Source organism: Fringilla coelebs (assembly GCF_963513975.1).
Source record: "Fringilla coelebs genome assembly, chromosome: 26".
NCBI classification, from domain to species: Eukaryota; Metazoa; Chordata; class Aves; order Passeriformes; family Fringillidae; genus Fringilla; species Fringilla coelebs.
Genome location: NC_140052.1, coordinates 5339629 through 5626975, shown reverse-complemented (window position 1 = coordinate 5626975; position 287347 = coordinate 5339629).

Genomic DNA, 287347 nt, shown 5'->3' with positions numbered 1-287347 from the left:
GTCAGTTTTCAGGACCCACTTGGCACTCTTAAACCAGACCAAGTTGGCACTGGTGCCACCTTGCGTCTGGGAGGCATCCTGCGAGAGGCGGAATTCCAGGAGGCACCCGGCAATTTAAGGCCGCAGCACCCAAAACCATTGTACAGGCTTTTTCCCTGGGAAACAAAACTCAAAAGCCACTGTTCTGGGTGTCAGTTTTCAGGACCCACTTGACACTCTCAAAGCAGACCAAGTTGGCACTGGTGCCACCTTGCGTCTAGGAGGCATCCTGCGAGAGGCGGATCTCCATGTGTCTCCCGGCAATTTAAGGCCTCAGGCCCCTGAACCATTGTACAGGCTTTTTCCCTGGGAAACAAAACTCACAAGCCACTGTTCTGGGTGCCAGTTTGCAGGACCCACTTGGCACTCTTAAACCAGACCAAGTTGGCACTGGTGTTGCTAAGCGTCTGGGAAACATCTGGCGAGATGCGGAATTCCAGGAGGCACCCGGCAATTTAAGGCCGCAGGACCCTGAACCATTGTACAGGCTTTTTCCCTGGGAAACAAAACTCACAAGCCACTGTTCTGGGTGTCAGTTTGCAGGACCCACTTGGCACTCTTAAACCAGACCAAGTTGGAACTGGTGCCACCTTGCGTCTGGGAGGCATCCTGCGAGTGGCCGAATTCCAGGAGGCACCCGGCAATTTAAGGCCTCAGGCCCCTAAACCATTGTACAGGCTTTTTCCCTGGGAAACAAAACTCACAAGTCACTGTTCTGGGTGTCAATTTGCAGGACACACTTGGCACTCTCAAACCAGACCAAGTTGGCACTGGTGCCACCTTGCGTCTGGGAGGCATCTTGCGAGAGGCGGAATTCCAGGAGGCACCCGGCAATTTAAGGCCGCAGGACCCTGAACCATTGTACAGGCTTTTTCCCTGGGAAACAAAACTCACAAGCCACTGTTCTGGGTGTCAGTTTTCGGGACCCACTTGGCACTCTTAAACCAGACCAAGCTGGCACTGGTGCCACCTTGCGTCTGGGAGGCATCCTGCGAGAGGCTGATCTCCAGGTGGCACCCGGCTATTAAAGGCGGCATTAACCTAAACCATTTTACAGGCTTTTTCCCTGGGAAACAAAACTCACAAGCCACTGTTCTGGGTGTCAGTTTGCAGGAGCCACCTGGCACTCTCAAACCAGACCAAGTTGGCACTGGTGCCACCTTGCGTCTGGGAGGCATCCTGCGAGAGGCGGAATTCAAGGAGGCACCCGGCAATTTAAGGCCGCAGGACCCTGAACCATTGTACAGGCTTTTTCCCTGGGAAACACAACTCACAAGCCACTGTTCTGGGTGTCAGTTTGCAGGAGCCACCTGGCACTCTCAAACCAGACCAAGTTGGCACTGGTGCCACCTTGCGTCTGGGAGGCATCCTGCAAGAGGCGCAATTCCAGGAGGCACCCGGCAATTTAAGGCCTCAGGCCCCTGAACCATTTTACAGGCTTTTTCCCTGGGAAAGAAAACTCACAAGCCACTGTTCTGGGTGTCAGTTTTAAGGACCCACTTGGCACTCTTAAACAAGACCAAGTTGGAACTGGTGCCACCTTGTGTCTGGGAGGCATCCTGCGAGTAGCCGAATTCCAGGAGGCACCCGGCAATTTAAGGCTTCAGGCCACTGAACCATTGTACAGGCTTTTTCCCTGGGAAACAAAACTCACAAGCCACTGTTCTGGGTGTCAGTTTTCAGGACCCACTTGGCACTCTCAAACCAGACCAAGTTGGCACTGGTGTCTTGTTGCGCCTTGGAGGCATCCTGTGAGAGGCGGATCTCCAGGAGGCACCCGGCAATTTAAGGCCGCAGGACGCTGAACCATTTTACAGGCTTTTTCCCTGGGAAAGAAAACTCACAAGCCACTGTTCTGGGTGTCAGTTTGCAGGAGCCACCTGGCACTCTCAAACCAGACCAAGTTGGAAATGGTGCCACCTTGCGTCTGGGAGGCATCCTGCGAGAGGCACAATTCCAGGAGGTACCCGGCAATTTAAGGCCGCAGGACCCTGAACCATTTTACAGGCTTTTTCCCTGGGAAACAAAACTCACAAGCCACTGTTCTGGGTGTCAGTTTTCAGGACCCACTTGGCACTCTTAAACCAGACCAAGTTGGCACTGGTGCCACCTTGTGTCTAGGAGGCATCCTGCGAGAGGCGGAATTCCAGGAGGCACCCGGCAATTTAAGGCCTCAGGCCCCTGAACCATTGTACCGGCTTTTTCCCTGGGAAACAAAACTCACAAGCCACTGTTCTGGGTGTCAGTTTTCAGGACCCACTTGGCACTCTTAAACCAGACCAAGTTGGAATTGGTGTTTCTTAGCGTCTGGGAAACATCTGTCGTGATGCAAAATTCCAGAATGCACCCCGCAATTTAAGGCCTCAGGACCCTGAACCATTGTACAGGCTTTTTCCCTGGGAAACAAAACTCACAAGCCACTGTTCTGGGTGTCAGTTTTCAGGACCCACCTTACACTCTCAAACCAGACCAAGTTGGCACTGGTGCCACCTTGCGTCTGGGAGGCATCCTGCGAGAGGCTGATCTCCAGGTGGCACCCGGCTATTAAAGGCGGCATTAACCTAAACCATTTTACAGGCTTTTTCCCTGGGAAACAAAACTCACAAGCCACTGTTCTGGGTGTAAGTTTGCAGGAGACACCTGGCAGTCTCAAACCAGACCAAGTTGGCACTGGTGCCACCTTGTGTCTGGGAGGCATCCTGCGAGTAGCGGATCTCCAGGAGGCGCCCGGCAATTTAAGGCCGCAGGACCCTGAACCATTGGACAGGCTTTTTCCCTGGGAAACAAAACTCACAAGCCACTGTTCTGGGTGTCAGTTTTCAGGACCAACTTGACACTCTCAAAGCAGACCAAGTTGGCACTGGTGCCACCTTGTGTCTGGGAGGCATCCTGCGAGAGGCCCAATTCCAGGAGGCACCCGGCAATTTAAGGCCTCAGGCGTCTGAACCATTGTACAGGCTTTTTCCCTGGGAAACAAAACTCACAAGCCACTGTTCTGGGTGTCAGTTTTCAGGACCCACTTGGCACTCTTAAACCAGACCAAGTTGGCACTGGTGCCACCTTGCGTCTGGGAGGCATCCTGCGAGAGGCGGAATTCCAGGAGGCACCCGGCAATTTAAGGCCGCAGCACCCAAAACCATTGTACAGGCTTTTTCCCTGGGAAACAAAACTCAAAAGCCACTGTTCTGGGTGTCAGTTTTCAGGACCCACTTGACACTCTCAAAGCAGACCAAGTTGGCACTGGTGCCACCTTGCGTCTAGGAGGCATCCTGCGAGAGGCGGATCTCCATGTGTCTCCCGGCAATTTAAGGCCTCAGGCCCCTGAACCATTGTACAGGCTTTTTCCCTGGGAAACAAAACTCACAAGCCACTGTTCTGGGTGCCAGTTTGCAGGACCCACTTGGCACTCTTAAACCAGACCAAGTTGGCACTGGTGTTGCTAAGCGTCTGGGAAACATCTGGCGAGATGGGGAATTCCAGGAGGCACCCGGCAATTTAAGGCCGCAGGACCCTGAACCATTGTACAGGCTTTTTCCCTGGGAAACAAAACTCACAAGCCACTGTTCTGGGTGTCAGTTTGCAGGACCCACTTGGCACTCTTAAACCAGACCAAGTTGGAACTGGTGCCACCTTGCGTCTGGGAGGCATCCTGCGAGTGGCCGAATTCCAGGAGGCACCCGGCAATTTAAGGCCTCAGGCCCCTAAACCATTGTACAGGCTTTTTCCCTGGGAAACAAAACTTACAAGTCACTGTTCTGGGTGTCAATTTGCAGGACACACTTGGCACTCTCAAACCAGACCAAGTTGGCACTGGTGCCACCTTGCGTCTGGGAGGCATCTTGCGAGAGGCGGAATTCCAGGAGGCACCCGGCAATTTAAGGCCGCAGGACCCTGAACCATTGTACAGGCTTTTTCCCTGGGAAACAAAACTCACAAGCCACTGTTCTGGGTGTCAGTTTTCGGGACCCACTTGGCACTCTTAAACCAGACCAAGCTGGCACTGGTGCCACCTTGCGTCTGGGAGGCATCCTGCGAGAGGCTGATCTCCAGGTGGCACCCGGCTATTAAAGGCGGCATTAACCTAAACCATTTTACAGGCTTTTTCCCTGGGAAACAAAACTCACAAGCCACTGTTCTGGGTGTCAGTTTGCAGGAGCCACCTGGCACTCTCAAACCAGACCAAGTTGGCACTGGTGCCACCTTGCGTCTGGGAGGCATCCTGCGAGAGGCGGAATTCAAGGAGGCACCCGGCAATTTAAGGCCGCAGGACCCTGAACCATTGTACAGGCTTTTTCCCTGGGAAACACAACTCACAAGCCACTGTTCTGGGTGTCAGTTTGCAGGAGCCACCTGGCACTCTCAAACCAGACCAAGTTGGCACTGGTGCCACCTTGCGTCTGGGAGGCATCCTGCGAGAGGCGCAATTCCAGGAGGCACCCGGCAATTTAAGGCCTCAGGCCCCTGAACCATTTTACAGGCTTTTTCCCTGGGAAAGAAAACTCACAAGCCACTGTTCTGGGTGTCAGTTTTAAGGACCCACTTGGCACTCTTAAACCAGACCAAGTTGGAATTGGTGTTTCTTAGCGTCTGGGAAACATCTGTCGTGATGCAAAATTCCAGAATGCACCCCGCAATTTAAGGCCTCAGGACCCTGAACCATTGTACAGGCTTTTTCCCTGGGAAACAAAACTCACAAGCCACTGTTCTGGGTGTCAGTTTTCAGGACCCACTTGGCACTCTTAAACCAGACTAAGTTGGCACTGGTGCCACCTTGCGTCTGGGAGGCATCCTGCGAGAGGCCCAATTCCAGGAGGCACCCGGCAATTTAAGGCCTCAGGCGTCTGAACCATTGTACAGGCTTTTTCCCTGGGAAACAAAACTCACAAGCCACTGTTCTGGGTGTCAGTTTTCAGGACCCACCTTACACTCTCAAACCAGACCAAGTTGGCACTGGTGCCACCTTGCGTCTGGGAGGCATCCTGCGAGAGGCGGATCTCCAGGTGGCACCCGGTTATTAAAGGCGGCATTAACCTAAACCATTTTACAGGCTTTTTCCCTGGGAAACAAAACTCACAAGCCACTGTTCTGGGTGTAAGTTTGCAGGAGACACCTGGCACTCTCAAACCAGACCAAGTTGGCACTGGTGCCACCTTGCGTCTGGGAGGCATCCTGCGAGAGGCGCAATTCAAGGAGGCACCCGGCAATTTATGGCCGCAGGACCCTGAACCATTGTACAGGCTTTTTCCCTGGGAAACAAAACTCACAAGCCACTGTTCTGGGTGTCAGTTTTAAGGACCCACTTGGCACTCTCAAACAAGACCAAGTTGGCACTGGTGCCACCTTGTGTCTGGGAGGCATCCTGCGAGTAGCGGATCTCCAGGAGGCGCCCGGCAATTTAAGGCCGCAGGACCCTGAACCATTGTACAGGCTTTTTCCCTGGGAAACAAAACTCACAAGCCACTGTTCTGGGTGTCAGTTTTCAGGACCAACTTGACACTCTCAAAGCAGACCAAGTTGGCACTGGTGCCACCTTGTGTCTGGGAGGCATCCTGCGAGAGGCCCAATTCCAGGAGGCACCTGGCAATTTAAGGCCTCAGGCCCCTGAACCATTGTACAGGCTTTTTCCCTGGGAAACAAAACTCACAAGCCACTGTTCTGGGTGTCAGTTTTCAGGACCCACTTGGCACTCTTAAACCAGACCAAGTTGGAACTGATGCCACCTTGCGTCTGGGAGGCATCCTGCGAGAGGCCGAATTCTAGGAGGCACCCGGCAATTTAAGGCCGCAGGACCCTGAACCATTGTACAGGCTTTTTCCCTGGGAAACAAAACTCACAAGCCACTGTTCTGGGTGTCAGTTTTCACGACCCACTTGGCACTCTCAAACCAGACCAAGTTAGATATAGTGTCATTTTGCGTCTGGGAGGCTCCCTGCGAGAGTCCGAATTCCAGAAGGCTCCCGGCAATTTAAGGCCTCAGGCCCCTGAACCATTGTACAGGCTTTTTCCCTGGGAAACAAAACTCACAAGCCACTGTTCTGGGTGTCAGTTTGTAGCACCCACTTGGCACTCTCAAAGCAGACCAAGTTGGCACTGGTGCCACCTTGCATCTGGGAGGCATCCTGCGAGAGGCGCAATTCCAGGAGGCACCCGGCAATTTAAGGCCGCGGGACCCTGAACCATTGTACAGGCTTTTTCCCTTTGAAACAAAACTCACAAGCCACTGTTCTGGGTGTCAGTTTTCAGGACCCACTTGACACTCTCAAACCAGACCAAGTTGGCACTGGTTCCACCTTGCGTCTGGGAGGCATCCTGCGAGAGGCCCAATTCCAGGAGGCACCCGGCAATTTAAGGCCTCAGGCGTCTGAACCATTGTACAGGCTTTTTCCCTGGGAAACAAAACTCACAAGCCACTGTTCTGGGTGTCAGTTTTCAGGACCCACTTGGCACTCTTAAACCAGACCAAGTTGGCACTGGTGCCACCTTGTGTCTGAGAGGCATCCTGCGAGAGGCCGAATTCCAGGAGGCACCCGGCAATTTAAGGCCTCAGGCCCCTGAACCATTTTACAGGCTTTTTCCCTGGGAAAGAAAACTCACAAGCCACTGTTCTGGGTGTCAGTTTTAAGGACCCACTTGGCACTCTTAAACCAGACCAAGTTGGAACTGATGCCACCTTGCGTCTGGGAGGCATCCTGCGAGAGGCCGAATTCTAGGAGGCACCCGGCAATTTAAGGCCGCAGGACCCTGAACCATTGTACAGGCTTTTTCCCTGGGAAACAAAACTCACAAGCCACTGTTCTGGGTGTCAGTTTTCAGGACCAACTTGACACTCTCAAACCAGACCAAGTTGGCACTGGTGCCACCTTGCGTCTGGGAGGCATCCTGCGAGAGGCTGATCTCCAGGTGGCACCCGGTTATTAAAGGCGGCATTAACCTAAACCATTGTACAGGCTTTTTCCCTGGGAAACAAAACTCACAAGCCACTGTTCTGGGTGTAAGTTTGCAGGAGACACCTGGCACTCTCAAACCAGACCAAGTTGGCACTGGTGCCACCTTGCGACTAGGAGGCATCATGCGAGAGGCGGAATTCAAGGAGGCACCCGGCAATTTATGGCCGCAGGACCCTGAACCATTGTACAGGCTTTTTCCCTGGGAAAGAAAACTCACAAGCCACTGTTCTGGGTGTCAGTTTTCAAAACCCACTTGGCACTCTCAAACAAGACCAAGTTGGCACTGGTGCCACCTTGCGTCTGGGAGGCATCCTGCGAGAGGCGGAATTCAAGGAGGCACCCGGCAATTTAAGGCCGCAGGACCCTGAACCATTGTACAGGCTTTTTCCCTGGGAAACACAACTCACAAGCCACTGTTCTGGGTGTCAGTTTGCAGGAGCCACCTGGCACTCTCAAACCAGACCAAGTTGGCACTGGTGCCACCTTGCGTCTGGGAGGCATCCTGCGAGAGGCGCAATTCCAGGAGGCACCCGGCAATTTAAGGCCTCAGGCCCCTGAACCATTTTACAGGCTTTTTCCCTGGGAAAGAAAACTCACAAGCCACTGTTCTGGGTGTCAGTTTGCAGGACCCACTTGGCACTCTTAAACAAGACCAAGTTGGAACTGGTGCCACCTTGTGTCTGGGAGGCATCCTGCGAGTAGCCGAATTCCAGGAGGCACCCGGCAATTTAAGGCTTCAGGCCACTGAACCATTGTACAGGCTTTTTCCCTGGGAAACAAAACTCACAAGCCACTGTTCTGGGTGTCAGTTTTCAGGACCCACTTGGCACTCTCAAACCAGACCAAGTTGGCACTGGTGTCTTGTTGCGCCTTGGAGGCATCCTGTGAGAGGCGGATCTCCAGGAGGCACCCGGCAATTTAAGGCCGCAGGACGCTGAACCATTTTACAGGCTTTTTCCGTGGGAAAGAAAACTCACAAGCCACTGTTCTGGGTGTCAGTTTGCAGGAGCCACCTGGCACTCTCAAACCAGACCAAGTTGGAAATGGTGCCACCTTGCGTCTGGGAGGCATCCTGCGAGAGGCACAATTCCAGGAGGTACCCGGCAATTTAAGGCCGCAGGACCCTGAACCATTTTAAAGGCTTTTTCCCTGGGAAACAAAACTCACAAGCCACTGTTCTGGGTGTCAGTTTTCAGGACCCACTTGGCACTCTTAAACCAGACGAAGTTGGCACTGGTGCCACCTTGTGTCTAGGAGGCATCCTGCGAGAGGCGGAATTCCAGGAGGCACCCGGCAATTTAAGGCCTCAGGCCCCTGAACCATTGTACCGGCTTTTTCCCTGGGAAACAAAACTCACAAGCCACTGTTCTGGGTGTCAGTTTTCAGGACCCACTTGGCACTCTTAAACCAGACCAAGTTGGAATTGGTGTTTCTTAGCGTCTGGGAAACATCTGTTGTGATGCAAAATTCCAGAAGGCACCCCGCAATTTAAGGCCTCAGGACCCTGAACCATTGTACAGGCTTTTTCCCTGGGAAACAAAACTCACAAGCCACTGTTCTGGGTGTCAGTTTTCAGGACCCACTTGGCACTCTTAAACCAGACTAAGTTGGCACTGGTGCCACCTTGCGTCTGGGAGGCATCCTGCGAGAGGCGGATCTCCAGGAGGCAGCCGGCAATTTAAGGCCGCAGGACCCTGAACCATTGTACAGGCTTTTTCCCTGGGAAACAAAACTCACAAGCCACTGTTCTGGGTGTCAGTTTTCAGGACCCACTTGACACTCTCAAACCAGACCAAGTTGGCACTGGTGCCACCTTGCGTCTGGGAGGCATCCTGCGAGAGGCGGATCTCCAGGTGGCACCCGGTTATTAAAGGCGGCATTAACCTAAACCATTTTACAGGCTTTTTCCCTGGGAAACAAAACTCACAAGCCACTGTTCTGGGTGTCAGTTTGCAGGACCCACTTGGCACTCTTAAACAAGACCAAGTTGGAACTGGTGCCACCTTGTGTCTGGGAGGCATCCTGCGAGTAGCCGAATTCCAGGAGGCACCCGGCAATTTAAGGCCGCAGGTCGCTGAACCATTTTACAGGCTTTTTCCCTGGGAAAGAAAACTCACAAGCCACTGTTCTGGGTGTCAGTTTGCAGGAGCCACCTAGCACTCTCAAACCAGACCAAGTTGGCACTGGTGCCACCTTGCGTCTGGGAGGCATCCTGCGAGAGGCGGATCTCCAGGTGGCACCCGGTTATTAAAGGCGGCATTAACCTAAACCATTTTACAGGCTTTTTCCCTGGGAAACAAAACTCACAAGCCACGGTTCTGGGTGTAAGTTTGCAGGACCCACCTGGCACTCTCAAACCAGACCAAGTTGGCACTGGTGCCACCTTGCGTCTGGGAGGCATCCTGCGAGAGGCGCAATTCAAGGAGGCACCCGGCAATTTATGGCCGCAGGACCCTGAACCATTGTACAGGCTTTTTCCCTGGGAAACAAAACTCACAAGCCACTGTTCTGGGTGTCAGTTTTCAGGACCCACTTGGCACTCTCAAACAAGACCAAGTTGGCACTGGTGCCACCTTGTGTCTGGGCGGCATCCTGCGAGAGGCGGAATTCCAGGAGGCACCCGGCAATTTAAGGCCTCAGGACCCTGAACCATTGTACAGGCTTTTTCCCTGGGAAACAAAACTCACAAGCCACTGTTCTGGGTGTCAGTTTTCAGGACCCACTTGGCACTCTCAAAGCAGAACAAGTTGGCACTGGTGCCACCTTGTGTCTGGGAGGCATCCTGCGAGAGGCCCAATTCCAGGAGGCACCTGGCAATTTAAGGCCTCAGGCCCCTGAACCATTGTACAGGCTTTTTCCCTGGGAAACAAAACTCACAAGCCACTGTTCTGGGTGTCAGTTTTCAGGACCCACTTGGCACTCTTAAACCAGACCAAGTTGGAACTGATGCCACCTTGCGTCTGGGAGGCATCCTGCGAGAGGCCGAATTCTAGGAGGCACCCGGCAATTTAAGGCCGCAGGACCCTGAACCATTGTACAGGCTTTTTCCCTGGGAAACAAAACTCACAAGCCACTGTTCTGGGTGTCAGTTTTCACGACCCACTTGGCACTCTCAAACCAGACCAAGTTGGATATAGTGTCATTTTGCGTCTGGGAGGCTCCCTGCGAGAGTCCGAATTCCAGAAGGCTCCCGGCAATTTAAGGCCTCAGGCCCCTGAACCATTGTACAGGCTTTTTCCCTGGGAAACAAAACTCACAAGCCACTGTTCTGGGTGTCAGTTTGTAGCACCCACTTGGCACTCTCAAAGCAGACCAAGTTGGCACTGGTGCCACCTTGCATCTGGGAGGCATCCTGCGAGAGGCGCAATTCCAGGAGGCACCCGGCAATTTAAGGCCGCGGGACCCTGAACCATTGTACAGGCTTTTTCCCTTTGAAACAAAACTCACAAGCCACTGTTCTGGGTGTCAGTTTTCAGGACCCACTTGACACTCTCAAACCAGACCAAGTTGGCACTGGTTCCACCTTGCGTCTGGGAGGCATCCTGCGAGAGGCCCAATTCCAGGAGGCACCCGGCAATTTAAGGCCTCAGGCGTCTGAACCATTGTACAGGCTTTTTCCCTGGGAAACAAAACTCACAAGCCACTGTTCTGGGTGTCAGTTTTCAGGACCCACTTGGCACTCTTAAACCAGACCAAGTTGGCACTGGTGCCACCTTGTGTCTGAGAGGCATCCTGCGAGAGGCCGAATTCCAGGAGGCACCCGGCAATTTAAGGCCTCAGGCCCCTGAACCATTGTACAGGCTTTTGCCCTGGGAAACAAAACTCACAAGCCACTGTTCTGGGTGTCAGTTTTAAGGACCCACTTGGCACTCTTAAACCAGACCAAGTTGGAACTGATGCCACCTTGCGTCTGGGAGGCATCCTGCGAGAGGCCGAATTCTAGGAGGCACCCGGCAATTTAAGGCCGCAGGACCCTGAACCATTGTACAGGCTTTTTCCCTGGGAAACAAAACTCACAAGCCACTGTTCTGGGTGTCAGTTTTCAGGACCAACTTGACACTCTCAAACCAGACCAAGTTGGCACTGGTGCCACCTTGCGTCTGGGAGGCATCCTGCGAGAGGCTGATCTCCAGGTGGCACCCGGCTATTAAAGGCGGCATTAACCTAAACCATTGTACAGGCTTTTTCCCTGGGAAACAAAACTCACAAGCCACTGTTCTGGGTGTAAGTTTGCAGGAGACACCTGGCACTCTCAAACCAGACCAAGTTGGCACTGGTGCCACCTTGCGTCTAGGAGGCATCCTGCGAGAGGCGGAATTCAAGGAGGCACCCGGCAATTTATGGCCGCAGGACCCTGAACCATTGTACAGGCTTTTTCCCTGGGAAAGAAAACTCACAAGCCACTGTTCTGGGTGTCAGTTTTCAAAACCCACTTGGCACTCTCAAACAAGACCAAGTTGGCACTGGTGCCACCTTGCGTCTGGGAGGCATCCTGCGAGAGGCGGAATTCAAGGAGGCACCCGGCAATTTAAGGCCGCAGGACCCTGAACCATTGTACAGGCTTTTTCCCTGGGAAACACAACTCACAAGCCACTGTTCTGGGTGTCAGTTTGCAGGAGCCACCTGGCACTCTCAAACCAGACCAAGTTGGCACTGGTGCCACCTTGCGTCTGGGAGGCATCCTGCGAGAGGCGCAATTCCAGGAGGCACCCGGCAATTTAAGGCCTCAGGCCCCTGAACCATTTTACAGGCTTTTTCCCTGGGAAAGAAAACTCACAAGCCACTGTTCTGGGTGTCAGTTTGCAGGACCCACTTGGCACTCTTAAACAAGACCAAGTTGGAACTGGTGCCACCTTGTGTCTGGGAGGCATCCTGCGAGTAGCCGAATTCCAGGAGGCACCCGGCAATTTAAGGCTTCAGGCCACTGAACCATTGTACAGGCTTTTTCCCTGGGAAACAAAACTCACAAGCCACTGTTCTGGGTGTCAGTTTTCAGGACCCACTTGGCACTCTCAAACCAGACCAAGTTGGCACTGGTGTCTTGTTGCGCCTTGGAGGCATCCTGTGAGAGGCGGATCTCCAGGAGGCACCCGGCAATTTAAGGCCGCAGGACGCTGAACCATTTTACAGGCTTTTTCCGTGGGAAAGAAAACTCACAAGCCACTGTTCTGGGTGTCAGTTTGCAGGAGCCACCTGGCACTCTCAAACCAGACCAAGTTGGAAATGGTGCCACCTTGCGTCTGGGAGGCATCCTGCGAGAGGCACAATTCCAGGAGGTACCCGGCAATTTAAGGCCGCAGGACCCTGAACCATTTTAAAGGCTTTTTCCCTGGGAAACAAAACTCACAAGCCACTGTTCTGGGTGTCAGTTTTCAGGACCCACTTGGCACTCTTAAACCAGACGAAGTTGGCACTGGTGCCACCTTGTGTCTAGGAGGCATCCTGCGAGAGGCGGAATTCCAGGAGGCACCCGGCAATTTAAGGCCTCAGGCCCCTGAACCATTGTACCGGCTTTTTCCCTGGGAAACAAAACTCACAAGCCACTGTTCTGGGTGTCAGTTTTCAGGACCCACTTGGCACTCTTAAACCAGACCAAGTTGGAATTGGTGTTTCTTAGCGTCTGGGAAACATCTGTTGTGATGCAAAATTCCAGAAGGCACCCCGCAATTTAAGGCCTCAGGACCCTGAACCATTGTACAGGCTTTTTCCCTGGGAAACAAAACTCACAAGCCACTGTTCTGGGTGTCAGTTTTCAGGACCCACTTGGCACTCTTAAACCAGACTAAGTTGGCACTGGTGCCACCTTGCGTCTGGGAGGCATCCTGCGAGAGGCGGATCTCCAGGAGGCAGCCGGCAATTTAAGGCCGCAGGACCCTGAACCATTGTACAGGCTTTTTCCCTGGGAAACAAAACTCACAAGCCACTGTTCTGGGTGTCAGTTTTCAGGACCCACTTGACACTCTCAAACCAGACCAAGTTGGCACTGGTGCCACCTTGCGTCTGGGAGGCATCCTGCGAGAGGCGGATCTCCAGGTGGCACCCGGTTATTAAAGGCGGCATTAACCTAAACCATTTTACAGGCTTTTTCCCTGGGAAACAAAACTCACAAGCCACTGTTCTGGGTGTCAGTTTGCAGGACCCACTTGGCACTCTTAAACAAGACCAAGTTGGAACTGGTGCCACCTTGTGTCTGGGAGGCATCCTGCGAGTAGCCGAATTCCAGGAGGCACCCGGCAATTTAAGGCCGCAGGTCGCTGAACCATTTTACAGGCTTTTTCCTTGGGAAAGAAAACTCACAAGCCACTGTTCTGGGTGTCAGTTTGCAGGAGCCACCTAGCACTCTCAAACCAGACCAAGTTGGCACTGGTGCCACCTTGCGTCTGGGAGGCATCCTGCGAGAGGCGGATCTCCAGGTGGCACCCGGTTATTAAAGGCGGCATTAACCTAAACCATTTTACAGGCTTTTTCCCTGGGAAACAAAACTCACAAGCCACGGTTCTGGGTGTAAGTTTGCACGACCCACCTGGCACTCTCAAACCAGACCAAGTTGGCACTGGTGCCACCTTGCGTCTGGGAGGCATCCTGCGAGAGGCGCAATTCAAGGAGGCACCCGGCAATTTATGGCCGCAGGACCCTGAACCATTGTACCGGCTTTTTCCCTGGGAAACAAAACTCACAAGCCACTGTTCTGGGTGTCAGTATTCAGGACCCACTTGGCACTCTTAAACCAGACCAAGTTGGAACTGGTGTTTCTTAGCGTCTGGGAAACATCTGGCGTGATGCAAAATTCCAGGAGGCACCCGGCAATTTATGGCCGCAGGACCCTGAACCATTGTACAGGCTTTTTCCCTGGGAAACAAAACTCACAAGCCACTGTTCTGGGTGTCAGTTTTCAGGACCCACTTGGCACTCTCAAACAAGACCAAGTTGGCACTGGTGCCACCTTGGGTCTGGGAGGCATCCTGCGAGTAGCGGATCTCCAGGAGGCGCCCGGCAATTTAAGGCCTCAGGACCCTGAACCATTGTACAGGCTTTTTCCCTGGGAAACAAAACTCACAAGCCACTGTTCTGGGTGTCAGTTTTCAGGACCAACTTGACACTCTCAAACCAGACCAAGTTGGAACTGATGCCACCTTGCGTCTGGGAGGCATCTTGCGAGAGGCCGAATTCTAGGAGGCACCCGGCAATTTAAGGCCGCAGGACCCTGAACCATTGTACAGGCTTTTTCCCTGGGAAACAAAACTCACAAGCCACTGTTCTGGGTGTCAGTTTTCAGGACCCACCTTACACTCTCAAACCAGACCAAGTTGGCACTGGTGCCACCTTGCGTCTGGGAGGCATCCTGCGAGAGGCTGATCTCCAGGTGGCACCCGGCTATTAAAGGCGGCATTAACCTAAACCATTGTACAGGCTTTTTCCCTGGGAAACAAAACTCACAAGCCACTGTTCTGGGTGTAAGTTTGCAGGAGACACCTGGCACTCTCAAACCAGACCAAGTTGGCACTGGTGCCACCTTGCGTCTAGGAGGCATCCTGCGAGAGGCGGAATTCAAGGAGGCACCCGGCAATTTATGGCCGCAGGACCCTGAACCATTGTACAGGCTTTTTCCCTGGGAAAGAAAACTCACAAGCCACTGTTCTGGGTGTCAGTTTTCAGGACCCACTTGGCACTCTCAAACAAGACCAAGTTGGCACTGGTGCCACCTTGCGTCTGGGAGGCATCCTGCGAGTAGCGGATCTCCAGGAGGCGCCCGGCAATTTAAGGCCGCAGGACCCTGAACCATTGTACAGGCTTTTTCCCTGGGAAACAAAACTCACAAGCCACTGTTCTGGGTGTCAGTTTTCAGGACCAACTTGACACTCTCAAAGCAGACCAAGTTGGCACTGGTGCCACCTTTTGTCTGGGAGGCATCCTGCGAGAGGCGCAATTCCAGGAGGCACCCGGCAATTTAAGGCCTCAGGCTTCTGAACCATTGTACAGGCTTTTTCCCTGGGAAAGAAAACTCACAAGCCACTGTTCTGGGTGTCAGTTTTCAGGACCCACTTGGCACTCTTAAACCAGACCAAGTTGGCACTGGTGTCATGTTGCGCCTGGGAGGCATCCTGCGAGAGGCCGAATTCCAGGAGGCACCCGGCAATTTAAGGCCTCAGGCCCCTGAACCATTGTACAGGCTTTTGCCCTGGGAAACAAAACTCACAAGCCACTGTTCTGGGTGTCAGTTTTAAGGACCCACTTGGCACTCTTAAACCAGACCAAGTTGGAACTGATGCCACCTTGCGTCTGGCAGGCATCCTGTGAGAGGCCGAATTCTAGGAGGCACCCGGCAATTTAAGGCTGCAGGACCCTGAACCATTGTACAGGCTTTTTCCCTGGGAAACAAAACTCACAAGCCACGGTTCTGGGTGTCAGTTTGCAGGACCCACTTGGCACTCTTAAACCAGACCAAGTTGGAACTGGTGCCACCTTGCGTCTGGGAGGCATCCTGCGAGAGGCCCAATTCCAGGAGGCACCCGGCAATTTAAGGCCTCAGGCGTCTGAACCATTGTACAGGCTTTTTCCCTGGGAAAGAAAACTCACAAGCCACTGTTCTGGGTGTCAGTTTGCAGCACCCACTTGGCACTCTTAAACCAGACCAAGTTGGCACTGATGCCACCTTGCGTCTGGGAGGCATCCTGCGAGAGGCCGAATTCTAGGAGGCACCCGGCAATTTAAGGCCGCAGGACCCTGAACCATTGTACAGGCTTTTTCCCTGGGAAACAAAACTCACAAGCCACTGTTCTGGGTGTCAGTTTTCAGGACCCACTTGGCACTCTCAAACCAGACCAAGTTGGATATAGTGTCATTTTGCGTCTGGGAGGCTCAATGCGAGAGTCCGAATTCCAGAAGGCACCCAGCAATTTAAGGCCTCAGGCCCCTGAACCATTGTACAGGCTTTTTCCCTGGGAAACAAAACTCACAAGCCACTGTTCTGGGTGTCAGTTTGCAGCACGCACTTGGCACTCTCAAAGCAGACCAAGTTGGCACTGGTGCCACCTTGCATCTGGGAGGCATCCTGCGAGAGGCGCAATTCCAGGAGGCACCCGGCAATTTAAGGCCGCGGGACCCTGAACCATTGTACAGGCTTTTTCCCTGGGAAACAAAACTCACAAGCCACTGTTCTGGGTGTCAGTTTTCAGGACCCACTTGACACTCTCAAACCAGACCAAGTTGGCACTGGTTCCACCTTGCGTCTGGGAGGCATCCTGCGAGAGGCGGATCTCCATGTGGCTCCAGGCAATTTAAGGCCTCAGGCCCCTGAACCATTGTACAGGCTTTTTCCCTGGGAAACAAAACTCACAAGGCTCTTTTCTGGGTGTCAGTTTCCCGGACCCACTTGGCACTCTTAAACCAGACCAAGTTCGCACTGGTGTTGCTTAGCGTCTGGGAAACATCTGGCGAGATGCGGAATTCCAGGAGGCACCCGGCAATTTAAGGCCGCAGGACCCTGAACCATTGTACAGGCTTTTTCCCTGGGAAACAAAACTCACAAGCCACTGTTCTGGGTGTCAGTTTGCAGGACCCACTTGGCACTCTTTAACCAGACCAAGTTGGAACTGGTGCCACCTTGCGTCTGGGAGGCATCCTGCGAGTGGCCGAATTCCAGGAGGCACCCGGCAATTTAAGGCCGCTGGAACCTGAACCATTGTACAGGCTTTTTCCCTGGGAAACAAAACTCACAAGTCACTGTTCTGGGTGTCAGTTTTCAGGACCCACTTGACACTCTCAAACCAGACCAAGCTGGCACTGGTGCCACCTTGCGTCTGGGAGGCATCCTGCGAGAGGCTGATCTCCAGGTGGCACCCGGCTATTAAAGGCGGCATTAACCTAAACCATTTTACAGGCTTTTTCCCTGGGAAACAAAACTCACAAGCCACTGTTCTGGGTGTCAGTTTGCAGGAGCCACCTGGCACTCTCAAACCAGACCAAGTTGGAACTGATGCCACCTTGCGTCCGGGAGGCATCCTGCGAGAGGCGGAATTCCAGAAGGCACCTGGCAATTTAAGGCTGCAGGACCCTGAACCATTGTACAGGCTTTTTCCCTGGGAAAGAAAACTCACAAGCCACTGTTCTGGGTGTCAGTTTTCAGGACCCACTTGACACTCTCAAACCAGACCAAGTTGGCACTGGTGCCACCTTGCGTCTGGGAGGCATCCTGCGAGAGGCGGATCTCCAGGTGGCACCCGGTTATTAAAGGCGGCATTAACCTAAACCATTTTACAGGCTTTTTCCCTGGGAAACAAAACTCACAAGCCACTGTTCTGGGTGTCAGTTTGCAGGACCCACTTGGCACTCTTAAACAAGACCAAGTTGGAACTGGTGCCACCTTGTGTCTGGGAGGCATCCTGCGAGTAGCCGAATTCCAGGAGGCACCCGGCAATTTAAGGCCGCAGGTCGCTGAACCATTTTACAGGCTTTTTCCTTGGGAAAGAAAACTCACAAGCCACTGTTCTGGGTGTCAGTTTGCAGGAGCCACCTAGCACTCTCAAACCAGACCAAGTTGGCACTGGTGCCACCTTGCGTCTGGGAGGCATCCTGCGAGAGGCGGATCTCCAGGTGGCACCCGGTTATTAAAGGCGGCATTAACCTAAACCATTTTACAGGCTTTTTCCCTGGGAAACAAAACTCACAAGCCACGGTTCTGGGTGTAAGTTTGCACGACCCACCTGGCACTCTCAAACCAGACCAAGTTGGCACTGGTGCCACCTTGCGTCTGGGAGGCATCCTGCGAGAGGCGCAATTCAAGGAGGCACCCGGCAATTTATGGCCGCAGGACCCTGAACCATTGTACCGGCTTTTTCCCTGGGAAACAAAACTCACAAGCCACTGTTCTGGGTGTCAGTATTCAGGACCCACTTGGCACTCTTAAACCAGACCAAGTTGGAACTGGTGTTTCTTAGCGTCTGGGAAACATCTGGCGTGATGCAAAATTCCAGGAGGCACCCGGCAATTTATGGCCGCAGGACCCTGAACCATTGTACAGGCTTTTTCCCTGGGAAACAAAACTCACAAGCCACTGTTCTGGGTGTCAGTTTTCAGGACCCACTTGGCACTCTCAAACAAGACCAAGTTGGCACTGGTGCCACCTTGGGTCTGGGAGGCATCCTGCGAGTAGCGGATCTCCAGGAGGCGCCCGGCAATTTAAGGCCTCAGGACCCTGAACCATTGTACAGGCTTTTTCCCTGGGAAACAAAACTCACAAGCCACTGTTCTGGGTGTCAGTTTTCAGGACCAACTTGACACTCTCAAACCAGACCAAGTTGGAACTGATGCCACCTTGCGTCTGGGAGGCATCTTGCGAGAGGCCGAATTCTAGGAGGCACCCGGCAATTTAAGGCCGCAGGACCCTGAACCATTGTACAGGCTTTTTCCCTGGGAAACAAAACTCACAAGCCACTGTTCTGGGTGTCAGTTTTCAGGACCCACCTTACACTCTCAAACCAGACCAAGTTGGCACTGGTGCCACCTTGCGTCTGGGAGGCATCCTGCGAGAGGCTGATCTCCAGGTGGCACCCGGCTATTAAAGGCGGCATTAACCTAAACCATTGTACAGGCTTTTTCCCTGGGAAACAAAACTCACAAGCCACTGTTCTGGGTGTAAGTTTGCAGGAGACACCTGGCACTCTCAAACCAGACCAAGTTGGCACTGGTGCCACCTTGCGTCTAGGAGGCATCCTGCGAGAGGCGGAATTCAAGGAGGCACCCGGCAATTTATGGCCGCAGGACCCTGAACCATTGTACAGGCTTTTTCCCTGGGAAAGAAAACTCACAAGCCACTGTTCTGGGTGTCAGTTTTCAGGACCCACTTGGCACTCTCAAACAAGACCAAGTTGGCACTGGTGCCACCTTGCGTCTGGGAGGCATCCTGCGAGTAGCGGATCTCCAGGAGGCGCCCGGCAATTTAAGGCCGCAGGACCCTGAACCATTGTACAGGCTTTTTCCCTGGGAAACAAAACTCACAAGCCACGGTTCTGGGTGTCAGTTTGCAGGACCCACTTGGCACTCTTAAACCAGACCAAGTTGGAACTGGTGCCACCTTGCGTCTGGGAGGCATCCTGCGAGAGGCCCAATTCCAGGAGGCACCCGGCAATTTAAGGCCTCAGGCGTCTGAACCATTGTACAGGCTTTTTCCCTGGGAAAGAAAACTCACAAGCCACTGTTCTGGGTGTCAGTTTGCAGCACCTACTTGGCACTCTTAAACCAGACCAAGTTGGCACTGATGCCACCTTGCGTCTGGGAGGCATCCTGCGAGAGGCCGAATTCTAGGAGGCACCCGGCAATTTAAGGCCGCAGGACCCTGAACCATTGTACAGGCTTTTTCCCTGGGAAACAAAACTCACAAGCCACTGTTCTGGGTGTCAGTTTTCAGGACCCACTTGGCACTCTCAAACCAGACCAAGTTGGATATAGTGTCATTTTGCGTCTGGGAGGCTCAATGCGAGAGTCCGAATTCCAGAAGGCACCCAGCAATTTAAGGCCTCAGGCCCCTGAACCATTGTACAGGCTTTTTCCCTGGGAAACAAAACTCACAAGCCACTGTTCTGGGTGTCAGTTTGCAGCACGCACTTGGCACTCTCAAAGCAGACCAAGTTGGCACTGGTGCCACCTTGCATCTGGGAGGCATCCTGCGAGAGGCGCAATTCCAGGAGGCACCCGGCAATTTAAGGCCGCGGGACCCTGAACCATTGTACAGGCTTTTTCCCTGGGAAACAAAACTCACAAGCCACTGTTCTGGGTGTCAGTTTTCAGGACCCACTTGACACTCTCAAACCAGACCAAGTTGGCACTGGTTCCACCTTGCGTCTGGGAGGCATCCTGCGAGAGGCGGATCTCCATGTGGCTCCAGGCAATTTAAGGCCTCAGGCCCCTGAACCATTGTACAGGCTTTTTCCCTGGGAAACAAAACTCACAAGGCTCTTTTCTGGGTGTCAGTTTCCCGGACCCACTTGGCACTCTTAAACCAGACCAAGTTCGCACTGGTGTTGCTTAGCGTCTGGGAAACATCTGGCGAGATGCGGAATTCCAGGAGGCACCCGGCAATTTAAGGCCGCAGGACCCTGAACCATTGTACAGGCTTTTTCCCTGGGAAACAAAACTCACAAGCCACTGTTCTGGGTGTCAGTTTGCAGGACCCACTTGGCACTCTTTAACCAGACCAAGTTGGAACTGGTGCCACCTTGCGTCTGGGAGGCATCCTGCGAGTGGCCGAATTCCAGGAGGCACCCGGCAATTTAAGGCCGCTGGAACCTGAACCATTGTACAGGCTTTTTCCCTGGGAAACAAAACTCACAAGTCACTGTTCTGGGTGTCAGTTTTCAGGACCCACTTGACACTCTCAAACCAGACCAAGCTGGCACTGGTGCCACCTTGCGTCTGGGAGGCATCCTGCGAGAGGCTGATCTCCAGGTGGCACCCGGCTATTAAAGGCGGCATTAACCTAAACCATTTTACAGGCTTTTTCCCTGGGAAACAAAACTCACAAGCCACTGTTCTGGGTGTCAGTTTGCAGGAGCCACCTGGCACTCTCAAACCAGACCAAGTTGGAACTGATGCCACCTTGCGTCCGGGAGGCATCCTGCGAGAGGCGGAATTCCAGAAGGCACCTGGCAATTTAAGGCTGCAGGACCCTGAACCATTGTACAGGCTTTTTCCCTGGGAAAGAAAACTCACAAGCCACTGTTCTGGGTGTCAGTTTTCAGGACCCACTTGACACTCTCAAACCAGACCAAGTTGGCACTGGTGCCACCTTGCGTCTGGGAGGCATCCTGCGAGAGGCGGATCTCCAGGTGGCACCCGGTTATTAAAGGCGGCATTAACCTAAACCATTTTACAGGCTTTTTCCCTGGGAAACAAAACTCACAAGCCACTGTTCTGGGTGTCAGTTTGCAGGACCCACTTGGCACTCTTAAACAAGACCAAGTTGGAACTGGTGCCACCTTGTGTCTGGGAGGCATCCTGCGAGTAGCCGAATTCCAGGAGGCACCCGGCAATTTAAGGCCGCAGGTCGCTGAACCATTTTACAGGCTTTTTCCTTGGGAAAGAAAACTCACAAGCCACTGTTCTGGGTGTCAGTTTGCAGGAGCCACCTAGCACTCTCAAACCAGACCAAGTTGGCACTGGTGCCACCTTGCGTCTGGGAGGCATCCTGCGAGAGGCGGATCTCCAGGTGGCACCCGGTTATTAAAGGCGGCATTAACCTAAACCATTTTACAGGCTTTTTCCCTGGGAAACAAAACTCACAAGCCACGGTTCTGGGTGTAAGTTTGCACGACCCACCTGGCACTCTCAAACCAGACCAAGTTGGCACTGGTGCCACCTTGCGTCTGGGAGGCATCCTGCGAGAGGCGCAATTCAAGGAGGCACCCGGCAATTTATGGCCGCAGGACCCTGAACCATTGTACCGGCTTTTTCCCTGGGAAACAAAACTCACAAGCCACTGTTCTGGGTGTCAGTATTCAGGACCCACTTGGCACTCTTAAACCAGACCAAGTTGGAACTGGTGTTTCTTAGCGTCTGGGAAACATCTGGCGTGATGCAAAATTCCAGGAGGCACCCGGCAATTTATGGCCGCAGGACCCTGAACCATTGTACAGGCTTTTTCCCTGGGAAACAAAACTCACAAGCCACTGTTCTGGGTGTCAGTTTTCAGGACCCACTTGGCACTCTCAAACAAGACCAAGTTGGCACTGGTGCCACCTTGGGTCTGGGAGGCATCCTGCGAGTAGCGGATCTCCAGGAGGCGCCCGGCAATTTAAGGCCTCAGGACCCTGAACCATTGTACAGGCTTTTTCCCTGGGAAACAAAACTCACAAGCCACTGTTCTGGGTGTCAGTTTTCAGGACCAACTTGACACTCTCAAACCAGACCAAGTTGGAACTGATGCCACCTTGCGTCTGGGAGGCATCTTGCGAGAGGCCGAATTCTAGGAGGCACCCGGCAATTTAAGGCCGCAGGACCCTGAACCATTGTACAGGCTTTTTCCCTGGGAAACAAAACTCACAAGCCACTGTTCTGGGTGTCAGTTTTCAGGACCCACCTTACACTCTCAAACCAGACCAAGTTGGCACTGGTGCCACCTTGCGTCTGGGAGGCATCCTGCGAGAGGCTGATCTCCAGGTGGCACCCGGCTATTAAAGGCGGCATTAACCTAAACCATTGTACAGGCTTTTTCCCTGGGAAACAAAACTCACAAGCCACTGTTCTGGGTGTAAGTTTGCAGGAGACACCTGGCACTCTCAAACCAGACCAAGTTGGCACTGGTGCCACCTTGCGTCTAGGAGGCATCCTGCGAGAGGCGGAATTCAAGGAGGCACCCGGCAATTTATGGCCGCAGGACCCTGAACCATTGTACAGGCTTTTTCCCTGGGAAAGAAAACTCACAAGCCACTGTTCTGGGTGTCAGTTTTCAGGACCCACTTGGCACTCTCAAACAAGACCAAGTTGGCACTGGTGCCACCTTGCGTCTGGGAGGCATCCTGCGAGTAGCGGATCTCCAGGAGGCGCCCGGCAATTTAAGGCCGCAGGACCCTGAACCATTGTACAGGCTTTTTCCCTGGGAAACAAAACTCACAAGCCACTGTTCTGGGTGTCAGTTTTCAGGACCAACTTGACACTCTCAAAGCAGACCAAGTTGGCACTGGTGCCACCTTTTGTCTGGGAGGCATCCTGCGAGAGGCGCAATTCCAGGAGGCACCCGGCAATTTAAGGCCTCAGGCTTCTGAACCATTGTACAGGCTTTTTCCCTGGGAAAGAAAACTCACAAGCCACTGTTCTGGGTGTCAGTTTTCAGGACCCACTTGGCACTCTTAAACCAGACCAAGTTGGCACTGGTGTCATGTTGCGCCTGGGAGGCATCCTGCGAGAGGCCGAATTCCAGGAGGCACCCGGCAATTTAAGGCCTCAGGCCCCTGAACCATTGTACAGGCTTTTGCCCTGGGAAACAAAACTCACAAGCCACTGTTCTGGGTGTCAGTTTTAAGGACCCACTTGGCACTCTTAAACCAGACCAAGTTGGAACTGATGCCACCTTGCGTCTGGCAGGCATCCTGTGAGAGGCCGAATTCTAGGAGGCACCCGGCAATTTAAGGCTGCAGGACCCTGAACCATTGTACAGGCTTTTTCCCTGGGAAACAAAACTCACAAGCCACTGTTCTGGGTGTCAGTTTTCAGGACCCACTTGGCACTCTCAAACCAGACCAAGTTGGATATAGTGTCATTTTGCGTCTGGGAGGCTCCCTGCGAGAGTCCGAATTCCAGAAGGCTCCCGGCAATTTAAGGCCTCAGGCCCCTGAACCATTGTACAGGCTTTTTCCCTGGGAAACAAAACTCACAAGCCACTGTTCTGGGTGTCAGTTTGCAGCACCCACTTGGCACTCTCAAAGCAGACCAAGTTGGCACTGGTGCCACCTTGCATCTGGGAGGCATCCTGCGAGAGGCGCAATTCCAGGAGGCACCCGGCAATTTAAGGCCGCAGGACCCTGAACAATTGTACAGGCTTTTTCCCTGGGAAACAAAACTCACAAGCCACTGTTCTGGGTGTCAGTTTTCAGGACCCACTTGACACTCTCAAACCAGACCAAGTTGGCACTGGTTCCACCTTGCGTCTGGGAGGCATCCTGCGAGAGGCCCAATTCCAGGAGGCACCCGGCAATTTAAGGCCTCAGGCGTCTGAACCATTGTACAGGCTTTTTCCCTGGGAAACAAAACTCACAAGCCACTGTTCTGGGTGTCAGTTTTAAGGACCCACTTGGCACTCTTAAACCAGACCAAGTTGGAAGTGATGCCACCTTGCGTCTGGGAGGCAATCTGCGAGAGGCCGAATTCTAGGAGGCTCCCGGCAATTTAAGGCCGCAGGACCCTGAACCATTGTACAGGCTTTTTCCCTGGGAAACAAAACTCACAAGCCACTGTTCTGGGTGTCAGTTTTCAGGACCCACCTTACACTCTCAAACCAGACCAAGTTGGCACTGGTGCCACCTTGCGTCTGGGAGGCATCCTGCGAGAGGCTGATCTCCAGGTGGCACCCGGCTATTAAAGGCGGCATTAACCTAAACCATTTTACAGGCTTTTTCCCTGGGAAACAAAACTCACAAGCCACTGTTCTGGGTGTAAGTTTGCAGGAGACACCTGGCACTCTCAAACCAGACCAAGTTGGCACTGGTGCCACCTTGCGTCTAGGAGGCATCCTGCGAGAGGCGCAATTCAAGGAGGCACCCGGCAATTTATGGCCGCAGGACCCTGAACCATTGTACAGGCTTTTTCCCTGGGAAAGAAAACTCACAAGCCACTGTTCTGGGTGTCAGTTTTCAGGACCCACTTGGCACTCTCAAACAAGACCAAGTTGGCACTGGTGCCACCTTGTGTCTGGGAGGCATCCTGCGAGTAGCGGATCTCCAGGAGGCGCCCGGCAATTTAAGGCCGCAGGACCCTGAACCATTGTACAGGCTTTTTCCCTGGGAAACAAAACTCACAAGCCACGGTTCTGGGTGTCAGTTTGCAGGACCCACTTGGCACTCTTAAACCAGACCAAGTTGGAACTGGTGCCACCTTGCGTCTGGGAGGCATCCTGCGAGAGGCCCAATTCCAGGAGGCACCCGGCAATTTAAGGCCTCAGGCGTCTGAACCATTGTACAGGCTTTTTCCCTGGGAAAGAAAACTCACAAGCCACTGTTCTGGGTGTCAGTTTGCAGCACCCACTTGGCACTCTTAAACCAGACCAAGTTGGCACTGATGCCACCTTGCGTCTGGGAGGCATCCTGCGAGAGGCCGAATTCTAGGAGGCACCCGGCAATTTAAGGCCGCAGGACCCTGAACCATTGTACAGGCTTTTTCCCTGGGAAACAAAACTCACAAGCCACTGTTCTGGGTGTCAGTTTTCAGGACCCACTTGGCACTCTCAAACCAGACCAAGTTGGATATAGTGTCATTTTGCGTCTGGGAGGCTCAATGCGAGAGTCCGAATTCCAGAAGGCACCCAGCAATTTAAGGCCTCAGGCCCCTGAACCATTGTACAGGCTTTTTCCCTGGGAAACAAAACTCACAAGCCACTGTTCTGGGTGTCAGTTTGCAGCACGCACTTGGCACTCTCAAAGCAGACCAAGTTGGCACTGGTGCCACCTTGCATCTGGGAGGCATCCTGCGAGAGGCGCAATTCCAGGAGGCACCCGGCAATTTAAGGCCGCGGGACCCTGAACCATTGTACAGGCTTTTTCCCTGGGAAACAAAACTCACAAGCCACTGTTCTGGGTGTCAGTTTTCAGGACCCACTTGACACTCTCAAACCAGACCAAGTTGGCACTGGTTCCACCTTGCGTCTGGGAGGCATCCTGCGAGAGGCGGATCTCCATGTGGCTCCAGGCAATTTAAGGCCTCAGGCCCCTGAACCATTGTACAGGCTTTTTCCCTGGGAAACAAAACTCACAAGGCTCTTTTCTGGGTGTCAGTTTCCCGGACCCACTTGGCACTCTTAAACCAGACCAAGTTCGCACTGGTGTTGCTTAGCGTCTGGGAAACATCTGGCGAGATGCGGAATTCCAGGAGGCACCCGGCAATTTAAGGCCGCAGGACCCTGAACCATTGTACAGGCTTTTTCCCTGGGAAACAAAACTCACAAGCCACTGTTCTGGGTGTCAGTTTGCAGGACCCACTTGGCACTCTTTAACCAGACCAAGTTGGAACTGGTGCCACCTTGCGTCTGGGAGGCATCCTGCGAGTGGCCGAATTCCAGGAGGCACCCGGCAATTTAAGGCCGCTGGAACCTGAACCATTGTACAGGCTTTTTCCCTGGGAAACAAAACTCACAAGTCACTGTTCTGGGTGTCAGTTTTCAGGACCCACTTGACACTCTCAAACCAGACCAAGCTGGCACTGGTGCCACCTTGCGTCTGGGAGGCATCCTGCGAGAGGCTGATCTCCAGGTGGCACCCGGCTATTAAAGGCGGCATTAACCTAAACCATTTTACAGGCTTATTCCCTGGGAAACAAAACTCACAAGCCACTGTTCTGGGTGTCAGTTTGCAGGAGCCACCTGGCACTCTCAAACCAGACCAAGTTGGAACTGATGCCACCTTGCATCCGGGAGGCATCCTGCGAGAGGCGGAATTCCAGAAGGCACCTGGCAATTTAAGGCTGCAGGACCCTGAACCATTGTACAGGCTTTTTCCCTGGGAAAGAAAACTCACAAGCCACTGTTCTGGGTGTCAGTTTGCAGGACCCACTTGGCACTCTTTAACCAGACCAAGTTGGAACTGGTGCCACCTTGCGTCTGGGAGGCATCCTGCGAGTGGCCGAATTCCAGGAGGCACCCGGCAATTTAAGGCCGCTGGAACCTGAACCATTGTACAGGCTTTTTCCCTGGGAAACAAAACTCACAAGTCACTGTTCTGGGTGTCAGTTTTCAGGACCCACTTGACACTCTCAAACCAGACCAAGCTGGCACTGGTGCCACCTTGCGTCTGGGAGGCATCCTGCGAGAGGCTGATCTCCAGGTGGCACCCGGCTATTAAAGGCGGCATTAACCTAAACCATTTTACAGGCTTTTTCCCTGGGAAACAAAACTCACAAGCCACTGTTCTGGGTGTCAGTTTGCAGGAGCCACCTGGCACTCTCAAACCAGACCAAGTTGGAACTGATGCCACCTTGCGTCCGGGAGGCATCCTGCGAGAGGCGGAATTCCAGAAGGCACCCGGCAATTTAAGGCCGCAGGACCCTGAACCATTGTACAGGCTTTTTCCCTGGGAAACAAAACTCACAAGCCACTGTTCTGGGTGTCAGTTTTCAGGAGCCACCTGGCACTCTCAAACCAGACCAAGTTGGCACTGGTGCCACCTTGCGTCTGGGAGGCATCCTGCGAGAGGCGCAATTCCAGGAGGCACCCGGCAATTTAAGTCCGCAGGGCCCTGAACCATTGTACAGGCTTTTTCCCTGGGAAACAAAACTCACAAGCCACTGTTCTGGGTGTCAGTTTTCAGGACACACTTGCCACTCTTAAAGGAGACCAAGTTGGCACTGGTGTCATGTTGCGCCTGGGAGGCATTTTGTAAGAGGCGGATCTCCAGAGGGCACCCGGCAATTTACGGCCTCAAGACCCTGAACCATTGTATAGGCTTTTTCCCTGGGAAACAAAACTCACAAGCCACTGTTCTGGGTGTCAGTTTTCAGGACCCACTTGACACTCTCAAAGCAGACCAAGTTGGCACTGGTGCCACCTTGCGTCTGGGAGGCATCCTGCGAGAGGCCAAATTCCAGGAGGCACTTGGCAATTTAAGGCCGCAGGACCCTGAACCACCGTATAGGCTTTTTCCCTTGGAAACAAAACTCACAAGCCACTGTTCTGGGTGTCAGTTTGCAGGACCAACTTGGCACTCTTAAACAAGACCAAGTTGGAACTGGTGCCACCTTGTGTCTGGGAGGCATCCTGCGAGTAGCCGAATTCCAGGGGGCACCCGGCAATTTAAGGCCGCAGGTCGCTGAACCATTTTACAGGCTTTTTCCCTGGGAAAGAAAACTCACAAGCCACTGTTCTGGGTGTCAGTTTGCAGGAGCCACCTAGCACTCTCAAACCAGACCAAGTTGGCACGGGTGCCACCTTGCGTCTGGGAGGCATCCTGCGAGAGGCGGAATTCCAGGAGGCACCCGGCAATTTAAGGCCGCAGGACCCTGAACCATTGTACAGGCTTTTTCCCTGGGAAACAAAACTCACAAGCCACTGTTCTGGGTGTCAGTTTTAAGGACCCACTTGACACTCTCAAAGCAGACCAAGTTTGCACTGGTGCCACCTTGCGTCTAGGAGGCATCCTGCGAGAGGCGCAATTCCAGGAGGCACCCGGCAATTTAAGTCCGCAGGACCCTGAACCATTTTACAGGCTTTTTCCCTGGGAAAGAAAACTCACAAGCCACTGTTCTGGGTGTCAGTTTGCAGGAGCCACCTAGCACTCTCAAACCAGACCAAGTTGGCACGGGTGCCACCTTGCGTCTGGGAGGCATCCTGCGAGAGGCGGAATTCCAGGAGGCACCCGGCAATTTAAGGCCGCAGGACCCTGAACCATTGTACAGGCTTTTTCCCTGGGAAACAAAACTCACAAGCCACTGTTCTGGGTGTCAGTTTTCAGGACCCACTTGGCACTCTTAAACCAGACCAAGTTGGAACTGGTGTTTCTTAGCGTCTGGGAAACATCTGGCGTGATGCAAAATTCCAGGAGGCACCCCGCAATTTAAGGCCGCAGGACCCTGAATCATTGTACAGGCTATTTCCCTGGCAAACAGAACTCACAAGCCACTGTTCTGGGTGTCAGTTTTCAGGACCCACTTGGCACTCTCAAACCAGACCAAGTTGGCAATGGTGCCACCTTGCTTCTGGGAGGCATCATGCGAGAGGCGGATCTCCAGGAGGCAGCCGGCAATTTAAGTCCGTAGGACCCTGAACCATTCTACAGGCTTTTTCCCTGGGAAACAAAACTCACAAGCCACTGTTCTGGGTGTCAGTTTTCAGGACCCACTTGGCACTCTCAAACAAGACCAAGTTGGCACTGGTGCCACCTTGTGTCTGGGAGGCATCCTGCGAGTAGCGGATCTCCAGGAGGCGCCCGGCAATTTAAGGCCGCAGGACCCTGAACCATTGTACAGGCTTTTTCCCTGGGAAACAAAACTCACAAGCCACTGTTCTGGGTGTCAGTTTTCAGGACCAACTTGACACTCTTAAACCAGACCAAGTTGGCACTGGTGCCACCTTGTGTCTGGGAGGCATCCTGCGAGAGGCCCAATTCCAGGAGGCACCCGGCAATTTAAGGCCTCAGGCGTCTGAACCATTGTACAGGCTTTTTCCCAGGGAAAGAAAACTCACTAGCCACTGTTCTGGGTGTCAGTTTTCAGGACCCACTTGGCACTCTTAAACCAGACCAAGTTGGCACTGCTGTCATGTTGCGCCTGGGAGGCATCCTGCGAGAGGCCGAATTCCAGGAGGCACCCGGCAATTTAAGGCCTCAGGCCCCTGAACCATTGTACAGGCTTTTGCCCTGGGAAACAAAACTCACAAGCCACTGTTCTGGGTGTCAGTTTTAAGGACCCACTTGGCACTCTTAAACCAGACCAAGTTGGAACTGATGCCACCTTGCGTCTGGGAGGCATCCTGCGAGAGGCCGAATTCTAGGAGGCACCCGGCAATTTAAGGCCGCAGGACCCTGAACCATTGTACAGGCTTTTTCCCTGGGAAACAAAACTCACAAGCCACTGTTCTGGGTGTCAGTTTTCAGGACCCACTTGGCACTCTCAAACCAGACCAAGTTGGATATAGTGTCATTTTGCGTCTGGGAGGCTCCCTGCGAGAGTCCGAATTCCAGAAGGCACCCGGCAATTTAAGGCCTCAGGCCCCTGAACCATTGTACAGGCTTTTTCCCTGGGAAACAAAACTCACAAGCCACTGTTCTGGGTGTCAGTTTGCAGCACCCACTTGGCACTCTCAAAGCAGACCAAGTTGGCACTGGTGCCACCTTGCATCTGGGAGGCATCCTGCGAGAGGCGCAATTCCAGGAGGCACCCGGCAATTTAAGGCCGCGGGACCCTGAACCATTGTACAGGCTTTTTCCCTGGGAAACAAAACTCACAAGCCACTGTTCTGGGTGTCAGTTTTCAGGACCCACTTGACACTCTCAAACCAGACCAAGTTGGCACTGGTTCCACCTTGCGTCTGGGAGGCATCCTGCGAGAGGCGGATCTCCATGTGGCTCCAGGCAATTTAAGGCCTCAGGCCCCTGAACCATTGTACAGGCTTTTTCCCTGGGACACAAAACTCAGAAGCCACTGTTCTGGGTGCCAGTTTCCCGGACCCACTTGGCACTCTTAAACCAGACCAAGTTGGCACTGGTGTTGCTTAGCGTCTGGGAAACATCTTGCGAGATGCGGAATTCCAGGAGTCACCCGGCAATTTAAGGCCGCAGGACCCTGAACCATTGTACAGGCTTTTTCCCTGGGAAACAAAACTCACAAGCCACTGTTCTGGGTGTCAGTTTTCAGGACCCACTTGGCACTCTGAAACCAGAGCAAGTTGGCACAGGTGCCACCTTGCATCTGGGAGTCATCCTGCGAGAGGCGCAATTCCAGGAGGCACCCGGCAATTTAAGGCCGCTGGAACCTGAACCATTGTACAGGCTTTTTCCCTGGGAAACAAAACTCACAAGTCACTGTTCTGGGTGTCAGTTTTCAGGACCCACTTGACACTCTCAAACCAGACCAAACTGGCACTGGTGCCACCTTGCGTCTGGGAGGCATCCTGCGAGAGGCTGATCTCCAGGTGGCACCCGGCTATTAAAGCCGGCATTAACCTAAACCATTTTACAGGCTTTTTCCCTGGGAAACAAAACTCACAAGCCACTGTTCTGGGTGTCAGTTTGCAGGAGCCACCTGGCACTCTCAAACCAGACCAAGTTGGAACTGATGCCACCTTGCGTCCGGGAGGCATCCTGCGAGAGGCGGAATTCCAGAAGGCACCCGGCAATTTAAGGCCTCAGGCCCCTGAACCATTGTACAGGCTTTTTCCCTGGGAAACAAAACTCACAAGCCACTGTTCTGGGTGTCAGTTTTCAGGAGCCACCTGGCACTCTCAAACCAGACCAAGTTGGCACTGGTGCCACCTTGCGTCTGGGAGGCATCCTGCTAGAGGCGCAATTCCAGGAGGCACCCGGCAATTTAAGTCCGCAGGGCCCTGAACCATTGTACAGGCTTTTTCCCTGGGAAACAAAACTCACAAGCCACTGTTCTGGGTGTCAGTTTTCAGGACCAACTTGCCACTCTCAAACCAGACCAAGTTGGCACTGGTGTCATGTTGCGCCTGGGAGGCATTTTGTAAGAGGCGGATCTCCAGAGGGCACCCGGCAATTTACGGCCTCAAGACCCTGAACCATTGTATAGGCTTTTTCCCTGGGAAACAAAACTCACAAGCCACTGTTCTGGGTGTCAGTTTTCAGGACCCACTTGACACTCTCAAAGCAGACCAAGTTGGCACTGGTGCCACCTTGCGTCTGGGAGGCATCCTGCGAGAGGCCAAATTCCAGGAGGCACTTGGCAATTTAAGGCCGCAGGACCCTGAACCACCGTATAGGCTTTTTCCCTTGGAAACAGAACTCACAAGCCACTGTTCTGGGTGTCAGTTTGCAGGAGCCACCTGGCACTCTCAAACCAGACCAAGTTGGAACTGATGCCACCTTGCGTCCGGGAGGCATCCTGCGAGAGGCGGAATTCCAGAAGGCACCTGGCAATTTAAGGCTGCAGGACCCTGAACCATTGTACAGGCTTTTTCCCTGGGAAGGAAAACTCACAAGCCACTGTTCTGGGTGTCAGTTTGCAGGACCCACTTGGCACTCTTTAACCAGACCAAGTTGGAACTGGTGCCACCTTGCGTCTGGGAGGCATCCTGCGAGTGGCCGAATTCCAGGAGGCACCCGGCAATTTAAGGCCGCTGGAACCTGAACCATTGTACAGGCTTTTTCCCTGGGAAACAAAACTCACAAGTCACTGTTCTGGGTGTCAGTTTTCAGGACCCACTTGACACTCTCAAACCAGACCAAGCTGGCACTGGTGCCACCTTGCGTCTGGGAGGCATCCTGCGAGAGGCTGATCTCCAGGTGGCACCCGGCTATTAAAGGCGGCATTAACCTAAACCATTTTACAGGCTTTTTCCCTGGGAAACAAAACTCACAAGCCACTGTTCTGGGTGTCAGTTTGCAGGAGCCACCTGGCACTCTCAAACCAGACCAAGTTGGAACTGATGCCACCTTGCGTCCGGGAGGCATCCTGCGAGAGGCGGAATTCCAGAAGGCACCCGGCAATTTAAGGCCGCAGGACCCTGAACCATTGTACAGGCTTTTTCCCTGGGAAACAAAACTCACAAGCCACTGTTCTGGGTGTCAGTTTTCAGGAGCCACCTGGCACTCTCAAACCAGACCAAGTTGGCACTGGTGCCACCTTGCGTCTGGGAGGCATCCTGCGAGAGGCGCAATTCCAGGAGGCACCCGGCAATTTAAGTCCGCAGGGCCCTGAACCATTGTACAGGCTTTTTCCCTGGGAAACAAAACTCACAAGCCACTGTTCTGGGTGTCAGTTTTCAGGACACACTTGCCACTCTTAAAGGAGACCAAGTTGGCACTGGTGTCATGTTGCGCCTGGGAGGCATTTTGTAAGAGGCGGATCTCCAGAGGGCACCCGGCAATTTACGGCCTCAAGACCCTGAACCATTGTATAGGCTTTTTCCCTGGGAAACAAAACTCACAAGCCACTGTTCTGGGTGTCAGTTTTCAGGACCCACTTGACACTCTCAAAGCAGACCAAGTTGGCACTGGTGCCACCTTGCGTCTGGGAGGCATCCTGCGAGAGGCCAAATTCCAGGAGGCACTTGGCAATTTAAGGCCGCAGGACCCTGAACCACCGTATAGGCTTTTTCCCTTGGAAACAAAACTCACAAGCCACTGTTCTGGGTGTCAGTTTGCAGGACCAACTTGGCACTCTTAAACAAGACCAAGTTGGAACTGGTGCCACCTTGTGTCTGGGAGGCATCCTGCGAGTAGCCGAATTCCAGGAGGCACCCGGCAATTTAAGGCCGCAGGTCGCTGAACCATTTTACAGGCTTTTTCCCTGGGAAAGAAAACTCACAAGCCACTGTTCTGGGTGTCAGTTTGCAGGAGCCACCTAGCACTCTCAAACCAGACCAAGTTGGCACGGGTGCCACCTTGCGTCTGGGAGGCATCCTGCGAGAGGCGGAATTCCAGGAGGCACCCGGCAATTTAAGGCCGCAGGACCCTGAACCATTGTACAGGCTTTTTCCCTGGGAAACAAAACTCACAAGCCACTGTTCTGGGTGTCAGTTTTAAGGACCCACTTGACACTCTCAAAGCAGACCAAGTTTGCACTGGTGCCACCTTGCGTCTAGGAGGCATCCTGCGAGAGGCGCAATTCCAGGAGGCACCCGGCAATTTAAGTCCGCAGGACCCTGAACCATTTTACAGGCTTTTTCCCTGGGAAACAAAACTCACAAGCCACTGTTCTGGGTGTCAGTTTTCAGGACCCACTTGGCACTCTCAAACAAGACCAAGTTGGCACTGGTGCCACCTTTTGTCTGGGAGGCATCCTGCGAGATGCGGATCTCCAGGAGGCGCCCGGCAATTTAAGGCCGCAGGACCCTGAACCATTGTACAGGCTTTTTCCCTGGGAAACAAAACTCACAAGCCACTGTTCTGGGTGTCAGTTTTCAGGACCAACTTGACACTCTTAAACCAGACCAAGTTGGCACTGGTGCCACCTTGTGTCTGGGAGGCATCCTGCGAGAGGCCCAATTCCAGGAGGCACCCGGCAATTTAAGACCGCAGGCGTCTGAACCATTGTACAGGCTTTTTCCCAGGGAAAGAAAACTCACAAGCCACTGTTCTGGGTGTCAGTTTGCAGCACCCACTTGGCACTCTTAAACCAGACCAAGTTGGCACTGGTGTCATGTTGCGTCCGGGAGGCATCCTGCGAGAGGCCGAATTCCAGGAGTCACCCGGCAATTTAAGGCCTCAGGCCCCTGAACCATTGTACAGGCTTTTGCCCTGGGAAACAAAACTCACAAGCCACTGTTCTGGGTGTCAGTTTTAAGGACCCACTTGGCACTCTTAAACCAGACCAAGTTGGAACTGATGCCACCTTGCGTCTGGGAGGCATCCTGCGAGAGGCCGAATTCTAGGAGGCACCCGGCAATTTAAGGCCGCAGGACCCTGAACCATTGTACAGGCTTTTTCCCTGGGAAACAAAACTCTCAAGCCACTGTTCTGGGTGTCAGTTTTCAGGACCCACTTGGCACTCTCAAACCAGACCAAGTTGGATATAGTGTCATTTTGCGTCTGGGAGGCTCCCTGCGAGAGTCCGAATTCCAGAAGGCACCCGGCAATTTAAGGCCTCAGGCCCCTGAACCATTGTACAGGCTTTTTCCCTGGGAAACAAAACTCACAAGCCACTGTTCTGGGTGTCAGTTTGCAGCACCCACTTGGCACTCTCAAAGCAGACCAAGTTGGCACTGGTGCCACCTTGCATCTGGGAGGCATCCTGCGAGAGGCGCAATTCCAGGAGTCACCCGGCAATTTAAGGCCGCAGGACCCTGAACCATTGTACAGGCTTTTTCCCTGGGAAACAAAACTCACAAGCCACTGTTCTGGGTGTCAGTTTTCAGGACCCACTTGGCACTCTCAAACCAGACCAAGTTGGCACAGGTGCCACCTTGCATCTGGGAGTCATCCTGCGAGAGGCGCAATTCCAGGAGGCACCCGGCAATTTAAGGCCGCAGGACCCAAAACCATTCTACAGGCTTTTTCCCTGGGAAACAAAACTCACAAGCCACTGTTCTGGGTGTCAGTTTGCAGGACCCACTTGACACTCTCAAACCAGACCAAGTTGGCACTGGTGCCACCTTGCGTCTGGGAGGCATCCTGCGAGTGGCCGAATTCCAGGAGGCACCCGGCAATTTAAGGCCGCAGGCCCCTGAACCATTGTACAGGCTTTTTCCCTGGGAAACAAAACTCACAAGGTTCTGTTCTGGGTGTCAGTTTCCCGGACCCACTTGGCACTCTTAAACCAGACCAAGTTCGCACTGGTGTTGCTTAGCGTCTGGGAAACATCTGGCGAGATGCGGAATTCCAGGAGGCACCCGGCAATTTAAGGCCGCAGGACCCTGAACCATTGTACAGGCTTTTTCCCTGGGAAACAAAACTCACAAGCCACTGTTCTGGGTGTCAGTTTGCAGGACCCACTTGGCACTCTTTAACCAGACCAAGTTGGAACTGGTGCCACCTTGCGTCTGGGAGGCATCCTGCGAGTGGCCGAATTCCAGGAGGCACCCGGCAATTTAAGGCCGCTGGAACCTGAACCATTGTACAGGCTTTTTCCCTGGGAAACAAAACTCACAAGCCACTGTTCTGGGTGTCAGTTTGCAGGAGCCACCTGGCACTCTCAAACCAGACCAAGTTGGAACTGATGCCACCTTGCGTCCGGGAGGCATCCTGCGAGAGGCTGATCTCCAGGTGGCACCCGGCTATTAAAGGCGGCATTAACCTAAACCATTTTACAGGCTTTTTCCCTGGGAAACAAAACTCACAAGCCACTGTTCTGGGTGTCAGTTTGCAGGAGCCACCTGGCACTCTCAAACCAGACCAAGTTGGAACTGATGCCACCTTGCGTCCGGGAGGCATCCTGCGAGAGGCGGAATTCCAGAAGGCACCTGGCAATTTAAGGCCGCAGGACCCTGAACCATTGTACAGGCTTTTTCCCTGGGAAACAAAACTCACAAGCCACTGTTCTGGGTGTCAGTTTTCAGGAGCCACCTGGCACTCTCAAACCAGACCAAGTTGGCACTGGTGCCACCTTGCGTCTGGGAGGCATCCTGCGAGAGGCGCAATTCCAGGAGGCACCCGGCAATTTAAGTCCGCAGGGCCCTGAACCATTGTACAGGCTTTTTCCCTGGGAAACAAAACTCACAAGCCACTGTTCTGGGTGTCAGTTTTCAGGACACACTTGCCACTCTTAAAGCAGACCAAGTTGGCACTGGTGTCATGTTGCGCCTGGGAGGCATTTTGTAAGAGGCGGATCTCCAGAGGGCACCCGGCAATTTACGGCCTCAAGACCCTGAACCATTGTATAGGCTTTTTCCCTGGGAAACAAAACTCACAAGCCACTGTTCTGGGTGTCAGTTTTCAGGACCCACTTGACACTCTCAAAGCAGACCAAGTTGGCACTGGTGCCACCTTGCGTCTGGGAGGCATCCTGCGAGAGGCCAAATTCCAGGAGGCACTTGGCAATTTAAGGCCGCAGGACCCTGAACCACTGTATAGGCTTTTTCCCTTGGAAACAAAACTCACAAGCCACTGTTCTGGGTGTCAGTTTGCAGGACCCACTTGGCACTCTTAAACAAGACCAAGTTGGAACTGGTGCCACCTTGCGTCTGGGAGGCATCCTGCGAGTAGCCGAATTCCAGGAGGCACCCGGCAATTTAAGGCCGCAGGTCGCTGAACCATTTTACAGGCTTTTTCCCTGGGAAAGAAAACTCACAAGCCACTGTTCTGGGTGTCAGTTTGCAGCACCCACTTGGCACTCTCAAAGCAGACCAAGTTGGCACTGGTGCCACCTTGCATCTGGGAGGCATCCTGCGAGAGGCGCAATTCCAGGAGTCACCCGGCAATTTAAGGCCGCAGGACCCTGAACCATTGTACAGGCTTTTTCCCTGGGAAACAAAACTCACAAGCCACTGTTCTGGGTGTCAGTTTTCAGGACCCACTTGGCACTCTCAAACCAGACCAAGTTGGCACAGGTGCCACCTTGCATCTGGGAGTCATCCTGCGAGAGGCGCAATTCCAGGAGGCACCCGGCAATTTAAGGCCGCAGGACCCAAAACCATTCTACAGGCTTTTTCCCTGGGAAACAAAACTCACAAGCCACTGTTCTGGGTGTCAGTTTGCAGGACCCACTTGACACTCTCAAACCAGACCAAGTTGGCACTGGTGCCACCTTGCGTCTGGGAGGCATCCTGCGAGTGGCCGAATTCCAGGAGGCACCCGGCAATTTAAGGCCGCAGGCCCCTGAACCATTGTACAGGCTTTTTCCCTGGGAAACAAAACTCACAAGGTTCTGTTCTGGGTGTCAGTTTCCCGGACCCACTTGGCACTCTTAAACCAGACCAAGTTCGCACTGGTGTTGCTTAGCGTCTGGGAAACATCTGGCGAGATGCGGAATTCCAGGAGGCACCCGGCAATTTAAGGCCGCAGGACCCTGAACCATTGTACAGGCTTTTTCCCTGGGAAACAAAACTCACAAGCCACTGTTCTGGGTGTCAGTTTGCAGGACCCACTTGGCACTCTTTAACCAGACCAAGTTGGAACTGGTGCCACCTTGCGTCTGGGAGGCATCCTGCGAGTGGCCGAATTCCAGGAGGCACCCGGCAATTTAAGGCCGCTGGAACCTGAACCATTGTACAGGCTTTTTCCCTGGGAAACAAAACTCACAAGCCACTGTTCTGGGTGTCAGTTTGCAGGAGCCACCTGGCACTCTCAAACCAGACCAAGTTGGAACTGATGCCACCTTGCGTCCGGGAGGCATCCTGCGAGAGGCTGATCTCCAGGTGGCACCCGGCTATTAAAGGCGGCATTAACCTAAACCATTTTACAGGCTTTTTCCCTGGGAAACAAAACTCACAAGCCACTGTTCTGGGTGTCAGTTTGCAGGAGCCACCTGGCACTCTCAAACCAGACCAAGTTGGAACTGATGCCACCTTGCGTCCGGGAGGCATCCTGCGAGAGGCGGAATTCCAGAAGGCACCTGGCAATTTAAGGCCGCAGGACCCTGAACCATTGTACAGGCTTTTTCCCTGGGAAACAAAACTCACAAGCCACTGTTCTGGGTGTCAGTTTTCAGGAGCCACCTGGCACTCTCAAACCAGACCAAGTTGGCACTGGTGCCACCTTGCGTCTGGGAGGCATCCTGCGAGAGGCGCAATTCCAGGAGGCACCCGGCAATTTAAGTCCGCAGGGCCCTGAACCATTGTACAGGCTTTTTCCCTGGGAAACAAAACTCACAAGCCACTGTTCTGGGTGTCAGTTTTCAGGACACACTTGCCACTCTTAAAGCAGACCAAGTTGGCACTGGTGTCATGTTGCGCCTGGGAGGCATTTTGTAAGAGGCGGATCTCCAGAGGGCACCCGGCAATTTACGGCCTCAAGACCCTGAACCATTGTATAGGCTTTTTCCCTGGGAAACAAAACTCACAAGCCACTGTTCTGGGTGTCAGTTTTCAGGACCCACTTGACACTCTCAAAGCAGACCAAGTTGGCACTGGTGCCACCTTGCGTCTGGGAGGCATCCTGCGAGAGGCCAAATTCCAGGAGGCACTTGGCAATTTAAGGCCGCAGGACCCTGAACCACTGTATAGGCTTTTTCCCTTGGAAACAAAACTCACAAGCCACTGTTCTGGGTGTCAGTTTGCAGGACCCACTTGGCACTCTTAAACAAGACCAAGTTGGAACTGGTGCCACCTTGCGTCTGGGAGGCATCCTGCGAGTAGCCGAATTCCAGGAGGCACCCGGCAATTTAAGGCCGCAGGTCGCTGAACCATTTTACAGGCTTTTTCCCTGGGAAAGAAAACTCACAAGCCACTGTTCTGGGTGTCAGTTTGCAGGAGCCACCTAGCACTCTCAAACCAGACCAAGTTGGCACGGGTGCCACCTTGCGTCTGGGAGGCATCCTGCGAGAGGCGGAATTCCAGGAGGCACCCGGCAATTTAAGGCCGCAGGACCCTGAACCATTGTACAGGCTTTTTCCCTGGGAAACAAAACTCACAAGCCACTGTTCTGGGTGTCAGTTTTCAGGACCCACTTGGCACTCTTAAACCAGACCAAGTTGGAACTGGTGTTTCTTAGCGTCTGGGAAACATCTGGCGTGATGGAAAATTCCAGGAGGCACCCCGCAATTTAAGGCCGCAGTCCCCTGAACCATTGTACAGGCTATTTCCCTGGCAAACAGAACTCACAAGCCACTGTTCTGGGTGTCAGTTTGCAGGACCCACTTGGCACTCTCAAACCAGACCAAGTTGGCAATGGTGCCACCTTGCTTCTGGGAGGCATCATGCGAGAGGCGGATCTCCAGGAGGCAGCCGGCAATTTAAGTCCGTAGGACCCTGAACCATTCTACAGGCTTTTTCCCTGGGAAACAAAACTCACAAGCCACTGTTCTGGGTGTCAGTTTTCAGGACCCACTTGGCACTCTCAAACAAGACCAAGTTGGCACTGGTGCCACCTTGTGTCTGGGAGGCATCCTGCGAGTAGCGGATCTCCAGGAGGCGCCCGGCAATTTAAGGCCGCAGGACCCTGAACCATTGTACAGGCTTTTTCCCTGGGAAACAAAACTCACAAGCCACTGTTCTGGGTGTCAGTTTTCAGGACCAACTTGACACTCTTAAACCAGACCAAGTTGGCACTGGTGCCACCTTGTGTCTGGGAGGCATCCTGCGAGAGGCCCAATTCCAGGAGGCACCCGGCAATTTAAGGCCTCAGGCGTCTGAACCATTGTACAGGCTTTTTCCCTGGGAAAGAAAACTCACAAGCCACTGTTCTGGGTGTCAGTTTGCAGCACCCACTTGGCACTCTTAAACCAGACCAAGTTGGCACTGGTGTCATGTTGCGCCTGGGAGGCATCCTGCGAGAGGCCGAATTCCAGGAGGCACCCGGCAATTTAAGGCCTCAGGCCCCTGAACCATTGTACAGGCTTTTTCCCTGGGAAACAAAACTCACAAGCCACTGTTCTGGGTGTCAGTTTTAAGGACCCACTTGGCACTCTTAAACCAGACCAAGTTGGAACTGATGCCACCTTGCGTCTGGGAGGCATCCTGCGAGAGGCCGAATTCTAGGAGGCACCCGGCAATTTAAGGCCGCAGGACCCTGAACCATTGTACAGGCTTTTTCCCTGGGAAACAAAACTCACAAGCCACTGTTCTGGGTGTCAGTTTTCAGGACCCACTTGGCACTCTCAAACCAGACCAAGTTGGATATAGTGTCATTTTGCGTCTGGGAGGCTCCCTACGAGAGTCCGAATTCCAGAAGGCACCCGGCAATTTAAGGCCTCAGGCCCCTGAACCATTGTACAGGCTTTTTCCCTGGGAAACAAAACTCACAAGCCACTGTTCTGGGTGTCAGTTTGCAGCACCCACTTGGCACTCTCAAAGCAGACCAAGTTGGCACTGGTGCCACCTTGCATCTGGGAGGCATCCTGCGAGAGGCGCAATTCCAGGAGGCACCCGGCAATTTAAGGCCGCGGGACCCTGAACCATTGTACAGGCTTTTTCCCTGGGAAACAAAACTCACAAGCCACTGTTCTGGGTGTCAGTTTTCAGGACCCACTTGACACTCTCAAACCAGACCAAGTTGGCACTGGTTCCACCTTGCGTCTGGGAGGCATCCTGCGAGAGGCGGATCTCCATGTGGCTCCAGGCAATTTAAGGCCTCAGGCCCCTGAACCATTGTACAGGCTTTTTCCCTGGGACACAAAATTCAGAAGCCACTGTTCTGGGTGCCAGTTTCCCGGACCCACTTGGCACTCTTAAACCAGACCAAGTTGGCACTGGTGTTGCTTAGCGTCTGGGAAATATCTTGCGAGATGCGGAATTCCAGGAGTCACCCGGCAATTTAAGGCCGCAGGACCCTGAACCATTGTACAGGCTTTTTTCCTGGGAAACAAAACTCACAAGCCACTGTTCTGGGTGTCAGTTTTCAGGACCCACTTGGCACTCTCAAACCAGACCAAGTTGGCACAGGTGCCACCTTGCATCTGGGAGTCATCCTGCGAGAGGCGCAATTCCAGGAGGCACCCGGCAATTTAAGGCCGCAGGACCCAAAACCATTCTACAGGCTTTTTCCCTGGGAAACAAAACTCACAAGCCACTGTTCTGGGTGTCAGTTTGCAGGACCCACTTGGCACTCTCAAACCAGACCAAGTTGGCACTGGTGCCACCTTGCGTCTGGGAGGCATCCTGCGAGTGGCCGAATTCCAGGAGGCACCCGGCAATTTAAGGCCGCAGGCCCCTGAACCATTGTACAGGCTTTTTCCCTGGGAAACAAAACTCACAAGGCTCTGTTCTGGGTGTCAGTTTCCCGGACCCACTTGGCACTCTTAAACCAGACCAAGTTCGCACTGGTGTTGCTTAGCGTCTGGGAAACATCTGGCGAGATGCGGAATTCCAGGAGGCACCCGGCAATTTAAGGCCGCAGGACCCTGAACCATTGTACAGGCTTTTTCCCTGGGAAACAAAACTCACAAGCCACTGTTCTGGGTTTCAGTTTGCAGGACCCACTTGGCACTCTTTAACCAGACCAAGTTGGAACTGGTGCCACCTTGCGTCTGGGAGGCATCCTGCGAGTGGCCGAATTCCAGGAGGCACCCGGCAATTTAAGGCCGCTGGAACCTGAACCATTGTACAGGCTTTTTCCCTGGGAAACAAAACTCACAAGCCACTGTTCTGGGTGTCAGTTTGCAGGAGCCACCTGGCACTCTCAAACCAGACCAAGTTGGAACTGATGCCACCTTGCGTCCGGGAGGCATCCTGCGAGAGGCTGATCTCCAGGTGGCACCCGGCTATTAAAGGCGGCATTAACCTAAACCATTTTACAGGCTTTTTCCCTGGGAAACAAAACTCACAAGCCACTGTTCTGGGTGTCAGTTTTCAGGACCCACTTGACACTCTCAAAGCAGACCAAGTTGGCACTGGTGCCACCTTGCGTCTGGGAGGCATCCTGCGAGAGGCCAAATTCCAGGAGGCACTTGGCAATTTAAGGCCGCAGGACCCTGAACCACTGTATAGGCTTTTTCCCTTGGAAACAAAACTCACAAGCCACTGTTCTGGGTGTCAGTTTGCAGGACCCACTTGGCACTCTTAAACAAGACCAAGTTGGAACTGGTGCCACCTTGTGTCTGGGAGGCATCCTGCGAGTAGCCGAATTCCAGGAGGCACCCGGCAATTTAAGGCCGCAGGTCGCTGAACCATTTTACAGGCTTTTTCCCTGGGAAAGAAAACTCACAAGCCACTGTTCTGGGTGTCAGTTTGCAGGAGCCACCTAGCACTCTCAAACCAGACCAAGTTGGCACGGGTGCCACCTTGCGTCTGGGAGGCATCCTGCGAGAGGCGGAATTCCAGGAGGCACCCGGCAATTTAAGGCCGCAGGACCCTGAACCATTGTACAGGCTTTTTCCCTGGGAAACAAAACTCACAAGCCACTGTTCTGGGTGTCAGTTTTAAGGACCCACTTGACACTCTCAAAGCAGACCAAGTTGGCACTGGTGCCACCTTGCGTCTGGGAGGCATCCTGCGAGAGGCGCAATTCCAGGAGGCACCCGGCAATTTAAGTCCGCAGGACCCTGAACCATTTTACAGGCTTTTTCCCTGGGAAACAAAACTCACAAGCCACTGTTCTGGGTGTCAGTTTGCAGGACCCACTTGGCACTCTTAAACCAGACCAAGTTGGCACTGGTGCCACCTTGTGTCTGGGAGGCATCCTGCGAGAGGCGGAATTCCAGGAGGCACCCGGCAATTTAAGGCCTCAGGCCCCTGAACCATTGTACCGGCTTTTTCCCTGGGAAACAAAACTCACAAGCCACTGTTCTGGGTGTCAGTATTCAGGACCCACTTGGCACTCTTAAACCAGACCAAGTTGGAACTGGTGTTTCTTAGCGTCTGGGAAAAATCTGGCGTGATGCAAAATTCCAGGAGGCACCCCGCAATTTAAGGCCGCAGGACCCTGAACCATTTTACAGGCTATTTCCCTGGCAAACAGAACTCACAAGCCACTGTTCTGGGTGTCAGTTTGCAGGACCCACTTGGCACTCTCAAACCAGACCAAGTTGGCAATGGTGCCACCTTGATTCTTGGAGGCATCATGCGAGAGGCGGATCTCCAGGAGGCAGCCGGCAATTTAAGTCCGTAGGACCCTGAACCATTCTACAGGCTTTTTCCCTGGGAAACAAAACTCACAAGCCACTGTTCTGGGTGTCAGTTTTCAGGACCCACTTGGCACTCTCAAACAAGACCAAGTTGGCACTGGTGCCACCTTGTGTCTGGGAGGCATCCTGCGAGATGCGGATCTCCAGGAGGCGCCCGGCAATTTAAGGCCGCAGGACCCTGAACCATTGTACAGGCTTTTTCCCTGGGAAACAAAACTCACAAGCCACTGTTCTGGGTGTCAGTTTTCAGGACCAACTTGACACTCTTAAACCAGACCAAGTTGGCACTGGTGCCACCTTGTGTCTGGGAGGCATCCTGCGAGAGGCCCAATTCCAGGAGGCACCCGGCAATTTAAGGCCTTAGGCGTCTGAACCATTGTACAGGCTTTTTCCCTGGGAAACAAAACTCACAAGCCACTGTTCTGGGTGTCAGTTTGCAGCACCCACTTGGCACTCTTAAACCAGACCAAGTTGGCACTGGTGTCATGTTGCGCCTGGGAGGCATCCTGCGAGAGGCCGAATTCCAGGAGGCACCCGGCAATTTAAGGCCTCAGGCCCCTGAACCATTGTACAGGCTTTTGCCCTGGGAAACAAAACTCACAAGCCACTGTTCTGGGTGTCAGTTTTAAGGACCCACTTGGCACTCTTAAACCAGACCAAGTTGGAACTGATGCCACCTTGCGTCTGGGAGGCATCCTGCGAGAGGCCGAATTCTAGGAGGCACCCGGCAATTTAAGGCCGCAGGACCCTGAACCATTGTACAGGCTTTTTCCCTGGGAAACAAAACTCACAAGCCACTGTTCTGGGTGTCAGTTTTCAGGACCCACTTGGCACTCTCAAACCAGACCAAGTTGGATATAGTGTCATTTTGCGTCTGGGAGGCTCCCTGCAAGAGTCCGAATTCCAGAAGGCTCCCGGCAATTTAAGGCCTCAGGACCCTGAACCATTGTACAGGCTTTTTCCCTGGGAAACAAAACTCACAAGCCACTGTTCTGGGTGTCAGTTTGCAGCACCCACTTGGCACTCTCAAACCAGACCAAGTTGGCACTGGTGCCACCTTGCATCTGGGAGGCATCCTGCGAGAGGCGCAATTCCAGGAGGCACCCGGCAATTTAAGGCCGCGGGACCCTGAACCATTGTACAGGCTTTTTCCCTGGGAAACAAAACTCACAAGCCACTGTTCTGGGTGTCAGTTTTCAGGACCCACTTGACACTCTCAAAGCAGACCAAGTTGGCACTGGTTCCACCTTGCGTCTGGGAGGCATCCTGCGAGAGGCCCAATTCCAGGAGGCACCCGGCAATTTAAGGCCTCAGGCGTCTGAACCATTGTACAGGCTTTTTCCCTGGGAAACAAAACTCACAAGCCACTGTTCTGGGTGTCAGTTTTAAGGACCCACTTGGCACTCTTAAACCAGACCAAGTCGGAACTGATGCCACCTTGCGTCTGGGAGGCAATCTGCGAGAGGCCGAATTCTAGGAGGCTCCCGGCAATTTAAGGCCGCAGGACCCTGAACCATTGTACAGGCTTTTTCCCTGGGAAACAAAACTCACAAGCCACTGTTCTGGGTGTCAGTTTGCAGGACCCACCTTACACTCTCAAACCAGACCAAGTTGGCACTGGTGCCACCTTGCGTCTGGGAGGCATCCTGCGAGAGGCTGATCTCCAGGTGGCACCCGGCTATTAAAGGCGGCATTAACCTAAACCATTTTACAGGCTTTTTCCCTGGGAAACAAAACTCACAAGCCACTGTTCTGGGTGTAAGTTTGCAGGAGACACCTGGCACTCTCAAACCAGACCAAGTTGGCACTGGTGCCACCTTGCGTCTAGGAGGCATCCTGCGAGAGGCGGAATTCAAGGAGGCACCCGGCAATTTATGGCCGCAGGACCCTGAACCATTGTACAGGCTTTTTCCCTGGGAAAGAAAACTCACAAGCCACTGTTCTGGGTGTCAGTTTTCAGGACCCACTTGGCACTCTCAAACAAGACCAAGTTGGCACTGGTGCCACCTTGTGTCTGGGAGGCATCCTGCGAGTAGCGGATCTCCAGGAGGCGCCCGGCAATTTAAGGCCGCAGGACCCTGAACCATTGTACAGGCTTTTTCCCTGGGAAACAAAACTCACAAGCCACTGTTCTGGGTGTCAGTTTTCAGGACCAACTTGACACTCTTAAACCAGACCAAGTTGGCACTGGTGCCACCTTGTGTCTGGGAGGCATCCTGCGAGAGGCCCAATTCCAGGAGGCACCCGGCAATTTAAGGCCTCAGGCGTCTGAACCATTGTACAGGCTTTTTCCCTGGGAAAGAAAACTCACAAGCCACTGTTCTGGGTGTCAGTTTGCAGCACCCACTTGGCACTCTTAAACCAGACCAAGTTGGCACTGGTGTCTTGTTGCGCCTGGGAGGCATCCTGCGAGAGGCCGAATTCCAGGAGGCACCCGGCAATTTAAGGCCTCAGGCCCCTGAACCATTGTACAGGCTTTTGCCCTGGGAAACAAAACTCACAAGCCACTGTTCTGGGTGTCAGTTTTAAGGACCCACTTGGCACTCTTAAACCAGACCAAGTTGGAACTGATGCCACCTTGAGTCTGGGAGGCATCCTGCGAGAGGCCGAATTCTAGGAGGCACCCGGCAATTTAAGACCGCAGGACCCTGAACCATTGTACAGGCTTTTTCCCTGGGAAACAAAACTCACAAGCCACTGTTCTGGGTGTCAGTTTTCAGGACCCACTTGGCACTCTCAAACCAGACCAAGTTGGATATAGTGTCATTTTGCGTCTGGGAGGCTCCCTGCGAGAGTCCGAATTCCAGAAGGCACCCGGCAATTTAAGGCCTCAGGCCCCTGAACCATTGTACAGGCTTTTTCCCTGGGAAACAAAACTCACAAGCCACTGTTCTGGGTGTCAGTTTGCAGCACCCACTTGGCACTCTCAAAGCAGACCAAGTTGGCACTGGTGCCACCTTGCATCTGGGAGGCATCCTGCGAGAGGCGCAATTCCAGGAGGCACCCGGCAATTTAAGGCCGCGGGACCCTGAACCATTGTACAGGCTTTTTCCCTGGGAAACAAAACTCACAAGCCACTGTTCTGGGTGTCAGTTTTCAGGAGCCACCTGGCACTCTCAAACCAGACCAAGTTGGCACTGGTGCCACCTTGCGTCTGGGAGGCATCCTGCGAGAGGCGGATCTCCATGTGGCTCCAGGCAATTTAAGGCCTCAGGCCCCTGAACCATTGTACAGGCTGTTTCCCTGGGACACAAAACTCAGAAGCCACTGTTCTGGGTGCCAGTTTCCCGGACCCACTTGGCACTCTTAAACCAGACCAAGTTGGCACTGGTGTTGCTTAGCGTCTGGGAAACATCTTGCGAGATGCGGAATTCCAGGAGTCACCCGGCAATTTAAGGCCGCAGGACCCTGAACCATTGTACAGGCTTTTTCCCTGGGAAACAAAACTCACAAGCCACTGTTCTGGGTGTCAGTTTTCAGGACCCACTTGACACTCTCAAAGCAGACCAAGTTGGCACTGGTGCCACCTTGCATCTGGGAGTCATCCTGCGAGAGGCGCAATTCCAGGAGGCACACGGCAATTTAAGGCCGCAGGACCCAAAACCATTCTACAGGCTTTTTCCCTGGGAAACAAAACTCACAAGCCACTGTTCTGGGTGTCAGTTTGCAGGACCCACTTGGCACTCTCAAACCAGACCAAGTTGGCACTGGTGCCACCTTGCGTCTGGGAGGCATCCTGCGAGTGGCCGAATTCCAGGAGGCACCCGGCAATTTAAGGCCGCAGGCCCCTGAACCATTGTACAGGCTTTTTCCCTGGGAAACAAAACTCACAAGGCTCTGTTCTGGGTGTCAGTTTCCCGGACCCACTTGGCACTCTTAAACCAGACCAAGTTCGCACTGGTGTTGCTTAGCGTCTGGGAAACATCTGGCGAGATGCGGAATTCCAGGAGGCACCCGGCAATTTAAGGCCGCAGGACCCTGAACCACTGTATAGGCTTTTTCCCTTGGAAACAAAACTCACAAGTCACTGTTCTGGGTGTCAGTTTGCAGGACCCACTTGGCACTCTTTAACCAGACCAAGTTGGAACTGGTGCCACCTTGCGTCTGGGAGGCATCCTGCGAGTGGCCGAATTCCAGGAGGCACCCGGCAATTTAAGGCCGCTGGAACCTGAACCATTGTACAGGCTTTTTCCCTGGGAAACAAAACTCACAAGTCACTGTTCTGGGTACCAGTTTTCAGGACCCACTTGACACTCTCAAACCAGACCAAGCTGGCACTGGTGCCACCTTGCGTCTGGGAGGCATCCTGCGAGAGGCTGATCTCCAGGTGGCACCCGGCTATTAAAGGCGGCATTAACCTAAACCATTTTACAGGCTTTTTCCCTGGGAAACAAAACTCACAAGCCACTGTTCTGGGTGTCAGTTTGCAGGAGCCACCTGGCACTCTCAAACCAGACCAAGTTGGAACTGATGCCACCTTGCGTCCGGGAGGCATCCTGCGAGAGGCGGAATTCCAGAAGGCACCTGGCAATTTAAGGCCGCAGGACCCTGAACCATTGTACAGGCTTTTTCCCTGGGAAACAAAACTCACAAGCCACTGTTCTGGGTGTCAGTTTTCAGGAGCCACCTGGCACTCACAAACCAGACCAAGTTGGCACTGGTGCCACCTTGCGTCTGGGAGGCATCCTGCGAGAGGCGCAATTCCAGGAGGCACCCGGCAATTTAAGTCCGCAGGGCCCTGAACCATTGTACAGGCTTTTTCCCTGGGAAACAAAACTCACAAGCCACTGTTCTGGGTGTCAGTTTTCAGGACACACTTGCCACTCTTAAAGCAGACCAAGTTGGCACTGGTGTCATGTTGCGCCTGGGAGGCATTTTGTAAGAGGCGGATCTCCAGAGGGCACCCGGCAATTTACGGCCTCAAGACCCTGAACCATTGTATAGGCTTTTTCTCTGGGAAACAAAACTCACAAGCCACTGTTCTGGGTGTCAGTTTTCAGGAGCCACCTGGCACTCTCAAACCAGACCAAGTTGGCACTGGTGCCACCTTGCGTCTGGGAGGCATCCTGCGAGAGGCCAAATTCCAGGAGGCACTTGGCAATTTAAGGCCGCAGGACCCTGAACCACTGTATAGGCTTTTTCCCTTGGAAACAAAACTCACAAGCCACTGTTCTGGGTGTCAGTTTGCAGGACCCACTTGGCACTCTTAAACAAGACCAAGTTGGAACTGGTGCCACCTTGTGTCTGGGAGGCATCCAGCGAGTAGCCGAATTCCAGGAGGCACCCGGCAATTTAAGGCCACAGGACCCTGAACCATTTTACAGGCTTTTTCCCTGGGAAAGAAAACTCACAAGCCACTGTTCTGGGTGTCAGTTTGCAGGAGCCACCTAGCACTCTCAAACCAGACCAAGTTGGCACGGGTGCCACCTTGCGTCTGGGAGGCATCCTGCGAGAGGCGGAATTCCAGGAGGCACCCGGCAATTTAAGGCCGCAGGACCCTGAACCATTTTACAGGCTTTTTCCCTGGGAAACAAAACTCACAAGCCACTGTTCTGGGTGTCAGTTTGCAGGACCCACTTGGCACTCTTAAACCAGACCAAGTTGGCACTGGTGCCACCTTGTGTCTGGGAGGCATCCTGCGAGAGGCGGAATTCCAGGAGGCACCCGGCAATTTAAGGCCTCAGGCCCCTGAACCATTGTACCGGCTTTTTCCCTGGGAAACAAAACTCACAAGCCACTGTTCTGGGTGTCAGTATTCAGGACCCACTTGGCACTCTTAAACCAGACCAAGTTGGAACTGGTGTTTCTTAGCGTCTGGGAAACATCTGGCGTGATGCAAAATTCCAGGAGGCACCCCGCAATTTAAGGCCGCAGGACCCTGAACCATTGTACAGGCTATTTCCCTGGCAAACAGAACTCACAAGCCACTGTTCTGGGTGTCAGTTTTCAGGACCCACTTGGCACTCTCAAACCAGACCAAGTTGTCAATGGTGCCACCTTGCGTCTGGGAGGCATCATGCGAGAGGCGGATCTCCAGGAGGCAGCCGGCAATTTAAGTCCGTAGGACCCTGAACCATTCTACAGGCTTTTTCCCTGGGAAACAAAACTCACAAGCCACTGTTCTGGCTGTCTGTTTTCAGGACCCACTTGACACTCTCAAAGCAGACCAAGTTGGCACTAGTGCCACCTTGCGTCTGGGAGGCATCCTGCGAGAGGCGCAATTCCAGGAGGCACCCGGCAATTTAAGGCCTCAGGCCCCTGAACCATTTTACAGGCTTTTTCCCTGGGAAAGAAAACTCACAAGCCACTGTTCTGGGTGTCAGTTTTCAGGACCCACTTGGCACTCTTAAACTAGACCAAGTTGGAACTGGTGCCACCTTGCGTCTGGGAGGCATCCTGCGAGAGGCCGAATTGTAGGAGGCACCCGGCAATCTAAGGCCGCAGGACCCTGAACCATTTTACAGGCTTTTTCCCTGGCAAACAAAACTCACAAGCCACTGTTCTGGGTGTCAGTTTTCAGGACCCACTTGGCACTCTCAAACCAGACCAAGTTGGCATTGGTGTCATGTTGCGTCTGGGAGGCATCCTGTGAGAGGCGGATCTCAAGGAGGCACCCGGCAATTTAAGGCCTCAGGCCCCTGAACCATGGTACAGGCTTTTTCCCTGGGAAAGAAAACTCACAAGCCACTGTTCTGGGTGTCAGTTTTCAGGACCCACTTGACACTCTCAAACCAGACCAAGTTGGCACTGGTGCCACCTTGCGTCTGGGAGGCATCCTGCGATAGGTGGATCTCCAGGTGGCACCCGGCTATTAACGGCGGCATTAACCTAAACCATTTTACAGGCTTTTTCCCTGTGGAAACAAAACTCACAAGCCACTGTTCTGGGTGTAAGTTTGCAGGAGACACCTGGCACTCTCAAACCAGACCAAGTTGGCACTGGTGCTACCTTGCGTCTGGGAGGCATCCTGCGAGAGGCCAAATTCCAGGAGGCACTTGGCAATTTAAGGCCGCAGGACCCTGAACCATTGTACAGGCTTTTTCCCTGGGAAAGAAAACTCACAAGCCACTGTTCTGGGTGTCAGTTTTCAGGACCCACTTGGCACTCTCAAACCAGACCAAGTTGGCACTGGTGTCTTGTTGCGCCTTGGAGGCATCCTGTGAGAGGCGGATCTCCAGGAGGCACCCGGCAATTTAAGGCCGCAGGACGCTGAACCATTTTACAGGCTTTTTACCTGGGAAACAAAACTCACAAGCCAGTGTTCTGTGTGTCAGTTTGCAGGAGCCACATGGCACTCTCAAACCAGACCAAGTTGGCACTGGTGCCACCTTGCGTCTGGGAGGCATCCTGCGAGCGGCGGAATTCCTGGAGGCACCCGGCAATTTAAGGCCGCAGGACCCTGAACCATTGTACAGGCTTTTTCCCTGGGAAACAAAACTCACAAGCCACTGTTCTGGGTGTCAGTTTTCAGGACCCACTTGGCACTCTTAAACCAGAGCAAGTTGGAACTGGTGTTTCTTTGCGTCTGGGAAACATCTGGCGTGATGCAAAATTTTAGGAGGCACCCGGCAATTTAAGGCCGCAGGACCCTGAACCATTGTACAGGCTTTTTCCCTGGGAAACAAAACTCACAAGCCACTGTTCTGGGTGTCAGTTTTCAGGACCCACTTGGCACTCTCAAACCAGACCAAGTTGGCACTGGTGCCACCTTGCGTCTGGGAGGCATCCTGCGAGAGGCGGATCTCCAGGAGGCACCCGGCAATTTAAGTCCGTAGGATCCTGAACCATTGTACAGGCTTTTTCCCTGGGAAACAAAACTCACAAGCCACTGTTCTGGGTGTCAGTTTTCAGGACCCACTTGGCACTCTCAAACCAGACCAAGTTGGCACTGGTGTCATGTTGCGCCTGGGAGGCATCCTGCGAGAGTCCGAATTCCAGGAGGCACCCGGCAATTTAAGGCCTCAGGCCCCTGAACCATTGTACAGGCTTTTTCCCTGGCAAACAAAACTCACAAGCCACTGTTCTGGGTGTCAGTTTGCAGGACCCACTTGGCACTCTTAAACCAGACCAAGTTGGCACTGGTGCCACCTTGCGTCTGGGAGGCATCCTGCGAGAGGCCGTATTCTAGGAGGCACCCGGCAATTTAAGGCCGCAGGACCCTGAACCATTGTACAGGCTTTTTCCCTGGGAAACAAAACTCACAAGCCACTGTTCTGGGTGTCAGTTTTCAGGACCCACTTGGCACTCTCAAACCAGACCAAGTTGGCACTGGTGTCATGTTGCACCTGGGAGGCATCCTGTGAGAGGCGCAATTCCAGGAGGCACCCGGCAATTTAAGGCCTCAGGCCCCTGAACCATTGTACAGGCTATTTCCCTGGGAAACAAAACTCACAAGCCACTGTTCTGGGTGTCAGTTTGCAGGAGACACCTGGCACTCTCAAACCAGACCAAGTTGGCACTGGTGCCACCTTGCGTCTGGGAGGCATCCTGCGAGAGGCGCAATTCCAGGAGGCACCCGGCAATTTATGGCCGCAGGACCCTGAACCATTGTACAGGCTTTTTCCCTGGGAAAGAAAACTCACAAGCCACTGTTCTGGGTGTCAGTTTTCAGGACCCACTTGGCACTCTCAAACAAGACCAAGTTGGCACTGGTGCCACCTTGTGCCTGGGAGGCATCCTGCGAGTAGCGGATCTCCAGGAGGCGCCCGGCAATTTAAGGCCGCAGGACCCTGAACCATTTTACAGGCTTTTTCCCTGGGAAACAAAACTCACAAGCCACTGTTCTGGGTGTAAGTTTTCAGGACCCACTTGGCACTCTCAAACCAGACCAAGTTGGCACTGGTTCCACCTTGCGTCTGGGAGGCATCCTGCGAGAGGCGGATCTCCATGTGGCTCCCGGCAATTTAAGGCCTCAGGCCCCTGAACCATTTTACAGGCTTTTTCCCTGGGAAACACAACTCAGAAGCCACTGTTCTGGGTGCCAGTTTCCCGGACCCACTTGGCACTCTTAAACCAGACCAAGTTGGCACTGGTGTTGCTTAGCGTCTGGGAAACATCTTGCGAGATGCGGAATTCCAGGAGTCACCCGGCAATTTAAGGCCGCAGGACCCTGAACCATTGTACAGGCTTTTTCCCTGGGAAACAAAACTCACAAGCCACTGTTCTGGGTGTCAGTTTTCAGGACCCACTTGGCACTCTCAAACCAGACCAAGTAGGCACAGGTGCCACCTTGCGTCTGGGAGTCATCCTGCGAGAGGCGCAATTCCAGGAGGCACCCGGCAATTTAAAGCTGCAGAACCCAAAACCATTCTACAGGCTTTTTCCCTGGGAAACAAAACTCACAAGCCACTGTTCTGGGTGTCAGTTTGCAGGACCCACTTGGCATTCTCAAACCAGACCAAGTTGGCACTGGTGCCACCTTGCGTCTGGGAGGCATCCTGCGAGTGCCGAATTCCAGGAGTCACCCGGCAATTTAAGGCCGCATGCCCCTGAACCATTGTACAGGCTTTTTCCCTGGGAAACAAAACTCACAAGGCTCTGTTCTGGGTGTCAGTTTCCCGGACCCACTTGGCACTCTTAAACCAGACCAAGTTTGCACTGGTGTTGCTTAGCGTCTGGGAAACATCTGGCGAGATGCGGAATTCCAGGAGGCACCCGGCAATTTAAGGCCGCAGGACCCTGAACCATTGCACAGGCTTTTTCCCTGGGAAACAAAACTCACAAGCCACTGTTCTGGGTGTCAGTTTTCAGGACCCACTTGGCACTCTCAAACCAGACCAAGTTGGCACTGGTGCCACCTTGCGTCTGGGAGGCATCCGGCGAGAGGCCGAATTCTAGGAGGCACCCGGCAATTTAAGGCCGCAGGACCCTGAACCATTGTACAGGCTTTTTCCCTGGGAAACAAAACTCACAAGCCACTGTTCTGGGTGTCAGTTTTCAGGACCCACTTGGCACTCTCAAACCAGACCAAGTTGGCACTGGCGTCATGTTGCGCCTGGGAGGCATCCTGTGAGAGGCGGATCTCCAGGAGGCACCCGGCAATTTAAGGCCTCAGGCCCCTGAACCATTGTACAGGCTTTTTCGCTGGGAAACAAAACTCACAAGCCACTGTTCTGGGTGTCAGTTTTCAGGACCCACCTTACACTCTCAAACCAGACCAAGTTAGCACTGGTGCCACCTTGCGTCTGGGAGGCATCCTGCGAGAGGCGGATCTCCAGGTGGAACCCGGCTATTAAAGGCGGCATTAACCTAAACCATTTTACAGGCTTTTTCCCTGGGAAACAAAACTCACAAGCCACTGTTCTGGGTGTAAGTTTGCAGGAGACACCTGGCACTCTCAAACCAGACCAAGTTGGCACTGGTGCCACCTTGCGTCTGGGAGGCATCCTGCGAGAGGCGCAATTCAAGGAGGCACCCGGCAATTTATGGCCGCAGGACCCTGAACCATTGTACAGGCTTTTTCCCTGGGAAACAAAACTCACAAGCCACTGTTCTGGGTGTCAGTTTGCAGGACACACTTGGCACTCTCAAACCAGACCAAGTTGGCACTGGTGCCACCTTGTGTCTGGGAGGCATCCTGCGAGTAGCGGATCTCCAGGAGGCGCCTGGCAATTTAAGGCCGCAGGACCCTGAACCATTTTACAGGCTTTTTCCCTGGGAAACAAAACTCACAAGCCACTGTTCTGGGTGTCAGTTTGTAGGTGCCACCTGGCACTCTAAAACCAGACCAAGTTGGCACTGGTGCCATTTTTCGTCTGGGAGGCATCCTGCGAGAGCCCGAATTCCAGGAGGCACCCGGCAATTTGAGGCCGCAGCACCCAAAACCATTGTACAGGCTTTTTCCCTGGGAAACAAAACTCACAAGCCACTGTTCTGGGTGCCAGTTTCCCGGACCCACTTGGCACTCTTAAACCAGACCAAGTTGGCACTGGTGTTGCTTAGCGTCTGGGAAACATCTGGCGAGATGCGGAATTCCAGGAGTCACCCGGCAATTTAAGGCCGCTGGACCCTGAACCATTGATCAGGCTTTTTCCCTGGGAAACAAAACTCACAAGCCACTGTTCTGGGTGTCAGTTTTCAGGACCCACTTGGCACTCTCAAACCAGACCAAGTTGGCACTGGTGCCACCTTGCGTCTGGGAGGCATCCTGCGAGAGGCGGAATTCCAGGAGGCACCCGGCAATTTAAGTCCGCAGGACCCTGAACCATTGTACAGGCTTTTTCCCTGGGAAACCAAACTCACAAGCCACTGTTCTGGGTGTCAGTTTTCAGGACCCACTTGGCACTCTCAAACCAGACCAAGTTGGAAATGGTTTCATTATGCGTCTGGGAGGCACCCTGCGAGAGTCCGAATTCCAGGAGGCACCCGGCAATTTAAGGCCTCAGGCCCCTGAACCATTTTACAGGCTTTTTCCCTGGGAAAGAAAACTCACAAGCCACTGTTCTGGGTGTCAGTTTCCAGGACCCACTTGGCACTCTTAAACCAGACCAAGTTGGAACTGGTGTTGCTTAGCGTCTGGGAAACATCTGGTGAGATGCGGAATTCCAGGAGTCACCCAGCAATTTAAGGCCGCAGGACCCTGAACCATTGTACAGGCTTTTTCCCTGGGAAACAAAACTCACAAGCCACTGTTCTGGGTGTCAGTTTGCAGGACACACTTGGCACTCTCAAACCACACCAAGTTTGAACTGGTGCCACCTTGCGTCTGAGAGGCATCCTGCGAGAGGCGGATCTCCAGGTGGCACCCGGCTATTAAAGGCGGCATTACCTAAACCATTTTACAGGCTTTTTCCCTGGGAAACAAAACTCACAAGCCACTCTTCTGGGTGTCAGTTTTCAGGACCCACTTGGCACTCTCAAACCAGACCAAGTTGGCACTGGTGCCGACTTGCGTCTGGGAGGCATCCTGCGAGAGGCGGATCTCCAGGTGGCACCCGGCTATTAAAGGCGGCATTACCTAAACCATTGTACAGGCTTTTTCCCTGGGAAACAAAACTCACAAGCCACTGTTCTGGGTGTCAGTTTTCAGGACCCACTTGGCATTCTCAAACCAGACCAAGTTGGAAATGGTTTCATTATGCGTCTGGGAGGCACCCTGCGAGAGTCCGAATTCAAGGAGGCACCCGGCAATTTAAGGCCTCAGGCCCCTGAACCATTTTACAGGCTTTTTCCCTGGGAAACAAAACTCACAAGCCACTGTTCTGGGTGTCACTTTTCAGGACCCACTTGGCACTCTCAAACCAGACCAAGTTGGAACTGGTGTTTCTTACCGTCTGGGAAACATCTGGTGAGATGCGGAATTCCAGGAGTCACCCCGCAATTTAAGGCCGCAGGACCCTGAACCATTGTACAGGCTTTTTCCCTGGCAAACAAAACTCACAAGCCACTGTTCTGGGTGTCAGTTTTCAGGACCCACTTGGCACTCTCAAAGCAGACCAGGTTGGCACTGGTGCCACCTTGCGTCTGGGAGGCATCCTGCGAGAGGCGGATCTCCAGGAGGCAGCCGGCAATTTAGGTCCGTAGGACCCTGAACCATTGTACAGGCTTTTTCCCTGGGAAAAAAAACTCACAAGCCACTGTTCTGGCTGTCAGTTTTGAGGACCCACTTGACACTCTCAAACCAGACCAAGTTGGCACTGATGCCACCTTGCGTCTGGGAGGCATCCTGCGAGAGGCGCAATTCCAGGAGGCACCCGGCAATTTAAGGCCGCAGAACCCTGAACCATTGTACAGGCTTTTTCCCTGGCAAACAAAACTCACAAGCCACTGTTCTGGGTGTCAGTTTTCAGGACCCACTTGGCACTCTCAAACCAGACCAAGTTGGCACTGGTGTCATGTTGCGCCTGGTAGGCGTCCTGTGAGAGGCGGATCTCCAGGAGGCACCCGGCAATTTAAGGCCTCAGGCCCCTGAACCATTGTACAGGCTTTTTCCCTGGGAAACAAAACTCACAAGCCACTGTTCTGGGTGTCAGTTTTCAGGACCCACCTTACACTCTCAAACGAGACCAAGTTGGCACTGGTGCCACCTTGCGTCTGGGAGGCATCCTGCGAGAGGCGGATCTCCAGGTGGCACCCGGCTATTAAAGGCGGCATTAACCTAAACCATTTTACAGGCTTTTTCCCTTGGAAACAAAACTCACAAGCCACTGTTCTGGGTGTAAGTTTGCAGGAGACACCTGGCACTCTCAAACCAGACCAAGTTGGCACTGGTGCCACCTTGCGTCTGGGAGGCATCCTGCGAGAGGCGCAACTCAAGGAGGCACCCGGCAATTTATGGCCGCAGGACCCTGAACCATTGTACAGGCTTTTTCCCTGGGAAAGAAAACTCACAAGCCACTGTTCTGGGTGTCAGTTTTCAGGACCCACTTGGCACTCTCAAACAAGACCAAGTTGGCACTGGTGCCACCTTGCATCTGGGAGGCATCCGGCGAGAGGCCGAATTCCAGGAGGCACCAAGCAATTTAAGGCCGGAGCACCCAAAACCATTCTACAGGCTTTTTCCCTGGGAAACAAAACTCACAAGCCACTGTTCTGGGTGTCAGTTTTCAGGACCCATTTGACACTCTCAAACCAGACCAAGTTGGCACTGGTGCCACCTTGCGTCTGGGAGGCATCCTGCAAGAGGCGGGTCTCCATGTGGCTCCCGGCAATTTAAGGCCGCAGGCCCCTGAACCATTGTACAGGCTTTTTCCCTGGGAAACAAAACTCACAAGCCACTGTTCTGGGTGCCAGTTTCCCGGACCCACTTGGCACTCTTAAACCAGACCAAGTTTGCACTGGTGTTGCTTAGCGTCTGGGAAACATCTGGCGAGATGCGGAATTCCAGGAGTCACCCGGCAATTTAAGGCCGCAGGACCCTGAACCATTGTACAGGCTTTTTCCCTGGGAAACAAAACTCACAAGCCACTGTTCTGGGTGTCAGTTTTCTGGACCCACTTGACACTCTCAAAGCAGACCAAGTTGGCACTGGTGCCACCTTGCGTCTGGGAGGCATCCTGCGAGAGGCGGATCTCCAGGTGGCTCCCGGCTATTAAAGGCGGCATTACCTAAACCATTTTACAGGCTTTTTCCCTGGGAAACCAAACTCACAAGCCACTGTTCTGGGTGTCAGTTTTCAGGACCCACTTGGCACTCTCAAACCAGACCAAGTTGGCACTGGTGTTGCTTAGCGTCTGGGAAACATCTGGTGAGATGCGGAATTCCAGGAGTCACCCGGCAATTTAAGGCCGCAGGACCCTGAACCATTGTACAGGCTTTTTCCCTGGGAAACAAAACTCACAAGCCACTGTTCTGGGTGTCAGTTTGCAGGACACACTTGGCACTCTCAAACCAGACCAAGTTTGAACTGGTGCCACCTTGCGTCTGGGAGGCATCCTGCGAGCGGCGGATCTCCAGGTGGCACCCGGCTATTAAAGGCGGCATTACCTAAACCATTTTACAGGCTTTTTCCCTGGGAAACAAAACTCACAAGCCACTCTTCTGGGTGTCAGTTTTCAGGACCCACTTGGCACTCTCAAACAAGACCAAGTTGGCACTGGTGCCACCTTGCGTCTGGGAGGCATCCTGCGAGAGGCGGATCTCCAGGTGGCACCCGGCTATTAAAGGCGGCATTACCTAAACCATTGTACAGGCTTTTTCCCTGGGAAACAAAACTCACAAGCCACTGTTCTGGGTGTCAGTTTTCAGGACCCACTTGGTACTCTTAAACAAGACCAAATTGGCACTGGTGCCACCTTGTGTCTGGGAGGCATCCTGCGAGAGGCGCAATTCCAGGAGTCACCCGGCAATTTAAGGCCTCAGGCCCCTGAACCATTTTACAGGCTTTTTCCCCGGGAAACAAAACTCACAAGCATCTGTTCTGGGTGTCAGTTTTCAGGACCCACTTGGCACTCTTAAACCAGACCAAGTTGGAACTGGTGCCACCTTGCGTCTGGGAGGCATCCTGCGAGAGGCGGATCTCCAGGAGTCACCCGGCAATTTAAGGCCTCAGGCCCCCGAACCATTGTACAGGCTTTTTCCCTGGGAAACAAAACTCACAAGCCAGTGTTCTGGGTGTCAGTTTTAAGGACCCACTTGGCACTCTTAAACCAGACCAAGTTGGCACTGGTGCCACCTTGCGTCTGGGAGGCATCCTGCGAGCGGCCGAATTCTAGGAGGCACCCGGCAATTTAAGGCCGCAGGACCCTGAACCATTGTACAGGCTTTTTCCCTGGGAAACAAAACTCACAAGCCACTGTTTTGGGTGTCAGTTTTCAGGACCCACTTGGCACTCTCAAACCAGACCAAGTTGGCACTGGTGCCACCTTGCGTCTGGGAGGCATCCTGCGAGAGGCGGATCTCCAGGTGGCACCCGGCTATTAAAGGCGGCATTAACCTAAACCATTTTACAGGCTTTTTCCCTGGGAAACAAAACTCACAAGCCACTGTTCTGGGTGTCAGTTTTCAGGACCCACTTGGCACTCTCAAAGCAGACCAAGTTGGCACTGGTGCCACCTTGCGTCTGGGAGGCATCCTGCGAGAGGCGCAATTCAAGGAGGCACCTGGCAATTTAAGGCCGCAGGACCCTGAACCATTGTACAGGCTTTTTCCCTGGGAAACAAAACTCACAAGCCACTGTTCTGAGTGTCAGTTTTCAGGACCGACTTGGCACTCTCAAACAAGACCAAGTTGGCACTGGTTCCACCTTGTGTCTGGGAGGCATCCTGCGAGTAGCGGATCTCCAGGAGGCGCCCGGCAATTTAAGGCCGTAGGACGCTGAACCATTGTACAGGCTTTTACCCTGGGAAACAAAACTCACAAGCCACTGTTCTGGGTGTCAGTTTTCAGGACCCACTTGGCACTCTTAAACCAGACCAAGTTGGATATGGTGTCATTTTGCGTCTGGGAGGCTCCCTGCGAGAGTCCGAATTCCAGGAGGCACCCGGCAATTTAAGGCCTCAGGCCCCTGAACCATTGTACAGGCTTTTTCCCTGGGAAACAAAACTCACAAGCCACTGTTCTGGGTGTCAGTTTGCAGGACACACTTGGCACTCTCAAACCAGACCAGGTTGGCACTGGTGCCACCTTGCATCTGGGAGGCATCCTGCGAGAGTCCAAATTCCAGGAGGCACCCGGCAATTTAAGGCCGCAGCACCCAAAACCATTCTACAGGCTTTTTCCCTGGGAAACAAAACTCACAAGCCACTGTTCTGGGTGCCAGTTTCCCGGACCCACTTGGCACTCTTAAACCAGACCAAGTTTGCACTGGTGTTGCTTAGCGTCTGGGAAACATCTGGCGAGATGCGGAAATCCAGGAGTCACCCGGCAATTTAAGGCCGCAGGACCCTGAACCATTGTACAGGCTTTTTCCCTGGGAAACAAAACTCACAAGCCACTGTTCTGGGTGTCAGTTTTCAGGACCCACTTGGCACTCTCAAACCAGACCAAGTTGGCACTGGTGCCACCTTGCGTCTGGGAGGCATCCTGCGAGAGGTGGAATTCCAGGAGGCACCCGGCAATTTAAGGCCGCAGGACCCTGAACCATTGTACAGGCTTTTTCCCTGGGAAACCAAACTCACAAGCCACTGTTCTGGGTGTCAGTTTTCAGGACCCACTTGGCACTCTCAAACCAGACCAAGTTGGCACTGGTGCCACCTTGCGTCTGGGAGGCATCCTGCGAGAGGCGGAATTCCAGGAGGCACCCGGCAATTTAAGTCCGCAGGACCCTGAACCATTGTACAGGCTTTTTCCCTGGGAAACCAAACTCACAAGCCACTGTTCTGGGTGTCAGTTTTCAGGACCCACTTGGCACTCTCAAACCAGACCAAGTTGGAAATGGTTTCATTATGCGTCTGGGAGGCACCCTGCGAGAGTCCGAATTCCAGGAGGCACCCGGCAATTTAAGGCCGCAGGCCCCTGAACCATTTTACAGGCTTTTTCCCTGGGAAAGAAAACTCACAAGCCACTGTTCTGGGTGTCAGTTTCCAGGACACACTTGGCACTCTCAAACCAGACCAAGTTTGAACTGGTGCCTTCTTGCGTCTGGGAGGCATCCTGCGAGAGGCGGATCTCCAGGTGGCACCCGGCTATTAAAGGCGGCATTACCTAAACCATTTTACAGGCTTTTTCCCTGGGAAACAAAACTCACAAGCCACTCTTCTGGGTGTCAGTTTTCAGGACCCACTTGGCACTCTCAAAGCAGACCAAGTTGGCACTGGTGCCACCTTGCGTCTGGGAGGCATCCTGCGAGAGGCGGATCTCCAGGTGGCACCCGGCTATTAAAGGCGGCATTACCTAAACCATTGTACAGGCTTTTTCCCTGGGAAACAAAACTCACAAGCCACTGTTCTGGGTGTCAGTTTTCAGGACCCACTTGGTACTCTTAAACAAGACCAAATTGGCACTGGTGCCACCTTGTGTCTGGGAGGCATCCTGCGAGAGGCGCAATTCCAGGAGTCACCCGGCAATTTAAGGCCTCAGGCCCCTGAACCATTTTACAGGCTTTTTCCCTGGGAAACAAAACTCACAAGCCACTGTTCTGGGTGTCAGTTTTCAGGACCCACTTGGTACTCTTAAACAAGACCAAGTTGGAACTGGTGCCACCTTGCGTCTGGGAGGCATCCTGCGAGAGGCGGATCTCCAGGAGGCACCCGGCAATTTAAGGCCTCAGGTCCCTGAACCATTTTACAGGCATTTTCCCTGGGAAAGAAAACTCACAAGCCACTGTTCTGGGTGTCAGTTTTCAGGACCCACTTGGCACTCTTAAACCAGACCAAGTTGGCACTGGTGCCACCTTGTATCTGAGAGGCATCCTGCGAGAGGCCGAATTCCAGGAGTCACCCGGCAATTTAAGGCCACAGGCCCCCGAACCATTGTACAGGCTTTATCCCTGGGAAACAAAACTCACAAGCCAGTGTTCTGGGTGTCAGTTTTAAGGACCCACTTGGCACTCTTAAACCAGACCAAGTTGGCACTGGTGCCACCTTGCGTCTGGGAGGCATCCTGCGAGCGGCCGAATTCTAGGAGGCACCCGGCAATTTAAGGCCGCAGGACCCTGAACCATTGTACAGGCTTTTTCCCTGGGAAACAAAACTCACAAGCCACTGTTCTGGGTGTCAGTTTTCAGGACCCACCTTACACTCTCAAACCAGACCAAGTTGGCACTGGTGCCACCTTGCGTCTGGGAGGCATCCTTCGAGAGGCGGATCTCCAGGTGGCACCCGGCTATTAAAGGCGGCATTAACCTAAACCATTTTACAGGCTTTTTCCCTGGGAAACAAAACTCACAAGCCACTGTTCTGGGTGTCAGTTTTCAGGACCCACTTGGCACTCTCAAACCAGACCAAGTTGGCACTGGTGCCACCTTGCGTCTGGGAGGCGTCCTGCGAGAGGCGCAATTCAAGGAGGCACCTGGCAATTTAAGGCCGCAGGACCCTGAACCATTTTACAGGCTTTTTCTTTGGGAAACAAAACTCACAAGCCACTGTTCTGAGTGTCAGTTTTCAGGACCCACTTGGCACTCTCAAACAAGACCAAGTTGGCACTGGTTCCACCTTGTGTCTGGGAGGCATCCTGCGAGAGGCCGAATTCCAGGAGGCACCCGGCAATTTAAGGAGGCAGGACCCAAAACCATTCTACAGGCTTTTTCCCTGGGAAAAAAAATTCAGAAGCCACTGTTCTGGGTGTCAGTTTGCAGGACCCACTTGGCACTCTAAAACCAGACCAAGTTTGCACTGGTGCCACCTTGCGTCTGGGAGGCATCCTGCGAGAGGCCGAATTCCAGGAGGCACCCGGCAATTTAAGGCCTCAGGCCCCTGAACCATTGTACAGGCTTTTTCCCTTGGAAACAAAACTCACAAGCCACTGTTCTGGGTGTCAGTTTTCAGGACCCACTTGGCACTCTTAAACCAGACCAAATTGGCACTGGTGCCACCTTGCGTCTGGGAGGCATTCTGCGAGAGGCGGATCTCCAGGAGGCAGCCGGCAATTTAAGTCCGTAGGACCCTGAACCATTTTACAGGCTTTTCCCCTGGGAAACAAAACTCACAAGCCACTGTTCTGGGTGACAGTTTTCAGGACCCACTTGACACTCTCAAAGCAGACCAAGTTGGCACTGGTGCCACCTTGCGTCTGGGAGGCATCCTGCGAGAGGCGCAATTCCAGGAGGAACCCGGCAATTTAAGGCCTCAGGCCCCTGAACCATTGTACAGGCTTTTTCCCTGAGAAACAAAACTCACAAGCCACTGTTCTGGGTGTCAGTTTTCAGGACCCACTTGGCACTCTCAAACCAGACCAAGTTGGCACTGGTGCCACCTTGCATCTGGGAGGCATCCTGCGAGAGTCCAAATTCCAGGAGGCACCCGGCAATTTAAGGCCGCAGCACCCAAAACCATTCTACAGGCTTTTTCCCTGGGAAACAAAACTCACAAGCCACTGTTCTGGGTGACAGTTTTCAGGACCCACCTGACACTCTCAAAGCAGACCAAGTTGGCACTGGTGCCACCTTGCGTCTGGGAGGCATCCTGCGAGAGGCGGATCTCCAGGTGGCTCCCGGCTATTAAAGGCGGCATTACCTAAACCATTTTACAGGCTTTTTCCCTGGGAAACAAAACTCACAAGCCACTGTTCTGGGTGTCAGTTTTCAGGACCCACTTGGCACTCTCAAACCAGACCAATTTGGAAATGGTGTCATTATGCATCTGGGAGGCAACCTGCGAGAGTCCGAATTGCAGGAGGCACCCGGCAATTTAAGGCCTCAGGCCCCTGAACCATTGTACAGGCTTTTTCCCTGGGAAAGAAAACTCACAAGCCACTGTTCTGGGTGTCAGTTTTCAGGACCCACTTGGCACTCTCAAACCAGACCAAGTTGGAACTGGTGCCACCTTGCGTCTGGGAGGCATCCTGCGAGAGGCCGAATTCCAGGAGGCACCCGGCAATTTAAGGAGGCAGAACCCAAAACCATTCTACAGGCTTTTTCCCTGGGAAAAAAAATTCAGAAGCCACTGTTCTGGGTGTCAGTTTGCAGGACCCACTTGGCACTCTCAAACCAGACCAAGTTGGCACTGGTGCCACCTTGCGTCTGGGAGGCATCCTGCGAGAGGCCGAATTCCAGGAGGCACCCGGCAATTTCAGGCCTCAGGCCCCTGAACCATTGATCAGGCTTTTTCCCTGGGAAACAAAACTCACAAGCCACTGTTCTGGGTGTCAGTTTTCAGGACCCACTTGGTACTCTTAAACAAGACCAAATTGGCACTGGTGCCACCTTGTGTCTGGGAGGCATCCTGCGAGAGGCGCCATTCCAGGAGTCACCCGGCAATTTAAGGCCTCAGGCCCCTGAACCATTTAACAGGCTTTTTCCCTGGGAAACAAAACTCACAAGCCACTGTTCTGGGTGTCAGTTTTCAGGACCAACTTGACACTCTCAAAGCAGACCAAGTTGGCACTGGTGCCACCTTGCGTCTGGGAGGCATCCTGCAAGAGGCGGATATCCAGGTGGCTCCCGGCTATTAAAGGCGGCATTACCTAAACCATTTTACAGGCTTTTTCCCTGGCAAACAAAACTTACAAGCCACCGTTCTGGGTGTCAGTTTTCAGGACCCACTTGGCACTCTCAAACCAGACCAAGTTGGAAATGGTGTCATTATGCATCTGGGAGGCACCCTGCGAGAGTCCGAATTGCAGGAGGCACCCGGCAATTTAAGGCCGCAGGACCCTGAACCATTGTACAGGCTTTTGCCCTGGGAAACAAAACTCACAAGCCACTGTTCTGGGTGTCAGTTTTCAGGAAACACTTGGCACTCTCAAACCAGACCAAATTAGCACTGGTGCCACCTTGCGTCTGGGAGGCATCCTGCGAGAGGCCGAATTCTAGGAGGCACCCGGCAATTTAAGGCCTCAGGACCCTGAACCATTGTACAGGCTTTTTCCCTGGGAAACAAAACTCACAAGCCACTGTTCTGGGTGTCAGTTTTCAGGACCCACTTGGCACTCTCAAACCAGACCAAGTTGGAAATGGTGTCATTATGCATCTGGGAGGCACCCTGCGAGAGTCCGAATTGCTGGAGGCACCCGGCAATTTAAGGCCTCAGGCCCCTGAACCATTGTACAGGCTTTTTCCCTGGGAAAGAAAACTCACAAGTCACTGTTCTGGGTGTCAGTTTTCAGGACCCACTTGGCACTCTCAAACCAGACCAAGTTGGCACTGGTGCCACCTTGCGTCGGGGAGGCATCCTGCGAGAGGCCGAATTCCAGGAGGCACCCGGCAATTTAAGGAGGCAGAACCCAAAACCATTCTACAGGCTTTTTCCCTGGGAAAAAAAATTCAGAAGCCACTGTTCTGGGTGTCAGTTTTCAGGACCCACTTGGCACTCTCAAACCAGACCAAGTTGGCACTGGTGCCACCTTGCGTCTGGGAGGCATCCTGCGAGAGGCCAAATTCCAGGAGGCACCCGGCAATTTAAGGCCTCAGGCCCCTGAAACATTGATCAGGCTTTTTCCCTGGGAAACAAAACTCACAAGCCACTGTTCTGGGTGTCAGTTTTCAGGACCCACTTGGCACTCTTAAACCAGACCAAGTTGGAACTGGTGTTTCTTAGCGTCTGGGAAACATCTGGCGTGATGCAAAATTCCAGGAGGCACCCCGCAATTTAAGGCCGCAGCTCCCAAAACCATTCTACAGGCTTTTTCCCTGGGAAACAAAACTCACAAGCCACTGTTCTGGGTGTCAGTTTTCAGGACCCACTTGGCACTCTCAAACCAGACCAAGTTGGAAATGGTGCCACCTTGCGTCTGGGAGGCATCCTGCGAGAGGCGGATCTCCAGGAGGCAGCCGGCAATTTAAGTCCGTAGGACCCTGAACCATTGTACAGGCTTTTTCCCTGGGAAACAAAACTCACAAGCCACTGTTCTGGGTGTCAGTTTTCAGGAAACACTTGGCACTCTCAAACCAGACCAAGTTGGCACTGGTGCCACCTTGCGTCTGGGAGGCATCCTGCGAGTGGCGCAATACCAGGAGGAACCCGGCAATTTAAGGCCTCAGGCCCCTGAACCATTGTACAGGCTTTTTCCCTGGGAAACAAAACTCACAAGTCACAGTTCTGGGTGTCAGTTTTCAGGACCCACTTGGTACTCTTAAACAAGACCAAATTGGCACTGGTGCCACCTTGTGTCTGGGAGGCATCCTGCGAGAGGCGCCATTCCAGGAGTCACCCGGCAATTTAAGGCCTCAGGCCCCTGAACCATTTAACAGGCTTTTTCCCTGGGAAACAAAACTCACAAGCCACTGTTCTGGGTGTCAGTTTTCAGGACCAACTTGACACTCTCAAAGCAGACCAAGTTGGCACTGGTGCCACCTTGCGTCTGGGAGGCATCCTGCGAGAGGCCGAATTCCAGGAGGCACCCGGCAATTTAAGGCCTCAGGCCCCTGAACCATTGTACAGGCTTTTTCCCTGGGAAACAAAATACACAATCCACTGTTCTGGGTGTCAGTTTTCAGGACCCACTTGGCACTCTTAAACCAGACCTAGTTGGCACTGGTGCCACCTTGTGTCTGGGAGGCATCCTGCGAGAGGCCGAATTCCAGGAGGCACCCGGCAATTTAAGGCCTCAGGCCCCTGAAGCATTGTACAGGCTTTTTCCCTGGGAAACAAAACTCACAAGCCACTGTTCTGGGTGTCAGTTTGCAGGACCCACTTGGTACTCTTAAACCAGACCAAGTTGGAACTGATGCCACCTTGCGTCTGGGAGGCATCCTGCGAGAGGCCGAATTCTAGGAGGCACCCGGCAATTTAAGGCCGCAGGACCCTGAACCATTGTACAGGCTTTTTCCCTGGGAAACAAAACTCACAAGCCACTGTTCTGGGTGTCAGTTTTCAGGACCCACTTGGCACTCTTAAACCAGACCAAGTTGGATATGGTGTCATTTTGCGTCTGGGAGGCTCCCTGCGAGAGTCTGAATTCCAGGATGCACCCGGCAATTTAAGGCCTCAGGCCCCTGAACCATTGTACAGGCTTTTTCCCTGGGAAACAAAACTCACAAGCCACTGTTCTGGGTGACAGTTTTCAGGACCCACCTGACACTCTCAAAGCAGACCAAGTTGGCACTGGTGCCACCTTGCATCTGGGAGGCATCCTGCGAGAGTCCAAATTCCAGGAGGCACCCGGCAATTTAAGGCCGCAGCACCCAAAACCATTCTACAGGCTTTTTCCCTGGGAAACAAAACTCACAAGCCACTGTTCTGGGTGACAGTTTTCCGGACCCACTTGACACTCTCAAACCAGACCAAGTTGGCACTGGTGCCACCTTGCGTCTGGGAGGCATCCTGCGAGAGGCGGATCTCCAGGTGTCTCCCGGCTATTAAAGGCGGCATTACCTAAACCATTTTACAGGCTTTTTTCCTGGCAAACAAAACTCACAAGCCACTGTTCTGGGTGTCAGTTTTCAGGACCCACTTGGCACTCTCAAACCAGACCAAGTTGGAAATGGTGCCACCTTGCGTCTGGGAGGCATCCTGCGAGAGGCGGATCTCCAGGAGGCAGCCGGCAATTTAAGTCCGTAGGACCCTGAACCATTGTACAGGCTTTTTCCCTGGGAAACAAAACTCACAAGCCACTGTTCTGGGTGTCAGTTTTCAGGACCCACTTGACACTCTCAAAGCAGACCAAGTTGGCACTGGTGCCACCTTGCATCTGGGAGGCATCCTGCGAGAGGCGCAATACCAGGAGGAACCCGGCAATTTAAGGCCTCAGGCCCCTGAACCATTGTACAGGCTTTTTCCCTGGGAAAGAAAACTCACAAGTCACAGTTCTGGGTGTCAGTTTTCAGGACCCACTTGGTACTCTTAAACCAGACCAAATTGGCACTGGTGCCACCTTGTGTCTGGGAGGCATCCTGCGAGAGGCGCCATTCCAGGAGTCACCCGGCAATTTAAGGCCTCAGGCCCCTGAACCATTTAACAGGCTTTTTCCCTGGGAAACAAAACTCACAAGCCACTGTTCTGGGTGTCAGTTTTCAGGACCAACTTGACACTCTCAAAGCAGACCAAGTTGGCGCTGGTGCCACCTTGCGTCTGGGAGGCATCCTGCGAGAGGCCGAATTCCAGGAGGCACCCGGCAATTTAAGGCCTCAGGCCCCTGAACCATTGTACAGGCTTTTTCCCTGGGAAACAAAATACACAAGCCACTGTTCTGGGTGTCAGTTTTCAGGACCCACTTGGCACTCTTAAACCAGACCTAGTTGGCACTGGTGCCACCTTGTGTCTGGGAGGCATCCTGCGAGAGGCCGAATTCCAGGAGGCACCCGGCAATTTAAGGCCTCAGGCCCCTGAACCATTGTACAGGCTTTTTCCCTGGGAAACAAAACTCACAAGCCACTGTTCTGGGTGACAGTTTTCCGGACCCACTTGGCACTCTCAAACCAGACCAAGTTGGCACTGGTGCCACCTTGCGTCTGGGAGGCATCCTGCGAGAGGCAGATCTCCAGGTGGCTCCCGGCTATTAAAGGCGGCATTATCTAAACCATTTTACAGGCTTTTTCCCTGGCAAACAAAACTCACAAGCCACTGTTCTGGGTGTCAGTTTTCAGGACCCACTTGGCACTCTCAAACCAGACCAAGTTGGAAATGGTGTCATTATGCATCTGGGAGGCACCCTGCGAGAGTCCGAATTGCAGGGGGCACCCGGCAATTTAAGGCCTCAGGCCCCTGAACCATTGTACAGGCTTTTTCCCTGGGAAACAAAACTCACAAGCCACTGTTTTGGGTGACAGTTTTCATGACCCACTTGACACTCTCAAAGCAGACCAAGTTGGCACTGGTGCCACCTTGCATCTGGGAGGCATCCTGCGAGAGTCCAAATTGCAGGAGGCACCCGGCAATTTAAGGCCGCAGCACCCAAAACCATTGTACAGGCTTTTTCCCTGGGAAACAAAACTCACAAGCCACTGTTTTGGGTGACAGTTTTCATGACCCACTTGACACTCTCAAAGCAGACCAAGTTGGCACTGGTGCCACCTTGCGTCTGGGAGGCATCCTGCGAGAGGCGCAATTCCAGGAGGAACCCGGCAATTTAAGGCCTCAGGCCCCTGAACCATTGTACAGGCTTTTTCCCTGGGAAAGAAAACTCACAAGTCACTGTTCTGGGTGTCAGTTTTCAGGACCCACTTGGTACTCTTAAACAAGACCAAATTGGCACTGGTGCCACCTTGTGTCTGGGAGGCATCCTGCGAGAGGCGCCATTCCAGGAGTCACCCGGCAATTTAAGGCCTCAGGCCCCTGAACCATTTAACAGGCTTTTTCCCTGGGAAACAAAACTCACAAGCCACTGTTTTGGGTGTCAGTTTTCAGGACCAACTTGACACTCTCAAAGCAGACCAAGTTGGCACTGGTGCCACCTTGCGTCTGGGAGGCATCCTGCGAGAGGCGGATCTCCAGGTGGCTCCCGGCTATTAAAGGCGGCATTACCTAAACCATTTTACAGGCTTTTTCCCTGGCAAACAAAACTCACAAGCCACTGTTCTGGGTGTCAGTTTTCAGGACCCACTTGGCACTCTCAAACCAGACCAAGTTGGAAATGGTGTCATTATGCATCTGGGAGGCACCCTGCGAGAGTCCGAATTGCAGGAGGCACCCGGCAATTTAAGGCCTCAGTCCCCTGAACCATTGTACAGGCTTTTTCCCTGGGAAACAACACTCACAAGCCACTGTTCTGGGTGTCAGTTTTCAGGAAACACTTGGCACTCTCAAACCAGACCAAATTGGCACTGGTGCCACCTTGCGTCTGGGAGGCATCCTGCGAGAGGCCGAATTCTAGGAGGCACCCGGCAATTTCAGGCCGCAGGACCCTGAACCATTGTACAGGCTTTTTCCCTGGGAAACAAAACTCACAAGCCACTGTTCTGGGTGACACTTTTCAGGACCCACCTGACACTCTCAAAGCAGACCAAGTTGGCACTGGTGCCACCTTGCGTCTGGGAGGCATCCTGCGAGAGGCGGATCTCCAGGTGGCTCCCGGCTATTAAAGGCGGCATTACCTAAACCATTGTACAGGCTTTTTCCCTGGGAAACAAAACTCACAAGCCACTGTTCTGGGTGTCAGTTTTCAGGACCCACTTGGCACTCTCAAACCAGACCAAGTTGGAAATGGTGTCATTATGCATCTGGGAGGCACCCTGCGAGAGTCCGAATTGCAGGAGGCACCCGGCAATTTAAGGCCTCAGGCCCCTGAACCATTGTACAGGCTTTTTCCCTGGGAAACAAAACTCACAAGCCACTGTTCTGGGTGTCAGTTTTCAGGACCCACTTGGCACTCTCAAACCAGACCAAGTTGGCACTGGTGCCACCTTGCGTCTGGGAGGCATCCTGCGAGAGGCCGAATTCCAGGAGGCACCCGGCAATTTAAGGAGGCAGTACCCAAAACCATTCTACAGGCTTTTTCCCTGGGAAAAAAAATTCAGAAGCCACTGTTCTGGGTGTCAGTTTTCAGGACCCACTTGGCACTCTTAAACCAGACCAAGTTGGAACTGGTGTTTCTTAGCGTCTGGGAAACTTCTGGCGTGATGCAAAATTCCAGGAGGCACCCCGCAATTTAAGGCCGCAGCACCCAAAACCATTCTACAGGCTTTTTCCCTGTGAAACAAAACTCACAAGCCACTGTTCTGGGTGACAGTTTTCCAGACCCACTTGGTACTCTTAAACAAGACCAAGTTGGCACTGGTGCCACCTTGCGTCTGGGAGGCATCCTGCGAGAGGCGCAATTCCAGGAGGAACCCGGCAATTTAAGGCCTCAGGCCCCTGAACCATTGTACAGGCTTTTTCCCTGGGAAACAAAACTCACAAGCCACTGTTCTGGGTGTCAGTTTTCAGGACCCACTTGGCACTCTCAAACCAGACCATGTTGGAAATGGTGTCATTATGCACCTGGGAGGCACCCTGCGAGAGTCCGAATTGCAGGAGGCACCCGGCAATTTAAGGCCTCAGGCCCCTGAACCATTGTACAGGCTTTTTCCCTGGGAAACAAAACTCACAAGCCATTGTTCTGGGTGTCAGTTTTCAGGAAACACTTGGCACTCTCAAACCAGACCAAATTAGCACTGGTGCCACCTTGCGTCTGGGAGGCATCCTGCGAGAGGCGGAATTCCAGGAGGCACCCGGCAATTTAAGGAGGCAGAACCCAAAACCATTCTACAGGCTTTTTCCCTGGGAAAAAAAATTCAGAAGCCACTGTTCTGGGTGTCAGTTTGCAGGACCCACTTGGCACTCTCAAACCAGACCAAGTTGGCACTGGTGCCACCTTGCGTCTGGGAGGCATCCTGCGAGAGGCGCAATTCCAAGAGGCACCCGGCAATTTAAGGCCTCAGGCCCCTGAACCATTGTACAGGCTTTTTCCCTGGGAAACAAAACTCACAAGCCACTGTTCTGGGTGTCAGTTTCCAGGACCCACTTGGCACTCTTAAACCAGACCAAGTTGGCACTGGTGTTGCTTAGCGTCTGGGAAACATCTGGTGAGATGCGGAATTCCAGGAGTCACCCGGCAATTTAAGGCCTCAGGCCCCTGAACCATTGTACAGGCTTTTTCCCTGGGAAACAAAACTCACAAGCCACTGTTCTGGGTGTCAGTTTGCAGGACACACTTGGCACTCTCAAACCAGACCAAGTTGGCACTGGTGCCACCTTGCGTATGGGAGGCATCCTGCGAGAGGCAGAATTCCAGGAGGCACCCGGCAATTTAAGGCCTCAGGCCCCTGAACCATTGTACAGGCTTTTCCCCTGGGAAACAAAATACACAAGCCACTGTTCTGGGTGTCAGTTTTCAGGACCCACTTGGCACTCTCAAAGCAGACCAAGTTGGCACTGGTGCCACCTTGCGTCTGGGAGGCATCCTGCGAGAGGCGGATCTCCAGGTGGTACCCGGCTATTAAAGGTGGCATTACCTAAACCATTTTACAGGCATTTTCCCTGGGAAAGAAAACTCACAAGCCACTGTTCTGGGTGTCAGTTTGCAGGAGCCACCTGGTACTCTCAAACCAGACCAAGTTGGAACTGGTGCCACCTTGCGTCTGGGAGGCATCCTGCGAGAGGCGCAATTCCAGGAGGCACCCGGCAATTTAAGGCCGCAGGCCCCAAAACCATTCTACAGGCTTTTTCCCTGGGAAACAAAACTGACAAGCCACTGTTCTGGGTGTCAGTTTTCAGGACCCACTTGACACTCTCAAAGCAGACCAAATTGGAACTGGTGCCACCTTGCGTCTGGGAGGCATCCTGCGAGAGGCGAATCTCCAGGTGGCACCCGGCTATTAAAGGCGGCATTAACCTAAACCATTTTACAGGCTTTTTCCCTGGGAAACAAAACTCACAAGCCACTGTTCTGGGTGTCAGTTTTCAGGACCCACTTGGCACTCTCAAACCAGACCAAGTTGGAACTGGTGCCACTTTGCGTCTGGGAGGCATCCTGCGAGAGGCCGAATTCCAGGAGGCACCCGGCAATTTAAGGCCTCAGGCCCCTGAACCATTGTACAGGCTTTTTCCCTGGGAAACAAAACTCACAAGTCACTGTTCTGGGTGTCAGTTTTCAGGACCCACTTGGCACTCTTAAACCAAACTAAGTTGGCACTGGTGTCATGTTGCGCCTGGGAGGCATCCTGCGAGAGGCGGATCTCCAGGTGTCACCCGGCTATTGTAGGCGGCATTACCTAAACCATTTTACAGGCTTTTTCCCTGGGAAACAAAACTCACAAGCCACTGTTCTGGGTGTCAGTTTTCAGGACCCACCTGGCACTCTCAAACCAGACCAAGTTGGCATTGGTGTTGCTTGCGTCTGGGAGGCATCCTGCAAGAGGCGGAATTCCAGGAGGCACCCGGCAATTTAAGGCCTCAGGGCCCTGAACAATTGTACAGGCTTTTTCCCTGGGAAACAAAACTCACAAGCCACTGTTCTGGGTGTCAGTTTTCAGGACCCACTTGGCACTCTCAAACCAGACCAAGTTGGAAATGGTGTCATGTTGCGCCTGGGAGGCATCCTGTGAGAGGCGGATCTCCATGCGGCTCCCGGCAATTTAAGGCCTCAGGCCCCTGAACCATTGTACAGGCTTTTTCCCTGGGAAAGAAAACTCACAAGCACTTGTTCTGGGTGTCAGTTTTCAGGACCCACTTGGCACTCTCAAACCAGACCAAGTTGGAAATGGTGTCATGTTGCGCCTGGGAGGCATCCTGTGAGAAGCAGATCTCCAGGAGGCACCCGGCAATTTAAGGCCTCAGACCCCTGAACCATTGTACAGGCTTTTTCCCTGGGAAACAAAACTCACAAGCCACTGTTCTGGGTGTCAGTTTTCAGGACCCACTTGGTACTCTTAAACAAGACCAAATTGGCACTGGTGCCACCTTGTGTCTGGGAGGCATCCTGCGAGAGGCGCCATTCTAAGAGTCACCCGGTAATTTAAGGCCTCAGGCCCCTGAACCATTTAACAGGCTTTTTCCCTGGGAAACAAAACTCACAAGCCACTGTTCTGGGTGTCAGTTTTGAGGACCAACTTGACACTCTCAAAGCAGACCAAGTTGGCACTGGTGCCACCTTGCGTCTGGGAGGCATCCTGCGAGAGGCCGAATTCCAGGAGGCACCCGGCAATTTAAGGCCTCAGGCCCCTGAACCATTGTACAGGCTTTTTCCCTGGGAAACAAAACTCACAAGCCACTGTTCTGGGTGTCAGTTTTCAGGACCCACTTGGCACTCTTAAACCAGACCAAGTTGGAACTGGTGCCACCTTGCGTCTGGGAGGCATCCTGCGAGAGGCCGAATTCTAGGAGGCACCCGGCAATTTAAGGCCGCAGGACCCTGAACCATTGTACAGGCTTTTTCCCTGGGAAACAAAACTCACAAGCCACTGTTCTGGGTGTCAGTTTTCAGGACCCACTTGGCACTCTTAAACCAGACCAAGTTGGATATGGTGTCATTTTGCGTCTGGGAGGCTCCCTGCGAGAGTCTGAATTCCAGGAGGCACCCGGCAATTTAAGGCCTCAGGCCTCTGAACCATTGTACAGGCTTTTTCCCTGGGAAACTAAACTCACAAGCCACTGTTCTGGTTGTCAGTTTTTAGGACCCACTTGGCACTCTCAAACCAGACCAAGTTGGCACTGGTGCCACCTTGCATATGGGAGGCATCCTGCGAGAGTCCAAATTCCAGGAGGCACCCGGCAATTTAAGGCCGCAGCACCCAAAACCATTCTACAGGCTTTTTCCCTGGGAAACAAAACTCACAAGCCACTGTTCTGGGTGACAGTTTTCAGGACCCACTTGACACTCTCAAACCAGACCAAGTTGGAACTGGTGTTTCTTAGCGTCTGGGAAACATCTGGTGAGATGCGGAATTCCAGGAGTCACCCGGCAATTTAAGGCCTCAGGCCCCTGAACAATTGTACAGGCTTTTTCCCTGGGAAACAAAACTCACAAGCCACTGTTCTGGGTGTCAGTTTTCAGGACCCACTTGGTACTCTTAAACAAGACCAAATTGGCACTGGTGCCACCTTGTGTCTGGGAGGCATCCTGCGAGAGGCGCCATTCCAGGAGTCACCCGGCAATTTAAGGCCTCAGGCCCCTGAACCATTTAACAGGCTTTTTCCCTGGGAAACAAAACTCACAAGCCACTGTTTTGGGTGTCAGTTTTCAGGACCAACTTGACACTCTCAAAGCAGACCAAGTTGGCACTGGTGCCACCTTGCGTCTGGGAGGCATCCTGCGAGAGGCGGATCTCCAGGTGGCTCCCGGCTATTAAAGGCGGCATTACCTAAACCATTTTACAGGCTTTTTCCCTGGCAAACAAAACTCACAAGCCACTGTTCTGGGTGTCAGTTTTCAGGACCCACTTGGCACTCTCAAACCAGACCAAGTTGGAAATGGTGTCATTATGCATCTGGGAGGCACCCTGCGAGAGTCCGAATTGCAGGAGGCACCCGGCAATTTAAGGCCTCAGTCCCCTGAACCATTGTACAGGCTTTTTCCCTGGGAAACAAAACTCACAAGCCACTGTTCTGGGTGTCAGTTTTCAGGAAACACTTGGCACTCTCAAACCAGACCAAATTGGCACTGGTGCCACCTTGCGTCTGGGAGGCATCCTGCGAGAGGCCGAATTCTAGGAGGCACCCGGCAATTTCAGGCCGCAGGACCCTGAACCATTGTACAGGCTTTTTCCCTGGGAAACAAAACTCACAAGCCACTGTTCTGGGTGACAGTTTTCAGGACCCACCTGACACTCTCAAAGCAGACCAAGTTGGCACTGGTGCCACCTTGCGTCTGGGAGGCATCCTGCGAGAGGCGGATCTCCAGGTGGCTCCCGGCTATTAAAGGCGGCATTACCTAAACCATTGTACAGGCTTTTTCCCTGGGAAACAAAACTCACAAGCCACTGTTCTGGGTGTCAGTTTTCAGGACCCACTTGGCACTCTCAAACCAGACCAAGTTGGAAATGGTGTCATTATGCATCTGGGAGGCACCCTGCGAGAGTCCGAATTGCAGGAGGCACCCGGCAATTTAAGGCCTCAGGCCCCTGAACCATTGTACAGGCTTTTTCCCTGGGAAACAAAACTCACAAGCCACTGTTCTGGGTGTCAGTTTTCAGGACCCACTTGGCACTCTCAAACCAGACCAAGTTGGCACTGGTGCCACCTTGCGTCTGGGAGGCATCCTGCGAGAGGCCGAATTCCAGGAGGCACCCGGCAATTTAAGGAGGCAGTACCCAAAACCATTCTACAGGCTTTTTCCCTGGGAAAAAAAATTCAGAAGCCACTGTTCTGGGTGTCAGTTTTCAGGACCCACTTGGCACTCTTAAACCAGACCAAGTTGGAACTGGTGTTTCTTAGCGTCTGGGAAACTTCTGGCGTGATGCAAAATTCCAGGAGGCACCCCGCAATTTAAGGCCGCAGCACCCAAAACCATTCTACAGGCTTTTTCCCTGGGAAACAAAACTCACAAGCCACTGTTCTGGGTGTCAGTTTTCAGGACCCACTTGACACTCTCAAAGCAGACCAAGTTGGCACTGGTGCCACCTTGCGTCTGGGAGGCATCCTGCGAGAGGCGCAATTCCAGGAGGAACCCAGCAATTTAAGGCCTCAGGCCCCTGAACCATTGTACAGGCTTTTTCCCTGGGAAACAAAACTCACAAGCCACTGTTCTGGGTGTCAGTTTTCAGGACCCACTTGGCACTCTTAAACCAGACCTAGTTGGCACTGGTGCCACCTTGTGTCTGGGAGGCATCCTGCGAGAGGCCGAATTCCAGGAGGCTCCCGGCTATTTAAGGCCTCAGACCCCTGAACCATTGTACAGGCTTTTTCCCTGGGAAACAAAACTCACAAGCCACTGTTCTGGGTGTCAGTTTGCAGGACCCACTTGGTACTCTTAAACCAGACCAAGTTGGAACTGATGCCACCTTGCGTCTGGGAGGCATCCTGCGAGAGGCCGAATTCTAGGAGGCACCCGGCAATTTAAGGCCGCAGGACCCTGAACCATTGTACAGGCTTTTTCCCTGGGAAACAAAACTCACAAGCCACTGTTCTGGGTGTCAGTTTGCAGGACCCACTTGGTACTCTTACACCAGACCAAGTTGGAACTGATGCCACCTTGCGTCTGGGAGGCATCCTGCGAGAGGCCGAATTCTAGGAGGCACCCGGCAATTTAAGGCCGCAGGACCCTGAACCATTGTACAGGCTTTTTCCCTGGGAAACAAAACTCACAAGCCACTGTTCTGGGTGTCAGTTTGCAGGACCCACTTGGCACTCTGAAACCAGACCAAGTTGGCACTGGTGCCACCTTGCATCTGGGAGGCATCCTGAGAGAGTCCAAATTCCAGGAGGCACCCGGCAATTTAAGGCCGCAGCACCCAAAACCATTCTACAGGCTTTTTCCCTGTGAAACAAAACTCACAAGCCACTGTTCTGGGTGACAGTTTTCCAGACCCACTTGGTACTCTTAAACAAGACCAAGTTGGCACTGGTGCCACCTTGCGTCTGGGAGGCATCCTGCGAGAGGCGGATCTCCAGGTGGCTCCCGGCTATTAAAGGCGGCATTACCTAAACCATTTTACAGGCTTTTTCCCTGGCAAACAAAACTCACAAGCCACTGTTCTGGGTGTCAGTTTTCAGGACCCACTTGGCACTCTCAAACCAGACCATGTTGGAAATGGTGTCATTATGCACCTGGGAGGCACCCTGCGAGAGTCCGAATTGCAGGAGGCACCCGGCAATTTAAGGCCTCAGGCCCCTGAACCATTGTACAGGCTTTTTCCCTGGGAAACAAAACTCACAAGCCATTGTTCTGGGTGTCAGTTTTCAGGAAACACTTGGCACTCTCAAACCAGACCAAATTAGCACTGGTGCCACCTTGCGTCTGGGAGGCATCCTGCGAGAGGCGGAATTCCAGGAGGCACCCGGCAATTTAAGGAGGCAGAACCCAAAACCATTCTACAGGCTTTTTCCCTGGGAAAAAAAATTCAGAAGCCACTGTTCTGGGTGTCAGTTTGCAGGACCCACTTGGCACTCTCAAACAAGACCAAGTTGGCACTGGTGCCACCTTGCGTCTGGGAGGCATCCTGCGAGAGGCGCAATTCCAAGAGGCACCCGGCAATTTAAGGCCTCAGGCCCCTGAACCATTGTACAGGCTTTTTCCCTGGGAAACAAAACTCACAAGCCACTGTTCTGGGTGTCAGTTTCCAGGACCCACTTGGCACACTTAAACCAGACCAAGTTGGCACTGGTGTTGCTTAGCGTCTGGGAAACATCTGGTGAGATGCGGAATTCCAGGAGTCACCCGGCAATTTAAGGCCTCAGGCCCCTGAACCATTGTACAGGCTTTTTCCCTGGGAAACAAAACTCACAAGCCACTGTTCTGGGTGTCAGTTTGCAGGACACACTTGGCACTCTCAAACCAGACCAAGTTGGCACTGGTGCCACCTTGCGTATGGGAGGCATCCTGCGAGAGGCAGAATTCCAGGAGGCACCCGGCAATTTAAGGCCTCAGGCCCCTGAACCATTGTACAGGCTTTTCCCCTGGGAAACAAAATACACAAGCCACTGTTCTGGGTGTCAGTTTTCAGGACCCACTTGGCACTCTCAAACCAGACCAAGTTGGCACTGGTGCCACCTTGCGTCTGGGAGGCATCCTGCGAGAGGCGGATCTCCAGGTGGTACCCGGCTATTAAAGGTGGCATTACCTAAACCATTTTACAGGCATTTTCCCTGGGAAAGAAAACTCACAAGCCACTGTTCTGGGTGTCAGTTTGCAGGAGCCACCTGGTACTCTCAAACCAGACCAAGTTGGAACTGGTGCCACCTTGCGTCTGGGAGGCATCCTGCGAGAGGCGCAATTCCAGGAGGCACCCGGCAATTTAAGGCCGCAGGCCCCAAAACCATTCTACAGGCTTTTTCCCTGGGAAACAAAACTCAAAAGCCACTGTTCTGGGTGTCAGTTTTCAGGACCCACTTGACACTCTCAAAGCAGACCAAATTGGAACTGGTGCCACCTTGCGTCTGGGAGGCATCCTGCGAGAGGCGAATCTCCAGGTGGCACCCGGCTATTAAAGGCAGCATTAACCTAAACCATTTTACAGGCTTTTTCCCTGGGAAACAAAACTCACAAGCCACTGTTCTGGGTGTCAGTTTTCAGGACCCACTTGGCACTCTCAAACCAGACCAAGTTGGAACTGGTGCCACTTTGCGTCTGGGAGGCATCCTGCGAGAGGCCGAATTCCAGGAGGCACCCGGCAATTTAAGGCCTCAGGCCCCTGAACCATTGTACAGGCTTTTTCCCTGGGAAACAAAACTCACAAGTCACTGTTCTGGGTGTCAGTTTTCAGGACCCACTTGGCACTCTTAAACCAAACTAAGTTGGCACTGGTGTCATGTTGCGCCTGGGAGGCATCCTGCGAGAGGCGGATCTCCAGGTGTCACCCGGCTATTGTAGGCGGCATTACCTAAACCATTTTACAGGCTTTTTCCCTGGGAAACAAAACTCACAAGCCACTGTTCTGGGTGTCAGTTTTCAGGACCCACCTGGCACTCTCAAACCAGACCAAGTTGGCATTGGTGTTGCTTGCGTCTGGGAGGCATCCTGCGAGAGGCGGAATTCCAGGAGGCACCCGGCAATTTAAGGCCTCAGGGCCCTGAACAATTGTACAGGCTTTTTCCCTGGGAAACAAAACTCACAAGCCACTGTTCTGGGTGTCAGTTTCCAGGACCCACTTGGCACTCTTAAACCAGACCAAGTTGGCACTGGTGTTCCTTAGCGTCTGGGAAACATCTGGTGAGATGTGGAATTCCAGGAGTCACCCGGCAATTTAAGTCCGCAGGACCCTGAACCATTGTACAGGCTTTTTCCCTGTGAAACAAAACTCACAAGCCACTGTTCTGGGTGAAAGTTTTCAGGACCCACTTGGCACTCTCAAACCAGACCAAGTTGGAAATGGTGTCATGTTGCGCCTGGGAGGCATCCTGTGAGAGGCGGATCTCCATGCGGCTCCCGGCAATTTAAGGCCTCAGGCCCCTGAACCATTGTACAGGCTTTTTCCCTGGGAAAGAAAACTCACAAGCACTTGTTCTGGGTGTCAGTTTTCAGGACCCACTTGGCACTCTCAAACCAGACCAAGTTGGAAATGGTGTCATGTTGCGCCTGGGAGGCATCCTGTGAGAAGCAGATCTCCAGGAGGCACCCGGCAATTTAAGGCCTCAGACCCCTGAACCATTGTACAGGCTTTTTCCCTGGGAAACAAAACTCACAAGCCACTGTTCTGGGTGTCAGTTTTCAGGACCCACTTGGTACTCTTAAACAAGACCAAATTGGCACTGGTGCCACCTTGTGTCTGGGAGGCATCCTGCGAGAGGCGCCATTCCAAGAGTCACCCGGCAATTTAAGGCCTCAGGCCCCTGAACCATTTAACAGGCTTTTTCCCTGGGAAACAAAACTCACAAGCCACTGTTCTGGGTGTCAGTTTTGAGGACCAACTTGACACTCTCAAAGCAGACCAAGTTGGCACTGGTGCCACCTTGCGTCTGGGAGGCATCCTGCGAGAGGCCGAATTCCAGGAGGCACCCGGCAATTTAAGGCCTCAGGCCCCTGAACCATTGTACAGGCTTTTTCCCTGGGAAACAAAACTCACAAGCCACTGTTCTGGGTGTCAGTTTTCAGGAGCCACTTGGCACTCTTAAACCAGACCAAGTTGGAACTGGTGCCACCTTGCGTCTGGGAGGCATCCTGCGAGAGGCCGAATTCTAGGAGGCACCCGGCAATTTAAGGCCGCAGGACCCTGAACCATTGTACAGGCTTTTTCCCTGGGAAACAAAACTCACAAGCCACTGTTCTGGGTGTCAGTTTTCAGGACCCACTTGGCACTCTTAAACCAGACCAAGTTGGATATGGTGTCATTTTGCGTCTGGGAGGCTCCCTGCGAGAGTCTGAATTCCAGGAGGCACCCGGCAATTTAAGGCCTCAGGCCTCTGAACCATTGTACAGGCTTTTTCCCTGGGAAACTAAACTCACAAGCCACTGTTCTGGTTGTCAGTTTTTAGGACCCACTTGGCACTCTCAAACCAGACCAAGTTGGCACTGGTGCCACCTTGCATATGGGAGGCATCCTGCGAGAGTCCAAATTCCAGGAGGCACCCGGCAATTTAAGGCCGCAGCACCCAAAACCATTCTACAGGCTTTTTCCCTGGGAAACAAAACTCACAAGCCACTGTTCTGGGTGACAGTTTTCAGGACCCACTTGACACTCTCAAACCAGACCAAGTTGGAACTGGTGTTTCTTAGCGTCTGGGAAACATCTGGTGAGATGCGGAATTCCAGGAGTCACCCGGCAATTTAAGGCCTCAGGCCCCTGAACAATTGTACAGGCTTTTTCCCTGGGAAACAAAACTCACAAGCCACTGTTCTGGGTGTCAATTTCCAGGACCCACTTGGCACTCTTAAACCAGACCAAGTTGGCACTGGTGTTGCTTAGCGTCTGGGAAACATCTGGTGAGATGCGGAATTCCAGGAGTCACCCGGCAATTTAAGGCCGCAGGACCCTGAACCATTTTAAAGGCTTTTTCCCTGGGAAGCAAAACTCACAAGCCACTGTTCTGGGTGTCAGTTTGCAGGACACACTTGGCACTCTTAAACCAGACCAAGTTGGAACTGGTGCCACCTTGCGTCTGGGAGGCATCCTGCGAGAGGCAGAATTCCAGGAGGCACCCGGCAATTTAAGGCCTCAGGCTCCTGAACCATTGTACAGGCTTTTCCCTTGGGAAACAAAATACACAAGCCACTGTTCTGGGTGTCAGTTTTCAGGACCCACTTGGCACTCTCAAACCAGACCAAGTTGGCACTGGTGCCACCTTGCGTCTGGGAGGCATCCTGCGAGAGGCGGATCTCCAAGTGGTACCCGGTTATTAAAGGTGGCATTACCTAAACCATTTTACAGGCTTTTTCCCTGGGAAAGAAAACTCACAAGCCACTGTTCTGGGTGTCAGTTTGCAGGAGCCACCTGGCACTCTTAAACCACACGAAGATGGAACTGGTGCCACCTTGCGTCTGGGAGGCATCCTGCGAGAGGCGAATCTCCAGGTGGCACCCGGCTATTAAAGGCGGCATTAACCTAAACCATTTTACAGGCTTTTTCCCTTGGAAAGAAAACTCACAAGCCACTGTTCTGGGTGTCAGTTTACAGGAGCCACCTGGCACTCTCAAACCAGACCAAGTTGGCATTGGTGTTGCTTGCGTCTGGGAGGCATCCTGCGAGAGGTGCAATTCCAGGAGTCACCCGGCAATTTAAGGCCTCAGGCCCCTGAACCATTTAACAGGCTTTTTCCCTGGGAAACAAAACTCACAAGCCACTGTTCTGGGTGTCAGTTTGCAGGACCCACTTGGCACTCTCAAACCAGACCAAGTTGGCACTGGTGCCACCTTGCGTCTGGGAGGCATCCTGCGAGAGGCGCAATTCCAGGAGGCACCCAGCAATTTAAGGCCTCAGGCCCCTGAACAATTGTACAGGCTTTTTCCCTGGGAAAGAAAACTCACAAGCCACTGTTCTGGTTGTCAGTTTTTAGGACCCACTTGGCACTCTCAAACCAGACCAAGTTGGCACTGGTGCCACCTTGCATCTGGGAGGCATCCTGCGAGAGTCCAAATTCCAGGAGGCACCCGGCAATTTAAGGCCGCAGCACCCAAAACCATTCTACAGGCTTTTTCCCTGGGAAACAAAACTCACAAGCCACTGTTCTGGGTGGCAGTTTTCAGGACCCACTTGACACTCTCAAACCAGACCAAGTTGGAACTGGTGTTTCTTAGCGTCTGGGAAACATCTGGTGAGATGCGTAATTCCAGGAGTCACCCGGCAATTTAAGGCCTCAGGAACCTGAACAATTGTACAGGCTTTTTCCCTGGGAAACAAAACTCACAAGCCACTGTTCTGGGTGTCAATTTCCAGGACCCACTTGGCACTCTTAAACCAGACCAAGTTGGCACTGGTGTTGCTTAGCGTCTGGGAAACATCTGGTGAGATGCGGAATTCCAGGAGTCACCCGGCAATTTAAGGCCGCAGGACCCTGAACCATTTTAAAGGCTTTTTCCCTGGGAAGCAAAACTCACAAGCCACTGTTCTGGGTGTCAGTTTGCAGGACACACTTGGCACTCTTAAACCAGACCAAGTTGGAACTGGTGCCACCTTGCGTCTGGGAGGCATCCTGCGAGAGGCAGAATTCCAGGAGGCACCCGGCAATTTAAGGCCTCAGGCTCCTGAACCATTGTACAGGCTTTTCCCTTGGGAAACAAAATACACAAGCCACTGTTCTGGGTGTCAGTTTTCAGGACCCACTTGGAAATCTCAAACCAGACCAGGTTGGCACTGGTGCCACCTTGCGTCTGGGAGGCATCTTGCGAGAGGCGGATCTCCAAGTGGTACCCGGTTATTAAAGGTGGCATTACCTAAACCATTTTACAGGCTTTTTCCCTGGGAAAGAAAACTCACAAGCCACTGTTCTGGGTGTCAGTTTGCAGGAGCCACCTGGCACTCTTAAACCACACGAAGATGGAACTGGTGCCACCTTGCGTCTGGGAGGCATCCTGCGAGAGGCGAATCTCCAGGTGGCACCCGGCTATTAAAGGCGGCATTAACCTAAACCATTTAACAGGCTTTTTCCCTTGGAAAGAAAACTCACAAGCCACTGTTCTGGGTGTCAGTTTACAGGAGCCACCTGGCACTCTCAAACCAGACCAAGTTGGCATTGGTGTTGCTTGCGTCTGGGAGGCATCCTGCGAGAGGTGCAATTCCAGGAGTCACCCGGCAATTTAAGGCCTCAGGCCCCTGAACCATTTAACAGGCTTTTTCCCTGGGAAACAAAACTCACAAGCCACTGTTCTGGGTGTCAGTTTCCAGGACCCACTTGGCACTCTTAAACCAGACCAAGTTGGCACTGGTGTTGCTTAGCGTCTGGGAAACATCTGGTGAGATGCGGAATTCCAGGAGTCACCCGGCAATTTAAGGCCGCAGGACCCTGAACCATTGTACAGGCTTTTTCCCTGGGAAACAAAACTCACAAGCCACTGTTCTGGGTGTCAGTTTGCAGGACACACTTGGCACTCTCAAACCAGACCAAGTTGGCACTGGTGCCACCTTGCGTCTGGGAGGCATCCTGCGAGAGGCGGATCTCCAGGTGGCTCCCGGCTATTAAAGGCGGCATTACCTAAACCATTTTACAGGCTTTTTCCCTGGGAAACAAAACTCACAAGCCACTGTTCTGGGTGTCAGTTTTCAGGACCCACTTGGCACTCTAAACCAGACCAAGTTGGAAATGGTGTCATTATGCGTCTGGGAGGCACCCTGCGAGAGTCCGAATTCCAGGAGGCACCCGGCAATTTAAGGCCTCAGACCCCTGAACCATTGTACAGGCTTTTTCCCTGGGAAACAAAACTCACAAGCCACTGTTCTGGGTGTCAGTTTTCAGGACCCACTTGACACTCTCAAACCAGACAAAGTTGGCACTGGTGCCACCTTGCGTCTGGGAGGCATCCTGCGAGAGGCGGAATTCCAGGAGGCACGCGGCAATTTAAGGAGGCGGAACCCAAAACCATTCTACAGGCTTTTTCCCTGGAAAAAAAAATTCAGAAGCCACTGTTCTGGGTGTCAGTTTTCAGGACCCACTTGGCACTCTCAAACCAGACCAAGTTGGCACTGGTGCCACCTTGCGTCTGGGAGGCATCCTGCGAGAGGCGGAATTCCAGGAGGCACCCGGCAATTTAAGGCTTCAGGACCCTGAACAATTGTACAGGCTTTTTCCCTGGGAAACAAAACTCACAAGCCACTGTTCTGGGTGTCAGTTTGTAGCACCCACTTGGCACTCTCAAAGCAGACCAAGTTGGCACTGGTGCCACCTTGCATCTGGGAGGCATCCTGCGAGAGGCGCAATTCCAGGAGGCACCCGGCAATTTAAGGCCGCAGGACCCTGAACCATTTTACAGGCTTTTTCCCTGGGAAACAAAACTCACAAGCCACTGTTCTGGGTGTCAGTTTGCAGGAGACAACTGGCACTCTCAAACCAGACCAAGTTGGCACTGGTGCCACCTTGCGTCTGGGAGGCATCCTGCGAGAGGCGCAATTCAAGGAGGCACCAGGCAATTTATGGCCGCAGGACCCTGAACCATTGTACAGGCTTTTTCCCTGGGAAACAAAACTCACAAGCCACTGTTCTGGGTGTAAGTTTGCAGGAGACACCTGGCACTCTCAAAGCAGACCAAGTTGGCACTGGTGCCACCTTGCGTCTGGGAGGCATCCTGCGAGAGGCGCAATTCAAGGAGGCACCCGGCAATTTATGGCCGCAGGACCCTGAACCATTGTACAGGCTTTTTCCCTGGGAAACAAAACTCACAAGCCACTGTTCTGGGTGTCAGTTTGCAGGACCCACTTGGCACTCTCAAACAAGACCAAGTTGGCACTGGTGCCACCTTGTGTCTGGGAGGCATCCTGCGAGTAGCGGATCTCCAGGAGGCGCCCGGCAATTTAAGGCCGCAGGACCCTTAACCATTGTACAGGCTTTTTCCCTGGGAAACAAAACTCACAAGCCACTGTTCTGGGTGTCAGTTTTCAGGACCCACTTGGCACTCTCAAAGCAGACCAAGTTGGCACTGGTGCCACCTTGCATCTGGGAGGCATCCTGCGAGAGGCGGAATTCCAGAAGGCACCCGGCAATTTAAGTCCGCAGGACCCTGAACCATTGTACAGGCTTTTTCCCTGGGAAACAAAACTCACAAGCCACTGTTCTGGGTGTCAGTTTTCAGGACCCACTTGACACTCTCAAAGCAGACCAAGTTGGCACTGGTGCCACCTTGCGTCTGGGAGGCATCCTGCGAGAGGCGGATCTCCAGGTGGCTCCCGGCTATTAAAGGCGGCATTACCTAAACCATTTTACAGGCTTTTTCCCTGGGAAACCAAACTCACAAGCCACTGTTCTGGGTGTCAGTTTTCAGGATTCACTTGGTACTCTCAAACAAGACCAAGTTGGAAATGGTTTCATTATGCGTCTGGGAGGCATCCTGCGAGAGTCCGAATTCCAGGAGGCACCCGGCAATTTAAGGCCTCAGGCCCCTGAACCATTTTACAGGCTTTTTCCCTGGGAAAGAAAACTCACAAGCCACTGTTCTGGGTGTCAGTTTGCAGGACCCACTTGGCACTCTCAAACCAGACCAAGTTGGAACTGGTGTTGCTTAGCGTCTGGGAAACATCTGGTGAGATGCGGAATTCCAGGAGTCACCCGGCAATTTAAGGCCTCAGGACCCTGAACCATTGTACAGGCTTTTTCCCTGGGAAACAAAACTCACGAGCCACTGTTCTGGGTGTCAGTTTGCAGGACACACTTGGCACTCTCAAACCAGACCAAGTTTGAACTGGTGCCACCTTGCGTCTGGGAGGCATCCTGCGAGAGGCGGATCTCCAGGTGGCACCCGGCTATTAAAGGCGGCATTACCTAAACCATTTTACAGGCTTTTTCCCTGGGAAACAAAACTCACAAGCCACTCTTCCGGGTGTCAGTTTTCAGGACCCACTTGGCACTCTCAAAGCAGACCAAGTTGGCACTGGTGCCACCTTGCGTCTGGGAGGCATCCTGCGAGAGGCGGATCTCCAGGTGGCACCCGGCTATTAAAGGCGGCATTACCTAAACCATTTTACAGGCTTTTTCCCTGGGAAACAAAACTCAGAAGCCACTGTTCGGGGTGTCAGTTTTAAGGACCCACTTGGTACTCTTAAACAAGACCAAATTGGCACTGGTGCCACCTTGTGTCTGGGAGGCATCCTGCGAGAGGCGCAATTCCAGGAGTCACCCGGCAATTTAAGGCCTCAGGCCCCTGAACCATTGTACAGGCTTTTTCCCTGGGAAAGAAAACTCACAAGCCACTGTTCTGGGTGTCAGTTTTCAGGACCCACTTGGCACTCTTAAACCAGACCAAGTTGGCACTGGTGCCACCTTGTGTCTGGGAGGCATCCTGCGAGAGGCCGAATTCCAGGAGGCACCCGGCAATTTAAGGCCTCAGGCCCCCGAACCATTGTACGGGCTTTTTCCCTGGGAAACAAAACTCACAAGCCACTGTTCTGGGTGTCAGTTTTCAGGACCCACTTGGCACTCTCAAACAAGACCAAGTTGGCACTGGTGCCACCTTGCGTCTGGGAGGCATCTTGCGAGAGGCGGATCTCCAGGTGGCTCCCGGATATTAAAGGCGGCATTACCTAAACCATTTTACAGGCTTTTTCCCTGGGAAACAAAACTCACAAGCCACTGTTCTGGGTGTCAGTTTTAAGGACCCACTTGGCACTCCCAAACAAGACCAAGTTGGAAATGGTTTCATTATGCGTCTGGGAGGCACCCTGCGAGAGTCCGAATTCCAGGAGGCACCCGGCAATTTAAGGCCTCAGGCCCCTGAACCATTTTACAGGCTTTTTCCCTGGGAAAGAAAACTCACAAGCCACTGTTCTGGGTGTCAGTTTTCAGGACCCACTTGGCACTCTTAAACCAGACCAAGTTGGCACTGGTGTTGCTTAGCGTCTGGGAAATATCTGGTGAGATGCGGAATTCCAGGAGTCACCCGGCAATATAAGGCCGCTGGACCCTGAACCATTGTACAGGCTTTTTCCCTGGGAAACAAAACTCACAAGCCACTGTTCTGGGTGTCAGTTTGCAGGACACACTTGGCACTCTCAAACCAGACCAAGTTTGAACTGGTGCCACCTTGCGTCTGGGAGGCATCCTGCGAGAGGCGGATCTCCAGGTGGCACCCGGCTATTAAATGCGGCACTACCTAAACCATTTTACAGGCTTTTTCCCTGGGAAACAAAACTCACAAGCCACTCTTCTGGGTGTCAGTTTTCAGGACCCACTTGACACTCTCAAAGCAGACCAAGTTGGCACTGGTGCCACCTTGCGTCTGGGAGGCATCCTGCGAGAGGCGCAATTCCAGGAGTCACCCGGAAATTTAAGGCCTCAGGCCCCTGAACCATTTTACAGGCTTTTTCCCTGGGAAACAAAACTCACAAGCCACTGTTCTGGGTGTCAGTTTTCAGGACCCACTTGGCACTCTTAAACCAGACCAAGTTGGAACTGGTGCCACCTTGCGTCTGGGAGGCATCCTGCGAGAGGCGGATCTCCAGGAGGCACCCGGCAATTTAAGGCCCCAGGCCCCTGAACCATTTTACAGGCTTTTTCCCTGGGAAAGAAAACTCACAAGCCACTGTTCTGGGTGTCAGTTTTCAGGACCCACTTGGCACTCTTAAACCAGACCAAGTTGGCACTGGTGCCACCTTGTATCTTGGAGGCATCCTGCGAGAGGCCGAATTCCAGGAGGCACCCGGCAATTTAAGGCCTCAGGCCCCCGAACCATTGTACAGGCTTTTTCCCTGGGAAACAAAACTCACAAGCCAGTGTTCTGGGTGTCAGTTTTAAGGACCCACTTGGCACTCTTAAACCAGACCAAGTTGGAACTGATGCCACCTTGCGTCTGGGAGGCATCCTGCGAGCGGCCGAATTCTAGGAGGCACCCGGCAATTTAAGGCCGCAGGACCCTGAACCATTGTACAGGCTTTTTCCCTGGGAAACAAAACTCACAAGCCACTGATCTGGGTGTCAGTTTTCAGGACCCACCTTACACTCTCAAACCAGACCAAGTTTGCACTGGTGCCACCTTGCGTCTGGGAGGCATCCTGCGAGAGGCGGATCTCCAGGTGGCACCCGGCTATTAAAGGCGGCATTAACCTAAACCATTTTACAGGCTTTTTCCCTGGGAAACAAAACTCACAAGCCACTGTTCTGGGTGTCAGTTTTCAGGACCCACTTGGCACTCTCAAACCAGACCAAGTTGGCACTGGTGCCACCTTGCGTCTGGGAGGCATCCTGCGAGAGGCGCAATTCCAGGAGGCACCCGGCAATTTAAGTCCGCAGGACCCTGAACCATTGTACAGGCTTTTTCCCTGGGAAACAAAACTCACAAGCCACTGTTCTGAGTGTCAGTTTTCAGGACCCACTTGGCACTCTCAAACAAGACCAAGTTGGCACTGGTTCCACCTTGTGTCTGGGAGGCATCCTGCGAGTAGCGGATCTCCAGGAGGCGCCCGGCAATTTAAGGCCGCAGGACCCTGAACCATTGTACAGGCTTTTTCCCTGGGAAACAAAACTCACAAGCCACTGTTCTGGGTGTCAGTTTTCAGGACCCACTTGACACTCTCAAAGCAGACCAAGTTGGCACTGGTGCCACCTTGCGTCTGGGAGGCATCCTGCGAGAGGCCGAATTCCAGGAGGCACCCGGCAATTTAAGGCCTCAGGCCCCTGAACCATTGTACAGGCTTTTTCCCTGGGAAACAAAACTCACAAGCCACTGTTCTGGGTGTCAGTTTTCAGGACCCACTTGGCACTCTTAAACCAGACCAAGTTGGAACTGATGCCACCTTGCGTCTGGGAGGCATCCAGCGAGAGGCCGAATTCTAGGAGGCACCCGGCAATTTAAGGCCGCAGGACCCTGAACCATTGTACAGGCTTTTTCCCTGGGAAACAAAACTCACAAGCCACTGTTCTGGGTGTCAGTTTTCAGGACCCACTTGGCACTCTTAAACCAGACCAAGTTGGATATGGTGTCATTTTGCGTCTGGGAGGCATCCTGTGAGAGGCGGATCTCCAGGTGGCTCCCGGCTATTAAAGGCGGCATTACCTAAACCATTTTACAGGCTTTTTCCCTGGGAAACAAAACTCACAAGCCACTGTTCTGGGTGTCAGTTTTCAGGACCCACTTGGCACTCTCAAACCAGACCAAGTTGGAAATGGTGTCATTATGCATCTGGGAGGCACCCTGCGAGAGTCCGAATTGCAGGAGGCACCCGGCAATTTAAGGCCTCAGGCCCCTGAACCATTGTACAGGCTTTTTCCCTGGGAAACTAAACTCACAAGCCACTGTTCTGGGTGTCAGTTTTCAGGACCCACTTGGCACTCTCAAAGCAGACCAAGTTGGCACTGGTGCCACCTTGCGTCTGGGAGGCATCCTGCGAGAGGCCGAATTCCAGGAGGCACCCGGCAATTTAAGGAGGCAGAACCCAAAACCATTCTACAGGCTTTTTCCCTGGGAAAAAAAATTCAGAAGCCACTGTTCTGGGTGTCAGTTTGCAGGACCCACTTGGCACTCTCAAACCAGACTAAGTTGGAACTGGTGTTTCTTAGCGTCTGGGAAACATCTGGCGTGATGCAAAATTCCAGGAGGCACCCCGCAATTTAAGGCCGCAGGACCCTGAACCATTGTACAGGCTTTTTCCCTGGGAAACAAAACTCACAAGCCACTGTTCTGGGTGTCAGTTTTCAGGACCCACTTGGCACTCTCAAACCAGACCAAGTTGGCACTGGTGCCACCTTGCGTCTGGGAGGCATCCTGCGAGAGGCGGAATTCCAGGAGGCACCCGGCAATTTAAGTCCGCAGGACCCTGAACCATTGTACAGGCTTTTTCCCTGTGAAACAAAACTCACAAGCCACAGTTCTGGGTGACAGTTTTCAGGACCCACTTGGCACTCTCAAACCAGACCAAGTTGGAAATGGTGCCATGTTGCGCCTGGGAGGCATCCTGTGAGAGGCGGATCTCCATGTGGCTCCCGGCAATTTAAGGCCTCAGGCCCCTGAACCATTGTACAGGCTTTTTCCCTGGGAAAGAAAACTCACAAGCACTTGTTCTGGGTGTCAGTTTTCAGGACCCACTTGGCACTCTCAAACCAGACCAAGTTGGAAATGGTGTCATGTTGCGCCTGGGAGGCATCCTGTGAGAGGCGGATCTCCAGGAGGCACCCGGCAATTTAAGGCCTCAGGCCCCTGAACCATTGTACAGGCTTTTTCCCTGGGAAACAAAACTCACAAGCCACTGTTCTGGGTGTCAGTTTTCAGGACCCACTTAGTACTCTTAAACAATACCAAATTGGCACTGGTGCCACCTTGTGTCTGGGAGGCATCCTGCGAGAGGCGCCATTCCAAGAGTCACCCGGCAATTTAAGGCCTCAGGCCCCTGAACCATTCAACAGGCTTTTTCCCTGGGAAACAAAACTCACAAGCCACTGTTCTGGGTGTCAGTTTTCAGGACCAACTTGACACTCTCAAAGCAGACCAAGTTGGCACTGGTGCCACCTTGCGTCTGGGAGGCATCCTGCGAGAGGCCGAATTCCAGGAGGCACCCGGCAATTTAAGGCCTCAGGCCCCTGAACCATTGTACAGGCTTTTTCCCTGGGAAACAAAACTCACAAGCCACTGTTCTGGGTGTCAGTTATCAGGAGCCACTTGGCACTCTTAAACCAGACCAAGTTGGAACTGGTGCCACCTTGCGTCTGGGAGGCATCCTGCGAGAGGCCGAATTCTAGGAGGCACCCGGCAATTTAAGGCCGCAGGACCCTGAACCATTGTACAGGCTTTTTCCCTGGGAAACAAAACTCACAAGCCACTGTTCTGGGTGTCAGTTTTCAGGACCCACTTGGCACTCTCAAACCAAACCAAGTTGGATATGGTGTCATTTTGCGTCTGGGAGGCTCCCTGCGAGAGTCTGATTTCCAGGAGGCACCCGGCAATTTAAGGCCTCAGGCCTCTGAACCATTGTACAGGCTTTTTCCCTGGGAAACTAAACTCACAAGCCACTGTTCTGGGTGTCAGTTTTCAGGACCCACTTGGCACTCTCAAACCAGACCAAGTTGGCACTGGTGCCACCGTGCATCTGGGAGGCATCCTGCGAGAGTCCAAATTCCAGGAGGCACCCGGCAATTTAAGGCCGCAGCACCCAAAACCATTCTACAGGCTTTTTCCCTGGGAAACAAAACTCACAAGCCACTGTTCTGGGTGTCAATTTCCAGGACCCACTTGGCACTCTTAAACCAGACCAAGTTGGCACTGGTGTTGCTTAGCGTCTGGGAAACATCTGGTGAGATGCGGAATTCCAGGAGTCACCCGGCAATTTAAGGCCGCAGGACCCTGAACCATTTTAAAGGCTTTTTCCCTGGGAAGCAAAACTCACAAGCCACTGTTCTGGGTGTCAGTTTTCAGGACACACTTGGCACTCTTAAACCAGACCAAGTTGGAACTGGTGCCACCTTGCGTCTGGGAGGCATCCTGCGAGAGGCAGAATTCCAGGAGGCACCCGGCAATTTAAGGCCTCAGGCTCCTGAACCATTTTACAGGCTTTTTCCCTGGGAAACAAAACTCACAAGCCACTGTTCTGGGTGTCAGTTTGCAGGACACACTTGGCACTCTTAAACCAGACCAAGTTGGCACTGGTGCCACCTTGCGTCTGGGAGGCATCCTGCGAGAGGCGGATCTCCAAGTGGTTCCCGGTTATTAAAGGTGGCATTACCTAAACCATTTTACAGGCTTTTTCCCTGGGAAAGAAAACTCACAAGCCACTGTTCTGGGTGTCAGTTTGCAGGAGCCACCTGGCACTCTTAAACCACACGAAGTTGGAACTGGTGCCACCTTCCGTCTGGGAGGCATCCTGCGAGAGGGGCAATTCCAGGAGGCACCCGGCAATTTAAGGCCTCAGGCCCCAAAACCATTGTACAGGCTTTTTCCCTGGGAAACAAAACTCACAAGGCACTGTTCTGGGTGTCAGTTTTCAGGACCCACTTGACACTCTCAAAGCAGACCAAATTGGAACTGGTGCCACCTTGCGTCTGGGAGGCATCCTGCGAGAGGCGAATCTCCAGGTGGCACCCAGCTATTAAAGGCGGCATTAACCTAAACCATTTTACAGGCTTTTTCCCTTGGAAAGAAAACTCACAAGCCACTGTTCTGGGTGTCAGTTTGCAGGAGCCACCTGGCACTCTCAAACCAGACCAAGTTGGCATTGGTGTTGCTTGCGTCTGGGAGGCATCCTGCGAGAGGTGCAATTCCAGGAGTCACCCGGCAATTTAAGGCCTCAGGCCCCTGAACCATTGTACAGGCTTTTTCCCTGGGAAACAAAACTCACAAGCCACTGTTCTGGGTGTCAGTTTGCAGGACCCACTTGGCACTCTCAAACCAGACCAAGTTGGCACTGGTGCCACCTTGCGTCTGGGAGGCATCCTGCGAGAAGCGCAATTCCAGGAGGCACCCAGCAATTTAAGGCCTCAGGCCCCTGAACAATTGTACTGGCTTTTTCCCTGGGAAAGAAAACTCACAAGCCACTGTTCTGGGTGTCAGTTTCCAGGACCCACTTGGCACTCTTAAACCAGACCAAGTTGGCACTGGTGTTGCTTTGCGTCTGGGAAACATCTGGTGAGATGCGGAATTCCAGGAGTCACCCGGCAATTTAAGGCCGCAGGACCCTGAACCATTTTACAGGCTTTTTCCCTGGGAAACAAAACTCACAAGCCACTGTTCTGGGTGTCAGTTTTCAGGACCCACTTGGCACTCTCAAACCAGACCAAGTTGGCACTGGTGCCACCTTGCGTCTGGGAGGCATCCTGCGAGAGGCGCATCTCCAGGTGGCTCCCGGCTATTAAAGGCGGCATTACCTAAACCATTGTACAGGCTTTTTCCCTGGGAAACAAAACTCACAAGCCACTGTTCTGGGTGTCAGTTTTCAGGACCCACTTGGCACTCTCAAACCAGACCAAGTTGGAAATGGTGTCATTATGCGTCTGGGAGGCACCCTGCGAGAGTCCGAATTCCAGGAGGCACCCGGCAATTTAAGGCCTCAGGCCCCTGAACCATTGTACAGGCTTTTTCCCTGGGAAACAAAACTCACAAGCCACTGTTCTGGGTGTCAGTTTTCAGGACCCACTTGGCACTCTCAAACCAGACCAAGTTGGCACTGGTGCCACCTTGCGTCTGGGAGGCATCCTGCGAGAGGCGGAATTCCAGGAGGCACCCGGCAATTTAAGGAGGCGGAACCCAAAACCATTCTACAGGCTTTTTCCCTGGGAAAAAAAATTCAGAAGCCACTGTTCTGGGTGTCAGTTTGCAGGACCCACTTGGCACTCTCAAACCAGACCAAGTTGGCACTGGTGCCACCTTGCGTCTGGGAGGCATCCTGCGAGAGGCGGAATTCCAGGAGGCACCCAGCAATTTAAGGCTTCAGGCCCCTGAACAATTGTACAGGCTTTTTCCCTGGGAAACAAAACTCACAAGCCACAGTTCTGGGTGTCAGTTTCCAGGACCCACTTGGCACTCTTAAACCAGACCAAGTTGGCACTGGTGTTTCTTAGCGTCTGGGAAACATCTGGTGAGATGCGGAATTCCAGGAGTCACCCGGCAATTTAAGGCCGCAGGACCCTGAACCATTTTACAGGCTTTTTCCGTGGGAAACAAAACTCACAAGCCACTGTTCTGGGTGTAAGTTTTCAGGAGACACCTGGCACTCTCAAACCAGACCAAGTTGGCACTGGTCCCACCTTGCGTCTGGGAGGCATCCTGCGAGAGGCGCAATTCAAGGAGGCACCCGGCAATTTATGGCCGCAGGACCCTGAACCATTGTACAGGCTTTTTCCCTGGGAAACAAAACTCACAAGCCACTGTTCTGGGTGTCAGTTTGCAGGAGACACCTGGCACTCTCAAACCAGACCAAGTTGGCACTGGTGCCACCTTGCGTCTGGGAGGCATCCTGCGAGAGGCGCAATTCAAGGAGGCACCCGGCAATTTATGGCCGCAGGACCCTGAACCATTGTACAGGCTTTTTCCCTGGGAAACAAAACTCACAAGCCACTGTTCTGGGTGTCAGTTTGCAGGACCCACTTGGCACTCTCAAACCAGACCAAGTTGGCACTGGTGCCACCTTGCGTCTGCGAGGCATCCTGCGAGAGGCGCAATTCAAGGAGGCACCCGGCAATTTATGGCCGCAGGACCCTGAACCATTGTACAGGCTTTTTCCCTGGGAAACAAAACTCACAAGCCACTGTTCTGGGTGTCAGTTTGCAGGACCCACTTGGCACTCTCAAACAAGACCAAGTTGGCACTGGTGCCACCTTGTGTCTGGGAGGCATCCTGCGAGTAGCGGATCTCCAGGAGGCGCCCGGCAATTTAAGGCCGCAGGACCCTGAACCATTGTACAGGCTTTTTCCCTGGGAAACAAAACTCACAAGCCACTGTTCTGGGTGTCAGTTTGCAGGACCCACTTGGCACTCTCAAACCAGACCAAGTTGGCACTGGTGCCACCTTGCATCTGGGAGGCATCCTGCGAGAGGCCGAATTCCAGGAGGCACCCGGCAATTTAAGGCCGCAGCACCCAAAACCATTGTACAGGCTTTTTCCCTGGGAAACAAAACTCACAAGCCACTGTTCTGGGTGTCAGTTTTCAGGACCCACTTGGCACTCTCAAACCAGACCAAGTTGGCACTGGTGCCACCTTGCGTCTGGGAGGCATCCTGCGAGAGGCGAATCTCCATGTGGCTCCCGGCAATGTAAGGCCGCAGGCCCCTGAACCATTGTACAGGCTTTTTCCCTGGGAAACAAAACTCACAAGCCACTGTTCTGGGTGCCAGTTTCCCGGACCCACTTGGCACTCCGAAACCAGACCAAGTTGGCACTGGTGTTGCTTAGCGTCTGGGAAACATCTGGCGAGATGCGGAATTCCAGGAGTCACCCGGCAATTTAAGGCCGCAGGACCCTGAACCATTGTACAGGCTTTTTCCCTGGGAAACAAAACTCACAAGCCACTGTTCTGGGTGTCAGTTTTCAGGACCCACTTGGCACTCTCAAAGCAGACCAAGTTGGCACTGGTGCCACCTTGCGTCTGGGAGGCATCCTGCGAGAGGCGCAATTCCAGGAGGCACCCGGCAATTTAAGTCCGCAGGACCCTGAACCATTGTACAGGCTTTTTCCCTGGGAAACAAAACTCACAAGCCACTGTTCTGGGTGTCAGTTTTCAGGACCCACTTGACACTCTCAAAGCAGACCAAGTTGGCACTGGTGCCACCTTGCGTCTGGGAGGCATCCTGCGAGAAGCGGATCTCCAGGTGGCTCCCGGCTATTAAAGGCGGCATTACCTAAACCATTTTACAGGCTTTTTCCCTGGGAAACCAAACTCACAAGCCACTGTTCTGGGTGTCAGTTTTATGGATTCACTTGGTACTCTCAAACAAGACCAAGTTGGAAATGGTTTCATTATGCGTCTGGGAGGCATCCTGCGAGAGGCAGAATTCCAGGAGGCACCCGGCAATTTAAGGCCTCAGGCCCCTGAACCATTTTACAGGCTTTTTCCCTGGGAAAGAAAACTCACAAGCCACTGTTCTGGGTGTCAGTTTCCAGGACCCACTTGGCACTCTTAAACCAGACCAAGTTGGAACTGGTGTTGCTTAGCGTCTGGGAAACATCTGGTGAGATGCGGAATTCCAGGAGTCACCCGGCAATTTAAGGCCGCAGGACACTGAACCATTTTACAGGCTTTTTCCCTGGGAAACAAAACTCACAAGCCACTGTTCTGGGTGTAAGTTTGCAGGAGACACCTGGCACTCTCAAACCAGACCAAGTTGGCACTGGTGCCACCTTGCGTCTGGGAGGCATCCTGCGAGAGGCGCAATTCAAGGAGTCACCCGGCAATTTATGGCCGCAGGCCCCTGAACCATTGTACAGGCTTTTTCCCTGGGAAACAAAACTCACAAGCCACTGTTCTGGGTGTAAGTTTGCAGGAGACACCTGGCACTCTCAAACCAGACCAAGTTGGCACTGGTGCCACCTTGCGTCTGGGAGGCATCCTGCGAGAGGCGCAATTCAAGGAGGCACCCGGCAATTTATGGCCGCAGGACCCTGAACCATTGTACAGGCTTTTTCCCTGGGAAACAAAACTCACAAGCCACTGTTCTGGGTGTCAGTTTGCAGGACCCACTTGGCACTCTCAAAGCAGACCAAGTTGGCACTGGTGCCACCTTGCGTCTGGGAGGCATCCTGCGAGAGGCGCAATTCAAGGAGGTACCTGGCAATTTAAGGCCGCAGGACCCTGAACCATTGTACAGGCTTTTTCCCTGGGAAACAAAACTCACAAGCCACTGTTCTGAGTGTCAGTTTTCAGGACCCACTTGGCACTCTCAAACAAGGCCAAGTTGGCACTGGTTCCACCTTGTGTCTGGGAGGCATCCTGCGAGTAGCGGATCTCCAGGAGGCGTCCGGCAATTTAAGGCCGCAGGACCCTGAACCATTGTACAGGCTTTTTCCCTGGGAAACAAAACTCACAAGCCACTGTTCTGGGTGTCAGTTTGCAGGACCCACTTGGCACTCTCAAACCAGACCAAGTTGGCACTGGTGCCACCTTGCGTCTGGGAGGCATCCTGCGAGAGGCAGAATTCCAGGAGGCACCCGGCAATTTAAGTCCGCAAGACCCTGAACCATTGTACAGGCTTTTTCCCTGGGAAACAAAACTCACAAGCCACTGTTCTGGGTGTCAGTTTCCAGGACCCACTTGGTACTCTTAAACCAGACCAAGTTGGAACTGATGCCACCTTGCGTCTGGGAGGCATCCTGCGAGAGGCCGAATTCTAGGAGGCACCCGGCAATTTAAGGCCGCAGGACCCTGAACCATTGTACAGGCTTTTTCCCTGGGAAACAAAACTCACAAGCCACTGTTCTGGGTGTCAGTTTTCAGGACCCACTTGGCACTCTCAAAGCAGACCAAGTTGGATATGGTGTCATTTTGCGTCTGGGAGGCTCCCTGCGAGAGTCCGAATTCCAGGAGGCACCCGGCAATTTAAGGCCTCAGGCCCCTGAACCATTGTACAGGCTTTTTCCCTGGGAAACAAAACTCACAAGCCACTGTTCTGGGTGTCAGTTTTCAGGACCCACTTGGCACTCTCAAACCAGACTAAGTTGGCACTGGTGCCACCTTGCGTCTGGGAGGCATCCTGCGAGAGTCCAAATTCCAGGAGGCACCCGGCAATTTAAGGCCGCAGGACCCAAAACCATTCTACAGGCTTTTTCCCTGGGAAACAAAACTCACAAGCCACTGTTCTGGGTGACAGTTTTCAGGACCCACTTGACACTCTCAAAGCAGACCAAGTTGGCACTGGTGCCACCTTGCGTCTGGGAGGCATCCTGCGAGAGGCGGATCTCCATGTGGCTCCCGGCTATTAAAGGCGGCATTACCTAAACCATTTTACAGGCTTTTTCCCTGGGAAACAAAACTCACAAGCCACTGTTCTGGGTGTCAGTTTTCAGGACCCACTTGGCACTCTCAAACCAGACCAAGTTGGAAATGGTGTCATTATGCATCTGGGAGGCACCCTGCGAGAGTCCGAATTGCAGGAGGCACCCGGCAATTTAAGGCCTCAGGCCCCTGAACCATTGTACAGGCTTTTTCCCTGGGAAACAAAACTCACAAGCCACTGTTCTGGGTGTCAGTTTTCAGGACCCACTTGGCACTCTCAAACAAGACCAAGTTGGAAATGGTTTCATTATGCGTCTGGGAGGCACCCTGCGAGAGTCCAAATTCCAGGAGGCACCCGGCAATTTAAGGCCTCAGGCCCCTGAACCATTTTACAGGCTTTTTCCCTGGGAAAGAAAACTCACAAGCCACTGTTCTGGGTGTCAGTTTCCAGGACCCACTTGGCACTCTTAAACCAGACCAAGTTGGCACTGGTGTTGCTTAGCGTCTGGGAAACATCTGGTGAGATGCGGAATTCCAGGAGTCACCCGGCAATTTAAGGCCGCAGGACCCTGAACCATTGTACAGGCTTTTTCCCTGGGAAACAAAACTCACAAGCCACTGTTCTGGGTGTCAGTTTTCAGGACCCACTTGGCACTCTCAAACCAGACCAAGTTAGCACTGGTGCCACCTTGCGTCTGGGAGGCATCCTGCGAGTGGCCGAATTCCAGGAGGCACCCGGCAATTTAAGTCCGCAGGACCCTGAACCATTGTACAGGCTTTTTCCCTGGGAAACAAAACTCACAAGCCACTGTTCTGGGTGTCAGTTTCCAGGACCCACTTTGCACTCTTAAACCAGACCAAGTTGGATATGGTGTCATTTTGCGTCTGGGAGGCTCCCTGCGAGAGTCCGAATTCCAGGAGGCACCCGGCAATTTAAGGCCTCAGGCCCCTGAACCATTGTACAGGCTTTTTCCCTGGGAAACAAAACTCACAAGCCACTGTTCTGGGTGTCAGTTTTCAGGACCCACTTGACACTCTCAAAGCAGACCAAGTTGGCACTGGTGCCACCTTGCGTCTGGGAGGCATCCTGCGAGAGGCGGATCTCCAGGTGGCTCCCGGCTATTAAAGGCGGCATTACCTAAACCATTTTATAGGCTTTTTCCCTGGGAAACAAAACTCACAAGCCACTGTTCTGGGTGTCAGTTTTCAGGACCCACTTGGCACTCTCAAACCAGACCAAGTTGGAAATGGTGTCATTATGCATCTGGGAGGCACCCTGCGAGAGTCCGAATTGCAGGAGGCACCCGGCAATTTAAGGCCTCAAGCCCCTGAACCATTGTACAGGCTTTTTTCCTGGGAAACAAAACTCACAAGCCACTGTTCTGGGTGTCAGTTTTCAGGACCCACTTGGCACTCTCAAACCAGACCAAGTTGGCACTGGTGCCACCTTGCGTCTGGGAGGCATCCTGCAAGAGGCGGAATTCCAGGAGGCACCCGGCAATTTAAGTCCGCAGAACCCAAAACCATTCTACAGGCTTTTTCCCTGGGAAAAAAAATTCAGAAGCCACTGTTCTGGGTGTCAGTTTGCAGGACCCACTTGGCACTCTCAAACAAGACCAAGTTGGCACTGGTGCCACCTTGCGTCTGGGAGGCATCCTGCGAGAGGCCGAATTCCAGGAGGCACCCGGCAATTTAAGGCCTCAGGCCCCTGAACAATTGTACAGGCTTTTTCCCTGGGAAACAAAACTCACAAGCCACTGTTCTGGGTGTCAGTTTTCAGGACCCACTTGGCACTCTTAAACCAGACCAAGTTGGAACTGGTGTTTCTTAGCGTCTGGGAAACATCTGGCGTGATGCAAAATTCCAGGAGGCACCCGGCAATTTAAGGCCGCAGGCCCCTGAACCATTTAACAGGCTTTTTCCCTGGGAAACAAAACTCTCAAGCCACTGTTCTGGGTGTCAGTTTCCAGGACCCACTTGGTACTCTCAAACCAGACCAAGTTGGAACTGATGCCACCTTGCGTCTGGGAGGCATCCTGCGAGAGGCCGAATTCTAGGAGGCACCCGGCAATTTAAGTCCGCAGGACCCTGAACCATTGTACAGGCTTTTTCCCTGGGAAACAAAACTCACAAGCCACTGTTCTGGGTGTCAGTTTTCAGGACCCACTTGACACTCTCAAACCAGACCAAGTTGGCACTGGTGCCACCTTGCGTCTGGGAGGCATCCTGCGAGAGGCGGATCTCCAGGTGGCTCCCGGCTATTAAATGCGGCATTACCTAAACCATTTTACAGGCTTTTTCCCTGGGAAACCAAACTCACAAGCCACTGTTCTGGGTGTCAGTTTTCAGGACCCACTTGGCACTCTCAAACAAGACCAAGTTGGAAATGGTTTCATTATGCGTCTGGGAGGCACCCTGCGAGAGTCCGAATTCCAGGAGGCACCCGGCAATTTAAGGCCTCAGGCCCCTGAACCATTTTACAGGCTTTTTCCCTGGGAAAGAAAACTCACAAGCCACTGTTCTGGGTGATAGTTTTCAAGACCCACTTGACACTCTCAAACCAGACCAAGTTGGCACTGGTGCCACCTTGCATCTGGGAGGCATCCTGCGAGAGGCGGATCTCCAGGTGGCTCCCGGCTATTAAAGGCGGCATTACCTAAACCATTTTACAGGCTTTTTCCTTGGAAAACAAAACTCACAAGCCAGTGTTCTGCGTGTCAGTTTTCAGGACACACTTACCACTCTCAAACCAGACCACGTTTGAAATGGTGTCATTATGCATCTGGGAGGCACCCTGTGAGAGTCCGAATTGCAGGAGGCACCCGGCAATTTAAGGCCTCAGGCCCCTGAACCATTGTACAGGCTTTTTCCCTGAGAAACAAAACTCACAAGCCACTGTTCTGGGTGTCAGTTTTCCGGAAACACTTGGCACTCTCAAACCAGACCAAGTTGGCACTGGTGCCACCTTGCGTCTGGGAGGCATCCTGCGAGAGGCGCAATTCCAGGAGGAACCCGGCAATTTAAGGCCTCAGGCCCCTGAACCATTGTACAGGCTTTTTCCCTGGGAAAGAAAACTCACAAGCCACTGTTCTGGGTGTCAGTTTTCAGGACCCACTTGGCACTCTCAAACCAGACCAAGTTGGAAACGGTGTCATGTTGCGCCTGGGAGGCATCCTGTGAGAGGCGGATCACCAGGAGGCACCCGGCAATTTAAGGCCTCAGGCCTCTGAACCATTGTACAGGCTTTTTCCCTGGGAAACAAAACTCACAAGCCACTGTTCTGGGTGTCAGTTTGCAGGACCCACTTGGTACTCTTAAACAAGACCAAATTGGCACTGGTGCCACCTTGTGTCTGGGAGGCATCCTGCGAGAGACGCCATTCCAGGAGTCACCCGGCAATTTAAGGCCTCAGGCCCCTGAACCATTGTACAGGCTTTTTCCCTGGGAAACAAAACTCACAAGCCACTGTTCTGGGTGTCAGTTTTCAGGAGCCACTTGGCACTCTTAAACCAGACCAAGTTGGCACTGGTGCCACCTTGTGTCTGGGAGGCATCCTGCGAGAGGCCGAATTCCAGGAGGCACCCGGCAATTTAAGGCCTCAGGCCCCTGAACCATTTTACAGGCTTTTTCCCTGGGAAACAAAACTCACAAGCCACTGTTCTGGGTGTCAGTTTTCAGGAGCCACTTGGCACTCTTAAACCAGACCAAGTTGGAACTGATGCCACCTTGCGTCTGGGAGGCATCCTGCGAGAGGCCGAATTCTAGGAGGCACCCGGCAATTTAAGGCCGCAGGACCCTGAACCATTGTACAGGCTTTTTCCCTGGGAAACAAAACTCACAAGCCACTGTTCTGGGTGTCAGTTTTCAGGACCCACTTGGCACTCTTAAACCAGACCAAGTTGGAACTGGTGTTTCTTAGCGTCTGGGAAACATCTGGCGTGATGCAAAATTCCAGGAGGCACCCCGCAATTTAAGGCCGCAGGACCCTGAACCATTGTACAGGCTTTTTCCCTGGGAAACAAAACTCACAAGCCACTGTTCTGGGTGTCAGTTTTCAGGACCCACTTGGCACTCTCAAACAAGACCAAGTTGGCACTGGTGCCACCTTGCGTCTGGGAGGCATCCTGCGAGAGGCGGATCTCCAGGAGGCAGCCGGCAATTTATGTCCGTAGGACCCTGAACCATTGTACAGGCTTTTTCCCTGGGAAACAAAACTCACAAGCCACTGTTCTGGGTGACAGTTTTCAGGACCCACTTGACACTCTCAAAGCAGACCAAGTTGGCACTGGTGCCACCTTGCGCCTGGGAGGCATCCTGCGAGAGGCGCAATTCCAGGAGGAACCCGGCAATTTAAGGCCTCAGGCCCCTGAAGCATTGTACAGGCTTTTTCCCTGGGAAAGAAAACTCACAAGCCACTGTTCTGGGTGTCAGTTTTCAGGACCCACTTGGCACTCTCAAACCAGACCAAGTTGGAAACGGTGTCATGTTGCGCCTGGGAGGCATCCTGTGAGAGGCGGATCACCAGGAGGCACCCGGCAATTTAAGGCCTCAGGCCCCTGAACCATTGTACAGGCTTTTTCCCTGGGAAACAAAACTCACAAGCCACTGTTCTGGGTGTCAGTTTTCAGGACCCACTTGGTACTCTTAAACAAGACCAAATTGGCACTGGTGTCACCTTGTGTCTGGGAGGCATCCTGCGAGAGGCGCCATTCCAGGAGCCACCCGGCAATTTAAGGCCTCAGGCCCCTGAACCATTTAACAGGCTTTTTCCCTGGGAAACAAAACTCACAAGCCACTGTTCTGGGTGTCAGTTTTCAGGACCAACTTGACACTCTCAAAGCAGACCAAGTTGGCACTGGTGCCACCTTGCGTCTGGGAGGCATCCTGCGAGAGGCCGAATTCCAGGAGGCAGCCGGCAATTTAAGGCCGCAGGACCCTGAACCATTGTACAGGCTTTTTCCCTGGGAAACAAAACTCACAAGCCACTGTTCTGGGTGTCAGTTTTCAGGAGCCACTTGGCACTCTTAAACCAGACCAAGTTGGCACTGGTGCCACCTTGTGTCTGGGAGGCATCCTGCGAGAGGCCGAATTCCAGGAGGCACCCGGCAATTTAAGGCCTCAGGCCCCTGAACCATTGTACAGGCTTTTTCCCTGGGAAACAAAACTCACAAGACACTGTTCTGGGTGTCAGTTTTCCGGAAACACTTGGCACTCTCAAACCAGACCAAGTTGGCACTGGTGCCACCTTGCGTCTGGGAGGCATCCTGCGAGAGGCGGAATTCCAGGAGTCACCCGGCAATTTAAGGCCTCAGGCCCCTGAACCATTGTACAGGCTTTTTCCCTGGGAAACAAAACTCACAAGCCACTGTTCTGGGTGTCAGTTTTCAGGACCCACTTGGCACTCTCAAACCAGACCAAGAGTGAAATGGTGTCATGTTGCGTCTGGGAGGCATCCTGTGAGAGGCGGATCACCAGGAGGCACCCGGCAATTTAAGGCCTCAGGCCCCTGAACCATTGTACAGGCTTTTTCCCTGGGAAACAAAACTCACAAGCCACTGTTCTGGGTGTCAGTTTTCCGGAAACACTTGGCACTCTCAAACCAGACCAAGTTGGCACTGGTGCCACCTTGCGTCTGGGAGGCATCCTGCGAGAGGCGCAATTCCAGGAGGAACCCGGCAATTTAAGGCCTCAGGCCCCTGAACCATTGTACAGGCTTTTTCCCTGGGAAAGAAAACTCACAAGCCACTGTTCTGGGTGTCAGTTTTCAGGACCCACTTGGCACTCTCAAACCAGACCAAGTTGGAAATGGTGTCATGTTGCGCCTGGGAGGCATCCTGTGAGAGGCGGATCACCAGGAGGCACCCGGCAATTTAAGGCCTCAGGCCCCTGAACCATTGTACAGGCTTTTTCCCTGGGAAACAAAACTCACAAGCCACTGTTCTGGGTGTCAGTTTTCAGGACCCACTTGGTACTCTTAAACCAGACCAAATTGGCACTGGTGCCACCTTGTGTCTGGGAGGCATCCTGCGAGAGGCCGAATTCCAGGAGGCACCCGGCAATTTAAGGCCTCAGGCCCCTGAACCATTGTACAGGCTTTTTCCCTGGGAAACAAAACTCACAAGCCACTGTTCTGGGTGTCAGTTTTCAGGAGCCACTTGGCACTCTTTAACCAGACCAAGTTGGAACTGATGCCACCTTGCGTCTGGGAGGCATCCTGCGAGAGGCCGAATTCTAGGAGGCACCTGGCAATTTAAGGCCGCAGGACCCTGAACCACTGTACAGGCTTTTTCCCTGGGAAACAAAACTCACAAGCCACTGTTCTGGGTGTCAGTTTTCAGGACCCACTTGGCACTCTTAAACCAGACCAAGTTGGAACTGGTGTTTCTTAGCGTCTGGGAAACATCTGGCGTGATGCAAAATTCCAGGAGGCACCCCGCAATTTAAGGCCGCAGGACCCTGAACCATTCTACAGGCTTTTTCCCTGGGAAACAAAACTCACAAGCCACTGTTCTGGGTGTCAGTTTTCAGGACCCACTTGGCACTCTCAAACAAGACCAAGTTGGCACTGGTGCCACCTTGCGTCTGGGAGGCATCCTGCGATAGGCGGATCTCCAGGAGGCAGCCGGCAATTTATGTCCGTAGGACCCTGAACCATTGTACAGGCTTTTTCCCTGGGAAACAAAACTCACAAGCCACTGTTCTGGGTGACAGTTTTCAGGACCCACTTGACACTCTCAAAGCAGACCAAGTTGGCACTGGTGCAACCTTGCGCCTGGGAGGCATCCTGCAAGAGGCGCAATTCCAGGAGGAACCCGGCAATTTAAGGCCTCAGGCCCCTGAACCATTGTACAGGCTTTTTCCCTGGGAAACAAAACTCACAAGCCACTGTTCTGGGTGTCAGTTTTCAGGACCCACTTGGCACTCTCAAACCAGACCAAGTTGAAAACGGTGTCATGTTGCGCCTGGGAGGCATCCTGTGAGAGGCGGATCACCAGGAGGCACCCGGCAATTTAAGGCCTCAGGCCCCTGAACCATTGTACAGGCTTTTTCCCTGGGAAACAAAACTCACAAGCCACTGTTCTGGGTGTCAGTTTGCAGGACCCACTTGGTACTCTTAAACAAGACCAAATTGGCACTGGTGCCACCTTGTGTCTGGGAGGCATCCTGCGAGAGGCGCCATTCCAGGAGCCACCCGGCAATTTAAGGCCTCAGGCCCCTGAACCATTGTACAGGCTTTTTCCCTGGGAAACAAAACTCACAAGCCACTGTTCTGGGTGTCAGTTTTCAGGACCCACTTGGCACTCTCAAACCAGACCAAGTTGGCACTGGTGCCACCTTGCATCTGGGAGGCATCCTGCGAGAGTCCAAATTCCAAGAGGCACCCGGCAATTTAAGGCCGCAGGACCCAAAACCATTCTACAGGCTTTTTCCCTGGGAAACAAAACTCACAAGCCACTGTTCTGGGTGATAGTTTTCAAGACCCACTTGACACTCTCAAACCAGACCAAGTTGGCACTGGTGCCACCTTGCATCTGGGAGGCATCCTGCGAGAGGCGGATCTCCAGGTGGCTCCCGGCTATTTAAGGCGGCATTACCTAAACCATTTTACAGGCTTTTTCCTTGGAAAACAAAACTCACAAGCCAGTGTTCTGGGTGTCAGTTTTCAGGACACACTTGGCACTCTCAAACCAGACCACGTTGGAAATGGTGTCATTATGCATCTGGGAGGCACCCTGTGAGAGTCCGAATTGCAGGAGGCACCCGGCAATTTAAGGCCTCAGGCCCCTGAACCATTGTACAGGCTTTTTCCCTGAGAAACAAAACTCACAAGCCACTGTTCTGGGTGTCAGTTTTCCGGAAACACTTGGCACTCTCAAACAAGACCAAGTTGGCACTGGTGCCACCTTGCGTCTGGGAGGAATCCTGCGAGAGGCGCAATTCCAGGAGGAACCCGGCAATTTAAGGCCTCAGGCCCCTGAACCATTGTACAGGCTTTTTCCCTGGGAAACAAAACTCACAAGCCACTGTTCTGGGTGTCAGTTTTCAGGACCCACTTGGCACTCTCAAACCAGACCAAGTTGGAAATGGTGTCATGTTGCGCCTGGGAGGCATCCTGTGAGAGGCGGATCACCAGGAGGCACCCGGCAATTTAAGGCCTCAGGCCCCTGAACCATTGTACAGGCTTTTTCCCTGGGAAACAAAACTCACAAGCCACTGTTCTGGGTGTCAGTTTTCAGGACCCACTTGGTACTCTTAAACAAGACCAAATTGGCACTGGTGCCACCTTGTGTCTGGGAGGCATCCTGCGAGAGGCCGAATTCCAGGAGGCACCCGGCAATTTAAGGCCTCAGGCCCCTGAACCATTGTACAGGCTTTTTCCCTGGGAAACAAAACTCACAAGCCACTGTTCTGGGTGTCAGTTTTCAGGAGCCACTTGGCACTCTTAAACCAGACCAAGTTGGAACTGATGCCACCTTGCGTCTGGGAGGCATCCTGCGAGAGGCCGAATTCTAGGAGGCACCCGGCAATTTAAGGCCGCAGGACCCTGAACCATTGTACAGGCTTTTTCCCTGGGAAACAAAACTCACAAGCCACTGTTCTGGGTGTCAGTTTTCAGGACCCACTTGGCACTCTTAAACCAGACCAAGTTGGAACTGGTGTTTCTTAGCGTCTGGGAAACATCTGGCCTGATGCAAAATTCCAGGAGGCACCCCGCAATTTAAGGCCGCAGGACCCTGAACCATTGTACAGGCTTTTTCCCTGGGAAACAAAACTCACAAGCCACTGTTCTGGGTGTCAGTTTTCAGGACCCACTTGGCACTCTCAAACAAGACCAAGTTGGCACTGGTGCCACCTTGCGTCTGGGAGGCATCCTGCGAGAGGCGGATCTCCAGGAGGCAGCCGGCAATTTATGTCCGTAGGACCCTGAACCATTGTACAGGCTTTTTCCCTGGGAAACAAAACTCACAAGCCACTGTTCTGGGTGACAGTTTTCAGGACCCACTTGACACTCTCAAAGCAGACCAAGTTGGCACTGGTGCCACCTTGCGCCTGGGAGGCATCCTGCGAGAGGCGCAATTCCAGGAGGAACCCGGCAATTTAAGGCCTCAGGCCCCTGAAGCGCTGTACAGGCTTTTTCCCTGGGAAAGAAAACTCACAAGCCACTGTTCTGGGTGTCAGTTTTCAGGACCCACTTGGCACTCTCAAACCAGACCAAGTTGGAAACGGTGTCATGTTGCGCCTGGGAGGCATCCTCTGAGAGGCGGATCACCAGGAGGCACCCGGCAATTTAAGGCCTCAGGCCCCTGAACCATTGTACAGGCTTTTTCCCTGGGAAACAAAACTCACAAGCCACTGTTCTGGGTGTCAGTTTGCAGGACCCACTTGGTACTCTTAAACAAGACCAAATTGGCACTGGTGCCACCTTGTGTCTGGGAGGCATCCTGCGAGAGGCGCCATTCCAGGAGCCGCCCGGCAATTCTAGGCCTCAGGCCCCTGAACCATTTAACAGGCTTTTTCCCTGGGAAACAAAACTCACAAGCCACTGTTCTGGGTGTCAGTTTTCAGGACCAACTTGACACTCTCAAAGCAGACCAAGTTGGCACTGGTGCCACCTTGCGTCTGGGAGGCATCCTGCGAGAGGCCGAATTCCAGGAGGCACCCGGCAATTTAAGGCCGCAGGACCCTGAACCATTGTACAGGCTTTTTCCCTGGGAAACAAAACTCACAAGCCACTGTTCTGGGTGTCAGTTTTCAGGAGCCACTTGGCACTCTTAAACCAGACCAAGTTGGCACTGGTGCCACCTTGTGTCTGGGAGGCATCCTGCGAGAGGCCGAATTCCAGGAGGCAGCCGGCAATTTAAGGCCTCAGGCCCCTGAACCATTGTACAGGCTTTTTCCCTGAGAAACAAAACTCACAAGCCACTGTTCTGGGTGTCAGTTTTCCGGAAACACTTGGCACTCTCAAACCAGACCAAGTTGGCACTGGTGCCACCTTGCGTCTGGGAGGCATCCTGCGAGAGGCGCAATTCCAGGAGGAACCCGGCAATTTAAGGCCTCAGGCCCCTGAACCATTGTACAGGCTTTTTCCCTGGGAAAGAAAACTCACAAGCCACTGTTCTGGGTGTCAGTTTTCAGGACCCACTTGGCACTCTCAAACCAGACCAAGAGTGAAATGGTGTCATGTTGCGTCTGGGAGGCATCCTGTGAGAGGCGGATCACCAGGAGGCACCCGGCAATTTAAGGCCTCAGGCCCCTGAACCATTGTACAGGCTTTTTCCCTGGGAAAGAAAACTCACAAGCCACTGTTCTGGGTGTCAGTTTTCAGGACCCACTTGGCACTCTTAAACAAGACCAAATTGGCACTGGTGCCACCCTGTGTCTGGGAGGCATCCTGCGAGAGGCGCCATTCCAGGAGTCACCCGGCAATTTAAGGCCTCAGGCCCCTGAACCATTGTACAGGCTTTTTCCCTGGGAAACAAAACTCACAAGCCACTGTTCTGGGTGTCAGTTTTCAGGACCAACTTGACACTCTCAAAGCAGACCAAGTTGGCACTGGTGCCACCTTGTGTCTGGGAGGCATCCTGCGAGAGGCCGAATTCCAGGAGGCACCCGGCAGTTTAAGGCCTCAGGCCCCTGAACCATTGTACAGGCTTTTTCCCTGGGAAACAAAACTCACAAGCCACTGTTCTGGGTGTCAGTTTTCAGGAGCCACTTGGCACTCTTAAACCAGACCAAGTTGGCACTGGTGCCACCTTGTGTCTGGGAGGCATCCTGCGAGAGGCCGAATTCCAGGAGGCACCCGGCAATTTAAGGCCTCAGGCCCCTGAACCATTGTACAGGCTTTTTCCCTGAGAAACAAAACTCACAAGCCACTGTTCTGGGTGTCAGTTTTCAGGAGCCACTTGGCACTCTTAAACCAGACCAAGTTGGAACTGATGCCACCTTGCGTCTGGGAGGCATCCTGCGAGAGGCGCAATTCTAGGAGGCACCCGGCAATTTAAGGCCGCAGGACCCTGAACCATTGTACAGGCTTTTTCCCTGGGAAACAAAACTCACAAGCCACTGTTCTGGGTGTCAGTTTTCAGGACCCACTTGGCACTCTTAAACCAGACCAAGTTGGATATGGTGTCATTTTGCGTCTGAGAGGCTCCCTGCAAGAGTCTGAATTCCAGGAGGCACCCGGCAATTTAAGGCCTCAGGCCCCTGAACCATTGTACAGGCTTTTTCCCTGGGAAACAAAACTCACAAGCCACTGTTCTGGGTGTCAGTTTTCAGGACCCACTTGGCACTCTCAAACCAGACCAAGTTGGAACTGGTGCCACCTTGCGTCTGGGAGCCATCCTGCGAGAGGTGCAATTCCAGGAGGCACCCGGCAATTTAAGGCCGCAGGACCCTGAACCATTGTACAGGCTTTTTCCCTGGGAAACAAAACTCAGAAGCCACTGTTCTGGGTGTCAGTTTCCAGGACCCACTTGGCACTCTTAAACCAGACCAAGTTGGCACTGGGTTTGCTTAGCGTCTGGGAAACATCTGGTGAGATGCAGAATTCCAGGAGTCACCCGGCAATTTAAGGCCGCAGGCCCCTGAACCATTGTACAGGCTTTTTCCCTGGGAAACAAAACTCACAAGCCACTGTTCTGGGTGTCAGTTTGCAGGACACACTTGGCACTCTCAAACCAGACCAAGTTGGCACTGGTGCCACCTTGCGTCTGGGAGGCATCATGCGAGAGGCTGAATTCCAGGAGGCACCCGGCAATTTAAGGAATCAGGCCCCTGAACCATTGTACAGGCTTTTTCCCTGGGAAACAAAACTCACAAGCCACTCTTCTGGGTGTCAGTTTGCAGGACACGCTTTGCACTCTCAAACCAGACCAAGTTGGCACTGGTGCCACCTTGCGTCTGGGAGGCATCCTGCGAGAGGCCGAATTCCAGGAGGCACCCGGCAATTTACGGCCTCAGGCCCCTGAACCATTGTACAGGCTTTTCCCCTGGGAAACAAAACTCACAAGCCACTGTTCTGGGTGTCAGTTTTCAGGACCCACTTGGAACTCTCAAACCAGAACAAGTTTCACTGGTGCCACCTTGCGTCTGGGAGGCATCCTGCGAGAGGCGGATCTCCAGGTGGTACCCGGCTATTAAAGGCGGCATTACCTCAACCATTGTACAGGCTTTTTCCCTGGGAAACAAAACTCACAAGCCACTGTTCTGGGTGTCAGTTTGCAGGACCCACTTGGCACTCTTAAACCAGACCAAGTTGGCACTGGTGCCACCTTGCGTCTGGGAGGCATCCTGCGAGAGGCCGAATTCCAGGAGGCACCCGGCAATTTAAGGCCTCAGGCGTCTGAACCATTGTACAGGCTTTTTCCCTGGGAAAGAAAACTCACAAGCCACTGTTCTGGGTGTCAGTTTTCAGGACCCACTTGGCACTCTTAAACCAGACCAAGTTGGAACTGATGCCACCTTGCGTCTGGGAGGCATCCTGCGAGAGGCCGAATTCTAGGAGGCACCCAGCAATTTAAGGCCGCAGGACCCTGAACCATTGTACAGGCTTTTTCCCTGGGAAACAAAACTCACAAGCCACTGTTCTGGGTGTCAGTTTTCAGGACCCACTTGGCACTCTTAAACCAGACCAAGTTGGAACTGGTGTTTCCTAGCGTCTGGGAAACATCTGGCGTGATGCAAAATTCCAGGAGGCACCCCGCAATTTAAGGCCGCAGGACCCTGAACCATTGTACAGGCTTTTTCCCTGGGAAACAAAACTCACAAGCCACTGTTCTGGGTGTCAGTTTTCAGGACCCACTTGGCACTCTTAAACCAGACCAAGTTGGCACTGGTGCCACCTTGCGTCTGGGAGGCATCCTGCGAGAGGCGGATCTCCAGGAGGCAGCCGGCAATTTATGTCCGTAGGACCCTGAACCATTGTACAGGCTTTTTCCCTGGGAAACAAAACTCACAAGCCACTGTTCTGGGTGACAGTTTTCAGGACCCACTTGACACTGTCAAAGCAGACCAAGTTGGCACTGGTGCCACCTTGCGTCTGGGAGGCATCCTGCGAGAGGCGCAATTCCAGGAGGAACCCGGCAATTTAAGGCCTCAGGCCCCTGAAGCATTGTACAGGCTTTTACCCTGGGAAAGAAAACTCACAAGCCACTGTTCTGGGTGTCAGTTTTCAGGACCCACTTGGCACTCTCAAACCAGACCAAGTTGGAAATGGTGTCATGTTGCGCCTGGGAGGCATCCTGTGAGAGGCGGATCACCAGGAGGCACCCGGCAATTTAAGGCCTCAGGCCCCTGAACCATTGTACAGGCTTTTTCCCTGGGAAACAAAACTCACAAGCCACTGTTCTGGGTGTCAGTTTGCAGGACCCACTTGGTACTCTTAAACAAGACCAAATTGGCACTGGTGCCACCTTGTGTCTGGGAGGCATCCTGCGAGAGGCGCCATTCCAGGAGCCACCCGGCAATTTAAGGCCTCAGGCCCCTGAACCATTGTACAGGCTTTTTCCCTGGGAAACAAAACTCACAAGCCACTGTTCTGGGTGTCAGTTTTCAGGACCAACTTGACACTCTCAAAGCAGACCAAGTTGGCACTGGTGCCACCTTGCGTCTGGGAGGCATCCTGCGAGAGGCCGAATTCCAGGAGGCACCCGGCAATTTAAGGCCGCAGGACCCTGAACCATTGTACAGGCTTTTTCCCTGGGAAACAAAACTCACAAGCCACTGTTCTGGGTGTCAGTTTTCAGGAGCCACTTGGCACTCTTAAACCAGACCAAGTTGGCACTGGTGCCACCTTGCGTCTGGGAGGCATCCTGCGAGAGGCCGAATTCCAGGAGGCAGCCGGCAATTTAAGGCCTCAGGCCCCTGAACCATTGTACAGGCTTTTTCCCTGAGAAACAAAACTCACAAGCCACTGTTCTGGGTGTCAGTTTTCCGGAAACACTTGGCACTCTCAAACCAGACCAAGTTGGAAATGGTGCCACCTTGCGTCTGGGAGGCATCCTGCGAGAGGCGCAATTCCAGGAGGAACCCGGCAATTTAAGGCCTCAGGCCCCTGAACCATTTAACAGGCTTTTTCCCTGGGAAACAAAACTCACAAGCCACTGTTCTGGGTGTCAGTTTTCAGGACCCACTTGGCACTCTTAAACCAGACCAAGTTGGAACTGATGCCACCTTGCGTCTGGGAGGCATCCTGCGAGAGGCCGAATTCTAGGAGGCACCCAGCAATTTAAGGCCGCAGGACCCTGAACCATTGTACAGGCTTTTCCCCTGGGAAACAAAACTCACAAGCCACTGTTCTGGGTGTCAGTTTGCAGGACCCACTTGGCACTCTTAAACCAGACCAAGTTGGCACTGGTGCCACCTTGCGTCTGGGAGGCATCCTGCGAGAGGCCGAATTCCAGGAGGCACCCGGCAATTTAAGGCCTCAGTCGTCTGAACCATTGTACAGGCTTTTTCCCTGGGAAAGAAAACTCACAAGCCACTGTTCTGGGTGTCAGTTTGCAGGACCCACTTGGCACTCTTAAACCAGACCAAGTTGGAACTGATGCCACCTTGCGTCTGGGAGGCATCCTGCGAGAGGCCGAATTCTAGGAGGCACCCAGCAATTTAAGGCCGCAGGACCCTGAACCATTGTACAGGCTTTTTCCCTGGGAAACAAAACTCACAAGCCACTGTTCTGGGTGTCAGTTTTCAGGACCCACTTGGCACTCTTAAACCAGACCAAGTTGGAACTGGTGTTTCCTAGCGTCTGGGAAACATCTGGCGTGATGCAAAATTCCAGGAGGCACCCCGCAATTTAAGGCCGCAGGACCCTGAACCATTGTACAGGCTTTTTCCCTGGGAAACAAAACTCACAAGCCACTGTTCTGGGTGTCAGTTTTCAGGACCCACTTGGCACTCTTAAACCAGACCAAGTTGGCACTGGTGCCACCTTGCGTCTGGGAGGCATCCTGCGAGAGGCGGATCTCCAGGAGGCAGCCGGCAATTTATGTCCGTAGGACCCTGAACCATTGTACAGGCTTTTTCCCTGGGAAACAAAACTCACAAGCCACTGTTCTGGGTGACAGTTTTCAGGACCCACTTGACACTGTCAAAGCAGACCAAGTTGGCACTGGTGCCACCTTGCGTCTGGGAGGCATCCTGCGAGAGGCGCAATTCCAGGAGGAACCCGGCAATTTAAGGCCTCAGGCCCCTGAAGCATTGTACAGGCTTTTACCCTGGGAAAGAAAACTCACAAGCCACTGTTCTGGGTGTCAGTTTTCAGGACCCACTTGGCACTCTCAAACCAGACCAAGTTGGAAATGGTGTCATGTTGCGCCTGGGAGGCATCCTGTGAGAGGCGGATCACCAGGAGGCACCCGGCAATTTAAGGCCTCAGGCCCCTGAACCATTGTACAGGCTTTTTCCCTGGGAAACAAAACTCACAAGCCACTGTTCTGGGTGTCAGTTTGCAGGACCCACTTGGTACACTTAAACAAGACCAAATTGGCACTGGTGCCACCTTGTGTCTGGGAGGCATCCTGCGAGAGGCGCCATTCCAGGAGCCACCCGGCAATTTAAGGCCTCAGGCCCCTGAACCATTTAACAGGCTTTTTCCCTGGGAAACAAAACTCACAAGCCACTGTTCTGGGTGTCAGTTTTCAGGACCAACTTGACACTCTCAAAGCAGACCAAGTTGGCACTGGTGCCACCTTGCGTCTGGGAGGCATCCTGCGAGAGGCCGAATTCCAGGAGGCACCCGGCAATTTAAGGCCGCAGGACCCTGAACCATTGTACAGGCTTTTTCCCTGGGAAACAAAACTCACAAGCCACTGTTCTGGGTGTCAGTTTTCAGGAGCCACTTGGCACTCTTAAACCAGACCAAGTTGGCACTGGTGCCACCTTGCGTCTGGGAGGCATCCTGCGAGAGGCCGAATTCCAGGAGGCAGCCGGCAATTTAAGGCCTCAGGCCCCTGAACCATTGTACAGGCTTTTTCCCTGAGAAACAAAACTCACAAGCCACTGTTCTGGGTGTCAGTTTTCCGGAAACACTTGGCACTCTAAAACCAGACCAAGTTGGCACTGGTGCCACCTTGCGTCTGGGAGGCATCCTGCGAGAGGCGCAATTCCAGGAGGAACCCGGCAATTTAAGGCCTCAGGCCCCTGAACCATTTAACAGGCTTTTTCCCTGGGAAACAAAACTCACAAGCCACTGTTCTGGGTGTCAGTTTTCAGGACCCACTTGGCACTCTTAAACCAGACCAAGTTGGAACTGATGCCACCTTGCGTCTGGGAGGCATCCTGCGAGAGGCCGAATTCTAGGAGGCACCCAGCAATTTAAGGCCGCAGGACCCTGAACCATTGTACAGGCTTTTCCCCTGGGAAACAAAACTCACAAGCCACTGTTCTGGGTGTCAGTTTTCAGGACCCACTTGGAACTCTCAAACCAGAACAAGTTTCACTGGTGCCACCTTGCGTCTGGGAGGCATCCTGCGAGAGGCGGATCTCCAGGTGGTACCCGGCTATTAAAGGCGGCATTACCTCAACCATTGTACAGCCTTTTTCCCTGGGAAACAAAACTCACAAGCCACTGTTCTGGGTGTCAGTTTTCAGGAGCCACCTGGCACTCTCAAACCAGACCAAGTTGGCACTGGTGCCACCTTGCGTCTGGGAGGCATCCTGCGAGAGGTGCAATTCCAGGAGGCACCCGGCAATTTAAGGCCGCAGGACCCTGAACCATTGTACAGGCTTTTTCCCTGGGAAACAAAACTCACAAGCCACTGTTCTGGGTGTCAGTTTTCAGGACCCACTTGGCACTCTTGAACCAGACCAAGTTGGAACTGGTGCCACCTTGCGTCTGGGAGGCATCCTGCGAGAGGCGCAATTCCAGGAGGCACCCGGCAATTTAAGGCCTCAGGCCCCTGAACCATTGATCAGGCTTTTTCCCTGGGAAACAAAACTCACAAGCCACTGTTCTGGGTGTCAGTTTTCAGGACCCACTTGACACTCTCAAACCAGACCAAATTGGAACTGGTGCCACCTTGCGTCTGGGAGGCATCCTGCGAGAGGCGCAATTCCAGGAGGCACCCGGCAATTTAAGGCCTCAGGACCCTGAACCACAGTACAGGCTTTTCCCCTGGGAAACAAAATACACAAGCCACTGTTCTGGGTGTCAGTTTTCAGGACCCTCTTGGAACTCTCAAACCAGACCAAGTTGGCACTGGTGCCACCTTGCGTCTGGGAGGCATCCTGCGAGAGGCGGAATTCCAGAAGGCAGCTGGCAATTTAAGGAGGCAGAACCCAAAACCATTCTACAGGCTTTTTCCCTGGGAAAAAAAATTCAGAAGCCACTGTTCTGGGTGTCAGTTTTCAGGACCCACTTGGCACTCTCAAACCAGACCAAGTTGGCACTGGTGCCACCTTGCGTCTGGGAGGCATCCTGCGAGAGGCCGAATTCCAGGAGGCACCCGGCAATTTAAGGCCTCAGGCCCCTGAACCATTGTACAGGCTTTTCCCCTGGGAAACAAAGTACACAAGCAACTGTTCTGAGTGTCAGTTTTCAGGACCCACTTGGAACTCTCAAACCAGACCAAGTTGGCACTGGTGCCACCTTGCGTCTGGGAGGCATCCTGCGAGAGGCGGATCTCCAGGTGGTACCCGGCTATTAAAGGCGGAATTACCTCAACCATTGTACAGGCTTTTTCCCTGGGAAACAAAACTCACAAGCCACTGTTCTGGGTGTCAGTTTGCAGGAGCCACCTGGCACTCTCAAACCAGACCAAGTTGGCACTGGTGCCACCTTGCGTCTGGGAGGCATCCTGCGAGAGGCCGAATTCCAGGAGGCACCCGGCAATTTAAGGCCGCAGGACCCTGAACCATTGTACAGGCTTTTTCCCTGGGAAACAAAACTCACAAGCCACTGTTCTGGGTGTCAGTTTTCAGGACCCACTTGGCACTCTTAACCCAGACCAAGTTGGAAATGGTGCCACCTTGCGTCTGGGAGGCATCCTGCGAGAGGCGCAATTCCAGGAGGCACCCGGCAATTTAAGGCCGCAGGATACTGAACCATTGTACAGGCTTTTTCCCTGGGAAACAAAACTCACAAGCCACTGTTCTGGGTGTCAGTTTTCAGGACGCACTTGACACTCTCAAACCAGACCAAATTGGCACTGGTGCCACCCTGTGTCTGGGAGGCATCCTGCGAGAGGCGCCATTCCAGGAGTCACCCGGCAATTTAAGGCCTCAGGCCCCTGAACCATTGTACAGGCTTTTTCCCTGGGAAACAAAACTCACAAGCCACTGTTCTGGGTGTCAGTTTTCAGGACCAACTTGACACTCTCAAAGCAGACCAAGTTGGCACTGGTGCCACCTTGTGTCTGGGAGGCATCCTGCGAGAGGCCGAATTCCAGGAGGCACCCGGCAGTTTAAGGCCTCAGGCCCCTGAACCATTGTACAGGCTTTTCCCCTGGGAAACAAAACTCACAAGCCACTGTTCTGGGTGTCAGTTTTCAGGAGCCACTTGGCACTCTTAAACCAGACCAAGTTGGCACTGGTGCCACCTTGTGTCTGGGAGGCATCCTGCGAGAGGCCGAATTCCAGGAGGCACCCGGCAATTTAAGGCCTCAGGCCCCTGAACCATTGTACAGGCTTTTTCCCTGAGAAACAAAACTCACAAGCCACTGTTCTGGGTGTCAGTTTTCAGGAGCCACTTGGCACTCTTAAACCAGACCAAGTTGGAACTGATGCCACCTTGCGTCTGGGAGGCATCCTGCGAGAGGCGCAATTCTAGGAGGCACCCGGCAATTTAAGGCCGCAGGACCCTGAACCATTGTACAGGCTTTTTCCCTGGGAAACAAAACTCACAAGCCACTGTTCTGGGTGTCAGTTTTCAGGACCCACTTGGCACTCTTAAACCAGACCAAGTTGGATATGGTGTCATTTTGCGTCTGAGAGGCTCCCTGCGAGAGTCTGAATTCCAGGAGGCACCCGGCAATTTAAGGCCTCAGGCCCCTGAACCATTGTACAGGCTTTTTCCCTGGGAAACAAAACTCACAAGCCACTGTTCTGGGTGTCAGTTTTCAGGACCCACTTGGCACTCTCAAACCAGACCAAGTTGGCACTGGTGCCACCTTGCGTCTGGGAGCCATCCTGCGAGAGGTGCAATTCCAGGAGGCACCCGGCAATTTAAGGCCGCAGGACCCTGAACCATTGTACAGGCTTTTTCCCTGGGAAACAAAACTCAGAAGCCACTGTTCTGGGTGTCAGTTTCCAGGACCCACTTGGCACTCTTAAACCAGACCAAGTTGGCACTGGGTTTGCTTAGCGTCTGGGAAACATCTGGTGAGATGCAGAATTCCAGGAGTCACCCGGCAATTTAAGGCCGCAGGACCCTGAACCATTGTACAGGCTTTTTCCCTGGGAAACAAAACTCACAAGCCACTGTTCTGGGTGTCAGTTTGCAGGACACACTTGGCACTCTCAAACCAGACCAAGTTGGCACTGGTGCCACCTTGCGTCTGGGAGGCATCATGCGAGAGGCTGAATTCCAGGAGGCACCCGGCAATTTAAGGAATCAGGCCCCTGAACCATTGTACAGGCTTTTTCCCTGGGAAACAAAACTCACAAGCCACTCTTCTGGGTGTCAGTTTGCAGGACACGCTTTGCACTCTCAAACCAGACCAAGTTGGCACTGGTGCCACCTTGCGTCTGGGAGGCATCCTGCGAGAGGCCGAATTCCAGGAGGCACCCGGCAATTTACGGCCTCAGGCCCCTGAACCATTGTACAGGCTTTTCCCCTGGGAAACAAAACTCACAAGCCACTGTTCTGGGTGTCAGTTTTCAGGACCCACTTGGAACTCTCAAACCAGAACAAGTTTCACTGGTGCCACCTTGCGTCTGGGAGGCATCCTGCGAGAGGCGGATCTCCAGGTGGTACCCGGCTATTAAAGGCGGCATTACCTCAACCATTGTACAGGCTTTTTCCCTGGGAAACAAAACTCACAAGCCACTGTTCTGGGTGTCAGTTTTCAGGACCCACTTGGCACTCTTAAACCAGACTAAGTTGGCACTGGTGCCACCTTGCGTCTGGGAGGCATCCTGCGAGAGGCCGAATTCCAGGAGGCACCCGGCAATTTAAGGCCTCAGGCGTCTGAACCATTGTACAGGCTTTTTCCCTGGGAAAGAAAACTCACAAGCCACTGTTCTGGGTGTCAGTTTGCAGGACCCACTTGGCACTCTTAAACCAGACCAAGTTGGAACTGATGCCACCTTGCGTCTGGGAGGCATCCTGCGAGAGGCCGAATTCTAGGAGGCACCCAGCAATTTAAGGCCGCAGGACCCTGAACCATTGTACAGGCTTTTTCCCTGGGAAACAAAACTCACAAGCCACTGTTCTGGGTGTCAGTTTTCAGGACCCACTTGGCACTCTTAAACCAGACCAAGTTGGAACTGGTGTTTCCTAGCGTCTGGGAAACATCTGGCGTGATGCAAAATTCCAGGAGGCACCCCGCAATTTAAGGCCGCAGGACCCTGAACCATTGTACAGGCTTTTTCCCTGGGAAACAAAACTCACAAGCCACTGTTCTGGGTGTCAGTTTTCAGGACCCACTTGGCACTCTTAAACCAGACCAAGTTGGCACTGGTGCCACCTTGCGTCTGGGAGGCATCCTGCGAGAGGCGGATCTCCAGGAGGCAGCCGGCAATTTATGTCCGTAGGACCCTGAACCATTGTACAGGCTTTTTCCCTGGGAAACAAAACTCACAAGCCACTGTTCTGGGTGACAGTTTTCAGGACCCACTTGACACTGTCAAAGCAGACCAAGTTGGCACTGGTGCCACCTTGCGTCTGGGAGGCATCCTGCGAGAGGCGCAATTCCAGGAGGAACCCGGCAATTTAAGGCCTCAGGCCCCTGAAGCATTGTACAGGCTTTTACCCTGGGAAAGAAAACTCACAAGCCACTGTTCTGGGTGTCAGTTTTCAGGACCCACTTGGCACTCTCAAACCAGACCAAGTTGGAAATGGTGTCATGTTGCGCCTGGGAGGCATCCTGTGAGAGGCGGATCACCAGGAGGCACCCGGCAATTTAAGGCCTCAGGCCCCTGAACCATTGTACAGGCTTTTTCCCTGGGAAACAAAACTCACAAGCCACTGTTCTGGGTGTCAGTTTGCAGGACCCACTTGGTACTCTTAAACAAGACCAAATTGGCACTGGTGCCACCTTGTGTCTGGGAGGCATCCTGCGAGAGGCGCCATTCCAGGAGCCACCCGGCAATTTAAGGCCTCAGGCCCCTGAACCATTTAACAGGCTTTTTCCCTGGGAAACAAAACTCACAAGCCACTGTTCTGGGTGTCAGTTTTCAGGACCAACTTGACACTCTCAAAGCAGACCAAGTTGGCACTGGTGCCACCTTGCGTCTGGGAGGCATCCTGCGAGAGGCCGAATTCCAGGAGGCACCCGGCAATTTAAGGCCGCAGGACCCTGAACCATTGTACAGGCTTTTTCCCTGGGAAACAAAACTCACAAGCCACTGTTCTGGGTGTCAGTTTTCAGGAGCCACTTGGCACTCTTAAACCAGACCAAGTTGGCACTGGTGCCACCTTGCGTCTGGGAGGCATCCTGCGAGAGGCCGAATTCCAGGAGGCAGCCGGCAATTTAAGGCCTCAGGCCCCTGAACCATTGTACAGGCTTTTTCCCTGAGAAACAAAACTCACAAGCCACTGTTCTGGGTGTCAGTTTTCCGGAAACACTTGGCACTCTCAAACCAGACCAAGTTGGCACTGGTGCCACCTTGCGTCTGGGAGGCATCCTGCGAGAGGCGCAATTCCAGGAGGAACCCGGCAATTTAAGGCCTCAGGCCCCTGAACCATTTAACAGGCTTTTTCCCTGGGAAACAAAACTCACAAGCCACTGTTCTGGGTGTCAGTTTTCAGGACCCACTTGGCACTCTTAAACCAGACCAAGTTGGAACTGATGCCACCTTGCGTCTGGGAGGCATCCTGCGAGAGGCCGAATTCTAGGAGGCACCCAGCAATTTAAGGCCGCAGGACCCTGAACCATTGTACAGGCTTTTCCCCTGGGAAACAAAACTCACAAGCCACTGTTCTGGGTGTCAGTTTGCAGGACCCACTTGGCACTCTTAAACCAGACCAAGTTGGCACTGGTGCCACCTTGCGTCTGGGAGGCATCCTGCGAGAGGCCGAATTCCAGGAGGCACCCGGCAATTTAAGGCCTCAGGCGTCTGAACCATTGTACAGGCTTTTTCCCTGGGAAAGAAAACTCACAAGCCACTGTTCTGGGTGTCAGTTTGCAGGACCCACTTGGCACTCTTAAACCAGACCAAGTTGGAACTGATGCCACCTTGCGTCTGGGAGGCATCCTGCGAGAGGCCGAATTCTAGGAGGCACCCAGCAATTTAAGGCCGCAGGACCCTGAACCATTGTACAGGCTTTTTCCCTGGGAAACAAAACTCACAAGCCACTGTTCTGGGTGTCAGTTTTCAGGACCCACTTGGCACTCTTAAACCAGACCAAGTTGGAACTGGTGTTTCCTAGCGTCTGGGAAACATCTGGCGTGATGCAAAATTCCAGGAGGCACCCCGCAATTTAAGGCCGCAGGACCCTGAACCATTGTACAGGCTTTTTCCCTGGGAAACAAAACTCACAAGCCACTGTTCTGGGTGTCAGTTTTCAGGACCCACTTGGCACTCTTAAACCAGACCAAGTTGGCACTGGTGCCACCTTGCGTCTGGGAGGCATCCTGCGAGAGGCGGATCTCCAGGAGGCAGCCGGCAATTTATGTCCGTAGGACCCTGAACCATTGTACAGGCTTTTTCCCTGGGAAACAAAACTCACAAGCCACTGTTCTGGGTGACAGTTTTCAGGACCCACTTGACACTGTCAAAGCAGACCAAGTTGGCACTGGTGCCACCTTGCGTCTGGGAGGCATCCTGCGAGAGGCGCAATTCTAGGAGGAACCCGGCAATTTAAGGCCTCAGGCCCCTGAAGCATTGTACAGGCTTTTACCCTGGGAAAGAAAACTCACAAGCCACTGTTCTGGGTGTCAGTTTTCAGGACCCACTTGGCACTCTCAAACCAGACCAAGTTGGAAATGGTGTCATGTTGCGCCTGGGAGGCATCCTGTGAGAGGCGGATCACCAGGAGGCACCCGGCAATTTAAGGCCTCAGGCCCCTGAACCATTGTACAGGCTTTTTCCCTGGGAAACAAAACTCACAAGCCACTGTTCTGGGTGTCAGTTTGCAGGACCCACTTGGTACTCTTAAACAAGACCAAATTGGCACTGGTGCCACCTTGTGTCTGGGAGGCATCCTGCGAGAGGCGCCATTCCAGGAGCCACCCGGCAATTTAAGGCCTCAGGCCCCTGAACCATTGTACAGGCTTTTTCCCTGGGAAACAAAACTCACAAGCCACTGTTCTGGGTGTCAGTTTTCAGGACCAACTTGACACTCTCAAAGCAGACCAAGTTGGCACTGGTGCCACCTTGCGTCTGGGAGGCATCCTGCGAGAGGCCGAATTCCAGGAGGCACCCGGCAATTTAAGGCCGCAGGACCCTGAACCATTGTACAGGCTTTTTCCCTGGGAAACAAAACTCACAAGCCACTGTTCTGGGTGTCAGTTTTCAGGAGCCACTTGGCACTCTTAAACCAGACCAAGTTGGCACTGGTGCCACCTTGCGTCTGGGAGGCATCCTGCGAGAGGCCGAATTCCAGGAGGCAGCCGGCAATTTAAGGCCTCAGGCCCCTGAACCATTGTACAGGCTTTTTCCCTGAGAAACAAAACTCACAAGCCACTGTTCTGGGTGTCAGTTTTCCGGAAACACTTGGCACTCTCAAACCAGACCAAGTTGGCACTGGTGCCACCTTGCGTCTGGGAGGCATCCTGCGAGAGGCGCAATTCCAGGAGGAACCCGGCAATTTAAGGCCTCAGGCCCCTGAACCATTTAACAGGCTTTTTCCCTGGGAAACAAAACTCACAAGCCACTGTTCTGGGTGTCAGTTTTCAGGACCCACTTGGCACTCTTAAACCAGACCAAGTTGGAACTGATGCCACCTTGCGTCTGGGAGGCATCCTGCGAGAGGCCGAATTCTAGGAGGCACCCAGCAATTTAAGGCCGCAGGACCCTGAACCATTGTACAGGCTTTTCCCCTGGGAAACAAAACTCACAAGCCACTGTTCTGGGTGTCAGTTTTCAGGACCCACTTGGAACTCTCAAACCAGAACAAGTTTCACTGGTGCCACCTTGCGTCTGGGAGGCATCCTGCGAGAGGCGGATCTCCAGGTGGTACCCGGCTATTAAAGGCGGCATTACCTCAACCATTGTACAGCCTTTTTCCCTGGGAAACAAAACTCACAAGCCACTGTTCTGGGTGTCAGTTTTCAGGAGCCACCTGGCACTCTCAAACCAGACCAAGTTGGCACTGGTGCCACCTTGCGTCTGGGAGGCATCCTGCGAGAGGTGCAATTCCAGGAGGCACCCGGCAATTTAAGGCCGCAGGACCCTGAACCATTGTACAGGCTTTTTCCCTGGGAAACAAAACTCACAAGCCACTGTTCTGGGTGTCAGTTTTCAGGACCCACTTGGCACTCTTGAACCAGACCAAGTTGGAACTGGTGCCACCTTGCGTCTGGGAGGCATCCTGCGAGAGGCGCAATTCCAGGAGGCACCCGGCAATTTAAGGCCGCAGGCCCCTGAACCATTGATCAGGCTTTTTCCCTGGGAAACAAAACTCACAAGCCACTGTTCTGGGTGTCAGTTTTCAGGACCCACTTGACACTCTCAAACCAGACCAAATTGGAACTGGTGCCACCTTGCGTCTGGGAGGCATCCTGCGAGAGGCGCAATTCCAGGAGGCACCCGGCAATTTAAGGCCTCAGGACCCTGAAACACAGTACAGGCTTTTCCCCTGGGAAACAAAATACACAAGCCACTGTTCTGGGTGTCAGTTTGCAGGACCCACTTGGAACTCTCAAACCAGACCAAGTTGGCACTGGTGCCACCTTGCGTCTGGGAGGCATCCTGCGAGATGCGGAATTCCAGAAGGCAGCTGGCAATTTAAGGAGGCAGAACCCAAAACCATTCTACAGGCTTTTTCCCTGGGAAACAAAACTCACAAGCCACTGTTCTGGGTGTCAGTTTGCAGGAGCCACCTGGCACTCTCAAACCAGACCAAGTTGGCACTGGTGCCACCTTGCGTCTGGGAGGCATCCTGCGAGAGGCCGAATTCCAGGAGGCACCCGGCAATTTAAGGCCGCAGGACCCTGAACCATTGTACAGGCTTTTTCCCTGGGAAACAAAACTCACAAGCCACTGTTCTGGGTGTCAGTTTTCAGGACCCACTTGGCACTCTTAAACCAGACCAAGTTGGAACTGGTGCCACCTTGCGTCTGGGAGGCATCCTGCGAGTGGCCGAATTCCAGGAGGCACCCGGCAATTTAAGGCCGCAGGATACTGAACCATTGTACAGGCTTTTTCCCTGGGAAACAAAACTCACAAGCCACTGTTCTGGGTGTCAGTTTTCAGGACCCACTTGACACTCTCAAAGCAGACCAAATTGGAACTGGTGCCACCTTGCGTCTGGGAGGCATCCTGCGAGAGGCGCAATTCCAGGAGGAACCCGGCAATTTAAGGCCTCAGGCCCCTGAAGCATTGTACAGGCTTTTTCCCTGGGAAAGAAAACTCACAAGCCACTGTTCTGGGTGTCAGTTTTCAGGACCCACTTGGCACTCTCAAACCAGACCAAGTTGGAAACGGTGTCATGTTGCGCCTGGGAGGCATCCTGTGAGAGGCGGATCACCAGGAGGCACCCGGCAATTTAAGGCCTCAGGCCCCTGAACCATTGTACAGGCTTTTTCCCTGGGAAACAAAACTCACAAGCCACTGTTCTGGGTGTCAGTTTGCAGGACCCACTTGGTACTCTTAAACAAGACCAAATTGGCACTGGTGCCACCTTGCGTCTGGGAGGCATCCTGCGAGAGGCTGAATTCCAGGAAGCACCTGGCAATTAAAGGCCTCAGGCCCCTGAACCATTGTACAGGCTTTTTCCCTGGGAAACAAAACTCACAAGCCACTCTTCTGGGTGTCAGTTTGCAGGACACGCTTTGCACTCTCAAACCAGACCAAGTTGGCACTGGTGCCACCTTGCGTCTGGGAGGCATCCTGCGAGAGGCCGAATTCCAGGAGGCACCCGGCAATTTACGGCCTCAGGCCCCTGAACCATTGTACAGGCTTTTCCCCTGGGAAACAAAACTCACAAGCCACTGTTCTGGGTGTCAGTTTTCAGGACCCACTTGGAACTCTCAAACCAGAACAAGTTTCACTGGTGCCACCTTGCGTCTGGGAGGCATCCTGCGAGAGGCGGATCTCCAGGTGGTACCCGGCTATTAAAGGCGGCATTACCTCAACCATTGTACAGGCTTTTTCCCTGGGAAACAAAACTCACAAGCCACTGTTCTGGGTGTCAGTTTGCAGGACCCACTTGGCACTCTTAAACCAGACCAAGTTGGCACTGGTGCCACCTTGCGTCTGGGAGGCATCCTGCGAGAGGCCGAATTCCAGGAGGCACCCGGCAATTTAAGGCCTCAGGCGTCTGAACCATTGTACAGGCTTTTTCCCTGGGAAAGAAAACTCACAAGCCACTGTTCTGGGTGTCAGTTTGCAGGACCCACTTGGCACTCTTAAACCAGACCAAGTTGGAACTGATGCCACCTTGCGTCTGGGAGGCATCCTGCGAGAGGCCGAATTCTAGGAGGCACCCAGCAATTTAAGGCCGCAGGACCCTGAACCATTGTACAGGCTTTTTCCCTGGGAAACAAAACTCACAAGCCACTGTTCTGGGTGTCAGTTTTCAGGACCCACTTGGCACTCTTAAACCAGACCAAGTTGGAACTGGTGTTTCCTAGCGTCTGGGAAACATCTGGCGTGATGCAAAATTCCAGGAGGCACCCCGCAATTTAAGGCCGCAGGACCCTGAACCATTGTACAGGCTTTTTCCCTGGGAAACAAAACTCACAAGCCACTGTTCTGGGTGTCAGTTTTCAGGACCCACTTGGCACTCTTAAACCAGACCAAGTTGGCACTGGTGCCACCTTGCGTCTGGGAGGCATCCTGCGAGAGGCGGATCTCCAGGAGGCAGCCGGCAATTTATGTCCGTAGGACCCTGAACCATTGTACAGGCTTTTTCCCTGGGAAACAAAACTCACAAGCCACTGTTCTGGGTGACAGTTTTCAGGACCCACTTGACACTGTCAAAGCAGACCAAGTTGGCACTGGTGCCACCTTGCGTCTGGGAGGCATCCTGCGAGAGGCGCAATTCCAGGAGGAACCCGGCAATTTAAGGCCTCAGGCCCCTGAAGCATTGTACAGGCTTTTACCCTGGGAAAGAAAACTCACAAGCCACTGTTCTGGGTGTCAGTTTTCAGGACCCACTTGGCACTCTCAAACCAGACCAAGTTGGAAATGGTGTCATGTTGCGCCTGGGAGGCATCCTGTGAGAGGCGGATCACCAGGAGGCACCCGGCAATTTAAGGCCTCAGGCCCCTGAACCATTGTACAGGCTTTTTCTCTGGGAAACAAAACTCACAAGCCACTGTTCTGGGTGTCAGTTTGCAGGACCCACTTGGTACTCTTAAACAAGACAAAATTGGCACTGGTGCCACCTTGTGTCTGGGAGGCATCCTGCGAGAGGCGCCATTCCAGGAGCCACCCGGCAATTTAAGGCCTCAGGCCCCTGAACCATTTAACAGGCTTTTTCCCTGGGAAACAAAACTCACAAGCCACTGTTCTGGGTGTCAGTTTTCAGGACCAACTTGACACTCTCAAAGCAGACCAAGTTGGCACTGGTGCCACCTTGCGTCTGGGAGGCATCCTGCGAGAGGCCGAATTCCAGGAGGCACCCGGCAATTTAAGGCCGCAGGACCCTGAACCATTGTACAGGCTTTTTCCCTGGGAAACAAAACTCACAAGCCACTGTTCTGGGTGTCAGTTTTCAGGAGCCACTTGGCACTCTTAAACCAGACCAAGTTGGCACTGGTGCCACCTTGTGTCTGGGAGGCATCCTGCGAGAGGCCGAATTCCAGGAGGCAGCCGGCAATTTAAGGCCTCAGGCCCCTGAACCATTGTACAGGCTTTTTCCCTGAGAAACAAAACTCACAAGCCACTGTTCTGGGTGTCAGTTTTCCGGAAACACTTGGCACTCTCAAACCAGACCAAGTTGGCACTGGTGCCACCTTGCGTCTGGGAGGCATCCTGCGAGAGGCGCAATTCCAGGAGGAACCCGGCAATTTAAGGCCTCAGGCCCCTGAACCATTGTACAGGCTTTTTCCCTGGGAAACAAAACTCACAAGCCACTGTTCTGGGTGTCAGTTTTCAGGACCCACTTGGTACTCTTAAACAAGACCAAACATGCACTAGTGCCACCTTGTGTCTGGGAGGCATCCTGCGAGAGGCGCCATTCCAGGAGTCACCCAGCAATTTAAGGCCTCAGGCCCCTGAACCATTTAACAGGCTTTTTCCCTGGGAAACAAAACTCACAAGCCACTGTTCTGGGTGTCAGTTTTCAGGATCAACTTGACACTCTCAAAGCAGACCAAGTTGGCACTGGTGCCACCTTGCGTATGGGAGGCATCCTGCGAGAGGCCGAATTCCAGGAGGCACCCGGCAATTTAAGGCCTCAGGCCCCTGAACCATTGTACAGGCTTTTTCCCTGGGAAACAAAACTCACAAGCCACTGTTCTGGGTGTCAGTTTTCAGGACCCACTTGGCACTCTTAAACCAGACCAAGTTGGAACTGGTGCCACCTTGTGTCTGGGAGGCATCCTGCGAGAGGCCGAATTCCAGGAGGCACCCGGCAATTTAAGGCCTCAGGCCCCTGAACCATTGTACAGGCTTTTTCCCTGGGAAACAAAACTCACAAGCCACTGTTCTGGGTGTCAGTTTGCAGGACCCACTTGGCACTCTTAAACCAGACCAAGTTGGAACTGATGCCACCTTGCGTCTGGGAGGCATCCTGCGAGAGGCCGAATTCTAGGAGGCACCCAGCAATTTAAGGCCGCAGGACCCTGAACCATTGTACAGGCTTTTCCCCTGGGAAACAAAACTCACAAGCCACTGTTCTGGGTGTCAGTTTTCAGGACCCACTTGGAACTCTCAAACCAGAACAAGTTTCACTGGTGCCACCTTGCGTCTGGGAGGCATCCTGCGAGAGGCGGATCTCCAGGTGGTACCCGGCTATTAAAGGCGGCATTACCTCAACCATTGTACAGGTTTTTCCCTGGGAAACAAAACTCACAAGCCACTGTTCTGGGTGTCAGTTTTCAGGAGCTACCTGGCACTCTCAAACCAGACCAAGTTGGCACTGGTGCCACCTTGCGTCTGGGAGGCATCCTGCGAGAGGTGCAATTCCAGGAGGCACCCGGCAATTTAAGGCCGCAGGACCCTGAACCATTGTACAGGCTTTTTCCCTGGGAAACAAAACTCACAAGCCACTGTTCTGGGTGTCAGTTTTCAGGACCCACTTGGCACTCTTGAACCAGACCAAGTTGGAACTGGTGCCACCTTGCGTCTGGGAGGCATCCTGCGAGAGGCGCAATTCCAGGAGGCACCCGGCAATTTAAGGCCGCAGGCCCCTGAACCATTGATCAGGCTTTTTCCCTGGGAAACAAAACTCACAAGCCACTGTTCTGGGTGTCAGTTTTCAGGACCCACTTGACACTCTCAAACCAGACCAAATTGGAACTGGTGCCACCTTGCGTCTGGGAGGCATCCTGCGAGAGGCGCAATTCCAGGAGGCACCTGGCAATTTAAGGCCTCAGGACCCTGAACCACAGTACAGGCTTTTCCCCTGGGAAACAAAATACACAAGCCACTGTTCTGGGTGTCAGTTTTCAGGACCCTCTTGGAACTCTCAAACCAGACCAAGTTGGCACTGGTGCCACCTTGCGTCTGGGAGGCATCCTGCGAGAGGCGGAATTCCAGAAGGCAGCTGGCAATTTAAGGAGGCAGAACCCAAAACCATTCTACAGGCTTTTTCCCTGGGAAAAAAAATTCAGAAGCCACTGTTCTGGGTGTCAGTTTTCAGGACCCACTTGGCACTCTCAAACCAGACCAAGTTGGCACTGGTGCCACCTTGCGTCTGGGAGGCATCCTGCGAGAGGCCGAATTCCAGGAGGCACCCGGCAATTTAAGGCCTCAGGCCCCTGAACCATTGTACAGGCTTTTCCCCTGGGAAACAAAGTACACAAGCCACTGTTCTGGGTGTCAGTTTTCAGGACCCACTTGGAACTCTCAAACCAGACCAAGTTGGCACTGGTGCCACCTTGCGTCTGGGAGGCATCCTGCGAGAGGCGCAATTCCAGGAGTCACCCGGCAATTTAAGGCCTCAGGACCCTGAACCACTGTACAGGCTTTTCCCCTGGGAAACAAAACTCACAAGCCACTGTTCTGGGTGTCAGTTTTCAGGACCCATTGGTACTCTTAAACAAGACCAAGTTCGCACTGGTGCCACCTTGTGTCTGGGAGGCATCCTGCGAGAGGCCGAATTCCAGGAGGCACCCGGCAATTTAAGGCCTCAGGCCCCTGAACCATAGATCAGGCTTTTTCCCTGGGAAACGAAACACACAAGCCACTGTTCTGGGTGTCAGTTTGCAGGAGCCACTTGGCACTCTTAAACCAGACCAAGTTGGAACTGGTGCCACCTTGCGTCTGGGAGGCATCCTGCGAGTGGCCGAATTCCAGGAGTCACCCGGCAATTTAAGGCCTCAGGCCCGTGAACCATTGTACAGGCTTTTTCCCTGGGAAAGAAAACTCACAAGCCACTTTTCTGGGTGTCAGTTTTCAGGACCCACTTGACACTCTCAAACCAGACCAAGTTGGCACTGGTGCCACCTTGCGTCTGGTGGGCATCCTGCGAGAGGCGAATCTCCAGGTGGCACCCGGCTATTAAAGGCGGCATTAACCTAAACCATTTTACAGGCTTTTTCCCTGGGAAAGAAAACTCACAAGCCACTGTTCTGGGTGTCAGTTTTAAGGACCCAATTGGCACTCTTAAACCAGACCAATTTGGAACTGGTGCCACCTTGCGTCTGGGAGGCATCCTGCGAGAGGCCGAATTCCAGTAGGCACCCGGCAATTTAAGGCCTCAGGCCCCTGAACCATTGTACAGGCTTTTTCCCTGGGAAACAAAACTCACAAGTCACTGTTCTGGGTGTCAGTTTTCAGGACCCACTCTGCACTCTTAAACCAGACGAAGCTGGCACTGGTGTCATGTTGCGCCTGGGAGGCATCCTGCGAGAGGCGGATCTCCAGGAGGCACCCGGCAATTTAAGGCCTCAGGCCCCTGAACCATGGTACAGGCTTTTTCCCTGGGAAACAAAACTCACAAGCCACTGTTCTGGGTGTCAGTTTTCAGGACCCACTTGGCACTCTAAAACCAGACCAAGTTGGAACTGGTGCCACCTTGCGTCTGGGAGGCATCCTGCGAGAGGCCGAATTCCAGGAGGCACCCGGCAATTTAAGGCCGCAGGACCCTGAACCATTGTACAGGCTTTTTCCCTGGGAAACAAAACTCAGAAGCCACTGTTCTGGGTGTCAGTTTGCAGGACCCACTTGGCACTCTCAAACAAGACCTAGTTGGCACTGGTGTTGCTTAGCGTCTGGGAAACATCTGGTACGATGCGGAATTCCAGGAGTCACCCGGCAATTTAAGGCCTCAGGCCCCTGAACCATTGTACAGGCTTTTTCCCTGGGAAACAAAACTCACAAGCCACTGTTCTGGGTGTCAGTTTTCAGGACCCACTTGACACACTCAAAGCAGACCAAGTTGGCACTGGTGCCACCTTGCGTCTGGGAGGCATCCTGCGAGAGGCTGAATTCCAGGAGGCACCCGGCAACTTAAGGCCTCCGGCCCGTGAACCATTGTAATGGCTTTTTCCCTGGGAAACAAAACTCACAAGCCACTGTTCTGGGTGTCAGTTTTCAGGACCCACTTGGCACTCTCAAACCAGACCAAGTTGGCACGGGTGCCACCTTGCGTCTGGGAGGCATCCTGCGGGAGGCGCATCTCCAGGTGGCACCCGGCTATTAAAGGCGGCATTACCTAAAACATTGTACAGGCTTTTTCCCTGGGAAACAAAACTCACAAGCCACTGTTCTGGGTGTCAGTTTTCAGGAGCCACCTGGCACTCTCAAACCAGAGCAAGTTGGCACTGGTGCCACCTTGCGTCTGGGAGGCATCCTGCGAGAGGCGCAATTCCAGGAGGCACCCGGCAATTTAAGGCCTCAGGCCCCTGAACCATGGTACAGGCTTTTATCCTGGGAAACAAAACTCACAAGCCACTGTTCTGGGTGTCAGTTTTCAGGACCCACTTGGCACTCTCAAACCAGACCAAGTTGGCACTGGTGCCACCTTGCGTCTGGGAGGCATCCTGCGAGAGGCGGATCTCCAGGTGGCACCCGGCTATTAAAGGCGGCATTACCTAAACCGCTGTACAGGCTTTTTCCCTGGGAAACAAAACTCACAAGCCACTGTTCTGGGTGTCAGTTTTCAGGCCCGACTTGGTACTCTTAAACAAGCCGAAATTGGCACTGGTGCCACCTTGTGTCTGGGAGGCATCCTGCGAGAGGCGCAATTCCAGGAGTCACCCGGCAATTTAAGGCCTCAGGCCCCTGAACCATTTTACAGGCTTTTTCCCTGGGAAACAAAACTCACAAGCCACTGTTCTGGGTGTCAGTTTTCAGGACCCACTTGGCACTCTTAAAACAGACCAAGTTGGCACTGGTGCCACCTTGCGTCTGGGAAACATCCTGCAAGGCGCCGAATTCCAGGAGGCACCCGGCAATTTAAGGCCGCAGGCCCCTGAACCATTGTACCGGCTTTCTCCCTGGGAAACAAAACTCACAAGAGACTGTTCTGGGTGTCAGTTTGCAGGACACACTTGGCACTCTTAAACCAGACCAAGTGTGCACTGGTGCCACCTTGCGTCTGGGAGGCATCCTGCGAGAGGCCGAATTCCAGGAGGCACCCGGCAATTTAAGGCCTCAGGCCCCTGAACCATTGTACAGGCTTTTTCCCTGGGAAACAAAACTCACAAGCCACTGTAATGGGTGTCAGTTTGCAGGAGCCACCTGGCACTCTCAAACCAGACCAAGTTGGCACTGGTGCCACCTTGCGTCTGGGAGGCATCCTCGAAAGGTGCAATTCTAGGAGGCACCCGGAAATTTAAGGCCGCAGGACCCTGAACCATTGTACAGGCTTTTTCCCTGGGAAACAAAACTCACAAGCCACTGTTCTGGGTGTCAGTTTTCAGGACCCACTTGGCACTCTTAAACCAGACCAAGTTGGAACTGGTGCCACCTTGCGTCTGGGAGGCATCCTGCGAGAGGAGCAATTCCAGGAGGCACCCGGCAATTTAAGGCCGCAGGCCCCTGAACCATTGTACAGGCTTTTTCCCTGGGAAACAAAACTCACAAGCCACTGTTCTCGGTGTCAGTTTTCAGGACCCACTTGGCACTCTTAAACCAGACAAAGTTGGAACTGGTGCCACCTTGCGTCTGGGAGGCATCCTGCGAGAGGCCGAATTCCAGGAGGCACCCGGCAATTTAAGGCCTCAGGCCCCTGAACCATGGTACAGGCTTTTTCCCTGGGAAACAAAACTCACAAGCCACTGTTCTGGGTGTCAGTTTTCAGGACCCACTTGACACTCTCAAACCAGACCAAGTTGGCATTGGTGCCACCTTGCGTCTGGGAGGCATCCTGCGAGAGGCGAATCTCCAGGTGGCACCCGGTTATTAAAGGCGGCATTAACCTAAACCATTTTACAGGCTTTTTCCCTGGGAAACAAAACTCACAAGCCACTGTTCTGGGTGTCAGTTTGCAGGACACACTTGGCACTCTTAAACCAGACCAAGTTGGCACTGGTGCCACCTTGCGTCTGGGAGGCATCCTGCGAGAGGCCGAATTCCAGGAGGCACCCGGCAATTTAAGGCCTCAGGCCCCTGAACCATTGTACAGGCTTTTTCCCTGGGAAACAAAACTCACAAGCCACTGTTCTGGGTGTCAGTTTTCAGGACCTACTTGGCACTCTTAAACCAGACCAAGTTGGAACTGGTGCCACCTTGCATCTGGGAGGCATCCTGCGAGAGGCCGAATTCCAGGAGGCACCCGGCAATTTAAGGCCTCAGGCCCCTGAACCATTGTACAGGCTTTTTCCCTGGGAAACAAAACTCACAAGTCACTGTTCTGGGTGTCAGTTTTCAGGACCCACTTGGCACTCTTAAACCAGACCAAGTTGGCTTTGGTGTCATGTTGCGCCTGGGAGGCATCCTGCGAGTAGCGGATCTCCAGGAGGCACCCGGCAACTTAAGGCCTCAGGCCCCTGAACCATTGTACAGGCTTTTTCCCTGGGAAACAAAACTCACAAGCCACTGTTCTGGGTGTCAGTTTTAAGGACCCACTTGGCACTCTTAAACCAGACCAAGTTGGAACTGGTGCCACATTGCGTCTGGGAGGCATCCTGCGAGAGGCCGAATTCCAGGAGTCACCCGGCAATTTAAGGTTGCAGGACCCTGAACCATTGTACAGGCTTTTTCCCTGGTTAACAAAACTCAGAAGCCAGTGTTCTGGGTGTCAGTTTCCAGGACCCACTTGGCACTCTTAAACCAGACCAAGTTGGCACTGGTGTTACTTAGCGTCTGGGAAACATCTGGTGAGATGCGGAATTCCAGGAGTCACCCGGCAATTTAAGGCCGCAGGACCCTGAACCATTGTACAGGCTTTTTCCCTGGGAAACAAAACTCACAAGCCACTGTTCTGGGTGTCAGTTTGCAGGACACACTTGGCACTCTCAAACCAGACCAAGTTGGCACTGGTGCCACCTTGCGTCTGGGAGGCATCCTGCGAGAGGCCGAATTCCAGGAGGCACCCGGAAATTTAAGGCCTCAGGCCCCTGAACCATTGTAATGGCTTTTTCCCTGGGAAACAAAACTCACAAGCCACTGTTCTGGGTGTCAGTTTTCAGGACCCACTTGGCACTCTCAAACCAGACCAAGTTGGCACTGGTGCACCTTGCGTCTGGGAGGCATCCTGCGAGAGGCGCAATTCCAGGAGTCAACCGGGCAATTTAAGGCCTCAGGCCCCTGAACCATTGTACAGGCTTTTTCCCTGGGAAACAAAACTCACAAGCCACTCTTCTGGGTGTCAGTTTTCAGGACCCACTTGGCACTCTCAAACCAGACCAAGTTGGCACTGGTGCCACCTTGCGTCTGGTGGGCATCCTGCGAGAGGCGATCTCCAGGTGGCACCCGGCTATTAAAGGCGGCATTAACCTAAACCATTTTACAGGCTTTTTCCCTGGGAAACAAAACTCACAAGCCACTGTTCTGGGTGTCAGTTTTCAGGACCCACTTGGCACTCTCAAACCAGACCAAGTTGGAACTGGTGCCACCTTGCGTCTGGGAGGCATCCTGCGAGTGGCCGAATTCCAGGAGGCACCCGGCAATTTAAGGCCTCAGGCCACTGAACCATTGTACAGGCTTTTTCCCTGGGAAACAAAACTCACAAGCCACTGTTCTGGGTGTCAGTTTTCAGGACCCACTTGGCACTCTCAAAGCAGACCAAGTTGGAAATGGTGTCATTTTGCGTCTTGGAGGCACCCTGCAATAGTCCGAATTTCAGGAGGCACCCGGCAATTTAAGGCCTCAGGCCCCTGAACCATTGTACAGGCTTTTTCCCTGGGAAACAAAACTCACAATCCACTGTTCTGGGTGTCAGTTTTCAGGACCCACTTGGCACTCTCAAAGCAGACCAAGTTGGAAATGGTGTCATTTTGCGTCTTGGAGGCACCCTGCAAGAGTCCGAATTCCAGGAGGCACCCGGCAATTTAAGGCCGCAGGACCCTGAACCATTGTACAGGCTTTTTCCCTTGGAAACAAAACTCACAAGCCACTGTTCTGGGTGTCAGTTTGCAGGACACACTTGGCACTCTTAAACCAGAGCAAGTTGGCACTGGTGCCACCTTGCGTCTGGGAGGCATCCTGCGAGAGGCGGAATTCCAGGAGGCACCCGGCAATTTAAGGCCTCAGGCCCCTGAACCATTGTACAGGCTTTTTCCCTGGGAAACAAAACTCACAAGCCACTGTTCTGGGTGTCAGTTTTCAGGACCCACTTGGCACTCTCAAACCAGACCAAGTTGGCACTGGTGCCACCTTGCGTCTGGGAGGCATCCTGCGAGAGGCGATCTCCAGGTGGAACCCGGCTATTAAAGGCAGCATTACCTAAACCATTGTACAGGCTTTTTCCCTGGGAAACAAAACTCACAAGCCACTGTTCTGGATGTCAGTTTGCAGGAGCCACCTGGCACTCTCAAACCAGACCAAGTTGGCACTGGTGCCACCTTGCATCTGGGAGGCATCCTGCGAGAGGCGAATCTCCAGGTGGCACCCGGTTATTAAAGGCGGCATTAACCTAAACCATTTTACAGGCTTTTTCCCTGGGAAAGAAAACTCACAAGCCACTGTTCTGGGCGTCAGTTTTCAGGACCCACTTGGCACTCTTAAACCAGACCAAGTTGGAACTGGTGCCACCTTGCGTCTGGGAGGCATCCTGCGAGAGGCCGAATTCCAGGAGGCACCCGGCAATTTAAGGCCTCAGGCCCCTGAACCATTGTACAGGCTTTTTCCCTGGGAAACAAAACTCACAAGTCACTGTTCTGGGTGTCAGTTTTCAGGACCCACTTGGCACTCTTAAACCAGACCAAGTTGGCATTGGTGTCATGTTGCGCCTGGGAGGCATCCTGCGAGTATCGGATCTCCAGGAGGCACCCGGCAACTTAAGGCTTCAGGCCCCTGAACCATTGTACAGGCTTTTTCCCTGGGAAACAAAACTCACAAGCCACTCTTCTGGGTGTCAGTTTTCAGGACCCACTTGGCACTCTCAAACCAGACCAAGTTGGCACTGGTGCCACCTTGCGTCTGGTGGGCATCCTGCGAGAGGCGATCTCCAGGTGGCACCCGGCTATTAAAGGCGGCATTACCTAAACCATTGTACAGGCTTTTTCCCTGGGAAACAAAACTCACAAGCCACTGTTCTGGGTGTCAGTTTGCTGGAGCCACCTGGTCTCTGAAACCAGACCAAGTTGGCACTGGTGCCACCTTGCGTCTGGGAGGCATCCTGCGAGAGGCGAATCTCCAGGTGGCACCCGGTTATTAAAGGCGGCATTAACCTAAACCATTTTACAGGCTTTTTCCCTGGGAAAGAAAACTCACAAGCCACTGTTCTGGGTGTCAGTTTGCAGGCCCCACTTGGACCTCTTAAACCAGACGAAGTTGGCACTGGTGCCACCTTGCGTCTGGGAGGCATCCTGCGAGAGGCGGATCTCCAGGTGGCACCCGGCTATTAAAGGCGGCATTACCTCAACCATTGTACAGGCTTTTTCCCTGGGAAACAAAACTCACAAGCCACTGTTCTGGGTGTCAGTTTTCAGGACCCACTTGACACTCTTATAGAAGACCAAATTGGCACTGGTGCCACCTTGTGTCTGGGAGGCATCCTGCGAGAGGCGCAATTCCAGGAGTCACTCGGCAATTTAAGGCCTCAGGCCCCTGAACCATTTTACAGGCTTTTTCCCTGGGAAACAAAACTCACAAGCCACTGTTCTGGGTGTCAGTTTTCAGGACCCACTTGGCACTCTTAAACCAGACCAACTTGGAACTGGTGCCACCTTGCGTCTGGGAGGCATCCTGCGAGAGGCGAATCTCCAGGTGGCACCCGGCTATTAAAGGCGGCATTAACCTAAACCATTTTACAGGCTTTTTCCCTGGGAAAGAAAACTCACAAGCCACTGTTCTGGGTGTCAGTTTTCAGGACCCACTTGGCACTCTCAAAGCAGACCAAGTTGGAAATGGTGTCATTTTGCGTCTTGGAGGCACCCTGCAAGAGTCCGAGTTCCAGGAGGCACCCGGCAATTTAAGGCCTCAGGCCCCTGAACCATTGTACAGGCTTTTTCCCTGGGAAACAAAACTCACAAGCCACTGTTCTGGGTGTCAGTTTTCAGGACCCACTTGGCACTCTCAAAGCAGACCAAGTTGGAAATGGTGTCATTTTGCGTCTTGGAGGTACCCTGCAAGAGTCCGAATTCCAGGAGGCACCCGGCAATTTAAGGCCTCAGGCCCCTGAACCATTGTACAGGCTTTTTCCCTGGGAAACAAAACTCACAAGCCACTGTTCTGGGTGTCAGTTTTCAGGACCCACTTGGCACTCTCAAACCAGACCAAGTTGGCACTGGTGCCACCTTGCGTCTGGGAGGCATCCTGCGACAGGCGATCTCCAGGTGGCACCCGGCTATTAAAGGCGGCATTACCTAAACCATTGTACAGGCTTTTTCCCTGGGAAACAAAACTCACAAGCCACTGTTCTGGGTGTCAGTTTGCAGGAGACACCTGCCACTCTCAAACCAGACCAAATTGGAACTGGTGCCACCTTGCGTCTGGGAGGCATCCTGCGAGAGGCGAATCTCCAGGTGGCACCCGGTTATTAAAGGCGGCATTAACCTAAACCATTTTACAGGCTTTTTCCCTGGGAAAGAAAACTCACAAGCCACTGTTCTGGGTGTCAGTTTTCAGGACCCACTTGGCACTCTTAAACCAGACTAAGTTGGAACTGATGCCACCTTGTGTCTGGGAGGCATCCTGCGAGAGGCCGAATTCCAGGAGGCACCCGGCAATTTAAGGCCTCGGGCCCCTGAACCATTGTACAGGCTTTTTCCCTGGGAAACAAAACTCACAAGCCACTGTTCTGGGTGTCAGTTTTCAGGACCCACTTGGCACTCTCAAACCAGACCAAGTTGGCACTGGTGCCACCTTGCGTCTGGGAGGCATCCTGCGAGAGGCGATCTCCAGGTGGCACCCGGCTATTAAAGGCAGCATTACCTAAACCATTTTCCAGGCTTTTTCCCTGGGAAACAAAACTCACAAGCCACTGTTCTGGGTGTCAGTTTGCAGGATCCACCTGGCACTCTGAAACAAGACCTAGTTGGCACTGGTGCCACCTTGCGTCTGGGAGGCATCCTGCGAGAGGCGAATCTCCAGGTGGCACCCGGTTATTAAAGGCGGCATTAACCTAAACCATTTTACAGGCTTTTTCCCTGGGAAACAAAACTCACAAGCCACTGTTCTGGGTGTCAGTTTTCAGGACCCACTTGGCACTCTTAAACCAGACCAATTTAGCACTGGTGTTGCTTAGCGTCTGGGAAACATCTGGCGTGATGCGCAATTCCAGGAGGCACCCGGCAATTTAAGGCCTCAGGACCCTGAACCATTGTACAGGCTTTTTGCCTGGGAAACAAAACTCACAAGCCACTGTTCTGGGTGTCAGTTTTCAGGACACACTTGGCACTCTCAAACCAGACCAAGTTGGCACTGGTGCCACCTTGCGTCTGGGAGGCATCCTGCGAGAGGCCGAATTCCAGGAGGCACCCGGCAATTTAAGGCCTCAGGCCCCTGAACCATTGTACAGGCTTTTTCCCTGGGAAACAAAACTCACAAGCCACTGTTCTGGGTGTCAGTTTTCAGGAGCCACCTGGCACTCTCAAAGCAGACCAAGTTGGCACTGGTGCAACCTTGCGTCTGGGAGGCATTCTGCGAGAGGCCGAATTCCAGGAGGCACCCGGCAATTTAAGGCCTCAGGCCCCTGAACCATGGTACAGGCTTTTTCCCTGGGAAACAAAACTCACAAGCCACTGTTCTGGGTGTCAGTTTTCAGGACCCACTTGACACTCTCAAACAAGACCAAGTTGGCACTGGTGCCGCCTTGCGTCTGGGAGGCATCCTGCGAGAGGCGGATCTCCAGGTGGCACCCGGCTATTAAAGGCGACATTACCTAATCAATTTTACAGGCTTTTTCCCTGGGAAACAAAACTCACAAGCCACTGTTCTGGGTGTCAGTTTGCAGGACCCACTTGGCACTCTTAAACCAGACCAAGTTGGAACTGGTGCCACCTTGCGTCTGGGAGGCATCCTGCGAGTGGCCGAATTCCAGGAGGCACCCGGCAATTTAAGGCCTCAGGCCCGTGAACCTTTGTACAGGCTTTTTCCCTGGGAAAGAAAACTCACAAGCCACTGTTCTGGGTGTCAGTTTTCAGGACCCACTTGGCACTCTCAAAGCAGACCAAGTTGGAAATGGTGTCATTTTGCGTCTTGGAGGCACCCTGCAAGAGTCCGAATTCCAGGAGGCACCCGGCAATTTAAGGCCTCAGGCCCCTGAACCATTGTACAGGCTTTTTCCCTGGGAAACAAAACTCACAAGCCACTGTTCTGGGTGTCAGTTTTCAGGACCCACTTGGCACTCTCAAACCAGACCAAGTTGGCACTGGTACCACCTTGCGTCTGGGAGGCATCCTGCGAGAGGCGATCTCCAGGTGGCACCCGGCCATTAAAGGCGGCATTACCTAAACCATTTTCCAGGCTTTTTCCCTGGGAAACAAAACTCACAAGCCACTGTTCTGGGTGTCAGTTTGCAGGAGCCACCTGGCACTCACAAAAAAGACCAAGTCTGCACTGGTGCCACCTTGCGTCTGGGAGGCATCCTGCGAGAGGCGAATCTCCAGGTGGCACCCGGTTATTAAAGGCGGCATTAACCTAAACCATTTTACAGGCTTTTTCCCTGGGAAACAAAACTCACAAGCCACTGTTCTGGGTGTCAGTTTTCAGGACCCACTTGGCACTCTTAAACCAGACCAATTTAGCACTGGTGTTGCTTAGCGTCTGGGAAACATCTGGCGTGATGCGGAATTCCAGGAGGCACCCGGCAATTTAAGGCCTCAGGACCCTGAACCATTGTACAGGCTTTTTGCCTGGGAAACAAAACTCACAAGCCACTGTTCTGGGTGTCAGTTTTCAGGACCCACTTGGCACTCTCAAACCAGACCAAGTTGGCATTGGTGCCACCTTGCGTATGGGAGGCATCCTGCGTGAGGCGGATCTCCAGTAGGCACCCGGCAATTTAAGTCCGCAGGATCCTGAACCATTGTACAGGCTTTTTCCCTGGGAAACAAAACTCACAAGTCACTGTTCTGGGTGTCAGTTTGCAGGACACACTTGGCACTCTCAAACCAGACCAAGTTGGCACTGGTGCCACCTTGCGTCTGGGAGGCATCCTGCGAGCGGCGCAATTCCAGGAGGCGCCTGGCAATTTAAGGCCGCAGGACCCTGAACCATTGTACAGGCTTTTTCCCTGGGAAACAAAACTCACAAGCCACTGTTCTGGGTGTCAGTTTTCAGGACCCACTTGGCACTCTCAAACCAGACCAAGTTGGCACTGGTGCCACCATGCGTCTGGGAGGCATCCTGCGAGAGGCGGATCTCCAGGTGGCACCCGGTTATTAAAGGCGGCATTACCTAATCAATTTTACAGGCTTTTTCCCTGGGAAAGAAAACTCACAAGCCACTGTTCTGGGTGTCAGTTTGCAGGACCCACTTGGCACTCTTAAACCAGACCAAGTTGGCACTGGTGCCACCTTGCGTCTGGGAGGCATCCTGCGAGTGGCCGAATTCCAGGAGGCACCCGGCAATTTAAGGCCTCAGGCCCGTGAACCATTGTACAGGCTTTTTCCCTGGGAAAGAAAACTCACAAGCCACTGTTCTGGGTGTCAGTTTTCAGGACCCACTTGGCACTCTCAAACCAGACCAAGTTGGCACTGGTGCCACCTTGCGTCTGGGAGGCATCCTGCGAGAGGCGAATCTCCAGGTGGCACCCGGCTATTAAAGGCGGCATTAACCTAAACCATTTTACAGGCTTTTTCCCTGGGAAAGAAAACTCACAAGCCACTGTTCTGGGTGTCAGTTTGCAGGACCCACTTGGCACTCTCAAAGCAGACCAAGTTGGAAATGGTGTCATTTTGCGTCTTGGAGGCACCCTGCAAGAGTCTGAATTCCAGGAGGCACCCGGCAATTTAAGGCCTCAGGCCCCTGAACCATTGTACAGGCTTTTTCCCTGGGAAACAAAACTCACAAGCCACTGTTCTGGGTGTCAGTTTTCAGGACCCACTTGGCACTCTCAAACCAGACCAAGTTGGCACTGGTGCCACCTTGCGTCTGGGAGGCATCCTGCGAGAGGCGATCTCCAGGTGGCACCCGGCCATTAAAGGCGGCATTACCTAAACCATTTTCCAGGCTTTTTCCCTGGGAAACAAAACTCACAAGCCACTGTTCTGGGTGTCAGTTTGCAGGAGCCACCTGGAACTCACAAAAAAGACCAAGTTGGCACTGGTGCTACCTTGCGTCTGGGAGGCATCCTGCGAGAGGCGAATCTCCAGGTGGCACCCGGGTATTAAAGGCGGCATTAACCTAAACCATTTTACAGGCTTTTTCCCTGGGAAACAAAACTCACAAGCCACTGTTCTGGGTGTCAGTTTTCAGGACCCACTTGGCACTCTTAAACCAGACCAATTTAGCACTGGTGTTGCTTAGCGTCTGGGAAACATCTGGCGTGATGCGGAATTCCAGGAGGCACCCGGCAACTTAAGGCCTCAGGACCCTGAACCATTGTACAGGCTTTTTGCCTGGGAAACAAAACTCACAAGCCACTGTTCTGGGTGTCAGTTTTCAGGACCCACTTGGCACTCTTAAACCAGACCAAGTTGGCACTGGTGTTGCTTAGCGTCTGGGAAACATCTGGTGAGATACGGAATTCCAGGAGTCACCCGGCAATTTAAGTCCGCAGGATCCTGAACCATTGTACAGGCTTTTTCCCTGGGATACAAAACTCACAAGCCACTGTTCTGGGTGTCAGTTTGCAGGACACACTTGGCACTCTCAAACCAGACCAAGTTGGCACTGGTGCCACCTTGCGTCTGGGAGGCATCCTGCGAGCGGTGCAATTCCAGGAGGCGCCTGGCAATTTAAGGGCGCAGGACCCTGAACCATTGTACAGGCTTTTTCCCTGGGAAACAAAACTCACAAGCCACTGTTCTGGGTGTCAGTTTTCAGGACCCACTTGGCACTCTCAAAGCAGACCAAGTTGGAAATGGTGTCATTTTGCGTCTTCGAGGCACCCTGCAAGAGTCCGAATTCCAGGAGGCACCCGGCAATTTAAGGCCTCAGGCCCCTGAACCATTGTACAGGCTTTTTCCCTGGGAAACAAAACTCACAAGCCACTGTTCTGGGTGTCAGTTTTCAGGACCCACTTGGCACTCTCAAACCAGACCAAGTTGGCACTGGTGCCACCTTGCGTCTGGGAGGCATCCTGCGAGAGGCGATCTCCAGGTGGCACCCGGCCATTAAAGGCGGCATTACCTAAACCATTTTCCAGGCTTTTTCCCTGGGAAACAAAACTCACAAGCCACTGTTCTGGGTGTCAGTTTGCAGGAGCCACCTGGCACTCACAAAAAAGACCAAGTCTGCACTGGTGCCACCTTGCGTCTGGGAGGCATCCTGCGAGAGGCGAATCTCCAGGTGGCACCCGGTTATTAAAGGCGGCATTAACCTAAACCATTTTACAGGCTTTTTCCCTGGGAAACAAAACTCACAAGCCACTGTTCTGGGTGTCAGTTTTCAGGACCCACTTGGCACTCTTAAACCAGACCAATTTAGCACTGGTGTTGCTTAGCGTCTGGGAAACATCTGGCGTGATGCGGAATTCCAGGAGGCACCCGGCAATTTAAGGCCTCAGGACCCTGAACCATTGTACAGGCTTTTTCCCTGGGAAACAAAACTCACAAGCCACTGTTCTGGGTGTCAGTTTTCAGGACCCACTTGGCACTCTCAAACCAGACCAAGTTGGGATTGGTGCCACCATGCGTCTGGGAGGCATCCTGCGTGAGGCGGATCTCCAGTAGGCACCCGGCAATTTAAGTCCGCAGGATCCTGAACCATTGTACAGGCTTTTTCCCTGGGAAACAAAACTCACAAGCCACTGTTCTGGGTGTCAGTTTGCAGGACACACTTGGCACTCTCAAACCAGACCAAGTTGGCACTGGTGCCACCTTGCGTCTGGGAGGCATCCTGCGAGAGGCGCAATTCCAGGAGGCGCCTGGCAATTTAAGGCCGCAGGACCCTGAACCATTGTACAGGCTTTTTCCCTGGGAAACAAAACTCACAAGCCACTGTTCTGGGTGTCAGTTTTCAGGACCCACTTGGCACTCTCAAACCAGACCAAGTTGGCACTGGTGCCACCATGCGTCTGGGAGGCATCCTGCGAGAGGCGGATCTCCAGGTGGCACCCGGTTATTAAAGGCGGCATTACCTAATCAATTTTACAGGCTTTTTCCCTGGGAAAGAAAACTCACAAGCCACTGTTCTGGGTGTCAGTTTGCAGGACCCACTTGGCACTCTTAAACCAGACCAAGTTGGCACTGGTGCCACCTTGCGTCTGGGAGGCATCCTGCGAGTGGCCGAATTCCAGGAGGCACCCGGCAATTTAAGGCCTCAGGCCCGTGAACCATTGTACAGGCTTTTTCCCTGGGAAAGAAAACTCACAAGCCACTGTTCTGGGTGTCAGTTTTCAGGACCCACTTGGCACTCTCAAACCAGACCAAGTTGGCACTGGTGCCACCTTGCGTCTGGGAGGCATCCTGCGAGAGGCGAATCTCCAGGTGGCACCCGGCTATTAAAGGCGGCATTAACCTAAACCATTTTACAGGCTTTTTCCCTGGGAAAGAAAACTCACAAGCCACTGTTCTGGGTGTCAGTTTTCAGGACCCACTTGGCACTCTCAAAGCAGACCAAGTTGGAAATGGTGTCATTTTGCGTCTTGGAGGCACCCTGCAAGAGTCCGAATTCCAGGAGGCACCCGGCAATTTAAGGCCTCAGGCCCCTGAACCATTGTACAGGCTTTTTCCCTGGGAAACAAAACTCACAAGCCACTGTTCTGGGTGTCAGTTTTCAGGACCCACTTGGCACTCTCAAACCAGACCAAGTTGGCACTGGTGCCACCTTGCGTCTGGGAGGCATCCTGCGAGAGGCGATCTCCAGGTGGCACCCGGCCATTAAAGGCGGCATTACCTAAACCATTGTACAGGCTTTTTCCCTGGGAAACAAAACTCACAAGCCACTGTTCTGGGTGTCAGTTTGCAGGAGCCACCTGGAACTCACAAAAAAGACCAAGTTGGCACTGGTGCCACCTTGCGTCTGGGAGGCATCCTGCGAGAGGCGAATCTCCAGGTGGCACCCGGTTATTAAAGGCGGCATTAACCTAAACCATTTTACAGGCTTTTTCCCTGGGAAACAAAACTCACAAGCCACTGTTCTGGGTGTCAGTTTTCAGGACCCACTTGGCACTCTTAAACCAGACCAATTTAGCACTGGTGTTGCTTAGCGTCTGGGAAACATCTGGCGTGATGCGGAATTCCAGGAGGCACCCGGCAACTTAAGGCCTCAGGACCCTGAACCATTGTACAGGCTTTTTGCCTGGGAAACAAAACTCACAAGCCACTGTTCTGGGTGTCAGTTTTCAGGACCCACTTGGCACTCTCAAACCAGACCAAGTTGGCATTGGTGCCACCATGCGTCTGGGAGGCATCCTGCGTGAGGCGGATCTCCAGTAGGCACCCGGCAATTTAAGTCCGCAGGATCCTGAACCATTGTACAGGCTTTTTCCCTGGGAAACAAAACTCACAAGCCACTGTTCTGGGTGTCAGTTTGCAGGACACACTTGGCACTCTCAAACCAGACCAAGTTGGCACTGGTGCCACCTTGCGTCTGGGAGGCATCCTGCGAGCGGTGCAATTCCAGGAGGCGCCTGGCAATTTAAGGCCGCAGGACCCTGAACCATTGTACAGGCTTTTTCCCTGGGAAACAAAACTCACAAGCCACTGTTCTGGGTGTCAGTTTTCAGGACCCACTTGGCACTCTCAAACCAGACCAAGTTGGCACTGGTGCCACCTTGCGTCTGGGAGGCATCCTGCGAGAGGCGGATCTCCAGGTGGCACCCGGCTATTAAAGGCGGCATTACCTAATCAATTTTACAGGCTTTTTCCCTGGGAAAGAAAACTCACAAGCCACTGTTCTGGGTGTCAGTTTTCAGGACCCACTTGGCACTCTTAAACCAGACCAAGTTGGAACTGGTGCCACCTTGCGTCTGGGAGGCATCCTGCGAGTGGCCGAATTCCAGGAGGCACCCGGCAATTTAAGGCCTCAGGCCCGTGAACCATTGTACAGGCTTTTTCCCTGGGAAAGAAAACTCACAAGCCACTGTTCTGGGTGTCAGTTTTCAGGACCCACTTGACACTCTCAAAGCAGACCAAGGTGGCACTGGTGCCACCTTGCGTCTGGGAGGCATCCTGCGAGAGGCCGAATTCCAGGAGGCACCCGGCAATTTAAGGCCTCAGGCCCCTGAACCATGGTACAGGCTTTTTCCCTGGGAAACAAAACTCACAAGCCACTGTTCTGGGTGTCAGTTTTCAGGACCCACTTGGCACTCTCAAACCAGACCAAGTTGGCACTGGTGCCACCTTGCGTCTGGGAGGCATCCTGCGAGAGGCGAATCTCCAGGTGGCACCCGGCTATTAAAGGCGGCATTAACCTAAACCATTTTACAGGCTTTTTCCCTGGGAAAGAAAACTCACAAGCCACTGTTCTGGGTGTCAATTTTCAGGACCCACTTGGCACTCTCAAAGCAGACCAAGTTGGAAATGGTGTCATTTTGCGTCTTGGAGGCACCCTGCAAGAGTCCGAATTCCAGGAGGCACCCGGCAATTTAAGGCCTCAGGCCCCTGAACCATTGTACAGGCTTTTTCCCTGGGAAACAAAACTCACAAGCCACTGTTCTGGGTGTCAGTTTTCAGGACCCACTTGGCACTCTCAAACCAGACCAAGTTGGCACTGGTGCCACCTTGCGTCTGGGAGGCATCCTGCGAGAGGCGATCTCCAGGTGGCACCCGGCCATTAAAGGCGGCATTACCTAAACCATTTTCCAGGCTTTTTCCCTGGGAAACAAAACTCACAAGCCACTGTTCTGGGTGTCAGTTTGCAGGAGCCACCTGGCACTCACAAAAAAGACCAAGTTGGCACTGGTGCCACCTTGCGTCTGGGAGGCATCCTGCGAGAGGCGAATCTCCAGGTGGCAGCCGGTTATTAAAGGCGGCATTAACCTAAACCATTTTACAGGCTTTTTCCCTGGGAAACAAAACTCACAAGCCACTGTTCTGGGTGTCAGTTTTCAGGACCCACTTGGCACTCTTAAACCAGACCAATTTAGCACTGGTGTTGCTTAGCGTCTGGGAAACATCTGGCGTGATGCGGAATTCCAGGAGGCACCCGGCAATTTAAGGCCTCAGGACCCTGAACCATTGTACAGGCTTTTTGCCTGGGAAACAAAACTCACAAGCCACTGTTCTGGGTGTCAGTTTTCAGGACCCACTTGGCACTCTCAAACCAGACCAAGTTGGCATTGGTGCCACCATGCGTCTGGGAGGCATCCTGCGTGAGGCGGATCTCCAGTAGGCACCCGGCAATTTAAGTCCGCAGGATCCTGAACCATTGTACAGGCTTTTTCCCTGGGAAACAAAACTCACAAGCCACTGTTCTGGGTGTCAGTTTGCAGGACACACTTGGCACTCTCAAACCAGACCAAGTTGGCACTGGTGCCACCTTGCGTCTGGGAGGCATCCTGCGAGCGGCGCAATTCCAGGAGGCGCCTGGCAATTTAAGGCCGCAGGACCCTGAACCATTGTACAGGCTTTTTCCCTGGGAAACAAAACTCACAAGCCACTGTTCTGGGTGTCAGTTTTCAGGACCCACTTGGCACTCTCAAACCAGACCAAGTTGGCACTGGTGCCACCTTGCGTCTGGGAGGCATCCTGCGAGAGGCGGATCTCCAGGTGGCACCCGGCTATTAAAGGCGGCATTACCTAATCAATTTTACAGGCTTTTTCCCTGGGAAAGAAAACTCACAAGCCACTGTTCTGGGTGTCAGTTTTCAGGACCCACTTGGCACTCTTAAACCAGACGAAGTTGGAACTGGTGCCACCTTGCGTCTGGGAGGCATCCTGCGAGTGGCCGAATTCCAGGAGGCACCCGGCAACTTAAGGCCTCAGGCTCGTGAACCATTGTACAGGCTTTTTCCCTGGGAAAGAAAACTCACAAGCCACTGTTCTGGGTGTCAGTTTTCAGGACCCACTTGACACTCTCAAAGCAGACCAAGGTGGCACTGGTGCCACCTTGCGTCTGGGAGGCATCCTGCGAGAGGCCGAATTCCAGGAGGCACCCGGCAATTTAAGGCCTCAGGCCCCTGAACCATGGTACAGGCTTTTTCCCTGGGAAACAAAACTCACAAGCCACTGTTCTGGGTGTCAGTTTTCAGGACCCACATGACACTCTCAAACAAGATCAAGTTGGCACTGGTGCCACCTTGCGTCTGGGAGGCATCCTGCGAGAGGCGAATCTCCAGGTGGCACCCGGCTATTAAAGGCGGCATTAACCTAAACCATTTTACAGGCTTTTTCCCTGGGAAAGAAAACTCACAAGCCACTGTTCTGGGTGTCAGTTTTCAGGACCCACTTGGCACTCTCAAAGCAGACCAAGTTAAAATGGTGTCATTTTGCGTCTTGGAGGCACCCTGCAAGAGTCCGAATTCCAGGAGGCACCCGGCAATTTAAGGCCTCAGGCCCCTGAACCATTGTACAGGCTTTTTCCCTGGGAAACAAAACTCACAAGCCACTGTTCTGGGTGTCAGTTTTCAGGACCCACTTGGCACTCATAAACCAGACCAAGTTGGAACTGGTGCCACCTTGCGTCTGGGAGGCATCCTGCGAGAGGCGCAATTCCAGGAGGCACCCGGCAATTTAAGGCCGCAGGCCCCTGAACCATTGTACAGGCTTTTTCCCTGGGAAACAAAACTCACGAGCCACTTTTCTGGGTGTCAGTTTGCAGGACCCACTTGGCACTCTTAAACCAGACCAAGTTGGAACTGGTGCCACCTTGCGTCTGGGAGGCATCCTGCGAGAGGCGGATCTCCATGTGGCTCCCGGCAATTTAAGGCCTCAGGCCCCTGAACCATTGTAATGGCTTTTTCCCTGGGAAACAAAACTCACAAGCCACTGTTCTGGGTGTCAGTTTTCAGGACCCACTTGGCACTCTTAAACCAGACCAAGTTTGCACTGGTGCCACCTTGCATCTGGGAGTCATCCTGCGAGTGACCGAATTCCAGAAGGCACCCGGCAATTTAAGGCCTCAGGCCCCTGAACCATTGTACAGGCTTTTTCCCTGGGAAACAAAACTCACAAGCCACTGTTCTGGGTGTCAGTTTTCAGGACCCACTTGGCACTCTCAAACCAGACCAAGTTGGCACTGGTGCCACCATGCGTCTGGGAGGCATCCTGCGAGAGGCGGATCTCCAGTAGGCACCCGGCAATTTAAGTCCGCAGGATCCTGAACCATTGTACAGGCTTTTTCCCTGGGAAACAAAACTCACAAGCCACTGTTCTGGGTGTCAGTTTGCAGGACACACTTGGCACTCTCAAACCAGACCAAGTTGGCACTGGTGCCACCTTGCGTCTGGGAGGCATCTTGCGAGCGGCGCAATTCCAGGAGGCGCCTGGCAATTTAAGGCCGCAGGACCCTGAACCATTGTACAGGCTTTTTCCCTGGGAAACAAAACTCACAAGCCACTGTTCTGGGTGTCAGTTTTCAGGACCCACTTGGCACTCTCAAACCAGACCAAGTTGGCACTGGTGCCACCTTGCGTCTGGGAGGCATCCTGCCAGAGGCCGATCTCCAGGTGGCACCCGGCTATTAAAGGCGGCATTACCTAATCAATTTAAAAGGCTTTTTCCCTGGGAAACAAAACTCACAAGCCACTGTTCTGGGTCGTCAGTTTTCAGGACACACTTTCCATTCTTAAACCAGACCAAGTTGGAACTGGTGCCACCTTGCGTCTGGGAGGCATCCTGCGAGTGGCCGAATTCCAGGAGGCACCCGGCAATTTAAGGCCTCAGGCCCGTGAACCATTGTACAGGCTTTTTCCCTGGGAAAGAAAACTCACAAGCCACTGTTCTGGGTGTCAGTTTTCAGGACCCACTTGACACTCTCAAAGCAGACCAAGGTGGCACTGGTGCCACCTTGCGTCTGGAAGGCATCCTGCGAGTGGCCGAATTCCAGGAGGCACCCGGCAATTTAAGGCCTCAGGCCTGTGAACCATTGTACAGGCTTTTTCCCTGGAAAACAAAACTCACAAGCCACTGTTCTGAGTGTCAGTTTTCAGGACCCACTTGACACTCTCAAACAAGACCAAGTTGGCACTGGTGCCACCTTGCGTCTGGGAGGCATCCTGCGAGAGGCGAATCTCCAGGTGGCACCCGGCTATTAAAGGCGGCATTAACCTAAACCATTTTACAGGCTTTTTCCCTGGGAAATAAAACTCACAAGCCACTGTTCTGGGTGTCAGTTTTCCGGACCCACTTGGCACTCTCAAAGCAGACCAAGTTGCAAAAGGTGTCATTTTGCGTCTTGGAGGCACCCTGCAAGAGTCCGAATTCCAGGAGGCACCCGGCAATTTAAGGCCTCAGGCCCCTGAACCATTGTACAGGCTTTTTCCCTGGGAAACAAAACTCACAAGCCACTGTTCTGGGTGTCAGTTATCAGGACCCACTTGGCACTCTCAAACAAGACCAAGTTGGAACTGGTGTCCCCTTGCTTCTGGGAGGCATCCTGCGAGAGGCGCAATTCCAGGAGGCACCCGGCAATTTAAGACCGCAGGACCCTGAACCATTGTACAGGCTTTTTCCCTGGGAAACAAAACTCACAAGCCACTGTTCTGGGTGCCAGTTTTCAGGACCCACTTGGCACTCTTAAACCAGACCAAGTTGGAACTGGTGCCACCTTGCGTCTGGGAGGCATCCTGCGAGAGGCCGAATTCCAGGAAGCACCTGGCAATTTAAGGCCGCAGGACCCTGAACCATTGTACCGGCTTTTTCCCTGGGAAACAAAACTCACAAGCCACTGTTCTGGGTGTCAGTTTGCAGGACACACTTGGCACTCTCAAACCAGACCAAGTTGGCACTGGTGCCACCTTGCGTCTGGGAGGCATCCTGCGAGAGGCCGAATTCCAGGAGGCACCCGGCAATTTAAGGCCTCAGGCCCCAGAACCATTATAATGGCTTTTTGCCTGGGAAACAAAACTCACAAGCCACTGTTCTGGGTGTCAGTTTTCAGGACCCACTTGGCACTCTCAAACTAGACCAAGTTGGCACTGGTGCCACCTTGCGTCTGGGAGGCATCCTGCGAGAGGCGGATCTCCAGGTGGCACCTGGCTATTAAAGGCGGCATTACCTAAACCATTTTACAGGCTTTTTCCCTGGGAAACAAAACTCACAAGCCACTATTATGGGTGTCAGTTTTCAGGAGCCACCTGGCACTCTCAAACCAGACCAAGTTGGCACTGGTGCCACCTTGCGTCTGGGAGGCATCCTGCGAGAGGTGCAATTCCAGGAGGCACCCGGCAATTTAAGGCCGCAGGACCCTGAACCATTGTACAGGCTTTTTCCCTGGGAAACAAAACTCACAAGCCACTGTTCTGGGTGTCAGTTTTCAGGACCTACTTGGCACTCTTAAACCAGACCAAGTCGGAACTGGTGCCACCTTGCGTCTGGGAGGCATCCTGCGAGAGGCGCAATTCCAGGAGGCACCCGGCAATTTAAGGCCTCAGACCCCTGAACCATTGTACCGGCTTTTTCCCTGGGAAACAAAACTCACAAGCCACTGTTCTGGGTGTCAGTTTTCAGGACCCACTTGGCACTCTTAAACCAGACCAAGTTGGAACTGGTGCCACCTTGCGTCTGGGAGGCATCGTGGGAGAGGCCGAATTCCAGGAGGCACCCGGCAATTTAAGGCCTCAGGCCCCTGAACCATGGTACAGGCTTTTTCCCTGGGAAACAAAACTCACAAGCCACTGTTCTGGGTGTCAGTTTTCAGGACCCACTTGGCACTCTCAAACCAGACCAAGTTGGCACTGGTGCCACCTTGCGTCTGGGAGGCATCCTGCGAGAGGCGAATCTCCAGGTGGCACCCGGCTATTAAAGGCGGCATTACCTAAACCATTGTACAGGCTTTTTCCCTGGGAAACAAAACTCACAAGCCACTGTTCTGGGTGTCAGTTTTCAGGACCCACTTGGTACTCTTAAACAAGACCAAATTGGCACTGGTGCCACCTTGTGTCTGGGAGGCATCCTGCGAGAGGCGCAATTCCAAGAGTCACCCGGCAATTTAAGGCCGCAGGCCCCTGAATCATTGTACAGGCTTTTTCCCTGGGAAACAAAACTCACAAGCCACTGTTCTGGGTGTCAGTTTTCAGGACCCACTTGGCACTCTTAAACCAGACCAAGTTGGAACTGGTGCCACCTTGCGTCTGGGAGGCATCCTGCTAGTGGCCGAATTCCAGGAGGCACCCGGCAGATTAACGCCTCAGGCCCGTGAACCATTGTACAGGCTTTTTCCCTGGAAAACAAAACTCACAAGCCACTGTTCTGGGTGTCAGTTTTCAGGACCCACTTGACACTCTCAAAGCAGACCAAGGTGGCACTGGTGCCACCTTGCGTCTGGGAGGCATCCTGCGAGTGGCCGAATTCCAGGAGGCACCCGGCAATTTAAGGCCTCAGGCCCCTGAACCGTTGTACAGGCTTTTTCCCTGGGAAACAAAACTCACAAGCCACTGTTCTGGGTGTCAGTTTTCAGGACCCACTTGGCACTCTCAAACCAGACCAAGTTGGCACTGGTGCCACCTTGCGTCTGGGAGGCATCCTGCGAGAGGCGAATCTCCACGTGGCACCCGGCTATTAAAGGCGTCATTAACCTAAACCATTTTACAGGCTTTTTCCCTGGGAAAGAAAACTCACAAGCCACTGTTCTGGGTGTCAGTTTGCAGGACACACTTGGCACTCTCAAACCAAACCAAGTGGGAATTGCTGCCTCCTTGCGTCTGGGACGCATCCTGCGAGAGGCTGAATCCCAGGAGGCACCTGGCAATTTAAGTCCGCAGGCCGCTGAACAATTTTACAGGCTTTTTCCCTGGGAAACAAAACTCACAAGCCACTGTTCTGGGTGTCAGTTTTCAGGACACACTTGGCACTCTCAAACCAGACCAAGTTGGCACTGGTGCCACCTTGCGTCTGGGAGGCATTCTGCGAGAGGCCGAATTCCAGGAGGCACCCGGCAATTTAAGGCCTCAGGCCCCTGAACCATTGTACAGGCTTTTTCCCTGGGAAAGAAAACTCACAAGCCACTGTTCTGGGTGTCAGTTTTCAGGACCCACTTGGCACTCTCAAACCAAACCAAGGTTGCACTGGTGCCACCTTGCGTCTGGGAGGCATCCTGCGAGAGGCGGATCTCCAGGTGGCACCCAGCTATTAAAGGCGGCATTACCTAAACCATTGTACAGGCTTTTTCCCTGGGAAACAAAACTCACAAGCCACTGTTCTGGGTGTCAGTTTTCAGGAGCCACCTGGCACTCTCAAACCAGACCAAGTTGGCACTGGTGCCACCTTGCGTCTGGGAGGCATCCTGCGAGAGGTGCAATTCAAGGAGGCACCCGGCAATTTAAGGCCGCAGGACCCTCAACCATTGTACAGGCTTTTTCCCTGGGAAACAAAACTCACAAGCCACTGTTCTGGGTGTCAGTTTTCAGGACCCACTTGGCACTCTCAAACCAGACCAAGTTGGCACTGGTGCCACCTTGCGTCTGGGAGGCATCCTGCGAGTGGCCGAATTCCAGGAGGCACCTGGCAATTTAAGGCCTCAGGCCCCTGAATCATTGTACAGGCTTTTTCCCTGGGAAACAAAACTCACAAGCCACTGTTCTGGGTGTCAGTTTTCAGGACCCACTTGGCACTCTTAAACCAGACCAAGTTGGAACTGGTGCCACCTTGCGTCTGGGAGGCATCCTGCTAGTGGCCGAATTCCAGGAGGCACCCGGCAGATTAAGGCCTCAGGCCCGTGAACCATTGTACAGGCTTTTTCCCTGGAAAACAAAACTCACAAGCCACTGTTCTGGGTGTCAGTTTTCAGGACCCACTTGACACTCTCAAAGCAGACCAAGGTAGCACTGGTGCCACCTTGCGTCTGGGAGGCATCCTGCGAGTGGCCGAATTCCAGGAGGCACCTGGCAATTTAAGGCCTCAGGCCCCTGAACCATTGTACAGGCTTTTTCCCTGGGAAACAAAACTCACAAGCCACTGTTCTGGGTGTCAGTTTTCAGGACCCACTTGGCACTCTGAAACCAGACCAAGTTGGCACTGGTGCCACCTTGCGTCTGGGAGGCATCCTGCGAGAGGCGAATCTCCACGTGGCACCCGGCTATTAAAGGCGTCATTAACCTAAATCATTTTACAGGCTTTTTCCCTGGGAAAGAAAACTCACAAGCCACTGTTCTGGGTGTCAGTTTGCAGGACACACTTGGCACTCTTAAACCAAACCAAGTGGGAACTGGTGCCTCCTTGCGTCTGGGACGCATCCTGCGAGAGGCTGAATTCCAGGAGGCACCTGGCAATTTAAGTCCGCAGGCCGCTGAACAATTTTACAGGCTTTTTCCCTGGGAAAGAAAACTCACAAGCCACTGTTCTGGGTGTCAGTTTGCAGGACACACTTGGCACTCTCAAACCAGACCAAGTTGGCACTGGTGCCACCTTGCGTCTGGGAGGCATCCTGCGAGAGGCCGAATTCCAGGAGGCACCCGGCAATTTAAGGCCTCAGGCCCCTGAACCATTGTAATGGCTTTTTCCCTGGGAAACAAAACTCACAAGCCACTGTTCTGGGTGTCAGTTTTCAGGACCCACTTGGCACTCTCAAACCAAACCAAGGTTGCACTGGTGCCACCTTGCCTCTGGGAGGCATCCTGCGAGAGGCGGATCTCCAGGTTGCACCCGGCTATTAAAGGCGGCATTACCTAAACCATTTTACAGGCTTTTTCCCTGGGAAACAAAACTCACAAGCCACTGTTCTGGGTGTCAGTTTTCAGGACCCACTTGGTACTCTTAAACAAGACCAAATTGGCACTGGTGCCACCTTGTGTCTGGGAGGCATCCTGCGAGAGGCGCAATTCCAAGAGTCACCCGGCAATTTAAGGCCGCAGGCCCCTGAACCATTGTACAGGCTTTTTCCCTGGGAAACAAAACTCACAAGCCACTGTTCTGGGTGTCAGTTTTCAGGACCCACTTGACACTCTCAAAGCAGACCAAGTTGGCACTGGTGCCACCTTGCGTCTGGGAGGCATCCTGCGAGAGGCTGAATTCCAGGAGGCACCCGGCAATTTAAGGCCTCCGGCCCGTGAACCATTGTAATGGCTTTTTCCCTGGGAAACAAAACTCACAAGCCACTGTTCTTGGTGTCAGTTTTCAGGACCCACTTGACACTCTCAAAGCAGACCAAGGTGGCACTGGTGCCACCTTGCGTCTGGGAGGCATCCTGCGAGAGGCCGAATTCCAGGAGGCACCCGGCAATTTAAGGCCTCAGGCCCCTGAACCATTGTACAGGCTTTTTCCCTGGGAAACAAAACTCACAAGCCACTGTTCTGGGTGTCAGTTTTCAGGACCCACTTGACACTCTCAAACAAGACCAAGTTGGCACTGGTGCCACCTTGCGTCTGGGAGGCATCCTGCGAGAGGCGAATCTCCAGGTGGCACCCGGCTATTAAATGGGGCATTAACCTAAACCATTTTACAGGCTTTTTCCCTGGGAAACAAAACTCACAAGCCACTGTTCTGGGTGTCAGTTTTCAGGACCCACTTGGCACTCTCAAAGCAGACCAAGTTGGAAATGGTGTCATTTTGCGCCTTGGAGGCACCCTGCAAGAGTCCGAATTCCAGGAGGCACCCGGCAATTTAAGGCCTCAGGCCCCTGAACCATTGTACAGGCTTTTTCCCTGGGAAACAAAACTCACAAGCTACTGTTCTGGGTGTCAGTTTTCAGGACCCACTTGGCACTCATAAACCAGACCAAGTTGGAACTGGTGCCACCTTGCGTCTGGGAGGCATCCTGCGAGAGGCGCAATTCCAGGAGGCACCCGGCAATTTAAGGCCGCAGGCCCCTGAACCATTGTACAGGCTTTTTCCCTGGGAAACAAAACTCACAAGCCACTTTTCTGGGTGTCAGTTAGCAGGACCCACTTGGCACTCTTAAACCAGACCAAGTTGGCACTGGTGCCACCTTGCGTCTGGGAGGCATCCTGCGACAGGCGGATCTCCATGTGGCTCCCCGCAATTTAAGGCCTCAGGCCCTTGAACCATTGTAATGGCTTTTTCCCTGGGAAACAAAACTCACAAGCCACTGTTCTGGGTGTCAGTTTTCAGGACCCACTTGGCACTCTTAAACCAGACCAAGTTGGAACTGGTGTCCCCTTGCTTCTGGGAGGCATCCTGCGAGAGGCCGAATTCCAGGAAGCACCTGGCAATTTAAGGCCGCAGGACCCTGAACCATTGTACAGGCTTTTTCCCTGGGAAACAAAACTCACAAGCCACTGTTCTGGGTGTCAGTTTGCAGGACACACTTGGCACTCTCAAACCAGACCAAGTTGGCACTGGTGCCACCTTGCGTCTGGGAGGCATCCTGCTAGAGGCCGAATTCCAGGAGGCACCCGGCAATTTAAGGCCTCAGGCCCCTGAACCATTGTACAGGCTTTTTCCCTGGGAAACAAAACTCACAAGCCACTGTTCTGGGTGTCAGTTTTCAGGACCCACTTGGCACTCTCAAACCAGACCAAGTTGTCACTGGTGCCACCTTGCGTCTGGGAGGCATCCTGCGAGAGGCGGATCTTCAGGTGGCACCCGGCTATTAAAGGCGGCATTACCTAAACCATTTTACAGGCTTTTTCCCTGGAAAACAAAACTCACAAGCCACTATTATGGGTGTCAGTTTTCAGGAGCCACCTGGCACTCTCAAACCAGACCAAGTTGGCACTGGTGCCACCTTGCGTCTGGGAGGCATCCTGCGAGAGGTGCAATTCCAGGAGGCACCCGGCAATTTAAGGCCAGCAGGACCCTGAACCATTGTACAGGCTTTTTCCCTGGGAAACAAAACTCACAAGCCACTGTTCTGGGTGTCAGTTTTCAGGACCTACTTGGCACTCTTAAACCAGACCAAGTTGGAACTGGTGCCACCTTGCGTCTGGGAGGCATCCTGTGAGAGGCGCAATTCCAGGAGGCACCCGGCAATTTAAGGCCTCAGGCCCCTGAACCATTGTACCGGCTTTTTCCCTGGGAAACAAAACTCACAAGCCACTGTTCTGGGTGTCAGTTTTCAGGACCCACTTGGCACTCTTAAACCAGACCAAGTTGGAACTGGTGCCACCTTGCGTCTGGGAGGCATCGTGCGAGAGGCCGAATTCCAGGAGGCACCCGGCAATTTAAGGCCTCAGGCCCCTGAACCATGGTACAGGCTTTTTCCCTGGGAAACAAAACTCACAAGCCACTGTTCTGGGCGTCAGTTTTCAGGACCCACTTGGCACTCTCAAACCAGACCAAGTTGGCACTGGTGCCACCTTGCGTCTGGGAGGCATCCTGCGAGAGGCGGATCTCCAGGTGGCACCCGGCTATTAAAGGCGGCATTACCTAAACCATTGTACAGGCTTTTTCCCTGGGAAACAAAACTCACAAGCCACTGTTCTGGGTGTCAGTTTTCAGGAGCCACTTGGTACTCTTAAACAAGACCAAATTGGCACTGGTGCCACCTTGTGTCTGGGAGGCATCCTGCGAGAGGCGCAATTCCAAGATTCACCCGGCAATTTAAGGCCGCAGGCCCCTGAACCATTGTACAGGCTTTTTCCCTGGGAAACAAAACTCACAAGCCACTGTTCTGGGTGTCAGTTTTCAGGACCCACTTGGCACTCTTAAACCAGACCAAGTTGGAACTGGTGCCACCTTGCGTCTGGGAGGCATCCTGCTAGTGGCCGAATTCCAGGAGGCACCCGGCAGATTAAGGCCTCAGGCCCGTGAACCATTGTACAGGCTTTTTCCCTGGGAAACAAAACTCACAATCCACTGTTCTGGGTGTCAGTTTTCAGGACCCACTTGACACTCTCAAAGCAGACCAAGGTGGCACTGGTGCCACCTTGCGTCTGGGAGGCATCCTGCGAGTGACCGAATTCCAGAAGGCACCCGGCAATTTAAGGCCTCAGGCCCCTGAACCATTGTACAGGCTTTTTCCCTGGGAAACAAAACTCACAAGCCACTGTTCTGGGTGTCAGTTTTCAGGACCCACTTGGCACTCTCAAACCAGACCAAGTTGGCAGTGGTGCCACCTTGCGTCTGGGAGGCATCCTGCGAGAGGCGAATCTCCACGTGGCACCCGGCTATTAAAGGCGGCATTACCTAATCCATTGTACAGGCGTTTTCCCTGGGAAACAAAACTCACAAGCCACTGTTCTGGGTGTCAGTTTTAGGACCCACTTGGCACTCTTAAACCAGACCAAGTTGGAACTGGTGTCACCTTGGGTCTGGGAGGCATCCTGCGAGAGGCGCAATTCCAGGAGGCACCCGGCAATTTAAGACCGCAGGCCCCTGAACCATTGTACAGGCTTTTTCCCTGGGAAACAAAACTCACAAGCCACTGTTCTGGGTGCCAGTTTTCAGGACCCACTTGGCACTCTTAAACCAGACCAAGTTGGAATTGGTGCCACCTTGCGTCTGGGAGGCATCCTGCGAGAGTCTGAATTCCAGGAAGCACCTGGCAATTTAAAGCCGCACGTCCCTGAACCATTGTACAGGCTTTTTCCCTGGGAAACAAAACTCACAAGCCACTGTTCTGGGTGTCAGTTTGCAGGACACACTTGGCACTCTCAAACCAGACCAAGTTGGCACTGGTGCCACCTTGCGTCTGGGAGGCATCCTGCGAGAGGCGCAATTCCAGGAGTCACCCGGCAATTTAAGGCCTCAGGCCCCTGAACCGTTGTACAGGCTTTTTCCCTGGGAAACAAAACTCACAAGCCACTGTTCTGGGTGTCAGTTTTCAGGACCCACTTGGCACTCTCAAACCAAACCAAGTTGGCACTGGTGCCACCTTGCGTCTGGGAGGCATCCTGCGAGAGGCGCAATTCCAGGAGGCACCCGGCAATTTAAGACCGCATGCCCCTGAACCATTATACAGGCTTTTTCCCTGGGAAACAAAACTCACAAGCCACTGTTCTGGGTGTCAGTTTTCAGGAGCCACCTGGCACTCTCAAACCAGACCAAGTTGGCACTGGTGCCACCTTGCGTCTGGGAGGCATCCTGCGAGAGGCGCAATTCCAGGAGGCACCCGGCAATTTAAGGCCGCAGGCCCCTGAACCATTGTACAGGCTTTTTCCCTGGGAAACAAAACTCACAAGCCACTGTTCTGGGTTTCAGTTTTCAGGACCCACTTGGCACTCTTAAACCAGACCAAGTTGGAACTGGTGCCACCTTGCGTCTGGGAGGCATCCTGCGAGAGGCGAATCTCCAGGTGGCACCCGGCTATTAAAGGCGTCATTAACCTAAACCATTTTACTGGCTTTTTCCCTGGGAAAGAAAACTCACAAGCCACTGTTCTGGGTGTCAGTTTGCAGGACACACCTGGCACTCTTAAACCAGACCAAGTGGGAACTGGTGCCACCTTGCGTCTGGGACGCATCATGCGAGAGGCTGAATTCCAGGAGGCACCAGGCAATTTAAGTCCGCAGGCCGCTGAACAATTGTACAGGCTTTTTCCCTGGGAAAGAAAACTCACAAGCCACTGTTCTGGGTGTCAGTTTGCAGGACACACTTGGCACTCTCAAACCAGACCAAGTTGGAACTGGTGCCACCTTCCGTCTGGGAGGCATCCTGCGAGAGGCGCAATTCCAGGTGGCGCCCGGCAATTTAAGGCCGCAGGACCCTGAACTATTGTACAGGCTTTTTCCCTGGGAAAGAAAACTCACAAGCCACTGTTCTGGGTGTCAGTTTTCAGGACCCACTTGGCAGTCTCAAACCAGACCAAGTTGGCACTGGTGCCACCTTGCGTCTGGAAGGGATCCTGTGAGAGGCGGATCTCCAGGTGGCACCCGGCTATTAAAGGCGGCATTACCTAATCCATTGTACAGGCTTTTTCCTGGGAAACAAAACTCACAAGCCACTGTTCTGGGTGTCAGTTTTCAGGACCCACTTGGCACTCTTAAACCAGACCAAGTTGGAACTGGTGTCCCCTTGCGTCTGGGAGGCATCCTGCGAGAGGCGCAATTCCAGGAGGCACCCGGCAATTTAAGACCGCAGGCCCCTGAACCATTGTACAGGCTTTTTCCCTGGGAAACAAAACTCACAAGCCACTGTTCTGGGTGCCAGTTTTCAGGACCCACTTGGCACTCTTAAACCAGACCAAGTTGGAACTGGTGCCACCTTGCGTCTGGGAGGCATCCTGCGAGAGGCTGAATTCCAGGAAGCACCTGGCAATTAAAGGCCGCAGGACCCTGAACCATTGTACAGGCTTTTTCCCTGGGAAACAAAACTCACAAGCCACTGTTCTGGGTGTCAGTTTTCAGGACACACTTGGCACTCTCAAACCAGACCAAGTTGGAACTGGTGCCACCTTGCGTCTGGGAGGCATCCTGCGAGAGGCCGAATTCCAGGAGGCACCCAGCAATTTAAGGCCTCAGGCCCCTGAACCATTGTAATGGCTTTTTCCCTGGGAAACAAAACTCACAAGCCACTGTTCTGGGTGTCAGTTTTCAGGACCCACTTGGCACTCTCAAACCAGACCAAGTTGGCACTGGTGCCACCTTGTGTCTGGGAGGCATCCTGCGAGAGGCGGATCTCCAGGTGGCACCCGGCTATTAAAGGCGGCATTACCTAATCCATTTTACAGGCTTTTTCCCTGGGAAACAAAACTCACAAGCCACTGTTCTGGGTGTCAGTTTTCAGGAGCCACCTGGCACTCTCAAACCAGACCAAGTTGGCACTGGTGCCACCTTGCGTCTGGGAGGCATCCTGCGAGAGGTGCAATTCCAGGAGGCACCCGGCAATTTAAGGCCGCAGGACCCTGAACCATTGTACAGGCTTTTTCCCTGGGAAACAAAACTCACAAGCCACTGTTCTGGGTGTCAGTTTTCAGGACCCACTTGGCACTCTTAAACCAGACCAAGTTGGAAAAGGTGCCACCTTGCGTCTGGGAGGCATCCTGCGAGAGGCGCAATTCCAGGAGGCACCCGGCAATTTAAGGCCTCAGGCCCCTGAACCATTGTACAGGCTTTTTCCCTGGGAAACAAAACTCACAAGCCACTGTTCTGGGTGTCAGTTTTCAGGACCCACTTGGCACTCTTAAACCAGACCAAGTTGGAACTGGTGCCACCTTGCGTCTGGGAGGCATCCTGCGAGAGGCCGAATTCCAGGAGGCACCCGGCAATTTAAGGCCTCAGGCCCCTGAACCATGGTACAGGCTTTTTCCCTGGGAAACAAAACTCACAAGCCACTGTTCTGGGTGTCAGTTTTCAGGACCCACTTGGCACTCTCAAACCAGACCAAGTTGGCACTGGTGCCACCTTGCGTCTGGGAGGCATCCTGCGAGAGGCGCAATTCAAAGAGTCACCCGGCAATTTAAGTCCGCAGGCCCCTGAACCATTGTACAGGCTTTTTCCCTGGGAAACAAAACTCACAAGCCACTGTTCTGGGTGTCAGTTTTCAGGACCCACTTGGCACTCTTAAACCAGACCAAGTTGGAACTGGTGCCACCTTGCGTCTGGGAGGCATCCTGCTAGTGGCCGAATTCCAGGGGGCACCCGGCAGATTAAGGCCTCAGGCCCGTGAACCATTGTACAGGCTTTTTCCCTGGGAAACAAAACTCACAAGCCACTGTTCTTGGTGTCAGTTTTCAGGACCCACTTGGCACTCTTAAACCAGACCAAGTTGGAACTGGTGCCACCTTGCGTCTGGGAGGCATCCTGCGAGAGGCCGAATTCCAGGAGGCACCTGGCAATTTAAGGCCTCAGGCCCCTGAACCATGGTACAGGCTTTTTCCCTGGGAAACAAAACTCACAAGCCACTGTTCTGGGTGTCAGTTTTCAGGACCCACTTGGCACTCTCAAACCAGACCAAGTTGGCACTGGTGCCACCTTGCGTCTGGGAGGCATCCTGCGAGAGGCGGATCTCCAGGTGGCACCCGGCTATTAAAGGCGGCATTACCTAAACCATTGTACAGGCTTTTTCCCTGGGAAACAAAACTCACAAGCCACTGTTCTGGGTGTCAGTTTTCAGGACCCACTTGGTACTCTTAAACAAGAACAAGTTGGCACTGGTGCCACCTTGTGTCTGGGAGGCATCCTGCGAGAGGCGCAATTCAAAGAGTCACCCGGCAATTTAAGGCCGCAGGCCCCTGAACCATTGTACAGGCTTTTTCCCTGGGAAACAAAACTCACAAGCCACTGTTCTGGGTGTCAGTTTTCAGGACCCACTTGGCACTCTTAAACCAGACCAAGTTGGAACTGGTGCCACCTTGCGTCTGGGAGGCATCCTGCTAGTGGCCGAATTCCAGGGGGCACCCGGCAGATTAAGGCCTCAGGCCCGTGAACCATTGTACAGGCTTTTTCCCTGGGAAACAAAACTCACAAGCCACTGTTCTGGGTGTCAGTTTTCAGGACCCACTTGGCACTCTCAAACCAGACCAAGATGGCACTGGTGCCACCTTGCGTCTGGGAGGCATCCTGCGAGAGGCCGAATTCCAGGAGGCACCCGGCAATTTAAGTCCGCAGGACCCTGAACCATTGTACAGGATTTTTCCCTGGGAAACAAAACTCACAAGCCACTGTTCTGGGTGTCAGTTTTCAGGACCCACTTGGCAGTCTCAAACCAGACCAAGTTGGCACTGGTGCCACCTTGCGTCTGGGAGGCATCCTGCGAGAGGCGATCTCCAGGTGGCACCCGGCTATTAAAGGCGGCATTAACCTAAACCATTTTACAGGCTTTTTCCCTGGGAAAGAAAACTCACAAGCCACTGTTCTGGGTGTCAGTTTGTAAGGTTCACCTGGCACTCTTAAACCAGACCAAGTTGGAACTGGTGCCACCTTGCGTCTGGGAGGCATCCTGCGAGAGGCGCAATTCCAGGAGTCTCCCGGCAATTTAAGGCCGCAGTCCCCTGAACCATTGTACAGGCTTTTTCCCTGGGAAACAAAACTCACAAGCCACTGTTCTGGGTGTCAGTTTTCAGGACCCACTTGGCACTCTTAAAGCAGACCAAGTTGGAACTGGTGTCCCCTTGCGTCTGGGAGGCATCCTGCGAGAGGCGCAATTCCAGGAGGCACCCGGCAATTTAAGACCGCAGGACCCTGAACCATTGTACAGGCTTTTTCCCTGGGAAACAAAACTCACAAGCCACTGTTCTGGGTGTCAGTTTTCAGGACCCACTTGGCACTCTTAAACCAGACCAAGTTGGAACTGGTGCCACCTTGCGTCTGGGAGGCATCCTGCGAGAGGCCGAATTCCAGGAGGCACCCGGCAATTTAAGGCCTCAGGCCCCTGAACCATTTTACAGGCTTTTTCCCTGGGAAAGAAAACTCACAAGCCACTGTTCTGGGTGTCAGTTTTCAGGACCCACTTGGCACTCTCAAACCAGACCAAGTTGGCACTGGTGCCACCTTGCGTCTGGGAGGCATCCTGCGAGAGGCGGATCTCCAGGTGGCACCCGGCTATTAAAGGCGGCATTACCTAATCCATTTTACAGGCTTTTTCCCTGGGAAACAAAACTCACAAGCCACTGTTCTGGGTGTCAGTTTTCAGGAGCCACCTGGCACTCTCAAACCAGACCAAGTTGGCACTGGTGCCACCTTGCGTCTGGGAGGCATCCTGCGAGAGGTGCACTTCCAGGAGGCACCCGGCAATTTAAGACCGCAGGACCCTGAACCATTGTACAGGCTTTTTCCCTGGGAAACAAAACTCAAAAGCCACTGTTCTGGGTGTCGGTTTTCAGGACCCACTTGGCACTCTTAAACCAGACCAAGTTGGAACTGGTGCCACCTTGCGTCTGGGAGGCATCCTGCGAGAGGCGCAATTCCAGGAGGCACCCGGCAATTTAAGGCCGCAGGCCCCTGAACCATTGTACAGGCTTTTTCCCTGGGAAACAAAACTCACAAGCCACTTTTCTGGGTGTCAGTTAGCAGGACCCACTTGGCACTCTTAAACCAGACCAAGTTGGCACTGGTGCCACCTTGCGTCTGGGAGGCATCCTACGACAGGCAGATCTCCATGTGGCTCCCCGCAATTTAAGGCCTCAGGCCCCTGAACCATGGGACAGGCTTTTTCCCTGGGAAACAAAACTCACAAGCCACTGTTCTGGGTGTCAGTTTTCAGGACCCACTTGACACTCTCAAACCAGACCAAGTTGGCACTGGTGCCACCTTGCGTCTGGGAGGCATCCTGCGAGAGGCGCAATTCAAAGAGTCACCCGGCAATTTAAGTCCGCATGCCCCTGAACCATTGTACAGGCTTTTTCCCTGGGAAACAAAACTCACAAGCCACTGTTCTGGGTGTCAGTTTTCAGGACCCACTTGGCACTCTTAAACCAGACCAAGTTGGAACTGGTGCCACCTTGCGTCTGGGAGGCATCCTGCTAGTGGCCGAATTCCAGGGGGCACCCGGCAGATTAAGGCCTCAGGCCCGTGAACCATTGTACAGGCTTTTTCCCTGGGAAACAAAACTCACAAGCCACTGTTCTGGGTGTCAGTTTTCAGGACCCACTTGGCACTCTCAAACCAGACCAAGATGGCACTGGTGCCACCTTGCGTCTGGGAGGCATCCTGCGAGAGGCCGAATTCCAGGAGGCACCCGGCAATTTAAGTCCGCAGGACCCTGAACCATTGTACAGGATTTTTCCCTGGGAAACAAAACTCACAAGCCACTGTTCTGGGTGTCAGTTTTCAGGACCCACTTGGCAGTCTCAAACCAGACCAAGTTGGCACTGGTGCCACCTTGCGTCTGGGAGGCATCCTGCGAGAGGCGATCTCCAGGTGGCACCCGGCTATTAAAGGCGGCATTAACCTAAACCATTTTACAGGCTTTTTCCCTGGGAAAGAAAACTCACAAGCCACTGTTCTGGGTGTCAGTTTGTAAGGTTCACCTGGCACTCTTAAACCAGACCAAGTTGGAACTGGTGCCACCTTGCGTCTGGGAGGCATCCTGCGAGAGGCGCAATTCCAGGAGTCTCCCGGCAATTTAAGGCCGCAGTCCCCTGAACCATTGTACAGGCTTTTTCCCTGGGAAACAAAACTCACAAGCCACTGTTCTGGGTGTCAGTTTTCAGGACCCACTTGGCACTCTTAAAGCAGACCAAGTTGGAACTGGTGTCCCCTTGCGTCTGGGAGGCATCCTGCGAGAGGCGCAATTCCAGGAGGCACCCGGCAATTTAAGACCGCAGGACCCTGAACCATTGTACAGGCTTTTTCCCTGGGAAACAAAACTCACAAGCCACTGTTCTGGGTGTCAGTTTTCAGGACCCACTTGGCACTCTTAAACCAGACCAAGTTGGAACTGGTGCCACCTTGCGTCTGGGAGGCATCCTGCGAGAGGCCGAATTCCAGGAGGCACCCGGCAATTTAAGGCCTCAGGCCCCTGAACCATTTTACAGGCTTTTTCCCTGGGAAAGAAAACTCACAAGCCACTGTTCTGGGTGTCAGTTTTCAGGACCCACTTGGCACTCTCAAACCAGACCAAGTTGGCACTGGTGCCACCTTGCGTCTGGGAGGCATCCTGCGAGAGGCGGATCTCCAGGTGGCACCCGGCTATTAAAGGCGGCATTACCTAATCCATTTTACAGGCTTTTTCCCTGGGAAACAAAACTCACAAGCCACTGTTCTGGGTGTCAGTTTTCAGGAGCCACCTGGCACTCTCAAACCAGACCAAGTTGGCACTGGTGCCACCTTGCGTCTGGGAGGCATCCTGCGAGAGGTGCACTTCCAGGAGGCACCCGGCAATTTAAGACCGCAGGACCCTGAACCATTGTACAGGCTTTTTCCCTGGGAAACAAAACTCAAAAGCCACTGTTCTGGGTGTCGGTTTTCAGGACCCACTTGGCACTCTTAAACCAGACCAAGTTGGAACTGGTGCCACCTTGCGTCTGGGAGGCATCCTGCGAGAGGCGCAATTCCAGGAGGCACCCGGCAATTTAAGGCCGCAGGCCCCTGAACCATTGTACAGGCTTTTTCCCTGGGAAACAAAACTCACAAGCCACTTTTCTGGGTGTCAGTTAGCAGGACCCACTTGGCACTCTTAAACCAGACCAAGTTGGCACTGGTGCCACCTTGCGTCTGGGAGGCATCCTACGACAGGCAGATCTCCATGTGGCTCCCCGCAATTTAAGGCCTCAGGCCCCTGAACCATGGGACAGGCTTTTTCCCTGGGAAACAAAACTCACAAGCCACTGTTCTGGGTGTCAGTTTTCAGGACCCACTTGACACTCTCAAACCAGACCAAGTTGGCACTGGTGCCACCTTGCGTCTGGGAGGCATCCTGCGAGAGGCGCAATTCAAAGAGTCACCCGGCAATTTAAGTCCGCATGCCCCTGAACCATTGTACAGGCTTTTTCCCTGGGAAACAAAACTCACAAGCCACTGTTCTGGGTGTCAGTTTTCAGGACCCACTTGGCACTCTTAAACCAGACCAAGTTGGAACTGGTGCCACCTTGCGTCTGGGAGGCATCCTGCGAGAGGCCGAATTCCAGGAAGCACCGGGCAATTTAAGGCCTCAGGCCCCTGAACCATTGTACAGGCTTTTTCCCTGGGAAACAAAACTCACAAGCCACTGTTCTGGGTGTCAGTTTGCAGGACACACTTGGCACTCTCAAACCAGACCAAGTTGGCACTGGTGACACCTTGCGTCTGGGAGGCATCTTGCTAGAGGCCGAATTCCAGGAGGCACCCGGCAATTTAAGGCCTCAGGCCCCTGAACCATTGTAATGGCTTTTTCCCTGGGAAACAAAACTCACAAGCCACTGTTCTGGGTGTCAGTTTTCAGGACCCACTTGGCACTCTCAAACCAGACCAAGTTGGCACTGGTGCCACCTTGCGTCTGGGAGGCATCCTGCGAGAGGCGGATCTCCAGGTGGCACCCGGCTATTAAAGGCGGCATTACCAAAACCATTTTACAGGCTTTTTCCCTGGGAAACAAAACTCACAAGCCACTATTATGGGTGTCAGTTTTCAGGAGCCACCTGGCACTCTCAAACCAGACCAAGTTGGCACTGGTGCCACCTTGCGTCTGGGAGGCATCCTGCGAGAGGTGCAATTCCAGGAGGCACCCGGCAATTTAAGGCCAGCAGGACCCTGAACCATTGTACAGGCTTTTTCCCTGGCAAACAAAACTCACAAGCCACTGTTCTGGGTGTCAGTTTTCAGGACCCACTTGGCACTCTTAAACCAGACCAAGTTGGAACTGGTGCCACCTTGCGTCTGGGAGGCATCCTGCTAGTGGCCGAATTCCAGGGGGCACCCGGCAGATTAAGGCCTCAGGCCCGTGAACCATTGTACAGGCTTTTTCCCTGGGAAACAAAACTCACAAGCCACTGTTCTGGGTGTCAGTTTTCAGGACCCACTTGGCACTCTTAAACCAGACCAAGTTGGAACTGGTGCCACCTTGCGTCTGGGAGGCATCCTGCTAGTGGCCGAATTCCAGGGGGCACCCGGCAGATTAAGGCCTCAGGCCCGTGAACCATTGTACAGGCTTTTTCCCTGGGAAACAAAACTCACAAGCCACTGTTCTTGGTGTCAGTTTTCAGGACCCACTTGGCACTCTTAAACCAGACCAAGTTGGAACTGGTGCCACCTTGCGTCTGGGAGGCATCCTGCGAGAGGCCGAATTCCAGGAGGCACCTGGCAATTTAAGGCCTCAGGCCCCTGAACCATGGTACAGGCTTTTTCCCTGGGAAACAAAACTCACAAGCCACTGTTCTGGGTGTCAGTTTTCAGGACCCACTTGGCACTCTCAAACCAGACCAAGTTGGCACTGGTGCCACCTTGCGTCTGGGAGGCATCCTGCGAGAGGCGGATCTCCAGGTGGCACCCGGCTATTAAAGGCGGCATTACCTAAACCATTGTACAGGCTTTTTCCCTGGGAAACAAAACTCACAAGCCACTGTTCTGGGTGTCAGTTTTCAGGACCCACTTGGTACTCTTAAACAAGAACAAGTTGGCACTGGTGCCACCTTGTGTCTGGGAGGCATCCTGCGAGAGGCGCAATTCAAAGAGTCACCCGGCAATTTAAGGCCGCAGGCCCCTGAACCATTGTACAGGCTTTTTCCCTGGGAAACAAAACTCACAAGCCACTGTTCTGGGTGTCAGTTTTCAGGACCCACTTGGCACTCTTAAACCAGACCAAGTTGGAACTGGTGCCACCTTGCGTCTGGGAGGCATCCTGCTAGTGGCCGAATTCCAGGGGGCACCCGGCAGATTAAGGCCTCAGGCCCGTGAACCATTGTACAGGCTTTTTCCCTGGGAAACAAAACTCACAAGCCACTGTTCTGGGTGTCAGTTTTCAGGACCCACTTGGCACTCTCAAACCAGACCAAGATGGCACTGGTGCCACCTTGCGTCTGGGAGGCATCCTGCGAGAGGCCGAATTCCAGGAGGCACCCGGCAATTTAAGTCCGCAGGACCCTGAACCATTGTACAGGATTTTTCCCTGGGAAACAAAACTCACAAGCCACTGTTCTGGGTGTCAGTTTTCAGGACCCACTTGGCAGTCTCAAACCAGACCAAGTTGGCACTGGTGCCACCTTGCGTCTGGGAGGCATCCTGCGAGAGGCGATCTCCAGGTGGCACCCGGCTATTAAAGGCGGCATTAACCTAAACCATTTTACAGGCTTTTTCCCTGGGAAAGAAAACTCACAAGCCACTGTTCTGGGTGTCAGTTTGTAAGGTTCACCTGGCACTCTTAAACCAGACCAAGTTGGAACTGGTGCCACCTTGCGTCTGGGAGGCATCCTGCGAGAGGCGCAATTCCAGGAGTCTCCCGGCAATTTAAGGCCGCAGTCCCCTGAACCATTGTACAGGCTTTTTCCCTGGGAAACAAAACTCACAAGCCACTGTTCTGGGTGTCAGTTTTCAGGACCCACTTGGCACTCTTAAAGCAGACCAAGTTGGAACTGGTGTCCCCTTGCGTCTGGGAGGCATCCTGCGAGAGGCGCAATTCCAGGAGGCACCCGGCAATTTAAGACCGCAGGACCCTGAACCATTGTACAGGCTTTTTCCCTGGGAAACAAAACTCACAAGCCACTGTTCTGGGTGTCAGTTTTCAGGACCCACTTGGCACTCTTAAACCAGACCAAGTTGGAACTGGTGCCACCTTGCGTCTGGGAGGCATCCTGCGAGAGGCCGAATTCCAGGAGGCACCCGGCAATTTAAGGCCTCAGGCCCCTGAACCATTTTACAGGCTTTTTCCCTGGGAAAGAAAACTCACAAGCCACTGTTCTGGGTGTCAGTTTTCAGGACCCACTTGGCACTCTCAAACCAGACCAAGTTGGCACTGGTGCCACCTTGCGTCTGGGAGGCATCCTGCGAGAGGCGGATCTCCAGGTGGCACCCGGCTATTAAAGGCGGCATTACCTAATCCATTTTACAGGCTTTTTCCCTGGGAAACAAAACTCACAAGCCACTGTTCTGGGTGTCAGTTTTCAGGAGCCACCTGGCACTCTCAAACCAGACCAAGTTGGCACTGGTGCCACCTTGCGTCTGGGAGGCATCCTGCGAGAGGTGCACTTCCAGGAGGCACCCGGCAATTTAAGACCGCAGGACCCTGAACCATTGTACAGGCTTTTTCCCTGGGAAACAAAACTCAAAAGCCACTGTTCTGGGTGTCGGTTTTCAGGACCCACTTGGCACTCTTAAACCAGACCAAGTTGGAACTGGTGCCACCTTGCGTCTGGGAGGCATCCTGCGAGAGGCGCAATTCCAGGAGGCACCCGGCAATTTAAGGCCGCAGGCCCCTGAACCATTGTACAGGCTTTTTCCCTGGGAAACAAAACTCACAAGCCACTTTTCTGGGTGTCAGTTAGCAGGACCCACTTGGCACTCTTAAACCAGACCAAGTTGGCACTGGTGCCACCTTGCGTCTGGGAGGCATCCTACGACAGGCAGATCTCCATGTGGCTCCCCGCAATTTAAGGCCTCAGGCCCCTGAACCATGGGACAGGCTTTTTCCCTGGGAAACAAAACTCACAAGCCACTGTTCTGGGTGTCAGTTTTCAGGACCCACTTGACACTCTCAAACCAGACCAAGTTGGCACTGGTGCCACCTTGCGTCTGGGAGGCATCCTGCGAGAGGCGCAATTCAAAGAGTCACCCGGCAATTTAAGTCCGCATGCCCCTGAACCATTGTACAGGCTTTTTCCCTGGGAAACAAAACTCACAAGCCACTGTTCTGGGTGTCAGTTTTCAGGACCCACTTGGCACTCTTAAACCAGACCAAGTTGGAACTGGTGCCACCTTGCGTCTGGGAGGCATCCTGCGAGAGGCCGAATTCCAGGAAGCACCGGGCAATTTAAGGCCTCAGGCCCCTGAACCATTGTACAGGCTTTTTCCCTGGGAAACAAAACTCACAAGCCACTGTTCTGGGTGTCAGTTTGCAGGACACACTTGGCACTCTCAAACCAGACCAAGTTGGCACTGGTGACACCTTGCGTCTGGGAGGCATCTTGCTAGAGGCCGAATTCCAGGAGGCACCCGGCAATTTAAGGCCTCAGGCCCCTGAACCATTGTAATGGCTTTTTCCCTGGGAAACAAAACTCACAAGCCACTGTTCTGGGTGTCAGTTTTCAGGACCCACTTGGCACTCTCAAACCAGACCAAGTTGGCACTGGTGCCACCTTGCGTCTGGGAGGCATCCTGCGAGAGGCGGATCTCCAGGTGGCACCCGGCTATTAAAGGCGGCATTACCAAAACCATTTTACAGGCTTTTTCCCTGGGAAACAAAACTCACAAGCCACTATTATGGGTGTCAGTTTTCAGGAGCCACCTGGCACTCTCAAACCAGACCAAGTTGGCACTGGTGCCACCTTGCGTCTGGGAGGCATCCTGCGAGAGGTGCAATTCCAGGAGGCACCCGGCAATTTAAGGCCAGCAGGACCCTGAACCATTGTACAGGCTTTTTCCCTGGCAAACAAAACTCACAAGCCACTGTTCTGGGTGTCAGTTTTCAGGACCCACTTGGCACTCTTAAACCAGACCAAGTTGGAACTGGTGCCACCTTGCGTCTGGGAGGCATCCTGCTAGTGGCCGAATTCCAGGGGGCACCCGGCAGATTAAGGCCTCAGGCCCGTGAACCATTGTACAGGCTTTTTCCCTGGGAAACAAAACTCACAAGCCACTGTTCTGGGTGTCAGTTTTCAGGACCCACTTGGCACTCTTAAACCAGACCAAGTTGGAACTGGTGCCACCTTGCGTCTGGGAGGCATCCTGCTAGTGGCCGAATTCCAGGGGGCACCCGGCAGATTAAGGCCTCAGGCCCGTGAACCATTGTACAGGCTTTTTCCCTGGGAAACAAAACTCACAAGCCACTGTTCTTGGTGTCAGTTTTCAGGACCCACTTGGCACTCTTAAACCAGACCAAGTTGGAACTGGTGCCACCTTGCGTCTGGGAGGCATCCTGCGAGAGGCCGAATTCCAGGAGGCACCTGGCAATTTAAGGCCTCAGGCCCCTGAACCATGGTACAGGCTTTTTCCCTGGGAAACAAAACTCACAAGCCACTGTTCTGGGTGTCAGTTTTCAGGACCCACTTGGCACTCTCAAACCAGACCAAGTTGGCACTGGTGCCACCTTGCGTCTGGGAGGCATCCTGCGAGAGGCGGATCTCCAGGTGGCACCCGGCTATTAAAGGCGGCATTACCTAAACCATTGTACAGGCTTTTTCCCTGGGAAACAAAACTCACAAGCCACTGTTCTGGGTGTCAGTTTTCAGGACCCACTTGGTACTCTTAAACAAGAACAAGTTGGCACTGGTGCCACCTTGTGTCTGGGAGGCATCCTGCGAGAGGCGCAATTCAAAGAGTCACCCGGCAATTTAAGGCCGCAGGCCCCTGAACCATTGTACAGGCTTTTTCCCTGGGAAACAAAACTCACAAGCCACTGTTCTGGGTGTCAGTTTTCAGGACCCACTTGGCACTCTTAAACCAGACCAAGTTGGAACTGGTGCCACCTTGCGTCTGGGAGGCATCCTGCTAGTGGCCGAATTCCAGGGGGCACCCGGCAGATTAAGGCCTCAGGCCCGTGAACCATTGTACAGGCTTTTTCCCTGGGAAACAAAACTCACAAGCCACTGTTCTGGGTGTCAGTTTTCAGGACCCACTTGGCACTCTCAAACCAGACCAAGATGGCACTGGTGCCACCTTGCGTCTGGGAGGCATCCTGCGAGAGGCCGAATTCCAGGAGGCACCCGGCAATTTAAGTCCGCAGGACCCTGAACCATTGTACAGGATTTTTCCCTGGGAAACAAAACTCACAAGCCACTGTTCTGGGTGTCAGTTTTCAGGACCCACTTGGCAGTCTCAAACCAGACCAAGTTGGCACTGGTGCCACCTTGCGTCTGGGAGGCATCCTGCGAGAGGCGATCTCCAGGTGGCACCCGGCTATTAAAGGCGGCATTAACCTAAACCATTTTACAGGCTTTTTCCCTGGGAAAGAAAACTCACAAGCCACTGTTCTGGGTGTCAGTTTGTAAGGTTCACCTGGCACTCTTAAACCAGACCAAGTTGGAACTGGTGCCACCTTGCGTCTGGGAGGCATCCTGCGAGAGGCGCAATTCCAGGAGTCTCCCGGCAATTTAAGGCCGCAGTCCCCTGAACCATTGTACAGGCTTTTTCCCTGGGAAACAAAACTCACAAGCCACTGTTCTGGGTGTCAGTTTTCAGGACCCACTTGGCACTCTTAAAGCAGACCAAGTTGGAACTGGTGTCCCCTTGCGTCTGGGAGGCATCCTGCGAGAGGCGCAATTCCAGGAGGCACCCGGCAATTTAAGACCGCAGGACCCTGAACCATTGTACAGGCTTTTTCCCTGGGAAACAAAACTCACAAGCCACTGTTCTGGGTGTCAGTTTTCAGGACCCACTTGGCACTCTTAAACCAGACCAAGTTGGAACTGGTGCCACCTTGCGTCTGGGAGGCATCCTGCGAGAGGCCGAATTCCAGGAGGCACCCGGCAATTTAAGGCCTCAGGCCCCTGAACCATTGTAATGGCTTTTTCCCTGGGAAACAAAACTCACAAGCCACTGTTCTGGGTGTCAGTTTTCAGGACCCACTTGGCACTCTCAAACCAGACCAAGTTGGCACTGGTGCCACCTTGCGTCTGGGAGGCATCCTGCGAGAGGCGGATCTCCAGGTGGCACCCGGCTATTAAAGGCGGCATTACCTAATCCATTTTACAGGCTTTTTCCCTGGGAAACAAAACTCACAAGCCACTGTTCTGGGTGTCAGTTTTCAGGAGCCACCTGGCACTCTCAAACCAGACCAAGTTGGCACTGGTGCCACCTTGCGTCTGGGAGGCATCCTGCGAGAGGTGCACTTCCAGGAGGCACCCGGCAATTTAAGACCGCAGGACCCTGAACCATTGTACAGGCTTTTTCCCTGGGAAACAAAACTCAAAAGCCACTGTTCTGGGTGTCGGTTTTCAGGACCCACTTGGCACTCTTAAACCAGACCAAGTTGGAACTGGTGCCACCTTGCGTCTGGGAGGCATCCTGCGAGAGGCGCAATTCCAGGAGGCACCCGGCAATTTAAGGCCGCAGGCCCCTGAACCATTGTACAGGCTTTTTCCCTGGGAAACAAAACTCACAAGCCACTTTTCTGGGTGTCAGTTAGCAGGACCCACTTGGCACTCTTAAACCAGACCAAGTTGGCACTGGTGCCACCTTGCGTCTGGGAGGCATCCTACGACAGGCAGATCTCCATGTGGCTCCCCGCAATTTAAGGCCTCAGGCCCCTGAACCATGGGACAGGCTTTTTCCCTGGGAAACAAAACTCACAAGCCACTGTTCTGGGTGTCAGTTTTCAGGACCCACTTGACACTCTCAAACCAGACCAAGTTGGCACTGGTGCCACCTTGCGTCTGGGAGGCATCCTGCGAGAGGCGCAATTCAAAGAGTCACCCGGCAATTTAAGTCCGCATGCCCCTGAACCATTGTACAGGCTTTTTCCCTGGGAAACAAAACTCACAAGCCACTGTTCTGGGTGTCAGTTTTCAGGACCCACTTGGCACTCTTAAACCAGACCAAGTTGGAACTGGTGCCACCTTGCGTCTGGGAGGCATCCTGCGAGAGGCCGAATTCCAGGAAGCACCGGGCAATTTAAGGCCTCAGGCCCCTGAACCATTGTACAGGCTTTTTCCCTGGGAAACAAAACTCACAAGCCACTGTTCTGGGTGTCAGTTTGCAGGACACACTTGGCACTCTCAAACCAGACCAAGTTGGCACTGGTGACACCTTGCGTCTGGGAGGCATCTTGCTAGAGGCCGAATTCCAGGAGGCACCCGGCAATTTAAGGCCTCAGGCCCCTGAACCATTGTAATGGCTTTTTCCCTGGGAAACAAAACTCACAAGCCACTGTTCTGGGTGTCAGTTTTCAGGACCCACTTGGCACTCTCAAACCAGACCAAGTTGGCACTGGTGCCACCTTGCGTCTGGGAGGCATCCTGCGAGAGGCGGATCTCCAGGTGGCACCCGGCTATTAAAGGCGGCATTACCAAAACCATTTTACAGGCTTTTTCCCTGGGAAACAAAACTCACAAGCCACTATTATGGGTGTCAGTTTTCAGGAGCCACCTGGCACTCTCAAACCAGACCAAGTTGGCACTGGTGCCACCTTGCGTCTGGGAGGCATCCTGCGAGAGGTGCAATTCCAGGAGGCACCCGGCAATTTAAGGCCAGCAGGACCCTGAACCATTGTACAGGCTTTTTCCCTGGCAAACAAAACTCACAAGCCACTGTTCTGGGTGTCAGTTTTCAGGACCCACTTGGCACTCTTAAACCAGACCAAGTTGGAACTGGTGCCACCTTGCGTCTGGGAGGCATCCTGCTAGTGGCCGAATTCCAGGGGGCACCCGGCAGATTAAGGCCTCAGGCCCGTGAACCATTGTACAGGCTTTTTCCCTGGGAAACAAAACTCACAAGCCACTGTTCTGGGTGTCAGTTTTCAGGACCCACTTGGCACTCTTAAACCAGACCAAGTTGGAACTGGTGCCACCTTGCGTCTGGGAGGCATCCTGCGAGAGGCCGAATTCCAGGAGGCGCCCGGCAATTTAAGGCCTCAGGCCCCTGAACCATGGTACAGGCTTTTTCCCTGGGAAACAAAACTTACAAGCCACTGTTCTGGGTGTCAGTTTTCAGGACCCACTTGGCACTCTCAAACCAGACCAAGTTGGCACTGGTGCCACCTTGCGTCTGGGAGGCATCCTGCGAGAGGCGGATCTCCAGGTGGCACCCGGCTATTAAAGGCGGCATTACCTAAACCATTGTACAGGCTTTTTCCCTGGGAAACAAAACTCACAAGCCACTGTTCTGGGTGTCAGTTTTCAGGACCCACTTGGTACTCTTAAACAAGACCAAATTGGCACTGGTGCCACCTTGTGTCTGGGAGGCATCCTGCAAGAGGCGCAATTCAAAGAGTCACCCGGCAATTTAAGGCCGCAGGCCCCTGAACCATTGTACAGGCTTTTTCCCTGGGAAACAAAACTCACAAGCCACTGTTCTGGGTGTCAGTTTTCAGGACCCACTTGGCACTCTTAAACCAGACCAAGTTGGCACTGGTGCCACCTTGCGTCTGGGAGGCATCCTGCTAGTGGCCGAATTCCAGGGGGCACCCGGCAGATTAAGGCCTCAGGCCCGTGAACCATTGTACAGGCTTTTTCCCTGGAAAACAAAACTCACAAGCCACTGTTCTGGGTGTCAGTTTTCAGGACCCACTTGAAACTCTCAAAGCAGAGCAAGGTGGCACTGGTGCCACCTTGCGTCTGGGAGGCATCCTGCAAGTGGCCGAATTCCAGGAGGCACCCGGCAATTTAAGGCCTCAGGCCCCTGAACCATTTTACAGGCTTTTTCCCTGGGAAACAAAACTCACAAGCCACTGTTCTGGGTGTCAGTTTTCAGGACCCACTTGGCACTCTCAAAGCAGACCAAGTTGGCACTGGTGCCACCTTGCGTCTGGGAGGCATCCTGCGAGAGGCCGAATTCCAGGAGGCACCCGGCAATTTAAGGCCGCAGGACCCAAAACCATTCTACAGGCTTTTTCCCTGGGAAAAAAAATTCAGAAGCCACTGTTCTGGGTGTCAGTTTTCAGGACCCATTTGGCACTCTCAAACCAGACCAAGTTGGCACTGGTGCCACCTTGCGTCTGGGAGGCATCCTGCGAGAGGCCGAATTCCAGGAGGCACCCGGCAATTTAAGTCCGCAGGACCCTGAACCATTGTACAGGCTTTTCCCCTGGGAAACAAAACTCACAAGCCACTGTTCTGGGTGTCAGTTTTCAGGACCCACTATAAACTCTCAAACCAGACAGAGTTGGCACTGGTGCCACCTTGCGTCTGGGAGGCATCCTGCGAGAGGCGAATCTTCTGGTGGCACCCGGCTATTAAAGGCGGCATTAACCTAAACCATTTTACAGGCTTTTTCCCTGGGAAAGAAAACTCACAAGCCACTGTTCTGGGTGTCAGTTTGCAAGATTCACCTGGCACTCTTAAACCAGACCAAGTTTGAACTGGTGCCACCTTGCGTCTGGGAGGCATCCTGCGAGAGGCGCAATTCCAGGAGTCTCCCGGCAATTTAAGGCCGCAGTCCCCTGAACCATTGTACAGGCTTTTTCCCTGGGAAACAAAACTCACAAGCCACTTTTCTGGGTGTCAGTTTTCAGGACCCACTTGGCACTCTTAAACCAGACCAAGTTGGCACTGGTGCCACCTTGCGTCTGGGAGGCATCCTGCGAGAGGCCGAATTCCAGGAGGCACCCGGCAATTTAAGGCCTCAGGCCCCTGAACCATTGTACAGGCTTTTTCCCTGGGAAACAAAACTCACAAGCCACTGTTCTGGGTGTCAGTTTTCAGGACCCACTTGACACTCTCAAACCAGACCAAGTTGGCACTGGTGCCACCTTGCGTCTGGGAGGCATCCTGCGAGAGGCGCAATTCCAGGAGGCACCCGGCAATTTAAGGCCGCAGGACCCTGAACCATTGTACAGGCTTTTTCCCTGGGAAACAAAACTCACAAGCCACTGTTCTGGGTGTCAGTTTTCAGGACCCACTTGGCACTCTTAAACCAGACCAATTTAGCACTGGTGTTGCTTAGCGTCTGGGAAACATCTGGCGTGATGTGGAATTCCAGGAGGCACCTGGCAATTTAAGGCCTCAGGACCCTGAACCATTGTACAGGATTTTTGCCTGGGAAACAAAACTCACAGACCACTGTTCTGGGTGTCAGTTTTCAGGACCCACTTGGCACTCTCAAACCAGACCAAGTTGGCACTGGTGCCACCTTGCGTCTGGGAGGCATCCTGCGAGAGGCGCAATTCCAGGAGGCGCCCGGCAATTTAAGGCTGCAGGACCCTGAACCATTGTACAGGCTTTTTCCCTGGGAAACAAAACTCACAAGCCACTGTTCTGGGTGTCAGTTTTCAGGACCCACTTGGCACTCTCAAACCAGACCAAGTTGGCACTGGTGCCACCTTGCGTCTGGGAGGCATCCTGCGAGAGGCGGATCTCCAGGTGGCACCCGGCTATTAAAGGCGGCATTACCAAAACCATTGTATAGGCTTTTTCCCTGGGAAAGAAAACTCAGAAGCCACTGTTCTGGGTGTCAGTTTTCAGGACCCACTTGGCACTCTTAAACCAGACCAAGTTGGCACTGGTGCCACCTTGCGTCTGGGAGGCACCCTGCAAGAGTCCGAATTCCAGGAGGAACCCGGCAATTTAAGGCCGCAGGACCCAAAACCATTGTACAGGCTTTTTCCCTGGGAAACAAAACTCACAAGCCACTGTTCTGGGTGTCAGTTTTCAGGAGCCACCTGGCACTCTTAAACCAGACCAAGTTGGAACTGGTGCCACCTTGCATCTGGGAGGCATCCGGCGAGAGGCGGAATTCCAGGAGTCACCCGGCAATTTAAGGCCTCAGGCCCCTGAACCATTGTAATGGCTTTTTCCCTGGGAAACAAAACTCACAAGCCACTGTTCTGGGTGTCAGTTTGCAGGACCCACTTGGCACTCTTAAACCAGACCAAGTTGGCACTGGTGCCATTTTGCGTCTGAGAGGCATCGTTCCAGAGGCCGAATTCCAGGAGGCACCTGGCAATTTAAGGCCTCAGGCCCCTGAACCATTGTACAGGCTTTTTCCCTGGGAAACAAAACTCACAAGCCACTGTTCTGGGTGTCAGTTTTCAGGACCCACTTGAAACTCTCAAACCAGACCAAGTTGGCACTGGTGCCACCTTGCGTCTGGGAGGCATCCAGCGAGAGGCGATCTCCAGGTGGCACCCGGCCATTAAAGGCGGCATTACCTAAACCATTTTCCAGGCTTTTTCCCTGGGAAACAAAACTCACAAGCCACTGTTCTGGGTGTCAGTTTTCAGGACCCACTTGGCACTCTCAAACCAGACCAAGTTGGCAGTGGTGCCACCTTGCGTCTGGAAGGGATCCTGCGAGAGGCGGATCTCCAGGTGGCACCCGGCTATTAAAGGCGGCATTACCTAATCCATTTTACAGGCTTTTTCCCTGGGAAACAAAACTCACAAGCCACTGTTCTGGGTGTCAGTTTTCAGGACCCACTTGGCACTCTTAAACCAGACCAAGTTGGAACTGGTGTCCCCTTGCGTCTGGGAGGCATCCTGCGAGAGGCGCAATTCCAGGAGGCACCCGGCAATTTAAGACCGCAGGCCCCTGAACCATTGTACAGGCTGTTTCCCTGGGAAACAAAACTCACAAGCCACTGTTCTGGGTGTCAGTTTTCAGGACCCACTTGACACTCTTAAACCAGACCAAGTTGGAAAAGGTGCCATCTTGCGTCTGGGAGGCATCCTGCGAGAGGCGCAATTCCAGGAGGCACCCGGCAATTTAAGGCCTCAGGCTCCTGAACCATTGTACAGGCTTTTTCCCTGGGAAACAAAACTCACAAGCCACTGTTCTGGGTGTCAGTTTTCAGGACCCATTTGGCACTCTTAAACCAGACCAAGTTGGAACAGGTGTCACCTTGCGTCTGGGAGGCATCCTGCGAGAGGCCGAATTCCAGGAGGCACCCGGCAATTTAAGGCCTCAGGCCCCTGAACCATTGTACAGGCTTTTTCCCTGGGAAACAAAACTCACAAGCCACTGTTCTGGGTGTCAGTTTTCAGGACCCACTTGACACTCTCAAAGCAGACCAAGTTGGCACTGGTGCCACCTTGCGTCTGGGAGGCATCCTGCGAGAGGCGAATCTTCTGGTGGCACCCGGCTATTAAAGGCGGCATTAACCTAAATCATTTTACAGGCTTTTTCCCTGGGAAACAAAACTCACAAGCCACTGTTCTGGGTGTAAGTTTGCAGGATTCACCTGGCACTCTTAAACCAGACCAAGTTGGAACTGGTGCCACCTTGCGTCTGGGAGGCATCCTGCGAGAGGCGCAATTCCAGGAGTCTCCCGGCAATTTAACGCCGCAGTCCCCTGAACCATTGTACAGGCTTTTACCCTGGGAAACAAAACTCACAAGCCACTTTTCTGGGTGTCAGTTTTCAGGACCCACTTGGCACTCTTAAACCAGACCAAGTTGGCACTGGTGCCACCTTGCGTCTGGGAGGCATCCTGCGAGAGGCCGAATTCCAGGAGGCACCCGGCAATTTAAGGCCTCAGGCCCCTGAACCATTGTACAGGCTTTTTCCCTGGGAAACAAAACTCACAAGCCACTGTTCTGGGTGTCAGTTTTCAGGACCCACTTGACACTCTCAAACCAGACCAAGTTGGCACTGGTGTCACCTTGCGTCTGGGAGGCATCCTGCGAGAGGCGCAATTCCAGGAGTCTCCCGGCAATTTAAGGCCGCAGGACCCTGAACCATTGTACAGGCTTTTTCCCTGGGAAACAAAACTCACAAGCCACTGTTCTGGGTGTCAGTTTTCAGGACCCACTTGGCACTCTTAAACCAGACCAATTTAGCACTGGGGTTGCTTAGCGTCTGGGAAACATCTGGCGTGATGTGGAATTCCAGGAGGCACGTCGCAATTTAAGGCCTCAGGACCCTAAACCATTGTACAGGATTTTTGCCTGGGAAACAAAACTCACAAGCCACTGTTCTGGGTGTCAGTTTTCAGGACCCACTTGGCACTCTCAAAGCAGACCAAGTTGGCACTGGTGCCACCTTGCGTCTGGGAGGCATCCTGCGAGAGGCGCAATTCCAGGAGGCGCCCGGCAATTTAAGGCCGCAGGACCCTGAACCATTGTACAGGCTTTTTCCCTGGGAAACAAAACTCACAAGCCACTGTTCTGGGTGTCAGTTTTCAGGACCCACTTGGCACTCTTAAACCAGACCAAGTTGGAACTGGTGCCATTTGGCGTCTGAGAGGCATCGTGCCAGAGGCCGAATTCCAGGAGGCACCTGGCAATTTAAGGCCTCAGGCCGTTGAACCATTGTACAGGCTTTTTCCCTGGGAAACAAAACTCACAAGCCACTGTTCTGGGTGTCAGTTTTCAGGACCCACTTGACACTCTCAAACCAGACCAAGTTGGCACTGGTGCCACCTTGTGTCTGGGAGGCATCCTGCGAGAGGCCGAATTCCAGAAGGCACCCGGCAATTTAAGGCCTCAGGCCCCTAAACCATTGTACAGGCTTTTTCCCTGGGAAACAAAACTCACGAGCCACTGTTCTGGGTGTCAGTTTTCAGGACCCATTTGGCACTCTTAAACCAGACCAAGTTGGAACTGGTGCCACCTTGCGTCTGGGAGGCATCCTGCGAGAGGCCGAATTCCAGGAGGCACCCGGCAATTTAAGGCCTCAGGCCCCTGAACCATTGTACAGGCTTTTTCCCTGGGAAACAAAACTCACAAGCCACTGTTCTGGGTGTCAGTTTTCAGGACCCACTTGACACTCTCAAAGCAGACCAAGTTGGCACTGGTGCCACCTTGCGTCTGGGAGGCATCCTGCGAGAGGCGAATCTTCTGGTGGCACCCGGCTATTAAAGGCGGCATTAACCTAAACCATTTTACAGGCTTTTTCCCTGGGAAACAAAACTCACAAGCCACTGTTCTGGGTGTCAGTTTTCAGGACCCACTTGACACTCTTAAACCAGACCAAGTTGGAACTGGTGCCACCTTGCGTCTGGGAGGCATCCTGCGAGAGGCGCAATTCCAGGAGTCTCCCGGCAATTTAAGGCCGCAGTCCCCTGAACCATTGTACAGGCTTTTTCCCTGGGAAACAAAACTCACAAGCCACTTTTCTGGGTGTCAGTTTTCAGGACCCACTTGGCACTCTTAAACCAGACCAAGTTGGCACTGGTGCAATTTTGCGTCTGGGAGGCATCCTGCGAGAGGCGCAATTCCAGGAGGCACCCGGCAATTTAAGGCCTCAGGCCCCTGAACCATTGTACCGGCTTTTTCCCTGGGAAACAAAACTCACAAGCATCTGTTCTGGGTGTCAGTTTGCAGGAGACACCTGGCACTCTTAAACCAGACCAAGTTGGAACTGGTGCCACCTTGCGTCTGGGAGGCATCCTGCGAGAGGCCGATTTCCAGGAGGCACCCGGCAATTTAAGGCCTCAGGCCCCTGAACCATGGTACAGGCTTTTTCCCTGGGAAACAAAACTCACAAGCCACTGTTCTGGGTGTCAGTTTTCAGGACCCACTTGGCACTCTCAAACCAGAGCAAGTTGGCACTGGTGCCACCTTGCGTCTGGGAGGCATCCTGCGAGAGGCGGATCTCCAGGTGGCACCCGGCTATTAAAGGCGGCATTACCTAAACCATTGTACAGGCTTTTTCCCTGGGAAACAAAACTCACAAGCCACTGTTCTGGGTGTCAGTTTTCAGGACCCACTTGGTACTCTTAAACAAGACCAAATTGGCACTGGTGCCACCTTGTGTCTGGGAGGCATCCTGCGAGAGGCGCAATTCAAAGAGTCACCCGGCAATTTAAGGCCGCAGGCCCCTGAACCATTGTACAGGCTTTTTCCCTGGGAAACAAAACTCACAAGCCACTGTTCTGGGTGTCAGTTTTCATGACCCACTTGGCACTCTTAAACCAGACCAAGTTGGAACTGGTGCCACCTTGCGTCCGGGAGGCATCCTGCTAGTGGCCGAATTCCAGGGGGCACCCGGCAGATTAAGGCCTCAGGCCCGTGAACCATTGTACAGGCTTTTTCCCTGGGAAACAAAACTCACAAGCCACTGTTCTGGGTGTCAGTTTTCAGGACCCACTTGGCATTCTCAAACCAGACCAAGTTTGAACTGGTGCCACCTTGCGTCTGGGAGGCATCCTGCGAGAGGCGCAATTCCAGGAGTCTCCCGGCAATTTAAGGCCGCAGTCCCCTGAACCATTGTACAGGCTTTTTCCCTGGGAAACAAAACTCACAAGCCACTTTTCTGGGTGTCAGTTTTCAGGACCCACTTGGCACTCTTAAACCAGACCAAGTTGGCACTGGTGCCACCTTGCGTCTGGGAGGCATCCTGCGAGAGGCCGAATTCCAGGAGGCACCCGGCAATTTAAGGCCTCAGGCCCCTGAACCATTGTACAGGCTTTTTCCCTGGGAAACAAAACTCACAAGCCACTGTTCTGGGTGTCAGTTTTCAGGACCCACTTGACACTCTCAAACCAGACCAAGTTGGCACTGGTGCCACCTTGCGTCTGGGAGGCATCCTGCGAGAGGCGCAATTCCAGGAGGCACCCGGCAATTTAAGGCCGCAGGACCCTGAACCATTGTACAGGCTTTTTCCCTGGGAAACAAAACTCACAAGCCACTGTTCTGGGTGTCAGTTTTCAGGACCCACTTGGCACTCTTAAACCAGACCAATTTAGCACTGGTGTTGCTTAGCGTCTGGGAAACATCTGGCGTGATGTGGAATTCCAGGAGGCACCTGGCAATTTAAGGCCTCAGGACCCTGAACCATTGTACAGGATTTTTGCCTGGGAAACAAAACTCACAGACCACTGTTCTGGGTGTCAGTTTTCAGGACCCACTTGGCACTCTCAAACCAGACCAAGTTGGCACTGGTGCCACCTTGCGTCTGGGAGGCATCCTGCGAGAGGCGCAATTCCAGGAGGCGCCCGGCAATTTAAGGCTGCAGGACCCTGAACCATTGTACAGGCTTTTTCCCTGGGAAACAAAACTCACAAGCCACTGTTCTGGGTGTCAGTTTTCAGGACCCACTTGGCACTCTCAAACCAGACCAAGTTGGCACTGGTGCCACCTTGCGTCTGGGAGGCATCCTGCGAGAGGCGGATCTCCAGGTGGCACCCGGCTATTAAAGGCGGCATTACCAAAACCATTGTATAGGCTTTTTCCCTGGGAAAGAAAACTCAGAAGCCACTGTTCTGGGTGTCAGTTTTCAGGACCCACTTGGCACTCTTAAACCAGACCAAGTTGGCACTGGTGCCACCTTGCGTCTGGGAGGCACCCTGCAAGAGTCCGAATTCCAGGAGGAACCCGGCAATTTAAGGCCGCAGGACCCAAAACCATTGTACAGGCTTTTTCCCTGGGAAACAAAACTCACAAGCCACTGTTCTGGGTGTCAGTTTTCAGGAGCCACCTGGCACTCTTAAACCAGACCAAGTTGGAACTGGTGCCACCTTGCATCTGGGAGGCATCCGGCGAGAGGCGGAATTCCAGGAGTCACCCGGCAATTTAAGGCCTCAGGCCCCTGAACCATTGTAATGGCTTTTTCCCTGGGAAACAAAACTCACAAGCCACTGTTCTGGGTGTCAGTTTGCAGGACCCACTTGGCACTCTTAAACCAGACCAAGTTGGCACTGGTGCCATTTTGCGTCTGAGAGGCATCGTTCCAGAGGCCGAATTCCAGGAGGCACCTGGCAATTTAAGGCCTCAGGCCCCTGAACCATTGTACAGGCTTTTTCCCTGGGAAACAAAACTCACAAGCCACTGTTCTGGGTGTCAGTTTTCAGGACCCACTTGAAACTCTCAAACCAGACCAAGTTGGCACTGGTGCCACCTTGCGTCTGGGAGGCATCCAGCGAGAGGCGATCTCCAGGTGGCACCCGGCCATTAAAGGCGGCATTACCTAAACCATTTTCCAGGCTTTTTCCCTGGGAAACAAAACTCACAAGCCACTGTTCTGGGTGTCAGTTTTCAGGACCCACTTGGCACTCTCAAACCAGACCAAGTTGGCAGTGGTGCCACCTTGCGTCTGGAAGGGATCCTGCGAGAGGCGGATCTCCAGGTGGCACCCGGCTATTAAAGGCGGCATTACCTAATCCATTTTACAGGCTTTTTCCCTGGGAAACAAAACTCACAAGCCACTGTTCTGGGTGTCAGTTTTCAGGACCCACTTGGCACTCTTAAACCAGACCAAGTTGGAACTGGTGTCCCCTTGCGTCTGGGAGGCATCCTGCGAGAGGCGCAATTCCAGGAGGCACCCGGCAATTTAAGACCGCAGGCCCCTGAACCATTGTACAGGCTGTTTCCCTGGGAAACAAAACTCACAAGCCACTGTTCTGGGTGTCAGTTTTCAGGACCCACTTGACACTCTTAAACCAGACCAAGTTGGAAAAGGTGCCACCTTGCGTCTGGGAGGCATCCTGCGAGAGGCGCAATTCCAGGAGGCACCCGGCAATTTAAGGCCTCAGGCTCCTGAACCATTGTACAGGCTTTTTCCCTGGGAAACAAAACTCACAAGCCACTGTTCTGGGTGTCAGTTTTCAGGACCCATTTGGCACTCTTAAACCAGACCAAGTTGGAACAGGTGTCACCTTGCGTCTGGGAGGCATCCTGCGAGAGGCCGAATTCCAGGAGGCACCCGGCAATTTAAGGCCTCAGGCCCCTGAACCATGGTACAGGCTTTTTCCCTGGGAAACAAAACTCACAAGCCACTGTTCTGGGTGTCAGTTTTCAGGACCCATTTGACACTCTTAAACCAGACCAAGTTGGCACTGGTGCCACCTTGCGTCTGGGAGGCATCCTGCGAGAGGCGAATCTTCTGGTGGCACCCGGCTATTAAAGGCGGCATTAACCTAAATCATTTTACAGGCTTTTTCCCTGGGAAACAAAACTCACAAGCCACTGTTCTGGGTGTAAGTTTGCAGGATTCACCTGGCACTCTTAAACCAGACCAAGTTGGAACTGGTGCCACCTTGCGTCTGGGAGGCATCCTGCGAGAGGCGCAATTCCAGGAGTCTCCCGGCAATTTAACGCCGCAGTCCCCTGAACCATTGTACAGGCTTTTACCCTGGGAAACAAAACTCACAAGCCACTTTTCTGGGTGTCAGTTTTCAGGACCCACTTGGCACTCTTAAACCAGACCAAGTTGGCACTGGTGCCACCTTGCGTCTGGGAGGCATCCTGCGAGAGGCCGAATTCCAGGAGGCACCCGGCAATTTAAGGCCTCAGGCCCCTGAACCATTGTACAGGCTTTTTCCCTGGGAAACAAAACTCACAAGCCACTGTTCTGGGTGTCAGTTTTCAGGACCCACTTGACACTCTCAAACCAGACCAAGTTGGCACTGGTGTCACCTTGCGTCTGGGAGGCATCCTGCGAGAGGCGCAATTCCAGGAGTCTCCCGGCAATTTAAGGCCGCAGGACCCTGAACCATTGTACAGGCTTTTTCCCTGGGAAACAAAACTCACAAGCCACTGTTCTGGGTGTCAGTTTTCAGGACCCACTTGGCACTCTTAAACCAGACCAATTTAGCACTGGGGTTGCTTAGCGTCTGGGAAACATCTGGCGTGATGTGGAATTCCAGGAGGCACGTCGCAATTTAAGGCCTCAGGACCCTAAACCATTGTACAGGATTTTTGCCTGGGAAACAAAACTCACAAGCCACTGTTCTGGGTGTCAGTTTTCAGGACCCACTTGGCACTCTCAAAGCAGACCAAGTTGGCACTGGTGCCACCTTGCGTCTGGGAGGCATCCTGCGAGAGGCGCAATTCCAGGAGGCGCCCGGCAATTTAAGGCCGCAGGACCCTGAACCATTGTACAGGCTTTTTCCCTGGGAAACAAAACTCACAAGCCACTGTTCTGGGTGTCAGTTTTCAGGACCCACTTGACACTCTCAAACCAGACCAAGTTGGCACTGGTGCCACCTTGTGTCTGGGAGGCATCCTGCGAGAGGCCGAATTCCAGAAGGCACCCGGCAATTTAAGGCCTCAGGCCCCTAAACCATTGTACAGGCTTTTTCCCTGGGAAACAAAACTCACGAGCCACTGTTCTGGGTGTCAGTTTTCAGGACCCATTTGGCACTCTTAAACCAGACCAAGTTGGAACTGGTGCCACCTTGCGTCTGGGAGGCATCCTGCGAGAGGCCGAATTCCAGGAGGCACCCGGCAATTTAAGGCCTCAGGCCCCTGAACCATTGTACAGGCTTTTTCCCTGGGAAACAAAACTCACAAGCCACTGTTCTGGGTGTCCGTTTTCAGGACCCACTTGACACTCTCAAAGCAGACCAAGTTGGCACTGGTGCCACCTTGCGTCTGGGAGGCATCCTGCGAGAGGCGAATCTTCTGGTGGCACCCGGCTATTAAAGGCGGCATTAACCTAAACCATTTTACAGGCTTTTTCCCTGGGAAACAAAACTCACAAGCCACTGTTCTGGGTGTCAGTTTTCAGGACCCACTTGACACTCTTAAACCAGACCAAGTTGGAACTGGTGCCACCTTGCGTCTGGGAGGCATCCTGCGAGAGGCGCAATTCCAGGAGTCTCCCGGCAATTTAAGGCCGCAGTCCCCTGAACCATTGTACAGGCTTTTTCCCTGGGAAACAAAACTCACAAGCCACTTTTCTGGGTGTCAGTTTTCAGGACCCACTTGGCACTCTTAAACCAGACCAAGTTGGCACTGGTGCAATTTTGCGTCTGGGAGGCATCCTGCGAGAGGCGCAATTCCAGGAGGCACCCGGCAATTTAAGGCCTCAGGCCCCTGAACCATTGTACCGGCTTTTTCCCTGGGAAACAAAACTCACAAGCATCTGTTCTGGGTGTCAGTTTGCAGGAGACACCTGGCACTCTTAAACCAGACCAAGTTGGAACTGGTGCCACCTTGCGTCTGGGAGGCATCCTGCGAGAGGCCGATTTCCAGGAGGCACCCGGCAATTTAAGGCCTCAGGCCCCTGAACCATGGTACAGGCTTTTTCCCTGGGAAACAAAACTCACAAGCCACTGTTCTGGGTGTCAGTTTTCAGGACCCACTTGGCACTCTCAAACCAGAGCAAGTTGGCACTGGTGCCACCTTGTGTCTGGGAGGCATCCTGCGAGAGGCGGATCTCCAGGTGGCACCCGGCTATTAAAGGCGGCATTACCTAAACCATTGTACAGGCTTTTTCCCTGGGAAACAAAACTCACAAGCCACTGTTCTGGGTGTCAGTTTTCAGGACCCACTTGGTACTCTTAAACAAGACCAAATTGGCACTGGTGCCACCTTGTGTCTGGGAGGCATCCTGCGAGAGGCGCAATTCAAAGAGTCACCCGGCAATTTAAGGCCGCAGGCCCCTGAACCATTGTACAGGCTTTTTCCCTGGGAAACAAAACTCACAAGCCACTGTTCTGGGTGTCAGTTTTCATGACCCACTTGGCACTCTTAAACCAGACCAAGTTGGAACTGGTGCCACCTTGCGTCCGGGAGGCATCCTGCTAGTGGCCGAATTCCAGGGGGCACCCGGCAGATTAAGGCCTCAGGCCCGTGAACCATTGTACAGGCTTTTTCCCTGGGAAACAAAACTCACAAGCCACTGTTCTGGGTGTCAGTTTTCAGGACCCACTTGGCACTCTTAAACCAGACCAAGTTGGAACTGGTGCCACCTTGCGTCTGGGAGGCATCCTGCGAGAGGCCGAATTCCAGGAGGCACCCGGCAATTTAAGGCCTCAGGCCCCTGAACCATGGTACAGGCTTTTTCCCTGGGAAACAAAACTCACAAGCCACTGTTCTGGGTGTCAGTTTTCAGGACCCACTTGGCACTCTCAAACCAGACCAAGTTGGCACTGGTGCCACCTTGCGTCTGGGAGGCATCCTGCGAGAGGCGGATCTCCAGGAGGCACCCGGCTATTAAAGGCGGCATTACCTAAACCATTGTACAGGCTTTTTCCCTGGGAAACAAAACTCACAAGCCACTGTTCTGGGTGTCAGTTTGCAAGATTCACCTGGCACTCTTAAACCAGACCAAGTTGGCACTGGTGCCACCTTGCGTCTGGGAGGCATCCTGCGAGAGGCGCAATTCCAGGAGTCTCCCGGCAATTTAAGGCCGCAGTCCCCTGAACCATTGTACAGGCTTTTTCCCTGGGAAACAAAACTCACAAGCCACTTTTCTGGGTGTCAGTTTTCAGGACCCACTTGGCACTCTTAAAGCAGACCAAGTTGGCACTGGTGCCACCTTGCGTCTGGGAGGCATCCTGCGAGAGGCCGAATTCCAGGAGGCACCCGGCAATTTAAGGCCTCAGGCCCCTGAACCATTGTACCGGCTTTTTCCCTGGGAAACAAAACTCACAAGCATCTGTTCTGGGTGTCAGTTTGCAGGAGACACCTGGCACTCTTAAACCAGACCAAGTTGGAACTGGTGCCACCTTGCGTCTGGGAGGCATCCTGCGAGAGGCCGATTTCCAGGAGGCACCCGGCAATTTAAGGCCTCAGGCCCCTGAACCATGGTACAGGCTTTTTCCCTGGGAAACAAAACTCACAAGCCACTGTTCTGGGTGTCAGTTTTCAGGACCCACTTGGCACTCTCAAACCAGAGCAAGTTGGCACTGGTGCCACCTTGCGTCTGGGAGGCATCCTGCGAGAGGCGGATCTCCAGGTGGCACCCGGCTATTAAAGGCGGCATTACCTAAACCATTGTACAGGCTTTTTCCCTGGGAAACAAAACTCACAAGCCACTGTTCTGGGTGTCAGTTTTCAGGACCCACTTGGTACTCTTAAACAAGACCAAATTGGCACTGGTGCCACCTTGTGTCTGGGAGGCATCCTGCGAGAGGCGCAATTCAAAGAGTCACCCGGCAATTTAAGGCCGCAGGCCCCTGAACCATTGTACAGGCTTTTTCCCTGGGAAACAAAACTCACAAGCCACTGTTCTGGGTGTCAGTTTTCATGACCCACTTGGCACTCTTAAACCAGACCAAGTTGGAACTGGTGCCACCTTGCGTCCGGGAGGCATCCTGCTAGTGGCCGAATTCCAGGGGGCACCCGGCAGATTAAGGCCTCAGGCCCGTGAACCATTGTACAGGCTTTTTCCCTGGGAAACAAAACTCACAAGCCACTGTTCTGGGTGTCAGTTTTCAGGACCCACTTGGCACTCTTAAACCAGACCAAGTTGGAACTGGTGCCACCTTGCGTCTGGGAGGCATCCTGCGAGAGGCCGAATTCCAGGAGGCACCTGGCAATTTAAGGCCTCAGGCCCCTGAACCATGGTACAGGCTTTTTCCCTGGGAAACAAAACTCACAAGCCACTGTTCTGGGTGTCAGTTTTCAGGACCCACTTGGCACTCTCAAACCAGACCAAGTTGGCACTGGTGCCACCTTGCGTCTGGGAGGCATCCTGCGAGAGGCGGATCTCCAGGTGGCACCCGGATATTAAAGGCGGCATTACCTAAACCATTGTACAGGCTTTTTCCCTGGGAAACAAAACTCACAAGCCACTGTTCTGGGTGTCAGTTTTCAGGACCCACTTGAAACTCTCAAACCAGACCAAGTTGGCACTGGTGCCACCTTGCGTCTGGGAGGCATCCTGCGAGAGGCGAATCTTCTGGTGGCACCCGGCTATTAAAGGCGGCATTAACCTAAACCATTTTACAGGCTTTTTCCCTGGGAAACAAAACTCACAAGCCACTGTTCTGGGTGTCAGTTTGCAAGATTCACCTGGCACTCTTAAACCAGACCAAGTTGGAACTGGTGCCACCTTGCGTCTGGGAGGCATCCTGCGAGAGGCGCAATTCCAGGAGTCTCCCGGCAATTTAAGGCCGCAGTCCCCTGAACCATTGTACAGGCTTTTTCCCTGGGAAACAAAACTCACAAGCCACTTTTCTGGGTGTCAGTTTTCAGGACCCACTTGGCACTCTTAAACCAGACCAAGTTGGCACTGGTGCCACCTTGCGTCTGGGAGGTATCCTGCGAGAGGCCGAATTCCAGGAGGCACCCGGCAATTTAAGGCCTCAGGCCCCTGAACCATTGTACAGGCTTTTTCCCTGGGAAACAAAACTCACAAGCCACTGTTCTGGGTGTCAGTTTTCAGGACCCACTTGACACTCTCAAACCAGACCAAGTTGGCACTGGTGCCACCTTGCGTCTGGGAGGCATCCTGCGAGAGGCGCAATTCCAGGAGGCACCCGGCAATTTAAGGCCGCAGGACCCTGAACAATTGTACAGGCTTTTTCCCTGGGAAACAAAACTCACAAGCCACTGTTCTGGGTGTCAGTTTTCAGGACCCACTTGGCACTCTTAAACCAGACCAATTTAGCACTGGTGTTGCTTAGCGTCTGGGAAACATCTGGCGTGATGTGGAATTCCAGGAGGCACCTGGCAATTTAAGGCCTCAGGACCCTGAACCATTGTACAGGATTTTTGCCTGGGAAACAAAACTCACAAGCCACTGTTCTGGGTGTCAGTTTTCAGGACCCACTTGGCACTCTCAAACCAGACCAAGTTGGCACTGGTGCCACCTTGCGTCTGGGAGGCATCCTGCGAGAGGCGCAATTCCAGGAGGCGCCCGGCAATTTAAGGCCGCAGGACCCTGAACCATTGTACAGGCTTTTTCCCTGGGAAACAAAACTCACAAGCCACTGTTCTGGGTGTCAGTTTTCAGGACCCACTTGAAACTCTCAAACCAGACCAAGTTGGCACTGGTGCCACCTTGCGTCTGGGAGGCATCCAGCGAGAGGCGATCTCCAGGTGGCACCCGGCCATTAAAGGCGGCATTACCTAAACCATTTTCCAGGCTTTTTCCCTGGGAAACAAAACTCACAAGCCACTGTTCTGGGTGTCAGTTTTCAGGACCCACTTGGCACTCTCAAACCAGACCAAGTTGGCAGTGGTGCCACCTTGCGTCTGGAAGGGATCCTGCGAGAGGCGGATCTCCAGGTGGCACCCGGCTATTAAAGGCGGCATTACCTAATCCATTTTACAGGCTTTTTCCCTGGGAAACAAAACTCACAAGCCACTGTTCTGGGTGTCAGTTTTCAGGACCCACTTGGCACTCTTAAACCAGACCAAGTTGGAACTGGTGTCCCCTTGCGTCTGGGAGGCATCCTGCGAGAGGCGCAATTCCAGGAGGCACCCGGCAATTTAAGACCGCAGGCCCCTGAACCATTGTACAGGCTGTTTCCCTGGGAAACAAAACTCACAAGCCACTGTTCTGGGTGTCAGTTTTCAGGACCCACTTGACACTCTTAAACCAGACCAAGTTGGCACTGGTGCCACCTTGCGTCTGGGAGGCATCCTGCGAGAGGCGAATCTTCTGGTGGCACCCGGCTATTAAAGGCGGCATTAACCTAAATCATTTTACAGGCTTTTTCCCTGGGAAAGAAAACTCACAAGCCACTGTTCTGGGTGTAAGTTTGCAGGATTCACCTGGCACTCTTAAACCAGACCAAGTTGGAACTGGTGCCACCTTGCGTCTGGGAGGCATCCTGCGAGAGGCGCAATTCCAGGAGTCTCCCGGCAATTTAACGCCGCAGTCCCCTGAACCATTGTACAGGCTTTTACCCTGGGAAACAAAACTCACAAGCCACTGTTCTGGGTGTCAGTTTTCAGGACCCACTTGACACTCTCAAACCAGACCAAGTTGGCACTGGTGTCACCTTGCGTCTGGGAGGCATCCTGCGAGAGGCGCAATTCCAGGAGTCTCCCGGCAATTTAAGGCCGCAGGACCCTGAACCATTGTACAGGCTTTTTCCCTGGGAAACAAAACTCACAAGCCACTGTTCTGGGTGTCAGTTTTCAGGACCCACTTGGCACTCTTAAACCAGACCAATTTAGCACTGGTGTTGCTTAGCGTCTGGGAAACATCTGGCGTGATGTGGAATTCCAGGAGGCACCTCGCAATTTAAGGCCTCAGGACCCTAAACCATTGTACAGGATTTTTGCCTGGGAAACAAAACTCACAAGCCACTGTTCTGGGTGTCAGTTTTCAGGACCCACTTGGCACTCTCAAAGCAGACCAAGTTGGCACTGGTGCCACCTTGCGTCTGGGAGGCATCCTGCGAGAGGCGCAATTCCAGGAGGCGCCCGGCAATTTAAGGCCGCAGGACCCAAAACCATTGTACAGGCTTTTTCCCTGGGAAACAAAACTCACAAGCCACTGTTCTGGGTGTCAGTTTTCAGGACCCACTTGGCACTCTTAAACCAGACCAAGTTGGAACTGGTGCCATTTGGCGTCTGAGAGGCATCGTGCCAGAGGCCGAATTCTAGGAGGCACCTGGCAATTTAAGGCCTCAGGCCGTTGAACCATTGTACAGGCTTTTTCCCTGGGAAACAAAACTCACAAGCCACTGTTCTGGGTGTCAGTTTTCAGGACCCACTTGACACTCTCAAACCAGACCAAGTTGGCACTGGTGCCACCTTGTGTCTGGGAGGCATCCTGCGAGAGGCCGAATTCCAGAAGGCACCCGGCAATTTAAGGCCTCAGGCCCCTAAACCATTGTACAGGCTTTTTCCCTGGGAAACAAAACTCACGAGCCACTGTTCTGGGTGTCAGTTTTCAGGACCCACTTGACACTCTCAAAGCAGACCAAGTTGGCACTGGTGCCACCTTGCGTCTGGGAGGCATCCTGCGAGAGGCGAATCTTCTGGTGGCACCCGGCTATTAAAGGCGGCATTAACCTAAACCATTTTACAGGCTTTTTCCCTGGGAAACAAAACTCACAAGCCACTGTTCTGGGTGTCAGTTTTCAGGACCCACTTGACACTCTTAAACCAGACCAAGTTGGAACTGGTGCCACCTTGCGTCTGGGAGGCATCCTGCGAGAGGCGCAATTCCAGGAGTCTCCCGGCAATTTAAGGCCGCAGTCCCCTGAACCATTGTACAGGCTTTTTCCCTGGGAAACAAAACTCACAAGCCACTTTTCTGGGTGTCAGTTTGCAGGACCCACTTGGCACTCTAAAACCAGACCAAGTTGGCACTGGTGCAATTTTGTGTCTGGGAGGCATCCTGCGAGAGGCGCAATTCCAGGAGGCACCCGGCAATTTAAGGCCTCAGGCCCCTGAACCATTGTACCGGCTTTTTCCCTGGGAAACAAAACTCACAAGCATCTGTTCTGGGTGTCAGTTTGCAGGAGACACCTGGCACTCTTAAACCAGACCAAGTTGGAACTGGTGCCACCTTGCGTCTGGGAGGCATCCTGCGAGAGGCCGATTTCCAGGAGGCACCCGGCAATTTAAGGCCTCAGGCCCCTGAACCATGGTACAGGCTTTTTCCCTGGGAAACAAAACTCACAAGCCACTGTTCTGGGTGTCAGTTTTCAGGACCCACTTGGCACTCTCAAACCAGAGCAAGTTGGCACTGGTGCCACCTTGCGTCTGGGAGGCATCCTGCGAGAGGCGGATCTCCAGGTGGCACCCGGCTATTAAAGGCGGCATTACCTAAACCATTGTACAGGCTTTTTCCCTGGGAAACAAAACTCACAAGCCACTGTTCTGGGTGTCAGTTTTCAGGACCCACTTGGTACTCTTAAACAAGACCAAATTGGCACTGGTGCCACCTTGTGTCTGGGAGGCATCCTGCGAGAGGCGCAATTCAAAGAGTCACCCGGCAATTTAAGGCCGCAGGCCCCTGAACCATTGTACAGGCTTTTTCCCTGGGAAACAAAACTCACAAGCCACTGTTCTGGGTGTCAGTTTTCATGACCCACTTGGCACTCCTAAACCAGACCAAGTTGGAACTGGTGCCACCTTGCGTCTGGGAGGCATCCTGCTAGTGGCCGAATTCCAGGGGGCACCCGGCAGATTAAGGCCTCAGGCCCGTGAACCATTGTACAGGCTTTTTCCCTGGGAAACAAAACTCACAAGCCACTGTTCTGGGTGTCAGTTTTCAGGACCCACTTGGCACTCTTAAACCAGACCAAGTTGGAACTGGTGCCACCTTGCGTCTGGGAGGCATCCTGCGAGAGGCCGAATTCCAGGAGGCACCCGGCAATTTAAGGCCTCAGGCCCCTGAACCATGGTACAGGCTTTTTCCCTGGGAAACAAAACTCACAAGCCACTGTTCTGGGTGTCAGTTTTCAGGACCCACTTGGCACTCTCAAACCAGACCAAGTTGGCACTGGTGCCACCTTGCGTCTGGGAGGCATCCTGCGAGAGGCGGATCTCCAGGTGGCACCCGGCTATTAAAGGCGGCATTACCTAAACCATTGTACAGGCTTTTTCCCTGGGAAACAAAACTCACAAGCCACTGTTCTGGGTGTCAGTTTTCAGGACCCACTTGGTACTCTTAAACCAGACCAAGTTGGAACTGGTGCCACCTTGTGTCTGGGAGGCATCCTGCGAGAGGCGCAATTCCAGGAGTCACCCGGCAATTTAAGGCCGCAGGCCCCTGAACCATTGTACAGGCTTTTTCCCTGGGAAACAAAACTCACAAGCCACTGTTCTGGGTGTCAGTTTTCAGGACCCACTTGGCACTCTTAAACCAGACCAAGTTGGCACTGGTGCCACCTTGCGTCTGGGAGGCATCCTGCGAGAGGCGAATCTTCTGGTGGCACCCGGCTATTAAAGGCGGCATTAACCTAAACCATTTTACAGGCTTTTTCCCTGGGAAAGAAAACTCACAAGCCACTGTTCTGGGTGTCAGTTTGCAAGATTCACCTGGCACTCTTAAACCAGACCAAGTTGGAACTGGTGCCACCTTGCGTCTGGGAGGCATCCTGCGAGAGGCGCAATTCCAGGAGTCTCCCGGCAATTTAAGGCCGCAGTCCCCTGAACCATTGTACAGGCTTTTTCCCTGGGAAACAAAACTCACAAGCCACTTTTCTGGGTGTCAGTTTTCAGGACCCACTTGGCACTCTTAAACCAGACCAAGTTGGCACTGGTGCCACCTTGCGTCTGGGAGGCATCCTGCGAGAGGCCGAATTCCAGGAGGAACCCGGCAATTTAAGGCCTCAGGCCCCTGAACCATTGTACAGGCTTTTTCCCTGGGAAACAAAACTCACAAGCCACTGTTCTGGGTGTCAGTTTTCAGGACCCACTTGACACTCTCAAACCAGACCAAGTTGGCACTGGTGCCACCTTGCGTCTGGGAGGCATCCTGCGAGAGGCGCAATTCCAGGAGTCTCCCGGCAATTTAAGGCCGCAGGACCCTGAACCATTGTACAGGCTTTTTCCCTGGGAAACAAAACTCACAAGCCACTGTTCTGGGTGTCAGTTTTCAGGACCCACTTGGCACTCTTAAACCAGACCAATTTAGCACTGGTGTTGCTTAGCGTCTGGGAAACATCTGGCGTGATGTGGAATTCCAGGAGGCACCTGGCAATTTAAGGCCTCAGGACCCTGAACCATTGTACAGGATTTTTGCCTGGGAAACTAAACTCACAAGCCACTGTTCTGGGTGTCAGTTTTCAGGACCCACTTGGCACTCTCAAACCAGACCAAGTTGGCACTGGTGCCACCTTGCGTCTGGGAGGCATCCTGCGAGAGGCGCAATTCCAGGAGGCGCCCGGCAATTTAAGGCCGCAGGACCCTGAACCATTGTACAGGCTTTTTCCCTGGGAAACAAAACTCACAAGCCACTGTTCTGGGTGTCAGTTTTCAGGACCCACTTGGCACTCTCAAACCAGACCAAGTTGGCACTGGTGCCACCTTGCGTCTGGGAGGCATCCTGCGAGAGGCGGATCTCCAGGTGGCACCCGGCTATTAAAGGCGGCATTACCTAAACCATTGTATAGGCTTTTTCCCTGGGAAACAAAACTCACAAGCCACTGTTCTGGGTGTCAGTTTTCAGGACCCACTTGGCACTCTTAAACCAGACCAAGTTGGCACTGGTGCCACCTTGCGTCTGGGAGGCACCCTGCAAGAGTCCGAATTCCAGGAGGAACCCGGCAATTTAAGGCCGCAGGACCCAAAACCATTGTACAGGCTTTTTCCCTGGGAAACAAAACTCACAAGCCACTGTTCTGGGTGTCAGTTTTCAGGAGCCACCTGGCACTCTTAAACCAGACCAAGTTGGAACTGGTGCCACCTTGCATCTGGGAGGCATCCTGCGAGAGGCGGAATTCCAGGAGTCACCCGGCAATTTAAGGCCTCAGGCCCCTGAACCATTGTAATGGCTTTTTCCCTGGGAAACAAAACTCACAAGCCACTGTTCTGGGTGTCAGTTTTCAGGACCCACTTGGCACTCTTAAACCAGACCAAGTTGGCACTGGTGCCATTTTGCCTCTGAGAGGCATCGTTCCAGAGGCCGAATTCCAGGAGGCACCTGGCAATTTAAGGCCTCAGGCCCCTGAACCATTGTACAGGCTTTTTCCCTGGGAAACAAAACTCACAAGCCACTGTTCTGGGTGTCAGTTTTCAGGACCCACTTGAAACTCTCAAACCAGACCAAGTTGGCACTGGTGCCACCTTGCGTCTGGGAGGCATCCAGCGAGAGGCGATCTCCAGGTGGCACCCGGCCATTAAAGGCGGCATTACCTAAACCATTTTCCAGGCTTTTTCCCTGGGAAACAAAACTCACAAGCCACTGTTCTGGGTGTCAGTTTTCAGGACCCACTTGGCACTCTCAAACCAGACCAAGTTGGCAGTGGTGCCACCTTGCGTCTGGAAGGGATCCTGCGAGAGGCGGATCTCCAGGTGGCACCCGGCTATTAAAGGCGGCATTACCTAATCCATTTTACAGGCTTTTTCCCTGGGAAACAAAACTCACAAGCCACTGTTCTGGGTGTCAGTTTTCAGGACCCACTTGGCACTCTTAAACCAGACCAAGTTGGAACTGGTGTCCCCTTGCGTCTGGGAGGCATCCTGCGAGAGGCGCAATTCCAGGAGGCACCCGGCAATTTAAGACCGCAGGCCCCTGAACCATTGTACAGGCTGTTTCCCTGGGAAACAAAACTCACAAGCCACTGTTCTGGGTGTCAGTTTTCAGGACCCACTTGACACTCTTAAACCAGACCAAGTTGGAAAAGGTGCCACCTTGCGTCTGGGAGGCATCCTGCGAGAGGCGCCATTCCAGGAGGCACCCGGCAATTTAAGGCCTCAGGCTCCTGAACCATTGTACAGGCTTTTTCCCTGGGAAACAAAACTCACAAGCCACTGTTCTGGGTGTCAGTTTTCAGGACCCATTTGGCACTCTTAAACCAGACCAAGTTGGAACAGGTGTCACCTTGCGTCTGGGAGGCATCCTGCGAGAGGCCGAATTCCAGGAGGCACCCGGCAATTTAAGGCCTCAGGCCCCTGAACCATGGTACAGGCTTTTTCCCTGGGAAACAAAACTCACAAGCCACTGTTCTGGGTGTCAGTTTTCAGGACCCATTTGACACTCTTAAACCAGACCAAGTTGGCACTGGTGCCACCTTGCGTCTGGGAGGCATCCTGCGAGAGGCGAATCTTCTGGTGGCACCCGGCTATTAAAGGCGGCATTAACCTAAATCATTTTACAGGCTTTTTCCCTGGGAAAGAAAACTCACAAGCCACTGTTCTGGGTGTAAGTTTGCAGGATTCACCTGGCACTCTTAAACCAGACCAAGTTGGAACTGGTGCCACCTTGCGTCTGGGAGGCATCCTGCGAGAGGCGCAATTCCAGGAGTCTCCCGGCAATTTAACGCCGCAGTCCCCTGAACCATTGTACAGGCTTTTACCCTGGGAAACAAAACTCACAAGCCACTGTTCTGGGTGTCAGTTTTCAGGACCCACTTGGCACTCTTAAACCAGACCAAGTTGGCACTGGTGCCACCTTGCGTCTGGGAGGCATCCTGCGAGAGGCCGAATTCCAGGAGGCACCCGGCAATTTAAGGCCTCAGGCCCCTGAACCATGGTACAGGCTTTTTCCCTGGGAAACAAAACTCACAAGCCACTGTTCTGGGTGTCAGTTTTCAGGACCCACTTGACACTCTCAAACCAGACCAAGTTGGCACTGGTGTCACCTTGCGTCTGGGAGGCATCCTGCGAGAGGCGCAATTCCAGGAGTCTCCCGGCAATTTAAGGCCGCAGGACCCTGAACCATTGTACAGGCTTTTTCCCTGGGAAACAAAACTCACAAGCCACTGTTCTGGGTGTCAGTTTTCAGGACCCACTTGGCACTCTTAAACCAGACCAATTTAGCACTGGTGTTGCTTAGCGTCTGGGAAACATCTGGCGTGATGTGGAATTCCAGGAGGCACCTCGCAATTTAAGGCCTCAGGACCCTAAACCATTGTACAGGATTTTTGCCTGGGAAACAAAACTCACAAGCCACTGTTCTGGGTGTCAGTTTTCAGGACCCACTTGGCACTCTCAAAGCAGACCAAGTTGGCACTGGTGCCACCTTGCGTCTGGGAGGCATCCTGCGAGAGGCGCAATTCCAGGAGGCGCCCGGCAATTTAAGGCCGCAGGACCCAAAACCATTGTACAGGCTTTTTCCCTGGGAAACAAAACTCACAAGCCACTGTTCTGGGTGTCAGTTTTCAGGACCCACTTAGCACTCTTAAACCAGACCAAGTTGGAACTGGTGCCATTTGGCGTCTGAGAGGCATCGTGCCAGAGGCCGAATTCCAGGAGGCACCTGGCAATTTAAGGCCTCAGGCCGTTGAACCATTGTACAGGCTTTTTCCCTGGGAAACAAAACTCACAAGCCACTGTTCTGGGTGTCAGTTTTCAGGACCCACTTGACACTCTCAAACCAGACCAAGTTGGCACTGGTGCCACCTTGTGTCTGGGAGGCATCCTGCGAGAGGCCGAATTCCAGAAGGCACCCGGCAATTTAAGGCCTCAGGCCCCTGAACCATTGTACAGGCTTTTTCCCTGGGAAACAAAACTCACAAGCCACTGTTCTGGGTGTCAGTTTTCAGGACCCACTTGACACTCTCAAACCAGACCAAGTTGGCACTGGTGCCACCTTGCGTCTGGGAGGCATCCTGCGAGAGGCGCAATTCCAGGAGGCACCCGGCAATTTAAGGCCGCAGGACCCTGAACCATTGTACAGGCTTTTTCCCTGGGAAACAAAACTCACAAGCCACTGTTCTGGGTGTCAGTTTTCAGGACCCACTTGGCACTCTTAAACCAGACCAATTTAGCACTGGTGTTGCTTAGCGTCTGGGAAACATCTGGCGTGATGTGGAATTCCAGGAGGCACCTGGCAATTTAAGGCCTCAGGACCCTGAACCATTGTACAGGATTTTTGCCTGGGAAACAAAACTCACAAGCCACTGTTCTGGGTGTCAGTTTTCAGGACCCACTTGGCACTCTCAAACCAGACCAAGTTGGCACTGGTGCCACCTTGCGTCTGGGAGGCATCCTGCGAGAGGCGCAATTCCAGGAGGCGCCCGGCAATTTAAGGCCGCAGGACCCTGAACCATTGTACAGGCTTTTTCCCTGGGAAACAAAACTCACAAGCCACTGTTCTGGGTGTCAGTTTTCAGGACCCACTTGGCACTCTCAAACCAGACCAAGTTGGCACTGGTGCCACCTTGCGTCTGGGAGGCATCCTGCGAGAGGCAAATCTCCAGGTGGCACCCGGCTATTAAAGGCGGCATTACCTAAACCATTGTATAGGCTTTTTCCCTGGGAAACAAAACTCACAAGCCACTGTTCTGGGTGTCAGTTTTCAGGACCCACTTGGCACTCTCAAAGCAGACCAAGTTGGCACTGGTGCCACCTTGCGTCTGGGAGGCATCCTGCGAGAGGCGCAATTCCAGGAGGCGCCCGGCAATTTAAGGCCGCAGGACCCAAAACCATTGTACAGGCTTTTTCCCTGGGAAACAAAACTCACAAGCCACTGTTCTGGGTGTCAGTTTTCAGGACCCACTTGGCACTCTTAAACCAGACCAAGTTGGAACTGGTGCCATTTGGCGTCTGAGAGGCATTGTGCCAGAGGCCGAATTCCAGGAGGCACCTGGCAATTTAAGGCCTCAGGCCGTTGAACCATTGTACAGGCTTTTTCCCTGGGAAACAAAACTCACAAGCCACTGTTCTGGGTGTCAGTTTTCAGGACCCACTTGACACTCTCAAACCAGACCAAGTTGGCACTGGTGCCACCTTGTGTCTGGGAGGCATCCTGCGAGAGGCCGAATTCCAGAAGGCACCCGGCAATTTAAGGCCTCAGGCCCCTGAACCATTGTACAGGCTTTTTCCCTGGGAAACAAAACTCACAAGCCACTGTTCTGGGTGTCAGTTTTCAGGACCCACTTGACACTCTCAAACCAGACCAAGTTGGCACTGGTGCCACCTTGCGTCTGGGAGGCATCCTGCGAGAGGCGCAATTCCAGGAGGCACCCGGCAATTTAAGGCCGCAGGACCCTGAACCATTGTACAGGCTTTTTCCCTGGGAAACAAAACTCACAAGCCACTGTTCTGGGTGTCAGTTTTCAGGACCCACTTGGCACTCTTAAACCAGACCAATTTAGCACTGGTGCCACCTTGCGTCTGGGAGGCATCCTGCGAGAGGCGAATCTTCTGGTGGCACCCGGCTATTAAAGGCGGCATTAACCTAAACCATTTTACAGGCTTTTTCCCTGGGAAACAAAACTCACAAGCCACTGTTCTGGGTGTCAGTTTTCAGGACCCACTTGACACTCTTAAACCAGACCAAGTTGGAACTGGTGCCACCTTGCGTCTGGGAGGCATCCTGCGAGAGGCGCAATTCCAGGAGTCTCCCGGCAATTTAAGGCCGCAGTGCCCTGAACCATTGTACAGGCTTTTTCCCTGGGAAACAAAACTCACAAGCCACTTTTCTGGGTGTCAGTTTGCAGGACCCACTTGGCACTCTTAAACCAGACCAAGTTGGCACTGGTGCAATTTTGCGTCTGGGAGGCATCCTGCGAGAGGCGCAATTCCAGGAGGCACCCGGCAATTTAAGGCCTCAGGCCCCTGAACCATTGTACCGGCTTTTTCCCTGGGAAACAAAACTCACAAGCATCTGTTCTGGGTGTCAGTTTGCAGGAGACACCTGGCACTCTTAAACCAGACCAAGTTGGAACTGGTGCCACCTTGCGTCTGGGAGGCATCCTGCGAGAGGCCGATTTCCAGGAGGCACCCGGCAATTTAAGGCCTCAGGCCCCTGAACCATGGTACAGGCTTTTTCCCTGGGAAACAAAACTCACAAGCCACTGTTCTGGGTGTCAGTTTTCAGGACCCACTTGGCACTCTCAAACCAGAGCAAGTTGGCACTGGTGCCACCTTGCGTCTGGGAGGCATCCTGCGAGAGGCGGATCTCCAGGTGGCACCCGGCTATTAAAGGCGGCATTACCTAAACCATTGTACAGGCTTTTTCCCTGGGAAACAAAACTCACAAGCCACTGTTCTGGGTGTCAGTTTTCAGGACCCACTTGGTACTCTTAAACAAGACCAAATTGGCACTGGTGCCACCTTGTGTCTGGGAGGCATCCTGCGAGAGGCGCAATTCAAAGAGTCACCCGGCAATTTAAGGCCGCAGGCCCCTGAACCATTGTACAGGCTTTTTCCCTGGGAAACAAAACTCACAAGCCACTGTTCTGGGTGTCAGTTTTCATGACCCACTTGGCACTCCTAAACCAGACCAAGTTGGAACTGGTGCCACCTTGCGTCCGGGAGGCATCCTGCTAGTGGCCGAATTCCAGGGGGCACCCGGCAGATTAAGGCCTCAGGCCCGTGAACCATTGTACAGGCTTTTTCCCTGGGAAACAAAACTCACAAGCCACTGTTCTGGGTGTCAGTTTTCAGGACCCACTTGGCACTCTTAAACCAGACCAAGTTGGAACTGGTGCCACCTTGCGTCTGGGAGGCATCCTGCGAGAGGCCGAATTCCAGGAGGCACCCGGCAATTTAAGGCCTCAGGCCCCTGAACCATGGTACAGGCTTTTTCCCTGGGAAACAAAACTCACAAGCCACTGTTCTGGGTGTCAGTTTTCAGGACCCACTTGGCACTCTCAAACCAGACCAAGTTGGCACTGGTGCCATCTTGCGTCTGGGAGGCATCCTGCGAGAGGCGGATCTCCAGGTGGCACCCGGCTATTAAAGGCGGCATTACCTAAACCATTGTACAGGCTTTTTCCCTGGGAAACAAAACTCACAAGCCACTGTTCTGGGTGTCAGTTTTCAGGACCCACTTGGTACTTTTAAACAAGACCAAATTGGCACTGGTGCCACCTTGTGTCTGGGAGGCATCCTGCGAGAGGCGCAATTCCAGGAGTCACCCGGCAATTTAAGGCCGCAGGCCCCTGAACCATTGTACAGGCTTTTTCCCTGGGAAACAAAACTCACAAGCCACTGTTCTGGGTGTCAGTTTTCAGGACCCACTTGGCACTCTTAAACCAGACCAAGTTGGAACTGGTGCCACCTTGCGTCTGGGAGGCATCCTGCTAGTGGCCGAATTCCAGGGGGCACCCGGCAGATTAAGGCCTCAGGCCCGTGAACCATTGTACAGACTTTTTCCCTGGAAAACAAAACTCACAAGCCACTGTTCTGGGTGTCAGTTTTCACTTGACACTCTCAAAGCAGACCAAGGTGGCACTGGTGCCACCTTGCGTCTGGGAGGCATCCTGCGAGAGGCCGAATTCCAGGAGGCACCCGGCAATTTAAGGCCTCAGGCCCCTGAACCATTGTACAGGCTTTTTCCCTGGGAAACAAAACTCACAAGCCACTGTTCTGGGTGTCAGTTTTCAGGACCCACTTGGCACTCTCAAACCAGACCAAGTTGGCACTGGTGCCACCTTGCGTCTGGGAGGCATCCTGCGAGAGGCCGAATTCCAGGAGGCACCCGGCAATTTAAGGCCTCAGGCCCCTGAACCATTGTACAGGCTTTTTCCCTGGGAAACAAAACTCACAACCCACTGTTCTGGGTGTCAGTTTTCAGGACCCACTTGGCACTCTCAAACCAAACCAAGGTTGCACTGGTGCCACCTTGCGTCTGGGAGGCATCCTGCGAGAGGCGGATCTCCAGGTGGCACCCGGCTATTAAAGGCGGCATTACCTAAACCATTTTACAGGCTTTTTCCCTGGGAAACAAAACTCACAAGCCACTGTTCTGGGTGTCAGTTTTCAGGACCCACTTGGCACTCTTAAACCAGACCAAGTTGGCATTGGTGCCACCTTGCGTCTGGGAGGCATCCTGCGAGAGGCGCAATTCTAGGAGGCCCCCGGCAATTTAAGGCCGCAGGACCCAAAACCATGGTACAGGCTTTTTCCCTGGGAAACAAAACTCACAAGCCACTGTTCTGGGCGTCAGTTTTCAGGACCCACTTGGCACTCTCAAACCAGACCAAGTTGGCACTGGTGCCACCTTGCGTCTGGGAGGCATCCTGCGAGAGGCGGATCTCCAGGTGGCACCCGGCTATTAAAGGCGGCATTACCTAAATCATTGTACAGGCTTTTTCCCTGGGAAACAAAACTCACAAGCCACTGTTCTGGGTGTCAGTTTTCAGGACCCACTTGGTACTCTTAAACAAGACCAAATTGGCACTGGTGCCACCTTGTGTCTGGGAGGCATCCTGCGAGAGGCGCAATTCAAAGAGTCACCCGGCAATTTAAGGCCGCAGGCCCCTGAACCATTATACAGGCTTTTTCCCTGGGAAACAAAACTCACAAGCCACTGTTCTGGGTGTCAGTTTGCAGGACCCACTTGGCACTCTTAAACCAGACCAAGTTGGAACTGGTGCCACCTTGCGTCAGGGAGGCATCCTGCTAGAGGCCGAATTCCAGGAGGCACCCGGCAGATTAAGGCCTCAGGCCCGTGAACCATTGTACAGGCTTTTTCCCTGGGAAACAAAACTCACAAGCCACTGTTCTGGGTGTCAGTTTTCAGGACCCACTTGGCACTCTCAAAGCAGACCAAGTTGGAAATGGTGTCATTTTGCGCCTTGGAGGCACCCTGCAAGAGTCCGAATTCCAGGAGGCACCCGGCAATTTAAGGCCTCAGGCCCCTGAACCATTGTACAGGCTTTTTCCCTGGGAAACAAAACTCACAAGCTACTGTTCTGGGTGTCAGTTTTCAGGACCCACTTGGCACTCATAAACCAGACCAAGTTGGAACTGGTGCCACCTTGCGTCTGGGAGGCATCCTGCGAGAGGCCGAATTCCAGGAAGCACCCGGCAATTTAAGGCCTCAGGCCCCTGAACCATTGTACAGGCTTTTTCCCTGGGAAACAAAACTCACAAGCCACTGTTCTGGGTGTCAGTTTTCAGGACCCACTTGGCACTCTCAAACCAAACGAAGGTTGTACTGGTGCCACCTTGCGTCTGGGAGGCATCCTGCGAGAGGCGGATCTCCAGGTGGCACCCGGCTATTAAAGGCGGCATTACCTAAACCATTTTACAGGCTTTTTCCCTGGGAAACAAAACTCACAAGCCACTGTTCTGGGTGTCAGTTTTCAGGAGCCACCTGGCACTCTCAAACCAGACCAAGTTGGCACTGGTGCCACCTTGCGTCTGGGAGGCATCCTGCGAGAGGTGCAATTCCAGGAGGCACCCGGCAATTTAAGGCCGCAGGACCCTGAACCATTGTACAGGCTTTTTCCCTGGGAAACAAAACTCACAAGCCACTGTTCTGGGCGTCAGTTTTCAGGACCCACTTGGCACTCTCAAACCAGACAAACTTGGCACTGGTGCCACCTTGCGTCTGGGAGGCATCCTGCGAGAGGCAGATCTCCAGGTGGCACCCGGCTATTAAAGGCGGCATTACCTAAACCATTGTACAGGCTTTTTCCCTGGGAAACAAAACTCACAAGCCACTGTTCTGGGTGTCAGTTTTCAGGACCCACTTGGTACTCTTAAACAAGACCAAATTGGCACTGGTGCCACCTTGTGTCTGGGAGGCATCCTGCGAGAGGCGCAATTCCAAGAGTCACCCGGCAATTTAAGGCCGCAGGCCCCTGAACCATTGTACAGGCTTTTTCCCTGGGAAACAAAACTCACAAGCCACTGTTCTGGGTGTCAGTTTTCAGGACCCACTTGGCACTCTTAAACCAGACCAAGTTGGAACTGGTGCCACCTTGCGTCTGGGAGGCATCCTGTGAGAGGCGCAATTCCAGGAGGCACCCGGCAATTTAAGGCCGCAGGCCCCTGAACCATTGTACAGGCTTTTTCCCAGGGAAACAAAACTCACAAGCCACTTTTCTGAGTGTCAGTTAGCAGGACTCACTTGGCACTCTTAAACCAGACCAAGTTGGCACTGGTGCCACCTTGCGTCTGGGAGGCATCCTGCGACAGGCGGATCTCCATGTGGCTCCCCGCAATTTAAGGCCTCAGGCCCCTGAACCATTGTAATGGCTTTTTCCCTGGGAAACAAAACTCACAAGCCACTGTTCTGGGTGTCAGTTTTCAGGACCCACTTGGCACTCTTAAACCAGACCAAGTTGGCACTGGTGTCCCCTTGCTTCTGGGAGGCATCCTGCGAGAGGCGCAATTCCAGGAGGCACCCGGCAATTTAAGGCCGCAGGACCCTGAACCATTGTACAGGCTTTTTCCCTGGGAAACAAAACTCACAAGCCACTGTTCTGGGTGTCAGTTTGCAGGACACACTTGGCACTCTCAACCCAGACCAAGGTGGCACTGGTGCCACCTTGCGTCTGGGAGGCATCCTGCGAGAGGCCGAATTCCAGGAGGCACCCGGCAATTTAAGGCCTCAGGCCCCTGAACCATTGTAATGGCTTTTTCCCTGGGAAACAAAACTCACAAGCCACTGTTCTGGGTGTCAGTTTTCAGGACCCACTTGGAACTCTCAAACCAGACCAAGTTGGCACTGGTGCCACCTTGCGTCTGGGAGGCATCCTGCGAGAGGCGGATCTCCAGGTAGCACCCGGCTATTAAAGGCGGCATTACCTAAACCATTGTACAGGCTTTTTCCCTGGGAAACAAAACTCACAAGCCACTGTTCTGGGTGTCAGTTTTCAGGACCCACTTGGTACTCTTAAACAAGACCAAATTGGCACTGGTGCCACCTTGTGTCTGGGAGGCATCCTGCGAGAGGCGCAATTCCAAGAGTCACCCGGCAATTTAAGGCCGCAGGCCCCTGAATCATTGTACAGGCTTTTTCCCTGGGAAACAAAACTCACAAGCCACTGTTCTGGGTGTCAGTTTTCAGGACCCACTTGGCACTCTTAAACCAGACCAAGTTGGAACTGGTGCCACCTTGCGTCTGGGAGGCATCCTGCTAGTGGCCGAATTCCAGGAGGCACCCGGCAGATTAAGGCCTCAGGCCCCTGAACCATTGTACAGGCTTTTTCCCTGGAAAACAAAACTCACAAGCCACTGTACTGGGTGTCAGTTTTCAGGACCCACTTGACACTCTCAAAGCAGACCAAGGTGGCACTGGTGCCACCTTGCGTCTTGGAGGCATCCTGCGAGTGGCCGAATTCCAGGAGGCACCTGGCAATTTAAGGCCTCAGGCCCCTGAACCATTGTACAGGCTTTTTCCCTGGGAAACAAAACTCACAAGCCACTGTTCTGGGTGTCAGTTTGCAGGAAACACTTGGCACTCTCAAACCAAACCAAGTGGGAACTGGTGCCTCCTTGCGTCTGGGACGCATCCTGCGAGAGGCTGAATTCCAGGAGGCACCTGGCAATTTGAGTCCGCAGGCCGCTGAACAATTTTACAGGCTTTTTCCCTGGGAAACAAAACTCACAAGCCACTGTTCTGGGTGTCAGTTTTCAGGACCCACTTGGCACTCTCAAACCAAACCAAGGTTGCACTGGTGCCACCTTGCGTCTGGGAGGCATCCTGCGAGAGGCGGATCTCCAGGTGGCACCCGGCTATTAAAGGCGGCATTACCTAAACCATTTTACAGGCTTTTTCCCTGGCAAACAAAACTCACAAGCCACTGTTCTGGGTGTCAGTTTTCAGGAGCCACCTGGCACTCTCAAACCAGACCAAGCAGGCACTGGTGCCACCTTGCGTCTGGGAGGCATCCTGCGAGAGGTGCAATTCCAGGAGGCACCCGGCAATTTAAGGCCGCAGGACCCTGAACCATTGTACAGGCTTTTTCCCTGGGAAACAAAACTCACAAGCCACTGTTCTGGGTGTCAGTTTTCAGGACCCACTTGGCACTCTTAAACCAGACCAAGTTGGAACTGGTGCCACCTTGCGTCTGGGAGGCATCCTGCGAGTGGCCGAATTCCAGGAGGCACCAGGCAATTTAAGGCCTCAGGCCCCTGAACCATGGTACAGGCTTTTTCCCTGGGAAACAAAACTCACAAGCCACTGTTCTGGGTGTCAGTTTTCAGGACCCACTTGGCACTCTCAAACCAGACCAAGTTGGCACTGGTGCCACCTTGCGTCTGGGAGGCATCCTGCGAGAGGCGGATCTCCAGGTGGCACCCGGCTATTAAAGGCGGCATTACCTAAACCATTGTACAGGCTTTTTCCCTGGGAAACAAAACTCACAAGCCACTGTTCTGGGTGTCAGTTTTCAGGACCCACTTGGTACTCTTAAACAAGACCAAATTGGCACTGGTGCCACCTTGTGTCTGGGAGGCATCCTGCGAGAGGCGCAATTCCAAGAGTCACCCGGCAATTTAAGGCCGCAGGCCCCTGAATCATTGTACAGGCTTTTTCCCTGGGAAACAAAACTCACAAGCCACTGTTCTGGGTGTCAGTTTTCAGGACCCACTTGGCACTCTTAAACCAGACCAAGTTGGAACTGGTGCCACCTTGCGTCTGGGAGGCATCCTGCTAGTGGCCGAATTCCAGGAGGCACCCGGCAGATTAAGGCCTCAGGCCCGTGAACCATTGTACAGGCTTTTTCCCTGGAAAACAAAACTCACAAGCCACTGTACTGGGTGTCAGTTTTCAGGACCCACTTGACACTCTCAAAGCAGACCAAGGTGGCACTGGTGCCACCTTGCGTCTTGGAGGCATCCTGCGAGTGGCCGAATTCCAGGAGGCACCTGGCAATTTAAGGCCTCAGGCCCCTGAACCATTGTACAGGCTTTTTCCCTGGGAAACAAAACTCACAAGCCACTGTTCTGGGTGTCAGTTTGCAGGAAACACTTGGCACTCTCAAACCAAACCAAGTGGGAACTGGTGCCTCCTTGCGTCTGGGACGCATCCTGCGAGAGGCTGAATTCCAGGAGGCACCTGGCAATTTGAGTCCGCAGGCCGCTGAACAATTTTACAGGCTTTTTCCCTGGGAAACAAAACTCACAAGCCACTGTTCTGGGTGTCAGTTTTCAGGACCCACTTGGCACTCTCAAACCAAACCAAGGTTGCACTGGTGCCACCTTGCGTCTGGGAGGCATCCTGCGAGAGGCGGATCTCTAGGTGGCACCCGGCTATTAAAGGCGGCATTACCTAAACCATTTTACAGGCTTTTTCCCTGGCAAACAAAACTCACAAGCCACTGTTCTGGGTGTCAGTTTTCAGGAGCCACCTGGCACTCTCAAACCAGACCAAGCAGGCACTGGTGCCACCTTGCGTCTGGGAGGCATCCTGCGAGAGGTGCAATTCCAGGAGGTACCCGGCAATTTAAGGCCGCAGGACCCTGAACCATTGTACAGGCTTTTTCCCTGGGAAACAAAACTCACAAGCCACTGTTCTGGGTGTCAGTTTTCAGGACCCACTTGGCACTCTTAAACCAGACCAAGTTGGAACTGGTGCCACCTTGCGTCTGGGAGGCATCCTGCGAGTGGCCGAATTCCAGGAGGCACCCGGCAATTTAAGGCCTCAGGCCCCTGAACCATTGTACAGGCTTTTTCCCTGGGAAACAAAACTCACAAGCCACTGTTCTGGGTGTCAGTTTTCAGGACCCACTTGGCACTCTCAAACCAGACCAAGTTGGCACTGGTGCCACCTTGCGTCTGGGAGGCATCCTGCGAGAGGCGGATCTCCAGGTGGCACCCGGCTATTAAAGGCGGCATTACCTAAACCATTGTACAGGCTTTTTCCCTGGGAAACAAAACTCACAAGCCACTGTTCTGGGTGTCAGTTTTCAGGACCCACTTGGTACTCTTAAACAAGACCAAATTGGCACTGGTGCCACCTTGTGTCTGGGAGGTTTCCTGCGAGAGGCGCAATTCCAAGAGTCACCCGGCAATTTAAGGCCGCAGGCCCCTGAACCATTGTACAGGCTTTTTCCCTGGGAAACAAAACTCACAAGCCACTGTTCTGGGTGTCAGTTTTCAGGACCCACTTGGCACTCTTAAACCAGACCAAGTTGGAACTGGTGCCACCTTGCGTCTGGGAGGCATCCTGCTAGTGGCCGATTTCCAGGAGGCACCCGGCAGATTAAGGCCTCAGGCCCGTGAAACTTTTTATAGGCTTTTTCCCTGGGAAACAAAACTCACAAGCCACTGTTCTGGGTGTCAGTTTTCAGGACCCACTTGACACTCTCAAAGCAGACCAAGGTGGCACTGGTGCCACCTTGCGTCTGGGAGGCATCCTGCGAGTGGCCGAATTCCAGAAGGCACCCGGCAATTTAAGGCCTCAGGCCCCTGAACCATTGTACAGGCTTTTTCCCTGGGAAACAAAACTCACAAGCCACTGTTCTGGGTGTCAGTTTTCAGGACCCACTTGGCACTCTCAAACCAGACCAAGTTGGCACTGGTGCCACCTTGCGTCTGGGAGGCATCCTGCGAGAGGCGAATCTCCACGTGGCACCCGGCTATTAAAGGCGGCATTACCTAATCCATTGTACAGGCTTTTTCCCTGGGAAACAAAACTCACAAGCCACTGTTCTGGGTGTCAGTTTTAGGACCCACTTGGCACTCTTAAACCAGACCAAGTTGGAACGGGTGTCCCCTTGCGTCTGGGAGGCATCCTGCGAGAGGCGCAATTCCAGGAGGCGCCTGGCAATTTAAGACCGCAGGCCCCTGAACCATTGTACAGGCTTTTTCCCTGGGAAACAAAACTCACAAGCCACTGTTCTGGGTGCCAGTTTTCAGGACCCACTTGGCACTCTTAAACCAGACCAAGTTGGAACTGGTGCCACCTTGCGTCTGGGAGGCATCCTGCGAGAGTCCGAATTCCAGGAAGCACCTGGCAATTTAAAGCCGCAGGGCCCTGAACCATTTTACAGGCTTTTTCCCTGGGAAACAAAACTCACAAGCCACTGTTCTGGGTGTCAGTTTTCAGGACCCACTTGGCACTCTTAAACCAGACCAAGTTGGAACTGGTGCCACCTTGCGTCTGGGAGGCATCCTGCTAGTGGCCGAATTCCAGGAGGCACCCGGCAGATTAAGGCCTCAGGCCCGTGAACCATTGTACAGGCTTTTTCCCTGGAAAACAAAACTCACAAGCCACTGTACTGGGTGTCAGTTTTCAGGACCCACTTGACACTCTCAAAGCAGACCAAGGTGGCACTGGTGCCACCTTGCGTCTTGGAGGCATCCTGCGAGTGGCCGAATTCCAGGAGGCACCTGGCAATTTAAGGCCTCAGGCCCCTGAACCATTGTACAGGCTTTTTCCCTGGGAAACAAAACTCACAAGCCACTGTTCTGGGTGTCAGTTTGCAGGAAACACTTGGCACTCTCAAACCAAACCAAGTGGGAACTGGTGCCTCCTTGCGTCTGGGACGCATCCTGCGAGAGGCTGAATTCCAGGAGGCACCTGGCAATTTGAGTCCGCAGGCCGCTGAACAATTTTACAGGCTTTTTCCCTGGGAAACAAAACTCACAAGCCACTGTTCTGGGTGTCAGTTTTCAGGACCCACTTGGCACTCTCAAACCAAACCAAGGTTGCACTGGTGCCACCTTGCGTCTGGGAGGCATCCTGCGAGAGGCGGATCTCCAGGTGGCACCCGGCTATTAAAGGCGGCATTACCTAAACCATTTTACAGGCTTTTTCCCTGGCAAACAAAACTCACAAGCCACTGTTCTGGGTGTCAGTTTTCAGGAGCCACCTGGCACTCTCAAACCAGACCAAGCAGGCACTGGTGCCACCTTGCGTCTGGGAGGCATCCTGCGAGAGGTGCAATTCCAGGAGGTACCCGGCAATTTAAGGCCGCAGGACCCTGAACCATTGTACAGGCTTTTTCCCTGGGAAACAAAACTCACAAGCCACTGTTCTGGGTGTCAGTTTTCAGGACCCACTTGGCACTCTTAAACCAGACCAAGTTGGAACTGGTGCCACCTTGCGTCTGGGAGGCATCCTGCGAGAGGCGAATCTCCACGTGGCACCCGGCTATTAAAGGCGGCATTACCTAAACCATTGTACAGGCTTTTTCCCTGGGAAACAAAACTCACAAGCCACTGTTCTGGGTGTCAGTTTTCAGGACCCACTTGGTACTCTTAAACAAGACCAAATTGGCACTGGTGCCACCTTGTGTCTGGGAGGTTTCCTGCGAGAGGCGCAATTCCAAGAGTCACCCGGCAATTTAAGGCCGCAGGCCCCTGAACCATGGTACAGGCTTTTTCCCTGGGAAACAAAACTCACAAGCCACTGTTCTGGGTGTCAGTTTTCAGGACCCACTTGGCACTCTCAAACCAGACCAAGTTGGCACTGGTGCCACCTTGCGTCTGGGAGGCATCCTGCGAGAGGCGGATCTCCAGGTGGCACCCGGCTATTAAAGGCGGCATTACCTAAACCATTGTACAGGCTTTTTCCCTGGGAAACAAAACTCACAAGCCACTGTTCTGGGTGTCAGTTTTCAGGACCCACTTGGTACTCTTAAACAAGACCAAATTGGCACTGGTGCCACCTTGTGTCTGGGAGGTTTCCTGCGAGAGGCGCAATTCCAAGAGTCACCCGGCAATTTAAGGCCGCAGGCCCCTGAACCATTGTACAGGCTTTTTCCCTGGGAAACAAAACTCACAAGCCACTGTTCTGGGTGTCAGTTTTCAGGACCCACTTGGCACTCTTAAACCAGACCAAGTTGGAACTGGTGCCACCTTGCGTCTGGGAGGCATCCTGCTAGTGGCCGATTTCCAGGAGGCACCCGGCAGATTAAGGCCTCAGGCCCGTGAACCTTTTTATAGGCTTTTTCCCTGGGAAACAAAACTCACAAGCCACTGTTCTGGGTGTCAGTTTTCAGGACCCACTTGACACTCTCAAAGCAGACCAAGGTGGCACTGGTGCCACCTTGCGTCTGGGAGGCATCCTGCGAGTGGCCGAATTCCAGAAGGCACCCGGCAATTTAAGGCCTCAGGCCCCTGAACCATTGTACAGGCTTTTTCCCTGGGAAACAAAACTCACAAGCCACTGTTCTGGGTGTCAGTTTTCAGGACCCACTTGGCACTCTCAAACCAGACCAAGTTGGCACTGGTGCCACCTTGCGTCTGGGAGGCATCCTGCGAGAGGCGAATCTCCACGTGGCACCCGGCTATTAAAGGCGGCATTACCTAATCCATTGTACAGGCTTTTTCCCTGGGAAACAAAACTCACAAGCCACTGTTCTGGGTGTCAGTTTTAGGACCCACTTGGCACTCTTAAACCAGACCAAGTTGGAACGGGTGTCCCCTTGCGTCTGGGAGGCATCCTGCGAGAGGCGCAATTCCAGGAGGCGCCTGGCAATTTAAGACCGCAGGCCCCTGAACCATTGTACAGGCTTTTTCCCTGGGAAACAAAACTCACAAGCCACTGTTCTGGGTGCCAGTTTTCAGGACCCACTTGGCACTCTTAAACCAGACCAAGTTGGAACTGGTGCCACCTTGCGTCTGGGAGGCATCCTGCGAGAGTCCGAATTCCAGGAAGCACCTGGCAATTTAAAGCCGCAGGGCCCTGAACCATTTTACAGGCTTTTTCCCTGGGAAACAAAACTCACAAGCCACTGTTCTGGGTGTCAGTTTTCAGGACCCACTTGGCACTCTTAAACCAAACCAAGTTGGCACTGGTGCCACCTTGAGTCTGGGAGGCATCCTGCGAGAGGCGGATCTCCAGGTGGCACCCGGCTATTAAAGGCGGCATTACCTAAACCATTTTACAGGCTTTTTCCCTGGGAAAGAAAACTCACAAGCCACTGTTCTGGGTGTCAGTTTTCAGGACCCACTTGGCACTCTTAAACCAGACCAAGTTGGAAATGGTGCCACCTTGCGTCTGGGAAACATCCTGCTAGTGGCCGAATTCCAGGAGTCACCCGGCAGATTAGGGCCTCAGGCCCGTGAACCATTGTACAGGCTTTTTCCCTGGAAAACAAAACTCACAAGCCACTGTTCTGGGTGTCAGTTTTCAGGACCCACTTGGCACTCTCAAACCAGACCAAGTTGGCACTGGTGCCACCTTGCGTCTGGGAGGCATCCTGCGAGAGGCGAATCTCCACGTGGCACCCGGCTATTAAAGGCGTCATTAACCTAAACCATTTTACTGGCTTTTTCCCTGGGAAAGAAAACTCACAAGCCACTGTTCTGGGTGTCAGTTGGCAGGACACACTTGGCACTCTTAAACCAGACCAAGTGGGAACTGGTGCCACCTTGCGTCTGGGACGCATCCTGCGAGAGGCTGAATTCCAGGAGGCACCTGGCAATTTAAGTCCGCAGGCCGCTGAACCATTGTACAGGCTTTTTCCCTGGGAAACAAAACTCACAAGCCACTGTTCTGGGTGTCAGTTTGCAGGACACACTTGGCACTCTCAAACCAGACCAAGTTGGCACTGGTGCCACCTTCCGTCTGGGAGGCATCCTGCGAGAGGCGCAATTCCAGGTGGCGCCCGGCAATTTAAGGCCGCAGGACCCTGAACCATTGTACAGGCTTTTTCCCTGGGAAAGAAAACTCACAAGCCACTGTTCTGGGTGTCAGTTTTCAGGACCCACTTGGCACTCCCAAACCAGACCAAGTTGGCACTGGTGCCGCCTTGCGTCTGGAAGGGATCCTGCGAGAGGCGGATCTCCAGGTGGCACCCGGCTATTAAAGGCGGCATTACCTAAACCATTGTACAGGCTTTTTCCCTGGGAAACAAAACTCACAAGCCACTGTTCTGGGTGTCAGTTTTCAGGACCCACTTGGCACTCTTTAACCAGACCAAGTTGGCACTGGTGTCCCCTTGCGTCTGGGAGGCATCCTGCGAGAGGCCGAATTCCAGGAGGCACCCGGCAATTTAAGGCCTCAGGCCCCTGAACCATTGTACACGCTTTTTCCCTGGGAAACAAAACTCACAAGCCACTGTTCTGGGTGTCAGTTTTCAGGAGCCACCTGGCACTCTCAAAGCAGACCAAGTAGGCACTGGTGCCACCTTGCGTCTGGGAGGCATCCTGCGAGTGGCCGAATTCCAGAAGGCACCCGGCAATTTAAGGCCTCACGCCCGTGAACCATTGTACAGGCTTTTTCCCTGGGAAACAAAACTCACAAGCCACTGTTCTGGGTGTCAGTTTTCAGGACCCACTTGGCACTCTCAAACCAGACCAAGTTGGCACTGGTGCCACCTTGCGTCTGGGAGGCATCCTGCGAGAGGTGCAATTCCAGGAGGCACCCGGCAATTTAAGGCCGCAGGACCCTGAACCATTGTACAGGCTTTTTCCCTGGGAAACAAAACTCACAAGCTACTGTTCTGGGTGTCAGTTTTCAGGACCCACTTGGCACTCTTAAACCAGACCAAGTTGGCACTGGTGCCACCTTGGGTCTGGGAGGCATCCTGCGAGAGGCGGATCTCCAGGTGGCACCCGGCTATTAAAGGCGGCATTACCTAAACCATTGTACAGGCTTTTTCCCTGGGAAACAAAACTCACAAGCCACTGTTCTGGGTGTCAGTTTTCAGGACCCACTTGGTACTCTTAAACAAGACCAAATTGGCACTGGTGCCACCTTGTGTCTGGGAGGCATCCTGCGAGAGGCGCAATTCAAAGAGTCACCCGGCAATTTAAGGCCGCAGGCCCCTGAACCATTGTACAGGCTTTTTCCCTGGGAAACAAAACTCACAAGCCACTGTTCTGGGTGTCAGTTTTCAGGACCCACTTGGCACTCTTAAACCAGACCAAGTTGGAACTGGTGCCACCTTGCGTCTGGGAGGCATCCTGCTAGTGGCCGAATTCCAGGAGGCACCCGGCAGATTAAGGCCTCAGGCCCGTGAACCATTGTACAGGCTTTTTCTTTGGGAAACAAAACTCACAAGCCACTGTTCTGGGTGTCAGTTTTCAGGACCCACTTGACACTCTCAAAGCAGACCAAGGTGGCACTGGTGCCACCTTGCGTCTGGGAGGCATCCTGCGAGTGGCCGAATTCCAGAAGGCACCCGGCAATTTAAGGCCTCAGGCCCCTGAACCATTGTACAGGTTTTTTCCCTGGGAAACAAAACTCACAAGCCACTGTTCTGGGTGTCAGTTTTCAGGACCCACTTGGCACTCTCAAACCAGACCAAGTTGGCACTGGTGCCACCTTGCGTCTGGGAGGCATCCTGCGAGAGGCGAATCTCCACGTGGCACCCGGCTATTAAAGGCGGCATTACCTAATACATTGTACAGGCTTTTTCCCTGGGAAACAAAACTCACAAGCCACTGTTCTGGGTGTCAGTTTTAGGACCCACTTGGCACTCTTAAACCAGACCAAGTTGGAACTGGTGTCCCCTTGCGTCTGGGAGGCATCCTGCGAGAGGCGCAATTCCAGGAGGCACCCGGCAATTTAAGACCGCAGGCCCCTGAACCATTGTACAGGCTTTTTCCCTGGGAAACAAAACTCACAAGCCACTGTTCTGGGTGCCAGTTTTCAGGACCCACTGGGCACTCTTAAACCAGACCAAGTTGGAACTGGTGCCACCTTGCGTCTGGGAGGCATCCTGCGAGAGTCTGAATTCTAGGAAGCACCTGGCAATTTAAAGCCGCAGGTCCCTGAACCATTGTACAGGCTTTTTCCCTTGGAAACAAAACTCACAAGCCACTGTTCTGGGTGTCAGTTTTCAGGACACACTTGGCACTCTCAAACCAGACCAAGTTGGCACTGGTGCCACCTTGCGTCTGGGAGGCATCCTGCGAGAGGCCGAATTCCAGGAGGCACCCGGCAATTTAAGGCCTCAGGCCCCTGAACCATTGTACAGGCTTTTTCCCTGGGAAACAAAACTCACAAGCCACTGTTCTGGGTGTCAGTTTGCAGGACACACTTGGCACTCTCAAACCAAACCAAGTTGGCACTGGTGCCACCTTGCGTCTGGGAGGCATCCTGCGAGAGGCGGATCTCCAGGTGGCACCCGGCTATTAAAGGCGGCATTACCTAAACCATTTTACAGGCTTTTTCCCTGGGAAACAAAACTCACAAGCCACTGTTCTGGGTGTCAGTTTTCAGGACCCACTTGGCACTCTCAAACCAGAAAAAGTTGGAACTGGTGCCACCTTGCGTCTGGGAGGCATCCTGCGAGAGGCGAATCTCCACGTGGCACACGGCTATTAAAGGCGTCATTATCCTAAACCATTTTACTGGCTTTTTCCCTTGGAAAGAAAACTCACAAGCCACTGTTCTGGGTGTCAGTTTGCAGGACACACTTGGCACTCTTAAACCAGACCAAGTGGGAACTGGTGCCACCTTGCGTCTGGGACGCATCCTGCGAGAGGCTGAATTCCAGGAGGCACCTGGCAATATAAGTCCGCAGGCCGCTGAACAATTGTACAGGCTTTTTCCCTGGGAAACAAAACTCACAAGCCACTGTTCTGGGTGTCAGTTTGCAGGACACACTTGGCACTCTCAAACCAGACCAAGTTGGCACTGGTGCCACCTTGCGTCTGGGAGGCATCCTGCGAGAGGCGCAATTCCAGGTGGCACCCGGCAATTTAAGGCCGCAGGACCCTGAACCATTGTACAGGCTTTTTCCCTGGGAAAGAAAACTCACAAGCCACTGTTCTGGGTGTCAGTTTTCAGGACCCACTTGGCACTCTCAAACCAGACCAAGTTGGCACTGGTGCCACCTTGCGTCTGGAAGGGATCCTGCGAGAGGCGGATCTCCAGGTGGCACCCGGCTATTAAAGGCGGCAATACCTAATCCATTTTACAGGCTTTTTCCCTGGGAAACAAAACTCACAAGCCACTGTTCTGGGTGTCAGTTTGCAGGACCCACTTGACACTCTCAAACCAGACCAAGTTGGAACTGGTGTCCCCTTGCGTCTGGGAGGCATCCTGCGAGAGGCGCAATTCCAGGAGGCACCCGGCAATTTAAGGCCGCAGGCCCCTGAACCATTGTACAGGCTTTTTCCCTGGGAAACAAAACTCACAAGCCACTGTTCTGGGTGCCAGTTTTCAGGACCCACTTGGCACTCTTAAACCAGACCAAGTTGGAACTGGTGCCACCTTGCGTCTGGGAGGCATCCTGCGAGAGGCTGAATTCCAGGAAGCACCTGGCAATTAAAGGCCGCAGGACCCTGAACCATTGTACAGGCTTTTTCCCTGGGAAACAAAACTCACAAGCCACTGTTCTGGGTGTCAGTTTTCAGGACACACTTGGCACTCTCAAACCAGACCAAGTTGGAACTGGTGCCACCTTGCGTCTGGGAGGCATCCTGCGAGAGGCCGAATTCCAGGAGGCACCCGGCAATTTAAGGCCTCAGGCCCCTGAACTATTGTAATGGCTTTTTCCCTGGGAAACAAAACTCACAAGCCACTGTTCTGGGTGTCAGTTTTCAGGACCCACTTAGCACTCTCAAACCAGACCAAGTTGGCACTGGTGCCACCTTGCGTCTGGGAGGCATCCTGCGAGAGGCGGATCTCCAGGTGGCACCCGGCTATTAAAGGCGGCATTACCTAATCCATTTTACAGGCTTTTTCCCTGGGAAACAAAACTCACAAGCCACTGTTCTGGGTGTCAGTTTTCAGGAGCCACCTGGCACTCTCAAACCAGACCAAGTTGGCACTGGTGCCACCTTGCGTCTAGGAGGCATCCTGCTAGAGGCGGATCTCCAGGTGGCACCCGGCTATTAAAGGCGGCATTACCTAAACCATTTTACAGGCTTTTTCCCTGGGAAACAAAACTCACAAGCCACTGTTCTGGGTGTCAGTTTTCAGGAGCCACCTGGCACTCTCAAACCAGACCAAGTTGGCAATGGTGCCACCTTGCGTCTGGGAGGCATCCTGCGAGAGGTGCAATTCCAGGAGGCACCCGGCAATTTAAGGCCGCAGGACCCTGAACCATTGTACAGGCTTTTTCCCTGGGAAACAAAACTCACAAGCCACTGTTCTGGGTGTCAGTTTTCAGGACCCACTTGGTACTCTTAAACGAGACCAAATTGGCACTGGTGCCACCTTGTGTCTGGGAGGCATCCTGCGAGAGGCGCAATTCCAAGAGTCACCCGGCAATTTAAGGCCGCAGGCCCCTGAACCATTGTACAGGCTTTTTCCCTGGGAAACAAAACTCACAAGCCACTGTTCTGGGTGTCAGTTTTCAGGACCCACTTGGCACTCTTAAACCAGACCAAGTTGGAACTGGTGCCACCTTGCGTCTGGGAGGCATCCTGCGAGAGGCGCAATTCCAGGAAGCACCTGGCAATTTAAGGCCGCAGGTCCCTGAACCATTGTACAGGCTTTTTCCCTGGGAAACAAAACTCACAAGCCACTGTTCTGGGTGTCAATTTGCAGGACACACTTGGCACTCTCAAACCAGACCAAGTTGGCACTGGTGCCACCTTGCGTCTGGGAGGCATCCTGCGAGTGGCCGAATTCCAGGAGGCACCCGGCAATTTAAGGCCTCAGGCCCCTGAACCATTGTACAGGCTTTTTCCCTGGGAAACAAAACTCACAAGCCACTGTTCTGGGTGTCAGTTTTCAGGACCCACTTGGCACTCTCAAACCAGACCAAGTTGGCACTGGTGCCACCTTGCGTCTGGGAGGCATCCTGCGAGAGGCGGATCTCAAGGTGGCACCCGGCTATTAAAGGCGGCATTACCTAAACCATTTTACAGGCTTTTTCCCTGGGAAACAAAACTCACAAGCCACTGTTCTGGGTGTCAGTTTTCAGGAGCCACCTGGCACTCTCAAACCAGACCAAGTTGGCACTGGTGCCACCTTGCGTCTGGGAGGCATCCTGCGAGAGGTGCAATTCCAGGAGGCACCCGGCAATTTAAGGCCGCAGGACCCTGAACCATTGTACAGGCTTTTTCCCTGGGAAACAAAACTCACAAGCCACTGTTCTGGGTGTCAGTTTTCAGGACCCACTTGGTACTCTTAAACAAGACCAAATTGGCACTGGTGCCACCTTGTGTCTGGGAGGCATCCTGCGAGAGGCGCAATTCCAAGAGTCACCCGGCAATTTAAGGCCGCAGGCCCCTGAACCATTGTACAGGCTTTTTCCCTGGGAAACAAAACTCACAAGCCACTGTTCTGGGTGTCAGTTTTCAGGACCCACTTGGCACTCTTAAACCAGACCAAGTTGGAACTGGTGCCACCTTACGTCTGGGAGGCATCCTGCTAGTGGCCGAATTCCAGGAGGCACCCGGGAGATTAAGGCCTCAGGCCCGTGAACCATTGTACAGGCTTTTTCCCTGGGAAACAAAACTCACAAGCCACTGTTCTGGGTGTCAGTTTTCAGGACCCACTTGACACTCTCAAAGCAGACCAAGGTGGCACTGGTGCCACCTTGCGTCTGGGAGGCATCCTGCGAGTGGCCGAATTCCAGAAGGCACCCGGCAATTTAAGGCCTCAGGCCCCTGAACCATTGTACAGGCTTTTTCCCTGGGAAACAAAACTCACAAGCCACTGTTCTGGGTGTCAGTTTTCAGGACCCACTTGGCACTCTCAAACCAGACCAAGTTGGCACTGGTGCCACCTTGCGTCTGGGAGGCATCCTGCGAGAGGCGAATCTCCACGTGGCACCCGGCTATTAAAGGCGGCATTACCTAATCCATTGTACAGGCTTTTTCCCTGGGAAACAAAACTCACAAGCCACTGTTCTGGGTGCCACTTTTCAGGACCCACTTGGCACTCTTAAACCAGACCAAGTTGGAACTGGTGTCCCCTTGCGTCTGGGAGGCATCCTGCGAGAATCTGAATTCCAGGAAGCACCTGGCAATTTAAAGCCGCAGGTCCCTGAACCATTGTACAGGCTTTTTCCCTGGGAAACAAAACTCACAAGCCACTGTTCTGGGTGTCAGTTTGCAGGACACACTTGGCACTCTCAAACCAGACCAAGTTGGCACTGGTGCCACCTTGCGTCTGGGAGGCATCCTGCGAGAGGTGCAATTCCAGGAGGCACCCGGCAATTTAAGGCCGCAGGACCCTGTACCATTGTACAGGCTTTTTCCCTGGGAAACAAAACTCACAAGCCACTGTTCTGGGTGTCAGTTTTCAGGACCCACTTGGTATTCTTAAACGAGACCAAATTGGCACTGGTGCCACCTTGTGTCTGGGAGGCATCCTGCGAGAGGCGCAATTCCAAGAGTCACCCGGCAATTTAAGGCCGCAGGCCCCTGAACCATTGTACAGGCTTTTTCCCTGGGAAACAAAACTCACAAGCCACTGTTCTGGGTGTCAGTTTTCAGGACCCACTTGGCACTCTTAAACCAGACCAAGTTGAAACTGGTGTCCCCTTGCGTCTGGGAGGCATCCTGCTAGTGGCCGAATTCCAGGAGGCACCCGGCAGATTAAGGCCTCAGGCCTGTGAACCATTGTACAGGCTTTTTCCCTGGAAAACAAAACTCACAAGCCACTGTTCTGGGTGTCAGTTTTCAGGACCCACTTGACACTCTCAAAGCAGACCAAGGTGGCACTGGTGCCACCTTGCGTCTGGGAGGCATCCTGCGAGTGGCCGAATTCCAGAAGGCACCCGGCAATTTAAGGCCTCAAGCCCGTGAACCATTGTACAGGCTTTTTCCCTGGGAAACAAAACTCACAAGCCACTGTTCTGGGTGTCAGTTTTCAGGACCCACTTGGCACTCTCAAACCAGACCAAGTTGGCACTGGTGCCACCTTGCGTCTGGGAGGCATCCTGCGAGAGGCGAATCTCCACGTGGCACCCGGCTATTAAAGGCGTCATTAACCTAAACCATTTTACTGGCTTTTTCCCTGGGAAAGAAAACTCACAAGCCACTGTTCTGGGTGTCAGTTTGCAGGACACACTTGGCACTCTTAAACCAGACCAAGTGGGAACTGGTGCCACCTTGCGTCTGGAAGGGATCCTGCGAGAGGCGGATCTCCAGGTGCCACCCGGCTATTAAAGGCGGCATTACCTAATCCATTTTACAGGCTTTTTCCCTGGGAAACAAAACTCACAAGCCACTGTTCTGGGTGTCAGTTTTCAGGACCCACTTGGCACTCTTAAACCAGACCAAGTTGGAAAAGGTGCCACCTTGTGTCTGGGAGGCATCCTGCGAGAGGCGCAATTCCAGGAGGCACCCGGCAATTTAAGGCCTCAGGCCCCTGAACCATTGTACCGGCTTTTTCCCTGGGAAACAAAACTCACAAGCCACTGTTCTGGGTGTCAGTTTTCAGGACCCACTTGGCACTCTTAAACCAGACCAAGTTGGAACTGGTGCCACCTTGCGTCTGGGAGGCATCCTGCGAGAGGCCGAATTCCAGGAGGCACCCGGCAATTTAAGGCCTCAGGCCCCTGAACCATGGTACAGGCTTTTTCCCTGGGAAACAAAACTCACAAGCCACTGTTCTGGGTGTCAGTTTTCAGGACCCACTTGGCACTCTCAAACCAGACCAAGTTGGCACTGGTGCCACCTTGCGTCTGGGAGGCATCCTGCGAGAGGCGGATCTCCAGGTGGCACCCGGCTATTAAAGGCGGCATTACCTAAACCATTGTACAGGCTTTTTCCCTGGGAAACAAAACTCACAAGCCACTGTTCTGGGTGTCAGTTTTCAGGACCCACTTGGTACTCTTAAACATGACCAAATTGGCACTGGTGCCACCTTGTGTCTGGGAGGCATCCTGCGAGAGGCGCAATTTAAAGAGTCACCCGGCAATTTAAGGCCGCAGGCCCCTGAACCATTGTACAGGCTTTTTCCCTGGGAAACAAAACTCACAAGCCACTGTTCTGGGTATCAGTTTTCAGGACCCACTTAGCACTCTTAAACCAGACCAAGTTGGAACTGGTGCCACCTTGCGTCTGGGAGGCATCCTGCTAGTGGCCGAATTCCAGGGGGCACCCGGCAGATTAAGGCCTCAGGCCCGTGAACCATTGTACAGGCTTTTTCCCTGGGAAACAAAACTCACAAGCCACTGTTCTGGGTGTCAGTTTTCAGGACCCACTTGGCACTCTCAAACCAGACCAAGTTGGAACTGGTGCCACCTTGCGTCTGGGAGGCATCCTGCGAGAGGCCGAATTCCAGGAGGCACCCGGCAATTTAAGGCCTCAGGCCCCTGAACCATGGTACAGGTTTTTTCCCTGGGAAACAAAACTCACAAGCCACTGTTCTGGGTGTCAGTTTTCAGGACCCACTTGGCACTCTCAAACCAGACCAAGTTGGCACTGGTGCCACCTTGCGTCTGGGAGGCATCCTGCGAGAGGCGGATCTCCAGGTGGCACCCGGCTATTAAAGGCGGCATTACCTAAACCATTGTACAGGCTTTTTCCCTGGGAAACAAAACTCACAAGCCACTGTTCTGGGTGTCAGTTTTCAGGACCCACTTGGTACTCTTAAACAAGACCAAATTGGCACTGGTGCCACCTTGTGTCTGGGAGGCATCCTGCGAGAGGCGCAATTCAAAGAGTCACCCGGCAATTTAAGGCCGCAGGCCCCTGAACCATTGTACCGGCTTTTTCCCTGGGAAACAAAACTCACAAGCCACTGTTCTGGGTGTCAGTTTTCAGGACCCACTTGGCACTCTTAAACCAGACCTAGTTGGAACTGGTGCCACCTTGCGTCTGGGAGGCATCCTGCGAGAGGCCGAATTCCAGGAGGCACCCGGCAATTTAAGGCCTCAGGCCCCTGAACCATTGTACAGGCTTTTTCCCTGGGAAACAAAACTCACAAGCCACTGTTCTGGGTGTCAGTTTTCAGGACCCACTTGGCACTCTCAAACCAGATCAAGTTGGCACTGGTGCCACCTTGCGTCTGGGAGGCATCCTGCGAGAGGCGGATCTCCAGGTGGCACCCGGCTATTAAAGGCGGCATTACCTAAACCATTGTACAGGCTTTTTCCCTGGGAAACAAAACTCACAAGCCACTGTTCTGGGTGTCAGTTTTCAGGACCCACTTGGTACTCTTAAACATGACCAAATTGGCACTGGTGCCACCTTGTGTCTGGGAGGCATCCTGCGAGAGGCGCAATTCAAAGAGTCACCCGGCAATTTAAGGCCGCAGGCCCCTGAACCATTGTACAGGCTTTTTCCCTGGGAAACAAAACTCACAAGCCACTGTTCTGGGTGTCAGTTTGCAGGACACACTTGGCACTCTTAAACCAGACCAAGTGGGAACTGGTGCCACCTTGCGTCTGGGACGCATCCTGTGAGAGGCTCAATTCAAGGAGGCACCTGGCAATATAAGTCCGCAGGCCGCTGAACCATTGTACAGGCTTTTTCCCTGGGAAACAAAACTCACAAGCCACTGTTCTGGGTGTCAGTTTGCAGGACACACTTGGCACTCTCAAACCAGACCAAGTTGGCACTGGTGCCACCTTCCGTCTGGGAGGCATCCTGCGAGAGGCGCAATTCCAGGTGGCGCCCGGCAATTTAAGGCCGCAGGACCCTGAACCATTGTACAGGCTTTTTCCCTGGGAAAGAAAACTCACAAGCCACTGTTCTGGGTGTCAGTTTTCATGACCCACTTGGCACTCTCAAACCAGACCAAGTTGGCACTGGTGCCACCTTGCGTCTGGAAGGGATCCTGCGAGAGGCGGATCTCCAGGTGGCACCCGGCTATTAAAGGCGGCATTACCTAATCCATTTTACAGGCTTTTTCCCTGGGAAACAAAATTCACAAGCCACTGTTCTGGGTGTCAGTTTTCAGGACCCACTTGGCACTCTTAAACCAGACCAAGTTGGAACTGGTGTCCCCTTGCGTCTGGGAGGCATCCTGCGAGAGGCGCAATTCCAGGAGGCACCCGGCAATTTAAGACCGCAGGCCCCTGAACCATTGTACACGCTTTTTCCCTGGGAAACAAAACTCACAAGCCACTGTTCTGGGTGCCAGTTTTCAGGACCCACTTGGCACTCTCAAACCAGACCAAGTTGGCACTGCTGCCACCTTGCGTCTGGAAGGCATCCTGCGAGAGGCGGATCTCCAGGTGGCACCCGGCTATTAAAGGCGGCATTACCTAATCCATTTTACAGGCTTTTTCCCTGGGAAACAAAACTCACAAGCCACTGTTCTGGGTGTCAGTTTTCAGGAGCCAGCTGGCACTCTCAAACCAGACCAAGTTGGCACTGGTGCCACCTTGCGTCTGGGAGGCATCCTGCGAGAGGTGCAATTCCAGGAGGCACCCGGCAATTTAAGGCCGCAGGACCCTGAACCATTGTACAGGCTTTTTCCCTGGGAAACAAAACTCACAAGCCACTGTTCTGGGTGTCAGTTTTCAGGACCCACTTGGCACTCTTAAACCAGACCAAGTTGGAAAAGGTGCCACCTTGCGTCTGGGAGGCATCCTGCGAGAGGCGGAATTCCAGGAGTCACCCGGCAATTTAAGGCCTCAGGCCCCTGAACCATTGTACCGGCTTTTTCCCTGGGAAACAAAACTCACAAGCCACTGTTCTGGGTGTCAGTTTTCAGGACCCACTTGGCACTCTTAAACCAGACCAAGTTGGAACTGGTGCCACCTTGCGTCTGGGAGGCATCCTGCGAGAGGCCGAATTCCAGGAGGCACCCGGCAATTTAAGGCCTCAGGCCCCTGAACCATGGTACAGGCTTTTTCCCTGGGAAACAAAACTCACAAGCCACTGTTCTGGGTGTCAGTTTTCAGGACCCACTTGACACTCTCAAACCAGACCAAGTTGGCACTGGTGCCACCTTGCGTCTGGGAGGCATCCTGCGAGAGGCGGATCTCCAGGTGGCACCCGGATATTAAAGGCGGCATTACCTAAACCATTCTACAGGCTTTTTCCCTGGGAAACAAAACTCACAAGCCACTGTTCTGGGTGTCAGTTTTCAGGACCCACTTGGTACTCTTAAACATGACCAAATTGGCACTGGTGCCACCTTGTGTCTGGGAGGCATCCTGCGAGAGGCGCAATTTAAAGAGTCACCTGGCAATTTAAGGCCGCAGGCCCCTGAACCATTGTACAGGCTTTTTCCCTGGGAAAGAAAACTCAGAAGCCACTGTTCTGGGTATCAGTTTTCAGGACCCACTTGGCACTCTTAAACCAGACCAAGTTGGAACTGGTGCCACCTTGCGTCTGGGAGGCATCCTGCTAGTGGCCGAATTCCAGGGGGCACCCGGCAGATTAAGGCCTCAGGCCCGTGAACCATTGTACAGGCTTTTTCCCTGGGATACAAAACTCACAAGCCACTGTTCTGGGTGTCAGTTTTCAGGACCCACTTGGCACTCTTAAACCAGACCAAGTTGGAACTGGTGCCACCTTGCGTCTGGGAGGCATCCTGCGAGAGGCCGAATTCCAGGAGGCACCCGGCAATTTAAGGCCTCAGGCCCCTGAACCATGGTACAGGTTTTTTCCCTGGGAAACAAAACTCACAAGCCACTGTTCTGGGTGTCAGTTTTCAGGACCCACTTGGCACTCTCAAACCAGACCAAGTTTGCACTGGTGCCACCTTGCGTCTGGGAGGCATCCTGCGAGAGGCGGATCTCCAGGTGGCACCCGGCTATTAAAGGCGGCATTACCTAAACCATTGTACAGGCTTTTTCCCTGGGAAACAAAACTCACAAGCCACTGTTCTGGGTGTCAGTTTTCAGGACCCACTTGGCACTCTTAAACCAGACCTAGTTGGAACTGGTGCCACCTTGTGTCTGGGAGGCATCCTGCGAGAGGCCGAATTCCAGGAGGCACCCGGCAATTTAAGGCCTCAGGCCCCTGAACCATTGTACAGGCTTTTTCCCTGGGAAACAAAACTCACAAGCCACTGTTCTGGGTGTCAGTTTTCAGGACCCACTTGGCACTCTCAAACCAGATCAAGTTGGCACTGGTGCCACCTTGCGTCTGGGAGGCATCCTGCGAGAGGCGGATCTCCAGGTGGCACCCGGCTATTAAAGGCGGCATTTCCTAAACCATTGTACAGGCTTTTTCCCTGGGAAACAAAACTCACAAGCCACTGTTCTGGGTGTCAGTTTTCAGGACCCACTTGGTACTCTTAAACATGACCAAATTGGCACTGGTGCCACCTTGTGTCTGGGAGGCATCCTGCGAGAGGCGCAATTCAAAGAGTCACCCGGCAATTTAAGGCCGCAGGCCCCTGAACCATTGTACAGGCTTTTTCCCTGGGAAACAAAACTCACAAGCCACTGTTCTGGGTGTCAGTTTGCAGGACACACTTGGCACTCTTAAACCAGACCAAGTGGGAACTGGTGCCACCTTGCGTCTGGGACGCATCCTGCGAGAGGCTGAATTCAAGGAGGCACCTGGCAATATAAGTCCGCAGGCCGCTGAACCATTGTACAGGCTTTTTCCCTGGGAAACAAAACTCACAAGCCACTGTTCTGGGTGTCAGTTTGCAGGACACACTTGGCACTCTCAAACCAGACCAAGTTGGCACTGGTGCCACCTTCCGTCTGGGAGGCATCCTGCGAGAGGCGCAATTCCAGGTGGCGCCCGGCAATTTAAGGCCGCAGGCCCCTGAACCATTGTACAGGCTTTTTCCCTGGGAAAGAAAACTCACAAGCCACTGTTCTGGGTGTCAGTTTTCAGGACCCACTTGGCACTCTTAAACCAGACCAAGTTGGCACTGGTGCCACCTTGCGTCTGGAAGGGATCCTGCGAGAGGCGGATCTCCAGGTGCCACCCGGCTATTAAAGGCGGCATTACCTAATCCATTTTACAGGCTTTTTCCCTGGGAAACAAAACTCACAAGCCACTGTTCTGGGTGTCAGTTTTCAGGACCCACTTGGCACTCTTAAACCAGACCAAGTTGGAACTGGTGTCCCCTTGCGTCTGGGAGGCATCCTGCGAGAGGCGCAATTCCAGGAGGCACCCGGCAATTTAAGACCGCAGGCCCCTGAACCATTGTACACGCTTTTTCCCTGGGAAACAAAACTCACAAGCCACTGTTCTGGGTGCCAGTTTTCAGGACCCACTTGGCACTCTCAAACCAGACCAAGTTGGCACTGGTGCCACCTTGCGTCTGGAAGGCATCCTGCGAGAGGCGGATCTCCAGGTGGCACCCGGCTATTAAAGGCGGCATTACCTAATCCATTTTACAGGATTTTTCCCTGGGAAACAAAACTCACAAGCCACTGTTCTGGGTGTCAGTTTTCAGGAGCCAGCTGGCACTCTCAAACCAGACCAAGTTGGCACTGGTGCCACCTTGCGTCTGGGAGGCATCCTGCGAGAGGTGCAATTCCAGGAGGCACCCGGCAATTTAAGGCCGCAGGACCCTGAACCATTGTACAGGCTTTTTCCCTGGGAAACAAAACTCACAAGCCACTGTTCTGGGTGTCAGTTTTCAGGACCCACTTGGCACTCTTAAACCAGACCAAGTTGGAAAAGGTGCCACCTTGCGTCTGGGAGGCATCCTGCGAGAGGCGCAATTCCAGGAGGCACCCGGCAATTTAAGGCCTCAGGCCCCTGAACCATTGTACAGGATTTTTGCCTGGGAAACAAAACTCACAAGCCACTGTTCTGGGTGTCAGTTTTCAGGACCCACTTGGCACTCTTAAACCAGACCAAGTTGGAACTGGTGCCACCTTGCGTCTGGGAGGCATCCTGCGAGAGGCCGAATTCCAGGAGGCACCCGGCAATTTAAGGCCTCAGGCCCCTGAACCATGGTACAGGCTTTTTCCCTGGGAAACAAAACTCACAAGCCACTGTTCTGGGTGTCAGTTTTCAGGACCCACTTGGCACTCTCAAACCAGACCAAGTTGGCACTGGTGCCACCTTGCGTCTGGGAGGCATCCTGCGAGAGGCGGATCTCCAGGTGGCACCCGGATATTAAAGGCGGCATTACCTAAACCATTGTACAGGCTTTTTCCCTGGGAAACAAAACTCACAAGCCACTGTTCTGGGTGTCAGTTTTCAGGACCCACTTGGTACTCTTAAACATGACCAAATTGGCACTGGTGCCACCTTGTGTCTGGGAGGCATCCTGCGAGAGGCGCAATTTAAAGAGTCACCCGGCAATTTAAGGCCGCAGGCCCCTGAACCATTGTACAGGCTTTTTCCCTGGGAAAGAAAACTCAGAAGCCACTGTTCTGGGTATCAGTTTTCAGGACCCACTTGGCACTCTTAAACCAGACCAAGTTGGAACTGGTGCCACCTTGCGTCTGGGAGGCATCCTGCTAGTGGCCGAATTCCAGGGGGCACCCGGCAGATTAAGGCCTCAGGCCCGTGAACCATTGTACAGGCTTTTTCCCTAGGAAACAAAACTCACAAGCCACTGTTCTGGGTGTCAGTTTTCAGGACCCACTTGGCACTCTTAAACCAGACCAAGTTGGAACTGGTGCCACCTTGCGTCTGGGAGGCATCCTGCGAGAGGCCGAATTCCAGGAGGCACCCGGCAATTTAAGGCCTCAGGCCCCTGAACCATGGTACAGGTTTTTTCCCTGGGAAACAAAACTCACAAGCTACTGTTCTGGGTGTCAGTTTTCAGGACCCACTTGGCACTCTCAAACCAGACCAAGTTGGCACTGGTGCCACCTTGCGTCTGGGAGGCATCCTGCGAGAGGCGGATCTCTAGGTGGCACCCAGCTATTAAAGGCGGCATTACCTAAACCATTGTACAGGCTTTTTCCCTGGGAAACAAAACTCACAAGCCACTGTTCTGGGTGTCAGTTTTCAGGACCCACTTGGTACTCTTAAACAAGACCAAGTTGGAAAAGGTGCCACCTTGCGTCTGGGAGGCATCCTGCGAGAGGCGCAATTCCAGGAGGCACCCGGCAATTTAAGGCCTCAGGCCCCTGAACCATTGTACAGGATTTTTGCCTGGGAAACAAAACTCACAAGCCACTGTTCTGGGTGTCAGTTTTCAGGACCCACTTGGCACTCTTAAACCAGACCAAGTTGGAACTGGTGCCACCTTGCGTCTGGGAGGCATCCTGCGAGAGGCCGAATTCCAGGAGGCACCCGGCAATTTAAGGCCTCAGGCCCCTGAACCATGGTACAGGCTTTTTCCCTGGGAAACAAAACTCACAAGCCACTGTTCTGGGTGTCAGTTTTCAGGACCCACTTGGCACTCTCAAACCAGACCAAGTTGGCACTGGTGCCACCTTGCGTCTGGGAGGCATCCTGCGAGAGGCGGATCTCCAGGTGGCACCCGGATATTAAAGGCGGCATTACCTAAACCATTGTACAGGCTTTTTCCCTGGGAAACAAAACTCACAAGCCACTGTTCTGGGTGTCAGTTTTCAGGACCCACTTGGTACTCTTAAACATGACCAAATTGGCACTGGTGCCACCTTGTGTCTGGGAGGCATCCTGCGAGAGGCGCAATTTAAAGAGTCACCCGGCAATTTAAGGCCGCAGGCCCCTGAACCATTGTACAGGCTTTTTCCCTGGGAAAGAAAACTCAGAAGCCACTGTTCTGGGTATCAGTTTTCAGGACCCACTTGGCACTCTTAAACCAGACCAAGTTGGAACTGGTGCCACCTTGCGTCTGGGAGGCATCCTGCTAGTGGCCGAATTCCAGGGGGCACCCGGCAGATTAAGGCCTCAGGCCCGTGAACCATTGTACAGGCTTTTTCCCTAGGAAACAAAACTCACAAGCCACTGTTCTGGGTGTCAGTTTTCAGGACCCACTTGGCACTCTTAAACCAGACCAAGTTGGAACTGGTGCCACCTTGCGTCTGGGAGGCATCCTGCGAGAGGCCGAATTCCAGGAGGCACCCGGCAATTTAAGGCCTCAGGCCCCTGAACCATGGTACAGGTTTTTTCCCTGGGAAACAAAACTCACAAGCTACTGTTCTGGGTGTCAGTTTTCAGGACCCACTTGGCACTCTCAAACCAGACCAAGTTGGCACTGGTGCCACCTTGCGTCTGGGAGGCATCCTGCGAGAGGCGGATCTCTAGGTGGCACCCAGCTATTAAAGGCGGCATTACCTAAACCATTGTACAGGCTTTTTCCCTGGGAAACAAAACTCACAAGCCACTGTTCTGGGTGTCAGTTTTCAGGACCCACTTGGTACTCTTAAACAAGACCAAATTGGCACTGGTGCCACCTTGTGTCTGGGAGGCATCCTGCGAGAGGCGCAATTCAAAGAGTCACCCGGCAATTTAAGGCCGCAGGCCCCTGAACCATTGTACCGGCTTTTTCCCTGGGAAACAAAACTCACAAGCCACTGTTCTGGGTGTCAGTTTTCAGGACCCACTTGGCACTCTTAAACCAGACCTAGTTGGAACTGGTGCCACCTTGCGTCTGGGAGGCATCCTGCGAGAGGCCGAATTCCAGGAGGCACCCGGCAATTTAAGGCCTCAGGCCCCTGAACCATTGTACAGGCTTTTTCCCTGGGAAACAAAACTCACAAGCCACTGTTCTGGGTGTCAGTTTTCAGGACCCACTTGGCACTCTCAAACCAGACCAAGTTGGCACTGGTGCCACCTTGCGTCTGGGAGGCATCCTGCGAGAGGCGGATCTCCAGGTGGCACCCGGCTATTAAAGGCGGCATTACCTAAACCATTGTACAGGCTTTTTCCCTGGGAAACAAAACTCACAAGCCACTGTTCTGGGTGTCAGTTTTCAGGACCCACTTGGTACTCTTAAACATGACCAAATTGGCACTGGTGCCACCTTGTGTCTGGGAGGCATCCTGCGAGAGGCGCAATTCAAAGAGTCACCCGGCAATTTAAGGCCGCAGGCCCCTGAACCATTGTACAGGCTTTTTCCCTGGGAAACAAAACTCACAAGCCACTGTTCTGGGTGTCAGTTTTTAGGACCCACTTGGCACTCTTAAACCAGACCAAGTTGGAACTGGTGCCACCTTGCGTCTGGGAGGCATCCTGCTAGTGGCCGAATTCCAGGGGGCACCCGGCAGATTAAGGCCTCAGGCCCGTGAACCATTGTACAGGCTTTTTCCCTGGGAAACAAAACTCACAAGCCACTGTTCTGGGTGTCAGTTTTCAGGACCCACTTGGCACTCTTAAACCAGACCAAGTTGGAACTGGTGCCACCTTGCGTCTGGGAGGCATCCTGCGAGAGGCCGAATTCCAGGAAGCACCCGGCAATTTAAGGCCTCAGGCCCATGAACCATGGTACAGGCTTTTTCCCTGGGAAACAAAACTCACAAGCCACTGTTCTGGGTGTCAGTTTTCAGGACCCACTTGGCACTCTCAAACCAGACCAAGTTGGCACTGGTGCCACCTTGCGTCTGGGAGGCATCCTGCGAGAGGCGGATCTCCAGGTGGCACCCGGCTATTAAAGGCGGCATTACCTAAACCATTGTACAGGCTTTTTCCCTGGGAAACAAAACTCACAAGCCACTGTTCTGGGTGTCAGTTTTCAGGACCCACTTGGTACTCTTAAACAAGACCAAATTGGCACTGGTGCCACCTTGTGTCTGGGAGGCATCCTGCGAGAGGCGCAATTCAAAGAGTCACCCGGCAATTTAAGGCCGCAGGCCCCTGAACCATTGTACAGGCTTTTTCCCTGGGAAAAAAAATTCAGAAGCCACTGTTCTGGGTGTCAGTTTTCAGGACCCACTTGGCACTCTTAAACCAGACCAAGTTGGAACTGGTGCCACCTTGCGTCTGGGAGGCATCCTGCGAGAGGCGAATCTTCTGGTGGCACCCGGCTATTAAAGGCGGCATTAACCTAAACCATTTTACAGGCTTTTTCCCTGGGAAAGAAAACTCACAAGCCACTGTTCTGGGTGTCAGTTTGTAAGATTCACCTGGCACTCTTAAACCAGACCAAGTTGGAACTGGTGCCACCTTGCGTCTGGGAGGCATCCTGCGAGAGGCGCAATTCCAGGAGTCTCCCGGCAATTTAAGGCCGCAGTCCCCTGAACCATTGTACAGGCTTTTTCCCTGGGAAACAAAACTCACAAGCCACTTTTCTGGGTGTCAGTTTTCAGGACCCACTTGGCACTCTCAAACCAGACCAAGTTGGCACTGGTGCCACCTTGCGTCTGGGAGGCATCCTGCGAGAGGCCGAATTCCAGGAGGCACCCGGCAATTTAAGGCCTCAGGCCCCTGAACCATTGTACAGGCTTTTTCCCTGGGAAACAAAACTCACAAGCCACTGTTCTGGGTGTCAGTTTTCAGGACCCACTTGACACTCTCAAACCAGACCAAGTTGGCACTGGTGCCACCTTGCGTCTGGGAGGCATCCTGCGAGAGGCGCAATTCCAGGAGGCACCCGGCAATTTAAGGCCGCAGGACCCTGAACCATTGTACAGGCTTTTCCCCTGGGAAACAAAACTCACAAGCCACTGTTCTGGGTGTCAGTTTTCAGGACCCACTTGGCACTCTCAAACCAGACCAAGTTGGCACTGGTGCCACCTTGCGTCTGGGAGGCATCCTGCGAGAGGCAGATCTCCAGGTGGCACCCGGCTATTAAAGGCGGCATTACCTAGACCATTGTACAGGCTTTTTCCCTGGGAAACAAAACTCACAAGCCACTGTTCTGGGTGTCAGTTTTCAGGACCCACTTGGTACTCTTAAACATGACCAAATTGGCACTGGTGCCACCTTGTGTCTGGGAGGCATCCTGCGAGAGGCGCAATTCAAAGAGTCACCCGGCAATTTAAGGCCGCAGGCCCCTGAACCATTGTACAGGCTTTTTCCCTGGGAAACAAAACTCACAAGCCACTGTTCTGGGTGTCAGTTTGCAGGACACACTTGGCACTCTTAAACCAGACCAAGTGGGAACTGGTGCCACCTTGCGTCTGGGACGCATCCTGCGAGAGGCTGAATTCCAGGAGGCACCTGGCAATTTAAGTCCGCAGGCCGCTGAACCATTGTACAGGCTTTTTCCCTGGGAAACAAAACTCACAAGCCACTGTTCTGGGTGTCAGTTTGCAGGACACACTTGGCACTCTCAAACCAGACCAAGTTGGCACTGGTGCCACCTTCCGTCTGGGAGGCATCCTGCGAGAGGCGCAATTCCAGGAGTCTCCCGGCAATTTAAGGCCGCAGGACCCTGAACCATTGTACAGGCTTTTTCCCTGGGAAACAAAACTCACAAGCCACTGTTCTGGGTGTCAGTTTTCAGGACCCACTTGGCACTCTCAAACCAGACCAAGTTGGCACTGGTGCCACCTTGCATCTGGAAGGGATCCTGCGAGAGGCGGATCTCCAGGTGCCACCCGGCTATTAAAGGCGGCATTACCTAATCCATTTTACAGGCTTTTTCCCTGGGAAACAAAGCTCACAAGCCACTGTTCTGGGTGTCAGTTTGCAGGACCCACTTGGCACTCTTAAACCAGACCAAGTTGGAACTGGTGTCCCCTTGCGTCTGGGAGGCATCCTGCGAGAGGCGCAATTCCAGGAGGCACCCGGCAATTTAAGACCGCAGGCCCCTGAACCATTGTACACGCTTTTTCCCTGGGAAACAAAACTCACAAGCCACTGTTCTGGGTGCCAGTTTTCAGGACCCACTTGGCACTCTCAAACCAGACCAAGTTGGCACTGGTGCCACCTTGCGTCTGGAAGGCATCCTGCGAGAGGCGGATCTCCAGGTGGCACCCGGCTATTAAAGGCGGCATTACCTAATCCATTTTACAGGCTTTTTCCCTGGGAAACAAAACTCACAAGCCACTGTTCTGGGTGTCAGTTTTCAGGAGCCACCTGGCACTCTCAAACCAGACCAAGTTGGCACTGGTGCCACCTTGCGTCTGGGAGGCATCCTGCGAGAGCTGCAATTCCAGGAGGCACCCGGCAATTTAAGGCCGCAGGACCCTGAACCATTGTACAGGCTTTTTCCCTGGGAAACAAAACTCACAAGCCACTGTTCTGGGTGTCAGTTTTCAGGACCCACTTGGCACTCTTAAACCAGACCAAGTTGGAAAAGGTGCCACCTTGCGTCTGGGAGGCATCCTGCGAGAGGCGCAATTCCAGGAGGCACCCGGCAATTTAAGGCCTCAGGCCCCTGAACCATTGTACCGGCTTTTTCCCTGGGAAACAAAACTCACAAGCCACTGTTCTGGGTGTCAGTTTTCAGGACCCACTTGGCACTCTTAAACCAGACCAAGTTGGAACTGGTGCCACCTTGCGTCTGGGAGGCATCCTGCGAGAGGCCGAATTCCAGGAGGCACCCGGCAATTTAAGGCCTCAGGCCCCTGAACCATGGTACAGGCTTTTTCCCTGGGAAACAAAACTCACAAGCCACTGTTCTGGGTGTCAGTTTTCAGGACCCACTTGGCACTCTTAAACCAGACCAATTTGGCACTGGTGCCACCTTGCGTCTGGGAGGCATCCTGCGAGAGGCGGATCTCCAGGTGGCACCCGGATATTAAAGGCGGCATTACCTAAACCATTGTACAGGCTTTTTCCCTGGGAAACAAAACTCACAAGCCACTGTTCTGGGTGTCAGTTTTCAGGACCCACTTGGTACTCTTAAACATGACCAAATTGGCACTGGTGCCACCTTGTGTCTGGGAGGCATCCTGCGAGAGGCGCAATTTAAAGAGTCACCCGGCAATTTAAGGCCGCAGGACCCTGAACCATTGTACAGGCTTTTTCCCTGGGAAAGAAAACTCACAAGCCACTGTTCTGGGTATCAGTTTTCAGGACCCACTTGGCACTCTTAAACCAGACCAAGTTGGAACTGGTGCCACCTTGCGTCTGGGAGGCATCCTGCTAGTGGCCGAATTCCAGGGGGCACCCGGCAGATTAAGGCCTCAGGCCCGTGAACCATTGTACAGGCTTTTTCCCTGGGAAACAAAACTCACAAGCCACTGTTCTGGGTGTCAGTTTTCAGGACCCACTTGGCACTCTTAAACCAGACCAAGTTGGAACTGGTGCCACCTTGCGTCTGGGAGGCATCCTGCGAGAGGCCGAATTCCAGGAGGCACCCGGCAATTTAAGGCCTCAGGCCCCTGAACCATGGTACAGGTTTTTTCCCTGGGAAACAAAACTCACAAGCCACTGTTCTGGGTGTCAGTTTTCAGGACCCACTTGGCACTCTCAAACCAGACCAAGTTGGCACTGGTGCCACCTTGCGTCTGGGAGGCATCCTGCGAGAGGCGGATCTCCAGGTGGCACACGGCTATTAAAGGCGGCATTACCTAAACCATTGTACAGGCTTTTTCCCTGGGAAACAAAACTCACAAGCCACTGTTCTGGGTGTCAGGTTTCAGGACCCACTTGGTACTCTTAAACAAGACCAAATTGGCACTGGTGCCACCTTGTGTCTGGGAGGCATCCTGCGAGAGGCGCAATTCAAAGAGTCACCCGGCAATTTAAGGCCGCAGGCCCCTGAACCATTGTACCGGCTTTTTCCCTGGGAAACAAAACTCACAAGCCACTGTTCTGGGTGTCAGTTTTCAGGACCCACTTGGCACTCTTAAACCAGACCTAGTTGGAACTGGTGCCACCTTGCGTCTGGGAGGCATCCTGCGAGAGGCCGAATTCCAGGAGGCACCCGGCAATTTAAGGCCTCAGGCCCCTGAACCATTGTACAGGCTTTTTCCCTGGGAAACAAAACTCACAAGCCACTGTTCTGGGTGTCAGTTTTCAGGACCCACTTGGCACTCTCAAACCAGACCAAGTTGGCACTGGTGCCACCTTGCGTCTGGGAGGCATCCTGCGAGAGGCGGATCTCCAGGTGGCACCCGGCTATTAAAGGCGGCATTACCTAAACCATTGTACAGGCTTTTTCCCTGGGAAACAAAACTCACAAGCCACTGTTCTGGGTGTCAGTTTTCAGGACCCACTTGGTACTCTTAAACATGACCAAATTGGCACTGGTGCCACCTTGTGTCTGGGAGGCATCCTGCGAGAGGCGCAATTCAAAGAGTCACCCGGCAATTTAAGGCCGCAGGCCCCTGAACCATTGTACAGGCTTTTTCCCTGGGAAACAAAACTCACAAGCCACTGTTCTGGGTGTCAGTTTTTAGGACCCACTTGGCACTCTTAAACCAGACCAAGTTGGAACTGGTGCCACCTTGCGTCTGGGAGGCATCCTGCTAGTGGCCGAATTCCAGGGGGCACCCGGCAGATTAAGGCCTCAGGCCCGTGAACCATTGTACAGGCTTTTTCCCTGGGAAACAAAACTCACAAGCCACTGTTCTGGGTGTCAGTTTTCAGGACCCACTTGGCACTCTTAAACCAGACCAAGTTGGAACTGGTGCCACCTTGCGTCTGGGAGGCATCCTGCGAGAGGCCGAATTCCAGGAAGCACCCGGCAATTTAAGGCCTCAGGCCCATGAACCATGGTACAGGCTTTTTCCCTGAAAAACAAAACTCACAAGCCACTGTTCTGGGTGTCAGTTTTCAGGACCCACTTGGCACTCTCAAACCAGACCAAGTTGGCACTGGTGCCACCTTGCGTCTGGGAGGCATCCTGCGAGAGGCGGATCTCCAGGTGGCACCCGGCTATTAAAGGCGGCATTACCTAAACCATTGTACAGGCTTTTTCCCTGGGAAACAAAACTCACAAGCCACTGTTCTGGGTGTCAGTTTTCAGGACCCACTTGGTACTCTTAAACAAGACCAAATTGGCACTGGTGCCACCTTGTGTCTGGGAGGCATCCTGCGAGAGGCGCAATTCAAAGAGTCACCCGGCAATTTAAGGCCGCAGGCCCCTGAACCATTGTACAGGCTTTTTCCCTGGGAAAAAAAATTCAGAAGCCACTGTTCTGGGTGTCAGTTTTCAGGACCCGCTTGGCACTCTTAAACCAGACCAAGTTGGAACTGGTGCCACCTTGCGTCTGGGAGGCATCCTGCGAGAGGCGAATCTTCTGGTGGCACCCGGCTATTAAAGGCGGCATTAACCTAAACCATTTTACAGGCTTTTTCCCTGGGAAAGAAAACTCACAAGCCACTGTTCTGGGTGTCAGTTTGTAAGATTCACCTGGCACTCTTAAACCAGACCAAGTTGGAACTGGTGCCACCTTGCGTCTGGGAGGCATCCTGCGAGAGGCGCAATTCCAGGAGTCTCCCGGCAATTTAAGGCCGCAGTCTCTGAACCATTGTACAGGCTTTTTCCCTGGGAAACAAAACTCACAAGCCACTTTTCTGGGTGTCTGTTTGCAGGACCCACTTGGCACTCTTAAACCAGACCAAGTTGGCACTGGTGCCACCTTGCGTCTGGGAGGCATCCTGCGAGAGGCCGAATTCCAGGAGGCACCCGGCAATTTAAGGCCTCAGGCCCCTGAACCATTGTACAGGCTTTTTCCCTGGGAAACAAAACTCACAAGCCACTGTTCTGGGTGTCAGTTTTCAGGACCCACTTGACACTCTCAAACCAGACCAAGTTGGCACTGGTGCCACCTTGCGTCTGGGAGGCATCCTGCGAGAGGCGGAATTCCAGGAGGCACCCGGCAATTTAAGGCCGGAGGACCCTGAACCATTGTACAGGCTTTTCCCCTGGGAAACAAAACTCACAAGCCACTGTTCTGGGTGTCAGTTTTCAGGACCCACTTGGCACTCTCAAACCAGACCAAGTTCGCACTGGTGCCACCTTGCGTCTGGGAGGCATCCTGCGAGAGGCGATCTCCAGGTGGCACCCGGCCATTAAAGGCGGCATTACCTAAACCATTTTCCAGGCTTTTTCCCTGGGAAACAAAACTCACAAGCCACTGTTCTGGGTGTCAGTTTTCAGGACCCACTTGGCACTCTCAAACCAGACCAAGTTGGCACTGGTGCCACCTTGCGTCTGGAAGGGATCCTGCGAGAGGCGGATCTCCAGGTGGCACCCGGCTATTAAAGGCGGCATTACCTAATCCATTTTACAGGCTTTTTCCCTGGGAAACAAAACTCACAAGCCACTGTTCTGGGTGTCAGTTTTCAGGACCCACTTGGCACTCTTAAAACAGACCAAGTTGGAAAAGGTGCCACCTTGCATCTGGGAGGCATCCTGCGAGAGGCGCAATTCCAGGAGGCACCCGGCAATTTAAGGCCGCAGGACCCTGAACCATTGTACAGGCTTTTCCCCTGGGAAACAAAACTCACAAGCCACTGTTCTGGGTGTCAGTTTTCAGGACCCACTTGGCACTCTCAAACCAGACCAAGTTGGCACTGGTGCCACCTTGCGTCTGGGAGGCATCCTGCGAGAGGCAGATCTCCAGGTGGCACCCGGCTATTAAAGGCGGCATTACCTAGACCATTGTACAGGCTTTTTCCCTGGGAAACAAAACTCACAAGCCACTGTTCTGGGTGTCAGTTTTCAGGACCCACTTGGTACTCTTAAACATGACCAAATTGGCACTGGTGCCACCTTGTGTCTGGGAGGCATCCTGCGAGAGGCGCAATTCAAAGAGTCACCCGGCAATTTAAGGCCGCAGGCCCCTGAACCATTGTACAGGCTTTTTCCCTGGGAAACAAAACTCACAAGCCACTGTTCTGGGTGTCAGTTTGCAGGACACACTTGGCACTCTTAAACCAGACCAAGTGGGAACTGGTGCCACCTTGCGTCTGGGACGCATCCTGCGAGAGGCTGAATTCCAGGAGGCACCTGGCAATTTAAGTCCGCAGGCCGCTGAACCATTGTACAGGCTTTTTCCCTGGGAAACAAAACTCACAAGCCACTGTTCTGGGTGTCAGTTTGCAGGACACACTTGGCACTCTCAAACCAGACCAAGTTGGCACTGGTGCCACCTTCCGTCTGGGAGGCATCCTGCGAGAGGCGCAATTCCAGGAGTCTCCCGGCAATTTAAGGCCGCAGGACCCTGAACCATTGTACAGGCTTTTTCCCTGGGAAACAAAACTCACAAGCCACTGTTCTGGGTGTCAGTTTTCAGGACCCACTTGGCACTCTCAAACCAGACCAAGTTGGCACTGGTGCCACCTTGCATCTGGAAGGGATCCTGCGAGAGGCGGATCTCCAGGTGCCACCCGGCTATTAAAGGCGGCATTACCTAATCCATTTTACAGGCTTTTTCCCTGGGAAACAAAGCTCACAAGCCACTGTTCTGGGTGTCAGTTTGCAGGACCCACTTGGCACTCTTAAACCAGACCAAGTTGGAACTGGTGTCCCCTTGCGTCTGGGAGGCATCCTGCGAGAGGCGCAATTCCAGGAGGCACCCGGCAATTTAAGACCGCAGGCCCCTGAACCATTGTACACGCTTTTTCCCTGGGAAACAAAACTCACAAGCCACTGTTCTGGGTGCCAGTTTTCAGGACCCACTTGGCACTCTCAAACCAGACCAAGTTGGCACTGGTGCCACCTTGCGTCTGGAAGGCATCCTGCGAGAGGCGGATCTCCAGGTGGCACCCGGCTATTAAAGGCGGCATTACCTAATCCATTTTACAGGCTTTTTCCCTGGGAAACAAAACTCACAAGCCACTGTTCTGGGTGTCAGTTTTCAGGAGCCACCTGGCACTCTCAAACCAGACCAAGTTGGCACTGGTGCCACCTTGCGTCTGGGAGGCATCCTGCGAGAGCTGCAATTCCAGGAGGCACCCGGCAATTTAAGGCCGCAGGACCCTGAACCATTGTACAGGCTTTTTCCCTGGGAAACAAAACTCACAAGCCACTGTTCTGGGTGTCAGTTTTCAGGACCCACTTGGCACTCTTAAACCAGACCAAGTTGGAAAAGGTGCCACCTTGCGTCTGGGAGGCATCCTGCGAGAGGCGCAATTCCAGGAGGCACCCGGCAATTTAAGGCCTCAGGCCCCTGAACCATTGTACCGGCTTTTTCCCTGGGAAACAAAACTCACAAGCCACTGTTCTGGGTGTCAGTTTTCAGGACCCACTTGGCACTCTTAAACCAGACCAAGTTGGAACTGGTGCCACCTTGCGTCTGGGAGGCATCCTGCGAGAGGCCGAATTCCAGGAGGCACCCGGCAATTTAAGGCCTCAGGCCCCTGAACCATGGTACAGGCTTTTTCCCTGGGAAACAAAACTCACAAGCCACTGTTCTGGGTGTCAGTTTTCAGGACCCACTTGGCACTCTCAAACCAGACCAATTTGGCACTGGTGCCACCTTGCGTCTGGGAGGCATCCTGCGAGAGGCGGATCTCCAGGTGGCACCCGGATATTAAAGGCGGCATTACCTAAACCATTGTACAGGCTTTTTCCCTGGGAAACAAAACTCACAAGCCACTGTTCTGGGTGTCAGTTTTCAGGACCCACTTGGTACTCTTAAACATGACCAAATTGGCACTGGTGCCACCTTGTGTCTGGGAGGCATCCTGCGAGAGGCGCAATTTAAAGAGTCACCCGGCAATTTAAGGCCGCAGGACCCTGAACCATTGTACAGGCTTTTTCCCTGGGAAAGAAAACTCACAAGCCACTGTTCTGGGTATCAGTTTTCAGGACCCACTTGGCACTCTTAAACCAGACCAAGTTGGAACTGGTGCCACCTTGCGTCTGGGAGGCATCCTGCTAGTGGCCGAATTCCAGGGGGCACCCGGCAGATTAAGGCCTCAGGCCCGTGAACCATTGTACAGGCTTTTTCCCTGGGAAACAAAACTCACAAGCCACTGTTCTGGGTGTCAGTTTTCAGGACCCACTTGGCACTCTTAAACCAGACCAAGTTGGAACTGGTGCCACCTTGCGTCTGGGAGGCATCCTGCGAGAGGCCGAATTCCAGGAGGCACCCGGCAATTTAAGGCCTCAGGCCCCTGAACCATGGTACAGGTTTTTTCCCTGGGAAACAAAACTCACAAGCCACTGTTCTGGGTGTCAGTTTTCAGGACCCACTTGGCACTCTCAAACCAGACCAAGTTGGCACTGGTGCCACCTTGCGTCTGGGAGGCATCCTGCGAGAGGCGGATCTCCAGGTGGCACACGGCTATTAAAGGCGGCATTACCTAAACCATTGTACAGGCTTTTTCCCTGGGAAACAAAACTCACAAGCCACTGTTCTGGGTGTCAGGTTTCAGGACCCACTTGGTACTCTTAAACAAGACCAAATTGGCACTGGTGCCACCTTGTGTCTGGGAGGCATCCTGCGAGAGGCGCAATTCAAAGAGTCACCCGGCAATTTAAGGCCGCAGGCCCCTGAACCATTGTACCGGCTTTTTCCCTGGGAAACAAAACTCACAAGCCACTGTTCTGGGTGTCAGTTTTCAGGACCCACTTGGCACTCTTAAACCAGACCTAGTTGGAACTGGTGCCACCTTGCGTCTGGGAGGCATCCTGCGAGAGGCCGAATTCCAGGAGGCACCCGGCAATTTAAGGCCTCAGGCCCCTGAACCATTGTACAGGCTTTTTCCCTGGGAAACAAAACTCACAAGCCACTGTTCTGGGTGTCAGTTTTCAGGACCCACTTGGCACTCTCAAACCAGACCAAGTTGGCACTGGTGCCACCTTGCGTCTGGGAGGCATCCTGCGAGAGGCGGATCTCCAGGTGGCACCCGGCTATTAAAGGCGGCATTACCTAAACCATTGTACAGGCTTTTTCCCTGGGAAACAAAACTCACAAGCCACTGTTCTGGGTGTCAGTTTTCAGGACCCACTTGGTACTCTTAAACATGACCAAATTGGCACTGGTGCCACCTTGTGTCTGGGAGGCATCCTGCGAGAGGCGCAATTCAAAGAGTCACCCGGCAATTTAAGGCCGCAGGCCCCTGAACCATTGTACAGGCTTTTTCCCTGGGAAACAAAACTCACAAGCCACTGTTCTGGGTGTCAGTTTTTAGGACCCACTTGGCACTCTTAAACCAGACCAAGTTGGAACTGGTGCCACCTTGCGTCTGGGAGGCATCCTGCTAGTGGCCGAATTCCAGGGGGCACCCGGCAGATTAAGGCCTCAGGCCCGTGAACCATTGTACAGGCTTTTTCCCTGGGAAACAAAACTCACAAGCCACTGTTCTGGGTGTCAGTTTTCAGGACCCACTTGGCACTCTTAAACCAGACCAAGTTGGAACTGGTGCCACCTTGCGTCTGGGAGGCATCCTGCGAGAGGCCGAATTCCAGGAAGCACCCGGCAATTTAAGGCCTCAGGCCCATGAACCATGGTACAGGCTTTTTCCCTGAAAAACAAAACTCACAAGCCACTGTTCTGGGTGTCAGTTTTCAGGACCCACTTGGCACTCTCAAACCAGACCAAGTTGGCACTGGTGCCACCTTGCGTCTGGGAGGCATCCTGCGAGAGGCGGATCTCCAGGTGGCACCCGGCTATTAAAGGCGGCATTACCTAAACCATTGTACAGGCTTTTTCCCTGGGAAACAAAACTCACAAGCCACTGTTCTGGGTGTCAGTTTTCAGGACCCACTTGGTACTCTTAAACAAGACCAAATTGGCACTGGTGCCACCTTGTGTCTGGGAGGCATCCTGCGAGAGGCGCAATTCAAAGAGTCACCCGGCAATTTAAGGCCGCAGGCCCCTGAACCATTGTACAGGCTTTTTCCCTGGGAAAAAAAATTCAGAAGCCACTGTTCTGGGTGTCAGTTTTCAGGACCCGCTTGGCACTCTTAAACCAGACCAAGTTGGAACTGGTGCCACCTTGCGTCTGGGAGGCATCCTGCGAGAGGCGAATCTTCTGGTGGCACCCGGCTATTAAAGGCGGCATTAACCTAAACCATTTTACAGGCTTTTTCCCTGGGAAAGAAAACTCACAAGCCACTGTTCTGGGTGTCAGTTTGTAAGATTCACCTGGCACTCTTAAACCAGACCAAGTTGGAACTGGTGCCACCTTGCGTCTGGGAGGCATCCTGCGAGAGGCGCAATTCCAGGAGTCTCCCGGCAATTTAAGGCCGCAGTCTCTGAACCATTGTACAGGCTTTTTCCCTGGGAAACAAAACTCACAAGCCACTTTTCTGGGTGTCTGTTTGCAGGACCCACTTGGCACTCTTAAACCAGACCAAGTTGGCACTGGTGCCACCTTGCGTCTGGGAGGCATCCTGCGAGAGGCCGAATTCCAGGAGGCACCCGGCAATTTAAGGCCTCAGGCCCCTGAACCATTGTACAGGCTTTTTCCCTGGGAAACAAAACTCACAAGCCACTGTTCTGGGTGTCAGTTTTCAGGACCCACTTGACACTCTCAAACCAGACCAAGTTGGCACTGGTGCCACCTTGCGTCTGGGAGGCATCCTGCGAGAGGCGGAATTCCAGGAGGCACCCGGCAATTTAAGGCCGGAGGACCCTGAACCATTGTACAGGCTTTTCCCCTGGGAAACAAAACTCACAAGCCACTGTTCTGGGTGTCAGTTTTCAGGACCCACTTGGCACTCTCAAACCAGACCAAGTTCGCACTGGTGCCACCTTGCGTCTGGGAGGCATCCTGCGAGAGGCGATCTCCAGGTGGCACCCGGCCATTAAAGGCGGCATTACCTAAACCATTTTCCAGGCTTTTTCCCTGGGAAACAAAACTCACAAGCCACTGTTCTGGGTGTCAGTTTTCAGGACCCACTTGGCACTCTCAAACCAGACCAAGTTGGCACTGGTGCCACCTTGCGTCTGGAAGGGATCCTGCGAGAGGCGGATCTCCAGGTGGCACCCGGCTATTAAAGGCGGCATTACCTAATCCATTTTACAGGCTTTTTCCCTGGGAAACAAAACTCACAAGCCACTGTTCTGGGTGTCAGTTTTCAGGACCCACTTGGCACTCTTAAAACAGACCAAGTTGGAAAAGGTGCCACCTTGCGTCTGGGAGGCATCCTGCGAGAGGCGCAATTCCAGGAGGCACCCGGCAATTTAAGGCCTCAGGCCCCTGAACCATTGTACCGGCTTTTTCCCTGGGAAAAAAACTCACAAGCCACTGTTCTGGGTGTCAGTTTTCAGGACCCATTTGGCACTCTCAAAGCAGACCAAGTTGGCACTGGTGCCACCTTGCGTCTGGGAGGCATCCTGCGAGAGGCGAATCTTCTGGTGGCACCCGGCTATTAAAGGCGGCATTAACCTAAACCATTTTACAGGCTTTTTCCCTGGGAAAGAAAACTCAGAAGCCACTGTTCTGGGTGTCAGTTTGCAGGATTCACCTGGCACTCTTAAACCAGACCAAGTTGGAACTGGTGCCACCTTGCGTCTGGGAGGCATCCTGCGAGAGGCGCAATTCCAGGAGTCTCCCGGCAATTTAAGGCCGCAGTCCCCTGAACCATTGTACATGCTTTTTCCCTGGGAAACAAAACTCACAAGCCACTTTTCTGGGTGTCAGTTTGCAGGACCCACTTGGCACTCTCAAACCAGACCAAGTTGGCACTGGTGCCACCTTGCGTCTGGGAGGCATCCTGCGAGAGGCGGATCTCCAGGTGGCACACGGCTATTAAAGGCGGCATTACCTAAACCATTGTACAGGCTTTTTCCCTGGGAAACAAAACTCACAAGCCACTGTTCTGGGTGTCAGTTTTCAGGACCCACCTGGCACTCTTAAACCAGACCAAGTTGGCACTGGTGCCACCTTGCGTCTGGGAGGCACCCTGCAAGAGTCCGAATTCCAGGAGGAACCCGGCAATTTAAGGTTGCAGGACCCAAAACCATTGTACAGGCTTTTTCCCTGGGAAACAAAACTCACAAGCCACTGTTCTGGGTGTCAGTTTTCAGGACCCACTTGGCACTCTTAAACCAGACCAAGTTGGAACTGGTGCCACCTTGCATCTGGGAGGCATCATGCGAGAGGCGGAATTCCAGGAGTCACGGGGCAATTTAAGGCCTCAGGCCCCTGAACCATTGTACAGGCTTTTTCCCTGGGAAACAAAACTCACAAGCCAGTGTTCTGGGTGTCAGTTTGCAGGACCCACTTGGCACTCTTAAACCAGACCAAGTTGGCACTGGTGCCATTTGGCGTCTGAGAGGCATCGTGCCAGAGGCCGAATTCCAGGAGGCACCTGGCAATTTAAGGCCTCAGGCCGTTGAACCATTGTACAGGCTTTTTCCCTGGGAAACAAAACTCACAAGCCACTGTTCTGGGTGTCAGTTTTCAGGACCCACTTGACACTCTCAAACCAGAAGAAGTTGGCACTGGTGCCACCTTGCGTCTGGGAGGCATCCTGCGAGAGGCCGAATTCCAGAAGGCACCCGGCAATTTAAGGCCTCAGGCCCCTGAACCATTGTACAGGCTTTTTCCCTGGGAAACAAAACTCACGAGCCACTGTTCTGGGTGTCAGTTTTCAGGACCCATTTGGCACTCTTAAACCAGACCAAGTTGGAACTGGTGCCACCTTGCGTCTGGGAGGCATCCTGCGTGAGGCGGATCTCCAGTAGGCACCCGGCAATTTAAGCTTTCAGGCCCCTGAACCATTGTACAGGCTTTTTCCCTGGGAAACAAAACTCACAAGCCACTGTTCTGGGTGTCAGTTTTCAGGACCCACTTGGTACTCTTAAACAAGACCATATTGGCACTGGTGCCACCTTGTGTCTGGGAGGCATCCTGCGAGAGGCGCAATTCAAAGAGTCACCCGGCAATTTAAGGCCGCAGGCCCCTGAACCATTGTACAGGCTTTTTCCCTGGGAAACAAAACTCACAAGCCACTGTTCTGGGTGTCAGTTTTCAGGACCCACTTGGCACTCTTAAACCAGACCAAGTTGGAACTGGTGCCACCTTGCGTCTGGGAGGCATCCTGCTAGTGGCCGAATTCCAGGGGGCATCCGGCAGATTAAGGCCTCAGGCCCGTGAACCATTGTACAGACTTTTTCCCTGGAAAACAAAACTCACAAGCCACTGTTCTGGGTGTCAGTTTTCACTTGACACTCTCAAAGCAGACCAAGGTGGCACTGGTGCCACCTTGCGTCTGGGAGGCATCCTGCGAGTGACCGAATTCCAGGAGGCACCCGGCAATTTAAGGCCTCAGGCCCCTGAACCATTGTACAGGCTTTTTCCCTGGGAAACAAAACTCACAAGCCACTGTTCTGGGTGTCAGTTTTCAGGACCCACTTGGCACTCTCAAAGCAGACCAAGTTGGCACTGGTGCCACCTTGCGTCTGGGAGGCATCCTGCGAGAGGCCGAATTCCAGGAGGCACCCGGCAATTTAAGGCCGCAGGACCCAAAACCATTCTACAGGCTTTTTCCCTGGGGAAAAAAATTCAGAAGCCACTGTTCTGGGTGTCAGTTTGCAGGACCCATTTGGCACTCTCAAACCAGACCAAGTTGGCACTGGTGCCACCTTGCGTCTGGGAGGCATCCTGCGAGAGGCGAATCTTCTGGTGGCACCCGGCTATTAAAGGCGGCATTAACCTAAACCATTTTACAGGCTTTTTCCCTGGGAAAGAAAACTCACAAGCCACTGTTCTGGGTGTCAGTTTGTAAGATTCACCTGGCACTCTTAAACCAGACCAAGTTGGAACTGGTGCCACCTTGCGTCTGGGAGGCATCCTGCGAGAGGCGCAATTCCAGGAGTCTCCCGGCAATTTAAGGCCGCAGTCCCCTGAACCATTGTACAGGCTTTTTCCCTGGGAAAGAAAACTCACAAGCCACTTTTCTGGGTGTCAGTTTGCAGGACCCACTTGGCACTCTTAAACCAGACCAAGTTGGCACTGGTGCCACCTTGCGTCTGGGAGGCATCCTGCGAGAGGCCGAATTCCAGGAGGCACCCGGCAATTTAAGGCCTCAGGCCCCTGAACCATTGTACCGGCTTTTTCCCTGGGAAAAAAACTCACAAGCCACTGTTCTGGGTGTCAGTTTTCAGGACCCATTTGGCACTCTCAAAGCAGACCAAGTTGGCACTGGTGCCACCTTGCGTCTGGGAGGCATCCTGCGAGAGGCGAATCTTCTGGTGGCACCCGGCTATTAAAGGCGGCATTAACCTAAACCATTTTACAGGCTTTTTCCCTGGGAAAGAAAACTCAGAAGCCACTGTTCTGGGTGTCAGTTTGCAGGATTCACCTGGCACTCTTAAACCAGACCAAGTTGGAACTGGTGCCACCTTGCGTCTGGGAGGCATCCTGCGAGAGGCGCAATTCCAGGAGTCTCCCGGCAATTTAAGGCCGCAGTCCCCTGAACCATTGTACATGCTTTTTCCCTGGGAAACAAAACTCACAAGCCACTTTTCGGGGTGTCAGTTTGCAGGACCCACTTGGCACTCTTAAACCAGACCAAGTTGGCACTGGTGCCACCTTGCGTCTGGGAGGCATCCTGCGAGAGGCCGAATTCCAGGAGGCACCCGGCAATTTAAGGCCTCAGGCCCCTGAACCATTGTACAGGCTTTTTCCCTGGGAAACAAAACTCACAAGCCACTGTTCTGGGTGTCAGTTTTCAGGACCCACTTGACACTCTCAAACCAGACCAAGTTGGCACTGGTGTCACCTTGCGTCTGGGAGGCATCCTGCGAGAGGCGCAATTCCAGGAGTCTCCCGGCAATTTAAGGCCGCAGGACCCTGAACCATTGTACAGGCTTTTTCCCTGGGAAAAAAAACTCACAAGCCACTGTTCTGGGTGTCAGTTTTCAGGACCCACTTGGCACTCTTAAACCAGACCAATTTAGCACTGGTGTTACTTAGCGTCTGGGAAACATCTGGCGTGATGTGGAATTCCAGGAGGCACCTGGCAATTTAAGGCCTCAAGACCCTGAACCATTTTACAGGATTTTTGCCTGGGAAACAAAACTCACAAGCCACTGTTCTGGGTGTCAGTTTTCAGGACCCACTTGGCACTCTCAAACCAGACCAAGTTGGCACTGGTGCCACCTTGCGTCTGGGAGGCATCCTGCGAGAGGCGGATCTCCAGGTGGCACACGGCTATTAAAGGCGGCATTACCTAAACCATTGTACAGGCTTTTTCCCTGGGAAACAAAACTCACAAGCCACTGTTCTGGGTGTCAGTTTTCAGGACCCACCTGGCACTCTTAAACCAGACCAAGTTGGCACTGGTGCCACCTTGCGTCTGGGAGGCACCCTGCAAGAGTCCGAATTCCAGGAGGAACCCGGCAATTAAAGGTTGCAGGACCCAAAACCATTGTACAGGCTTTTTCCCTGGGAAACAAAACTCACAAGCCACTGTTCTGGGTGTCAGTTTTCAGGACCCACTTGGCACTCTTAAACCAGACCAAGTTGGAACTGGTGCCACCTTGCATCTGGGAGGCATCATGCGAGAGGCGGAATTCCAGGAGTCACGGGGCAATTTAAGGCCTCAGGCCCCTGAACCATTGTACAGGCTTTTTCCCTGGGAAACAAAACTCACAAGCCAGTGTTCTGGGTGTCAGTTTGCAGGACCCACTTGGCACTCTTAAACCAGACCAAGTTGGCACTGGTGCCATTTGGCGTCTGAGAGGCATCGTGCCAGAGGCCGAATTCCAGGAGGCACCTGGCAATTTAAGGCCTCAGGCCGTTGAACCATTGTACAGGCTTTTTCCCTGGGAAACAAAACTCACAAGCCACTGTTCTGGGTGTCAGTTTTCAGGACCCACTTGACACTCTCAAACCAGACCAAGTTGGCACTGGTGCCACCTTGCGTCTGGGAGGCATCCTGCGAGAGGCCGAATTCCAGAAGGCACCCGGCAATTTAAGGCCTCAGGCCCCTGAACCATTGTACAGGCTTTTTCCCTGGGAAACAAAACTCACGAGCCACTGTTCTGGGTGTCAGTTTTCAGGACCCATTTGGCACTCTTAAACCAGACCAAGTTGGAACTGGTGCCACCTTGCGTCTGGGAGGCATCCTGCGTGAGGCGGATCTCCAGTAGGCACCCGGCAATTTAAGCTTTCAGGCCCCTGAACCATTGTACAGGCTTTTTCCCTGGGAAACAAAACTCACAAGCCACTGTTCTGGGTGTCAGTTTTCAGGACCCACTTGGTACTCTTAAACAAGACCAAATTGGCACTGGTGCCACCTTGTGTCTGGGAGGCATCCTGCGAGAGGCGCAATTCAAAGAGTCACCCGGCAATTTAAGGCCGCAGGCCCCTGAACCATTGTACAGGCTTTTTCCCTGGGAAACAAAACTCACAAGCCACTGTTCTGGGTGTCAGTTTTCAGGACCCACTTGGCACTCTTAAACCAGACCAAGTTGGAACTGGTGCCACCTTGCGTCTGGGAGGCATCCTGCTAGTGGCCGAATTCCAGGGGGCATCCGGCAGATTAAGGCCTCAGGCCCGTGAACCATTGTACAGACTTTTTCCCTGGAAAACAAAACTCACAAGCCACTGTTCTGGGTGTCAGTTTTCACTTGACACTCTCAAAGCAGACCAAGGTGGCACTGGTGCCACCTTGCGTCTGGGAGGCATCCTGCGAGAGGCCGAATTCCAGGAGGCACCCGGCAATTTAAGGCCGCAGGACCCAAAACCATTCTACAGGCTTTTTCCCTGGGGAAAAAAATTCAGAAGCCACTGTTCTGGGTGTCAGTTTGCAGGACCCATTTGGCACTCTCAAACCAGACCAAGTTGGCACTGGTGCCACCTTGCGTCTGGGAGGCATCCTGCGAGAGGCGAATCTTCTGGTGGCACCCGGCTATTAAAGGCGGCATTAACCTAAACCATTTTACAGGCTTTTTCCCTGGGAAAGAAAACTCACAAGCCACTGTTCTGGGTGTCAGTTTGTAAGATTCACCTGGCACTCTTAAACCAGACCAAGTTGGAATTGGTGCCACCTTGCGTCTGGGAGGCATCCTGCGAGAGGCGCAATTCCAGGAGTCTCCCGGCAATTTAAGGCCGCAGTCCCCTGAACCATTGTACAGGCTTTTTCCCTGGGAAACAAAACTCACAAGCCACTGTTCTGGGTGTCAGTTTGCAGGACCCACTTGGCACTCTTAAACCAGACCAAGTTGGCACTGGTGCCACCTTGCGTCTGGGAGGCATCCTGCGAGAGGCCGAATTCCAGGAGGCACCCGGCAATTTAAGGCCTCAGGCCCCTGAACCATTGTACAGGCTTTTTCCCTGGGAAACAAAACACACAAGCCACTGTTCTGGGTGTCAGTTTTCAGGACCCACTTGACACTCTCAAACCAGACCAAGTTGGCACTGGTGCCACCTTGCGTCTGGGAGGCATCCTGCGAGAGGCGCAATTCCAGGAGGCACCCGGCAATTTAAGGCCGGAGGACCCTGAACCATTGTACAGGCTTTTCCCCTGGGAAACAAAACTCACAAGCCACTGTTCTGGGTGTCAGTTTTCAGGACCCACATAGCACTCTCAAACCAGACCAAGTTGGCACTGGTGCCACCTTGCGTCTGGGAGGCATCCTGCGAGAGGCGGATCTCCAGGTGGCACACGGCTATTAAAGGCGGCATTACCTAAACCATTGTACAGGCTTTTTCCCTGGGAAACAAAACTCACAAGCCACTGTTCTGGGTGTCAGTTTTCAGGACCCACTTGGCACTCTTAAACCAGACCAAGTTGGCACTGGTGCCACCTTGCGTCTGGGAGGCACCCTGCAAGAGTCCGAATTCCAGGAGGAACCCGGCAATTTAAGGCCGCAGGACCCAAAACCATTGTACAGGCTTTTTCCCTGGGAAACAAAACTCACAAGCCACTGTTCTGGGTGTCAGTTTTCAGGACCCACTTGGCACTCTTAAAACAGACCAAGTTGGAACTGGTGCCACCTTGCATCTGGGAGGCATCCTGCGAGAGGCGGAATTCCAGGAGTCACCCGGCAATTTAAGGCCTCAGGCCCCTGAACCATTGTACAGGCTTTTTCCCTGGGAAACAAAACTCACAAGCCACTGTTCTGGGTGTCAGTTTGCAGGACCCACTTGGCACTCTTAAACCAGACCAAGTTGGCACTGGTGCCATTTTGCGTCTGAGAGGCATCGTGCCAGAGGCCGAATTCCAGGAGGCACCTGGCAATTTAAGGCCTCAGGCCCCTGAACCATTGTACAGGCTTTTTCCCTGGGAAACAAAACTCACAAGCCACTGTTCTGGGTGTCAGTTTTCAGGACCCACTTGGCACTCTCAAACCAGACCAAGTTGGCACTGGTGCCACCTTGCGTCTGGGAGGCATCCTGCGAGAGGCGATCTCCAGGTGGCACCCGGCCATTAAAGGCGGCATTACCTAAACCATTTTCCAGGCTTTTTCCCTGGGAAACAAAACTCACAAGCCACTGTTCTGGGTGTCAGTTTGCAGGACCCACTTGGCACTCTTAAACCAGACCAAGTTGGAACTGGTGTCCCCTTGCGTCTGGGAGGCATCCTGGGAGAGGCGCAATTCCAGGAGGCACCCGGCAATTTAAGACCGCAGGCCCCTGAACCATTGTACAGGCTTTTTCCCTGGGAAACAAAACTCACAAGCCACTGTTCTGGGTGTCAGTTTTCAGGACACACTTGGCACTCTTAAAACAGACCAAGTTGGAAAAGGTGCCACCTTGCGTCTGGGAGGCATCCTGCGAGAGGCGCAATTCCAGGAGGCACCCGGCAATTTAAGGCCTCAGGCCCCTGAACCATTGTACCGGCTTTTTCCCTGGGAAACAAAACTCACAAGCCACTGTTCTGGGTGTCAGTTTTCAGGACCCATTTGGCACTCTTAAACCAGACCAAGTTGGAACTGGTGCCACCTTGCGTCTGGGAGGCATCCTGCGAGAGGCCGAATTCCAGGAGGCACCCGGCAATTTAAGGCCTCAGGCCCCTGAACCATTGTACAGGCTTTTCCCCTGGGAAACAAAACTCACAAGCCACTGTTCTGGGTGTCAGTTTTCAGGACCAACTTGACACTCTCAAAGCAGACCAAGTTGGCACTGGTGCCACCTTGCGTCTGGGAGGCATCCTGCGAGAGGCGAATCTTCTGGTGGCACCCGGCTATTAAAGGCGGCATTAACCTAAACCATTTTACAGGCTTTTTCCCTGGGAAAGAAAACTCACAAGCCACTGTTCTGGGTGTCAGTTTGCAGGATTCACCTGGCACTCTTAAACCAGACCAAGTTGGAACTGGTGCCACCTTGCGTCTGGGAGGCATCCTGCGAGAGGCGCAATTCCAGGAGTCTCCCGGCAATTTAAGGCCGCAGTCCCCTGAACCATTGTACATGCTTTTTCCCTGGGAAACAAAACTCACAAGCCACTTTTCTGGGTGTCAGTTTGCAGGACCCACTTGGCACTCTTAAACCAGACCAAGTTGGCACTGGTGCCACCTTGCGTCTGGGAGGCATCCTGCGAGAGGCCGAATTCCAGAAGGGACCCGGCAATTTAAGGCCTCAGGCCCCTGAACCATTGTACAGGCTTTTTCCCTGGGAAACAAAACTCACAAGCCACTGTTCTGGGTGTCAGTTTTCAGGACCCACTTGACACTCTCAAACCAGACCAAGTTGGCACTGGTGTCACCTTGCGTCTGGGAGGCATCCTGCGAGAGGCGCAATTCCAGGAGTCTCCCGGCAATTTAAGGCCGCAGGACCCTGAACCATTGTACAGGCTTTTTCCCTGGGAAACAAAACTCACAAGCCACTGTTCTGGGTGTCAGTTTGCAGGACCCACTTGGCACTCTTAAACCAGACCAAGTTGGCACTGGTGCCATTTGGCGTCTGAGAGGCATCGTGCCAGAGGCCGAATTCCAGGAGGCACCTGGCAATTTAAGGCCTCAGGCCGTTGAACCATTGTACAGGCTTTTTCCCTGGGAAACAAAACTCACAAGCCACTGTTCTGGGTGTCAGTTTTCAGGACCCACTTGACACTCTCAAACCAGACCAAGTTGGCACTGGTGCCACCTTGCGTCTGGGAGGCATCCTGCGAGAGGCCGAATTCCAGAAGGCACCCGGCAATTTAAGGCCTCAGGCCCCTGAACCATTGTACAGGCTTTTTCCCTGGGAAACAAAACTCACGAGCCACTGTTCTGGGTGTCAGTTTTCAGGACCCATTTGGCACTCTTAAACCAGACCAAGTTGGAACTGGTGCCACCTTGCGTCTGGGAGGCATCCTGCGTGAGGCGGATCTCCAGTAGGCACCCGGCAATTTAAGCTTTCAGGCCCCTGAACCATTGTACAGGCTTTTTCCCTGGGAAACAAAACTCACAAGCCACTGTTCTGGGTGTCAGTTTTCAGGACCCACTTGGTACTCTTAAACAAGACCAAATTGGCACTGGTGCCACCTTGTGTCTGGGAGGCATCCTGCGAGAGGCGCAATTCAAAGAGTCACCCGGCAATTTAAGGCCGCAGGCCCCTGAACCATTGTACAGGCTTTTTCCCTGGGAAACAAAACTCACAAGCCACTGTTCTGGGTGTCAGTTTTCAGGACCCACTTGGCACTCTTAAACCAGACCAAGTTGGAACTGGTGCCACCTTGCGTCTGGGAGGCATCCTGCTAGTGGCCGAATTCCAGGGGGCATCCGGCAGGATAAGGCCTCAGGCCCGTGAACCATTGTACAGACTTTTTCCCTGGAAAACAAAACTCACAAGCCACTGTTCTGGGTGTCAGTTTTCACTTGACACTCTCAAAGCAGACCAAGGTGGCACTGGTGCCACCTTGCGTCTGGGAGGCATCCTGCGAGTGGCCGAATTCCAGGAGGCACCCGGCAATTTAAGGCCTCAGGCCCCTGAACCATTGTACAGGCTTTTTCCCTGGGAAACAAAACTCACAAGCCACTGTTCTGGGTGTCAGTTTTCAGGACCCACTTGGCACTCTCAAAGCAGACCAAGTTGGCACTGGTGCCACCTTGCGTCTGGGAGGCATCCTGCGAGAGGCCGAATTCCAGGAGGCACCCGGCAATTTAAGGCCGCAGGACCCAAAACCATTCTACAGGCTTTTTCCCTGGGGAAAAAAATTCAGAAGCCACTGTTCTGGGTGTCAGTTTGCAGGACCCATTTGGCACTCTCAAACCAGACCAAGTTGGCACTGGTGCCACCTTGCGTCTGGGAGGCATCCTGCGAGAGGCGAATCTTCTGGTGGCACCCGGATATTAAAGGCGGCATTAACCTAAACCATTTTACAGGCTTTTTCCCTGGGAAAGAAAACTCAGAAGCCACTGTTCTGGGTGTCAGTTTGCAGGATTCACCTGGCACTCTTAAACCAGACCAAGTTGGAACTGGTGCCACCTTGCGTCTGGGAGGCATCCTGCGAGAGGCGCAATTCCAGGAGTCTCCCGGCAATTTAAGGCCGCAGTCCCCTGAACCATTGTACATGCTTTTTCCCTGGGAAACAAAACTCACAAGCCACTTTTCGGGGTGTCAGTTTGCAGGACCCACTTGGCACTCTTAAACCAGACCAAGTTGGCACTGGTGCCACCTTGCGTCTGGGAGGCATCCTGCGAGAGGCCGAATTCCAGGAGGCACCCGGCAATTTAAGGCCTCAGGCCCCTGAACCATTGTACAGGCTTTTTCCCTGGGAAACAAAACTCACAAGCCACTGTTCTGGGTGTCAGTTTTCAGGACCCACTTGACACTCTCAAACCAGACCAAGTTGGCACTGGTGTCACCTTGCGTCTGGGAGGCATCCTGCGAGAGGCGCAATTCCAGGAGTCTCCCGGCAATTTAAGGCCGCAGGACCCTGAACCATTGTACAGGCTTTTTCCCTGGGAAAAAAAACTCACAAGCCACTGTTCTGGGTGTCAGTTTTCAGGACCCACTTGGCACTCTTAAACCAGACCAATTTAGCACTGGTGTTACTTAGCGTCTGGGAAACATCTGGCGTGATGTGGAATTCCAGGAGGCACCTGGCAATTTAAGGCCTCAAGACCCTGAACCATTTTACAGGATTTTTGCCTGGGAAACAAAACTCACAAGCCACTGTTCTGGGTGTCAGTTTTCAGGACCCACTTGGCACTCTCAAACCAGACCAAGTTGGCACTGGTGCCACCTTGCGTCTGGGAGGCATCCTGCGAGAGGCGGATCTCCAGGTGGCACACGGCTATTAAAGGCGGCATTACCTAAACCATTGTACAGGCTTTTTCCCTGGGAAACAAAACTCACAAGCCACTGTTCTGGGTGTCAGTTTTCAGGACCCACCTGGCACTCTTAAACCAGACCAAGTTGGCACTGGTGCCACCTTGCGTCTGGGAGGCACCCTGCAAGAGTCCGAATTCCAGGAGGAACCCGGCAATTAAAGGTTGCAGGACCCAAAACCATTGTACAGGCTTTTTCCCTGGGAAACAAAACTCACAAGCCACTGTTCTGGGTGTCAGTTTTCAGGACCCACTTGGCACTCTTAAACCAGACCAAGTTGGAACTGGTGCCACCTTGCATCTGGGAGGCATCATGCGAGAGGCGGAATTCCAGGAGTCACGGGGCAATTTAAGGCCTCAGGCCCCTGAACCATTGTACAGGCTTTTTCCCTGGGAAACAAAACTCACAAGCCAGTGTTCTGGGTGTCAGTTTGCAGGACCCACTTGGCACTCTTAAACCAGACCAAGTTGGCACTGGTGCCATTTGGCGTCTGAGAGGCATCGTGCCAGAGGCCGAATTCCAGGAGGCACCTGGCAATTTAAGGCCTCAGGCCGTTGAACCATTGTACAGGCTTTTTCCCTGGGAAACAAAACTCACAAGCCACTGTTCTGGGTGTCAGTTTTCAGGACCCACTTGACACTCTCAAACCAGACCAAGTTGGCACTGGTGCCACCTTGCGTCTGGGAGGCATCCTGCGAGAGGCCGAATTCCAGAAGGCACCCGGCAATTTAAGGCCTCAGGCCCCTGAACCATTGTACAGGCTTTTTCCCTGGGAAACAAAACTCACGAGCCACTGTTCTGGGTGTCAGTTTTCAGGACCCATTTGGCACTCTTAAACCAGACCAAGTTGGAACTGGTGCCACCTTGCGTCTGGGAGGCATCCTGCGTGAGGCGGATCTCCAGTAGGCACCCGGCAATTTAAGCTTTCAGGCCCCTGAACCATTGTACAGGCTTTTTCCCTGGGAAACAAAACTCACAAGCCACTGTTCTGGGTGTCAGTTTTCAGGACCCACTTGGTACTCTTAAACAAGACCAAATTGGCACTGGTGCCACCTTGTGTCTGGGAGGCATCCTGCGAGAGGCGCAATTCAAAGAGTCACCCGGCAATTTAAGGCCGCAGGCCCCTGAACCATTGTACAGGCTTTTTCCCTGGGAAACAAAACTCACAAGCCACTGTTCTGGGTGTCAGTTTTCAGGACCCACTTGGCACTCTTAAACCAGACCAAGTTGGAACTGGTGCCACCTTGCGTCTGGGAGGCATCCTGCTAGTGGCCGAATTCCAGGGGGCATCCGGCAGATTAAGGCCTCAGGCCCGTGAACCATTGTACAGACTTTTTCCCTGGAAAACAAAACTCACAAGCCACTGTTCTGGGTGTCAGTTTTCACTTGACACTCTCAAAGCAGACCAAGGTGGCACTGGTGCCACCTTGCGTCTGGGAGGCATCCTGCGAGTGGCCGAATTCCAGGAGGCACCCGGCAATTTAAGGCCTCAGGCCCCTGAACCATTGTACAGGCTTTTTCCCTGGGAAACAAAACTCACAAGCCACTGTTCTGGGTGTCAGTTTTCAGGACCCACTTGGCACTCTCAAACCAGACCAAGTTGGCACTGGTGCCACCTTGCGTCTGGGAGGCATCCTGCGAGAGGCCGAATTCCAGGAGGCACCCGGCAATTTAAGGCCGCAGGACCCAAAACCATTCTACAGGCTTTTTCCCTGGGGAAAAAAATTCAGAAGCCACTGTTCTGGGTGTCAGTTTGCAGGACCCATTTGGCACTCTCAAACCAGACCAAGTTGGCACTGGTGCCACCTTGCGTCTGGGAGGCATCCTGCGAGAGGCGAATCTTCTGGTGGCACCCGGCTATTAAAGGCGGCATTAACCTAAACCATTTTACAGGCTTTTTCCCTGGGAAAGAAAACTCACAAGCCACTGTTCTGGGTGTCAGTTTGTAAGATTCACCTGGCACTCTTAAACCAGACCAAGTTGGAACTGGTGCCACCTTGCGTCTGGGAGGCATCCTGCGAGAGGCGCAATTCCAGGAGTCTCCCGGCAATTTAAGGCCGCAGTCCCCTGAACCATTGTACAGGCTTTTTCCCTGGGAAACAAAACTCACAAGCCACTTTTCTGGGTGTCAGTTTGCAGGACCCACTTGGCACTCTTAAACCAGACCAAGTTGGCACTGGTGCCACCTTGCGTCTGGGAGGCATCCTGCGAGAGGCCGAATTCCAGGAGGCACCCGGCAATTTAAGGCCTCAGGCCCCTGAACCATTGTACAGGCTTTTTCCCTGGGAAACAAAACACACAAGCCACTGTTCTGGGTGTCAGTTTTCAGGACCCACTTGACACTCTCAAACCAGACCAAGTTGGCACTGGTGCCACCTTGCGTCTGGGAGGCATCCTGCGAGAGGCGCAATTCCAGGAGGCACCCGGCAATTTAAGGCCGGAGGACCCTGAACCATTGTACAGGCTTTTCCCCTGGGAAACAAAACTCACAAGCCACTGTTCTGGGTGTCAGTTTTCAGGACCCACATAGCACTCTCAAACCAGACCAAGTTGGCACTGGTGCCACCTTGCGTCTGGGAGGCATCCTGCGAGAGGCGGATCTCCAGGTGGCACACGGCTATTAAAGGCGGCATTACCTAAACCATTGTACAGGCTTTTTCCCTGGGAAACAAAACTCACAAGCCACTGTTCTGGGTGTCAGTTTTCAGGACCCACTTGGCACTCTTAAACCAGACCAAGTTGGCACTGGTGCCACCTTGCGTCTGGGAGGCACCCTGCAAGAGTCCGAATTCCAGGAGGAACCCGGCAATTTAAGGCCGCAGGACCCAAAACCATTGTACAGGCTTTTTCCCTGGGAAACAAAACTCACAAGCCACTGTTCTGGGTGTCAGTTTTCAGGACCCACTTGGCACTCTTAAAACAGACCAAGTTGGAACTGGTGCCACCTTGCATCTGGGAGGCATCCTGCGAGAGGCGGAATTCCAGGAGTCACCCGGCAATTTAAGGCCTCAGGCCCCTGAACCATTGTACAGGCTTTTTCCCTGGGAAACAAAACTCACAAGCCACTGTTCTGGGTGTCAGTTTTCAGGACCCACTTGGCACTCTTAAACCAGACCAAGTTGGCACTGGTGCCATTTTGCGTCTGAGAGGCATCGTGCCAGAGGCCGAATTCCAGGAGGCACCTGGCAATTTAAGGCCTCAGGCCCCTGAACCATTGTACAGGCTTTTTCCCTGGGAAACAAAACTCACAAGCCACTGTTCTGGGTGTCAGTTTTCAGGACCCACTTGGCACTCTCAAACCAGACCAAGTTGGCACTGGTGCCACCATGCGTCTGGGAGGCATCCTGCGAGAGGCGATCTCCAGGTGGCACCCGGCCATTAAAGGCGGCATTACCTAAACCATTTTCCAGGCTTTTTCCCTGGGAAACAAAACTCACAAGCCACTGTTCTGGGTGTCAGTTTGCAGGACCCACTTGGCACTCTTAAACCAGACCAAGTTGGAACTGGTGTCCCCTTGCGTCTGGGAGGCATCCTGGGAGAGGCGCAATTCCAGGAGGCACCCGGCAATTTAAGACCGCAGGCCCCTGAACCATTGTACAGGCTTTTTCCCTGGGAAACAAAACTCACAAGCCACTGTTCTGGGTGTCAGTTTTCAGGACACACTTGGCACTCTTAAAACAGACCAAGTTGGAAAAGGTGCCACCTTGCGTCTGGGAGGCATCCTGCGAGAGGCGCAATTCCAGGAGGCACCCGGCAATTTAAGGCCTCAGGCCCCTGAACCATTGTACCGGCTTTTTCCCTGGGAAACAAAACTCACAAGCCACTGTTCTGGGTGTCAGTTTTCAGGACCCATTTGGCACTCTTAAACCAGACCAAGTTGGAACTGGTGCCACCTTGCGTCTGGGAGGCATCCTGCGAGAGGCCGAATTCCAGGAGGCACCCGGCAATTTAAGGCCTCAGGCCCCTGAACCATTGTACAGGCTTTTCCCCTGGGAAACAAAACTCACAAGCCACTGTTCTGGGTGTCAGTTTTCAGGACCAACTTGACACTCTCAAAGCAGACCAAGTTGGCACTGGTGCCACCTTGCGTCTGGGAGGCATCCTGCGAGAGGCGAATCTTCTGGTGGCACCCGGCTATTAAAGGCGGCATTAACCTAAACCATTTTACAGGCTTTTTCCCTGGGAAAGAAAACTCACAAGCCACTGTTCTGGGTGTCAGTTTGCAGGATTCACCTGGCACTCTTAAACCAGACCAAGTTGGAACTGGTGCCACCTTGCGTCTGGGAGGCATCCTGCGAGAGGCGCAATTCCAGGAGTTTCCCGGCAATTTAAGGCCGCAGTCCCCTGAACCATTGTACATGCTTTTTCCCTGGGAAACAAAACTCACAAGCCACTTTTCTGGGTGTCAGTTTGCAGGACCCACTTGGCACTCTTAAACCAGACCAAGTTGGCACTGGTGCCACCTTGCGTCTGGGAGGCATCCTGCGAGAGGCCGAATTCCAGAGGGGACCCGGCAATTTAAGGCCTCAGGCCCCTGAACCATTGTACAGGCTTTTTCCCTGGGAAACAAAACTCACAAGCCACTGTTCTGGGTGTCAGTTTTCAGGACCCACTTGACACTCTCAAACCAGACCAAGTTGGCACTGGTGTCACCTTGCGTCTGGGAGGCATCCTGCGAGAGGCGCAATTCCAGGAGTCTCCCGGCAATTTAAGGCCGCAGGACCCTGAACCATTGTACAGGCTTTTTCCCTGGGAAACAAAACTCACAAGCCACTGTTCTGGGTGTCAGTTTGCAGGACCCACTTGGCACTCTTAAACCAGACCAAGTTGGCACTGGTGCCATTTGGCGTCTGAGAGGCATCGTGCCAGAGGCCGAATTCCAGGAGGCACCTGGCAATTTAAGGCCTCAGGCCGTTGAACCATTGTACAGGCTTTTTCCCTGGGAAACAAAACTCACAAGCCACTGTTCTGGGTGTCAGTTTTCAGGACCCACTTGACACTCTCAAACCAGACCAAGTTGGCACTGGTGCCACCTTGCGTCTGGGAGGCATCCTGCGAGAGGCCGAATTCCAGAAGGCACCCGGCAATTTAAGGCCTCAGGCCCCTGAACCATTGTACAGGCTTTTTCCCTGGGAAACAAAACTCACGAGCCACTGTTCTGGGTGTCAGTTTTCAGGACCCATTTGGCACTCTTAAACCAGACCAAGTTTGAACTGGTGCCACCTTGCGTCTGGGAGGCATCCTGCGTGAGGCGGATCTCCAGTAGGCACCCGGCAATTTAAGCTTTCAGGCCCCTGAACCATTGTACAGGCTTTTTCCCTGGGAAACAAAACTCACAAGCCACTGTTCTGGGTGTCAGTTTTCAGGACCCACTTGGTACTCTTAAACAAGACCAAATTGGCACTGGTGCCACCTTGTGTCTGGGAGGCATCCTGCGAGAGGCGCAATTCAAAGAGTCACCCGGCAATTTAAGGCCGCAGGCCCCTGAACCATTGTACAGGCTTTTTCCCTGGGAAACAAAACTCACAAGCCACTGTTCTGGGTGTCAGTTTTCAGGACCCACTTGGCACTCTTAAACCAGACCAAGTTGGAACTGGTGCCACCTTGCGTCTGGGAGGCATCCTGCTAGTGGCCGAATTCCAGGGGGCATCCGGCAGGATAAGGCCTCAGGCCCGTGAACCATTGTACAGACTTTTTCCCTGGAAAACAAAACTCACAAGCCACTGTTCTGGGTGTCAGTTTTCACTTGACACTCTCAAAGCAGACCAAGGTGGCACTGGTGCCACCTTGCGTCTGGGAGGCATCCTGCGAGTGGCCGAATTCCAGGAGGCACCCGGCAATTTAAGGCCTCAGGCCCCTGAACCATTGTACAGGCTTTTTCCCTGGGAAACAAAACTCACAAGCCACTGTTCTGGGTGTCAGTTTTCAGGACCCACTTGGCACTCTCAAACCAGACCAAGTTGGCACTGGTGCCACCTTGCGTCTGGGAGGCATCCTGCGAGAGGCCGAATTCCAGGAGGCACCCGGCAATTTAAGGCCGCAGGACCCAAAACCATTCTACAGGCTTTTTCCCTGGGGAAAAAAATTCAGAAGCCACTGTTCTGGGTGTCAGTTTGCAGGACCCATTTGGCACTCTCAAACCAGACCAAGTTGGCACTGGTGCCACCTTGCGTCTGGGAGGCATCCTGCGAGAGGCGAATCTTCTGGTGGCACCCGGCTATTAAAGGCGGCATTAACCTAAACCATTTTACAGGCTTTTTCCCTGGGAAAGAAAACTCACAAGCCACTGTTCTGGGTGTCAGTTTGTAAGATTCACCTGGCACTCTTAAACCAGACCAAGTTGGAACTGGTGCCACCTTGCGTCTGGGAGGCATCCTGCGAGAGGCGCAATTCCAGGAGTCTCCCGGCAATTTAAGGCCGCAGTCCCCTGAACCATTGTACAGGCTTTTTCCCTGGGAAACAAAACTCACAAGCCACTTTTCTGGGTGTCAGTTTGCAGGACCCACTTGGCACTCTTAAACCAGACCAAGTTGGCACTGGTGCCACCTTGCGTCTGGGAGGCATCCTGCGAGAGGCCGAATTCCAGGAGGCACCCGGCAATTTAAGGCCTCAGGCCCCTGAACCATTGTACAGGCTTTTTCCCTGGGCAACAAAACACACAAGCCACTGTTCTGGGTGTCAGTTTTCAGGACCCACTTGACACTCTCAAACCAGACCAAGTTGGCACTGGTGCCACCTTGCGTCTGGGAGGCATCCTGCGAGAGGCGCAATTCCAGGAGGCACCCGGCAATTTAAGGCCGGAGGACCCTGAACCATTGTACAGGCTTTTCCCCTGGGAAACAAAACTCACAAGCCACTGTTCTGGGTGTCAGTTTTCAGGACCCACATAGCACTCTCAAACCAGACCAAGTTGGCACTGGTGCCACCTTGCGTCTGGGAGGCATCCTGCGAGAGGCGGATCTCCAGGTGGCACACGGCTATTAAAGGCGGCATTACCTAAACCATTGTACAGGCTTTTTCCCTGGGAAACAAAACTCACAAGCCACTGTTCTGGGTGTCAGTTTTCAGGACCCACTTGGCACTCTTAAACCAGACCAAGTTGGCACTGGTGCCACCTTGCGTCTGGGAGGCACCCTGCAAGAGTCCGAATTCCAGGAGGAACCCGGCAATTTAAGGCCGCAGGACCCAAAACCATTGTACAGGCTTTTTCCCTGGGAAACAAAACTCACAAGCCACTGTTCTGGGTGTCAGTTTTCAGGACCCACTTGGCACTCTTAAAACAGACCAAGTTGGAAAAGGTGCCACCTTGCGTCTGGGAGGCATCCTGCGAGAGGCGCAATTCCAGGAGGCACCCGGCAATTTAAGGCCTCAGGCCCCTGAACCATTGTACCGGATTTTTCCCTGGGAAACAAAACTCACAAGCCACTGTTCTGGGTGTCAGTTTTCAGGACCCATTTGGCACTCTTAAACCAGACCAAGTTGGAACTGGTGCCACCTTGCGTCTGGGAGGCATCCTGCGAGAGGCCGAATTCCAGGAGGCACCCGGCAATTTAAGGCCTCAGGCCCCTGAACCATTGTACAGGCTTTTCCCCTGGGAAACAAAACTCACAAGCCACTGTTCTGGGTGTCAGTTTTCAGGACCCACTTGACACTCTCAAAGCAGACCAAGTTGGCACTGGTGCCACCTTGCGTCTGGGAGGCATCCTGCGACAGGCGAATCTTCTGGTGGCACCCGGCTATTAAAGGCGGCATTAACCTAAACCATTTTACAGGCTTTTTCCCTGGGAAAGAAAACTCACAAGCCACTGTTCTGGGTGTCAGTTTGCAGGATTCACCTGGCACTCTTAAACCAGACCAAGTTGGAACTGGTGCCACCTTGCGTCTGGGAGGCATCCTGCGAGAGGCGCAATTCCAGGAGTCTCCCGGCAATTTAAGGCCGCAGTCCCCTGAACCATTGTACATGCTTTTTCCCTGGGAAACAAAACTCACAAGCCACTTTTCTGGGTGTCAGTTTGCAGGACCCACTTGGCACTCTTAAACCAGACCAAGTTGGCACTGGTGCCACCTTGCGTCTGGGAGGCATCCTGCGAGAGGCCGAATTCCAGAAGGGACCCGGCAATTTAAGGCCTCAGGCCCCTGAACCATTGTACAGGCTTTTTCCCTGGGAAACAAAACTCACAAGCCACTGTTCTGGGTGTCAGTTTTCAGGACCCACTTGACACTCTCAAACCAGACCAAGTTGGCACTGGTGTCACCTTGCGTCTGGGAGGCATCCTGCGAGAGGCGCAATTCCAGGAGTCTCCCGGCAATTTAAGGCCGCAGGACCCTGAACCATTGTACAGGCTTTTTCCCTGGGAAACAAAACTCACAAGCCACTGTTCTGGGTGTCAGTTTTCAGGACCCACTTGGCACTCTTAAACCAGACCAATTTAGCACTGGTGTTGCTTAGCGTTTGGGAAACATCTGGCGTGATTTGGAATTCCAGGAGGCACCTGGCAATTTAAAGCCTCAGGACCCTGAACCATTGTACAGGATTTTTGCCTGGGAAACAAAACTCACAAGCCACTGTTCTGGGTGTCAGTTTTCAGGACCCACTTGGCACTCTCAAACCAGACCAAGTTGGCACTGGTGCCACCTTGCGTCTGGGAGGCATCCTGCGAGAGGCGCAATTCCAGGAGGCGCCCGGCAATTTAAGGCCGCAGGACCCTGAACCATTGTAAAGGCTTTTTCCCTGGGAAACAAAACTCACAAGCCACTGTTCTGGGTGTCAGTTTTCAGGACCCACTTGGCACTCTCAAACCAGACCAAGTTGGCACTGGTGCCACCTTGCGTCCTGGAGGCATCCTGCGAGAGGCGGATCTCCAGGTGGCACACGGCTATTAAAGGCGGCATTACCTAAACCATTGTACAGGCTTTTTCCCTGGGAAACAAAACTCACAAGCCACTGTTCTGGGTGTCAGTTTTCAGGACCCACCTGGCACTCTTAAACCAGACCAAGTTGGCACTGGTGCCACCTTGCGTCTGGGAGGCATCCTGCGAGAGTCCGAATTCCAGGAGGAACCCGGCAATTTAAGGCCGCAGGACCCAAAACCATTGTACAGGCTTTTTCCCTGGGAAAAAAAACTCACAAGCCACTGTTCTGGGTGTCAGTTTTCAGGACCCACTTGGCACTCTTAAACCAGACCAAGTTGGAACTGGTGCCACCTTGCATCTGGGAGGCATCCTGCGAGAGGCGGAATTCCAGGAGTCACCAGGCAAATTAAGGCCTCAGGCCCCTGAACCATTGTACAGGCTTTTTCCCTGGGAAACAAAACTCACAAGCCACTGTTCTGGGTGTCAGTTTGCAGGACCCACTTGGCACTCTTAAACCAGACCAAGTTGGCACTGGTGCCATTTGGCGTCTGAGAGGCATCGTGCCAGAGGCCGAATTCCAGGAGGCACCTGGCAATTTAAGGCCTCAGGCCGTTGAACCATTGTACAGGCTTTTTCCCTGGGAAACAAAACTCACAAGCCACTGTTCTGGGTGTCAGTTTTCAGGACCCACTTGACACTCTCAAACCAGACCAAGTTGGCTCTGGTGCCACCTTGCGTCTGGGAGGCATCCTGCGAGAGGCCGAATTCCAGAAGGGACCCGGCAATTTAAGGCCTCAGGCCCCTGAACCATTGTACAGGCTTTTTCCCTGGGAAACAAAACTCACGAGCCACTGTTCTGGGTGTCAGTTTTCAGGACCCACTTGACACTCTCAAAGCAGACCAAGTTGGCACTGGTGCCACCTTGCGTCTGGGAGGCATCCTGCGAGAGGCGAATCTTCTGGTGGCACCCGGCTATTAAAGGCGGCATTAACCTAAACCATTTTACAGGCTTTTTCCCTGGGAAACAAAACTCACAAGCCACTGTTCTGGGTGTCAGTTTGCAGGACCCACTTGAAACACTTAAACCAGACCAAGTTGGAACTGGTGCCACCTTGCGTCTGGGAGGCATCCTGCGAGAGGCGCAATTCCAGGAGTCACCCGGCAATTTAAGGCCTCAGGCCCCTGAACCATTGTACAGGCTTTTTCCCTGGGAAACAAAACTCACAAGCCACTTTTCTGGGTGTCAGTTTGCAGGACCCATTTGGCACTCTTAAACCAGACCAAGTTGGCACTGGTGCAATTTTGCGTTTTGGAGGCATCCTGCGAGAGGCGCAATTCCAGGAGGCACCCGGCAATTTAAGGCCTCAGGCCCCTGAACCATTGTACCGGCTTTTTCCCTGGGAAACAAAACTCACAAGCCACTGTTCTGGGTGTCAGTTTTCAGGACCCACTTGGCACTCTTAAACCAGACCAAGTTGGAACTGGTGCCACCTTGCGTCTGGGAGGCATCCTGCGAGAGGCCGAATTCCAGGAGGCACCCGGCAATTTAAGGCCTCAGGCCCCTGAACCATGGTACAGGCTTTTATCCTGGGAAACAAAACTCACAAGCCACTGTTCTGGGTGTCAGTTTTCAGGACCCACTTGGCACTCTCAAACCAGAGCAAGTTGGCACTGGTGCCACCTTGCGTCTGGGAGGCATCCTGCGAGAGGCGGATCTCCAGGTGGCACCCGGCTATTAAAGGCAGCATTACCTAAACCGCTGTACAGGCTTTTTCCCTGGGAAACAAAACTCACAAGCCACTGTTCTGGGTGTCAGTTTTCAGGCCCGACTTGGTACTCTTAAACAAGCCCAAATTGGCACTGGTGCCACCTTGTGTCTGGGAGGCATCCTGCGAGAGGCGCAATTCAAAGAGTCACCCGGCAATTTAAGGCCGCAGGCCCCTGAACCATTGTACAGGGTTTTTCCCTGGGAAACAAAACTCACAAGCCACTGTTCTGGGTGTCAGTTTTCAGGACCCACTTAGCACTCTTAAACCAGACCAAGTTGGAACTGGTGCCACCTTGCGTCTGGGAGGCATCCTGCGAGAGGCCGAATTCCAGGGGGCACCCGGCAGATTAAGGCCTCAGGCCCGTGAACCATTGTACAGGCTTTTTCCCTGGGAAACAAAACTCACAAGCCACTGTTCTGGGTGTCAGTTTTCAGGACCCACTTGGCACTCTTAAACCAGACCAAGTTGGAACTGGTGCCACCTTGCGTCTGGGAGGCATCCTGCGAGAGGCCGAATTCCAGGAGGCACCCGGCAATTTAAGGCCTCAGGCCCCTAAACCATTGTACAGGCTTTTTCCCTGGGAAACAAAACTCACAAGCCACTGTTCTGGGTGTCAGTTTTCAGGACCCACTTGGCACACTCAAACCAGACCAAGTTGGCACTGGTGCCACCTTGCGTCTGGGAGGCATCCTGCGAGAGGCGGATCTCCAGGTGGCACCCGGCTATTAAAGGCGGCATTACCTAAACCATTGTACAGGCTTTTTCCCTGGGAAACAAAACTCACAAGCCACTGTTCTGGGTGTCAGTTTTCAGGACCCACTTGGTACTCTTAAACAAGACCAAATTGGCACTGGTGCCACCTTGTGTCTGGGAGGCATCCTGCGAGAGGCGCAATTCAAAGAGTCACCCGGCAATTTAAGGCCGCAGGCCCCTGAACCATTGTACAGGCTTTTTCCCTGGGAAACAAAACTCACAAGCCACTGTTCTGGGTGTCAGTTTTCAGGACCCACTTGGCACTCTTAAACCAGACCAAGTTGGAACTGGTGCCACCTTGCGTCTGGGAGGCATCCTGCGAGAGGCCGAATACCCGGGGGCACCCGGCAGATTAAGGCCTCAGGCCCGTGAACCATTGTACAGGCTTTTTCCCTGGGAAACAAAACTCACAAGCCACTGTTCTGGGTGTCAGTTTTCAGGACCCACTTGACACTCTCAAAGCAGACCAAGGTGGCACTGGTGCCACCTTGCGTCTGGGAGGCATCCTGCGAGAGGCCGAATTCCAGGAGGCACCCGGCAATTTAAGGCCTCAGGCCCCTGAACCATTTTACAGGCTTTTTCCCTGGGAAACAAAACTCACAAGCCACTGCTCTGGGTGTCAGTTTTCAGGACCCACTTGGCACTCTCAAACCAGACCAAGTTGGCACTGGTGCCACCTTGCGTCTGGGAGGCATCCTGCGAGAGGTGCAATTCCAGGAGGCACCCGGCAATTAAAGGCCGCAGGCCCCTGAACCATTGTACAGGCTTTTTCCCTGGGAAAAAAAACTCACAAGCCACTGTTCTGGGTGTCAATTTTCAGGACTTATTTGGCACTCTTAAACCAGACCAAGTTGGAACTGGTGCCACCTTGCGTCTGGGAGGCATCCTGCGAGAGGCCGAATTCCAGGAGGCACCCGGCAATTTAAGGCCTCAGGCCCCTGAACCATTGTACAGGCTTTTTCCCTGGGAAACAAAACTCACAAGCCACTGTTCTGGGTGTCAGTTTTCAGGACCCACTTGACACTCTTAAACCAGACCAAGTTGGCACTGGTGCCACCTTGCGTCTGGGAGGCATCCTGCGAGAGGCGAATCTTCTGGTGGCACCCGGCTATTAAAGGCGGCATTACCTAAACCATTTTACAGGCTTTTTCCCTGGGAAAGAAAACTCACAAGCCACTGTTCTGGGTGTCAGTTTGCAGGATTCACCTGGCACTCTTAAACCAGACCAAGTTGGAACTGGTGCCACCTTGCGTCTGGGAGGCATCCTGCGAGAGGCGCAATTCCAGGAGTCTCCCGGCAATTTAAGTCCGCAGTCCCCTGAACCATTGTACAGGCTTTTTCCCTGGGAAACAAAACTTACAAGCCACTTTTCTGGGTGTCAGTTTGCAGGACCCAGTTGGTACTCTTAAACCAGACCAAGTTGGCACTGGTGCCACCTTGCGTCTGGGAGGCATCCTGCGAGAGGCCGAATTCCAGGAGGCACCCGGCAATTTAAGGCCTCAGGCCCCTGAACCATTGTACAGGCTTTTTCCCTGGGAAACAAAACTCACAAGCCACTGTTCTGGGTGTCAGTTTTCAGGACCCACTTGACACTCTCAAAGCAGACCAAGTTGGCACTGGTGCCACCTTGCGTCTGGGAGGCATCCTGCGAGAGGCGCAATTCCAGGAGGCACCCGGCAATTTAAGGCCGCAGGACCCTGAACCATTGTACAGGCTTTTTCCCTGGGAAACAAAACTCACAAGCCACTGTTCTGGGTGTCAGTTTTCAGGACCCACTTGGCACTCTTAAACCAGACCAATTTAGCACTGGTGTTGCTTAGCGTCTGGGAAACATCTGGCGTGATGTGGAATTCCAGGAGGCACCTGGCCATTTAAGGCCTCAGGACCCTGAACCATTGTACAGGATTTTTCCCTGGGAAACAAAACTCACAAGCCACTGTTCTGGGTGTCAGTTTTCAGGACCCCCTTGGCACTCTCAAACCAGACCAAGTTGGCACTGGTGCCACCTTGCGTCTGGGAGGCATCCTGCGAGAGGCGCAATTCCAGGAGTCGCCCGGCAATTTAAGGCCGCAGTCCCCTGAACCATTGTACAGGCTTTTTCCCTGGGAAAGAAAACTCACAAGCCACTTTTCTGGGTGTCAGTTTGCAGGACCCACTTGGCACTCTTAAACCAGACCAAGTTGGCACTGGTGCCACCTTGCGTCTGGGAGGCATCCTGCGAGAGGCGAATCTTCTGGTGGCACCCGGCTATTAAAGGCGGCATTACCTAAACCATTTTACAGGCTTTTTCCCTGGGAAAGAAAACTCACAAGCCACTGTTCTGGGTGTCAGTTTGCAGGATTCACCTGGCACTCTTAAACCAGACCAAGTTGGAACTGGTGCCACCTTGCGTCTGGGAGGCATCCTGCGAGAGGCGCAATTCCAGGAGTCTCCCGGCAATTTAAGGCCGCAGTCCCCTGAACCATTGTACAGGCATTTTCCCTGGGAAAGAAAACTCACAAGCCACTTTTCTGGGTGTCAGTTTGCAGGACCCACTTGGCACTCTTAAACCAGACCAAGTTGGCACTGGTGCAATTTTGCGTCTGGGAGGCATCCTGCGAGAGGCACAATTCCAGGAGGCACCCGGCAATTTAAGGCCGCAGGCCCCTGAACCATTGTAATGGCTTTTTCCCTGGGAAACAAAACTCACAAGCCACTGTTCTGGGTGTCAGTTTTCAGGACCCACTTGGCACTCTTAAACCAGACCAATTTAGCACTGGTGTTGATTAGCGTCTGGGAAACATCTGGCGTGATGTGGAATTCCAGGAGGCACCCGGCAATTTAAGGCCTCAGGCACCTGAACAATTGTACAGGCTTTTTCCCTGGGAAACAAAACTCACAAGCCACTGTTCTGGGTGTCAGTTTGCAGGACCCACTTGGCACTCTCAAACCAGACCAAGTTGGAACTGGTGCCACCTTGCGTCTGGGAGGCATCCTGCGAGAGGCGATCTCCAGGTGGCACCCAGCTATTAAAGGCGGCATTACCTAATCCATTTTACAGGCTTTTTCCCTGGGAAAGAAAACTCACAAGCCACTGTTCTGGGTGTCAGTTTTCAGGACCCACTTGGCACTCTCAAACCAGACCAAGTTGGCACTGGTGCCACCTTGCGTCTGGGAGGCATCCTGCGAGAGGCGCAATTCCAGGAGTCTCCCGGCAATTTAAGGCCGCAGTCCCCTGAACCATTGTACAGGCTTTTTCCCTGGGAAAGAAAACTCACAAGCCACTTTTCTGGGTGTCAGTTTGCAGGACCCACTTGGCACTCTCAAACCAGACCAAGTTGGCACTGGTGCCACCTTGCGTCTGGGAGGCATCCTGCGAGAGGCGAATCTTCTGGTGGCACCCGGCTATTAAAGGCGGCATTACCTAAACCATTTTACAGGCTTTTTCCCTGGGAAAGAAAACTCACAAGCCACTGTTCTGGGTGTCAGTTTGCAGGATTCACCTGGCACTCTTAAACCAGACCAAGTTGGAACTGGTGCCACCTTGCGTCTGGGAGGCATCCTGCGAGAGGCGCAATTCCAGGAGTCTCCCGGCAATTTAAGGCCGCAGTCCCCTGAACCATTGTACAGGCTTTTTCCCTGGGAAAGAAAACTCACAAGCCACTTTTCTGGGTGTCAGTTTGCAGGACCCACTTGGCACTCTTAAACCAGACCAAGTTGGCACTGGTGCAATTTTGCGTCTGGGAGGCATCCTGCGAGAGGCCGAATTCCAGGAGGCACCCGGCAATTTAAGGCCTAAGGCCCCTGAACCATTGTACAGGCTTTTTCCCTGGGAAACAAAACTCACAAGCCACTGTTCTGGGTGTCAGTTTTCAGGACCCACTTCACACTCTCAAAGCAGACCAAGTTGGCACTGGTGCCACCTTGCGTCTGGGAGGCATCCTGCGAGAGGCACAATTCCAGGAGGCACCCGGCAATTTAAGGCCGCAGGCCCCTGAACCATTGTAATGGCTTTTTCCCTGGGAAACAAAACTCACAAGCCACTGTTCTGGGTGTCAGTTTTCAGGACCCACTTGGCACTCTTAAACCAGACCAATTTAGCACTGGTGTTGATTAGCGTCTGGGAAATATCTCGCGTGATGTGGAATTCCAGGAGGCACCCGGCAATTTAAGGCCTCAGGCCCCTGAACAATTGTACAGGCTTTTTCCCTGGGAAACAAAACTCACAAGCCACTGTTCTGGGTGTCAGTTTGCAGGACCCACTTGACACTCTGAAACCAGACCAAGTTGGAACTGGTGCCACCTTGCGTCTGGGAGGCATCCTGCGAGAGGCGATCTCCAGGTGGCACCCAGCTATTAAAGGCGGCATTACCTAATCCATTTTACAGGCTTTTTCCCTGGGAAACAAAACTCACAAGCTACTGTTCTGGGTGTCAGTTTGCAGGAGCCACCTGGCACTCTCAAACCAGACCAAGTTGGCACTGGTGCCACCTTGCGTCTGGGAGGCACACTGCAAGAGTCCGAATTCCAGGAGGCACCCGGCAATTTAAGGCCGCAGGACCCAAAACCATTGTACAGGCTTTTTCCCTGGGAAACAAAACTCACAAGCCACTGTTCTGGGTGTCAGTTTTCAGGACCCACTTGGCACTTTAAACCAGACCAAGTTGGAACTGGTGCCACCTTGCATCTGGGAGGCATCCTGCGAGAGGCCGAATTCCAGGAGTCACCCGGCAATTTAAGGCCTCAGGCCCCTGAACCATTGTACAGGCTTTTTCCCTGGGAAACAAAACTCACAAGCCACTTTTCTGGGTGTCAGTTTGCAGGACCCACTTGGCACTCTTAAACCAGACCAAGTTGGCACTGGTGCCATTTTGCGTCTGAGAGGCATCGTGCGAGAGGCCGAATTCGAGGAGGCACCCGGCAATTTAAGGCCTCAGGCCGTTGAACCATTGTACAGGCTTTTTCCCTGGGAAACAAAACTCACAAGCCACTGTTCTGGGTGTCAGTTTTCAGGACCCACTTGACACTCTCAAACCAGACCAAGTTGGCACTGGTGCCACCTTGCGTCTGGGAGGCATCCTGCGAGAGGCGAATCTCCACGTGGCACCCGGCTATTAAAGGCGTCATTAACCGAAACCATTTTACAGGCTTTTTCCCTGGGAAAGAAAACTCACAAGCCACTGTTCTGGGTATCAGTTTTCAGGACCCACTTGGCACTCTCAAACCAGACCAAGTTGGCACTGGTGCCACCTTGCGTCTGGAAGGGATCCTGCGAGAGGCGGATCTCCAGGTGGCACCCGGCTATTAAAGGCGGCATTACCTAATCCATTTTACAGGCTTTTTCCCTGGGAAACAAAACTCACAAGCCACTGTTCTGGGTGTCAGTTTTCAGGACCCACTTGGCACTCTTAAACCAGACCAAGTTGGAACTGGTGTCCCCTTGCGTCTGGGAGGCATCCTGCCAGAGGCGCAATTCCAGGAGGCACCCGGCAATTTAAGACCGCAGGCCCCTGAACCATTGTACAGGCTTTTTCCCTGGGAAACAAAACTCACAAGCCACTGTTCTGGGTGTCAGTTTTCAGGACCCACTTGGCACTCTTAAACCAGGCCAAGTTGGAACTGGTGCCACCTTGCGTCTGGGAGGCATCCTGCGAGAGGCGCAATTCCAGGAGGCACCCGGCAATTTAAGGCCGCAGGTCCCTGAACCATTGTACAGGCATTTTCCTTGGGAAACAAAACTCACAAGCCACTGTTCTGGGTGTCAGTTTGCAGGACACACTTGGCACTCTCAAACCAGACCAAGTTGGCACTGGTGCCACCTTGCGTCTGGGAGGCATCCTGTGAGAGGCCGAATTCCAGGAGGCACCCGGCAATTTAAGGCCTCAGGCCCCTGAACCATGGTACAGGCTTTTTCCCTGGGAAACAAAACTCACAAGCCACTGTTCTGGGTGTCAGTTTTCAGGACCCACTTGGCACTCTCAAACCAGACCAAGTTGGCACTGGTGCCACCTTGCGTCTGGGAGGCATCCTGCGAGAGGCGGATCTCCAGGTGGCACCCGGCTATTAAAGGCGGCATTACCTAAACCATTGTACAGGCTTTTTCCCTGGGAAACAAAACTCACAAGCCACTGTTCTGGGTGTCAGTTTTCAGGACCCACTTGGTACTCTTAAACAAGACCAAATTGGCACTGGTGCCACCTTGTGTCTGGGAGGCATCCTGCGAGAGGCGCAATTCCAAGAGTCACCCGGTAATTTAAGGCCGCAGGCCCCTGAACCATTTTACAGGCTTTTTCCCTGGGAAACAAAACTCACAAGCCACTTTTCTGGGTGTCAGTTTGCAGGACCCACTTGGCACTCTCAAACCAGACCAAGTTGGCACTGGTGCCACCTTGCGTCTGGGAGGCATCCTGCGAGAGGCGAATCTTCTGGTGGCACCCGGCTATTAAAGGCGGCATTACCTAAACCATTTTACAGGCTTTTTCCCTGGGAAAGAAAACTCACAAGCCACTTTTCTGGGTGTCAGTTTGCAGGACCCACTTGGCACTCTTAAACCAGACCAAGTTGGCACTGGTGCAATTTTGCGTCTGGGAGGCATCCTGCGAGAGGCCGAATTCCAGGAGGCACCCGGCAATTTAAGGCCTAAGGCCCCTGAACCATTGTACAGGCTTTTTCCCTGGGAAACAAAACTCACAAGCCACTGTTCTGGGTGTCAGTTTTCAGGACCCACTTCACACTCTCAAAGCAGACCAAGTTGGCACTGGTGCCACCTTGCGTCTGGGAGGCATCCTGCGAGAGGCACAATTCCAGGAGGCACCCGGCAATTTAAGGCCGCAGGCCCCTGAACCATTGTAATGGCTTTTTCCCTGGGAAACAAAACTCACAAGCCACTGTTCTGGGTGTCAGTTTTCAGGACCCACTTGGCACTCTTAAACCAGACCAATTTAGCACTGGTGTTGATTAGCGTCTGGGAAACATCTGGCGTGATGTGGAATTCCAGGAGGCACCCGGCAATTTAAGGCCTCAGGCCCCTGAACAATTGTACAGGCTTTTTCCCTGGGAAACAAAACTCACAAGCCACTGTTCTGGGTGTCAGTTTGCAGGACCCACTTGGCACTCTCAAACCAGACCAAGTTGGAACTGGTGCCACCTTGCGTCTGGGAGGCATCCTGCGAGAGGCGATCTCCAGGTGGCACCCAGCTATTAAAGGCGGCATTACCTAATCCATTTTACAGGCTTTTTCCCTGGGAAACAAAACTCACAAGCTACTGTTCTGGGTGTCAGTTTGCAGGAGCCACCTGGCACTCTCAAACCAGACCAAGTTGGCACTGGTGCCACCTTGCGTCTGGGAGGCACACTGCAAGAGTCCGAATTCCAGGAGGCACCCGGCAATTTAAGGCCGCAGGACCCAAAACCATTGTACAGGCTTTTTCCCTGGGAAACAAAACTCACAAGCCACTGTTCTGGGTGTCAGTTTTCAGGACCCACTTGGCACTCTTAAACCAGACCAAGTTGGAACTGGTGCCACCTTGCATCTGGGAGGCATCCTGCGAGAGGCCGAATTCCAGGAGTCACCCGGCAATTTAAGGCCTCAGGCCCCTGAACCATTGTACAGGCTTTTTCCCTGGAAAACAAAACTCACAAGCCACTGTTCTGGGTGTCAGTTTTCAGGACACAATTGACACTCTCAAAGCAGACCAAGGTGGCACTGGTGCCACCTTGCGTCTGGGAGGCATCCTGCGAGTGGCCGAATTCCAGGAGGCACCCGGCAATTTAAGGCCTCAGGCCCCTGAACCATTGTACAGGCTTTTTCCCTGGGAAACAAAACTCACAAGCCACTGTTCTGGGTGTCAGTTTTCAGGACCCACTTGACACTCTCAAACCAGACCAAGTTGGCACTGGTGCCACCTTGCGTCTGGGAATCATCCTGCGAGAGGCGAATCTCCAGGTGGCACCCGGCTATTAAAGGTGGCATTACCTAAACCATTGTACAGGCTTTTTCCCTGGGAAACAAAACTCACAAGCCACTTTTCTGGGTGTCAGTTTGCAGGACCCACTTGGCACTCTTAAACCAGACCAAGTTGGCACTGGTGCCATTTTGCGTCTGAGAGGCATCGTGCGAGAGGCCGAATTCGAGGAGGCACCCGGCAATTTAAGGCCTCAGGCCGTTGAACCATTGTACAGGCTTTTTCCCTGGGAAACAAAACTCACAAGCCACTGTTCTGGGTGTCAGTTTTCAGGACCCACTTGACACTCTCAAACCAGACCAAGTTGGCACTGGTGCCACCTTGCGTCTGGGAGGCATCCTGCGAGAGGCCGAATTCCAGAAGGCACCCGGCAATTTAAGGCCTCAGGCCCCTGAACCATTGTACAGGCTTTTTCCCTGGGAAACAAAACTCACGAGCCACTGTTCTGGGTGTCAGTTTTCAGGACCCACTTGGCACTCTCAAACCAGACCAAGTTGGCACTGGTGTTGCTTGCGTCTGGGAGGCATCCTGCGAGTGGCCGAATTCCAGGAGGCACCCGGCAATTTAAGGCCTCAGGCCCCTGAACCGTTGTACAGGCTTTTTCCCTGGGAAACAAAACTCACAAGCCACTGTTCTGGGTGTCAGTTTTCAGGACCCACTTGACACTCTCAAACCAGACCAAGTTGGCACGGGTGCCACCTTGCGTCTGGGAGGCATCCTGCGAGAGGAGAATCAACAGGTGGCACCCGCCTAGTAAAGGCGGCATTAACCTAAACCATTTTCCAGGCTTTTTCCCTAGCAAACAAAACTCACAAGCCACTGCTCTGGGTGTCAGTTTTCAGGACCCATTTGGCACTCTCAAAGCAGACCAAATTGGCACTGGTGCCACCTTGCGTCTGGGAGGCATCCTGCGAGAGGCGCAATTCCAAGAGTCACCCGGCAATTTAAGGCCGCAGGCCCCTGAACCATTGTACAGGCTTTTCCCCTGGGAAACAAAACTCACAAGCCACTGTTCTGGGTGTCAGTTTTGAGGACCCACTTGGCACTCTTAAACCAGACCAAGTTGGCACTGGTGCCACCTTGCGTCTGGGAGGCATCCTGCTAGTGGCCGAATTCCAGGAGGCACCCGGCAGATTAAGGCCTCAGGCCCGTGAACCATTGTACAGGCTTTTTCCCTGGAAAACAAAACTCACAAGCCACTGTTCTGGGTGTCAGTTTTCAGGACCCACTTGACACTCTCAAAGCAGACCAAGGTGGCACTGGTGCCACCTTGCGTCTGGGACGCATCCTGCGAGTGGCCGAATTCCAGGAGGCACCCGGCAATTTAAGGCCTCAGGCCCCTGAACCATTGTACAGGCTTTTTCCCTGGGAAACAAAACTCACAAGCCACTGTTCTGGGTGTCAGTTTTCAGGACCCACTTGGCACTCTCAAAGCAGACCAAGTTGGCACTGGTGCCACCTTGCGTCTGGAAGGGATCCTGCAAGAGGCGGATCTCCAGGTGGCACCCGGCTATTAAAGGCGGCATTACCTAATCCATTTTACAGGCTTTTTCCCTGGGAAACAAAACTCACAAGCCACTGTTCTGGGTGTCAGTTTTCAGGACCCACTTGGCACTCTTAAACCAGACCAAGTTGGAACTGGTGTCCCCTTGCGTCTGGGAGGCATCCTGCGAGAGGCGCAATTCCAGGAGGCACCCGGCAATTTAAGACCGCAGGCCCCTGAACCATTGTACAGGCTTTTTCCCTGGGAAACAAAACTCACAAGCCACTGTTCTGGGTGTCAGTTTTCAGGACCCACTTGGCACTCTTAAACCAGACCAAGTTGGAACTGGTGCCACCTTGCGTCTGGGAGGCATCCTGCGAGAGGCGGAATTCCAGGAAGCACCTGGCAATTTAAGGCCGCAGGTCCCTGAACCATTGTACAGGCATTTTCCTTGGGAAACAAAACTCACAAGCCACTGTTCTGGGTGTCAGTTTGCAGGACACACTTGGCACTCTCAAACCAGACCAAGTTGGCACTGGTGCCACCTTGCGTCTGGGAGGCATCCTGCGAGAGGCCGAATTCCAGGAGGCACCCGGCAATTTAAGGCCTCAGGCCCCTGAACCATGGTACAGGCTTTTTCCCTGGGAAACAAAACTCACAAGCCACTGTTCTGGGTGTCAGTTTTCAGGACCCACTTGGCACTCTCAAACCAGACCAAGTTGGCACTGGTGCCACCTTGCGTCTGGGAGGCATCCTGCGAGAGGCGGATCTCCAGGTGGCACCCGGCTATTAAAGGCGGCATTACCTAAACCATTGTACAGGCTTTTTCCCTGGGAAACAAAACTCACAAGCCACTGTTCTGGGTGTCAGTTTTCAGGACCCACTTGGTACTCTTAAACAAGACCAAATTGGCACTGGTGCCACCTTGTGTCTGGGAGGCATCCTGCGAGAGGCGCAATTCCAAGAGTCACCCGGTAATTTAAGGCCGCAGGCCCCTGAACCATTTTACAGGCTTTTTCCCTGGGAAACAAAACTCACAAGCCACTTTTCTGGGTGTCAGTTTGCAGGACCCACTTGGCACTCTTAAACCAGACCAAGTTGGAACTGGTGCCACCTTGCGTCTGGGAGGCATCCTGCAAGTGGCCGAATTCCAGGAGGCACCCGGCAGATTAAGGCCTCAGGCCCGTGAACCATTGTACAGGCTTTTTCCCTGGAAAACAAAACTCACAAGCCACTGTTCTGGGTGTCAGTTTTCAGGACCCACTTGACACTCTCAAAGCAGACCAAGGTGGCACTGGTGCCACCTTGCGTCTGGGAGGCATCCTGCGAGTGGCCGAATTCCAGGAGGCACCCGGCAATTTAAGGCCTCAGGCCCCTGAACCATTGTACAGGCTTTTTCCCTGGGAAACAAAACTCACAAGCCACTGTTCTGGGTGTCAGTTTTCAGGACCCACTTGACACTCTCAAACCAGACCAAGTTGGCACTGGTGCCACCTTGCGTCTGGGAGGCATCCTGCGAGAGGCCGAATTCCAGAAGGCACCCGGCAATTTAAGGCCTCAGGCCCCTGAACCATTGTACAGGCTTTTTCCCTGGGAAACAAAACTCACAAGCCACTGTTCTGGGTGTCAGTTTTCAGGACACACTTGACACTCTCAAACCAGACCAAGTTGGCACTGGTGCCACCTTGCGTCTGGGAGGCATCCTGCGAGAGGCCGAATTCCAGGAGGCACCCGGCAATTTAAGGCCGCAAGACCCAAAACCATTCTACAGGCTTTTTCCCTGGGAAAAAAAATTCAGAAGCCACTGTTCTGGGTGTCAGTTTGCAGGACCCATTTGGCACTCTCAAACCAGACCAAGTCGGCACTGGTGCCACCTTGCGTCTGGGAGGCATCCTGCGAGAGGTGCATCTCCAGGTGGCACCTGGCTATTAAAGGCGCCATTACCTAAACCATTGTACAGGCTTTTTCCCTGGGAAACAAAACTCAGAAGCCACTGTTCATGGTGTCAGTTTGCAGGCGCCACCTGGCACTCTTAAACCAGACCAAGTTGGCACTGGTGCCACCTTGCGTCTGGGAGGCATCCTGCGAGAGGTGCAATTCCAGGAGGCACTTGCCAATTTAAGGCCGCAGGCCCCTGAACCATTGTACAGGCTTTTTCCCTGGGAAACAAAACTCACAAGCCACTGTTCTGGGTGTCAGTTTTCAGGACCCATTTGGCACTCTTAAACCAGACCAAGTTGGCACTGGTGCCACCTTGCGTCTGGGAGGCATCCTGCGAGAGGCTGAATTCCAGGAAGCACCTGGCAATTTAAGGCCTCAGGCCCCTGAACCGTTGTACAGGCTTTTTCCCTGGGAAACAAAACTCACAAGCCACTGTTCTGGGTGTCAGTTTTCAGGACCCACTTGACACTCTCAAACCAGACCAAGTTGGAACTGGTGCCACCTTGCGTCTGGGAGGCATCCTGCGAGAGGCGATCTCCAGGTGGCACCCGCCTACTAAAGGCGGCAATAACCTAAACCATTTTCCAGGCTTTTACCCTAGCAAACAAAACTCACAAGCCACTGCTCTGGGTGTCAGTTTTCAGGACCCACTTGGCACTCTCAAACCAGACCAAGTTGGCACTGGTGCCACCTTGCGTCTGGGAGGCATCCTGCAAGAGGCCGAATTCCAGGAGGCACCCGGCAATTTAAGGCCTCAGGCCCCTGAACCATGGTACAGGCTTTTTCCCTGGGAAACAAAACTCACAAGCCACTGTTCTGGGTGTCAGTTTGCAGGACACACTTGGCACTCTCAAACCAGACCAAGTTGGCACTGGTGCCACCTTGCGTCTGGGAGGCATCCTGCGAGAGGCGGATCTCCAGGTGGCACCCGGCTATTAAAGGCGGCATTACCTAAACCATTGTACAGGCTTTTTCCCTGGGAAACAAAACTCACAAGCCACTGTTCTGGGTGTCAGTTTTCAGGACCCACTTGGTACTCTTAAACAAGACCAAATTGGCACTGGTGCCACCTTGTGTCTGGGAGGCATCCTTCGAGAGGCGCAATTCCAAGAGTCACCCGGCAATTTAAGGCCGCAGGCCCCTGAGCCATTGTACAGGCTTTTTCCCTGGGAAACAAAACTCACAAGCCACTGTTCTGGGTGTCAGTTTTCAGGACCCACTTGGCACTCTTAAACCAGACCAAGTTGGAACTGGTGCCACCTTGCGTCTGGGAGGCATCCTGCAAGTGGCCGAATTCCAGGAGGCACCCGGCAGATTAAGGCCTCAGGCCCGTGAACCATTGTACAGGCTTTTTCCCTGGAAAACAAAACTCACAAGCCACTGTTCTGGGTGTCAGTTTTCAGGACCCACTTGACACTCTCAAAGCAGACCAAGGTGGCACTGGTGCCACCTTGCGTCTGGGAGGCATCCTGCGAGTGGCCGAATTCCAGGAGGCACCCGGCAATTTAAGGCCTCAGGCCCCTGAACCATTGTACAGGCTTTTTCCCTGGGAAACAAAACTCACAAGCCACTGTTCTGGGTGTCAGTTTTCAGGACCCACTTGACACTCTCAAACCAGACCAAGTTGGCACTGGTGCCACCTTGCGTCTGGGAGGCATCCTGCGAGAGGCCGAATTCCAGAAGGCACCCGGCAATTTAAGGCCTCAGGCCCCTGAACCATTGTACAGGCTTTTTCCCTGGGAAACAAAACTCACAAGCCACTGTTCTGGGTGTCAGTTTTCAGGACACACTTGACACTCTCAAACCAGACCAAGTTGGCACTGGTGCCACCTTGCGTCTGGGAGGCATCCTGCGAGAGGCCGAATTCCAGGAGGCACCCGGCAATTTAAGGCCGCAAGACCCAAAACCATTCTACAGGCTTTTTCCCTGGGAAAAAAAATTCAGAAGCCACTGTTCTGGGTGTCAGTTTGCAGGACCCATTTGGCACTCTCAAACCAGACCAAGTCGGCACTGGTGCCACCTTGCGTCTGGGAGGCATCCTGCGAGAGGCCGAATTCCAGGAGGCACCCAGCAATTTAAGGCCTCAGGCCCCTGAACCATTGTACAGGCTTTTTCCCTGGGAAACAAAACTCACAAGCCACTGTTCTGGGTGTCAGTTTTCAGGACCCACTTGACACTCTCAAACCAGACCAAGTAGGCACTGGTGCCACCTTGCGTCTGGGAGGCATCCTGCGAGAGGTGCATCTCCAGGTGGCACCTGGCTATTAAAGGCGCCATTACCTAAATCATTGTACAGGCTTTTTCCCTGGGAAACAAAACTCAGAAGCCACTGTTCATGGTGTCAGTTTGCAGGCGCCACCTGGCACTCTTAAACCAGACCAAGTTGGCACTGGTGCCACCTTGCGTCTGGGAGGCATCCTGCGAGAGGTGCAATTCCAGGAGGCACTTGCCAATTTAAGGCCGCAGGCCCCTGAACCATTGTACAGGCTTTTTCCCTGGGAAACAAAACTCACAAGCCACTGTTCTGGGTGTCAGTTTTCAGGACCCATTTGGCACTCTTAAACCAGACCAAGTTGGCACTGGTGCCACCTTGCGTCTGGGAGGCATCCTGCGAGAGGCTGAATTCCAGGAAGCACCTGGCAATTTAAGGCCTCAGGCCCCTGAACCGTTGTACAGGCTTTTTCCCTGGGAAACAAAACTCACAAGCCACTGTTCTGGGTGTCAGTTTTCAGGACCCACTTGACACTCTCAAACCAGACCAAGTTGGAACTGGTGCCACCTTGCGTCTGGGAGGCATCCTGCGAGAGGCGATCTCCAGGTGGCACCCGCCTACTAAAGGCGGCAATAACCTAAACCATTTTCCAGGCTTTTACCCTAGCAAACAAAACTCACAAGCCACTGCTCTGGGTGTCAGTTTTCAGGACCCACTTGGCACTCTCAAACCAGACCAAGTTGGCACTGGTGCCACCTTGCGTCTGGGAGGCATCCTGCAAGAGGCCGAATTCCAGGAGGCACCCGGCAATTTAAGGCCTCAGGCCCCTGAACCATGGTACAGGCTTTTTCCCTGGGAAACAAAACTCACAAGCCACTGTTCTGGGTGTCAGTTTGCAGGACACACTTGGCACTCTCAAACCAGACCAAGTTGGCACTGGTGCCACCTTGCGTCTGGGAGGCATCCTGCGAGAGGCGGATCTCCAGGTGGCACCCGGCTATTAAAGGCGGCATTACCTAAACCATTGTACAGGCTTTTTCCCTGGGAAACAAAACTCACAAGCCACTGTTCTGGGTGTCAGTTTTCAGGACCCACTTGGTACTCTTAAACAAGACCAAATTGGCACTGGTGCCACCTTGTGTCTGGGAGGCATCCTTCGAGAGGCGCAATTCCAAGAGTCACCCGGCAATTTAAGGCCGCAGGCCCCTGAGCCATTGTACAGGCTTTTTCCCTGGGAAACAAAACTCACAAGCCACTGTTCTGGGTGTCAGTTTTCAGGACCCACTTGGCACTCTTAAACCAGACCAAGTTGGAACTGGTGCCACCTTGCGTCTGGGAGGCATCCTGCTAGTGGCAAAATTCCAGGAGGCACCCGGCAGATTAAGGCCTCAGGCCCGTGAACCATTGTACTGGCTTTTTCCCTGGAAAACAAAACTCACAAGCCACTGTTGTGGGTGTCAGTTTTCAGGACCCACTTGACACTCTCAAAGCAGACCAAGGTGGCACTGGTGCCACCTTGCGTCTGGGAGGCATCCTGCGAGTGGCCGAATTCCAGGAGGCCCCCGGCAATTTAAGGCCTCAGGCCCCTGAACCATTATACAGGCTTTTTCCCTGGGAAACAAAACTCACAAGCCACTGTTCTGGGTGTCAGTTTTCAGGACCCACTTGGCACTCTCAAACCAGACCAAGTTGGCACTGGTGCCACCTTGCGTCTGGGAGGCATCCTGCGAGAGGCGAATCTCCACGTGGCACCCGGCTATTAAAGGCGTCATTAACCTAAACCATTTTACAGGCTTTTTCCCTGGGAAAGAAAACTCACAAGCCACTGTTCTGGGTGTCAGTTTGCAGGACACACTTGGCACTCTCAAACCAGACCAAGTTGGCACTGGTGCCACCTTGCGTCTGGGAATCATCCTGCGAGAGGCGAATCTCCAGGTGGCACCCGGCTATTAAAGGCGGCATTACCTAAACCATTGTACAGGCTTTTTCCCTGGGAAACAAAACTCAGAAGCCACTGTTCATGGTGTCAGTTTGCAGGACCCACTTGGTACTCTTAAACAAGACCAAATTGGCACTGGTGCCACCTTGTGTCTGGGAGGCATCCTGCGAGAGGCGCAATTCCAAGAGTCACCCGGCAATTTAAGGCCGCAGGCCCCTGAGCCATTGTACAGGCTTTTTCCCTGGGAAACAAAACTCACAAGCCACTGTTCTGGGTGTCAGTTTTCAGGACCCACTTGGCACTCTTAAACCAGACCAAGTTGGAACTGGTGCCACCGTGCGTCTGGGAGGCATCCTGCTAGTGGCCGAATTCCAGGAGGCACCCGGCAGATTAAGGCCTCAGGCCCGTGAACCATTGTACAGGCTTTTTCCCTGGGAAACAAAACTCACAAGCCACTGTTCTGGGTGTCAGTTTTCAGGACCCACTTGACACTCTCAAAGCAGACCAAGGTGGCACTGGTGCCACCTTGCGTCTGGGAGGCATCCTGCGAGTGGCCGAATTCCAGGAGGCACCCGGCAATTTAAGGCCTCAGGCCCCTGAACCATTGTACAGGCTTTTTCCCTGGGAAACAAAACTCACAAGCCACTGTTCTGGGTGTCAGTTTTCAGGACCCACTTGACACTCTCAAACCAGACCAAGTAGGCACTGGTGCCACCTTGAGTCTGGGAGGGATCCTGCGAGAGGCGGATCTCCAGGTGGCACCCGGCTATTAAAGGCGGCATTACCTAATCCATTTTACAGGCTTTTTCCCTGGGAAAAAAAACTCACAAGCCACTGTTCTGGGTGTCAGTTTTCAGGACCCACTTGGCACTCTTAAACCAGACCAAGTTGGAACTGGTGTCCCCTTGCGTCTGGGAGGCATCCTGCGAGAGGCGCAATTCCAGGAGGCACCCGGCAATTTAAGACCTCAGGCCCCTGAACCATTGTACAGGCTTTTTCCCTGGGAAACAAAACTCACAAGCCACTGTTCTGGGTGTCAGTTTTCAGGACCCACTTGACACTCTCAAACCAGACCAAGCAGGCACTGGTGCCACCTTGCGTCTGGGAGGCATCCTGCGAGAGGCGATCTCCAGGTGGCACCCGGCTATTAAAGGCGGCATTACCTAAACCATTGTACAGGCTTTTTCCCTGGGAAACAAAACTCACAAGCCACTGTTCTGGGTGTCAGTTTTCAGGACCCACTTGGCACTCTTAAACCAGACCAAGTTGGAACTGGTGTCCCCTTGCGTCTGGGAGGCATCCTGCGAGAGGCGCAATTCCAGGAGGCACCCGGCAATTTAAGACCGCAGGCCCCTGAACCATTGTACAGGCTTTTTCCCTGGGAAACAAAACTCACAAGCCACTGTTCTGGGTGTCAGTTTTCAGGACCCACTTGGCACTCTTAAACCAGACCAAGTTGGAACTGGTGCCACCTTGCGTCTGGGAGGCATCCTGCTAGTGGCAAAATTCCAGGAGGCACCCGGCAGATTAAGGCCTCAGGCCCGTGAACCATTGTACTGGCTTTTTCCCTGGAAAACAAAACTCACAAGCCACTGTTGTGGGTGTCAGTTTTCAGGACCCACTTGACACTCTCAAAGCAGACCAAGGTGGCACTGGTGCCACCTTGCGTCTGGGAGGCATCCTGCGAGTGGCCGAATTCCAGGAGGCCCCCGGCAATTTAAGGCCTCAGGCCCCTGAACCATTATACAGGCTTTTTCCCTGGGAAACAAAACTCACAAGCCACTGTTCTGGGTGTCAGTTTTCAGGACCCACTTGGCACTCTCAAACCAGACCAAGTTGGCACTGGTGCCACCTTGCGTCTGGGAGGCATCCTGCGAGAGGCGAATCTCCACGTGGCACCCGGCTATTAAAGGCGTCATTAACCTAAACCATTTTACAGGCTTTTTCCCTGGGAAAGAAAACTCACAAGCCACTGTTCTGGGTGTCAGTTTGCAGGACACACTTGGCACTCTCAAACCAGACCAAGTTGGCACTGGTGCCACCTTGCGTCTGGGAATCATCCTGCGAGAGGCGAATCTCCAGGTGGCACCCGGCTATTAAAGGCGGCATTACCTAAACCATTGTACAGGCTTTTTCCCTGGGAAACAAAACTCAGAAGCCACTGTTCATGGTGTCAGTTTGCAGGACCCACTTGGTACTCTTAAACAAGACCAAATTGGCACTGGTGCCACCTTGTGTCTGGGAGGCATCCTGCGAGAGGCGCAATTCCAAGAGTCACCCGGCAATTTAAGGCCGCAGGCCCCTGAGCCATTGTACAGGCTTTTTCCCTGGGAAACAAAACTCACAAGCCACTGTTCTGGGTGTCAGTTTTCAGGACCCACTTGGCACTCTTAAACCAGACCAAGTTGGAACTGGTGCCACCGTGCGTCTGGGAGGCATCCTGCTAGTGGCCGAATTCCAGGAGGCACCCGGCAGATTAAGGCCTCAGGCCCGTGAACCATTGTACAGGCTTTTTCCCTGGGAAACAAAACTCACAAGCCACTGTTCTGGGTGTCAGTTTTCAGGACCCACTTGACACTCTCAAAGCAGACCAAGGTGGCACTGGTGCCACCTTGCGTCTGGGAGGCATCCTGCGAGTGGCCGAATTCCAGGAGGCACCCGGCAATTTAAGGCCTCAGGCCCCTGAACCATTGTACAGGCTTTTTCCCTGGGAAACAAAACTCACAAGCCACTGTTCTGGGTGTCAGTTTTCAGGACCCACTTGACACTCTCAAACCAGACCAAGTAGGCACTGGTGCCACCTTGAGTCTGGGAGGGATCCTGCGAGAGGCGGATCTCCAGGTGGCACCCGGCTATTAAAGGCGGCATTACCTAATCCATTTTACAGGCTTTTTCCCTGGGAAAAAAAACTCACAAGCCACTGTTCTGGGTGTCAGTTTTCAGGACCCACTTGGCACTCTTAAACCAGACCAAGTTGGAACTGGTGTTCCCTTGCGTCTGGGAGGCATCCTGCGAGAGGCGCAATTCCAGGAGGCACCCGGCAATTTAAGACCGCAGGCCCCTGAACCATTGTACAGGCTTTTTCCCTGGGAAACAAAACTCACAAGCCACTGTTCTGGGTGTCAGTTTTCAGGACCCACTTGACACTCTCAAAGCAGACCAAGTTGGAACTGGTGCCACCTTGCGTCTGGGAGGCATCCTGCGAGAGGCTGAATTCCAGGAAGCACCTGGCAATTTAAGGCCGCAGGTCCCTGAACGATTGTACAGGCATTTTCCCTGGGAAACAAAACTCACAAGCCACTGTTCTGGGTGTCAGTTTGCAGGACACACTTGGCACTCTCAAACCAGACCAAGTTGGCACTGGTGCCACCTTGCGTCTGGGAGGCATCCTGCGAGAGGCCGAATTCCAGGAGGCACCCGGCAATTTAAGGCCTCAGGCCCCTGAACCATTGTAATGGCTTTTTCCCTGGGAAACAAAATTCACAAGCCACTGTTCTGGGTGTCAGTTTTCAGGACCCACTTGGCACTCTCAAACCAGACCAAGTTAACACTGGTGCCACCTTGCGTCTGGGAGGCATCCTGCGAGAGGCGGATCTCCAGGTGGCACCCGGCTATTAAAGGCGGCATTACCTAAACCATTTTACAGGCTTTTTCCCTGGGAAACAAAACTCACAAGCCACTGTTCTGGGTGTCAGTTTTCAGGACCCACTTGGTACTCTTAAACAAGACCAAATTGGCACTGGTGCCACCTTGTGTCTGGGAGGCATCCTGCGAGAGGCCGAATTGCAAGAGTCACCCGGTAATTTAAGGCCGCAGGCCCCTGAACCATTGTACAGGCTTTTTCCCTGGGAAACAAAACTCACAAGCCACTTTTCTGGGTGTCAGTTTGCAGGACCCACTCGGCACTCTTAAACCAGACCAAGTTGGAACTGGTGCCACCTTGCGTCTGGGAGGCATCCTGCTAGTGGCCGAATTCCAGGAGGCACCCGGCAATTTAAGGCCTCAGGCCCGTGAACCATTGTACAGGCTTTTTCCCTGGGAAACAAAACTCACAAGCCACTGTTCTGTGTGTCAGTTTTCAGGACCCACTTGACACTCTCAAAGCAGACCAAGGTGGCACTGGTGCCACCTTGCGTCTGGGAGGCATCCTGCGAGTGGCCGAATTCCAGGAGGCACCCGGCAATTTAAGGCCTCAGGCCCCTGAACCATTGTACAGGCTTTTTCCCTGGGAAACAAAACTCACAAGCCACTGTTCTGGGTGTCAGTTTTCAGGACCCACTTGGCACTCTCAAACCAGACCAAGTTGGCACTGGTGCCACCTTGAGTCTGGGAGGGATCCTGCGAGAGGCGGATCTCCAGGTGGCACCCGGCTATTAAAGGCGGCATTACCTAATCCATTTTACAGGCTTATTCCCTGGGAAAAAAAACTCACAAGCCACTGTTCTGGGTGTCAGTTTTCAGGACCCACTTGGCACTCTTAAACCAGACCAAGTTGGAACTGGTGTCCCCTTGCGTCTGGGAGGCATCCTGCGAGAGGCGCAATTCCAGGAGGCACCCGGCAATTTAAGACCGCAGGCCCCTGAACCATTGTACAGGCTTTTTCCCTGGGAAACAAAACTCACAAGCCACTGTTCTGGGTGTCAGTTTTCAGGACCCACTTGGCACTCTTAAACCAGACCAAGTTGGAACTGGTGCCACCTTGCGTCTGGGAGGCATCCTGCGAGAGGCTGAATTCCAGGAAGCACCTGGCAATTTAAGGCCGCAGGTCCCTGAACGATTGTACAGGCATTTTCCCTGGGAAACAAAACTCACAAGCCACTGTTCTGGGTGTCAGTTTGCAGGACACACTTGGCACTCTCAAACCAGACCAAGTTGGCACTGGTGCCACCTTGCGTCTGGGAGGCATCCTGCGAGAGGCGCAATTCTAGGAGGCACCCGGCAATTTAAGGCCTCAGGCCCCTGAACCATTGTAATGGCTTTTTCCCTGGGAAACAAAATTCACAAGCCACTGTTCTGGGTGTCAGTTTTCAGGACCCACTTGGCACTCTCAAACCAGACCAAGTTAACACTGGTGCCACCTTGCGTCTGGGAGGCATCCTGCGAGAGGCGGATCTCCAGGTGGCACCCGGCTATTAAAGGCGGCACTACCTAAACCATTTTACAGGCTTTTTCCCTGGGAAACAAAACTCACAAGCCACTGTTCTGGGTGTCAGTTTTCAGGACCCACTTGGTACTCTTAAACAAGACCAAATTGGCACTGGTGCCACCTTGTGTCTGGGAGGCATCCTGCGAGAGGCCGAATTGCAAGAGTCACCCGGTAATTTAAGGCCGCAGGCCCCTGAACCATTGTACAGGCTTTTTCCCTGGGAAACAAAACTCACAAGCCACTTTTCTGGGTGTCAGTTTGCAGGACCCACTCGGCACTCTTAAACCAGACCAAGTTGGAACTGGTGCCACCTTGCGTCTGGGAGGCATCCTGCTAGTGGCCGAATTCCAGGAGGCACCCGGCAATTTAAGGCCTCAGGCCCCTGAACCATTGTACAGGCTTTTTCCCTGGGAAACAAAACTCACAAGCCACTGTTCTGGGTGTCAGTTTTCAGGACCCACTTGACACTCTCAAACCAGACCAAGTAGGCACTGGTGCCACCTTGAGTCTGGGAGGGATCCTGCGAGAGGCGGATCTCCAGGTGGCACCCGGCTATTAAAGGCGGCATTACCTAATCCATTTTACAGGCTTTTTCCCTGGGAAAAAAAACTCACAAGCCACTGTTCTGGGTGTCAGTTTTCAGGACCCACTTGGCACTCTTAAACCAGACCAAGTTGGAACTGGTGTCCCCTTGCGTCTGGGAGGCATCCTGCGAGAGGCGCAATTCCAGGAGGCACCCGGCAATTTAAGACCGCAGGCCCCTGAACCATTGTACAGGCTTTTTCCCTGGGAAACAAAACTCACAAGCCACTGTTCTGGGTGTCAGTTTTCAGGACCCACTTGACACTCTCAAACCAGACCAAGCAGGCACTGGTGCCACCTTGCGTCTGGGAGGCATCCTGCGAGAGGCGATCTCCAGGTGGCACCCGGCTATTAAAGGCGGCATTACCTAAACCATTGTACAGGCTTTTTCCCTGGGAAACAAAACTCACAAGCCACTGTTCTGGGTGTCAGTTTTCAGGACCCACTTGGCACTCTTAAACCAGACCAAGTTGGAACTGGTGTCCCCTTGCGTCTGGGAGGCATCCTGCGAGAGGCGCAATTCCAGGAGGCACCCGGCAATTTAAGACCGCAGGCCCCTGAACCATTGTACAGGCTTTTTCCCTGGGAAACAAAACTCACAAGCCACTGTTCTGGGTGTCAGTTTTCAGGACCCACTTGGCACTCTTAAACCAGACCAAGTTGGAACTGGTGCCACCTTGCGTCTGGGAGGCATCCTGCTAGTGGCAAAATTCCAGGAGGCACCCGGCAGATTAAGGCCTCAGGCCCGTGAACCATTGTACTGGCTTTTTCCCTGGAAAACAAAACTCACAAGCCACTGTTGTGGGTGTCAGTTTTCAGGACCCACTTGACACTCTCAAAGCAGACCAAGGTGGCACTGGTGCCACCTTGCGTCTGGGAGGCATCCTGCGAGTGGCCGAATTCCAGGAGGCCCCCGGCAATTTAAGGCCTCAGGCCCCTGAACCATTATACAGGCTTTTTCCCTGGGAAACAAAACTCACAAGCCACTGTTCTGGGTGTCAGTTTTCAGGACCCACTTGGCACTCTCAAACCAGACCAAGTTGGCACTGGTGCCACCTTGCGTCTGGGAGGCATCCTGCGAGAGGCGAATCTCCACGTGGCACCCGGCTATTAAAGGCGTCATTAACCTAAACCATTTTACAGGCTTTTTCCCTGGGAAAGAAAACTCACAAGCCACTGTTCTGGGTGTCAGTTTGCAGGACACACTTGGCACTCTCAAACCAGACCAAGTTGGCACTGGTGCCACCTTGCGTCTGGGAATCATCCTGCGAGAGGCGAATCTCCAGGTGGCACCCGGCTATTAAAGGCGGCATTACCTAAACCATTGTACAGGCTTTTTCCCTGGGAAACAAAACTCAGAAGCCACTGTTCATGGTGTCAGTTTGCAGGACCCACTTGGTACTCTTAAACAAGACCAAATTGGCACTGGTGCCACCTTGTGTCTGGGAGGCATCCTGCGAGAGGCGCAATTCCAAGAGTCACCCGGCAATTTAAGGCCGCAGGCCCCTGAGCCATTGTACAGGCTTTTTCCCTGGGAAACAAAACTCACAAGCCACTGTTCTGGGTGTCAGTTTTCAGGACCCACTTGGCACTCTTAAACCAGACCAAGTTGGAACTGGTGCCACCGTGCGTCTGGGAGGCATCCTGCTAGTGGCCGAATTCCAGGAGGCACCCGGCAGATTAAGGCCTCAGGCCCGTGAACCATTGTACAGGCTTTTTCCCTGGGAAACAAAACTCACAAGCCACTGTTCTGGGTGTCAGTTTTCAGGACCCACTTGACACTCTCAAAGCAGACCAAGGTGGCACTGGTGCCACCTTGCGTCTGGGAGGCATCCTGCGAGTGGCCGAATTCCAGGAGGCACCCGGCAATTTAAGGCCTCAGGCCCCTGAACCATTGTACAGGCTTTTTCCCTGGGAAACAAAACTCACAAGCCACTGTTCTGGGTGTCAGTTTTCAGGACCCACTTGACACTCTCAAACCAGACCAAGTAGGCACTGGTGCCACCTTGAGTCTGGGAGGGATCCTGCGAGAGGCGGATCTCCAGGTGGCACCCGGCTATTAAAGGCGGCATTACCTAATCCATTTTACAGGCTTTTTCCCTGGGAAAAAAAACTCACAAGCCACTGTTCTGGGTGTCAGTTTTCAGGACCCACTTGGCACTCTTAAACCAGACCAAGTTGGAACTGGTGTTCCCTTGCGTCTGGGAGGCATCCTGCGAGAGGCGCAATTCCAGGAGGCACCCGGCAATTTAAGACCGCAGGCCCCTGAACCATTGTACAGGCTTTTTCCCTGGGAAACAAAACTCACAAGCCACTGTTCTGGGTGTCAGTTTTCAGGACCCACTTGGCACTCTTAAACCAGACCAAGTTGGAACTGGTGCCACCTTGCGTCTGGGAGGCATCCTGCGAGAGGCTGAATTCCAGGAAGCACCTGGCAATTTAAGGCCGCAGGTCCCTGAACGATTGTACAGGCATTTTCCCTGGGAAACAAAACTCACAAGCCACTGTTCTGGGTGTCAGTTTGCAGGACACACTTGGCACTCTCAAACCAGACCAAGTTGGCACTGGTGCCACCTTGCGTCTGGGAGGCATCCTGCGAGAGGCCGAATTCCAGGAGGCACCCGGCAATTTAAGGCCTCAGGCCCCTGAACCATTGTAATGGCTTTTTCCCTGGGAAACAAAATTCACAAGCCACTGTTCTGGGTGTCAGTTTTCAGGACCCACTTGGCACTCTCAAACCAGACCAAGTTAACACTGGTGCCACCTTGCGTCTGGGAGGCATCCTGCGAGAGGCGGATCTCCAGGTGGCACCCGGCTATTAAAGGCGGCATTACCTAAACCATTTTACAGGCTTTTTCCCTGGGAAACAAAACTCACAAGCCACTGTTCTGGGTGTCAGTTTTCAGGACCCACTTGGTACTCTTAAACAAGACCAAATTGGCACTGGTGCCACCTTGTGTCTGGGAGGCATCCTGCGAGAGGCCGAATTGCAAGAGTCACCCGGTAATTTAAGGCCGCAGGCCCCTGAACCATTGTACAGGCTTTTTCCCTGGGAAACAAAACTCACAAGCCACTTTTCTGGGTGTCAGTTTGCAGGACCCACTCGGCACTCTTAAACCAGACCAAGTTGGAACTGGTGCCACCTTGCGTCTGGGAGGCATCCTGCTAGTGGCCGAATTCCAGGAGGCACCCGGCAATTTAAGGCCTCAGGCCCGTGAACCATTGTACAGGCTTTTTCCCTGGGAAACAAAACTCACAAGCCACTGTTCTGTGTGTCAGTTTTCAGGACCCACTTGACACTCTCAAAGCAGACCAAGGTGGCACTGGTGCCACCTTGCGTCTGGGAGGCATCCTGCGAGTGGCCGAATTCCAGGAGGCACCCGGCAATTTAAGGCCTCAGGCCCCTGAACCATTGTACAGGCTTTTTCCCTGGGAAACAAAACTCACAAGCCACTGTTCTGGGTGTCAGTTTTCAGGACCCACTTGGCACTCTCAAACCAGACCAAGTTGGCACTGGTGCCACCTTGAGTCTGGGAGGGATCCTGCGAGAGGCGGATCTCCAGGTGGCACCCGGCTATTAAAGGCGGCATTACCTAATCCATTTTACAGGCTTATTCCCTGGGAAAAAAAACTCACAAGCCACTGTTCTGGGTGTCAGTTTTCAGGACCCACTTGGCACTCTTAAACCAGACCAAGTTGGAACTGGTGTCCCCTTGCGTCTGGGAGGCATCCTGCGAGAGGCGCAATTCCAGGAGGCACCCGGCAATTTAAGACCGCAGGCCCCTGAACCATTGTACAGGCTTTTTCCCTGGGAAACAAAACTCACAAGCCACTGTTCTGGGTGTCAGTTTTCAGGACCCACTTGGCACTCTTAAACCAGACCAAGTTGGAACTGGTGCCACCTTGCGTCTGGGAGGCATCCTGCGAGAGGCTGAATTCCAGGAAGCACCTGGCAATTTAAGGCCGCAGGTCCCTGAACGATTGTACAGGCATTTTCCCTGGGAAACAAAACTCACA